We start from the raw sequence: 288358 nt of genomic DNA on the forward strand, positions 1-288358 counted from the left end.
AGTCCATTTAGATCTAAAGGACGCTTACCTGACCATTCCTATTTTTCCTCCGCATCGGAGATTTCTTCAGTTCTGTTGGGAGACCGAATATTACGAGTACAAAGTTCTCCCATTTGGTCTGTCTTCTGCCCCTTGGTGTCTCATGAAGGTTATGCGTCCAGTCGTGGAATTCCTTCGCTCCCAAGGGGTCAGGTTAATAGTTTATCTAGACGACATCCTGATCATGGCTCAGGATCGAGACCGGCTGTTGTCTCATCTGGAATGTTCGGTGTCTCTGCTTCAGAGTCTGGGTTTTATAATCAATGCCCAAAAATCCATTCTGGTTCCCTCTCATCGGATAGATTTTCTGGGATTCCAGATAGACTCAATGCAGTCTCTTCTTATTCTTCCCCCCCCGAAGATGAATTAGATCAAGAGAGAATTGAGGTCTCTATTATCCAAACAGATTGTATCATTGAGGGCGATCGCCCGCATGGTGGGCCTGCTTTCTTCTTCGATTCAGGCGATTTTTCCAGGTCCCTTGCATTACCGAGCCCTTCAACGTTTGAACATTTCTCATCTTCAGAAAGGCCTCCGTTATGCAGATCAGGTTCCCCTTTCAGAGGAGTCCCGTGCAGAGATGCATTGGTGACTGGATCATATGGAAGCCTGGAACGGCAGAGCCACCTTCAGCTCCTACCCGGATGTAGTGATAGAGTCCGATGCCAGTCGTTGGGGCTGGGGAGCCCGGTGCGGCTCAGTGTCCACGGGAGGCAGATGGTCCAGCGCAGAGTTGAATCTCCACATCAATTGTTTTGAACTCCTAGCCGGCTCATTTACAATCAAGAGTCTCTCCCCCATCAGAGCGAATTGTTGTATTCTCCTTCGCATGGACAATATCTCGGCAGTGAGATATGTCAACAAGCTGGGGGGAGCTCGCTCCCGCATTCTAGCTGAGATAGCCAAGGAGTTCTGGCATTTTTGCCTTCAACACAGGATTTCTGTTGTGGTGGAGTACCTTCCTGGGGCCAACAACTTGGTGGCCAACTGGAACTCTCGTCATCTGAGAGACTTCAGCGATTGGAGTTTACATCCCAGAGTTTTCAGAACTCTTTCTGCGCGGTGGGGTCCTTTTTCAATCAACCTGTTTGCGTCTCGCCTCAACCGGCAGATGAAACGTTTTTTCAGTTGGAGACCAAATCCGGAGGCATCAAAGATGGATGCGTTTCTTCAGGACTGGTCTCAGGAACAGAGTTACGCCTTTCCTCCTTTCTTAATGATACCCAGGGTTTTGGCTCAGATCAGACGTCAGCAAGCGGAGTTAGTCCTGGTGACTCCCCTTTGGAGATCTCAAGCATGGTTCCCATTGGCAATGGAGTTGAGTTGCGATCATCCGATCCTTCTTCCCTTCCGGGAGAATCTTCTCCAGGACCCTCGGGGTTTGTTTCATCCATTAATCCTGTCGGGTCAACTATCCTTGATGGCTTGGCGTCTTTCAGGGAAAGATGGAGCATCCCAGGTCTTTCGCAGGAGACTTCTGAGTTCATTGCGGGTTCCTGGTCCTCCAGTACTCACAAAAGATACGCTACGGCTTGGAAGCGATGGAGTGCTTGATGTAGTTCTTGGGGTGCGAATCCTTCTTCAGCAGGTTACTGTCTGGTCCTAAATTTCCTTTCCTCTCTAGCGGCATCAGGTCTAGCGTATCGCTCCATCAATAATTATCGGTCTGCTATTTCGGCAGGTCATGTACCAGTGGAGGGTAAACCGATTTGGGAGTCTCCAATTGTGTGTAAATTAATGAGGGGTATCAGATTGGCTAATCCACCTCGTCCCCGTTATTCGTCCCTTTGGGATGTGAATATTGTCCTTCGTTTTTTAGAATCCTGCCTTCTAATAGATTTCTGTCTAGGAAACAACTGTCAGCTAAACTCACCATGCTGTTATGTTTAATGTCTTGTAAGAGAGTTTCAGATGTTAGGGCTTTGGATTTGGCTGGGAGAGTTTTTTCTCCTGAGGGAGTCTCTTTTTCTATTTCACATAGAACTAAATGCAATCTGAAGACCGTTTCTTATCCCTGTTTTGTGGACAACCCCAAACTTTGTGTAGTACAGTGCCTTAGAGCTTACGAGGTGAGTACAGAAGAGTTTTGTTCTGATATGGGGGGTCAGTTACTCATTTCATTAGTTAAGCCATATCATCCTGTTTCCTCAGCCACCCTCGCTAGATAGATGCGTTGGGTACTGAGTGAAGCAGGCATTGATATTTCTAGATTTGGTGCTCATTCTACCAGAGGAGCTATGGCTTCGAAGTCTTTGGCTTTGGGTTCTCGTTTAGAAGACATTTTAAAGGCAGCAGACTCGTCTTCCCCTTCGACTTTTAAAACTTTTTATTATAAACCTATTGTTGACATTGCATCTGTTGTTGTGAATCAGCTTTGAACAAGCATAATCTGAGCCTCCGGTCCTGACATAGAATAAAAAACATTCTAGCAATCGCGCTAAGAATTTTTCAATTCTATTAAGGACACGGAGGCGAGGATTATCCCGCCGCACTGTTATATATGTTTACTGTGGTACATATTATTTTCATTAAGTTCATGTGCAAGTTACTGTATTTCAGTGCTATCCCACCCTATTTAGTAGTTGATATAAGTATCTATTATGATATTCAGTTTTTATGGCCTGAATATTTTCCTTTTTCCTAGGAAATGATGAGAAGTAGTTCGGCCCGTTCCGATATCGCTCTACTTTCAGTCAAGTTGGATTCCAGTTCTTCTGTTTTCAGGATTTTCGTTTTCAAGTTCATGTTAAGACTTTGACTTTTCTGTTGCGAATTTTGGACAAAGAAAGAGGAGTGGCTGGGTGTGATGCAACACTTTATAGGCTTCCTCCTCTATGGTTCATCACGTGATATTACTAGTGTTGGGACATGTAGTGTTTTACTTTCCATTGTTTTCATTGGCTGCTGTTAAAAATAAAGCATGGAAAGAGAAGCATAATCCTCGCCTCTTAGCGCGATTGCTAGAACATTTTTTATTGGCCTCTCTCTCTAAGCCCTTGTTACATTTTTTTTAAACAAATGATCGTGCAAGGGATAACGCATGTGGTATCTCAGGCGAGACCTAAAAAGGGATGGCATTGTAAATGTTTATTTTTAACAATGCGCTTTTTGAGTGCCTGTAAATATTTCTTCGATCCAGTACTTGGCACTAGGTGGCGCCAAAGACCGTAATTAGACTTCGTATTAACAAAGTATTTCAAACGCAAGAATTATTTAAAATTGAAACTATTTCACTGATTGAATCTCAAGGAGGGATAACATAAATAGAAAATGCGATGACATAGGAGAATTAATAGAAAACGGTGCTGCAGGAGAGAAGGCATTGTCATGTTCCCAAAGGGGAACAATTGCATGTTTCATAACAAAATAAAACACAATAAACGAATTGTAACACAGATAATGTCATGCAAACGACATTTCACTATCCAATAACAGCCATCATGACACACTAATCTATTCGAATTTAGCTGGTCATCATCGAGTATGAGTCCTCTCTATCAACATAAGACACAAACCGAATACAGTCAAAAGTCGCCTTCAATTCCGGTCAATGAGTGAAGCAGACATTTAAAGGGCGATATGATTAGGAAAGCACTATGGAACCATATAAATGGTACTAAGCACTGAACAATGAACAAAATATAATTTAAAGCAGTTATATTAGCATAATATATGAAGTCTCATTGATTAAACTTCAATCTAAACAACTGAATAGAGAGAAAGATATTTGTTTAGGAACTCCAATTTATGGTAATCTCCTTGCCTTGCTCTCAAGCTGCTTAAAAAATAAACATCTGGGCCACCTACACTCACTGTGAGAGAGTCAACAGTATCTCTGTTACCTCAAGATACGTAAGGTCTTTTTTGATGTATGGACCTGATTCACATACCTAATTTCATGATTTTGCTTACACATGCAACTAGCTATTTTACAAGTACAAAAACACTTTTTGATTGCACAAAAGTTGGAGCAATTTTGTTTTCAAGCCATTACAATAACATGGTGCTTCGCTAAATTTGGCCACGCTGTGCTGCATCACTTTAGAAATGCAGGGATGTGCCATATTAAACCCTTCGCTGAGAGGCATTTTCCCCTCATCTACTGAGCCTTTCTTTGGCTATTTGGAGCAGTTCACACTTAGGCCCTCATAACTTTTTGTCCACATAAGCTTCTCACGCCAAATTTGCATTCCTTTTTTTCCAACATCCTAGGGATTCTAGAGGTACCCAGAGTTTGTGGGTTCTCCTGGAGGCAACCAAGAAATTAGCCAAAATACAGATAATGTTTTTTTTTAAGAAATGGGAAAAAAGGGCTGCAGAAGAAAGCTTGTGTTTTTTTTCCCTGAATATGGCATCTACAAAGGGTTTGCGGTGCTAAAATCACCATCTTTTCAGCTTTCAAGAACAGGCAGACTTGAATCAGAAAATGAAATTTTTCAACACACCTTTGGCATTTTTGGGGGATATACCCCATTTTTACTATTTTTTGTGCTTACAGCCTCCTTACAGTTAGTGAGAGAAATTGGTGTAAAACCAATGCTGGATCCCAGACAGCTAAACATTTCTGAAAAGTAGATAAAATTCAGAATTCAGCAAGGGGTTATTTGTATAGATCCTTCAGGGTTTTCCTCCAGAAAGTAACAGCTAAAATAAAAAATACTGAAATTGAGGTGAAAAAAAGAGCCATTTCTGTCAACGTTTTCTTCTATAACTTTTTCCAGCTATGGCAGATTTTTTAAAGCAATATACCGTTACGTCTGCTGGACCTTTCTGGTTGCAGGGATCTATAGGGCTTGTAGGTCCATCAAGAACCCTGATCCAATAAAAGAGCTACACCTTGAAATGGGTTTTTATTGTATACCGGGTACACAGCAATTCATTTGGTGAAATATAAAGAGTGAAAAATAGGTTTCAAGGAAACCATTGTATCTCCAAAATGGGCACAAAATAAGATGTTGAGGAACATTAGTTATTTGCACATCTCTGAATTCTGGGGTCCCCATACTAGCATGTGAATTACAGGGCATTTCTCAAATAGATGTCTTTTTTATACACTGTCTTACATTTGTAAGGGCAAAATGTAGAGTAAGACAAAGGGCAATAGCATCTGTATTTCCCTAAGTCTCCCAATAAAAATGGTCCCTCACTTGTGTGGGTAGGCCTAATGCCCACAGCAGGAAATGCAACATGGCCACAACACATTTTTACATTGAAATCTGCTGTGCTTTTTGGAAAGTGCCTAGCTGTGGATTATGGCCTCTAGCTCAGCCAGCACCTAGGAAAAACTACCAACCCTGTGCATTTGTTAAAAATAGACACCTAGGGAAATCCAGGATGGGGTGCTTTGTGTGGGTCTCACCAGGTTTTGTTACCCAGAATCCTTTGCAAACCCCAAAATGTGGCAAGAAACACACTTTTTCCTCACTTTTCAGTGATAGAAAGTTCTGCACTCTGAAAGGAGCCACAAATTTCCTTCCACCCAGCATTCCCCCATATCTCCTGATAAAAATGGCACCTCACTTGTGTGAGTAGGCCTATTGCCCACGACAGGAAATGCCCCAAAACACTATGTGACACAACAAAATTATCAAATACAAAATTACCTGTTTCTGCTGGTGGGGGGCACCTGTGTTTTTGGTCCTGGGCTCAGCAGTCATCTAGGGAAACCTACCAAACCCAGACATTTCTGAAAATTAGACACCCGAGGGAGTCCAGGGAGATGTGAATTGCATGGATCCCCCTGTGTTTTCTTACACAGAATCCTCAGCAAACCTCAAATTTAGCCAAACAAAATCATATTTTCCACACATTTCTTACCACCTAACATTTCCCTCTGTCTCCCGATAAAAATGATACCTTACTTGTGTAGGTCAGCTAAGTGCCTGTGACAGGGAAGAGCGAAAAACATGTCGAAATTGAAGGGGAACCAAAGCGGGTCCAAAAGGGCAGCTTGAAAAAAACGTTTTTAGGCTGACAAGTGGGGAAGAACTTTTATCGGTATAGATGCGACAATGCTTGGTGGTCGGAACTTTGTGGATTTCTGCAGGTTCCAGAGGTTCCATCACAAAAATGTGAGAAAAATGTGTGATTTCAAGCAAAGTTGGAGGTTTGCTGGGCATTGTGGGTACGAAAATGGTGCAGGGTGCATGTGAAGCACACCACCCTTGACTGACCCAGATGTTTAGTTTTCAGATGTGTCTAGGTCTCATAGATTTTTCTACATGGCAGCGTCCCAAAGTCCAAAAAGTGCAGCCCTCACCATTCCAACTGGGATGATTTTCAGAGCTAGACAAGCTCTGAAGGCCCAAATGTAAAACCAAAACCCAAAATAATCAAATGTCCTCTTGCTTGCCATTGGGATAAGATAGTTTAGTATGGGGGGGGAGCTGAAAGACTGTTACCACTGTTGGGGTGGGGGCATAACCATGCCCATACTGGTTGATAGCCACCACCCCACTATTCTTTTTTTAATTCCCTCATGGCATCTAGTAGGCTTTCTTCCCCCTCCTCCCCCCATGGAGTGGATCGGGGTCATTGCCCCATCTGCCCTCCAGTGGGCAGAAACACTTTGTCCCCATTTATTTAGGATGGGGGTATGGACTTTCCCCCACCTCTCTTTTGTTGAAAAATATTCTTCCCTGGGGTCTAGTGGGCTTTCTGCCCCCCCTTGGGGGAAGATGGGCCTTACAAAAATAGGCCAATCTGCTCCCAAGGTGGGCAGAAATGGCCAACTGTAATGTGCCCCCATGGGGAGCGACTCTTGACCAAGGGGCTGCCCCCCCAAACAAAACACACACACCATTCTCTGGTGCCTAAGTGTTTTCTGCCTCCCCCCCGGGGGCAGATTGGTCTAATAGAAAAGGCCCATCTGCACCCAAAGGGGGAGCCAGAAATGGCCTAAAATCAATTCCCCCCCCCAGGGGAGCGACCCTTGCCTAACAGGTCACTCGTCATCTGTAAAAAAATAAAAAATCCCTCGTGCCTAATCGTCGTAATTAAAATAGGCTGATCTGCCCCCAATCTTCCTCAATTTGCTAGGCACACAACCCACCAGAATAGCATTCAATCAGATTTTACAGAAATGATATATCATTGCAACAGTAGTTCAACCTGTGTTGAATTATTTATTAGTCCATATGCATAACCAATTTGGCTTCGCTGTAGTCCCAATCAGTTGATATAAGATCCAGTCCACCTAATTGGTAAGTCTCTAAATCAATCACGAAATAAGCATCACATTGATTTTTCACCGATAGTGTTTCCTGAAATCCTTCAGAACCAGCCCGCCAACACATGTTTCGTCAGGGATATTACCCTTATGACTTCATCAGGACTTCATGTTTAAAAAGATTAATTCCTCCTTGGAAAGTCTTTCTAATTGTTGGTACTGGCTTATTTTCAAATCGCTTTTCAAGATTTCAAGTGGAGAGATTCAGATTCCTCTCATGCCCACTACAATCCAGTTCCTACGTCCTACGTCCAGTTCCAGGTATAGCTTTTTGCTTTCACCCATAGGTTTCACACCTTCTTCCCCCACAAATCGCAAGTAGGTAAAAACCGCAAAATAGGACATATTGACCACACCATGGAACACTGAAAGAAGTAAGAGGTAGGCAGTAAAATATCCATTTTCATATTCAGTATTTTGTGTTATTCAGAAAAGAAAAGCCAACTTATATCCAGGTTATCTTCACCTGAAAATTGTGGTGTAGATGCACAGGGCCACAAAATTCCACTGAATACCTCGGGATACTCAACATTTCAAAAAACACAGTTTAAAATATAAGATATAAACTAAATTAAACCATGAATAGTTCAGTAGAGCTGTTATGGTGCATTGGAGATAGAATAGACTGAGTTGTTAGTTTTGTTAGCCAGTGGATTGCAAAATGCTACGACCTAAGGTTTAATTTGGCAAGTAATTAATAAATGCAGCAAATAAAACAAACACCGTAGCAAAAGAGATCTGTGTACTTGAAAATCAAGCACTGGCAAAGCTAATAGGTCAGGCATGCATTTTTAGTTACAAGCCTGACTCACTGGTTTTGCCGAAATAATGTATGTGTGTTGTTATGATGAAGGCAAGGTATGTGCAAGGATAGGTACAAGCAAAGACAGAAGCAACAAAGAAGAGGTTTGACCAATCAGAGGTGCAGGCTTCAGGCGGTTTCTCCTCTAGGGCTAAGGGGCTGCACCGCTCTGCAATTCCTGCACATCAACATAAAAAAAAAAAAAATAGATCCATTTGTTCAGAGATACAATTGTATTTCTGAACAAATCAATGTATTTAACTCTGGGCTGCCTGTCCCAGGCTGCCTGCCCTGCATCGCTTCAAAGTAGGAGACGGAAACCAGGCAGTAAATCAACTTCTCTGCACTGTGACGAATGACGCAGGGCTTAGCTTTCTCAAGTCCTTCATTTCCATTGTGGTCCACTTCAGTAGCCACTATATGCCAGTGATGCTTTTAGCATCATGGTTTTGGGCGTTGGAGTTGATGAAGCAGAAAATGAAGGTTTTGATTTATTAACGCTTAAACGTAGTGCTGAAATAATCATGTGTAATATTAACCGAACTAATAAAGATTGTACGGGGACAAAATGTGCCCTCAGAGTAGTTTGCCATCATTTATACGCGTGCTTTATGTAACGTGGTGTATTAGAATTGCACTAATCCGACATAATCATAAACATGTGCTACGATTTGCTTATTTGAAATGCCTTAGCTTAGCATTACTTTAGCGGAGGCTTTGGCCTAGTTGCCTGGTCTCACGGTTTAGATGTTCTTATTTTTCCACTGTGCTATTAAACGTGTATTTTTGCTTGGAGCTGTATTTTTCCACAGAAACTGTTCACATGATTATCTTAAAGTTGGTGCCAGCATGGCATATTTTCTCCTTAATTCAAGGTCGACTTGCAGGTGCGGACAATGGAGGCTCTGAGAGTAAGCTAATCGAGAGACAATGTTGCAAATTGCGTACCCATCTCCAAGGATAATGTATGCTTAAGTAAAAGCTTGAGAACTGTCGTTTTTGATTGGTCAATTTGAAGCTAACCTATGAACCCACCAATGGAGACCCTACAGGACTTGAACTGTTGTCTATAAAACCCAGGTGCACGAGAGGGAAGCTCTCTCTCTATCTTCGGACATCCCGCCATTTTGACTTCGTAGCTACTATGGCCCATTTTGCTGCGACGCCATTTTGAGAAACTTTGATGCTTTCTCTAGTCGAGAGAAAGAGACTTTAATGATTCTTGCCCTAGAGACTTTAACTTTGATTTGCCCCTTTGCATGAAGTAGTAATATTATCTTACCGCCGTGAGGCAATTGCCCCGTTCACCCCTGCCCCTTTGTCCCGGCCCTATGCTGATCGAGAAACGATACCTGTGAGACGAAGAATTCATTGATTGCTGATCGGAATTGGTAATTATGAAAGGAAATTGTAAAATTGCATTGTGTTTCTTTTAGGTAACCAACTGCTGATTTTGATAAGGACCCTAGCTAGGAGTTTTTCTAAATTGATGTTGCCAAATTATTTTGCATGAAGTCCCACATGCTGATGCTAATTTGAGGTTAGATGAGGATTCCATATGCCGCACGATGCAATTTGAGGTCTTGTTATGCTGACTAAATGTACGCAATTAGCCCATTACAGATTATCGTATTAGTGCTTTGCATTGCCACTATCGAATGCCTCGTGATTCAAATGCTACATAGATTACACTTGTTTCGACAATATGGACAGCTATTAATGTTCATTTATGTTTATCATTTGGTGTTGAGACACATCTATATCGTGCTAGCTTTGTTAATATAGGGAAATAAATTCACTAATTTTGCAATAAACTGGTGTGGTTATTCCTGGCTGAAAGGTCAGGGTTCGCCGAAATGTATTCTGGATTAATTGTTAAGTGTTATGTTGCTCAAGGTGTTGCTTATGTTCGTTATTGATTATCGATTTGATGAAGTTGATTGATTAAGAGTACAGAGAGTTCCCACTTAGTCAAAAGATTCATCGACCTAAAGAGCGTCCGAACGCAGGTAAATTGTTGCCACGTTCCGCTCTATCAGTAGATGGTAGCAGAGGATGGTTACGTCTTTTGGGACCCTGTACCATTAGAGTACATGGTGTTGAATTAACGGTTACGCATTTCGAGACCCCATTCGAGAAGTTGAATTAGATTTTCTTGGATAAAACTGACTGACAAGATGATGATGGGCTAGGTCCACCGCGACTTTCCCGGGATCTCGGAGCTTGCGAATGGAGAGAACGGAGATGTGGAAACAGCGTCGGCGGTACTAGTGATGGTATGAGTGAAGTTAGGGTTTTGCGCTTGCACAGCTTATTGCCGCAGAGTGTGTGAAAAGGTTGCGAGGGTTTTCTTTTAAGGATAGCGGAGGTGCGACTTCGAGTGTAGAAGTAGAGAGGTCGTCGAACTTCATAGAGATAGCGGAGGTGCGGCTCCGAGTACGAGAGTAGGGAAGTCGTCGAACTTCATGTGCGTCTGGCGCTTTGTGCATAAAAAGGTCCACGTGGTTGTTGTTGTTGAGACGGGCCCTGCGAGGTCAAGAGACTCTGGAGTATGTTGATCTATGTTGTGGTCTGGGCGGTTTAGTAGGTTGATCGGGCGTGGTCAACGAGTGGGTACGTGTGTTAGGGAGTGAAAGAAACTTCGACTTCGGGCTTTGACAAGATTCTAAGTGCACTAGAACAGATCATTGACAAGTTGAGAGTAGGTCTGCGGGTCAGATTTGCTTGCGAACGTGGGGATTGAGAAAGACGGAATAGCGGCCGAGGCTGGTGAAAGAGATCGAATAGTGGCCGAGGTTAGTGAAAAGTCCCTAAGGTCCTGAAGCGATTGTGTTACCCTTCCTGTAGTGAACCGACAGATCTGTTTTAGTTTTGGTAGCTCGCGATACATGCAAGAAGTTGTTATGGGAGGAACTGAGTGAAGGAGGACTAGCCGCGAGGCTTTGTCAGCCGCAGTGTGTGTGAGTGTGACGTCACTAAGAGCCGCGCTGGGATAGGTTGGTTGGAGAGAAGGGTCGCGCACGGATTGGACGCAGTCCGTGGGACTCGATTGGAAGGGGAAAGGCAGGTGAAGAGTATTCCGGGAATTAAAGTCACCTATTGATTACAAATTTTGTGGAATAACAGTGACCTATTGATTATAAACTTTGTGAATTAAAAGACGAGAAAATGAAATTCCTTAAAGCATTCAGGAGCGCGATGAAGGGAGAGTCTTACATCAAAGCGAGCGTAGGGGAGGAGACGCCGCCTGAGGGCACACCAGCTTACATTGTTATGGAGGAAAAAGGGGTAGCTCCGTGTCTTTGGCTAAAGCAATGGCACAAGTGGACAGAGAAACATGGGAGCGTAGCATTCCCGATACATGGGACATTCAATATAAGGGTCCTAGAGAATTTGAGATTCACGATGTATGACATGAAGGTGCCTCCAAGGCCAGCACAGTTTGAGGCTCTAGCAATCTGGGAACTCATGGCTAGACAGCAACAGAAGAACAAGTTTGAAACAAGGATGAGGAAGGTAGAAAAGACACTAGCGGATGCTAGGTGGGATAATGCGCAGAAGGTGTGGAGGTCAGATGTATTGCAGGGAATAAAATTGTTCCCCGCAATTACTAAGGATGAAGAGGAGACAGGTAAGAAAGCTACCTGTAAGACAGACAGGAAATGTTCCAAGGATAGAGAGAACGAGGAAAAGCTGAGAAGAGAAGAGGAGTTAGAGGATGAGGAGTTGATAATGCAATTGCTAAACGACCGTCCACCGCCTTATGCAGAGAATGGACAAGGTCCAAGTACCAGTTCTGCCCCTCCGGCATCGGTACAGAACAGTGAAACGCAGAATCCAGGAGCACCATCGGGATCTAAGGACCCGAGCTTACTGCTCACCCCACAGATACCGCAGGTCAGGAGAATGTATCCAGATGTGCCTGTGTTGAAACCAGCAGAAAATTATCAGCCGCAGATGCCAGGGTACTACAGCAGTGACAACAGTGGAAGAATGATTATAGACCCAACCGTAAGGGGCGTACAGAATGGTTACAACCCAACAATGGCACAAGCTGAATCAACTCAGTTTATGATGCCTCAAAAGCAGATGCAGGAAGGACATGTTCATGCTCAAATGACGGGGAGTCAGATGGGCATGCCGGCAATGATGGCCCATAATATGGGGATGAACATGCCTCAGAATATGGTAAATAGACAGAATCCAGATGCAATATCACTGCCCATTACCGTAGGTCCAGTGGTACCTTTGTATAGTCAGCCTAGCTTAGGTACGAGCAGTCAGGGACCAATGCTGCAGAATGGGACAGAAAGAAGGTGCATAGAAAACACTCCAGGGATAACTCCGATAGCGACTCAGCCAACTGGGTCTGGGTCCCTGATGGAGTTTAGTCCCATATGTGCTCAGTCTACACTAGTGAGGTCGAGCCCCCCACTGATAATACCATTAACATCGAACACTGAAAAGTTGCCGCAACCATCGATGGCAGTCGATGTGAACGCTACACTGATGGGGGTAAATGCGCAACAGCTGACACAGTGGTTCAACAGTCTAAATTCCACACAAAGTTCAGACAGTGGGAAAGGAGACGAGTACTTGAGCAGGATGAGGCTGAACATGGAAGCACAAGAATTGGTGGAAGGAAATATGGGTGTGAACAGGTTGGAGTCCTACACGGAAGAGGAGTTGAGGTATCTATGTCCAAAGATCACGAGAGAAGTAAACAAGGTACATAAAAGTTTGCAGGAAGTAGCAGACAGGAACGGGATTGACATAGGCAAGACGAAACACTTGAGCAGGAGCTATAGGTTGGATTTTGGGACCACAGATTTTGAACACATGAGATCAGCAGGCATGAAGGCACACCTTAGAGAATTGTTGCAGAGTGCCCAAGTGTGGAGGTGCTTAGACAAGTGGGAAAGCAGATGGGTAAAGAGGAAGGATAAGAGGAGGGACAGTGCCACAGAGCACAATGAGAAAAGACCGCAGAGCAGCGAAACCGTAACCATGTTACCAATGAGGGAGACAGCAGGGGGAAAATTAGTACATGTACCATGGCACAGGAGCGATATTCAGTCATTTACGAATGATTTTCCCAAACTGAGGGAGAAGCCGATTGAATGGTATCAGCAGACTGATAGGTTTGTGAAGCTTGCAAAATGTCTCTGGGAAGACCTGAACACTCTATTCGAGATTGTGGTTCCGGCAGATTTGTGGGAGGATTGCAAAAGGGCTGTAGGTTGGCCGACAAGTGAACCAGAGAGAGACAGAGAGACAGGTGCACCATCACCTATGGTGATGTGTCTGTACTATAAGGTGATTGAGCATTTGAAGACGAAGGTTGCCGCGAAAAATGTGGATTGGCAGAAAATTGATCGAACTGCCCAAGAGGCTAAAGAATCGATTCATAGTTACTATGAAAGGTTGTTGAAGGCGTTCAAGAATTACAGTGGCACAGAAGCAATTGAGGCGAAAGATATGCTTCATTTTGTGTTCAGATTTGTGGAAGGGCTGAGACCAGAGATAAGTCAGATGATAAAATCGCATTTGATCTGCTGGCAGTCGAAACCGATTGATGAAGTCTTGACTTATGCGAAATACTGTAGCGACGAAATTGAGGTGAAACAGAAAAAGCTGAAAGAGAAGGTGATGATGATGCAGCTTAAGGCGGCTCAGACAGGCTTGCAAGGTCTGCAAGGACTGCAAGGGTTGCCAGGGATGCAAGGGTTCCAACAGCAGGTACCGCAACAGCAGCCGCAGTTGCAGGGAAACATGGTGTTTCAGCAACAGCAGCCGCAGTTGCAGGGAAACATGGCGTTTCAACCACAGGCCAGAGGCAGAGGCAGAGGAGGTTTTGTGAATAATGGTCCGGATTTGAACACTGTTGTGACAGGTGTGCAGGCAATGAAGAAAGTGATGCCGTGTCACGCGTGCGGAAACGTAGGTCATTGGAAACGCGAGTGCCCGATGGTGGTGCAGGAAGGTGCAGGTGCAGGTGTAGGTGTTGGTCAGCAAAACAATGATGTCAATGCATTTCAGACAATGAGAGGACCAAAAATGAGGGGTCCAAACCCAAATTTTCAGACCATAAATCAATTGCAGGGATTACAACATATGCAGCCGCAGCAGATGCAGATGCCCCGTGTGCAGATGACGCAAATGCAGCCGATGCAACAGCAGTTACCTTTGGTACCTAATCAGCAAATGCAAATACCTTTGGCACCAATGAGTCAGCAGCAAATGATGGTTCCTCCACAGGTAACGGGTCAGGTAATGAGCACAAATGGCACAGTACAACAGTTCCCATTACACAGTGAGAGTGGAATAAACAATGTATGGGAGAGTGAAAGCTCAGAAGAGGAAGGAGATTGTGTGCTTGCGGCATCTTTAGAAGTTGATCAAAGGGGTCCGTACGTAGAAGGAAGAGTAATGGGTCATCGTGTCTCATTCCTGGTTGACACGGGAGCCACACGTTCAACTGTTAAGAGCAGTGAAGTACCAAATTTGCCACTCTCAGGGAGGACAGTTCAAGTGGTGGGAGTAGCAAACAGGCATCTGACGAACCCAATAACAGATCCGATACCAGTCAACATTGGTAACTATCAAGGGGTACATCAGTTTGTAGTATGTGACTCAAGCCCGATTGCACTGTTAGGAAGAGACCTATTGTGCAAGTTGGGTTGTTCGATAATGTGCTCGAACGAGGGAATAACAATACAGACGAGCAGTGATGGGGAAGAAGAGGACAGTGTAGAGGGCGATGAAATAGAAACAGTTGACGAAGAGTATCCTCTGATTTGTCTTTTACCAATGATAACTGAAGAAGATATCCCAGCAGAATTACGGGAAACAGTCGGCAAGAAAGTGTGGGACATGACAGGGAAAGAGGTGGGATTGATGAAAGGAGTAGAACCAGTAAAAGTGATGGTAAAGCCCAATGCGATCTTTCCCCAGACCCCACAATACCACATGCCACAAGATACCCTCATGAAAGTTGCCCAACTTATTGACGAATTCGTAAAGCAGGGAGTACTGAAAGAAGTATTAAGCAGCCCATGTAATTCACCGATAATGGGACTAATAAAGCCAAGTGGGAAAGTCCGACTTGTACAGGATTTGAGGAAAATAAATGACATCATAATCAAGTGCTGCCCTGTCGTACCGAATCCGGCTGTGATAATGTTTCAGATCCCTTGCGAAGCTGAGTGGTTCTCAGTCATCGATTTGTCACAAGCATTCTTTTCTGTGCCTCTTCATGAGGATAGCCAATTCCTCTTCTGTTTCAAATTCCTAGACAGAGTATACAGTTGGTGTCGAATTCCTCAAGGGTTCTCTGAGTCACCGTCGATATTCAATCAAGTCCTAAAGAAAGATTTGGAAGAGTTAGAGTTGCCATTCGAGTCAACCCTAGTACAGTACATTGATGACTTACTGGTTGCATCAAAGACAGAAAGTGGCTGCACAGCCGATACCATTGCTCTGTTGAACCATTTGGGAGAGAATGGACATAAAGTGTCTCCTTCCAAACTGCAGTTCTGTCAGAAGAAAGTGAAATACTTGGGTCACCAGATAGAGAAAGGGTCACGGAAAATAATGAAGGAAAGAATTACCAGTGTACTTCAAATGAGTCCACCAAAGACAAGGAAGGAGGTGAGGAAGTTTTTGGGAATGGTGGGATACTGTCGCCAGTGGATTCCCAACTTCTCGTCTCTAGCAAAACCTTTGTTGAAATTGACCCAAAAGGATGCCTTGGATCAGATCGAACTGAAAGGGGATGAGATGGATGCTTTTATTGAATTAAAGGAATGCATGTGCAGGGCTCCAGCTTTAGGTATGCCTGATTACACGAAGACTTTCACATTGTTTTGTCATGAACGTGATGCATGTTCTTTGTCTGTCTTGACTCAAGCCCATGGTGGCGTAAACAGACCAGTAGCGCATTTTTCAGCTACTCTGGATCCGGTTGCAGCAGCACTCCCAGGGTGTTTGCGCGCCGTAGCAGCAGTTGGTATCAGCCTCACTCAGAGTGAAGGAATAGTGATGGGACACCCAGTAACAGTCATGGTCCCTCACTCAGTTGAGATACTTTTGACCCGCTCCCGAACGCAGCACATGACTGGAGCAAGACTCACAAGGTATGAAACGACTATTCTGGGCTCACCGAATATGCAGCTGAAAAGGTGCACTACGTTGAATCCAGCTACCTTGCTTCCTGGAGAAAATGCTGAAATTGAGAACGCTGAAGACGTCGAGCATGACTGCCTTCAGGTGACTGAATTTTGCACAAAACCCCGACCGGACATCAAGGATACAAAACTTGATGAAAATGACCAAATTCTTTTTGTTGATGGTTCATGTCTAAGAGATGGGGTGGGAATTTTGAAAGCAGGATATGCTGTATGTACTGTGACAGGGGTCTTGGAAGCGGGATGGCTCCAAGGAGTCTATTCTGCACAAGTAGCAGAGCTTGTAGCCCTTACTAGAGCATGTCAATTGTCTGCATTGATGAAAGTCACCATTTACACTGATAGCCAATACGGGTTTGGGATTGTGCATGACTTTGGACAACTGTGGTCACAGAGAGGTTTCCTGACTTCTTCAGGATCCCCAGTGAAAAATGGGGAGAGAATAAGGGAGTTGTTACATGCCATTCAAGTGCCAGCTGAAGTTGCAGTGGTAAAGTGCAGTGCTCACACGAAAGGACAGGATTATGTGTCTCTGGGAAATGCCTATGCAGATCAAGTCGCAAGATTTTGTGCCTTGAACTGTATATTGTTAAGGGATGATTGGAATACAATAAGTGAACCAGAACTCGAACCAGCTGAAGCATTTGCCTTGAAGGTCGTAGATACAATAGAAGAACTAAAAGCACTACAGAATAATGTCAGGGAGGATGAAAGAGATTCCTGGATTAAATCACAATGTATAAAGAGACAAGACGAGCTATGGGTTTCACATGAGGGAAAATTTGTTCTGCCAAATGGTCTCTTATCACAGCTTGCGCGGTTCTATCATGGGCAAGCTCACCTAGGGAGAGATGCCATGATAAGATTGTTCAAAACTGATTGGTTTAACCCCAGATTTCGTCAAGCTGCAGAAGCAGTTTGCCATCGATGTGTCACTTGCCAACAGATGAACCCAGGAAAGGGAACAGTTGTGAACGCGAGCCACATTGGTAGGGCTAGCGGTCCTTTTAGTCGTATGCAGATGGACTTCATTGAGATGCCTGTACATGGAGGTTTAAGATATGTGTTGGTGATTGTGTGCATTTTTAGTCATTGGATTGAGGCATACCCCACACGTAGAAACAACAGCCTTACAGTTGCCAAGCTATTATTGAGGGAGTTAATACCATGTTTCGGATTCCCGATCTCTTTAGAATCAGATAGGGGAAGTCACTTCAATAACGAGGTGATGAAGTTACTTTGCGAAGCACTGAACATTGAGCAAAAGCTGCACTGTAGCTATCGCCCTGAGGCATCAGGACTGGTGGAGCAGATGAATGGTACGCTGAAGTCGAGAATGGCAAAAATATGTGCATCAACAAATTTGAAATGGCCTGACGCATTGCCCTTAGTGCTAATGTCAATGAGAAACACTCCTGATAGAAAAACTGGACTGTCTCCGCACGAAATTCTCATGGGCAGGGCTATGAGACTTCCTGCAGTTCCCGCAAACATGCTTTTGAATATTACAGATGATATGGTGTTAGACTACTGCAAAGGTCTGGCTGACGTGGTTCGCTCTTTCTCTCACCAGGTGGAAGCGACCACCTTGCCACCGATCCAAGGTCCAGGACACGCACTGAAAGCAGGTGACTGGGTCGTGATAAAGAAGCACGTGAGGAAGTCGTGTCTGGAACCCCGTTGGAAAGGCCCTTTCCAAGTGATCTTGACGACAACTACCGCTGTGAAGTGCGCGGGGGTTCCCAACTGGATTCACGCCAGTCATACAAAGAAGGTGTTGTGTCCCACAGATGAGGAAGTTGAAGCGCTGAAACTACCAGTGCCTGATAAAACGGTGCCGAGTGCTGAGACAGAACAAAAGCGAACTGAAAGCGAACAAGCAACAGCAGAAGAAAAGGAGATATTATTGGAGAACGAAGAGTCCGACTCACTTGGGGAAGACCAAGGAGAAAGTTCAGACAGCGACGACGAAGCTGCAGGTGACAAAGAGCCTGAAGCCGCTGAGGGTAGCAAAAAGCCTGAAGCAGCTGAAGGTGACAAGGAACCTGAAGCAGCTGAAAGTGATACAGAGCCTGAAGAAAGTAACGGTGACGAAGGGCTCGAAGAGAGTGAGAAAGCAGGAGAGCCTGAGCAGAAGGGGGCTTTCCCAGAAACAGACGATACAGAAAAAGAGAAGGAAAACGTGACTGATTCCCCTGAAGGTGGGGACAAAGAAGAGCAGAACGAAAAAGCTCAAACCTCTACAGAAAAGGTCGCAGGTCCATCAAATGGACACGGTGCAAAAAGAAGACTAAGTATCTCACCGATAAAAGAAAAGGGTAAAGAAGGTTTGAACGAGGGAGGAAGGCCAAAAGTGAAAGAGAAAAGAAAGGAAGTGACTGTCGTGGAACAATCGTCAAGTGAAGAAAAGGACTTGGCGAAGGAGGAGAGTGCCAGCGAAGCAGAATCGAAAAGAGAAGCAAAATTGAAAAGGAAAAGGATACCAAACAGGAGGTATTCCGGTCCTGAATGGGCATATGCAGTAAACGATGATTGGACTGATGAGTTTGTATCTCTAAGCATCGAGAACGAAGAAGAAGAAGAGATACCAATAGAAAAGAAAAGTTTCATAGACTCTGTTGATTGAAACGGAAGTAAATGGTATTGCTTGCTGCAATCTAACGTGAGACAAACAACCAGCTGAGACATTGCTAAACCGAATTGAGACAAATGCTGCTAACCGATAAGTGACTGGCCTTTTGAAGAAGACGGTGTGAACATTGTGCTCGTTCAGCTTTGTAACTGAATTGCTAAGTAGTTTCATTTATAAGTGCTTCTAGCTCTCTGATTCTATACAGATCATGACGCAAAACAATAGAAAGAAATATTGTAAATACGTGTGTATAGGCTTGGTACTAACATGTGTACTAATAATAATGGCAATTGTGTTTGGAATGCATGGAAAGGGTGAGAATGAGACTATTGCTGCTTCTACTATTGTTCCTGTTACTGTCACTGAACTAACACCATTGAAAAGACTAGCAATGGATGAGAGGCTCTTGCATGATAAGAAAGAGCTTTCGTATAACGTTTTCTATCGCTTACTAACAGAGTATGTTGAGACTATGGATGCGAAAGATTGTTATGTGTGTACACAGATTCCGACATCAGTAAAGGAAGGGGTGACTTATCACCACATGCCTCTTACATATGGGATTACATGTAGTATAGTAATGTCTAGGTTTTATGGTCAGTCTAACATACAGTATTTTTTCTCAAATTATGATGTTACCTTTGCTTATGTTCCTATAATAGCGCAGCTAAGCGAGACTGCAAAATATTGGGATTACAAAATTATGAGGGACTTTTTCGAGCCAATGCAACCTTTTGAAACGGCTCATGCTCATAGGGAGAACCTTACTTGCTCCGTCTCTGCAGTAGAAATAAGCTTTTTGGATCGCACAGATGATAGAAGGGCTCAAATGAAGGCGAAATTAGAAAAAGAACTGCATAAGAGGACTTCAGTAGATAATTATGACTTTGCTGCTATAAAGACACAAGGGAAAATTGCTTTAGATGCTTGGCATGTAGGGAAATTTTGTATATATCGAGGTGAATCTTACTATGACAATATTTTTGTAGGAGCGAGTGAATGCAAACATACGTTTATCTTTAAGGCCAAATGGACATTCATGATGGACGGACTTGACCCTGTCATTCCAGGGGTGTATTACATTTGTGGGCATAATGCCTATTATCGTCTTCCAAAGGGATGGTGGGGAAGATGTTATTTGGGTATAGTGTTTCCAAAGGTTTATCAACTGGATGACATATCGATGATTGAAAAGACACCTGGATCCCATCGTATCCAGAAAAGAGAGACCGCAGCTGCTGTGGTAGGCGATATATTTGGAGCTATGATTCCTTCATTGGGAGTCGTGCTGAATTCCATCAAAATAAGAAAGTTGTCTACTATAGTGGATAACATGTTGACAAAATTTTCAGGTGCTATAATCCTGATGGATGCTGAACTTGCAGCGGAAAGAGCTATGACTCTTCAAAACAGGCTCGCTTTAGACATTCTTTTAGCAAAGGATGGAGGCGTTTGCAAAATGATTGGTGCACGTCACTGCTGCACCTATATACCTGATAATAGTGTGAAGATTAAAACTATGCTTGCTAATCTAACAAAAGAAAGTGCAGATTTGAAAGAACTGAAAGAACCAGGAGTGTGGGAGAAGGTTGGAAAGGGACTTGCTTCAGTGGGACATTGGATTGGGGGAATTTGGAATGGAATATTATTGAAAATAATAGAAGGGATATTAATAGTGATAATTTGTGTATTTGGAATTTGGGGAATAAAAAGGGGAATAATAATGATTATGGAAAGAATTAAAAGAAGAAAGGAGGAGAAAATAATGAAAAGAATGGCAGAAGAATACAAAGCGCAAACTAGGGGAACTAAAAGGAAAAGGGAGCTGACAGAATTTTAATGGGATAAAATTTGTGGGCTAAATTTGTGTGATGACAAGTAGTCATCAGAGGAGGGATTGATGAAGCAGAAAATGAAGGTTTTGATTTATTAACGCTTAAACGTAGTGCTGAAATAATCATGTGTAATATTAACCGAACTAATAAAGATTGTACGGGGACAAAATGTGCCCTCAGAGTAGTTTGCCATCATTTATACGCGTGCTTTATGTAACGTGGTGTATTAGAATTGCACTAATCCGACATAATCATAAACATGTGCTACGATTTGCTTATTTGAAATGCCTTAGCTTAGCATTACTTTAGCGGAGGCTTTGGCCTAGTTGCCTGGTCTCACGGTTTAGATGTTCTTATTTTTCCACTGTGCTATTAAACGTGTATTTTTGCTTGGAGCTGTATTTTTCCACAGAAACTGTTCACATGCTTATCTTAAAGTTGGTGCCAGCATGGCATATTTTCTCCTTAATTCAAGGTCGACTTGCAGGTGCGGACAATGGAGGCTCTGAGAGTAAGCTAATCGAGAGACAATGTTGCAAATTGCGTACCCATCTCCAAGGATAATGTATGCTTAAGTAAAAGCTTGAGAACTGTCGTTTTTGATTGGTCAATTTGAAGCTAACCTATGAACCCACCAATGGAGACCCTACAGGACTTGAACTGTTGTCTATAAAACCCAGGTGCACGAGAGGGAAGCTCTCTCTCTATCTTCGGACATCCCGCCATTTTGACTTCGTAGCTACTATGGCCCATTTTGCTGCGACGCCATTTTGAGAAACTTTGATGCTTTCTCTAGTCGAGAGAAAGAGACTTTAATGATTCTTGCCCTAGAGACTTTAACTTTGATTTGCCCCTTTGCATGAAGTAGTAATATTATCTTACCGACGTGAGGCAATTGCCCCGTTCACCCCTGCCCCTTTGTCCCGGCCCTATGCTGATCGAGAAACGATACCTGTGAGACGAAGAATTCATTGATTGCTGATCGGAATTGGTAATTATGAAAGGAAATTGTAAAATTGCATTGTGTTTCTTTTAGGTAACCAACTGCTGATTTTGATAAGGACCCTAGCTAGGAGTTTTTCTAAATTGATGTTGCCAAATTATTTTGCATGAAGTCCCACGTGCTGATGCTAATTTGAGGTTATATGAGGATTCCATATGCCGCATGATGCAATTTGAGGTCTTGTTATGCTGACTAAATGTACGCAATTAGCCCATTACAGATTATCGTATTAGTGCTTTGCATTGCCACTATCGAATGCCTCGTGATTCAAATGCTACATAGATTACACTTGTTTCGACGATATGGACAGCTATTAATGTTCATTTATGTTTATCATTTGGTGTTGAGACACATCTATATCGTGCTAGCTTTGTTAATATAGGGAAATAAATTCACTAATTTTGCAATAAACTGGTGTGGTTATTCCTGGCTGAAAGGTCAGGGTTCGCCGAAATGTATTCTGGATTAATTGTTAAGTGTTATGTTGCTCAAGGTGTTGCTTATGTTCGTTATTGATTATCGATTTGATGAAGTTGATTGATTAAGAGTACAGAGAGTTCCCACTTAGTCAAAAGATTCATCGACCTAAAGAGCGTCCGAACGCAGGTAAATTGTTGCCACGTTCCGCTCTATCAGAGTCTTCATCCCTGCATGAGGGCAGCCATCTGTCATTCACAGGCATAGATCCTACCCTTTCCCTTTGTCATGCAGTAGGAGTGGATGCAAGCACATCTGGTTTAGTGCCTTGTCCTCTGTAACAGCCAGTGTTAAAATGCTAATCTTGGGTTATTTATATTGTGGTGAGAACTCTTGTCACCTCCCCACTTTGGCACTGCAGACCCTGGCTGCAGATCGTTGGCCCCTAAAGAAGTGGAGCTGCGGTATTTGTTCCTCCACTAAACTGTTCCAAAAGATGAGCAAGGCTCTGATTTCCCTTGCAAAGTTTATCCACATATCAAAGTAAAGCTCAAAGAGAGAAATATGTGCTTACAGGAAAGGCAGCATGGGTTAAAACTGGCCCTATCTTCATGCCCTTAACATTAATGCCAAAAACACGGATTTATTAAGGTAATGTGTGTCAGTGATTTAGTTTCTCTCTTTTTTCATAATTTACTTAATGTCACTTTCACCAAGAAAGTTAGCTGTTTCATCATGCTTTGTTTCTGTATTTCTTTTCGTGCATTTTATTACTCTTGCTTGCAAAGTGCATATTTTGACTCGTGACAGCTGTTTATTAAGGGCATTGAAAGAGCACGCTAGCACTGAGGCTGAAGCCGGCAAAGCACAGTGTCTATCAGTGTGTTGGCGCCTCTGCAGAGCACAAAGAACAATGGTCATATATTCCAGCTGCAATTAAAATTCAGTGTTAATGTGTGTGTGATGGTTGTGCAAAGAGGTCAAAATATTTAGAAGGCAAAACCAAAAGGAAATAAAGTGCTCAAATGTGTATGAGTGCAGTGTATGTTTGAGATGCTAAAATGAGGCAGATGCAAGGAAGTGCATTCAGGTGAGAGTGAAAAGTGGATGCTGAAGAGGAAAGAGAGGAGATTGAAAACATGCAGAAGGATGAGATGTGCAGCGAAATTGACATACAGATCCAACATAAAGCACACATACCTGAAGGCCATACTCCTTCCACAGGCCCCAATAATATTTAATTCAGTCTCACGATTTCAAAATTGAAACATTTCCAATGTTAATTATTGATGAGAAATCATTTATCTTAAACAGATAACAACCACTGACAGAGCCAATAGTACTGACAAGTTGTAGGTGTATGTCAGTTGTGTTATATTTCAGGATGCAATAACATCCCAGAGAGAAACCAAAATACAGGTTGGGTGGCACACCAAGGGAATCACATAAATCTATTTTACATGTCCCTTTTAGAGAGCCCCCACTTTTTTCATCCCCTTAAAAGAAGTGTCTGCACATATTTCTGAATGACTGATTGCAGTCAGCAGCTGTGGGTGCTTCTGATGCTTGGTTAGACCATTTTCTTCAAAGGTTGATGCCACATTCAGTGCAAGACACTGCACAAGCACACACTTTACGGGGCCTGAAGTTGTCACTCTGTACAACTTGCACATTAAAGTAACTGTCGAGCTTATTATTGCAGATGTGGGACAGTTTTTAATGTATTTATCATTTCAAGGCTATACAGTTGCACTGCTTTACAATCCTTGCTTTCTCACTAAATTAATTTGCTTTCAAATGCACCTTTTGCCCATTTTTTTCAACTTTTTCTTAGGAGAAGGAGCCACCCTGAACCTCACGTTTGTCCATTGGGTTTGCTCACTTCGCTTGCTACATTAAAGTCATAGCCAACTTTTACGTCCTGCCACTTTCAAATGTCACCAGCCACAGGTGCAAGGAAGGAGTGTGGTGGCCGCCGTTCTCAGAAAAAAGAATCTCAGACATTTGCTTTTGATATCCTGAATGGTTCAGGAGTCTGTATATGAATGAGATTCTGTATAAACTGCTCTAAATTCTTTTTTTTAGCATCATACTCCCCCCTCTGTTTACTTTAATAATCATTTATAAATGATTAAGACAACACTACAATACTTTGCTCAGTGATTCTTTCTTGTGTTTGCCGAGTTTATTTCAGAGCTGAGAATATACTGGATTTCCCTGTATTTTTTCCACTTTCCCCACTTTGACATAAAAACAGCGATCAGGGTGGAAAAATACCTGCTATGTGGCAACACTGGCAATAAGAGTTGCGGAGTACGAGAGATATGGACAAGGAGGGGTGTAGGTAGGGAGGTGTACAGGCAGGGAGAGATGTGGAAAAGAAGAGGCATGAACACAGAGAGACGTGCAGTGTAGAGATATACTATCTGAGAGAGATGCGGGCCGGGAAAGATGTGGGCTGTCAGAGATTTTCTATCTGAGAAGACGTGAGCCGCATGTAGAAGTGAAAAGCCGGGAGAGATACAATTGTGCAAGGCATGGCCTGGAAGAGGTGCTGGTCTGTGAGACGTGCAGATCTGGAGAAGTACAAGCAGGGAGTGGTCAGGGCAAGAAGAGGAGGTACCATGGAGAGGCGTGGACAGAGAGACCTCAGGGTTGGGAAAGGTGCATGTTAGGTGCGGGGCTGGACGATGCATTGGCACAGAGAGAGCTATGGACTGGAAGGGGTGCAGAGAGAGTTAAAATCAGAGGTATGGAGGAGGGGAAAGTTATGTGCAGGGAAATGTGCTGGTAGGACTAAGGCTAGATAAATATGTGGGCCGGGGAAGGTATGGGTAGAGACATGGGCGTAGGAAGTGTGGGGGATGTACCCCCCCAGAATTTAGAGTGTGGGGGACATGGGGGACGATGGTGAGGGGGACAAGGAGACAAAAGAATTTCCCCTCTCACTGCTAGGATTTGCAGGGCTATTGCATCCCGATGTTTTTTAACATTTTTAGAAGCGCCTGCACATACTTTCAGAAGCGCTTTCATTCCTTCTGGGCACATTGGGAGAGGGTTTCTGATTTTAAATTGCTGCTGGTACAGGACAAAGATTGAAATTAAGGGGCCATCAGGCCTCCTTTTGTTTGAATATTCTAGCTGTTTGGAGCCTCACACCTAGCTGCTATTTAGGAGACAAAAGCACACAGCTTGCTCTTGCTTCACAGGTATCCAAGAGAGACATGGTTTTAACTTTGTTCAGTCCCTGCATATAAAATATAGGTATGCACTGTAAGAATGTCTGATGTCCTGGTCTGCTCCAGTATTTACTAACCGCTGTTTTGTTTTATTTCTTTTATAGCGCTACCTAATTCAATGCAGGGTGTCCAAGCGCTTTATATCATACACATTATTATTATTCCCTGAGACATACTGGGCACACAAAGATCTCTTCAGCGGATGCCTTAACCCCCACAAGATTTTAAAATACAGACTTTGCACCAATTAAGCTTAACTGATTTACTGCCACATTTCTCCCTTATGCCAATTTTTGGGGCAGAGCCTCTAAAAAATACATTTATAAACTGAGGCCCAGATTTTGTGTCAAGGTGACTAACCTTTTTGGCACAACCCCAAAGCAAAATCTCATTTGTTAAATATAGTAAAGCGCTCAAATGTACTCATGATAGACCTGCTAAACATATGTCTTGAGGTGATGAGATCGGATGCCACCTTCTTTGAGGTCATGGGTTGTGATGCCAAGTGCAATGTCACACGCCATGATGTCATGCATTGTGATGTCACTTTCATATTGCCTAACTTGGTTAGTCCCCCCACTTCTTTTTTTGGGACTTGTGCCCTGAGTATTTGTAGTTGCCTAGGATCGCACCATTTAGTGAAACAGGGAAGGCAAGATTTTATCTTTTCACACTATACAATATAGCTACTGGAGGGGTATCTCTTTCTAACATTTACACGTAACAGAGATCCGCCCCAAGTGCAGATAGTAAAGATACTACTTGTAAATGCCCTTTGTGAATTTCCAAAAATTCTAAAATTAGAAGTTGGGTCAAAATTTAGACTAAACGTATAAGTTTACTTTTGTGAATCAGGCCAAATGTTTTTTATCTGAGTAACAAAGGGTTGGATTACAGCGTGGCTAACAGGGAGAAGTCACAATTCATTTTAGGCAGCTTGCCTGGGGCTATTAGTTATGTTGTTGTTATTGTCACATATTTACATTCTCATTTGACTTGTATTAAATTATTTTAATTAATTTTCAATTTTTATGAGTAGAGACAGAAAAATGGCAAATAAAGAATAACAGTTACATGAGGATACATTGGTGATAGGGCCACTGGAATTATGCAGCAGAGGACGGCCAAATGATGTGGTAGGGTTGACTAAGTTATGCAGGTGGAAGAGACAAAGGATGCAACATAATGTGATAGTATTTCATAATTTTGACCTTTTTACACTTGTTAACTCTCTCTGGGCTTAGGTTTCACCTCATTAGTACCAACTTAACACCTAAATATAGTAACAAGTAAAAGAAAGGTTAGCCGTCAACGTTTGCAAAGGGGCCTTCCACTGTGCACCAACACGTGTGCTGCTCTTTTACTAACTTTTGCGCTGTTTTTGTTTAAATCTGCAGATTTTGCAGCAGATGATAGATTTTGTGACAAATTCGTCAAATCCATAACTATGCGAAGGGCACTGCAGCGCACAATCACATAATTGCAGTGGCCCTGGTGATAACACAACCCAGGTATCAGAACTGCAATGTTCGTTTAAATGCATTTGCATAAGTCTGCACCCTTTTCATAATGTTACAGGATAATACAGCAGTCCTGGCCCATAAAAGTGTGTGTAAAAAGCCCTAAATAGCAAGATACAGTTTGACTGTCGCAGTCATACAAATATATAGGAACTAGGCTGAAGGCTTAGTTCATTAGATCAAAGCTGTCTGGTTTGCTAAAGTCATTTAGAGGACATTTGGAAAACTTCCCTGGGAATGTATTCCACCCATTGCTTATTTTTGGCTTTGCAACTTACATTTGTTTGATTTCTAGTTGCTAGCTGTATTTGATTTAGACTGTCCAGTATCAGTTTGTCCCTCCAGTAGAGCATCTTTTGTATAGTGTATACTTCCACCAGTGTTGGATGTATGTAAACAGGCCTTTAAATATTGTTCTTATCTTGTCTCACTTGCTGTTCATTCTAAGGCCAAGGTCAAATTACAGGCTTTGTCTTCCCATAGAGCTTGGCGTTAATCTTTCTTTCCCTGACTTCAAAGTGAGAGAACTTATATGACATTCGCTCTAGCTACTGGGGGTGTGGTGCAGGAAGGCTTTAGGATGCTATTTTTGTCTACCACACAACAAACTTCAAATGGTTGTGAATGAAATGTGAAGATACTTAAGAATATAAGTGTAGTGGAAACAAATATTTTAGGATCGAAACGAATCAATACACTAGGTGATGAAGCTTCCACACATTAACATTTGTGTGCTGTATGTTTTTATCAGTAAAACTGTATGTCTTTGCAAATGTAATGGTCATTTCAGTTGAATGTGTGTTGCCTGTAATGCAGTGTGCTACCACACTATGCATACTCCACTTTATGTCACTTCACTCTACTCTGGAACACTCCATGCCACTGCAATCTACTCTGCACTACTCCAATCTGCACCTCTCTACTCCACTCTGTTCAACTCTACTCTAGGCCAATGCAATCTACCCCATTCTAGTCTAGGCCACTCCACTCTACACCACTGTAGGCTCAGTCAATGCACTATACACCACTCTACTATACACTACTATATTTTACTACAGCACTCTATGCCACTCTATTCTACTCTGCACCGCTGCACTCAACACCACTGCTCTCTACATCACTCTACATCACTGCACTCTAGGACCCCCTTTGCACTGCAGCAATGCACATTACACCACTCTATTCTACTCTGCACCACTGTACACTATGCCACTGTATGCGACTGCACTCTACGCAAATGCACTCCGTGCCACCCTACTCTACACCACTGCCCTTTGTGACACTCTACTCTGCAACAGTGCACACTTTGCCACTGAACTCTACACCACTGTACTCTGCACCACTGCACTCTACACGCCACCACTTAACTCTGTGCCACTCTACTGCACTCTATTCCACTACACTCTACACCCCTCTACGCTGCATCACTGCACTCTATGCCACTCTATCTTGCACCACTCCACTCTACCATGCACCACATCACCCTAAGATACAGCACTCTGCACCACTGCACTCTGTGCCACTGTAATTTATGCTGTACAACTCCAGGGCACTCCACTCTAAAACAGTGCACTCTACACCAATGCACTCTACACCACTTTACTAAAAACCAATGCACTCTGTGCTAATCTACTCAGCACCAGTTCACTCTAGACCACTCTACAACACTTCAATCAACGACATTACAACACTTTACTCCACTCTGTGACTCTCTACACAATTGCCTCTACACCACTCCATGACACTTTACTCCAATCTATTCTATGGCATGCTACTCCACTCTATGCCACTCCATGACATTCTATTCCACTTCAATCTACGATACTCTACTCCACTCCACTCTATGACACTCCATGCCAGTGCACTATACCAGAATGTACTGTGCTCAACAACACCCTATTCAACTCTCTCTATGGCACTCCACATTACTTTACTCTGCTGTATGCCACTCCACTATTCTTTATGCCTCTCCACTCTACTCCACTCTGACACTACTCCACTCTACGACACTCTACTCACTCCTTGACACTCTATGCACACCAATCGACAACACTTTATGACATGTCTTTTTCCTTTGTGCCATTAACTTATAGCCACTTTGAACAGCAGTCATGCTAGTTTACCAACATGGCTAAAACACACTAGCAAAGCCAATAGCTCTGCATAGTTGAGTCCAATTGGCTTTGCCAATGCTTGTTTATAAAGTATGAAACTCCAAGATGCCTTGCTGTATCCTTATCATCTACACCAAGGGGTACAATAGCCCATATAATACATGATCACACCATCAACGTACCCACAAGCCACTTAACACCTTAGTGCAGCAGTTCCCAACCTGTGGTCTGAGACCCCCCCAAGGGTCCGTGACACATTCCTAGGGAATCCGCAGACCTGGCCCAGCAGAAAGGCACTTCTCCAGCTGAGGCATCTAGAAACACATGTTTTTATATTTATTACTTCCATTGTGCAGCAGTTTTAAAAGCACTGCAAAGTTCCTTGTACATCCAACAGCGGCGGCTCCTCCACTAAGGGGAAGGAGCGTTGCCCTACTGCTCTGAGCAGCGCATAAAAGGAAAAATAAAATGATAATAACACAATGTGTCACATGGAGGAGGATTGGAATGTGCACCATAAGTGCACATAACAGTTTAAGCAGCAGTCTTGGGCCGGCCCAAAAGACATGCACACTTAGGCCCTGATTTATACTTTTTGGTGCAAAACTGCACTAACGCAGTTTTCACCAAAACGTTTAGCACTGGCTTGCACCATTTCTGTGCACCAGCCAGGCACCATATTTATGGAATGGTGCAAGTCGGTGCAAAGGGTAGGCTAGTGTAAAAGAAAATGACGTTAGTCTGGTGGGGATGGCAGTATGGAAGAAGGGGGTTTTGCACCAAAAAATGACATTAGGCAGGTTAGAGTAAAAGAAATGACTCTAACCTGCCTAGAGTCATTTTCTGACGCAAATCCATCCATACCACATCACTCCTGTCTTAAAAGAAGATAAGAGTCATGCCCACCACCCCAATGGCCAGCACAGGGGACCAGGGTCCCCTGGGCATGGCCATTGCACCCTGTGCCATGTATCGGGCCCATTTCAGGGCCCCCAATGGCACTTTAAAAAATAAAATAAAATACTTATCTGTACTTACCTGGGATGGGGTCCGCCATCCTCGGCTGTCCCTCTGGTGTGGATGTCCCTGGGGCCTGGGGAGGGCACCTGTGGGCTTATTCCTTGGTGTTCCACCATGGAAATAGGCCCACAGGTCCCCTAACGCCTGCCCTGATCCAGGCGTTAAAAAATGGGGCAAAGCAAGCTTTGCCCCATTTTTTGACCCCTCCTGTGCACCATTTTTGCACAGGAGTATAAATATGACGTTAAGTCCATAGAGTCATTTTTTGCACGGGAACGCCTAGCTTGCATCTCATTAAGGCAAGGTAGGTTTCCACGTCCCAAAAATGACTTTAACTCCATAAGTTTGGCGCTAGACAGGTCTAGGGCCAAAGTATCAATAGGGAGTTTGTTTTGCACCTAATTAGAGTAAAAATAAATTATGCTAATTCTGTGCAAACAGAGTATAAATATGCCCCTTAGTATTTCCTCACCTGGGTGTATTGCACAGCCAGGTGAAGAACATGAACAGGCTCTTACTCCCTGTCTGAGTGCTGAACCAGGATGCTCAGACCAATCACGAGGCTGCTGTCTTGCTGGTGACAGCAGCGTTTTGATTGGCTTAGGGGAGTCTGGGAGCCTGTGTGCTTCTGTGCTGCCTGGACTCAGGAAGAGAAGAGGACAGGTGAGAGATGGCAGCCATACACAGATTGTGTTCTTTTTTCTATGTTTCATCTCCCTGCCTCGCCACCACTGTTTCTTAGCAGTCACCAGAGGCTTTCAGGCAAAAATAAAAACATCAAGATCATTCTGGTGATTAATGTACCTGTGGGAGAGAGGTAGGGGTTTTGTCTAGTGGCAGTTTTGACTCATCTAAGGTAGTGCAGATGGTTAATATGCCTGCTGCAAAGAATGTGTATCATGCAAAGAACAGTATTTTATGTACCTAGCACAGTGGGTTACTATTTTTGTCATAGAGATTATTTTGTTACTGTGCAGGTCATAATCTAGCACAGTGAGCTATGGCCTGCCATCAAAGAGCCGCATGCAAACTGCATGGCACAAATTTGAAAGATATGTTTTGTTTTTCCAGTCTTTCATTTTTCAGTTAATAAAGGTTTGCTTGTGTAGAAATATATTCTTATTATTAAAGTCAAAGCCAACCATTGTGTTATGTTCTGAATCCCGAGTTTATGCTTCTCCACACCAAACACTCTTAGAAAATGCCTAACAGTGTGGATGACATGTGAATCCTACACCTTGTAGTCCCCTGTAAAGTGCTCCAACACCTTACACTTGTATGAAAGGTGCTATTGAACAAATGAATTATACGTGCCAGAGAGGCTATGGAGAGATGTGAGTCCCTTATGGTTTAATTCCTTTACCCACCACATATTTATGTGAAAAAGCCTTTTCAGATCTTACGTACCTAAAAAATAAAAAGAGAAATCTCTTGGGAAATGTAGAATCTGACCCGAGGATTCATCTTTCCTAAATAAGACCAAACATTGACAAGTTAGTCACCAAGATGCAGCCTCAACCTTCCCATTAACATTTTTCAATTCTTGGATATATTTTCAATGTAAAACAATTAGATCTTTAGGAATTTGATTATTTGTTTGGTGTGAACTTGCTTGTCTATATTTTGCTAATTACTGCTTTAATGTTTGAAATTTAAATTATACAAATTGGTTGGGGGTCCCCGGCTTCCAGTAGTGATTTAGTGGTGTTCTTCAGGAGTCAAAAGGTTGGGAATCACCGCCTTAGTGTGTAGCTTCTGTAATTTTAATCTATGAAAATAGAGCAGAAGAAAGAAAAGCAATGTTCCATTTGTTGCTTTAAACAGCTGCTTTAATTATGTTCCATGTCCTGACCTGCCTTTCACCTTGGCTGGTGGCTCTGGCAGAAGGCAAGTCAAAACTGGACTGGAATATTCTTATAACAGTCGAGTTCTGACGTATTTTCTTTATAATCGGTGACTTGATGCATCAGAAGTAGCCGATTATATAGAAATTAATCACTGCTGTTTATACGGGCATCACAGAATCCCATGTATTAAGTAGTCTGTAACACCAAGAGCTTCTTCAGTGTAAATTCTCCCTGTTTTGACTGATGTGGAGCTGACCTGCCCAAGATCACACAGAGGAGCAGAAGTGTTATTAGAACTACGGTTTCAGAGCACAGTTTACTATTATTGTACCTGATCGCTTTTGATATCTCTAGTGTGGTTTCAATTTGCATGAAGTGAGAGGCATGATCGGTGCGCGCACATAAGGTCTGTTCTTTCTTTTCTCCCTTCTACCTTTATTTGCTTGGTGCATGAAGAAGCAAGGTTAATCAACATGTTTTTTTTTCACATTTAGTCTAACTACTTTGTGAACGTCCAACCTATATGATTGTGAGCATTTGTCGGAGCCTGCATTTCACAAACAATGTGCGATTTGTGTAGGGTCAATTGAGAAATCCCCAGGGTTGTCGTTGTCCCCCTCTCTCCCCCCCCCCCCGAAATGTATTGTCTCCTACGCCCCTGGGTGGAGAGGGTACAGCCAGGAATTAGTGCAGACGGGGGGAAATACGAGCAAGGTGTGGTATAGGTCTGTAAAGAAATGGGGAGGGAGAGGTACACGCAGGGAGAGGTTATGACTGGAAAGGTGCAGGCAGTGTGAGTTGCAACGGGGAGAAGTACTGGCAGGGAAATGCACTGGCAGGGAGAAGTACTGGCGGGTGGAGGTACTTGCAAGAATTGGTTGAAAAATGATCAGTGCAGACAGATAGAGGTGCTGGCAGGGAGAGTTACTGGGACGACAGATGGGGTCTAGGAGAAGTGAAGAGAGAACGTTTTAGGTGCAGGAAAGGTAGATTCATTTAAAAGAATGACTCTGCAGAGGGGCGGTCTGGGAGTTGTAGCTTTGCGACCTCGACGGTTAATAAATAAAGACGGAGACTTCTTGTGTTTGTAGCCACACCCGAGAGTGCGTCACCGCAGCTCTCTCTTTATTATATAGTCGTGCTCCGTGCCCCCTACCGGACACACAGAGCACGTTTTGCACACAAGGAGAGCCCGCATGGCTCTCCACTTATTCTCTACATCCCCCCCATGTTTTACTTCACATGGAGATGAATTAACTGATTAACAAAAACCCTAAAAGAAACAAACTAGACAACAAACCCAACAAGTACAGTTCGGTAACAACTGGTACACCATCTTCTCACACTGTCCTCTTCAGACACCTGGAGACATTCTCACACTGTCCTCATTAGTCTCCAACAGTGTTCCATCACCAAAAGAAGATGATGATATGTAGCTTATGACTATTCAACTTGACAGACAAAGGCCCTCATTCTGACCTTGGCGGGCGGCGGAGGCCGCCCGCCAAAGTCCCGCCGTCAGCTTACCGTTCCGCGGTCGAAAGACCACGGCGGTAATTCTGACTTTCCCGCTGGGCTGGCGGGCGGTCGCCTTCAGGCCGCCCGCCAGCCCAGCGGGAAAGAGGCTTCCACGATGAAGCCGGCTCGGAATCGAGCCGGCGGAGTGGAAGCTGTGCGACGGGTGCAGTTGCACCCGTCGCGTATTTCACTGTCTGCGCAGCAGACAGTGAAATACATTTAGGGGCCCTCTTACGGGGGCCCCTGCAATGCCCATGCCACTGGCATGGGCACTGCAGGGGCCCCCAGGGGCCCCGCGACCCCCCCTACCGCCATCCGGATCCCGGCGGTCGGACCGCCGGGATCTGGATGGCGGTAGGGGGGGGTCGGAATCCCCTCGGCGGCGCAGCAAGCTGCGCCGCCGTGGAGGATTCAATGGGGCGGCGGTACACTGGCGGGAGCCCGCCAGTGGTGCCGGTCCGACCGCGGCTTTACCGCCGCGGTCGGAATCCCCATTGGAGCACCGCCGGCCTGTCGGCGGTGCTCCCGCGGTCCTCCGCCCTGGCGGTCTTTGACCGCCAGGGTCAGAATGACCGCCAAAGTCTTTTAGCTTGCTGCTTGGTGCGGGATTGGGGCGTAGGTCATACCTCGCACTTCTAGTGGGCACCTACCCATGTCCCGGAACACAATTAGGCTGGGCTTGTTCGGTCACAGCTGATCCGGATGTACTTTCCATTTCTCCAGGTATCATTCATGCCGCATTCTTCTTCTTCTCCTTCCAATTCTCTCTGGCCAGCCCTCCGAAAGTGTGACACATTTCGGGTCACTCTCTGTCTACCTCTGGACGCAGTTATCATGGACCCTTTTACTCCAATGATCTCCCATACTTCAGGCTCAAACGGTGTCCTAAACTTTCCTCCACCTCTCCTACATCTTATTACTACTCGATCGCCTTCTTGAAACCCTCGATATTTGGATCTTCGCTTCAAACTGGCCTTCTGATTAGTGATCACTCGTCGTTGTTGAGTTGCCTTGACATCCAACGCAGGAGGTTTCCATTTGGCACCAGCAGGAATGCAGTCACGTGGGGACACCTTGAACATCAGAGCAGATGGAGCACACCCAGTAGTACTGTGAGGCGTTTGACGATAAGCACTCAAGAATTGATGCATACACTGTTCACTGTCTTCTCTCTGTTCAACTCCAATTCGGAGGGCCCTATTCAAAGTTCGCATAAACCTTTCAAGATCCCCATTTGCCTGAGGCCAATAGGGCATTATCTTACGATGATGAATTGCCAACCCATCAAGATACGCGCGAAACTCTTGCCTTTGAAACGGAGGCCCATTGTCTGTTCTGATTTCGTCGGGCAGACCAAACAATGCAAACGTCTTTTGCAGAACGGGTTTTACATTTTCAAACGCCGTAGACGATACCAACTCGACCACCGGGAATTTGGTATACGAATCAATTAGGACAGCCGTCAATCTTCCATCTGGAAAACTTCCGAAATCCATGCTCACCTTTGCCCATGGTTTCAAAGTGGCTGGTTCCGTTGCCACAGGGCAACTTGAGGGTTCCATCAATGTGATAATACAGGAGTGACACTTTCCCACCACGTCATCTACTTGCTTATCCATGCCAGGGAACCACACTTTGGCACGTAGCCTCGCTTTAGTTTTCCCAGCACCTTGATGTCCTTGATGAGCCAATTCGACCACTCTAGACCATAGACACTGTGGAAGTACGATTCTTCTTCCTCTTAAGACCAAATCGTCATTGTCTGTAGACAACTCATCACGCACCTTCCAGATACCTTGCATAGCCAACTTCTGACTTAAGCCTGACATACTGGTTTTCTCTAGAAAGTACTTCCACTTCTTATGGGTCAACGCTTCCTTGACATGACCCAGCACCACATCATCCCGGGTAGCAGCGACAATGTCAGCGATAAGTAGAGCATTGGGACATGCCGACTGTACAACCATGCTGACAAAGACTTCAGTCCTTTCCTCATCTTGTTCTTGGTGTGCATCAAATACCTGTGGAGCAGGATGACGAGATAGATAGTCTGCAGGATTACTTGCCCCAGGGCGATACACGACCGTGAAGCGATAGGGCTGAAGTAGAACGGTCCATCGTTCAATTCTTGGGGGAGCAAGGCGTGGACTGCCCGCAAACAACGATACCAACGGCTTGTGATCAGTGACCACCTGAAATTCATGCCCATACAAATAGAGATGAAAATGGCGGCATGCCCAACGAATAGCCAGTGCTTCGCGTTCAATTTGCGCATATCTGGTCTCTACTGCCGACAGAGCCCTACAAGCATATGCGACAGGGATCCACTCTTGATGCCTTTGTTCTTGCAATAACACCGCTCCTAGCCCAACGAGGCTTGCATCTACCACCACTTCTGTTCTCCTGCGGGGGTTGAAATAGGCCATTGTTGACCTATCAAGGAGTGCAGTCTTAATGTCCGCAAATGCCTTATGAGCCTCCTGAGTCCAGTCCCAGCGATGTTGCCCTTTGGTGAGCTGTCGAAGAGGTTCAGCCATAGTAGCAAGTTGTGCTATAAACCTTCCACAGTAGGTGGCCATTCCTAGAAAACTCCGAACTTCCGTGGGACTTTGTGGAACGGGGGCCTGTCGGATCGCCTCCGCCTTCCGTGGATCCACCTGCAGGCCATCTTTCGAGAAGATGTAACCAAAGAAATCTACAGACGTTTGATAAAACGCACACTTCTTTTTGTGTAACGTCAGTCCCGCGTTAGCTAACCTATGCAAAGTCGATCTCCGATGACGATGATGCTCTTCTCTCGTCCGGGAATATATCAAGATATCGTCACTTAAATTGATCACTCCCGGTAATCCAGACAAGGTCTCTCTGATTGCATTCTGAAAAACCTCAGCAGCCGAAGACACTCCAAAGCTTAGTCTCTTATATCTTCTTAGCCCCACATGGGTTGAGAACGTGGTGATATTCCTACTTCCAGGGTCTAGTTCCAACTGATGATACCCTGCATTAAGATCTAGTTTCGAGAACCACTGGGCCCCATTTAGATCTGCAATGATATCATCCATTGTGGGCGTTATATGTCTCTCTCTTTTGATGGCTTTGTTTGGCAGCCTCATATCAACACAGAGACGAATTGCTCCCGGTTGTTTAGGCTTTGGCGCGATCACCAACGGTGACAGCCAAGGTGTAGGTCCATCTACCTTTTCTATTACTCCTTGGTCCTCCAGAAGTTGCAATTCTTTCTCGACAGCAGGACGCAAATGGAATGGTACTCGACGATGTCTTAGCGCCACCGGAACCACACTTCGGTCTATGTGCAGTTTGATGCGCTTTCCTTTCAGCCGTCCTAACCCTTCGAAGAGCTGCGAGAACTCATTGAGTAGTTGTTCCACTTGAGCTTCATGAACTTGACGTGCGAAGAACACCAATTCTAGCTCTTCCGCCGTGTAACATCCTAGTAGAGTACCACGATCCCCAGACACCACATAGAATCTTGCATCCGTTGACTTACCCCCGCTATGCACTGACACCTCTACTGTTCCTTTGAGAGGAAGGGGGTCTCGTCCTCCATAGTTATATATCTTCGTCGACGTTGGAGTGAGTATCGGGGCCGGCACTAGCTTCTTGAAGAGAGTTTCATCCATGACATTGACAGACGCCCCTGTATCGATGAGCACAGATACAGGCATGCCATTTACTTGAACATCGCTCATGGGAGGCGATCTCTTCTTTAGCGGCCTCCCTCCCGTGAAAGAAATTACAAAGATGTCTTCTTCTTCGTCTTCATCGCATGCTGGTCCACTCACCATGACATGGTCCCTTACTTCTTCCGTGCTTTTGGATACAGCTCTAACACTAGCATCTTTTCCTTTCGGGTCTGTTGTCACATTTCTTCGGGATCTACACACTTTAGCAAAATGGTTTGCTTTACCACAGCGGTTGCACGATTGTCCTTTCGCCGGGCACCCCATTTTCGCTCGGTGCTCATATCCACAGCTTCCACAAACCCTGTCATTGGACTTGGCCAGGTTTGGATTACGCGGCGCTATCCGGCGTGTCTGGACTGCATCCACCTGTTCTTCCTTAACCTGGACAGGACGAGTTGAAGACGCTGCCGCTAACGACTGACCTCTTACGGCTGCCATGGCATCTGCTCGTACCGCAGATAGTTTGTGCGACCGCGCAAGAATTAAAATATCATCGAGTGACATACCCTGCTGTCGAAGAATAAGCTTCCTTAAGGCATTGGATCGGCAACCTTGTATGATTTGCGCTCAAATTTCCTCCTGCTGGTTGAGTCCTGTGCACGAGCTCGCCAGCTTTCTCAACCTGGCATAAAACATATCCATTGATTCGACTTCTGTCTGTTGCGCCTGTCTTAATTTAAAACGTTCAAAATCAGAATTAAGTTGAGGATCAAAATGTCTATTTAAAGCAGTCACCGCTGCATCAAAATCAGACTTATCTCCTGTATCGGGGAGAGAATCAAACAGTTCCTGCAGTTCATCTCCTCCCATCAACAGCATTACGGACCTACGTACGGCTCCATCCGTTTCTCTAGTTGCGCAAAAATTGTTTTCTAGGCGATTTATCCATAAGCGCCATCTAGGCGCAGCGGTGGCCGGGTCAATCAATTGGCTAAACGGTGGTAACGATGTATTTGAAGAGTGCAAACTGTTATTCACCTGTGTAGGGAGTTGGGGATTTCCTGGTGGTGGAGGTGGCGGATCAGCATTGTCTTGGGGCGGGGCACTCATACTTGCTCTTCTCACTGATTCACAGAATTTGAAATTTTATTTGATTTATTGTCTCTAGAACAATATTGACCAGATCCTGGCTCATCCACATAGATAGAAGAGAGAGAGCAAAAAAAAAAAAACTCTCTTTATTTATTTTATTATTCTTTTTTTTTTTTTTTTTTTTCTTCTCACAGGCCTCTTCCAGCCATTAATACCTGCACCTCTCACAGGTACTTGTCTCACGTGCAGAGGCGGTTGCCTTACTTTCTTATGCCTTATTTTCCATTTTATTTCGTTTCCCAGGCTCCAGGGGAAACACACACAGCTCACTGCTCTTCGCAGCGGCAAGACAGCTACAGAGGGGACACCCGATTCCCCTGCACCTGCGTCACTGTTGCTCTCCTGGCAACAGGACGCTTAGAGCAGGCGCGTGCTCACTATCAGGATTTCCGGCAGCAGAACACTTTAATTAGCGTTTCATTCATTTTTTTTTTTCTCTTCAGGGCGGGGCAGGGCGCGTCACACTGGACATTATAATCTCCCGGTACCAGGATTCCTCAATAAAAACGCTCGACGGAGCGTTTTCTTCCTTTTCTGGGGCGGGCGTGTCTCCCCGCGTGTGGCGCTCGGCGGAGCGTTTCCTTTTCAAAAAAAAAAAAAAAAAATCAATAAACGAAGCAGGGCGCGTCTTCGCTTACTGTAATCGGCTTCCCGAGGCAGGGAGCCAAACCGCCCACTCTCCGGAGGCACCAGACTGGGCAATCAGTTCTCCTCCAGGCGGCCGACACTGTTTTCAGTAGGTTTTTTTTTCCGTTAATTATTATTTTTTTCTCTTTTCACCGGTTTATTCCTCACTTGAGGTACTCTTCTTTTAACACATGGGACATCGAAATCCCACTCGTCGCCATTGTAGCTTTGCGACCTCGACGGTTAATAAATAAAGACGGAGACTTCTTGTGTTTGTAACCACACCCGAGAGTGCGTCACCGCAGCTCTCTCTTTATTATATAGTCGTGCTCCGTGCCCCCTCCCGGACACGCATAGCACGTTTTGCACACAAGGAGAGCCCGCATGGCTCTCCGCTTATTCTCTACAGGAGTGGGTAAGGACAGCAGCAGAGATGACATTCATGGCCAAGGATCGGTACGGGCGGGGGAGAGAGAGCGAGAGGAGGGATGGTTATGATAAGACAGAGGTGAAGGTCGGCAAAGTAATGTGCGCATTGAGAGAGGTGAATCCAGGGAAAGATATGGGAATGAGAAATGCATGCTGGGATAGGAAAGGGCTGAGATAGGAACACGTATAGTGAAGTGGTCACCGAGAAAGACGTGGATGGTGTAGGCTGACCGGAAAGCTTGCAGGGAGAGGTGGCTATTGACAGTGCTTAATTTGAGCCGGTGGGGGCCACCCACACTCAACTTTTTGTATCACACATTTGCAAGAGCAAAAACGTTGTTTTTTTTTAATGTTGTTTTAAAGCACAAAACGAAAGTATGTGGAAGAAAAAGACCCAAAAAACGTCATCGAAGAAGATTGCAGGAACTTCAAATGTGAGATAATCGGGCAGGGAGTGTCTGGTGGTGGGTCAAACAGAATGAGATAGTGTATGTGGCGCACCGATATTCATTTGCACAGTCACGGGCTTCTGAGCTGAGCTCTGGGCACCGGCACACACTCTTTTACTAGCGAAGCACTGTTCATAAGAGCAGTCTGGCGTGTGAGAGGAGAGAGACGTATCTGAAGGGATGGTACAGCTAGTGAGAGACATGGGCAGGTGGGTGCGAGCTAAGAATGGGACTGACAGAGAGAGGTGCAGGGGAAAAGACGTACATGAAAAGTGAACACTTGTCCACCTTCAAAAACGAAGCACCAATATTCAATAACAAAAACACTTATCCAAAGTTGACATGTACCACGTACGTGATTGTAATTTCACTTGTATTGCGCTTCATACCACTGACGCAGCACCAAAGCACTTAGGGACATATTTATACTCTGTTTGCGCCGAATGTGCGTCAAAGTTTTTGACGCACATTCGGCGCAAACACTGCCCCATATTTATACTTTGACGTCCGACCCCGCGGGTGTCAAAGTTCCAACATGTGCGTCATTTTTTAGAAGGGGGATCCAGCCTTGCGTTACTTATATGCCAGGTAGGCTTTCCCTTCCAAAAAATGACTTTAAGGCCTGTGCCCCATATTTATAATGTGACGTCATTTTGACGCACAGGAGGGGGCAGGCCTTAAAAAACGGCACCCAGCCTGATGGGCGCCGTTTTTTAACGCCTGGGTCAGGGCAGGCGTTAAGGGACCTGTGGGCTCAGAAGGAGCCCAGAGGTGCCCTCCCATGCCCCCAGGGACACCCCCTGCCACCCTTGCCCACCCCAGGAGGACACCCAAGGATGGAGGGACCCATCCCAGGGAAGTTAAGGTAATTTCAGGTAAGTTTTTTTTTTTGTTTTTTTTTTGTGGCATAGGGGGGCCTGATTTTGCCCCCCTACATGCCACTATGCCCAATGACCATGCCCAGGGGACATAGGTCCCCTGGGCATGGCCATTGGGAAAGGGGGCATGACTCCTGTCTTTGCTAAGACAGGAGTCATTTCAATGGGGGTTGGGCGTCAAAAAAAATTGCGCAAATCGGGTTGAGGCCAAAATTTGGCCTCAGACCTGACTTACCCCATTTTTTGACGCCCAAGCTCCATTTTCCCCTACGCCGGTGCTGCCTGGTGTGAGTCATTATTTTTTTTACGCACACCAGTCCGCAGCACCGGCTAACGTCATCCAATACATAAGGCGCCCACATGGCGCTTTGGAATGGCGTTAGCCGGCGTTAAAATTTTTGGCGCACAACTGCGTTGGCGCAGTTGTGCGTCAAAAAGTATAAATATGGGCCTTAATTCGATCTGGCACAAGTCTTGCTATAAAAATATGCTGTATACCTTTTCTTTTTTCACCGCGGCCCAAAATGTTTTCAGCGCAAGCATTTCTATTTCTCCTTCATGTTTTGACATTCTTGATATTAGGAATATGCATTTACTCTGCTTTCTACTGTGTCTTCGGGACCCCGAGCCTAACAATGAAATTGTACGTTTGTATGTTAACTTTGCACCAATAGTTAATGACGTGTTTAAGCTGCAAATTCAACCTGATTCTATCATGTCAGCATTGTAAAATAAATCTAAGAGCAGGGGAGATAAGTGCTTATCACTGTGTGGTGTAGTCTAGAAAAATAACTACTTTATAGCCCTTCGCTAAAGTTTAGCAGGCACACAAATGGGACAATGTAACTTCAACATGTCATGGTCTTGGCGGACAGCCCATCAAAGCAATGTCAGGGCTTAACCAACAAGTTCAAGTCAACGGGCATAGTGGAGTGGCCCTAAGCCCCTCTCTGCCTGTACTTCTTGTTCCTTTTTAAAGAACTAACTTCATGAGGTCTAACAGACAGCCTGTAGTGACATACAAATATAGCTGAGGCTCTAGTTCACAACTTGTACATTTAAAATATATCGGTTTACATTGCTATTTTTGTGAATGTGTCTTAGCAGCCCTTTTATACCAATGAAAACAAAAAGCTGGTCTGTCCGCATTTGGATTGGCCATCCCTGAACGTTTGAAGTGCATCCCACTCAGCCTCACTGATACATCAAACACACACCTGCATGATGCCTCACTGTAATGCACAATCTGAACAGATAAGAGAGCCCTTCTATTGTTTTAATATGCAGCAGGAATACATATGCATTATATTTTATTGTACAAGACCATTTATTGTTATCCTTTTTTATTTTCACTAGTATGTGGATGTTTGCAAGTTAAAAATTCTTACTTAAAAAAGCAGTGTTGGAGGTGGGGGTGGAAATTCCTTTATTATAAATGAACTTAATAATTAGCAATCAAACAGCTGCATAAGATTTTGCCAAGAATGCCATTATTAACGTTAATTTTATGATTTATTGATCCCTTAATACAGATTATACAAATCAGTTTAAGAAAATCATTAAACATTTACTGTAGATCTTTGTGTTTGGCAGTCAAGTTCCCATTTTTTTTATTCTGGGTGATATTATTGTAAGGATCATGTTTTCCAGCGCAGAGACCCCTTTTTCATTTCAGTTTAAAGACATGTTATTGAAGATGTAACAACTGATGAATTGTTATTTCACCAAATGCACGTTTCTGGCATGTGCTTTTATTATGTAAATGCATAATTGTTGGACCTGGCCCTTTTTACAGGGTGATCCCCAAACATTTTTCCTCCCCCCTCCTATTTTTGATGACCCTTTTTGTTGACATTAGGTCTCTGAACACTTTACCACTGCTGATCAGTGCTAAAGTGCATGTGCTCTTCCTTCTAAACTGGGTATAATTGGCTTACACCTGATTGCATATTTATTTTACCTGTAAGTCCCTTGTACTGTGGTATACCTATACCCAGGGCCTGTAAATTAAATGCTACTAGTGGGCCTGCAGCACAGCTTGTGCCACCCACAGAAGTAGGCTTTCAAAACTGTCTCAGGCCTGCTAATGCAGAGCCTGCATGCACAGTTTACGGCTACAAGGACCTTTCATCTAAATTCACTTGCCAGGCCCGGAACTCCCCTTTTACTACAAAGAAGTCACCCTTAAGAATAGGCTGTAGATAGCCGTATGGGCAGGGTGCTGTGTATGTAAAAGGAAGGACATATGTCTTTATGTACTACGGCCCATATTAATACTTTTTGACGCAAAACTGCGCTAACGCAGTTTTGCGTCAAAAAATTAGCGCCGGCTAACGCCATTCTGAAGCGCCATGCGGGCGCCGTATTTATTGAATGACGTTAGCCGGCATTAGCCGCCGTCGCCGTCTGGTGTGCGTTAAAAAAAACGACGTACACCAGGCAGCGCCGGCGTAGGGGGATATGGGGCTTGGGCGTCAAGAAATGGGGCAAGTCAGGTTGAGGCAATTTTTTCGCCTCAACCCGATTTGCGCCATTTTTTTTCACTCCCAACCCCCATAGAAATGACTCCTGTCTTAGCAAAGACAGGAGTCATGCCCCCTTGCCCAATGGCCATGCCCAGGGGACTTCTGTCCCCTGGGCATGGTCATTGGGCATAGTGGCATGTAGGGGGGCATAAATCAGGCCCCCCTATGCCACAAAATAAATAAAAAAAAACACTTACCTGAACTTACCTTAATGTCCCTGGGATGGGTCCCTCCAGCCTTGGGTGTCCTCCTGGGGTGGGCAAGGGTGACAGGGGGGGTCCCTGGGGGCATGGGAGGGCACCTCTGGGCTCCTTCAGAGCCCACAGGTCCCTTAACGCCTGCCTTTTGCAGGCGCTAAAAAACGGTGCAAAAGCGGCCGTACGTCATTTTTTTTGACCCGCCCACTCCCGGGTGTGAATTTTGCCCGGGAGTATAAATCCGACGCACATGCCTCGGAGTCGATTTTTTAGACGGGAACGCCTACCTTGCATATAATTAACGCAAAGTAGGTGTCCACGCTAAAAAATGACGCTAACTCCATGGACTTTGGCGCTAGACGCGTCTAACGCCACAGTATAAATATGGAGTTAGTTTTGCGTCGGAATTGCGTAAAAAAAAACGACGCAATTCCGGCGCAAACGGAGTATAAATATGCCCCTACATGTCTTAGTAGTGACTAACAGCCTGTTTGGTTTCTCACTACTATGAGTGTTGCTTCTCTCATAGGACTGCATTGGAAATGTCCTAACATATGTCTAAGTGGTATTTTCCGATCGATGAGGGTTGGTGTAGGCATGTTTGGTATGGTTCTAATGGTAGTGAGAAATGCTGCTTACTAGTGTAGGTGGATTTTTAAGACCATTATAGAAATGTCACTTTTAGAAAGTGATCACTACTCTGTGCTCATGACTCTGGTGTTTTGCAGCTTGTCCCCAATCCACGTCTGGGGCAGAGTGAAAGCTGGGCGTTGTGCATACTTTTCAGACGGCCTGTACACAGGGAGGGTGGAGGTGTCACAAGAGTGCATCTGCATATTGAATGGTCTTCCTGGGCTGGGAGAAGTAGAGGTGGGGCACACCTGCATCTGTAAAGGCTGTGCCCTGGCCTCCCACAAAGGGCTTGTTTACCCTTGCTAGTGTCTGAAGTCAGTGATGGAGGAGAAAGGGGACATCCCTGAAAACAGTTAGTGCTGGTTGGAACCCTCTCTATCCCTTTGTGGAAGATGTGACAAATGAGTATAAATACAGTGGGTTGTCCCCCACATTTTTAGAACACTTTTGGAACTGGAACTGAACCTCTGGCAGATAAGCTCCTGGATTGCACAAGGGACTCATCTTGACTGCCCTTCTGTTTGTTGCCCTGCTACCTGGTGTCTGCTAGGTGGCCAGGTCCAACAGCTTCATAGTCATACCTTCTGGTAAAACCATGGCCCTGCCATGCTCTTTTGCACTACTACACATACACACTTTCCTGTTAGTGTATAGATCTCCAAACTAAAATCATGCATTGCTGACAAGTGAGCAATCGAATCAGAACACACTGTGGATTTCCATCTCCTGGCAATGTTAAAGGACTTTTTCATTTAGCTACACGTGCCTATTTTATTTGCTTGCTGCAAGAACACTGACAGCATAGAAACCCTTATATTTAAGCAACTGGTAACCTATCCCACAAACATTGCAAGCCATGCTTTGGGATTAGTCTTCACCATTGACATCACCAAAGCAGACTCGTAGAAACAAAAGGCACAGACAGACTAACAAACCAAGCCCTTTCACGAGGGCACACATGCCACAATAAGCACCAGATCAGGTCTGACTGAAAAATCACCAATATTCTCAAAAACAACCTTTGCTTGAAATTCTAACAGTGACTCTGGGTGTTAACTGGCTTGTACTTTCCTGTAAAGACTTTAGGACTTATGTAGACTTTGGTGGACAGTATGCTCTGTTATAAAAGTATCAGGTGTCTCATCTGCTGTATTACAAGTGCCTAATAACGTTTGGCACCAGTAATACAGTGTAAGGGACATCCATCAATTTTTGACAGAGTATGTTATCCACAAACTCTAAATAAGGCCCTTACTCTCAAATGACTAAAACCTTGAACCAACTAGCTAATATCTGTTACAAAATATATTGCCCAGCTAAACTAATTAATTTTTGCATTAAGAAATACACATCATAATAATTTAATCTAAAATTGAGTTACGCTAAATCCCTCTTTTAATCTCTGAATAGGATATGAAGGGATGGTGAGAACCAAACTCTGAACCATGTCTGCGTCGGAGAATTCTAAATCTACTCTCTCTTGCCCAGGCAGACAAAATATATGCACTCCCAAAAGATAATTGAAACCACTGTGCTGCACAACGTGTTATTTAGCATAATAGAGACTTTGAGGTGACTTGGTATCCTTTTATATCTGCAGAAATAATGTTTTCATGAAGATCTCTTAGCTGTCTTCCCTGATATAATAATACACCTCAGATGCACAAAAAGTGAAAGGAGCAATTCATGCAGTGAGTCTAAACATTGGCAAATGCTCAGGGTAGCACTCCAGCCTACCATTCTTTTGCCCACATGCTGCCTCAGTTTGGACCCAACCATATGTAAATCAGTCTTCGCTCTGTTCAATTGGAACAGTATAGCCTGAACTGGTAGGACAGGTCCTTCCTAAACCAGATCACAATGCACCCAGTCGGGTGTAGCTTGGTTCCAAAGGCACAGTGAGCATGGTACCAGCGCCTTGGCATACCCTTGCCACTTTCAAATACACAAAAGGTGATGTGAGAAATGCTTGCAATAAGTCTAACCACTGGCAATTGCTCAGGGTAGCACTTCAACCCATCATTTTTTTGCCCACCAAGCCACCTCAGTTTGGACCTAGCCATATGCAAATCAGTCTTGACCCTGCTTCAATTGGAACTGTTCAGCCCGAACTGCCAGACAAGGTCCAGCGTGAAACGGAACACAAGCAACCCAAGACAAAAGCTGATGACAGAAATGCTTGCAATAAGTCTAACAATTGGCAATCACATGAGGAACCAAACTATACATGTTCAGTGAGCCCTTATCAGAGCAAAACCGGTCCTAAGTTGCTTGTGTTCTGGTTCATTGAGGACCCGATCTGACTTTTTGTGCTGGACTGTTCTCATGAGGTAGTTTAACAAACGGCTGGATCCAAACTTAGGTGGCGTGCTGAGAAAATGAGCAACGGTTTGGGATGCTGCCAGAGTGATTGCCAGTGGTTATGCAATTTGCAAGCATTCCACCCATAACCTTTTGTGTGTTTGATAATATTACACATTCACTTAAAGATCAACAAATAACCCACCACTATTTCTCTGAATTACCCCACAGCAGTCACCCATCTTCTGCTCCTTCAAGCCTTCAACTCTGGTTGAATGCATTTTTTTACAAGCCAGAAGTAATCTTTTTCCTTTCAGTTGTTACTAGTCTTATGTGCACCACGCTTTTCCTATATATCTGATAGTTACATATGTCACAGAGTTTGATGCATGGTAACCTGGTCCTTGTTTTGCACTGAATGGTTGTCACAGAATGACAGAAATGCTAGGCCTAAGAACCATTCACTTCTTAACGTTGGCTGCTTATCTTTTTATTGCCAACAGATAATGTATATGCTAAATTCTCATGTCACTTTTTCTGCTTACTTGGAAAAGCCTGAAAAGTTTTTCCTCTGGAACATTACAGAGCAGCTAGGAATCTGCTTGCATTCAGTCTTGATGCTGGTGGATTTAAATATATTTTGTGTACTTCCCAATGAACTAACAGGGGCATTGTCTTCTGTATTACAAATACATGATCTCAATGTGAGACCTCACATACTTCATAGACCTTAACACACAAAAAAGATGTAAAAGACCCTTGAAAATGGGGCCCTTAATATGGCATAAAAAGCCCTGAAATAGATTTGCCAGGACCTGGGATCAAAAGTATTGCTTTTGCCAAGTGATGACTCAAAACAAATTGCATTTAATGCCAACTGCACTGTTTTGGTACCCTGTTTGGATGGTGGGCTGCACCTGATTATTTTACCTAGTCCCTTAGTATGTTGCACCGTAGGCTGGGCTAATAACCTAATAAAGTCCTAACTGAAATAATCCATTCATTTGCATCCCGAGGCCATAGACCTGTTTCGCCATCTCCAAACTCAGCTGCTTCCCAGTGTACTACGTTTGTCAATCTACACAATTTAAATATATTGAAGTAGCTACCCATATGTACTTAATCATCCCCAACTTCCAACAGCATACAACTTAAAGGATATGACCCTGTTGCTGTCTGATAAGCCAAAAGGGTTGTATGTTGAAGCTATTTAAAACACTATAATAAATAGGTAGCTTGTTAATATTATATAGTTCCCCTCAGATAGCACACCAAATCTGCTGCAGGTAATTTGTGTTATCTACAAATCATTTTTTCCTCCTCATGGGATAGACTTTTCCTTTCAGTGCTCTGATGTTGATAAAATGCATACCATATATAAAGTTGCAACACATCGCAAACAGGTATCCTTTGTGATCATGGTCGGACAAGGACATTAAAAAAGGTCCAAGCACCAAAATAAAAATGACCACCATTGGTGAATTAGAACTTAAGTGATCCATGTTTGCATTTGGGACATGTTTGAGCTAGCAAAGGAATGCAGCACAAGTGTTTTGCAAAGTATGGAAGACTACATGGATTTGAGCTTGCTGCAGTAAATGCTTGTTGGAATAGCTATACTATCAATTTTCAAAACAGGCCCAGCAGATCTTAAAGCAGGCCCACAAATAATTAAAAGAGGCCCATACACTGATCTATCAGACGAGTCTGTAGGGCACTGCCTATTTGCTCTATAGACAGTGCTTTAAATGGAATTATGGAAATGCAGGTACTCACTAGTTAAAGTAACTGTTTGCCTGAGAAGTTCATTACTCTCAGATTAAGGGTCATATTTAGGAGCCCCTAGCGCCACCTGAGCATCACTTTTAGTGATGCTCAGGTGGCGCTATGCCCTGCGCCTTATTTATGAGCTGGCGTTAAGCCACAAAAAGTGGCTTAACTCCACCTTGTAAATACAGCTCCTTCACAAGCCCTATGTGTGGACGGAGTGTGCAATGGGTGTTGCTGTGGACGTGCCACAGCAACACTCATTGCATTTTGACGCTGCCTCAGATATATGAGATTTCGTAAACATGAGGCAGTGCCAAAATCTAACGCCACCCCAAGGCACAACGAGGAGGAATACTTTTATTCCTCCTTGTTTTTTACTTTTTCTATGTGTGCTGCATTCTGCCTTCCCACACATAAACAATGAAACCCCTCAATGCAGACATCCTTGCACGATGGTGCAAGGATACGGCTCATCCCTGCACTGTGAAAATGACGGAGCGAGGCGCTGTCAATTTAGGCGCACAATCGCGCACCATCATTTCCTTTTAAATATGGGGCTAAATGTATTACAGTAGTCCTGAGAAGAGTAGATAATCGTCCTTTCTAATTAAAGTGCAGTTACTCAATACCAGACACTACTTGCCCATTTAAAGCATTGCCTATAGGCCAGGCCAATCCTGTTGCAAACGAGCTAAGCGCTTTGATTGAAAAACGCTCATGACTTTTCTGACTATTATCTTGTCTCTAAGAGGCAATTGAGTTAGTGCTGATGCCCGCTTTATGAATGGCTGGTATCATTGCCTAATGGTTGACGACTTCTTATGACCCTAAGTCTTCCACTCTCGACAGATTAGCTCCCTCACTTGTATGAATAAACGAAATGAAGCAATAAGCACTCCCTCTGTGCTCCAGCCCTTGTATTCAATGCCAAAATTGTAAACGCATCATTCTACTCCTGTGAGCTGTTTTAACCCCCACTTTAATATGCAGTGTTATGACAAAGGACATAAATATATCCTGGTTGCCAGTTGGCAGAGGAAGGAGGAAGCGTTTTAGTAGGCCTCATCCCCAGTGGTCCAGGAGAGAAGGATCCGGTTACTATGGTTACCGCCTAAAGCTACTGCTTCGACAAGAAGGGACAAGAGAAAGTGCCAGCTCCTCCAGGTAGCAACATTCCAGGGGATGTACTTCGTAGATTTCTTTGTCAGCAGACACAACCTGTTTACTCTGCACTTGGCAGTGCCGCCTGAGTGGGTTTATATTGGAATTTTGATAGAAAGGTCAAGATTTTCTGTTATTGTTTTCTGTCACGAGAAGTCTCTCTACTTACGCTAGCAGAGTCAGAATTTCCAGACACTGCACCTTTAATGGCTTTCTTCCTCTAACGGCTCATTTCCCCGTTTTCACACCCAGGATCGTGCATGCTTGACCTCCATACAGCTATCGTTTCTTGTTATTACTGGAGCTTATTGCATATGACTAGGAACGGGCGGCTGAGGGGGTAGACAGTGGGGGCAGGTATGAAGAGACTGTTCAGAGTATCAGGAAGGGGCTGACTGTCCCTCATCTACAGGCGTGACAATTATGAGCCGGACATGTGACTGACAATTGCGCAGACCTGTAGCATTTCAGAGAAACCCCTGTGACTCTGTGGTGATAGCGCCCCGGCCATTCAAGATAGCCCAATGTCTCCTGGGTGGGTTTTCATGCTGGGTCGGCTCTAGGATTTTGGGGCCATGGGCGGAAAGTAATTGAGCGAGGCCCCTCTAATGTGCATACACATTCAGCGCTGTTTGAATCTCAAAAGGATGCCTGTAATAAATCAATGTCGTAGACCTTTGTTGTCTTTGCATAGGAACGTTTATTGATAGATGAATCTTGGCGCTGTCAGTGCTCCCTCTCCAGCCAGCTGTCGACTTCAATTGACTGTTAATGGAACCTCCAGGCTCCAAGAACATAGAATATAGAACATCAAATATACAATGAGATTCACATTACAACAATGCCCCTGCTCATGAAGCTGCTTTATGCAGACCCCTCCTGGGCTGCAGTCTGCCCCCTTAGACACCTACAAGCACCTGTTACCAGCTCATGCAGGGCTGAAGGTGTGAGGATTGCTCATCACAAGAGAAGGTTAAAACTGTCAGGGAGCTAAACAACAGGACAATAGTCACCCCGTGACGCCTGTATGTGTGTGGTGGTGGCGGTGGCTGCTCCAGTTACAATTTGCAGAATGTGTATACTTGAAATTTGTGTGGGTCCCTGTTGTGTGTTGGTTCTTGGCGCGTTCTCCAGAACGCAAGCGGTCCGAGCATTCCGGAGATGACAGTTGAACCTGTTTTCTCTGGAGAGGCTGGACGCTAGGTCGCGCTTACAAATAAAGTTGGTTTAACTTACCTTTTGATGTGGACTCGACCGTCCTTACTTACCTCAGTTTGGCGATGAGGAACTTAGCGCAACCTAGGTCAGCCCTATACCCAGTTCCTGCTTTTTGTCGGTGTGGTCCTGATCCTGTTCCTGCCGTCGGTTCCTGCCACCAGCGACGGTCAGCTTTATCTCCTTTCCCTGAAGCTGGCAAGGTGTTTTCCAGGAGGAGCGGAGCCGAGCCAAGCGGATCAACACCGCCACGTCGTGTGTGCCAGAGACGAGCGGAGTTGAAGGGGAGAGTGGTGTATTCCAGGAGGAGCGGATCAGCGTGTTGTTCTCCAGGAGGTGCTGAGCGGCTTCGTGTGTGTTGGAAACGTGCGGATCAACGCCGACGCGTCATCTTTCATGTTTGAGCCGGCGCAGTAATCGGCACGTCATTCTCTCACAAGTACAGGCGCCCTGGGAGCCGGCGGAGCAACTTGTTTAAACTGGAACCTTTTGTGCTGGAAGTGGATTTCTGGGAGGTACCCCGGAAGTATTCCTGCCTTTGACGGCATCGACGTGTTTCATTGGAAGTGGGGGAGTTGGGAGGTGGTCATTGGAGCAGTGAGGTGAAGAGTATTTTTCTGCTCTGCTCGTTTCTATAGGGACAGGCTGCCACTTTGAGATTGCTGGCTGGAGAAAGAGTACTTTAAAAGGAGCAAGTAAAAGAAAATAAAATACTGTGAGAACTTTGTACTGGCTGTTATAATGTACACGTAATGGCCGTATTGTGAAAAGTGAAACATTTAATAGCACAGCTCTTCTGTTCACTGTATTACATTGTTCATCTTGTTTTTAGTACTTATTTGACCATTGTTGTGATGGCTTCTCACTCCAATATTTCTCCACCACCTTTATTTCTACCTGTTCCAGGTGTGCCAATTCTTCCTTGGGAGGATTGGATAGAAATGCTTGAGAATTATATTGTTGCCTTGGATGGTCAGGGTTACTCTTCTCAAAGGAAAAAAGCTATCCTTTTGAGTACTTTGGGGTGTGAGGGCCAAAGGATTTTTAAATATCTTCCTCCTTATATGGGGCCCAATGGCCAACCTATGGATGATGTTTATACAGTAAAGAAGCGATTAAAAGGTTGGAGAATAGGTTCGCAAAAGAGACTAATTTAGTTTTAGCTAGGTACAAATTTTATACTCAACCTCAAGATCATCATGAGTCTATTGATGATTTGGTGTCGCAGTTGAGGGAATTGTCTGTTAAGTGCAAGTTTGGCACCATGACAGATGAACTAATACGTGATCAACTCATTGTGCAGTGCCGCGATAAAAAGATTCAGGAGAGGTTATGGGCGGCAAAGAATCCCACGCTACAAGAAGCGATAGACTTGGCAAAAGTGATGGAGGAATCGAAACGCTGTATTAAGGAATTGGAAAGGAAAGAGAAAACTGTGGAAGTTATGGCTTTATCAAATGATTCTACAATTTTTCGGCCCGAAACTGGAACTACAACAAAAAAAAACATGTTTGTTGGCAGTAAGGGGAGGGAGTGCTTTAGGTGTGGTAGTACTTCGCACTTGGGGGACTCCAAGAAATGTTTTGCTGTCAATAAGGAGTGTCGTAAGTGTGGTCGCAGAGGACATTATGCCCATGTGTCCAGAGAAAATAACCGTGGTACTAAAGAATTTAGATCAAGCATGAATTTGGTTGAGGAATGCTGTGAATCTCCTTGTGAGGACAGGGTACTTGTTGTTGGAAAAGATGCCACAGTGAGAGTGAGTGGGAGTGATCGTCGATGTTCTAGACCTACAGCTTCTTTCTTAATTGGGGAAGTTCAGCTAAATCTCATGGTGGACTCTGGTTCGTTGTACACCATAATCCCTGAGAGCCTTTTTAGGCGTTTTTGGGGAAAAGAAGAGTTGTTACCGAAAGGTATATCCCCGGGTGGATAACAAGGGGTGGAAATTCATTTGTTGGGATATATGTTGAAGGAAATTCATTTTGGTGGAAGGAAAGTTCTTGGAAAAATCTATGTGTCTGTTGAGGGCCCACCTATATTGGGTTGGATGCATCAATATGATCTCAACATTGTCATCAGTTCCAGAGCGCCCAATCAGGTTTTGTTGGTGGAAAACATACATTTAGAAGACATTTTGGAGGGGGCTGGGGACGTATTTAAAAAAGAATTAGGATGTTTAAAAGGTTATGTGCATAAGATAGTGTTGAGAGAAGATGCTCACCCTATTCAGCATAAAGTTAGCAAGATACCATTTGTAGTAAGAGAGGAAGTCAAGAAAGTAATTAATAACATGTTGGTGGAGGGTACCATTGAACCTATTGAAGTTTCTCCATGGATTTCTCCGGTTGTTAATACGCGGAAATCGGATGGGAAGGTTAGATTGTGTGTAGACTTGAGATCTGTAAATCAAAACATTGTGGTTGATACCTACCCTTTACCCAATATAAATGAGTTGTTATCTGCGGTCAAAAATGGTAAGTTTTTCTCCAAATTAGATTTGAGGAGTGCTTACCATCAGATTAGTCTTCATCCTGATTCTAAGCATATCACTGCATTTGTCACTCCGGAAGGTACTTTCCAATTTACTCGTATGCCTTTTGGTCTGGCTTCTGCAGCGAGTGTGTTTCAGCGATTGATGGGTCAGATGTGTGGTAGTCTGAAGGATGTATTATTTTTCCAAGATGATATACTTGTGATGGGTGAAACAGTTGATGAGCACAATGTCACACTCAGAAAAGTACTCAAGATCATTGGAGAATTGGGTCTAAGCTTGAATAAGGAAAAATTTATTTTTTTGGTAGAGGAAATTGACTACCTCAGGTATTCTATTGCTAAAGGCAGTATTAAACCAAAGAAAAGTCTTTTAGAGGCCATCAAATTTGCACCTGCACCAGCTGACAAAGACCAGTTGAGGTCCTTTTTAGGACTGGTGGAGTACTACTCCAAGTTTGTAAATAAATTTGCAAGCAAGACTGAGAGTTTAAGGAAGTTGTTGATGAAGGGGAGTCAGTTTTGTTAGTCTGATGAACAGGTGAGTTGTTTTAATCGAATTAAGGATGAGATTTGTGATGAAGATATTTTGACAGCTTTTGATATTAATTTACGCTCTATTTTGACTGTGGATGCCAGTGGCACTGGTTTAGGAGCTGTATTATCACAAATACATGGTAAAACAAGAGAAGACAGTCGCGTTTGCTTCTCGTACGCTGACACAAACGGAGAAAAACTATTCTGTCATTGAGCGTGAGGCTTTAGCGGCTGTCTGGGGCACAGAATTTTTCAGAACGTATTTGTGGGGGTTAGAGTTTACATTGAGGAGTGATCACAAACCCTTATTAAGAATATTATCTGCTGGTGGTGTGGGGAAGGGGTCAGCGAGGTTAGCTAGACTATCTGCAAGGTTGCAGGAGTATCTGTATCGTGTTGAGTATGTTCAGGGTTGGAAAAATGTTCAGGCTGACTGTCTGTCGAAGTTGTCCCTTGACTGGGAAAAGGTGGATGCTCAGTCAGTAAAGTCTTGCGATACGGATGATGCTGTGGCTTCTATCTGTGATGTTGTTGAATGGGGTTTAGGTACATTTACACTGGACGAATGGAAGAATGTGATGGCAGCTGATGATTGTCATAAATGCGTTTTTAGACTAGTCTCTTTAGGGATTCGAAGGGAGAGTACCCTTCGGCTGTCTGTTAGGCCTTTTTTGGATGTGTTGGTTGAGCTGTCGTGTTGTGGGGACAGCGTATTGATGCGGGGGGACGTTTTCTTCCACCGGTTGGGTTGAGGTTTAAGTTATTTTCCTTAGCTCATGAGGGTAATTTGGGTCAGGGGATGACGAGCAGAAGATTGAAAGATAATTTTTGGTGGCCAGGTTTGGATGGACAGGTTAAGGGTTGGGTGGAACAGTGTAGACTATGTAAAGAGAGTGAGAAGAGGTTGAAAGTAGGTGTTGGCAGGGTGGAAGGACATACTGAAGATCCGGGGAAACCTTGGCACACTATTTGTTTAGATTTCATTGGTCCGTTATTGGAAGTTCCCTTTCAAATGCGTTTCGCAGTTGTAGTTGTGGATGTACACTCAAGATGGTTAGTGGTTAGGTTTGTACACGATGTCACCACGTCCACAACTATAAAAGTTTTAGAGGATATTTTCATGGAGGAAGGCATTCCCATGGTCCTTATTACGGACAATGGCACTCAATGAACTTCGAATGAGATGTGCTTGTTTTTGAAGAATTGTGGAGTGTGACACACCAGGACGTCCCTATACAACACACAGGGTAATAGAATTGTTGAGAGAATTAACAGATTAATCAAGGGAACTATACAGTTAGCTTTGGCTAATCATTGTAGTGTGCAGAAAATGATCATTGATGTAGTGCGAGCATATCGCTCCACGATTCATAGTGCTACCGGTGTGTCGCCTTTCCGAGTGATGAGAGGGAGACCGATGGGATCGAAATTAATTCCTTCTTGGCTTCAAGAGTGGGTTGCATCTAGTGGTGGTGACAAGACAGGTGTGCCCTGTCAACATAAACATGGATTAATGGTGAGGGACTGGGTCAAAGTCAAGTCAGGTAGAGTAAGGGCGGGTGTTTCGAAATTTAGAGGCCCTTTTCGTGTGAAGAAGGTGGGAAAATTTCAAGTTGAGATTGAAGGAGGAGAGAAGTGGAATGTGAGAAATGTGGCCCTGCATCAGAAGGGGTGAAAGTGTGTTTCAAGTCAGATGGAGGATGAATGTCCTAGCTCCTTCTTCTGGAGTGATGATGGAGGGTTTTCTTCTGGTGTAAGTCACAGTACTAATTCTGATGCTGTAAGGAGCGATGAAGGAGAATCTACTTCTGGTGTGAGTCACGGTACTGTTTCTGAGGCTGGAGAGAGCAAATCACAAAGTACCAGTGTAACTCAAGAGAGAGAGAATTCTCAAACAAAAGGAGTGGTTCGTGAACAATTGATGAGGACTCGCAAGTGTCCTAGTTATTTTAAAGATTATATTTTGAAGTGATTATTTCTCACAAATGTTTAATTATTTGAAAGACTGTGTTACGAGGTAAAAATGTGTTCTCTGTTTTAAGTTTTAAGTTTTATGCTAGTTATTTTCTTTGTTACATTATTTATGTGAAGGCAAGAGGATATGTTGTTTGTGGGTTCTTGGCGCATTCTCCAGAACGCAAGCGGTCCGAGCATTCCGGAGATGACAGTTGAACCTGTTTCTTTGGAGAGGCTGGACGCTAGGTCGCGCTTACAAATAAAGTTGGTTTAACTTACTTTTTGATGTGGACTGGAACGTCCTTACTTACCTCAGTCCCCTCCCCTGAAGATCAGCTGGCGACAACATAGCAGCAAGGACAGGGAAGAAGGCCCATTCCCATGGGCCCGATTGTAAGGAGACTGCTTTGCTGCAGTTGCCTAGTTGTGTCCGCACAGGTGTTGGGCCCCAAGCTGGTGGGCTGAGTGTGGGGCCCTGGGCAGATGCCCACACTACCCATACCTAGCACAGTCCCAGTTTCCATGGGTGCAGATTAGCGCCTAAATAAACTATAGCAAGAACAGGGGCAGGGATTATAGCGGAAGATAACCTGTTCCATATCTGATACCTGCAGCACCACAAGGGCACATGCAATGGTTATCTGCGCCTAATCTGAACAGGTTCTGGCCTGACCTGGCCGCCTCCCTTCCACCTCTCCCCAGCCACACTCCACAAGCCCTCCTGCTGACAATTCTTCTGCCTGCCTTGAGCAGTGCATTTGTCCCTGGAATGTGGAAAAACCCATGAAAAAGGGCCTGGCATTCCCAGGTCTATGTGGTTATATTTTATTAAGGGGACAAATGTTTTAACTGCCAGATATGGGTGCGGGTATTCCGCCTTGTAAATTCCAGCATCCAGGTATCCCTGCACCAAAAGCCATCAAACTGGAAATTGGATGCCCTAGGACCTCATTCCAAGGTCCCCATAAAATCCCTATGGGTCTGGTAACGGGAGTTACCAGCAGATCTGACTATTGAGTTGGTGGTGCCCAGTGAGACAGTCTTTGCTGGCACCCCTCCATCCTCCCTATGACCTCCTTCTTCACAGATTCCCTCACTACCACTCTCCAATGGTGCCCCTCATCTCTACTCAGCCCGTTTCTCACAATTATTTATTTTATAGCACTACTCATCCCAATGCAGACTGATAGAGTGCTTGATATCACAAACATATTACAGAGACAATGAGTCAAACAAGTGCATAAATCAGTGTATAGTACATATTACTCAAGACAATGAGAACTACAAAGTGTAGGAGTCACATGTCATCAATACTGGTAAGCATTAAATGTTACAAGTGCTTTGTCTGAAGAAATAAAGGGGCAGAATAACTATGTTTTTGCAACGTGCAAAAACAGTTGCTACTCTGCATTGTGTGAAAAGTAGAGCACATCACCCCCATATCTACTATGATATGGTTCCCTTGCTCTCTACTCTAGTGCTGGTGTACCTTAGGCTGCATGACAAACTTAGGTTTTATACTGGAAGGGTAATCTTCCAGTACAAAATTCTATGTTTTGACAAAGATAACACTTTACCACTTGGTATGTGTGCTGAATGGTGCAGTACCCATGCAACATTGGAAAGGTTTGGAGAAATTATATATTTTCTCCAACTTTACTCTTGCCTTGTAGAGATAAACTTTTTTTTGATGCAATCCCTTTCTACCAAAGTTAGTAGTTAGAGATTAGCATCAAAATCAAGGGTTAAGTGCATGGGAACATGTATATACCACCCATGGTTTCCCTTCTTGACATAAAATAATGAAAGGTGCTACTTTGTGATACTTACGGGCTATTTTGTCCAATGAATTTCAGGATTAGCTCTGGAAGAAAATTCCAAAAACAACACTTCACACCAGGTTTGCATCACTTTTGTGATGCAAACTAGGCATAAAGTGCTAGTAAATCTGCCCCATAAGTGTAACACAACAATTGGGCAGTCATACTGATAAAACTATATTTCAACGCAAAGGACGCCTTTTTAGGAACCTTAGAATAACAAAAGATTGAGAGGAAAAACAATTTAATTCTCAATGCAAAGGACGCCTTGTTAGGAACTTTAGGATAACAAAAGATTAAGAGGAAAACAATTCAATTCTGAATCTGCGCCTTTCAATTGCCATACAGCACAGTCATTCAAGTGCATGGCTCAATGTGCTATATTTGAATGATTGAAGGGAAATTAGGTGGGCCATTCAGGGCAACTGGTAATGAGCCTTTCAGTGAGAGTAGATATTTAGCCTGAAAAGCAGTGCTGTGGGGAGGGGAGGAATTCGGCCTTTCTGTGAGAGTCACTGAGGACGAATGGGAAAGGGACACGGTCGTGACACAAGCAAATGGGTCGAAAGAATTTTCAACTCTTCACAGCATCTGAAATCCAAACTCCTGCTCTGGTGCGCAGCTTGAGCTGAATTAGAGCAGAAAGAGCGGGGTGGTTAATAGGGTGACCACCTGGCACTGAGGCAAATTCTGGACAGGACTGTAAAAAATTCAGGACAAAGGGTCAAAATTCAGGACAAGAATTCAGGGCAAAGAGTCAAAATTCAGGACAAAAATTCAAGAACAAGCGTCAGTTTTACAGACACACCCAAGAGAGGCCATGCTTCACTATTTTGTCCACGCATTTCTTTACTCTTTTTAATATAGCACTATTTATTCACTGTGGTCTTTTTGTGATTGCCTCCTGGTGTGCTACATTCAGGTGTCACATTACATCCTTGTTCAGTAGTAAATAATGCCCTTCAGCACTGTGTCAAGGCCATCACCCCTACCAAAATCTACCCAATCTTTCTTGAAGAGATAGAAACAGCAACATTTTGATTATGTTTCCAAACATTTTAAAACCCCTGGCAAACAGTTTGGGAAACATTAACGTGATTAACCTTATGCTAGTTTAAACAAATTGAACAAAAATATCTGGCTCACCCTAACCGCCCAGGGACTTTCAACCTAAAAACAATAATTAATGAGGCAGGGCAGATGGTGTGGGCAACAGTCTCACTCCTAATGTCAGGATGTGAGGTACCCACAACTTGTCTGTAGTCTCAAAGCACTAGAGTGTATGTCTGGGACTCTACATTTATCTCAGAACTGGGAGCCTGGACTACCAAACAAAGATAATAAAAGAGAACAATGAAATCGAGATCAAATGGTAGATCCACGGCAAGTGATTCAAAGCGTTGTTGCTGAGAACTGGGTAAATAATGAATAGAAGAACAAGGTGGGACAATTCCTAAAATCCGACAAGATGGGTCCACCAAGACTATCGGAAGGGATTGGGAACCTGGGGAGTTGTCTCTGCACACAGGAGAAAAACAGAAGAGGCACTCTCAAGTTGTTGAACAAGCAACACCCATCCACCTTGGCAAACTCTTCTGGTGAAATGGTCTGCTGTTCGTGCTCGTGAAGGGTGAGCAGGGGCCAGAACCCTTGCAAGGTTGTGCAAGGCAATTGCCCGCTTTGTCCATGCCTTTAAATGGTTTTGAAATTCAGTAAAAGCCAAACTAGTGATCTGGGTTATCCCTAAGTGTCAAGTACATATAGAATCTTGAAAATATTTGGGATTTAAATTGCGCAAACAAAAAGTAAAAAATTTAAAATGTAATTAGTGTTTCTTTAACATATGGCAGTGTTTCCCATTTATATACAATTAGACCTCACGTTAAACTGGGAACCAGTTACCTTTTGATACCTTGTGATTAATATCTACCAGTCTCCCACTGATTTGCAGGATGGAAATCTCAGCAGAGTGTCACGGTCCCTCCAAACCCAGTTTGCTTTTTGGTCTTCTCTTCTGCTTTCTGTAGAGGGCCACGTGGCACTAGTGAAGATTGTGCGCTACCCCAATGATAGTATTATTTAGCAAACTTTCTCCTGCTCGTCCTTCATTCCTTCTTCAGGCATGCCACACATCTGATTTGGTCGCTGCAGCGCCGTCAGGTAGCTCTATCCACTGTAAAGCTACCTGTGACTGCAAGTGGATTAGGTCTTCTGGACTAGAATGCTATTATTCAGCTGCACTGGTCCAATGGGTGGCTGGCTGGCTTCCTGCTCACCTTCCTGCATGAGATGGGGTTTATCACTAAAGGTTTTTAAGGAAGGCTTAATGCACTGCTCATTGTTTCCTACTGACCATTCTACGGATCACCATCCGGGGTTATCATGCACAGCTTTTTCTTGCCTTGCTAGAACCTGTAAACTCACTGACACGAAGAAACCTTGTGCTCCTGCACTATCTTTGCTAAGCCTTCCCACTCGCACAGGATGGCTGTGCTCAGAGCAGCTCCATCAGTGGCATGCTGCAGATGTCTTAAAATTGGGGGATTTGTTTCTGGACAGCGAGCTACTAAATTTCCAAACCCTTGTGGCAGACTACCATCTTCACCCCGGTCAACCCCTTACTTACAACCACCTTAAATACTCATTAAATGCCCTATTTCATGTCTGCCACCTAGCACTAACCCTACACGAGGTGTGCCAGAAGCTCTACACCATAGGAACTGGTGGCAAACTGATAGATTGGGTGTACAGACCTTTCCTGCAACATGGAAACCACTCCAGGTCTTCTCGTCATACTACCTGGGTGAATGATGTGGCCAAATCTCTGCAAGATAAGGACTGGACTAAAATACTGGACTTTCTCCACAAAGTATCCCACGGCTGTAACTTTGTTCATTCATAGAGCTTACTTGGGAATTAATTCCACCTGTTGCTTGCCATTGGCCTTGTGGTTTGTAACTCACATTTTGTTGCTTTCAATTTGCTGGCTTTATTTGTTTTAGGCTATACAGCTTGAGTGTGTCCCTTCCCTTGCCCAAACCTTATTTACAGTATGAGTGCTCCCTTTCTGTAAACAGGCCTGTAAACCTTTTTCTTATCTCATCACATTTGCTGTGCATTCAAAGAACAAAGTCAAATGCACTCTACAGCACTATACTCTACTCTTCACCACTCTACATTACTTCACTCTACGCCACTGCACTCTCTGCCACATGAGTCTACTCTGCACTCTATGCCACTGCACCACTCTACACTACTGCACGCTCTGCCACTCTATTGTATGCATTCTATGCCACTGCACTCTATGCCACTCTACTCTGCCCCACACCACTCCATGCCACTGTACTCTAAACCACTGCATTCTGCGCCAATGCACTCTAAACATCTGCACTGTACCCCACTGCACTGTACTCTGCACCACTACGCCACTGCTCCTATGCCACTCTACTCCACACCACTATGCCACTAACTTTTAGCCATGAACAGCAGCCAATCATTTGTATAACATGGCTAAAACACATTGGCAAAGCCAATAACTCTTGAGTAGAGACCTACTGGCTTTGCCAATGTTTGTTAGTACTTGGAGGTTCAGAGGTCCCTGAAAGAACTGTAAATGTGTAAGTCCTTATTTTAAACATGCATTTGACACCTCGTCAGGGGTAGTAAGCGCTATAAAAATACAATCACATCATAATATAGGCTGCTACAAAATGCGCAAATACATTTTGGATAAATAAAACAAATGATTATCAAATACAGATTTGAATAATATGTAGTTTATACCTAGTACTAACATTTATTATAACACTCCTTTAAAATCACACACTCCACAGCTCACCTTGGAACACCCTTAAGGTACTTCTCTAAAAGAAAATATATTTGCCATCAGAAAGCTTCAAGAGACTCCTTTGATTAAAGTCAATGCAGGTTTTCAAGCCCCTTTGCATTTGCAGATTTACCAGTTACCCACATTTGCATTTCTTTAGGGAAGGAGACCCCCTGGCAAGAAGGCCTTTTCTTATCTGTCTGCCCATCCCTCCCTCAGAGTACACAAGACTCCCTGCCCTTCAAACCAGCTAAGGAAACCTGCCCGTAATTTCGCCCTGCCGTCCATTTACCTTTTGGTGAAAGGCAAAAATTACAGACAAATGCCGTCCGTTAAGCCTTTCATCACGGACAACTAACGGAAGGGCGAAATTACGGGCAGTCCGTGAAATTTACGGACGGGTGGTCACCCTAGTGGTTAAGCGGTTTTGTTATGTTCCTGAAAGCAAGCAAAACAGGCATTTACAATGCAATGGGCCACACGTTTGCTCAAGTTAGAGCTATTAGCTTTCTAAACTCCTAACCGGACTTTTCTTGTCACATAAACCCAAAATGAAAAGATGAACAGTTTCACATAAGCGATCCGATGGCCGCAAAGCAAATGCACAAAAGGAAACCAAAGTTAGCTTGCCGTAAAACGTATCGGCAAAGAATTATCCATGTTACCTGCAAAAGTGCAATAATCTATGTAAGAAAAAAAGTAGTCAAGAAACCATACGGAAAGCATGGAGCCTAGTATGTTTTCAATAGTTGGACGGTGGGCTTAGGGAGGGCTAAACACCGGAAAAGGCCTGACGTATGCATGCCTTTCACTAATCAAATCAGGCAAATTTTAAAAGGCAAGCCCACAAACCAACCAAAGTGATGGGCGTGGTTACAAGCCCGTAGAGAGATAACAACAGGGGGTCGAGCGGTTTGCGCGCTCGACCCTATAAAAAGAGAAAGCTCATGTTAAAGCAGCTGTGAGCAGGGGTTTAAAAGCAGAGTAGTAAGAAGGAGAACAGGAAGAATTGGTAAAACATGGAGGTAGCGTGGGCCTGGTGTAGGCCTGGTGCAGGCAGGCTGGAAAGGAAGTAGTTGAAGTTTTTAGGATTGTGGAATAGGGTATACAAGATTGTTATGATTATTGGTCTTTGACTGTTAAGGGGAGGGCAGTGTTTAGAGCTGGCGGGATGGTTTTTAAATTATTTATTCAGGTAATGTCAGGAACTCAGAGTGTGTGGCTAGGCCAATGGGTGGTTAGTGCGAGGTAAAGCAGCACTTTTCGCAAACAGTAAGAGCATCATGAATAACTCCCAAAGACTACTTGCTTAGATCCATGGATGGGGAGCTCTGTCAATCTTGTGTTTGCATTCAGCAGACATCCCCTTCTCCTGTTAAGCTTTTCTCTGAGCTATGAAGGTCTGTGAGAAGTGACATGCTTAGTAGGAGATGCATTCCAGAGATCCCACGTCCTGATATTGTAAAGCCAGAGAAAACAAGTAACCTTAGCCCTAAACCCCTCATGGTCCCCACTTCAGTTCTACAGTCTCAACAGGCACAGATGAGGTATGATAGTTCAGTGGTTGAATGACCTACTTCAGATGTCTATATACAACATCTAAGCCATATGTTAAAATTAAAATTTGAATGGGGCTTTTTAGCCATTTGACAGCAATATTTGGCTTTCAATATAGTTGCAATTATTTAAATCAAAAACCAAGTGCAGTAAGCCCAAAGGAAAAATGCATCAATCCCTAGTAGTTTTTAAATATTTAAATTGTACATAAATGGCATATAATACAGTAAAATGTAGTGTGCACTACCAGCAAAGTTCCTACTGCACAAAGGAACCAAAGGGGTGAAGGAAAAACACCCCAAATGTTAAAGAGCAATAAAGTGGGTTGTGCACCACCAACAATTGTAAAGACATATAAATAATATTCCAAGAAAGTCGTAGATTTTCATAGATTTCTTCCAGAAGGTTTATTTGATGCCACAGTAGATTAATGAAGAGCAACAAAACAGCAGCCAACGCGTTTCGCCCTATATACTTGGGCTTCTTCAGGGCTGCAAAAGTTAACAGATAGCCATAAGGCAAAAGTAAACTAACAGAATTATTTCTAACATTACAAGACCAAAACATATAAAGCGAAAATAACAATTACAGAGTATAATGTACAAAAACACCAATTACATCCAGTAAGAAGTTTTGTTTCAAAAGAAGGAAAAGAATTTCTTCAAAACTATCATACTAATTATGAGTCAGTCTTAAGTTGTAATTAGTAAGTGGAACCGACAAGGGAGAAAAATAAAAGAAGGAGTAATCAGAAAAATCCAAGATGTGAATTCAGAGAATTGCATAAATAACGGAACAGTGCACAATAGCAACATGCCATAGCAGTTATACTGAGTAAAATAGTAACGCTGATCCGTAAACCAAGGTGCTGCCAACATTACCATAACACCAGATCAAGTGATCCATCACCAAAAAGTGTGGTTGACTGAGGCTCAAAAATGACAACTCGAGAAGAGGAATAAACAAGTAAAATTGAACTAAAAATATGCAAAAAATGGGAAAGAGTAAGTGCAGGAGGATAAATAAAGAAAAATTAGTTCACTATGAACAGGCACATACCGAGTAGTAAGTTCCAATATTGGGTCAAAAGTAGTTTATGAAGTGAGTATAGGATGCCAATGAGGGTTCAAGGAACTGAAAATAAAATAAAACTACTATGAATAGATTAATATCGCTCCAATTGTAAATAAAGTGCCATTATCCAGCCTTACCGTCTGATACTTTTGCAGACTATCGTATTGCCGGCCGGATTTTCCAAATTCAAGAAACGAGTGTAACAGGACGGGCCCGGTCGCGTTGCCGCCCGTCTTGTGGGTAAAGTACGCAGCGCGTTCGAATGTTGACAAAATACCGGCAGAGAACGCCGAGAATTTGTAAACACCGCCGTACGTTGAATACGGCAGAGTGGTGTGAAAATAGTGAAGGGACAAAGCCCAGAAAGTGCCGTAGCGCGAGTAATTAGAACGGCGGCCATTTTGAAATGGTCTATGGAAGTTCCTAAAAAAGTAAATGGAATCGGATACCATAATTACAAGGATGTTATCATATGTAGTAGTGGAATATGTCGCAGTAATGGGATTGTATTTCCTAAAATGTGTGTAAGAAATAAAGAAAAGAAGTAAAAGTAAAATTAGAATAAAAAAGAGAGAGAACAAGTGAAGGAAACAATCACCAGTGCGAAGTTAAAACAGTGAGAGACTATCAGGATCCCAATAGGAAGATGGTGTCATAGTAAATAAATATAATAATAGTGTGCAGTAAAATATATAACAGAGAGGGGGGGGGGCTGTGGTTTCTATTGTAATCAGATCTCAATATAACAGGAAATTAAGTCTATTGATATACAATAAGCATACATGTATACAAATAGATGTTATTAACACTGATAGCAATTCATGTGTTTAAACCTAGTACAATCTCAAATAATAGATGAGAGATATTAGTATTTTACATGTGTATACATCGTCTATAAACTCCTATTATGTACAACGTTTTTGAGAAATAACTATCAATATTCAATACTCCACTATGGCACTAGTAATGCCTTATAAATAATAGTGGAGTTCATGGTCAGTATTGTGCCCCAACTCAACCGTACGTAAGCGACAAATCCATGCTGCTTCTCTTTTACGTAACTGTAGTTCTCTGTCACCCCCCCTAGGGTTCGGTGGAATATGGTCAATCCCATGGAATAAAATTAAATCGTCATGTTGGTGTGTCGACATCATATGTATCGATAAAGGATATCTATTATCATTATTCCCAATCTACGACTATGACTTTCTTGGAATATTATTTATATGTCTTTACAATAGTTGCAATTATTATTTAGACTCGAAACAGCAATTTATTTAGTAGTTGAATTGCATTATACTGCAAAAACTATTGAATGTAAGTTCAACCAATTTCTGTGAGAGATTGTGATGGTCTTGGTTTAGTGGATTTTGCCCGAAATTATAAATTTTCAGTTAGCAGTGTTTTAAAAAACATCCTAATGTAATTGAGTGGTATTTATGGCGGAGTAAGAGATGTACGCTTCATTTGTAAAACAATGAGTGTTAGTGCTCAAGTTCTTCTAAGAGACCCAAGTAAAGTACTATTGAACGTCAGCCAGCCGAATACCAAAGCTGTGTAGTCTTGAATTTATCTCATGTTTCTTTAATCCACTGCCAGACAGTGCCTGCCTCTTTATCTCACTTTTGTAGGGTTTTTCATCCCTGCTTTCTTACTTTGTGACTGTTTTCCATCTTTCTCTTCCTCCTTTTTTTCCTTGGGTGTTTTTCCCTCTCTTGTGTTTGGTCAATGACAGATGAGGAAAAATAAATGCTGGTGCACAAAGAATGAGTGCAGGTGGACCCCACTGACACCCACCAGCTCAAATTAGAATCTTTGTAGGTCCTCATTATGAGTTGCCCACATTGGTATATCCCAAGGAGAATACTGTGCTGGGAATTTGTGAGTGGTCTGGTGTTTATGGACCTGGAATTATCAATAAACTGCAGCTGGAAAGGAGCAGGAGCTGTATGCAGGGGCGCAGCCGACCCACACCCTCCCTCTATAGCATCACTAGGGATCAGACAAAATTCCTTCCAGCCAAGTAACAGTCTTGCAAGCTATAGCCAGCAATACCACCCCCACTCTCTGACCACATCAGAAAACTGCTGTTGCCTTTTACCACCTGCTCAAAACAGGTGTGAAAAAGAATCTGTTATTCAGTCCAGAAAGGCCCACGTGTTATTCCTCATTCCCAACTTGTGATGCACGTTTTTAGTGCCGCTGTACCATTCTGAATCAGGCAGTCCAGCCTCCTTTTTACACCACACCAGCTCAAGGGCAAATCAGCCTATGCAGTTTGGAAGTTACACGGGCATTCTAGCTATTTTACTTTGCAACATACATTTTAAATTATTACAGTCAGGTCCAAAGTGGTCTAAGTGTGTAAGGCCTAAGTATATTCTAACAAAAACACATCCTTTACATTGTAAGTCAAAATCAATGCTTGTATCTGTGAATACAAACATTCACCAAATTGTGTTCCATCTTATATACCTTAGGGACTCATACTAGCTTTTCTTGTCAGTCACTATTGAGCATCAGCTAGGCCAGGCTTCTCCAACAAATAGCTTATGAGCTACTAGTAGCTCTCCAGTATCTAGCACAGCCTACTAAATTTAAAGCTTTTGCTTGGTTGAATTAATATATGTATATCAAAATTAATAAGCATGTATTTGAAAGGAAAATGTGTGTATTTTCAGTACTCATGTTGATATTAGAAGAAAGTAGTTGAATTTGAAGAATGTGGTTAAAGCAAATATTTTAGTGATAAGTGAAGTGGTATTGGGGAGATTTATTGCTTATATTGTTATCTTGGTGCCATGAGCATTGCAGCTATGACTGTTAGGCATTAACTATGTACAGATTTTCCACATTTAAAGGCGTTTTTATGTTATGGCTGGAGACACTGCCTGACCACTGATCATTGGTGACAATTTTGCATAGGGTGCCACTAACATAGTCTTCTTTGATGTAGTCATGATCACAGCACAATAATACTAGTAGCAGTACTAGTATTAATTTTCAGTATTCACAACAGTACACTTCGACAAAACGTATAACTAACATCAGAACTCTAACTTAGAACCAAAGTTAGACCAAAAGTCTAATTTTATTAGTAGTAATGTTACTGGTAGTAACTTACCCTTGTGAATATCGAAAGTAGAAAACTTAAACTTTTGGTCTAAGTTAGACTTTTGGTCTAACTTTACCTTTGTGAATACGGAAAAGTAGTAAACTTAGACTTTTGGTCTAACTTTATCTTTGTGAATCGGGTCCGTAGTGTCCTATGTGCCATCATTTTGTAAATTGTTAACCAGTGCCAAACTGCTTAGAGAAGGCAAAAACAGTACATTGCAGTGTAATAAGGCTAAGCATCAGAGTGTTTGCTAATCCTACATAGCAGGCCGACTAAATATTGATTCCTAAGAAATGCAGCATGAAATAGCTACAACCAAAAAGTGATTACATAACTGAAAATCACTAATAAAATGTGTGAAAAATTGGCAATTTACAAATATTAGTAAAAATTGGATTTTGCACTCACAATTTGCAATGAAAGCATATGGTAACCAGGTGCTAACTATAAAAGGTTGTCCAGAAGACAAATCTATTTCTCTAAAATGGCCACACTTTATGCCATGAAAAGGTGAAAGAGGATTTAATCAGCATAGCACAGGATGAGGATATAGGAAAGAATTTTGAGGATTAGCATCACTATCTTCGATCCAAGAGACAAGGACACATAAATGTAGTATAAGTTAATTCGTCAGGTCATTCCGGACCTCTGTCAGGTTTGGATCCTGCATTGGGTAGAGACGCATGCCGAAGTGGATCCATTATAACAGATATGCAGCTCCTATGATCTATGCAGCTATTGGATTCGGAATTTCCAGGAAATTGTTGCCTCAGGAGATGAGGTGTCACGGAGTTCATTATGAGGATTTTCCCCAAAAGTTCTTGATGAATATTGTTAAAAAACTATGCTTACACTGCCTTTCACAACACAGCTCAGAAACAAAGTAGCTTTTTATAAAATTGCACAATTTTCACAGATTATGCAGATGAGACACATTCCCAGATCCGTCCACCTTCGCACACTTTTTACTCTATCAGGAGTGCAAAAAACAATATTCAATAAACACCTACTTTGTATGCAATTCATACTGCATTATTTCATACCTTTTGGCATATTACCCTAGGAGTACACATGATTTCCACAAGTTTGTGCACTGTGACCTCTACAGTCGTTCGGAGAGCAGAGTTTGGTGAATCACATATTGTGTAAATTATATTTTTTGTGACAGTAATGCAGAAACTCAATTAAATGTCGCACAACAATGCGGAACATTTGTATGTAGGTGACAATGTATATTCCACATGGCCCTGGCTCCTTAATCAATATCTGAATGTTGTTACAGTCAGTAAGAGGATGATACTCCATAGCATATACAATATAGACATGCAAAGTCGGTGGGTGAACGTACATTTGGACTTCATGAGCCATCATAAGAGTGAGGGAGCCATCTAATATGCCCTTAAAAGGTCGTGCAACTTTGTCACTTGTTCTGCAGTAGTTGATAATATACCCACCCAAATGCGAGTGCCACCACTTGAACAAATTAATCACTGGCTTATGGGTTTTATCATTGACACACACAAGCTAATGCATGGCGCACACCCAGATTCCTGCAGTATAAACTACAGATTAATTGGAGCTTCCCAAAGCCAGGATATACAGACTTTCCAGCCCAGGTACACATTCCCTCTAATGTGGACCAGAAGCCCTGAGATGCAATGATCAACTCCTCCCTCTGAGGAGGTATACAAACCTACCTATTCTATGGATGTGGTTACTCATGTCTCATATTTTAGCACTTATTAAATGCAAATTCTAACTGGAATTGAAAAATATTCTTTCTGTTTTATTTTCTAAAAATACTCTGTAACTATGTTCTGCTATAGCATTTGTAAAGCGCATAGCTGTCCCAACAACGGGGCTTCCCAGCGCTGGTAATCAAGGGCGAACAAACTACATCTGCCTGCCTGTCAGAGGGACAAAGAAAAAGGGAAGCTAGGTGGAAAGAAGTCATGTCTTTAGGGGTTTTCTGAAATGCAAATGATTCTCAGTGTTCCTGATGGGAAGAGGAAGCGGGTTCCAGAGAACCCGGGGCCTTGGCAGAAAAAGAATGGCCTCCCGCTCTTGTTTTCCTACCTCGAGGGACAATGGGCGAGTTAAAATCGGTTGAGTATAAGGCATCGGTAAGGGGATAGGAGGTGTGACAAGATGGGGCCGCCTGGGAGTGCAGAATCTTGAGAGCAACACAGGGTCTTAAAGTGTATGCGCTGATACACAGAGACCTATGTAGTTTATGAAGAAGGCTGGATCCAGCAGAGCAGAATTTCGGGAGAAAGTATAGCAGCCTGGTCACAGCATTTTAGACCAGCTGAAGTCTTTTGGTGACTGACTTGCTGGTTCCCAGATACAATATGTCACAGTAATCTAACCAGGGCGGAATTAACACCAGAAAGATGGTTTGTCAGGTGCTAGGGTGAAAAAGGCCAAGAATGGGTGTGAGGCTTCTCAAGAGCCCAAAACAGGTACCTGCTACCAAGGCCAAGGTGGTGTCCATAAAGACTCCTAAACTTTTGAGGGAGGCCTTAGGTATGGGGGTGGAGATGAGGGAGAAGGGCCACCAGTGGTCACTCCAAGAGTGGGTACCTTTTCCTAATAAAAGTATTTCTGTTTTGTTTGCATTCAGTCAATGGTAATTGGCATTCATCTACTCTGCGACAGCTAGCAATCCTATTTGCACACCCAACCCAGAAAATGCTCATTCTTTCCACTTTGCAGCATGTCTAACCATCTCAAGCCATGTCCTATTTTGCCCTGCACCTAACCGATTTGTTCCGCTGGCACGGTGCCTTGGAAAACGTGAGTATCTCGTACCAACAGCATCTGACTGGCAGAAGTCAGCCTTTGGCACAGGAAGAGGTACAAAGAAGAAGACATGTTTCCCATTAAATAAGCAATCATTGAAAATTGTCCACTTTAATTTTGCCATACTTAATTAAGTCTATGAAAATAATATTACAGGCCAAGCGCTAAGTGCTCTCTGAGTGCTTCATATTGACATTTCCTGTTTTAGGATAATAATCAAATAGAAACATACAACAGAAGCCTGATTGCACCAACATAATCAGAGAGACAGCGGGGTTCTGTGTGTATACCTAACCAATGGAGTAATCAGAGAAGGCTCAGTAATCGATATCACAAGGCGTGCAAAAGAAGAATGTGGTCAGGTTATTAAACATGATGCCAAATTAGAAAGATTAGTAGTTGATGACATAAGCAGTATGCATTGCCACAGGTTAAAAGCATTGACAAGGCCTGTTCCTCTACAAACATGCCTCAGGAGTGAGAAAAGAAGAAGAGCAATCGAGGTTGCCAACCTGAGCTTAAACTACACAATCCTCAAAGGCCTAGATTCTACCTACTCCTGCTAGACTGATGATGGCCAAAATTCTGAATAGTCCTTAGTGCTGAATGCCCTCTTAAGCTCTCAAAGTCTCCAAAATATGGGCAAGCACCAGTTGGGTGAGCCCTAGCCAGACAAGTGCCCTTCACAAGCATGGTTGAGAGATGAAATGCATGGTAGATTGTGAATCTGACAGAACAAACACAAATCGTCTCTTCCCATGTTATTCTTCTGTCCTCCTAACTCCATGCAAGCCCAATATGTTTTATTAGGTCACAGAAACCTTTGCTCTTTCTTAGTGGCATGACATTAGTCCCTGCAGCCCTCGCAGTACACGGGGCACCGTGCTACAGCCAGCACTCTGCATGGGCGGTGGGCCCCTGGCCTGAGAGGTCCAGACTGGATCCAGAGGGTGGGGCAGGAGCACAGGGAACATCCATGTACTTTGCAGGGGGCCCCCTCAAGTTCCATTTTGCTACTGCTTTTCTAGTTTACATGACGAGACATCCTCCTGTAGTTCTAGATTTTCCTCACAGAAAACATCCACTGTCATTATTTAAAGAGAAGGATTTTGCAAGGTAAAAAAGAGACGGGTTGAAAGGATACTTATTCTGCTTCCATTGTTTCAGCTATGCCAGCAGCACAGTTAGATTTCATTTTGCTCAGTTTTTAGCCCAACTCTTCTTTAACTTGTGAGCCTTGCAAAAAATAGCTTTCACATTTGTCTCCACTAGTTCATTTTCCTCCTGATCTCCTCTGCCTGGGGTTTCCCACTCAATACCTTCATCCACACCCTAGCCCTCCTCCCTTAATTCTGCTATCGCCTCTAGCAAGAGGCCTTTGATGCAAATAGCTTTAGCCTAACAGGTGACATTTCCCATTGGAGAAAACTCTGATTCAGCTTCAATGTATGTCCTCCAGAGAGCAAAGTGTGTTAATTGAAAGTGATGGGCACTGCAACTCATATCTTCCCTGTTTCAGTTGATATTTTACTTTTATGTGTAACTATTATTTAAATAAAAGTTATTATTTTAAAGATAGTTTGTACTTTTAATTGATTTAGAATTTTTTGTTAAATTTTTTATAGCAATTTATAATGTTGTAGCAGGTTGTTGGGTTTATAGGGGGCTAAAGTAGGAGGTTAATTAGTTAATCATAAATAATTATTAATTACATTTTATTTAATTATATGGTTTATATTTATTATGTAAATTTTGCAATATTTAATTTCATTATATGTTATTTTCAGGCTGTCTGGGTTGTAGTGGTGTAGGGTGGGAAGTTAATTAAATATTAACTAATTAACTATTCATTATTAATTTCATATGACATATTAAATGGTTTTAATTATGTAATCAATTAAATATTTATTTTAGTTAGATTTTTGCAGTGGGCTGCTAGATTTGTAGGGACATAAAATGAAAAGTTAAGTAATAATTAATTTATTTGTTAATTTCGTTAATTTGTAATTATGTAAAATATGAAATTATGATTTATTGTACTGATATTTGAGTTGCAGGATGCTAGATTTGTAGGGATATAGGGTTGGAAGTTAATTGATTAATAAGTCATTAAATACTAATTAATTTTTTTTAAATTAATTTGTTAATTGAATTATAAATACTTAAATGATGGAATACTCATTTATTTTAATTATGTTTTAGTTGTGGGCTGTTAGGTTTGTAGTGGTCTAAGTTGGGAAGTTAATTAAGTAATAATTAACAATGCATTATTAATTTTTAATTATTAATTGGTTTTAAATTTGGAAATCATGCAATACTTATTTTTTAAGTTATCTTTTAGATGTGAGCTGCTAGGTTTGTAGGGGTATATGATGAGAAGTTAATTAATAATTGAATAATTATTTATTAACTTTTAAATATTTTAGTGAATACTAAATATGTATATTGATTATTTTTTTATACAAATACAGATATATTTTTATGTTAATTACAACATTTTAAGAGTATAATATTTTTTCTACATTCATGGTATTACTTATATATATAATAATGTGTTTCAACTGAAGTACTTTCCCTACTCTTGTTCAAACTGCATTAGAAATAGTAAACTTAACCTCTTTGCAATTTAACACTTTCCCTGCCGTTTAAAATGTAAAAACATATAATGTAAAATATGGTTGTTATAAAATGTGTATATATGTGTTTGTGTTTATATAAGCATATATTTATATATAGTCTTAACTATTAGTGGAATTTATTTAACTTACATTATATTAAAATGATATATTAAAGTATTTAACATTTGCTACTATAAACTGTATTTATTTTAAGAAATCGATATTTTTGTCTATTTTTGGATGACATTTATGTCAACAATATATTTGACACAATACTGTTTTACTTATAAATATAGGGTAATGATACTGTGGTAAACAACAATTTTGACATTATTATTTTGTCAACGATAGTGTTTACTACCATATATTTTGTCAGTGATCCGTTAATTCATAAAAATCCATCAATATTAGTTTATTTCGGAGGGAAAAGCTCATAAAACAATGCTGAGTAAACAATGCAATATAACATGGAATGTGACACTAAAAAATATTATTGCATGTTATATATGAAAATCAATTTTTAGATTCCGCATTCTATTGATATAAAATAGCTTCAATAAAGCATTAAAACATGCCCAGTTGACTGGAAATATTATTATTAACAGGATGAATGAACTCCACAATACAAAATACAGCATTTCAAAATAAGTTAAAATAGCCATACATCAGAGTGAATGTCCCAGCTGCTTCCTTTGAAACTTAATTGCACAAACACAATGAGGGGGCTGACATCCGTTCGAGATATATCCTGGAAGCGGCTTGATAGTACTTAATGGTTAAATTCATGTAAAGTGGCCTGAAGCAGGTCCTTCTAACCCTTCTATGCAGTGGATAAAAAAATAATAGATGGTCTATCTCCTCACGTCTGTCTTTTTGGAATGGACAAAAGGCTAAGTCATCTACATTTTGATCCACTTGCTGGAAAACCAATCCAAAAGCAAAGTGCCCAACCTCTGTTTGATATACAAACTTGTGGTTTGGGATAGCACGATGGCCTCTATATATGGTTCTAGTGCTAGCATGAATTTGTGATTCCAGAACATATCCATCAAGCTATTAGGTTTTAAGCTTCTATGACATTGTTTAATTATATTATTCCAGAAAGTTGATTTTACAATATCCCTAATGCCTTCTTTTATGGATAAAAGTTAACTCCAGGGACTTTTCATCCCTAGATATTAAAATTTTAACTGACAGATCAATGGTATGGAGTGTGACTTATCCCTGTCTATGATCTCTACTAAAGCTTTCCTATTTGGAATTAACTCAGGGGTTGACCGCAGCTTGATCTAAAAAAGAAGGATCTTGAAAGAAGTGATGTTCCCTGCTATCGTAAGCCCTGTATCGAATAGTAAGGAGATAACAGGTGTGCTTCACAGCAGACTACATAAATTCCTTAGGAAACTGTTCTTTTTAGTTTTCAGCTCCTTAGTGTTCCCTGGTCCCCTGCGTTCTGCCCCATAAAGTGCAGCTCTATGCTCCTTAGCGCAACAGGCCTCAATAACTGGTAATACAGATCTGGGTACTGTAGCTTTATATCTCTTAGTAAGCTGTAGTTGCTCTGTATAGCAGAACGATTTAACTTTTTTGATATATGTGATTTCCAGGTCAGTGAATTGTCTACACTAAACTGATCCCAAGGTTCAAATCTTTCAACATTTTGCAATAAAGAACTTTTCATCATAAAACCACCTCTGAATGATTTGTGGAGGTTACAAATCATACATTTCACTTGCAACGTGTTCACCTTCCGGCCTAGTAGGACCCCAAAATCAAAAAATTGCTTAATAGTTTTCGCAGCTCCATTGGTGTTCATGGTATTAAAAGGGTGTTGTCTCTAAATAGAAGAATCAGTATGAAAGTACCTTCCAGTTTGAGGGAATCAAGTGTACAGTGACTAAGATTATTAATGATGTCATTTATGTATAGGGAGAAAAGAAAGGGGCGAGCACACACTTTTGACGTACCCCACTCTCTATAAGTAAGTGGCTTTGAAGCTCTCCTTGAGCATAATTCCCTTCATGGCACCTGTTAAGGATTTGCAGCAAAACTGAATGTACAGCCATTTACATCAGTGTGGACCACAAACATTGCCTGGGGACAGATCGAATACCGAACTGTCAACAAATGTTGCATACAGGTGGTCCTTGGTGAGCCTCAGATATTTCCACATGGTTTTTGTGAAGCTAAGATTCTGATCTATTGTACTAACTTTAGTATGAAAGCCAGCCTGCAACAAGGACAGTATCTGAGTTTCAGCCATCCATTCCTTTTTCATCTAAAACTTGGCACAAACCACCTTCTGCAGGTTGTTGATCAGACTTAAAAGCTGATAATTCCTTGTGTGACCTCTATCTCCCTTTTGGAATATGGGGATTATTTCTACACAACACCAGGAATCAGGGAATCTATCCCCTGTCATGATCCTGATGGATAAAAAGTTAATGTAAGGGTCCCATTCTGCAGACTCAGAACAGTACAAATACCAAGGTGCCTTGTTGGAGCCGAACACTTTCCCAATTGAAAATATTCGATGGCTCTTATCATATAATCTAGAGAGAATAAAAGCTAAATCAGAACCTGAAGGCCAGTTATCATTCAGCAGAGGGATACCCTCCAGATTCATGGAGTATGCTCTAGTTGCTGTTACGTCTGCACCCAAATTATGTGCTGGATATACATTTGTAAAATGTTCTACCCATAAATGTGGCTGGATGAAGAATTCTAAAGGACTGTGGTTTGTTAAGCTACCCTTGGCTACAATGTGCCAAAAGGCTGCAGAATCTCTGTTTTGTGAATCCTCTAAGAGATCAAGCTAGTTGACACCAATCCAATTCTGTTTCGCAATGGACACAAATTTGCTTATATCCAGCTTTAGCAACTCTAATCCCTTGTGAGTCACACGATTTAATAACATTAATTAATGGAGATTTTGCCTTGCGATGTTCCCTACAGAACCATGGGTTGGTCTTATATGGCAAAGGTTTTATGGGGAGTATTTCCTTAGGATATAACTGCTTCAGAGCCATAAATAGAGTAGTGTGAGCTTCTATGACTGGGACCTCACTGGTGATGTAGTCAGCAAAGGGAACTAAGAAGGAGTTAAATAGTTAATATATTTGAGGTCTTTTATCTGACTTGGATATCAGTTTAAACCATTTAGAGCATATTCTATTGTTCCTGGGGGGTGGGGGGAAGGATCCAAGAATACCTGTAAGTGGTAGCAGTGCCAGCTAACATATTACCCTGCAATTATAAATCTAGTGTGTTATGATCACTATCCAACCTTTGCATCATGCCAAAGTCTTCCACAGCATACCATAATTCTAAACCCACAGTGATGTAATTTCTTCTGTTCTGCTATTACATCCCCCTCTAGAGAAGGTATATGCATAGTGTACATCCGATTTAGTCTATATGTGAGGGTAATATAATAGATATTAGTTGAATGGGAGCTGCGGACCAAGTTTTGAGTGGGTTGGCGGCCAGCCTTTGCACTCCCCTTATCTTATTGTTGTGGTTAGTGACGGATTTGATTCAGTCTATCAGTTCAAATGATACATTAAAGTCTCCTGTGATCAATAGCAGGACCTCATGTGATCTGTTGGTTAGATGATGATCAAGTAGTGTAAACTTTAGAGATTCTTTGTTTTTTTTGTTTTTTACACAGAAGGGTTATAAATGTTGTACAAATTCACAGCTAGGCCATTACTCTCCTTGATGCTCAGACCAATGATATCAGGGATCTCAATCACCAGTTTTTTAAATTGTCAGATGAATTCAATTCCTTACCCAAACCAAGATACCACCTGAAAGACAACAAGCTTTAGACAAGGTTGCGTTAATGCTGTGATTTGAATAGCCAGATCTAAAGTATGATTCTGTAGTCCAGGATCCCAGCAACAATATTATATCTAATTGATAAATGAAGTTACTCCAATCTGGGTCAATCATTTTATCGTATACACCTTTCTAAGTTCCAGAACACCATCTGTAGGAAAGAGGAACTCATACTCGCCTCAGATGTTAAATTCTGGAAAAATTAAACTGGGTCTATCTAATACATGTGTCCTAAATGAGGAAGGGGCCGCATTCACAGGGATTATTCTGTTATCCCTTCTTATGTGCTGACCAACCTGTGATGGCAAACTTGAGGACACAAGTGATAGATTGTGGGAGTGGTCAATCACTTGAGAGCAGATATACTAGTTAACTAAGAGTTTTTCTTCCCTCGTTCTAGGCTGGACGTTATGTAGTCAATCAACTTCTACTAATCTAGAAGTGGAAGGGCTTAACATAAAGGGTGACCTCCAAGACCTCTGGTTTCTGGTTGCCCTGGATTCTATGGAAGCTTTTACAGAAACTACCAAATCGCTACATCTAGATGGGTGTGTAATCATAGGCGCTTGTGCCCAATAGCCATAGGCTACTTTAGAATTAAATATTCGAATCCGAATACACAATAGTCCAGGTATCCAGGGCCAGTGATCTATCCACCAATTCGGGATCATTCTAAACCAGATTAATAGCATCATAGGCGTCTTGATGTTGAGAAAGATATTTGCATGGATTATGTCAGAGTGTTTTTTTTTTATTGTATTTATACAGTATAAAACAATTCATACATAATTGCACTGCACATTAGCCACATTACCTTAGCGCTACATCTCAGTCCAGTCTTCCAGGCATAGGCCCTCATTACAACATTAGCGGTAAAAGCCGCTTACCGCCATGCAGAAGACCGCCAACACACCGCTGTGGAATTCCGCCACAGCTATTATGACCCACAGCTCGGAATCTGCCAAAATTCAGACACCCACACAAGTCCGCCACACCAAAGGTCACTGATAAACTGGCGAAAACAAAACCTCCACCCTCATGCCAACAGAAATACGCCCACACTATCACGACCCACGAATCCACGCGGCGGTCTTTCAACCACGGTATTCCATTGGCGGTACACACAGCCGCGCTCAAAATACACGCACCTTTACAAAACACTACCACATTGGACAATTCCAAATACACACACCTGATACACATACACACACCACTCCCACACACCCAATACAATATAAAACACACACCCACATCACCCACAAACCCTTCAGACCACAATTACGATAGAAGGCCAGAGAGAGACACCACAATCTATAACCAGGCATCCATAGGCACACAACACCATCACCCACATAACTTCCACGCACCTCACACAACACACCACTAAATATCAACCCACCTATCACTACACACACCACCCCACACATCACCCACACCACCCCATGGCACGGCAAAGACACCCCAGGTTCTCTGAGGAGGAGCTCAGGGTCATGGTGGAGGAAATCGTCCGGGTAGAGCCACAGCTATTCGGATCACAGGTGCAGCACACCTCCATAGCTAGGAAGATGGAGCTATGGCAAAGAATCGTGGACAGGGTCAATGCAGTGGGACAGCACCCAAGAAATAGGGATGACATCAGGAAGAGGTGGAACGACCTACGGGGGAAGGTGCGTTCCGTGGTCTCAAGACACCGCCTTGCGGTTCAGCGGACTGGCGGCGTACCCCCACCTCCTCCTCCACAACTAACAACATGGGAGGAGCAAGTCTTGGCAATTCTGCATCCTGAGGGCCTCGCAGGAGTAGATGGAGGAACGGACTCTGGTAAGTCAAACCTTTAACTACTTCATCCCCCACCCTACCTGCATGCCATCACATACCCCCACCCTCACTCTCGCCCTCACCCCATCACTCCAACTCCTCACATATGTTATGCTCTGCATGCAACAACAAAGCATGGACACCCATCACCAAAGCATGGCCACTGCACATATCCATACACCCCCCTAAACCACCATCACACAAGGTCCCACACAGGAATGCAAGCACTGGGGTACACGGTCACCCACCCATTGCACACCATGGCAAACACAGATGCAATAAACATCCTTTTATACCCCTGCAGGACCCCTACCCAACGTCACCGGACAGGAGGGTCCACACATGTCCACACCACCAACAGAAGAGGCCCACAGTGATGACAGCAGCTCTGTCCAACTGGATCTAGATGACCAGCCTGGCCATTCTGGGACCTCGGGACAGTCGGTTCCCCTCACACAGTCACAGGCCACCACAGAGCTTACCCCCTCTGGAAACACCAGCACAGCACCCACCCAGCGGGCCCATAACTCTGTCCCCAGGACACGTCAATCAGCAGTGTGTCCACCACTACAGGGAACCCAGGCTAACCCACCAACCCAACAACAACAGGGACCTGGGGGCAGTGGCAGTGGGCACACGGTCCAGGGGACAGAGGCCCAGGAACACAGGGGAACTGGGAGGGCTGCTGTGTGACAGGGGGAGGACAGGCCCAAGGAACCCACTCTCCACAAGGCCCTCTCCAACATCATGGGAGCATACCACCATTCCCAGGAGACGATGGCAAAGGTACTGGCCAAGTTTCAGGAGACCCAGCGGCTGCAGGAGGAACAGTATTTGGGCTTCAGGGAGGAACTCAGATCCATTAATTCCACCCTGGGCACCATCGCAGGGGTGCTGAAGGAAGTCCTCAACACCAGGAGGGACACTGTGGCACTACAAGGGGTCCCTGACACTAGCCTGGATGATGAACTGCCCACCACCTCCGCTAGTGGACAGGAGGCACCGCCACAGGACCACCACACCAGCACCCCACCCCCTGCAGAGGGAGAACCACCCCGCAAACGGTCCCTGAGATCCAGGACAAAGACAGAGAACGATGCCAAGACCCTCGCCAAGAAATTAGACCACCCTGATTGTCATCCATTTGTCCCACCTTGTCACCCTGTCCATCCTCAAACTGCCCCAGCTCCACTTCCTATGCCCATTTGGGCAATGCACCTGTGAGACTAATAGACTGGACTCTGTCATGGACATTACTCCACCATCACCCCTCACCATTTTACAGCACCCTCCAATATTGAGCACTTAAATAAAAACCCTTAAAGCACAAAACAATCTGGAGTCTGTCTGTGATTTCGAAATAGTGTATTAGCAATTACAGTGTCAAAATGCTCTTTTAATGCTCTTTCAATTGTAATGTCAACATACCTATGTCACACAGCTCTAGTCCATGAGGAAACAAAGCAGATGTCACACAGTGGGACCCACATCTGTGAAATCGTAAGGGAAAGTGACATCTCAGTGACCATACACTGGGTGAAAAAGACAGACAGTAGAGAGATAGTAGTGTTAAAGTACATGTAGTAGGCAGGTTTGTATTCTTACCTGTGTCTCACTGGAAGTATTGCAGGATCACCGAGTTCCTGTTGTCGTTGTCCTCTTTTTCTGATTCCTCGCATTCACTGTCCACAGGCTCCACAGCTGCCACAACACCTTCATCTGGACCATCCTCCTGCAGAAAAGGCACCTGTCGTCGCAAAGCTAAGTTGTGAAGCATACAGCAGGCCACCATGATCTGGCACACCTTCTTTGGTGAGTAGAATAGGGATCCACCTGTCATATGGAGGCACCTGAACCTGGCCTTCAGGAGGCCGAAGGTCCGCTCTATAATCCTCCGAGTTTGCCTGTGGGCCTCATTGTAGCGTTCCTCTGCCCTTGTCCTGGGATTCCTCACTGGAGTCAGTAGCCATGACAAGTTGGGGTAACCAGAGTCACCTGCAAATGGCGAGGGACAACTGTTAGACACACACTAACCTGTAGGGATATCCCCAGACCCAGACAACCATTCCCACTGACTTGCTTCGAGGTGCTCACCTAATAGCCACACACGGTGCCTCTGGAGTTGCCTCATCACATAAGGGATGCTGCTATGCCGCAGGATGTAAGCGTCATGCACTGAGGCAGGGAATTTGGCATTCACATGGGAGATGTACTGGTCTGCCAAACACACCATCTGCACATTCATCGAATGATAACTCTTCCAGTTTCTGTACACCTGTTCACTCCTGCGGGGGGTACCAAAGCCACATGTTTCCCATCATTGGCACCTATGATATTGGGGATATGTCCCAGGGCATAGAAGTCGCCTTTCACTGTAGGCAAATCCTCTACCTGAGGGAAAACGATGTAGCTCCGCATGTGTTTCAGCAGGGCAGGCAACACTCTGGACAACACATTGGAAAACATAGGCTGGGACATCCCTGATGCTATGGCCACTGTTGCTTGAAATGACCCACTTGCAAGGAAATAGAGTACTGATAGCACCTGCACTAGAGGGGGGATTCCTGCGGGATGGCGGATAGCTGACATCAGGTCTGGCTCCAACTGGGCACACAGTTCATGGATTGTGGCACGATCAAGCCTGTAGGTGATGATCACATGTCTTTCCTCCATTGTCGACAGGTCCACCAGCGGTCTGTACACCGGAGGATGCTGCCATCTCCTAACATGTCCCAGCGGACGATGCCTACGAAGGACAACAGCGAGCACAGAGTCAACCAACTCAGAGGTATGTACCCACAGCTTACACACAACACGATTCATAATCCGAAATTTGCATGTATGAGTGTTGAGGCAAGGCCTAGGTATGTGTGACGCAGTTACAAATTAAGCCATGTGGGCCCCTGAAATGGCAGCTGCCTGCCCTGTAAAGTGGGACAATGGGATGTGAGGTAACTTTGCTGGCATTGTACACCGTTGTGGTAGGCGGCCAAAGACCACTGCGCAATTCTGCATTGGTTAACATTGGACCCTATACTTCCCAGGAGCCAATGACGAAGTACGCCGGCAGTGACGGTATGCACCGCCGCAGACTTGACCCCTATTTTCTATCTGTTCAATCGCTCGATACCTGATCTTCGACAGGAGAGGACCTACACTGCAAGTGCTGCTGTGACCTCAGTCTGGAAGAGACAATGGCTTGTCCATCTGGGGAAAGGGCCCCTGCCTTCACCACGGAGGAGTTGGAGAAACTTGTGGATGGGGTCCTACCCAGTACATTCTACTCTACGGTCCTCCAGACAAACAGGTAAGTACACTGGGAGCATGCTGTATGGGCTATGCCTGTGTGGAGTGGGATGGATGAAAGATGGGGGGGGATTGAGGCGTGCATGAAACGACGGTGAGTGCATGTGCCACATGGCAAGGGTAGGGATGGGGGCCAATGACTGTGACGGTGCAGTTGGTAATAACTTTTCTTTTTCCCCTGTACAATTCATGTAGGTCAGCGCCCACCAGAAGAAGGACATCTGGCTTGCCATCGCCAAGGACGTCCAGACCCTGGGGGTCTATCACAGATGGAGCACCCACTGCCGTAAGAGATGTGAGGACATTTGCAGCTGAAGCAAGAAGACGGCGGAGGCCCAGCTGGGGATGGCCTCCCAACGTGGGAGGGGTGCCCGTCGCACCATGACCCCCCTGATGTTCAGGATCCTGGTGGTGGCTTATCCGGAGTTGGATGGGCGCTTGAGGGCATCACAGCAGCCACAAGGGAGTGAGTACACTCTCATTCAGCTGATTCAGCGAGCAGTGGAGGTGTCTGGGTGGGGGAGGTGGGCTGCGGGTTTCCCTAGGCCAGGGCGAGTGTGCTAGTTAGGTCCCCTTCTTCTGGCAGACCCTGTGGCACCCCACCCCACCTGTGTACAGTGCCTACTACACCTAGTCAGGCTCCTGTGACATCCATGTGTGCAGATGTCGGCCATAGCCTTGTAAGCAATGTCCCAGGGATTGAACAGTGGACCCCAAGTGCACACCATAGTGCAGGGGGCTTCTGTGTCTGTCGTGTCCGCCAACGGTAGCGGTAATGCATGCACTCAACATGTCTTTCTTCTGTCGTCCCCTCCCCCCTTTTTGTGGTCTCCCTGTTCTTGTGTGCATTAGCATCATCAGCCAGAGGAGCAGTGGCACCGGAGCAGGAGGGAGCTGCATCCCACATGGCCCTGGAGGGCGAGACTACGGACTCGGAATTCACCAGTGGGACGGAGGGCGAGGGGAGCTCCACGGCGGGGACAGGAGCTGAGACCAGTGATACGGACTCGTCCTCTGATGGGAGCTCACTTGTGGTGGTGGCCACATCTGTGCCCCCCGCATCTACAGGTACAGCTGCCACCCCCCTACCAGCACCACGCTCCCAGCAGCCCCTCAGCCTTTGCCCCGTGCCCGCTCACCCAGGAGGGTGGGCATCACTTTTGCCCCAGGCACCTCAGGCCCTGCCCCAGTCAACCCTGCTGCCCTCAGTGAGGAGGCCATTGACCTCCTCAGGTCCCTCACTGTTGGGCAGTCTACCATTTTGAATGCCATCCAGGGTGAAGAGAGGCAGTTGCAACAAACAAATGTATTCCTGGAGGGCATTCATTCTGGTCAGGCAGCCCTTCAGCGAGCTTTTCAGACTCTGGCCTCAACACACAAGGGAAGCTCTGGCAAACATAAGCACCACACATCCCACAGGCTCTCACACAAGCATCACACAAATGCAGACACACCAACATCCACTGCCTCCACTGTGTCCCCCTCCTCCTTCTCTCCCTCCTCCCTCCCAGTCTCATCTCCACTCACACCTGCATGCACTACATCTACCGCCACTACTTCCATCACTAGCACACACACCACCACACCCCGCTCATGTGAAGTCACCACCCCCACTACCATTCACACATCCCCTGTGTCCTCTCCCAGTGTGTCTGTGACACCACCTGCCAAGGTACACAAACACAGGCACACACCCACCCAACAGCCATCCACCTCACGACAGCCTACAGCGCATGCACCTTCACCCAAAGTCACCAAACGAACACCTCCTACAACCACAACCTCTTCCTCCACTCCCAAACCCCCTCCAGCTACCCGTCTCAGTGTTCCCAAGAAACTATTCCTGTCCACCCTTGACCTCTTTCCCTCACCTCCCCCACCTTGTCAGTCTCCTAGGGCCCAACTCTCCAGGTCCCAACCTAGCACCTCAGTCACAACATCTCCTAGGGCCCGACTCTCCAGGTTCCAACCTAGCACCTCATTCACAACATCTCCGGGACCAGTGGTGCCAGTAGTCACTGGATTCTGGAGTGCACCAGGCAGCAGGGCAGCCAGTTTGGCAAGGAGCCACAGCACGGACAGTCCCCCACCTGTCAAGCATCAAAAGATGGCCAGTGCACGGCGGGAGAGGGGGAAGACTCCAGCCACCAACGCCACTCCCAGGGGTACAGGTGGGAGTGTGGAGTCAGCTGCGACACCTTCCAAGGTGGGGAAGGGGCACAAGAAACTCGGCGGGTCTGGGAAGAGCAGCACGGCAGAGAAGACCGCCATCATCACCGCTGCCCAGGAGGCGACCACCATCATCCCCGCTGCCCAGGAGGCCACCGCCAGCAGCCCCGCTGCCCAGGAGGCTACCACCATCAGCCCCGCTGCCCAGGAGGCCACCGCCATCAGCCCCGCTGCCCAGGAGGCCAATGCCATCATCCCGCTGCCCAGGAGGCCACCGCCATCAGCCCCGCTGGGCCAGACAGGACCGCCAGCACCAGCCCCGCTGGCCAGGAGGCCCCCGCCGTCAGCCCCATTGGCCAGGAGGCCACCGCCATCAGCCCCGCTGTGCCAGACAGAACCGCCAGCACGAGCCCCGCTGGGCCAGACAGGACCGCCAGCACCAGTCCCGCTGGGCCAGACAGGACTGCCAGCAGCTGAGTCGCTGCCAAGGACCCCGCCGCAACAAGCACCGCTGAACAGGACACCGCCACAACAAGCACCGCTGAATAGGACACCGCCGCCACAAGCACCGCTGCCAAGGACACCGCCGCCACCAGCACCGCTGAACAGGATACCTCCGTCACAGACCCGCTGTCAAGGACACCGCCGCCACAAACACCGCTGGCCCATGAGTGCCAAGGGCACTGACGCTACTGAGTCCGCCACAAGCAGGATGAAGCACTCTGGGCACAAAGCCCCCTCCAGAACCAGTGGAGTATCACATCCACTCACACAGTCCTTGGCAGGATGAAGCACTCTGGGCACAAAGCCCCCTCCAGAACCAGTGGAGTATCACATCCACTACCTCAATCCTTGACAGGATGAAGCACTCTGGGCACAAATCCCCCTCCAGAACCAGTGGAGAAAGGCATTCACTCACACAGTCCTTGGCAGGATGAAGCACTCTGGGCACAAAGCCCCCTCCAGAACCAGTGGAGACTGTTATCTACTTGTGAGACTGTGGCATTGCACTCCCCAGCATTGAACAGTGGGCAAACCACCCACTTTAGAGACTTGAGAGACTGTGGCTTTGCACTCCCATAGAATTGAACAGTGGGCAAACCACCCACTGTAGAGACTTGAGGGACTGTGGCTTTGTACTCCCCAAGATTGAACAGTGGGCATGTGGCCACCTCGTGGATTTGGCGTCGTGCAATCAACCGGCTGAGGTGCCCCCCCTTTCCCTTCCCCCTGAGGTGCCTGTTTTATTGCTATCTGATGCCCCTGCAGTGTTCTCTCCGTCATGTTCGGGTATTGAGTGTGGGCCTCGCCCATGCAGTGTGGGCCCAGTGCTCCACGGACTTCAATGGAGCAATACCTGGACTACTATTCTTGGTGTATATATTTGTTAATAGTGTATATATATTTTTGCGTACTGGATTTTATTATATTACAATGGTTACACTCATTTCCTTTTGTCTTTGCATTCTTCTGGAGGATTTGGGGGGTGTAACTGTAATGTGTCATGCTGTATTAGTGTGTGTGTTGTCGTGGGTGAGGGTGGGGGTGGGGGTGTTGCGTGTTGCATGTGTGTGTCCCTGTTTTTTCCCTCCCCCCTCCCCTGTGTCGTAGGTGCAGTACTCACCGTGGTCTTCGCCGCCGGCATTCATGCTCCTGGTAGAGAAGCAAGAAGATAAGGGCAGGAAAAATGTGAAGCTCTGGTTCCATGGCGTCCTGGTTCCTCGTGTGGTATGTAGAGGTGAGCATTTTCCCTTCGAAGTCCTGTTTCCACCGTGTTTTTGTTTGCGGTGAATCCACCCCGGAAAAGGTGGCGGATTGGTAGGTTGCAATAGTGTGGGCGGTACATTGTCTTCCGCCTGTCTGTTGGCGGTGACCGCCGCGCTGTTTGTTTGTACCGCCGTGGTGGTCGGAGTGTTAAAGTGGCTGTCTTTGTTGGCGGTTTCCGCCACTGTTGTGATTCCATTTTTTTTACCGCCGGCCCGTTGGCGGTCTTACCGACGCTTTAACACCGACCACCAGGGTTGTAATGACCACCACAGTGTCCAAACCATGTTTAATTTTTTAACGTAATGCTACAATAGAGTGTGTATGGCCAAACAGCACAGTGGTGGCAATATAATAGGCTATCACATATCCTGAAGTACTCGGATATTGTATAGGTGAGCAACATTATCTACAACGGTTGCATTGCATAGTACATTAAAATGTTAACCATTGAACATTAATATTGTTAATACTTATTTATTGGATATAGTCCTGAAGAGAGATAAACGGTCACTGTCCCATCAACCAAACTACCATATTCGGATGAGAAAGGCTTTTAGAGGGGCCAGCAGGCATCCAGTCTGCGGTTAAGCAGGTACTTCAACCTAGGTGGGCCAGGGGAGGGACGTGTTGCGAGGACATGGTAAATTAAAGGAGAGGGGAGGCACTCCATCTTTCGGCAACTCACGACCATTCACCCACAGCCCGCATATGCATTGCCCAATCGGACAAGACAGGATCAGGACTCAACTAGTGGAAGCATCTGTTAAGGAGTCCTCCCCATCACCCACGGGCTCTCCGAGTAGCCTTTCAATCATGCCCCGCCAGACCTCCAGATCACGCTCAGCGGGTTCATCCACACGAACCTTACGTAATCAGCATTCCTCCACAGTCGCCCACTCAACAAATTTAGCCAACCACATATCATGTAGCGGTGGAACTGGGCTGGCCCACCAGATCGCAATGTGCCTCTTAGCCAGAATAAGCCTCAGCTGCGTGAACGTGTACGCCATTTTGCACCATTTTTTATGAATGGGGAGTAGTCCCAGCAAGTAACGTCTCATTGTAACCTTCGCACTAACAGCCATAGCTTCCCTCAGTGTCTTCACTATCTGGCGCCAAAAGGGTTGGATGGAGTTACATGTCCATGTTATGTGCTCAAAAGTAGCTAAAGGCTCGCTGCAGCGAGCACATCTGTCAGGTCGTGATGGGAATATTCTATGTAAGCGTTGAGGTGTCAGGTATGCTCTATGTAAATAATAAAAGTGTGTTAACTTAAATCTAGCGTTGCTAGTCGCATCCCATACTAGGAAGAAGGTACTATTCCATTCCCCATCCGTAAGTTGTGTTCCCAAGTTCACATCCCAACGATCCCTTGTCCCATTTATGTTTATCAGCCTATCCCTTTTGAGAGCCTTGTATGTTCGAGAGAGGAGACCACGGTCACAACCAGGATCATTAAGAGCCACTACGAGGTGGGATTTGGCAGGTTCCGCAGGAAAGGACGTCCAAATCTCCCGGGCCGACTGCGATAGGCTTACATATTGCAGGAATTGTCCCTGGTCAATTCCAAAAAGGGATTCAGCTTCCTCCCGCGTAATAAATGTGCCATTTTGGTATAAATCCCTTGCATTGTTACAGCCACCTGCACGCCACTTTGCAAGTTCAGCACGTCTGTAGCTCTGGCAGAGGGACGGATCCACCAGAGTGGCAGTAAGCGCGCTTATGGCGCTCTGTGCAGTACCCGTATAATATCCCGCTCCCAAACCCGTGACAACTGCACTACTAGGAAGGGGGCATCCCGTGGAAGCCTAGAGCCTCCCATTAGCAGGTACAGCAGACAAGACACACATATAGAGCCATCTAACAATTCTTTTTCTCATTTGGAGGCATCGTCACACCACATGGCCGCAAACTGCAGCAAACCCGCCATGTAGTATAGATGTAGATCTGGTAGCCCCATGCCCCTGTCAGCCAGGTCCAACTTCAACACCTCAATGCGAGCTCTGCATCTCTTACCTGCCCAGACTAGGGACAGCAGTAGTTTATCTAATTGTCAAAACAGCGAAGGAGGTAGTTCGCAGAACGTGTTTTGCATAACATACAGGCATTGCGGGAGCAAGACCCTTTTACTAAGTGCAACTCTGCTCATAACTGATAGCGGGAGAGAAGTCCAAAATTGGACCGAGGCTCAGAGGGCATCCATCACCCTCCTCATGTTCAAATCATATTGTAGTTGAGGGGAGAGCGCTACCTGCATGGCCAAATACTGAAAGGACTCAGTCTCCCATGCCAGAACCAACTGCGGTATCTCTGATGCCGCCACAGTTGTCAGGCTCGCCATAGGGAATAACACAATCTTCCGATGGTTAACCCAGAGGCCGATACCCAACCAAAATCATCCATCATGTTTAACAAAAGTGGGACCGACCGTTCCGGATCTGTACGTACACTAGAGCATCATCTGCATATAGTGATATCATATGTGTTCATGTCCCTACTCGAATGTCCCACCTCTGCAGGCCTGTCTGCAGCTGTATGGCCAAGGGCTCCATAGCCAACATGAACAGTAATTGCGACAAGGGGCAGCCCTTTTGCGTGCCCCGTTCAATAGTATACGCTCACGCGCCCGCACCCGCGGTGCTGTATATAGCAGACACACCCATGATAGGAAGTATGATCCTATACCCATCCTGTGTTGTGCCTCCCATAAGTATTCCCAGGACAGAGTATCAAATGCCTCTTCTATATCCAAGTCCACTAGTGCTGCGCGGAGAGCAGAGTCACGAGTTTCATGCATTATATGCGATAATCTCCATAAATTCATGTTGGTCCCTCTCCCAGGTATGAATGCGCATTGATCTCCCTGCACTAAATGAGTCACCACTCATCTTAATCGTGTTGCCAGTACCTTAGCTAGCAATTTTACATTGACATTAAGCATGGACAGCGGTCTATAGGAGCCCGGCGCCGCGGCATCTTTCTTTGGTTTCAGTATCATAACTATCAATGCTTCTCTCATATGTGTTGGCAAAAGGCCTTCTCTACGTAACTCATGAATCATTTCCAACAATCGGGGAAGAACCATTGCAGAATATGTTTGGTAGAATTCAACTGGTATCCCATCAGGACCAGGTGCTTTGCCAGGTGCCCTACCCCCCAATGCTTGCTGTAACTTCTCCAGCAATACCTCCCCCTCCACTCCTCAACCTGAGCTTCAGTAAGGCGGGGCAGCCAGAGCCCTCCAGGTACTCATGGATTTGACAACTATCTTCGCTCTTCGGTGAGGTGTATATAGTCTTTAGGTGATCTCGCAGATGGAGATTCACACGCACTTGCCCCAAAATCTTTTCCCCGGATGATCCACGGAGAGATAGGATTATGGGGATGGGGCGTTCACATCTGAGTAGCCAAGCTAACATGCACCCGAATGGTCCCCCTCATGATACAGCCACTGTCTAAAGTCCCTATGAACATAATTATCCAGCCTACCCGAAAGGGCTCCTATTCTACCATCCACGTGAGGCAATCAGCCTCCGATGCTTCTCCAATGTCTACTTGACGCTGCAGGGCAGTCAGGACGTCTTCCTGCTGTGTAAGCTTCCGGTCCAGCTTAGTCCTAATACCATATGATTTACTAAGGCTTTCGCCTCTGATGACGACCTTTAGGGCCTCCCATTCTATGCCGTGGGTCCGGGCGTGATCCAGTTCATACTAAAATATCCATTCAGCACTGCCTGCATGTCTTTCTTATATTCAGGGTCCCCAAGTAGTTCAGGCCACATGTGCTATAGGGGGATCGCCGCTCTGAACGTGTGTATCTCACATTCTAATAGCAGAGGGGCATGATCCGATAGGAATTTGACCTGATAGACAGCCCAGCGGACATCAAGTGTGCCGTCATTAGCAAGAAGAAATCTATCTAATCTGCTATATGCCCCATGTGCGGGAGTGTAGCAAGAAAATGTTTTGGATGTGGAATGCATTTCTCTCAGGTTACTCATGACTTCGCAAAGCTTGGCAGTCATATGTGGCTTAGTGCCCAACTTTGGTGGGTCTCTATCACAAGTTCTGTCTAAGACACAATTAAAATTACCTGCCCAAATGATGGGCATCCCCGTGTAGGGTACTAATTCTTGTTGGAGCTTTTTTATAGAACTCCACATCATTCGAATTTGGGGCATATATATTTAAAATGCAGAGCTCGCAGCCATCTAATTCTCTGTGTAAGAAGATGTACCGGCCTTGCACGTCCACCACTAGACTTTTTAGTTGGAAAGGAGTCCCACGGGCAACCAAGATAGACACCCTGTGGAGTAGGATGAATATGTCGCCGAATAAAACTGTCCTGCCACTGTAATTTTTGCGCTTCATTATCCAACAAATGCGTCTCCTGTACAAGACCAATATGGGCCCCAAGTTGTTTAAGATATGTATGTACTCTATAGCACTTCACAAAAGAGTTCATCCCTCTCACATTCCATGTAACTATTAGCATTAGGGTACCCACCATGGTCCGTGGCGACTCACACTCATCACGTCACCCCTCCTCCATCCCCCCTCCTCATTTGCAGCCTCCCCAGCCCCGCACTCCAGTCCGGCACACTCTTAACAGTGTAACTCCGTGCCTCTTCTTCATCTCAGTGCATACAATACTCTCAGTGCAGAAAACAGAACTCCAATACCAATTAGGAACCACAAACAAAACCCCCATCCCACCCCGGGTAAACACCTCCCACAGCTAGTGTCTATCCAATCCATATGTGCACACCGCTATCTACCCCAGAGTCCACAAGAGAGGGAGAGCAATTGCTGTCCCTTCTCGATAGCCAGGTACTGGTCTAGATAGTGCACCAGTGTGCACATATGTCTTCCACTCCTCACACAGACTATCCAACACACGCACACACTGTACCCAGATAACTGAGTTTTTTACTACAGTAAAAGCATAAACTGCAACCAGCAACACATTACGTTAGAAAAAGAAGGTAGGAAAACAAGGTTAATCATGGACAAAACGGGGTGAAGAGCGAGTATGCCATACCATCTCCACTCCGTGTCCAGTTGCCGTACCAAACCTCTGCCCCCTAGCACCAAGAAGTAGCAGGATAGAATGGAGAGGGGGTAAGGAAGGGGATGGAGAGCAAAAAGAGGGAGGATCATGATTTCCAAGCCTGAAACAAGTCTAGCTCTCGCAGTCCAATTCTGTGTTTCATCAAAGTCCCTGAGGTGTCAGCATTGTCCGTATCTGGAGACTGTCCAACCTCACCACGCGGTGATCTGGATGAGGAGGATGTCTCCGACGTAACAGATTGAACTAACATTCTAGCTTCCTCATGCTCCTGCCTTCTCCGGTCAATACTCAGGGTGCCATCCGGACGTACTATCACTCTGTCACCACGGTCGGTATGGCGGCACCTGTTGTTCCTGCGTGAAGTGGGCTGCAAATCCCCTGCTCCTTGGTTCTTCCCATGACTCTCCCCGTGTGGGGACTCTGGGGTTCTGGCACCATCTCTCAGTTCCAACCAATCCCAAACTGCTTCAGGCGACTGGAAGAAATGGGTGCAGCTCGCATGGAGAACCTTCAACTTGGCTGGATACAGCAGCATATAGGTATAACCCAGTTATTTTTTACCTTTCGTTTAACACCTATATGCAATTGTCTTTGGAGCTACACCACTCTAGTGTAGTCAGGAAGAAAGCGGATAGTGTGATTCTTGAAGTAGGGTCTCAATGTTTGCGTACCTCCTGTAAGATAATGTCTCCGTCCCTATAGTTGAGAATCTTGGCAATAATAGTTCAAGGAGGAGTTCCCAGCCAAGGCCCTGTGTGCATGCTCAACCAGTCCTCTAAGAAGGCCTCTGGGTTCGCCCCCTCCACACCTTCGGGGAAGCCCACTGTAGGAAAGTACCATCTTGCCTGGCATGTTACCCCCATATTTCACTGTATATATGTTGTTTTAGTTGTATGTGTCACTGGGACCCTGCCAGCCAGGGCCCCAGTGCTCATACGTGTGCCCTGTATGTGTTACCTGTGTTATGACTAACTGTCTCACTGAGGCTCTGCTAATCAGAACCTCAGTGGTTATGCTCTCTCATTTCTTTAAAATTGTCACTAACAGGCTAGTGACCAATTTTACCAATTTACATTGGCATACTGGAACACCCTTATAATTCCCTAGTATATGGTACTGAGGTACCCAGGGTATTGGGGTTCCAGGAGATCCCTATGGGCTGCAGCATTTCTTTTGCCACCCATAGGGAGCTCTGACAATTCTTACACAGGCCTGCCACTGCAGCCTGAGTGAAATAACGTCCACGTTATTTCACAGCCATTTTACACTGAACTTAAGTAACTTATAAGTCACCTATTTGTCTAACCTTTACCTGGAAAAGGTTGGGTGCTAAGTTACTTAGTGTGTGGGCACCCTGGCACTAGCCAAGGTGCCCCCACATTGTTCAGGGCCAATTCCCCGGACTTTGTGAGTGTGGGGACACCATTACACGCGTGCACTACATATAGGTCACTACCTATGTGTAGCTTCACAATGGTAACTCCGAATATGGCCATGTAACATGTCTAAGATCATGGAATTGCCCCCTCTATGCCATCCTGGCATTGTTGGCACAATCCCATGATCCCACGGGTCTCTAGCACAGACCCGGGTACTGCCAAACTGCCTTTTCAGGGGTTTCACTGCAGCTGCTGCTGCTGCCAACCCCTCAGACAGGTTTCTGCCCTCCTGGGGTCCAGCCAGGCTTGGCCCAGGAAGGCAGAACAAAGGACTTCCTCAGAGAGAGGGTGTTACACCCTCTCCCTTTGGAAAATGGTGTTAAGGCAGAGGAGGAGTAGCCTCCCCCAGCCTCTGGAAATGCTTTCATGGGCACACATGGTGCCCATTTCTGCATAAGCCAGTCTACACCGGTTCAGGGACCCCTCAGCCCTGCTCTGGTGTGAAACTGGACAAAGGAAAGGGGAGTGACCACTCCCCTGACCTGCACCTCCCCTGGGAGGTGCCCAGAGCTCCTCCAGTGTGCTCCAGACCTCTGCCATCTTGGAAACAGAGGTGCTGCTGGCACACTGTACTGCTCTGAGTGGCCAGGGCCAGCAGGTGACGTCAGAGACTCCTTCTGATAGGCTCCTTCAGGTGTTGCTAGCCTATCTTCTCTCCTAAGTAGCCAAACCCTCTTTTCTGGCTATTTAGGGTCTCTGCTTTGGGGATTTCCTTAGATAACGAATGCAAGAGCACATCAGAGTTCCTCTGCATCTCTCTCTTCACCTTCTGCCAAGGAATCGACTGCTGACCGCGCTGGAAGCCTGCAAAACTGCAACAAAGTAGCGAAGACGACTACTGCAACTCTGTAACGCTGATCCTGCCACCTTCTCGACTGCTTTCCTGGTGGTGCATGCTGTGGGGGTAGTCTGCCTCCTCTCTGCACTAGAAGCTCCGAAGAAATCTCCCGTGGGTCGACGGAATCGTCCCCCTGCAACCGAAGGCACCAAAGAACTGCATCACCGGTCCTCTAGGTCTCCTCTCAGCACGACGAGCGAGGTCCCTTGAATCCAGCAACTCTGTCCAAGTGACTCCCACAGTCCAGTGACTCTTCAGTCCTAGTTTGGTGGAGGTAAGTCCTTGCCTCCGCACGCCAGACTGCATTGCTGGGAACAGCGTCTTTTGCAGCTACTCCGGCTCCTGTGCACTTTCCGAGGGAATCCTTTGTGCACAGCCAAGCCTGGGTCCACAGCACTCTAACCTGCATTGTACGACCTCCTGAGTTGTCCTCCGGCGGCGTGGCACTCCTTTGTGCAACTTCGGGTGAGCACCATTTCACTCCACTTCGTAGTGCCTGTTCTGGCACTTCTGCGGGTGCTGCCTGCTTCTGAGAGGGCTCCTTGTCTTGCTGGGTGGCCCATCTTTCCCCTGACGCAATTGGCGACATCCTGGTCCCTCCTGGGCCACAGCAGCATCCAAAAACCTTAACAGCACGACTTGCAGCTAGCAAGGCTTGTTTGTGGTCTTTCTTCAGGAAAACACTTCTGAACGACTCTCCACGGCGTGTGACATCCATCCTCCAAAGGGAAAGTTTCTAGCCCTTGTCGTTCCTGCAGAATCCTCAGCTTCTACTGCCTAGTAGCAGCTTCTTTGCACCCACAGCTGGCATTTCCTGGGCATCTGCCCACTCTCGACTTGGTCGTGACTTTTGGACTTGGTCCTCTTGTTCCACAGGTACCCTCGTATGGAAATCCATCGTTGTTGCATTGCTGGTTTTGGTCTTTCCTGCAGAATTCCCCTATCACGACTTCTGTGCTCTTTGGGGAACTTTAGTGCACTTTGCACTCACTTTTCAGGGTCTTGGGGTGGGCTATTTTTCTAACCCTCACTGTTTTCTTACAGTCCCAGCGACCCTCTACAAGGTCACATAGGTTTGGGGTCCATTCGTGGTTCGCATTCCACTTTTGGAGTATATGGTTTGTGTTGCCCCTATCCCTATGTGTCCCCATTGTATCCTATTGTAACTATACATTGTTTTCACTGTTTTCTAATACTATACTGCATATTTTTGGTATTGTGTACATATATCTTGTATATATTTGCTATCCTCATACTGAGGGTACTCACTGAGATACTTTTGGCATATTGTCATAAAAATAAAGTACCTTTATTTTTAGTATATCTGTGTATTGTGTTTTCTTATGATATTGTGCATATGACACTAGTGGTACTGTAGGAGCTTCACTCGTCTCCTAGTTCAGCCTAAGCTGCTCTGCCAAGCTACCATTATCTATCAGCCTAAGCTGCTAGACACCCTATACACTAATAAAGGATACCTGGGCCTGGTGCAAGGTGTAAGTACCCCTTGGTACTCACTACAAGCCAGTCCAGCCTCCTACATTGGTTGTGCAGCGGTGGGATAAGTACTTTATGACTACTTACCACTTTTGTCATTGTACTTTTCATAAGAGAAAAATATACAAAACAAGTTCAGTGTATGTACACCTAACCCAAAAGTTTTGCTTTTCTTTTCTCACTTCTTTTCTAAAGTGCTGAAAAGTACCTCTAAACTTTCTAAAAAGTTCTTAAAAAGTTTTAAAAGTTTTTTTTCTGTCTTTCCAAAAGTTCTGAAAAACTTTTATCTCACTTTTTCTATCCCTTAAACACTTTCTAAAATGTCTGGCACAGGCCAAACTGTTGATCTGTCCAAACTTGCTTATGATCACCTTAGCTGGAAAGGACTAAGGAGTCTCTGCATAGAAAGAGGTTTAAGTGTAAGGAAGAATCCCTCTAGAGAACTGTTGGTTAATATGCTTGTTGAACAGGATAAGGCCAGAGGTGCCACTTCTGTTGAGAAATTAGCTGATGGTTCCCAATCTGACCCTGGGGCACCCCTAGCAAAAGATTTAGAGAAGAAACTTCCTAGCCTGCCCATTTCAGACAACCTAGCATAGCTGGTACTGATGTAGAGTCACACCATACTGATAGTGTTGTCTCACATCACAGTAAGAGTATTCCTTCTCATCATAGTAGAAGTGATGTTTCTGTTAGCCAAGCTGTTAGGGTGCCACCTGTTAGGGACAGGTCTCCTGCTGTTCATTCTCACCATACTTCTGTTTCAAGACATGTCCCACCCACCCACCCTGATGACAGAGTGTTAGAAAGGGAGCTCAATAGTTTGAGAGTGGAACAAACCAGACTGAAGCTCAAGAAGCAACAGCTGGATTTGGATAGACAGTCCTTAGAAGTGGAAAGAGAAAGACAGAAATTGGGTTTAGAAACCCATGGTGGCAGCAGCAGTATTCCCCATAGTCATCCTGCAAAAGAGCATGATTCTAGGAATCTGCACAAGATAGTTCCCCCTTATAAGGAGGGGGATGACATTAACAAGTGGTTTGCTGCACTTGAGAGGGCCTGTGTTGTACAGGATGTCCCTCAAAGGCAGTGGGCTGCTATCCTATGGCTATCATTTAGTGGAAAGGGTAGGGATAAGCTCCTTACTGTGAAAGAAAGTGAAGCCAATGATTTCAAAGTTCTTAAGGATGCACTCCTAGATGGTTATGGCTTAACCACTGAACAGTACAGGATGAAGTTCAGAGAAACCAAAAAGGAGTCTTCACAAGACTGGGTAGACTTTGTTGACCATTCAGTGAAGGCCTTGGAGGGGTGGTTACATGGCAGTAAAGTTACTGATTATGAAAGCCTGTATAACTTAATCCTGAGAGAGCATATACTTAATAACTGTGTGTCTGATTTGTTGCACCAGTACCTGGTGTACTCTGATCTGACCTCTCCCCAAGAAATGGGAAAGAAGGCAGACAAGTGGGTCAGAACAAGGGTGAACAGAAAAGTTCATACAGGGGGTGACAAAGATAGCAAGAAGAAGGATGGTAAGTCTTCTGACAAGGGTGGGGACAAATCTAAAAATGAGTCTTCATCAGGCCCACAAAAAACACTCTGGTGGGGGTGGTGGGTCCAAATCCTCTTCAAATCAAAACAAAGAAAAGAAACCATGGTGCTATTTATGTAAAATAAAAGGCCATTGGACAACAGATCCCAGTTGTCCAAAGAAAAGCACCAAGCCTCCTACCACTACAACCCCTGCTGCTACAACTAGTGTCCCTAGTAATAGCAGTGGTGGTGGGAGAAAACCTACTAATAGCCAATCCAAGGGAGTAGCTGGGCTCACTTTTGGTAACTTAGTTGGGGTTGGTCTTGTTAGGGAGACCACAGAGGCTGTGTTAGTCTCTGAGGGGGCTATTGATTTAGCCACCTTAGTTGCTTGTCCCCTTAACATGGATAAGTACAAGCAACTACCCCTAATAAAAGGTGTTGAGGTTCAGGCCTACAGGGACACAGGTGCCAGTGTTACAATGGTAATAGAGAAACTGGTCCACCCTGAACAACACCTACTTGGTCACCAGTACCAAGTAACCGATGCTCACAACAACACACTTAGCCACCCCATGGCTGTTGTAAATCTCAACTGGGGGGGGGTTACTGGTCCAAAGAAAGTTGTGGTTGCCTCAGATTTACCTGTAGACTGTCTACTTGGAAATGATTTAGAGACATCAGCTTGGTCAGATGTGGAGTTGGAGGCCCATACAGCAATGATGGGCATTCCAGGGCATATTTTTGCTTTAACCAGGGCTCAGGCCAAAAAGCAAAAAGGACAGGGTGACTTGGATCCTGGAAGAATGGACCAAGTGCTCCCTAAAGCTAGGGCTAGTAGAAGTAAAGCACTACCTACTATCCCTCCCTCTACAGTGGATTCTTCTTCTGAGGAAGAAGAATTTCCACCCTGTGCAGAACCTACACCAGAGGAGCTGGAAGCAGACACTGCTGAGCTTTTGGGTGAAGGGGGGCCTGCCAGGGAGGAGCTGAGTGTGGCACTGCAGACCTGTCCCACACTAGAGGGTCTAAGGCAGCAAGCTGTCAAACAAGCAAATGGGGATGTCAGTGACTCTTACAGAGTTTACTGGGAGGACAACCTCTTGTACAATGAAGCAAGGGATCCAAAACCTGGAGCTGCCAGGAGATTGGTGTTTCCTCAGGAGTACAGTAAGTTCCTCCTAACTCTAGCCCACGACATTCCCTTAGCTGGACATTTGGGGCAAATGAAAAATTGGGACAGGCTTGTGCCCTTGTTTCATTGGCCTAGAATGTCAGAGGACACAAAGGAATTTTGTAAGTCCTGTGAAACCGGTCAAGCCAGTGGCAAAACAGGTGGCACTCCAAAGGCACCCCTTATTCCACTGCCTGTGCTTGGGGTTCCCTTTGAAAGGGCAGGGGTTGACATAGTTGGCCCCCTTGACCCTCCTACTGCTTCAGGCAATAGGTTTATCTTGGTGATAGTAGACCATGCCACCAGATATCCTGAAGCAATTCCTCTAAGGAGCACTACAGCTCCTGCAGTGGCAAAGGCCCTCCTGGGAATCTTTTCCAGGGTGAGCTTCCCTAAAGAGGTGGTATCAGACAGAGGAAGCAATTTCATGTCTGCTTACTTAAAGGCCATGTGGAAGGAGTGTGGTGTTACATACAAGTTCACTACACCCTATCATCCACAAACAAATGGACTGGTGGAGAGATTTAACAAAACTCTCAAAGGCATGATTATGGGACTCCCTGAAAAACTCCGCAGAAGGTGGGATATCCTGTTACCTTGCCTCCTTTTTGCTTACAGGGAGGTACCCCAAAAAGGAGTGGGCTTCAGCCACTTTGAACTCCTATTTGGACACCCTGTGAGAGGTCCTCTAACACTTGTTAAGGAGGGTTGGGAACAACCTTTAAAAGCTCCAAAGCAAGACATAGTGGACTATGTACTTGGCCTCAGATCAAGGATGGCTGAGTACATGAAAAAGGCCAGTAAAAACCTTCAGGCCAGCCAAGAGCTCCAAAAGCAATGGCATGACCAGTAGGCTGTTTTTGTTCAGTACCAACCAGGGCAGAAAGTGTGGGTCTTGGAGCCTGTGGCCCCAAGAGCACTCAAAGATAAATGGAGTGGACCCCACACAATTGTTGAGAAGAAGGGTGAAGTCACCTACTTAGTTGACTTAGACACTGCCAGGAGTCCCCTTAGGGTGCTCCATGTCAATCGCCTGAAACCCTACTATGACAGGGCTGATCTCACCCTGCTCATGGCAACAGATGAGGCACAGGAAGAAGAGAGTGACCCTCTCCCTGATCTCTTCTCTTCCACAGAACAAGATGCTCTAGTGGAAGGTGTAGTACTGGCAGATTGTCTCACTGCTGAGCAGAAAGACCACTGCATAAATCTCCTAGGTCAGTTTTCTGAACTCTTCTCTACTGTGCCAGGCACCACTTCTTGGTGTGAGCACAGTATAGATACTGGAGACAGCTTGCCTGTCAAAAGTAAGATCTATAGGCAGCCTGACCATGTCAGAGACTGCATAAAACAAGAAGTGCAGAAAATGCTGGAACTAGGAGTGGTTGAGCACTCTGAAAGTCCATGGGCCTCTCCTGTGGTACTTGTACCAAAACCTCATTCCATGGCTGGAAAGAAGGAAATGCGGTTTTGTGTAGACTATAGAGGTCTCAACCAAGTAACCAAAACTGATGCTCACCCTATACCCAGGGTAGATGAGCTAATAGATACACTGGCATCTGCCAAGTATCTAAGCACTTTTGACTTGACTGCAGGGTATTGGCAGATCAAATTATCAGAAGATGCAAAAGCAAAAACTGCATTTTCAACCATTGGAGGCCATTACCAATTCACAGTAATGCCTTTTGGATTGAAAAATGCACCTGCCACTTTTCAAAGGTTGGTGGATACAGTCCTGCAAGGGCTGGAAGCTTTTAGTGCAGCATATCTAGATGATATAGCTGTCTTTAGCTCCAGCTGGGATGATCACCTAGTCCACCTATGGAAAGTTTTGGAGGCCCTGCAAAAGGCAGGCCTCACTATCAAGGCTTCAAAGTGCCAGATAGGGCAGGGGAAGGTGGTATATCTGGGACACCTGGTAGGTGGAGAACAGTTGCACCACTTCAGGGGAAAATCCAAACTATTATAGATTGGGTTCCCCCTACAACTCAGACCCAGGTGAGAGCCTTCTTAGGCCTCACTGGTTATTACAGGAGGTTCATAAAGAACTATGGCTCCATTGCAGCCCCTCTTAATGACCTCACCTCCAAGAAAATGCCTAAAAAGGTATTGTGGACAGCTAGCTGTCAGAAAGCTTTTGAGGAGGGAGCTGAAGCAGGCCATGTGCACTGCACCTGTCCTGAAAAGCCCCTGTTACTCCAAAAAATTCATTGTCCAAACTGATGCATCTGAATTAGGGGTAGGGGCAGTCCTTTCACAACTTAATTCTGAGGGCCAGGATCAACCTGTTGCTTTTATCAGCAGGAGGTTGACCCTTAGAGAAAAGCGTTGGTCTGCCATAGAGAGGGAGGCCTTTGCTGTGGTCTGGGCACTGAGGAAGATGAGGCCATACCTGTTTGGCACACACTTCATTGTTCAGACAGACCACAAACCTCTACTTTGGCTAAAACAAATGAAAGGTGAAAATCCTAAATTGTTGAGGTGGTCTATATCCCTACAGGGAATGGACTATACAGTGGAACTTAGACCTGGGAGTACCCACTCCAATGCAGATGGACTCTCCAGATATTTGCACTTAGACAATGAAGACTCATCAGGTCATGGCTAGTCTTATTGTCCTTCGTTTGGGGGGGGGGGTTGTGTAGGAAAGTACCATCTTGCCTGGCATGTTACCCCCATATTTCACTGTATATATGTTGTTTTAGTTGTATGTGTCACTGGGACCCTGCCAGCCAGGGCCCCAGTGCTCATAAGTGTGCCCTGTATGTGTTACCTGTGTTATGACTAACTGTCTCACTGAGGCTCTGCTAATCAGAACCTTAGTGGTTATGCTCTCTCATTTCTTTCAAATTGTCACTAACAGGCTAGTGACCAATTTTACCAATTTACATTGGCATACTGGAACACCCTTATAATTCCCTAGTACATGGTACTGAGGTACCGAGGGTATTGGGGTTCCAGGAGATCCCTATGGGCTGCAGCATTTCTTTTGCCACCCATAGGGAGCTCTGACAATTCTTACACAGGCCTGCACTGCAGCCTGAGTGAAATAACGTCCACGTTATTTCACAGCCATTTTAAACTGCACTTAAGTAACTTATAAGGCACCTATATGTCTAACCTTTACCTGGTAAAGGTTTGGTGCTAAGTTACTTAGTGTGTGGGCACCCTGGCACTAGCCAAGGTGCCCCCACATTGTTCAGGGCCAATTCCCTGGGCTTTGTGAGTGTGGGGACACCATTACACGCGTGCACTACATATAGGTCACTACCTATGTGTAGCTTCACAATGGTAACTCCGAATATGGCCATGTAACATGTCTAAGATCATGGAATTGCCCCCTCTATGCCATCCTGGCATTGTTGGCACAATCCCATGATCCCACGGGTCTCTAGCACAGACCCGGGTACTGCCAAACTGCCTTTTCAGGGGTTTCACTGCAGCTGCTGCTGCTGCCAACCCCTCAGACAGGTTTCTGCCCTCCTGGGGTCCAGCCAGGCTTGGCCCAGGAAGGCAGAACAAAGGACTTCCTCAGAGAGAGGGTGTTACACCCTCTCCCTTTGGAAAATGGTGTTAAGGCAGAGGAGGAGTAGCCTCCCCCAGCCTCTGGAAATGCTTTCATGGGCACACATGGTGCCCATTTCTGCATAAGCCAGTCTACACCGGTTCAGGGACCCCTCAGCCCTGCTCTGGTGCGAAACTGGACAAAGGAAAGGGGAGTGACCACTCCCCTGACCTGCACCTCCCCTGGGAGGTGCATAGAGCTCCTCCAGTGTGCTCCAGACCTCTGCCATCTTGGAAACAGAGGTGCTGCTGGCACACTGGACTGCTCTGAGTGGCCAGGGCCAGTAGGTGATGTCAGAGACTCCTTCTGATAGGCTCCTTCAGGTGTTGCTAGCCTATCTTCTCTCCTAAGTAGCGAAACCCTCTTTTCTGGCTATTTAGGGTCTCTGCTTTGGGGATTTCCTTAGATAACGAATGCAAGAGCACATCAGAGTTCCTCTGCATCTCTCTCTTCACCTTCTGCCAAGGAATCGACTGCTGACCGCGCTGGAAGCCTGCAAAACTGCAACAAAGTAGCGAAGACGACTACTGCAACTCTGTAACGCTGATCCTGCCGCCTTCTCGACTGCTTTCCTGGTGGTGCATGCTGTGGGGGTAGTCTGCCTCCTCTCTGCACTAGAAGCTCCGAAGAAATCTCCTGTGGGTCAACGGAATCGTCCCCCTGCAACCGCAGGCACCAAAGAACTGCATCACCGGTCCTCGTGGTCTCCTCTCAGCACGACGAGCGAGGTCCCTTGAATCCAGCAACTCTGTCCAAGTGACTCCCACAGTCCAGTGACTCTTCAGTCCTAGTTCGGTGGAGGTAAGTCCTTGCCTCCCCACGCCAGACTGCATTGCTGGGAACCGCGTCTTTTGCAGCTACTCCGGCTCCTGTGCACTTTCCGAGGGAATCCTTTGTGCACAGCCAAGCCTGGATCCATGGCACTCTAACCTGCATTGCACGACCTCCTGAGTTGTCCTCCGGCGGCGTGGGACTCCTTTGTGCAACTTCGGGTGAGCACTGTTTCACTCCACTTCGTAGTGCCTGTTCTGGCACTTCTGCGTGTGCTGCCTGCTTCTGAGAGGGCTCCTTGTCTTACTGGGTGCCCCCTCTTTCCCCTGACGCAATTGGCGACATCCTGGTCCCTCCTGGGCTACAGCAGCATCCAAAAACCCTAACTGCACAACTTGCAGCTAGCAAGGCTTGTTTGTGGTCTTTCTTCAGGAAAACACTTCTGCACGACTCTCCACAGCGTGAGACATCCATCCTCCAAAGTGAACGTTTCTAGCCCTTGTCGTTCCTGCAGAATCCTCAGCTTCTACTGCCTAGTAGCAGCTTCTTTGCACCCACAGCTGGCATTTTCTGGGCATCTGCCCACTCTCGACTTGGTCGTGACTTTTGGACTTGGTCCTCTTGTTCCACAGGTACCCTCGTCTGGAAATCCACCGTTGTTGCATTGCTGGTTTTGGTCTTTCCTGCAGAATTCCCCTATCACGACTTCTGTGCTCTTTGGGGAACTTTAGTGCACTTTGCACTCACTTTTCAGGGTCTTGGGGTGGGCTATTTTTCTAACCCTCACTGTTTTCTTACAGTCCCAGCGACCCTCTACAAGGTCACATAGGTTTGTGGTCCATTCGTGGTTCGCATTCCACTTTTGGAGTATATGGTTTGTGTGGTCCCCTCCCTATGTGTCCCCATTGCATCCTATTGTAACTATACATTGTTTGCACTGTTTTCTAATACTATGCTGCATATTTTTGGTATTGTGTACATATATCTTGTGTATATTTGCTATCCTCATACTGAGGGTACTCACTGAGATACTTTTGGCATATTGTCATAAAAATAAAGTACCTTTATTTTTAGTATATCTGTGTATTGTGTTTTCTTATGATATTGTGCATATGACACTAGTGGTACTGTAGGAGCTTCACTCGTCTCCTAGTTCAGCCTAAGCTGCTCTGCTAAGCTACCATTATCTATCAGCCTAAGCTGCTAGACACCCTATACACTAATAAGGGATACCTGGGCCTGGTGCAAGGTGTAAGTACCCCTTGGTACTCACTACAAGCCAGTCCAGCCTCCTACACCCACTACACAGAGATTACACCTTCTCGCCCTTCCCTCTGCATCCTCAGCCCCCGCTTCCAGTTTGCGTGTTTTAACTTCGAGGGCGGCCACTGAGGCCTTCGGCGTACCTATGTCAGTCTGCATGCAAGTCACCTGTTGCTCAGTTGTCACCAAGCGTTCTGCCACCACCCTCAAATCAGCTCTCAATAAGTTTACATCGACCACTATGGTCGCAATTTGTGTTTTCACCGCCTGTCCGGATGCCTCATTGGCAGCCATGATTTGTGTTCCAGTGGGCTCACCCCCCTTTTCCATGGGACCAGAGGGTTCTTTTTGTAAACTCCCTCCTGTGTTCTGGGATGTGTATTGGTCCATCCGAGTTTACTGCACTCCTTTGCTCGATCTGTCTTTGCCCATGTTGTACACTTTCCGTAGCGCCGGCCACGGCCAAAGTCACAGGGTTCTGGTGGGCACCGGTCACTGCATCACAGTCACCAAGGGGCTATCTCCCGTCTAACAGCTCCACGCCGGTGTCTAGTGCAGACAGTGTCAGAGCCGGCGTCCTCTGTGCCACAGAATGCTGTCCCATTGAGCCGTCCAGCTCTGTGCCCAAATGCCCGGCCAACAATGTTTATTCAGCCAGGAGGGGGGCAGGTGGGGGGGAGACTGCAACCACGCCACCGGCCCACCGATGGGTCTCAGCTGCCTCCACAATCCAAGTGTGATGCCGCACCAACCAGTATTATTCAGTGAGGGCACACTCCCCAGGGGACAATCAACAGTGCAGGCGTGCCCCACCTCCTCTGTTGCACTGTCCTTCACAGCTCCGGTCCCCCACCGGGGCACCTCCGCCTCCACCTAGCTGCACACTGGCTCTCACTAGGTCTCTTCCGCAGGTCCCCCCAGCCCAGGTACTCACTACCGGCACCGCTCTCACTGCGCGGGGGTAGTGAAGCTCAAACCGGGCCAACCTCCTCAAAGCAGGTGACCCTCCGCCGGGCCCCACTCATCCGAGCCCCACTGATCGGGCACAGCACTCAACTGCCGTCAGCCCAGTCCGCCCTTGCGAGCATGGCCGCCATGTTGGGGGTCAGGCACCCGCCACGAGTAAGGCCCCGCGGCTCATGTGCGGCCATTTCTTCACCCATACTCCTCTATCCCGGAGTCCCCATCAACTGTTCCGCTGGGTCCGCGGGGATCCGCGACGGCAGGATGGTGGAGGATAAAAAAAAAATGGGGCAAAGAGCACTCTCCTAGTGCGTCCGATCGGCCATCTTGCCAGCCAACTGTCAGAGTGCATTAGTGAGCCGCAACGTCGGTGAGAGTGAAACCAGCCTCCTACCTAGTTTATTAATACACCTGTATTTTCCTATTAACCTGACCTCAACATTACATACATTTAATGCCCAGATTTTTTGCTGCATTCACCTGCTGGCCAGGAGGTGGGGCGTCAGCAGGCCAAAAGGTCTGCCATGTCTCAGGGGCCTCCATGCCAAAGAAAAGCAACTCTGGTGGTCATTCTGACCTCGGCGGTAAAAGGCGCCTACCGCCGGTCAGAAATCCTCCATAATCCCGCCGCGGTCGCGGAAACCCGCCACGGTCATTCTGACCCGCAGAAGGCAAACCTCCGAAAATCCGACAGCCACAACAGACCGCCAGACCAGCGGTCGGCGGAAAAGTGGAGGTGACAAAACCTCCACCGTCACGCCAACAGAAATACGCCCATGCCATTACGACCCACGAATCCACGCGGCGGTCTTTCAAACGCGGTATTCCATTGGCGGGACACACCGCCGCGGTCAGAATACACACAAACGAACAAAACTCAGCCACATTGGCCGATTTGAATACCACACACCTGATACACATACACACACCACTCCCACACACACAATACAATATAAAACACACACCCACATCACCCACAAACCCCTACGACCAAAAATTCTGAAAGAAGGCCAGAGCGAGACACCACCATCCACAAACTAGCAGCCACAGCCACTCAACACCATCACCCACACACTATCCACACACAAAACAACACACACCACCACACTCAACACACTTAACTACACATACTCCACCCCACACATCATACACACCACCCCATGGCACCCCAAAGACACCCCCGCTTCTCAGACGAAGAACTCAGGGTCATGGTGGAGGAAATCGTTCGGGTAGAGCCCCAGCTGTTCGGCACACAGATCCAATACACCAGCATTGCCCGGAGGACGGAGCTATGGCAGAGGATTGTCGACAGGGTCAACGCTGTGGGACAGCACCCCAGAAATCGGGAAGACATCAGGAAGCGATGGAACGACCTACGGGGGAAGGTGCGTTCCATGGTATCCAGGCACAACATCGCCGTGCAGAAGACTGGCGGAGGACCCCCACCTCAACCCCCACAATTTACAACATGGGAGGAGGAAGTCTTGAACATCCTGCATCCTGACGGCCTCGCAGGAGTCGGCGGAGGAATGGATACTGGTAAGTTGAAGCTTCACTACTGCTTCCCCCCCACCTGCATGCCAAATCATACCCCAACCCTCACCCCCATCCTCGAACCCCACCCTCACCCCCACCCCCATCCTCACCCCCACCCTCACCCCCACCACCATCCTCACCCCCACCACCATCCTCACCCCCACCCCCAGCACACCTATTCCCTGCCAATGTCTCACCATCACAACCCACACATCCAAAAACCTAGGCCTGCATGCGTCCACTAAGCATGGACACCCATCACCAAAGCATGCCCAATGCATATACACATCCCCCCCACAAGCCACCCTCACCAAAGCCCCCACACACGAATGCCAGCACTTGGGGACACGGGAACCCACAGATACACCCATATGCCACACATTGAAACTATAACCATACCTCTATACCCCTGCAGGACCCGACCGTCAACACACCGCCGCGGAGGGCCCAGAATTCTCCACACCCCCCACCCAAGAGGCCGTCAGCGATGACAGCAGCTCTGTCGACCTGGACACCGATGACCAGCCCGGACCATCGGGGACCTCTGGACAGTCGGTTCCCCTCACACAGGCCCAGGCCACTACAGACCCAAACCCCTCTGGGAACACCAGCACAGCTCCCACCCAGCGGGCCCATGCCTCTGTCTCCATGGCGCGTCAATCTGCGGTGTGTCTACCACTACAGGGCACCCAGGATAACCCACCACCCCAACAACAACAGGGACCTGGGGGCAGTGGTAGTGGGCACACCGGCCAGGGGGCAGAGGCCCAGGGAAACAGGGCAACTCGGAGGGCAGCTGTGCGACAGGGGGGGGACGGGCCCAGGGAACCCACTCTCCACGAGGCCCTCACCACCATCATGGGAGCATACAACCGCTCCCAGGAGACGATGGCGACGGTACTGGCCCGGTTCCAGGAGATCCAGGTACTGCAGGAGGAACACTATCGGGGGTACAGGGAGGACATCAGAGCCCTCACCTCCACCCTGGTTACCATGGTAGGGCTGCTGCAGGACCTCATCAACACCAGGACGGACACTCAACAACACCCAAGGGCCCCTGCCACTAGCCTGGACCAAGAACAGCCAACCACCTCCGCCGGCGCTAGTGGACAGGAGGCCCCCGCACAGCAGCAGCCCACCAGACCCCCACCTCCTGCAGGAGAAGAACCACCCCGCAAGAGGGCCCTGAGATCTCGCAAGAAGACAGAGTAGGATGTCAAGACCCCCGCCAGCAAAGGATACCACCTGATGTCATCCCACTGTCCCACATTGTCACCCTGTCCATCCTTGAACTGCCCATGCTCCATCTCTCCACAGGCCTCTGGACAATGCACCTGTGTGACTGTTACTCTGGACTCTGCCATGGACATTCCTTCACCATAGCCCCCACCCACTTGAAACCACCCATCCCATTTTGAGCACTTAAATAAACACCTATTTTGCACAAAACTATCTGGAGTCTGGCTGTGATTTCAAAATATTGTAATTGACATGACAGTGCAAATATGTCCTTGTACATAGTGAAGTCAACAAACAGCTGCCACAAAGCTGTAGTCCATGGGGAAACGAAGCACAGGACTCGTAGTGGGGACCCCAGATCTGAAATAGGGAGGGAAAAGCCACAACTCAGTCATCATACACTGGGGCAAATAGACAGGCAGCAGAGATGCAGGAGAGTAGTTCACATTTACTAAATTATCTTTGAATTGTTACCTGTGTCCTATTGGAAGTACTGTTCAATGATTCTGTCCCTGTTGTCTGTTTCAACCCCGTCGTCTTCCTCCTCGTCACTCTCCTCAGGTTCCACCGCTGCCACAACACCACCGTCTCGACCATCCTCCTGCAGGAAAGGCACCTGGCGGCGCAAAGCCAGGTTGTGAAGCATGCAGCAGGCCACGATGATGTGACACACCTTCTTAGGTGAGTACATTAGGGATCCACCTGTCATATGCAGGCACCGAAACCTGGCCTTTAGGAGGCCAAAGGTGCGTTCGATCACCCTCCTAGTACGCCCATGGGCCTCACTGTACCGTTCCTCTGCCCTGGTCCGGGGATTCCTTACTGGGGTCAGTAGCCACGACAGGTTGGGGTACCCAGAGTCCCCCAATAGCCATACACGGTGTCTCTCTAGCTGTTCCATCACGTAAGGGATGCTGCTATTCCTCAGGATGTAGGCGTCATGCACTGACCCTGGGAATTTGGCATTTACATGCGAGATGTACTGGTCAGCCAAACACACCACCTGGATGTTCATTGAATGGTAACTTTTTCTGTTCCTGTACACCTGCTCCCTGTCTCTTGGGGGAACCAAAGCCACATGGGTCCTATCAATGGCACCAATGACGTTGGGAATATGTCCAAGGGTGTAGAAATCACCCTTCACTGCAGCCAATTCGCCCACCTCAGGGAAAATGATGTAGCTCCTCACGTATTTCATCAGGGCAGACAACACTCTGGATAACACCTTCGAAAACATGGGCTGAGACATCCCAGAAGCAATTCCCACTGTTGTCTGAAATGAACCACTTGCCAAGAAATGGAGTACTGACAGGACCTGCACCAGAGGGGGAATCCCTGTGGGTTGGCGGATGGGGGACATCAGGTCGGGCTCCAGCTGGGCACACAGTTCATGTATAGTGGCACGGTTAAGACGGTAGGTCAGGATAATGTGGCGTTCTTCCATTGTCGACAGGTCCACCAGCGGTCGGTACACGGGAGGATTCATCCGTCTCCTCGCCAAACCCAGCGGACGGTGCCTAGGAAGGACAACATGGAGCACACAGTCAAGCAACCCACAGGTACGTACTCACAGCTAGCACAGTAAACGATTCTCTATGCAGTGAATGGCGTGTCTGAGTGGCTATGCAAGGCCTAGGCCTGTGTGACGCAGTTGAAATTGAGCCATGTGGACCCTCGAAATGGCGGCTGCCTGACCTGTGAAGTGTGACAATGGGATGTGAGGTCAATGCGCTGGCGTGGCACACCGCGGCGGGCGGCGGGCGAAGACCGCGGCGCGAAGCCGCATTGGTTAACATTGAAGCCTATGGGTTTCAGGAGCCAATGGCGAAGGGCGCCGGCGGTGGCGGGACGCACCGCCGCGGTACGCACCGCCGCGGACGTCACCGCCATTTTCTATCTACTTATCCACTTGCGACTTGAACTTTCACAGGAGAGGACCTATACTGCAAGTGTTGCTGTGACCTCGGTCTGGAAGGGACAATGGCTTCTGCGCCTGGGGAAAGGGCCCCTGCCTTCACTGGAGAGGAGTTGGAGAAACTTGTGGATGGGGTCCTCCCCCAGTATGCGCTACTCTACGGTCCTCCAGACCAACAAGTGAGTTTAATTCAATCTGGATTTGGGGCCACTGGCTGGCTTGGGGGCCTGGCGGGGGGCCTGGCGGGGATGGGGGGGCATGTTGGGGCTGGCGGGGGGCCTGGCGGGGATGGGGGGGCATGTTGGGCCTGGTGGGGGGCATGGCGGGGGGCCTGGCGGGGATGGGGGGCGTTGGGCCTGGCTTGGGGGCCTGGCGGGGGGCCTGGCAGACAAACTTGAACGTGGTATTTCTCCCTCCCTGTACGTGTCACATAGGTCCGCGCCCATGAGAAGATCGGGATTTGGCGTGCCATCGCCAAGGAAGTCCGGACCCTGGGGGTCCACCATCGACGGGGCACCCACTGCCGCAAGAGGTGGGAGGACATCCGCCGCGGGACCAAGAAGACCGCCGAGTCTCTGCTGGGGATGGCCTCCCAACGTAGGCGGGGTGCCTGCCGTCAACTGACCCCCCTGATGTTCCGGATCCTGGCGGTGGCCTACCCTGATTTGGATGGGCGCGTGAGGGCAGCACAGCAGACACAAGGGGGTGAGTACAAGCATTATCTACTCTGTTGTCGCGCAGTGGAGGTGTCTGGTTGGGGGAGGAGGGCTGTGGGTCCCCCTAGGCCAGGGCGATATCTGTAGGCTGGGCACCCCCGTAAGCCCCTGTGTCCCCAGCCACCACCCTCAGTAGTTTGTCAGTACAGCCATCCCTGGGCTGTGTCATCCATGGGTGCAGTTGTCAACTCTAGGCGTGTAGGGCATGTTCCACGGAATGCGTAGCGGACCCCAAGTGCGCAACTTAGTGCAGGGGGCATCTGTGTCTGTCATGTCCGCTAACTGTACCGGAGATCCATGTACTCAATATCCCTTTATTTCTCTCTCCCCCCCCCTTTTTGTTTGTCTTTCTGTGCTTGTGTGCATCAGCATCATCAGGCGGAGGAGAAGTGGCATCGGGGCAGGAGGGAGCTGCATCTCACATGGCCCAGGAGGGCCATGCCACAGAGTCAGACTGGACCAGTGAGACGGAGGGCGAGGGGAGCTCCACAACGGGGACGACTGGACCCTGCAGCGACACGGACACGTCCTCGGAAGGGAGCTCCCTTGCGGGGGTGGCACCATCCGTGCCCCCCGCCATTACAGGTACAGCCGCCACCCAGCGCACCATCTCCGCCCTCCCAGCAGCCCCTCAGCGTTCGCCCCGTGCCCGCTCTGCCAGGAAGCCGGGCATCTCCTTCGCCCCAGGCACCTCAGGCCCTGCCCCTGTTACCCCCGCTGCCCTCAGTGAGGAGGTCATTGACCTCCTCCGAACGCTCATTGTTGGGCAGACTACCCTTTTGAATGCCATCCAGGGGGTGGAGAGGGAGGTTCATCGCAGCAATGCGTACCTGGAGGGCATTCATTCGGGTCAGGCTGCCCATCAGCGATCGTTCCAGGCTCTGGCCTCAGCACTGACGGCAGCCATTGTCCCTGTCTCCTGCCTCCCTCTACTAACTCCCTCCTCCCAGTCTCCTGTTCCTCTGCCTGTCCCACCCACACCATCAGACCAGCCTGCACACACCTCAACACCCAAGAGAAGCTCATCCAAACATAAGCACCACAGATCACGCAGACATTCACACACGCAACATTCCGATGCAGACATGCCAACAGTCACTACCACCTCTGTGACCCCCACCTCCTCGTCTCCCTCCTCCCTCCCTGTGACGTCTACACTCACACCTCCATTCACCTCACCATCAACCAGTGTTTCCATCACCAGCACACCCTCCACTCCAGTCCGCACACGTGCAGTCACCACCCCCACTGCCATTTACACGTCCCCTGTGTCCTCTCCCACTGTGTCTGTCACCCCCTCTTCCACACCACACAAACGCAGCCACCCACCCACCCAACAGCCATCCACCTCACGACAGCCTATCCCTCCTGCACCTGCACCCAAAGACAGCAAACGTGACTCACCTACAACCACATCCTCTCCCTCCACTCCCATTCCCACTGTACCTACCACTCTCCATTGTCCCAAGAAACTCTTCCTCGCCACTGCTAACTTCTTTCCTGACCCTGAGCCCCCCCCTCCTTCTCGTCGGGGTAAGAAGAGCACCTCAGCCACCACCAGCCCTGCAGCCCCCTTGACAAGGGTGCAGGGGTATTGGAGCCCACCAGCCCGCATGTCTGGATCTTCGCACAGCAGCAAGGGGACAGCCAGCCCACCCCCTGGGAAGAGGAGCAGAAGGCGGAAGGGGCGCCGCAGGAGCCCGGCTTCTACATCCCCCCCGGACACCACCCAGAGACAGTCACCAGCCACAGCTCCAAAGGGAGGAAAGGGCCACAGACTCCCGACTAAGGAGGGCAAGGGCAGCAAGTCGGAGAGGTCAGGCTGCAGGCCTGCTGCCCAGGAGGAGCCCACCACCCCCATAGCCGCTGCCCAGGGAGGACCCAGCCCAGCTGGCAAGGAGGGCCCCACCACCCACAGCCCAGGTGGGCATTGAAGGAGCACCATCCCCGCTGCCCAGGAGGGCACCACCAGGCAATGAGCAGTTGGCCATAGACCGGCCGCCGTCTCAAGCCCCGCTGAACTGGGCCCCGCCGTCTCAAGCACCGCTGAACTGGGCCCCGCCGTCTCAAGAACCGCTGAACAGGGCCCCGCCGTCTCCAGCACCGCTCCGCTGGGCCCCGCCGTCTCAAGAACCGCTGAACTGGGCCCCGCCGTCTCAAGCATCGCTCCGCTGGGCCCCGCCGTCTCAAGCACCGCTGAACTGGGCCCCGCCGTCTCAAGCACCGCTGAACTGGGCCCCGCCGTCTCAAGAACCGCTGAACTGGGCCCCGCCGTCTCAAGCACCGCTCCGCTGGGCCCCGCCGTCTCAAGCACCGCTGAACTGGGCCCCGCCGTCTCAAGCACCGCTGAACTGGGCCCTGCCGTCTCCAGCACCGCTCCGCTGGGGACCGCCGTCTCAAGAACCGCTGAACTGGGCCCCACCGTCTCAAGCACCGCTGAACTGGGCCCCGCCGTCTCAAGAACCGCTGAACTGGGCCCCGCCGTCTCCAGCACCGCTCCGCTGGGGACCGCCATCTCAAGAACCGCTGAACTGGGCCCCGCCGTCTCAAGCCCCACTGAACTGTGCCCCGCCGTCTCAAGCACCGCTGAACTGGGCCCCGCCGTCTCAAGAACCGCTGAACTGGGCCCCGCCATCTCAAGCACCGCTCCGCTGGGCCCCGCCGTCTCATGCACCGCTGAACTGGGCCCCGCCGTCTCAAGCACCGCTGAACTGGGCCCCGCCGTCTCCAGCACCGCTCCGCTGGGGACCGCCGTCTCAAGAACCGCTGAACTGGGCCCCGCCGTCTCAAGCACCGCTCTGCTGGGGACCGCCGTCTCAAGAACCGCTGAACTGGGCCCCGCCGTCTCAAGCCCCGCTGAACTGTGCCCCGCCGTCTCAAGCACCGCTGAACTGGGCCCCGCCGTCTCAAGAACCGCTGAACTGGGCCCGCCGTCTCAAGCACCGCTCCGCTGGGCCCCGCCGTCTCAAGCACCGCTGAACTGGGCCCTTCAAGGCAAGACCCGCTGAACTGGGCCCTTCAAGGCAAGAAGCGCTGAACTGGGCCCTTCAAGGCAAGAAGCGCTGAATTGGGCCCTTCCAGGCAAGAACCGCTGGCCCTTTGGCAGACGTGGCAGGGCAGGATCTGTCTCGGGCAGGGCTGCAGGATGTCCTCTGGCCAACATGCCTCCTCCAGTGGCAGTGGGGTCTGTTATGGACTGTTTGGACTGTGGCTTTGCTCTCCCCAGGATGGCCCAGTGGGCAGGCCACCCACTGTATGGACTGTATGGACTGTGGCATTGCACTCCCCAGGATGGCCCAGTGGGCAGGCCACCCACTGTATGGACTGTATGGACTGTGGCTTTGCACTCCCCAGGATGGCCCAGTGGGCAGGCCACCCACTGTATGGACTGTATGGACTGTGGCTTTGCACTCCCCAGGATGGCCCAGTGGGCAGGCCACCCACTGTATGGACTGTATGGACTGTGGCTTTGCACTCCCCAGGATGGCCCAGTGGGCAGGCCACCCACTGTATGGACTGTATGGACTGTGGCTTTGCACTCCCCAGGATGGCCCAGTGGGCAGGCCACCCACTGTATGGACTGTATGGACTGTGGCTTTGCACTCCCCAGGATGGGCCAGTGGTCATGGAGTCCCCTCGTGGATCTGGCGTCGTGTACTCAAGTGGCTGAGGTGCCCCCCCTTCCCTTCCCCCTGAGGTGCCTGTCCTATTTTCTTTCTGATGCCCCTGCAGTGTTCTCTCCGTGGAGTTCTTGTCGTGGGACTGGGCCTTGCCCCTTTGCACAGGACCCCTGTGGTCCACGGACAGTGGTTGGACTACATTTAGTAGCTGTATATATTTTGTACATAGTTTATTTATTTATTGGGATTACTGGTGTCCATATTTCAATATATCTGCCCGTTTATGATCTCTTCTTTTGGTCTTTGCATTATTTCGGAGGGGGGGGTTTGTGGGTTGTGACAGTGATCTGTGGGAATGCATTGATGTGTGTGTTGTAGTGGGTATGGGTGGGTGGGTGTGTGCCGGTAATCTTTTCCCTCCCCTGTGTCGTAGGTGCAGTACTCACCGATGTCTTCCGCGCCGCCGGGCGTGCTCCTGGTACAGGAGCAGGTATAGGAGTGCGGGGATGACCTGCAACTCGGGTTCCATACTGCCGGAATCTCGCGTGGAGTGCGTAGAGGTGAGCGTTTTCCCGTTCGTAGTCTGTTTCCGCCGTGTTTTTATCGGCGTGCTCCCGCCCCGGAAAAGGTGGCGGATTGGTGGGTCGTGATAGGGTGGGCGGTACATTGTCTGCCGCCTGGCTGTTGGCGGGGACCGCCGCGCTGTTTGTTTGTGCCGCCGTGGCGGTCGGAGTGTTAATGCGGCGGGCTGTGTTGGCGGTTCCCGCCAGGGTCAGAATTGCATATTTTGGACCGCCGGCCTGTTGGCGGCTTGGCCGCCGCATTATCACCGACCGCCAGGGTCAGAATGAGGGCCTGTGTCCTCTACATACCTTTACACAGACCCTAGGGGATTGTACAGCACAATTGGCTGAGCTAAAAGCTCTGGTGATGACACTGGAACAAACGGATCCGGCACAGCCTACGCTGATTGTTTGTGATTCATATTATTGTGTCCAGTCCTTTAATGAATACCTGCACTATTGGCGCCAGAATGGGTTCAGAGACTCCAAAGGCGACACCATTAAACACAGACTACTGTGGGGGAAAGCAGCGGATCTGAAAGAGACGCTACCGAATGTCCGTGTTGTGTATACACCTGGACACCAGCATATTTGAATACACGTTGCTGGAAATACATTGGCTGATGAAGCCGCAAAGTCAGCAGTGGCAGTAGCCACTGTAGCTGCAGTGACTCGCTCGAGTTCGAAACCAGACGCAGACATTTAAGCTGCCGTAAAAGCTACGGCTGATGGTACGCCCCATCCTAAAGGATTTCCTAACAAATATCAATACCATATGGGAAGTATGCTGAACGCTGAAGTTAAGATACCAGGCGTAGGCGTACGAGATGTCCCTAACAAAGATATAAGACCACAATTGATCAAAGCAGCGCATGAGGGGGCGGAATCTGCTCATGCTGGTGTGGCGGCTACAATTTCAATCTTACAGGCCCGTTATTGGTGGCCAGGTCTCTATAAAGAGACTAAGCAGCATGTCCTCTGTTGTGACATCTGTCAACAAATCAAAGTTTCCACGGCCAAGCGCCCGCCGCAGGCACCCCTCTTAATTTCAACCAAACCGTTACAGTGTGTGTACTTGGACCACTGCGGTCCTCAATCACATGATAGTGCATACAAATACATATTAGTCACTGTTGATTCATGCTCCAGATTTGTATGGGTGTGGCCACAACGCTCGGCTGACGCTCAGACTGTTATTAAAGATTTGTGAGTCTTTATCGGTACATACGCCGTTGCGGCATTCCATTCGGACCAGGGCTCTGCTCTCGCCTCAAGGGCATTCAGGGACACCATGGCTTCATTGGGGATTCAACTGCAGTACTTGTCTCCATTTCATCCCGAGGGAAATAGTGTTGTAGAGCGATTAAACCCCGATTTAAAGCAATCCTTAACAGCCAGAGTCTTAGATACGGGTCGTAGTTGGAGTAATCACCTGTATGGAATACAGAGAGCACTAAATAACCTGCCTAGAAGGTCCCGGGGGGTCTTACTTCATATGAGTGCCTGTTCCGAACCCGAATTTTTGTTCCGGATCTTGATGGTCCTGGCGTGGAGGCAGCAGAAACACCTTTTGAAATAAATGAACGTGTCACTGTCTTACAGGAATTGTAACAGTTCCGTGGTGATAATTCTTCTAAAAGTGCCGCCCCCACAGGAATTAAGGATGTGCCAGGAACATCTACTGGCTGGATTCCCAGAGTTGGGGATCTTGTACGTGAAAAAGTCGCAGTGAAAAAGGAATTTGGCCCTTCTTATCGAGCACCAGTCCCTGTACTAGGGATACACAGTACCAGAACTGTCATTCTACCACCGTTGGCAGGTGCCGAAGAAAATCGTTTTGTTTCAATTGACAATGTCAAGTTACACCATGTGGCTGATCCTGCACAGCCAACCAAGGGGAACATCCAGTAGTTCCCGAATCCCTCTCACTACTGGAGAAGAAGTTCCGCTACAAGTTGTTTATACCAACACTGATACCTCTCCGAGCTTGGGGAAGGTGGAAGATGATCTTGCATTAGTTCCACTAACATCAACTAATTTAGAAACTTCTGAACAAGTAAACTCGACTACGAGCCAAACGGATGGTGCCGTCTATAGCATGCCACCACAGGAAACACCAACTCCACCACTGACAACGGGTATGCCATTTGCACAAACTGCCTCTGGTTACTTTGCCGACTTCAACGATGATTTCTCAGACTCATTTGCCTCTTTGACAGCTGATTTGTCAAGTGCACGTAAGCTAACAAATTGGCTTAAAGAAACATATTTCATTTTTCCATGGAACTATGTATTGGCTTTCTCTGACTGTCCTAGCCTTTCTCCTTTGGATTGGTTTTGTTATTACCTTTTTCTTATTAATACATGGTCATTTTCTTACCGAAAGATCAGAGGTTGAACAGGTGGAGGAGGTTCTGAAACCACATTTTTCATCACATAAGGTCCGAAGAGACTTATCCTTTGTGAACATTTCCGCAGTGCCAATTCCTGATGGGATTGTTTGGGACAAAGTAATGTTTGATATATATGGTCCCACGGAAATTATTCAAATACCGTATGTGTTCAAATTCTCAATGAATGATATAGTAATACCAGACATTGTATCTGATGATTGGGATGTGAAAACAGTTGATTCTATGATGACAGAATTGCAATATTATACTGTCTTTGAAAACAAAGATGTTTACCAATTCAAAGAAAATTATGGTGATATGTTTTGCTATAATTATTATGGGCACCACTTCATACATGGAGCAAGTAGTCCCAAAATGATATTTAATTACATGCAATGGGAACATTGTCCAACTCCACCGCAAGGGAGTTCTAAAACTTATACTGAAAAGTTTGCATATTTTTCTGGGCGCAATCAAAAGAATGCTGAGTCATATTATTCTAAAGTACCTTCTACTAAGGATATACACATGTTATTGACCAATACGAAATTCATATATTCGGAATCTTTTGTTTCCCAGTTATCAATAGAAGGTTATGAATATTGGTCCAAATCAATTGATTTGAAAAGTGTCCAGGGAACGAAAAAATGGCAGATCAAGGGAAAGCAAACATTGTTTAGAGCATGTCTAGTCCCTGTCCAAATGATCTTTTTAAATGAAACAGTGCAACAAACAAGTTGTTTAGGCTTAGCAACAATCAGAGAATTAAACATGCCCAGTATACCTGCCCCTGCAAAATTTGACAAACTGGCAAAAATACACAAATGCAACTAAAGATGAGCTCAATTAGTGGGTCCAGAATGGTACGTTTAATGCTTCACTGACACGTCCAGATGGGTGGTTATTGTGGCCCATAGATACCAATGGGTGTCATCAACGTTTTATTAACTCCTTGAGGGGTTTAGGACGAATAGGCCAGACCCTCGCTATATATCGCCAGAGCATGCAGATATCATTACAGCATACAGTGTAGGAAAAGTATGCCAACAGTGGCTAAAATCATCCTCACTAAACGTGGTTTAAGCACAACTCAGTCTCTTGTCTAACACCACTGACTTACAAGATTTCTTGTCAGACCCCAGAATACCACGTAGAAAGTGTTTCTTATATGCAGTATACAATGAAATATGGAAACTTTCCCAACAAGATGCTGCAGCCTGGTTAAGGCAAATAGATCAGGAAAATATGAAAAATGCATTAGCTGTTGTGGATAATGGAATAAACACCTTGTCCCACCGGATATATACAATTAACAACATTGTCTCTTCTGCCATAGACATTATACGATCTGATATGTCTTCTTTATATCATGGACAGAGTCAGACCAGGTCCATTATGCAGTTGGGTTGGACGCTTCAAACATTGAAGGCGGGTCGCGTTCCATCGCAGCCCTTCAGTGCAAGGGAAATATTTTTTTCTTTTAATCTAATGAGGCAACAACAACTAATGGCTAAGAGAGAAGCGACTTATGTCATGCTTAACATCGAGAAACTAGAAAGGTTGCCTTTCACTGTGGCCGAAATACCATTGGCAGAGTGGTTAATACACAGGGTTATTAATCTGCCTATTTCAACACTACAATTCACCTCCTGTTGGAAACACATTCCAGTAGGCAGATATGAAAAGCTGGGAGATAGTTACATCCATGAGGTGTGGGAGCTTCCCTTCTCGTACAAATGCTTCAATGGCATGAAAGAGGTCCTTCTTAGCGGTAGTGAACGCAAGACTTCTGTCAGCCATTCAATGATTTTCAAACAGCTGTCCTTGCATGGGGCGTGTAACACCTCGGCTGCAAACTTGGCTTGTTATCTTAAGAGAGTTCCAGTCCCCTTGATTAGACCTACATTCCAGGTGCTTTCAAACAGCAGCTACGTCCTTCTCAATAGTGAAGACTCTTGTGGCATGTGAGCCGGAATAGTTTACATTGTTTCAGTCTCTAAGGTCGTTACATGCTGGGGGAACGTACTGTTTCCCGCCACTAAAATAAAGGAGGTAGCCAATATCTGGCCTCATATTGCTACTTCAAACGAGAATTTTGACAAGTTAAGTAGACTCAAGGCTTTATAGTTTCAAAAGCATGTGGCCCTTACATCTGCACGCGAGACCTAGGCACTTCAAGTGACAAGGTCATCAGCAGAAATACAGTCCCTGTTAAATACGAAATTTCCGAGACACTTTGGTGAGCTCGTGGGACAAATATTTAATGCGTCCAGCACGGCTGGATTAGCACATTTTTTCAAAGCTGTCGTTCTGGTTTTGTTCACACCTTTTCCTCCATATTTGATTTGATACCTTCGGCTATCCACTCAATTTTCGGTAGTATTTTTGGGGGATTTCCGATAACTTTGGCTTTATTAGCCGGCATCCTGCTGTTGCTGTTGTTTATGCACAATGGCTGTTCCGCAGGAACAAGGAAAAATGACGGCGCTCCCATCAGCGCAGCTGTGTCATGAACGTATGATGCAGCATTTCGGAGCAACACTCCTGGAGCATTTGGAGTGTAACTGGTCTTTGTCATTCAGACCAGTTTTGGATTGTGTGCAGCCCATGTTCCGGTGCCATTGGTGCTCTTTTGAACATTAATCTCTTTCACAGCAGCGCCCCCCAGCAACAGATGCTGATCTGTTGATGTTCTCGTAGAGGGTTTATCACCAGACATGCACCCTGAGGCTGTGTTTGCTACGTGAAGCTAATTATGAGTTACCCCTCCTGGAGGAAGTTGCCATCAAATCATCAATGAGCACTACACGGGATGCCGCATTGGTTGATACTGGGGCTATGGAACACACCTGCTCCTCGATCATTTTTGGCGCGGACTTTCCAGTTTTGTCATTTGCCGAAGTGGAAGATCTCCTGCTTTCCATGACTAGTGTTTGATTTGGAAGTCTTCTAAATTGACATTTTCATTGAATTCGGTTCTGAGCCACATGCTCATGTTTTAAATTGCCGAGTAGTATGCTTGTGTGTCCTTTTAACTTGTTAAAATTGAGTAGGGTTTTAGGTATATCTTAAGTTGAGATATTTTAGTTTTGGCTTGAACCACTTTCTACCAACAAGGGGAGGGTGTTGTGTAGCCATTTTAGTTATCGCTCCATGCACGTTAGTTTAATACACTAGGACGCTGTGCACCTTGACCTACATATATTTTATTCAGCTTTGCATTGTTATTTTTACAATAACCAGTTTTACGGTATTGTTTTAATTTCTTCTATCTAACTGTTGTGCTTAGTCCAGCACTGTGTTCTCAAACAACAAATTCTTAATCACTCTGTGCTTCAGTCAAGGCTACAGTCTGGTACATTGCCGGTAAACGTGGTAGAAGTTTAGTCTCCAACATTCATAGAAAATACACATCCTTACGTAGGGACATTTTCTTAGAACATCAGCTGTGTTAATTATAAAATCACTTTCTAGTCCCATTACACATGAAGAGGGAGATTCCAGCCAGGAAACCACAACTGTATGCTGAATGCTTCGCTGCAGATGCTGACGCACATTACAGGCCTTTGCTCAGGCATGAGGGTTGATGTCCTCCCAGGGGAACCTGAAAGGCAGAATTAGAGCTTAACATGCCCTGCTCAAAATATGATTTAGATAGGAAATAGTCCATCGATTCTAGTGGCAATATGATAGCATTATTCGTATGCTTCACTCTCATCGTCACCATTTTAATATTGTTGTGTTGTGTCTTTCTGGTTATTGCAGCTCGCGCTTTGCTATCTAAAATGCAGTTGTTTTATTAAACCAATCTTTAAAACTTATACTGCTCTTATTGTCAGTTTTGTATGGGACCGAATCGTGAATGAGAGAACTGGATGCGATCTGAGTGACCACAACTTCCCTGAGAAGTACGACATGTCATGCGCTCGGCTGCCCAATCATCTCTACCTTTCGGGAGGGATGAGGCACTGCTAGTTAGCCCGAGCCCCGTGGGTCCGACTCAGTCTCCCACACTGTGGACGATCTTGCTGCTAAAAATCCAGTAGTCTCATTAGAATAATGAGAGCCTACTCGACAACGTCAATCAGCAGTGTGTCCACCACTACAGGGACCCCAGGCAAACCGACCAACCCAAGACAATCAGGGACCTGGGGTCAGTGGCAGGGGGCACACGGTTCAGGGGACAGAGGCACAGGATAACAGGGAAGCTGGGAGGACAGGCCCAGGGAACCCACTCTCCACGAGGCACTCTCCAACATCATGGGAGCATACCACCATTCCCAGGAGACCATGGGCACGGTACTGGCCAATTTCAGGAGACCCAGCAGCTGCAGGAGTACCACTACCTTGAGATCAGGGAGGACTTGAAGTCCATTAACTCCACCCTGGTCACCATTGCAGGGGTGCTGGCAGACCTTGTCAACACCATGAGGGACACAGTGGCACACACATGGGCCCCTGACACTAGCCTGGAAGATGAACAGCCCTCCACCTCTGCCGGCGCTAGTGGACAGGAGGCACCGCCACAGGACCAACAGGCCACCAGCACCCCACCCCCTGCAGAAGGAAAACCATCACACAAACGGTCCCTGAGATCCAGGAACAAGACAGAGAACATTGCCAAGACCCCCGCTAGGAAATAAGATCCTCCTGAATGCCACCCTTCTGTCCCACTTTGTCACCCTGTCCACCTTTAACTGCCATAGCTCCACTTCCTATGCCCCATTGGACAATGCACCTGTGAGAGCAAGAGACTGGACTCTGTCGTGGACATTCCTCCACCATCACCCCAGCCCATTTCACACCCCCTCCACTTATTTGCACAGAAATAAACACCCTTGAATCGCAAAAAAATCTGGAGTCAGTCTGTGCTTTCACAAATGTGTAATAGCAAAATCTCTGGAATATAGTAATGTCAATGTACTTGTTCACATACCAATGTTACACAGCTATAGGCCAGGAGTAAACATAGCAGAGGGCAGAAATTGGGATCCAGATCTGTGAAATGGAAAGCCAAAGTGACAAGTCAGGGTCCATACACAGAGTGAAAAGGGCAGACTTATGCTAGCTCCTACAATAGTGTGAGATGTGGGAAACAGTTCCATCATCTTACCTGTGTCTCACTGGAAGTATTGCATGATGATGTTGTTTCAGTTGTCTACATCTTCTTCTTCTGCCTCCTCTTCTTCTCTATCCACAGGCTCCACAGCTGCCACAAGACCACCATCAGGCCAACATACAGCAGGCCACGATGATCTGGCACACCTTCTTCGGTGAGTAGTATAGGGATCCACCTTTCAGATGGAGGCACCGGAATCTGGCCATCAGGAGGCCGAAGGTGCGCTCTATTATCCTCCTAGTTCACCCATGTGCCTCATTGTAGAGTTCCTCTGCCCTTGTCCTGGGATTCCTCACTGGGGTCAGTAGCCATGACAGGTTGGGGTAACCAGAGTCACCTGCAAATATTGAGGGACAACTGTTAGACATCCTCCAAACATTAGGGAATCTCCCATACCCAGACACCAAATTAAACTGTGTAGGGACCTTAGGCTCACCTATTAGCCTCTGGAGTTGCCCCATCACATAAGGGATGCTGCTATTTCTCAAAATGTAAGCGTCATGCACTGAGCCAGGATACTTGGCATTCACATGGGAGATGTACTGGTCTGCCAAACACACCATATGCACATTCATTAAATCATAGCTTTTCCAGTTTCTGTACACCTGTTCACTCCTGCAGGGGGGACAAATGCCACATGTGTACCATCAATGGCACCAATGATGTTGGGGTTATGTCCCAAGGCATAAAAGTCACCTTTCACTGTGTGCAAATCCTCCACTTGAGGGAAAACAATGTAGCTGCGCATGTGTTTCAGCAGGGCAAACAACACTCTGGAGAACACAGTAGAGAACATTGGCTGGGACATCCCTGATGCCATGGCCACTGTTGTTTGAAAAGACCCACTTGCCAGTAAATGGAGTACAGACAGGACCTGCACTAGAGGGGGCATTCCTGTGGGATGGCGGATAGCTGAAATAAGGTCTGGCTCCAACTGAGCACACAGTTCCTGGATTGTTGCATGATCAAGTCTGTAAGTGATAATTATGTTTCACTCTTCCATTGTTGACAGGTCCACCAGGGGTCTGTACACCAGAGGATGCCGCCATCTCATCACCTGCCCCAGCGGACGTGCCCTATGGAGGAGAACGGTGAGCAGAGGGTTATACAACACTTAGGTATCACAATGTTTTTTTGCAAAAACGTTACAATTTTTCCATGTGCCTTTGTCTGGCTGTATTCCTGGCCTAAATAGGTGTGACGCAGTTATTTGGCCTGCCATGTAGCCCCCTGAAATGGTGGCTGCCTGACCTGTAATGTGGGACAAGGGGAAATGAGGTAACTGCGCTGGCGTTGTACACCGTCGCGATAGGCGGTCGAAGACCGTGGCGCAATTCAGCATTGGTTAACATTGGGCCCTATGGGTTCCAGGAGCCAATGACAATGTACGCCGGCGGTGACGGTATGCATCGCTGCGGACATGGCCGCCATTTTCTAACTGTTCACTCACTTGATCCCTGACCTTCAACAGTAGAGGACCTACACTGCAAGTGCTTCTGTGACCTGTGTCTGGAAGCAACGATGGCTACAGTGTCTGGGGAAACGGCCCCTGCCTTCACTTCGGAGGAGTTGGAGAAACTAGTGGATGGGGTCCTCCCCCAGTACACGCAACTATACGGTCCTCCAGACAAACAGGTGAGTACACTGTGAGCATGGTGGATGGCACATAATTGTATGGAGTGTCGTGGATGGAAGAGGGAGGGGAGGGGGACAGGCCAGCATGTGAGGATAGTGTGTGTGTATGCATGTCTGGGCCAGGATGGGAAGTTTGTAGGCAATGCATGAGAAGAACTGTATGGGATATTAACATCCATTCTTACTTCACTTTTCCTCAAGGTCAGCGCCCACCAGAAGAAGGGTATTTGGCATGCCATCGCCAAGGAAGTGCAGACCCTGGGGGTCTACCATGGACGGAGCACCCACTGCCGGAAAAGATGGGAGGACCTGCGCCGCTGGAGCAAGAAGATGCTGGAGGCCCAGCTGGGGATGGCCTCCCAACATGGAAGGGGTGCCCATCGCACCATGACCCCCCTGATGTACCGGATCCTGGTGGTGGCATATCCGGAGTTCGATGGGCGCTTGAGGGCATCACAGCCACCACAAAGGGGTGAGTACACTCTCATTCAGCTGACTGCCTGCTTGACGAGGTGTCTGGGTGGGGGTGGTGGCCTGTGGGTTCATCTAGGCAAGGGCATACGCGCAAAGGTAGATTGTTTTGCAGCCTCATTCCCAGTCCAACCCCAAAGGTGGTATTTGTCCTCTACCCTCAATCAGGCTCCCATGGGTGCCAGCTATGCATGAAATGGGTCTAGGCAGAGTCCCCCTTGGGCATGTGCTTTTCCCCTGCACTGTTAGTGCATGACTTAGTGCATAGGGCTGCTCACTGTGTGTTGTGTCTGCCAACGGTAGTGGTGTTGCATGCACTGACCATGTGTCTCTTCTGTCTCCCCCCCCCCTTTTTGGTTTGTCACCCTGTTCTTGCGTACATTAGCATCATCTGGCGGAGGAGCAGTGGCACCGGAGCAGGAGGGAGCTGCATCCCACATGGCCCTGGAGGGTGACGTAACGGAGTCTGAAGGCACCAGTGGGACGGAGGGCGAGGGGAGCTCCACGACTGGGACAGGAGCATTCACCAGCGACAGCGACTCCTCCTCTGATGGGAGCTCCCTTGCGGTGGCGGGCACCTCTGTTCCCACCCCATCAACAGGTACAGCCGCCACCCCCCCTACCAGCACCGCCCTCCCAGCAGCTCCTCAGCGTGTGTCCCGTGCCTACTAACCCAGGAGGGTGGGCATCTCCTTCACCCCAGGCACCTCAGGCCCTCCCCCAGTCAGCCCTGCTGCCCTCAGTGAGGAGGCTATTGACCTCCTGAGATCCCTCACTGTTGGGCAATCTACCATTTTGAATGCCATCCAGGGTGTTGAGAGGCATTTGCAGAACCAAATGCATACCTGGAGGGCATTCATTCTGGGCAGGCGGCCCAACAGAGAGCATTTCAGGCATTTGATTTTCTAAATTAGTATGTTGCAGATTCAGTTTACAAATTTGAGATACCTCTCCTCTTATTTGATTTCTCCTAATTTTGAACAAAAACTGGAAAGCATACATCTAAATGCAATTAAATAATGTGGGAGGTGGGTGGCAAGATGGTGGACAGATAGGGTGGACCTTCGCGTCTCTTGTCCCTCTGTCGCTATGCTCCTGGCTGCGAGCCCTTAGGGGCAACTCAGAGCCCAGCCCCCTGACATTCTGCCTCTCAGGGGGCTCGCCGGACAACTGGAGAGCTGAAGGAGGAGGTTGGTGGCCCGTGCAGGGCAGCTGAGGCCTGGCGTTGGGAGGTGCTGGCACTCCGAAAAATGGCGGTGCCCCTTGGACGATAGCAGCTGCCCAGTCCTGATGTGTGCAGCTACTGCTCTGGGCCCTGAGTGTGGTCATGGCCAGGGCCCCAGAGTACATCTTTCTTGGGGCAGACTTCGTCGGCAAAGAGGCACCAGCAGTAGGGGGATCCGCCTCGCGGCTGTGCATGAGGCTGCCCTGCTGCAAGTTACTGGTCTCTGTTATCCTTGGCGGGCCCCGCCGGCCACCCTGAGTCAGCTGCTGAATGTGCTTTGGGGAGCGGGCCCCCTGATAGCCCGGTGATGAAAACAGTGCAGCCAGAGTGGCCCTGCCCTTCCTCTCCCTGGCACTGTGGGGTCCCGGGGTGCCCTGTATCTCACCGCAGCCCATTGGACACCAGATGGCCTATCCCTGCAACTACTAACCGCCAGTATCCTCAGTGTCTGCAGGAGTTCAGAAGAAGGAGGACAGTGTGGCCACTCTCTGCGAGGGTCCCTGGCCAGATCTGTGCATGCAAGAGTTTGCCTACCACTCCCTGGCTATATTGATCCCTCAAAACATGTGAAGATGCTATCTGGGGGCTAGATGTTTCCTGGCCTCGGTTGGGCTCTTGTCTGGCCTTGGGGCAGTGACGCATGGGTCTCCACACCCCAGGACCTGACGGTTAGTTGATTTTGGCATCCCACGGGGACTTGGGGCTCACACAGCAGTCCCTGCCTTGACCACGGACTGGAAGCTCCACCAGGGCCAGATTACTTCAGAGAGGGGGTGCTGCTGGACAGGGGCCAGTGAGTTCCAAGTACTGCACGGGGTCAGTAGCCTGCCGGGGCTGGACACCTTCCCGTACCTCCCCAATGGCCACCACCCGATCTAAAAAACATAGATTATTGACAAAGATGTTGACCAAACCCATGCTGGGCAGAGCAGAAGCAGCCCCGCCCCCTCCTTCTTGGAATGCCCAGGTGGAGGAGGAGGGGGAGGACCCGGTGACCTGGGCGTTCCTTGAGTGCCTTTTTGCATCACTGAGGGTTGACCTGCAATCTGTGAAGAGGGTCCTATCAGAGGACCTGAAGGAGGTCTGCCACGAGCTGGTGGAGATGGGAAAGAGAGTAGCCACCCTGGAGGAGCACAAGACCATACGAGAAGAGGAGATTGTGCAGCTCCAACAGGAGGTCATACAGCTTCAGGAGCAACAGATTGAAGTGCAAGTTCATGCAGAGGACCTGGAGAATTGCTCCTGACTGAACAACATCTGCATACGGGGAGCGCCAACGGGTGCAGAGGAAGAGGACATCACTTTGTTTGTCAGGACCCTCTTTCGCCAGATCCTGTGGGACGACTCTGACAACGTGATGCAGCTAGACACAGTGCACAGGGTGGACCCTCCAAGATCATCTCATGAGACTCCAGTGGATATACTAGTCTGCGTCCATGAATTCCTCCTCAAAGAACGCATACTCCGACTGGTGAGGAAACAACACCTGCTGAAGTTTTGTGATCACTCCCTGCTCCAGTATCAGGACCTGGAGGCAATCACTTTACGAAAGAGGAGAGACTTCCACCCTATCACTTCCCACCTAATAGACAAAGGGGTCTCTTACTCCAGGGGCCTTCCCTTTCATCTCATTTTATGATGGGAGGGTAAATTGCACCAACTGCATTCACTGAGGGAGGCCTACAGAATCCTGCAGCTGGAGGAGCTGCCAGAGGAACGTCCACAGTCGCCAAAGCATGACCCCCCGACCCGAGAGATGCACATGTCGGCGAGTGGTCCCGTCGAGAGGCCTCAGGCCGGACCCACAGACTATGGCATCAGAGCGCAAGGTGGTGCTTGAGTCTCTGCCTGGGGACGCCGATAAGTCTGATCCTGAGTGAGAGCCGGCCTTGACATCGACAGGGCGGAGTATGCTCTACTGCGCCTGTGTTACTCCTTTTATTTGGGTGGCAATAAATGTGGGTGCCTCCTGGCTAATAGACTACGTGCCCTTGAGACAGGCGACGGTGGTGGAGTTGCTTAAAACCCTTGATGGGACCGAGCTAGTGGGGATATACAAATTGCCTCAGTCTTTTGCCGGTTTTACCAAGATCTACACTCTACTCGGCAGTCTCATTCTAATTCCTCCCACCACTACCTCAATCAGGCCCGTATGACCAGCCTGACGGCAACAGGCTCTGCCACATTGGATGCCTCGATAAGGATAGAGGAGATAATTTCTGCAATAGTGAGATTGGAGGCTTTAAAGTCTCCCGGGACGGATGGTTTCTCGGCCCTGTTCTACAAAAGTTCTGTAGCAGTCTCGCAACTATCCTGACTCGCCTCTTTAATGCGATTATGAGGCCGGGTACGTTGCTATCCTCAATGTTGCTGTCCTTTATTGTAGTGATCCCCAAACCAGGGAAAGACACTTCACAATGTGGGTTTTATAGACTGATCTCCCTCCTTAAAGTGGATATCAAACTGCTTATGGATATTGCTAGACCTGGCAGCTTTTTGGTGTGTCTCCCTTGTCTTTTTGCCTTCTGACCTCCTGTTTTTATGGTGTACTGGACTCTGTTTTTGCTGGTTTATTGTCTTTGCGCACTTTACCACTGCTAATCAGTGCTAAGGTGCAAGTGCTCCCTATAGAAATTGTACTGTTGATTGGTTTATCCATGATTGGCATACTTGATTACTGGTAAGTCCCTAATAAAGTGCACTGGAGGTACCCAGGGCCTGTAAATCAAATGCTACTAGTGGGCCTGCAACACGGGTTGTACCACCCACAATAGTAGCCCTGTAAACATGGCTCAGACCTGCCACTGCAGTGTCTGTGTGTGCAGTTTTAAACTGCCAATTCGACTTGGCAAGTGTACCCACTTGTCAGGCCTAAACCTTCCCTTTTTACTGCATGTAAGGCGCAGCTAAGGTAGGCCATAGGTAGCCCAATGGGCAAGGTGTAGTGTATGTTAAAGGTGGGATATGTACTTATGTGTGTTACATGTCCTAACAGTGAAATACTAATAAATTTGGTTTTCACTGTGCAAGGCCTATCTCTCTCATAGGTTAACATGGGGGCTGTCTTTAAATATTATTGAAGTGCAGATTCCCTTTGAGAGCAGATGGAAATGTGGAGTTTAGGGTCTCTGAACTCACAATTTAAAAATACATCTTTTGGTAAGGATTGTTTTTAAATTGTGTGTTTGAAAATGCCACTTTTAGAAAGTAGGCATTTTTCTTCCTAAAACCATTCTGCCTGTCTGTGGATTCCCTGTCTGGGTCAGTTTGATAGTTGGGCTGGTTGCACCTCTCTCTAGACAGTAACACAAAGGGAGCTGGGATGTAGCCTGCATTTCCTGATGAGCCACCTGAGCTAGAGGGGCAGGAGGAGTGGTCACTCACACCTGAAAGGACTGTGTCTGCCCTCACACAATGCAGTCTCCAACCCCCTGGTGAGTGTCTAGGACCTGTCCCGGACAAGAAAGGATCTTGCAAACATCTGAGACTTTCCTCTGAAGTTTGCCAACTTCAAAGGCAGAAAGAGGTATAAGTACTGGACCCAAAACCCCAGACTTTCATAATCTTTCTGGATCAAGACGAACCTCTTCCAAGGAGAAGAGCTAAAGAGCTGGAGAAGAAGTACTGCCCTTTTGCTGGTTTGCTTTGCTGAGTTGGCCTGCAGTTGCTGATTCTGCCTTAAAAGAGAGCAAAGGGTGTGTATTACACTTTGCTATGTATCCTGCTTGAGAAAGTTCTCCAAGAGCTTGGAGTAGAGCTTGCCTCCTGTTAGAAGTCTCAGGGACACCAAAGACTTCAGTTTCCTCGACCTGCAGCACTGGGAACTGTGTGTTTTGTGCTGTTCAAGAAGAAAAACCACAGCGATGCTGCCAACGACACTGCTGGCCTGCACCATGACCTGCTGATGCCACACGGAGCAGCTCTGCCCCACTTCGAACAGCAACCCTGGTCTCACTGTTTCTGTCATCAGATGACTTCACCGACCCGCTGCTTGCACCACAACCTGTGGGCCCGCACTCTGGCATTGCCTGCTCACACCGCAGTCTGGGCAGCCCGATGCCGCTGCTCCTGCCGATACCAATGCTGCTGCCTGCTTCGTGGCCTGTGGACATGCTTGTGAGGTACACTAAGCAGCGTCCCGTCCCGCACCGCAGACCCGGTCCACTGACACCAGCACCATCGACTACAGTGTCGTCACCAGTCATCCCTGCCCGCACCGTGGCCCGGGGACACCGCTCGTGAGGGTCATGAAGCACTGTCCTGTCCCACACGGCTGGCTTGGGCCAACCGACAACAGCGCTTCCGCAATGACAACGCCACTGCCTGCACCGTGACATGTTGACACCACGCATCGCATTGCCATGCTTCACCACAGCCCAGGTCTCACCGTCACTGAGCCACTGTCTGCACCGTGACCTGTGGGCATCGCACGTTGCATCGTCCCGTTTCACACCACAGCCCTGACACCATCCACGCCAGCACTTCTGACTTCACCAGCCCAGAGTTCGATCTGCAATGCGTGTGACTTCACGGGCCCGACAACTCTCGAACCGACTATGGAACCGGCACTGCGACGCCAGCTACACCACTCTCCGGAGCTCACCGCGAGGATCACAACACCCTGCAAATCCAAAAGTACTCTCTGCGGGTCTTCTCAACACCGTAGTTGGCCCTCAATGCCACGGCAGGCCTGAACTGTTGGTTCGTTGATCGCAACACTGTGATAGCACCAGGTGGAGCTATCGACTTCAAGGAACTGTACTTTTAGGTCTTACAAAATTCTTATCTTTAACACTGTATGTTGATTTTTTCTCATTTTGGTCTTGTTTACACAGATAAATATTGGTTATTTTTCTAAAACTGGTGTGGTGTCCTTTTGTAGTGTTTTCACTGTATTACTTTATGCAAGTGCTTTACACATTGCTTCTGAGGTAAGGCTGGCTGCTCGTGCCAAGCTACCAAGGGGGTGAGCAGGCGTTACCTGAGTGGGTATCTCCCTTATCCTGACTCAAGTGAGGGTCCCTACTTGGACAGGTTGCAAACCGACTGCGAACTAGAGACCCCATTTCTAACAGGCATTCTGGCCACCTGTTTGAATCTGCTGATGCTGGGCCTGGTAGATCCAGACCAGGCTGGCTTCATTCCCATCGGCAGTGCGGAGACAACACTAAGCGGATATTGTACAATCTAGACAAGGCTCCGCGCCGTGAACAATTTGCTTTGTAGCATAGACTCCGAGAAGGCATTTGACCGCGTCCATTGGCCATTCCTCCAGTCTACCCTGGAGCATTTTGGCTTCAGACCTCGGTTTCGTGCCTGGATCGTGAGGGCTTGTAGCTTCACAACAGCATCCAAAAGAGTCAATGAAGTGACCTCCCCTCATTCGCTATTGGGCGCGGGACCCACCAAGGCTGTCCGCTATCCCCCCTGCTGTTTGCTCTTTATATGGAGCCTTTTGCACAGCAGGTGCAGGACAACCCAGAAATCACACGTTCCACTTTCAGCGGTGAGGTGTGTACACTAGTACTTTATGTGCAGACAATGTCACAGTCACCCTGGACAACCGACTGAGGGCCCTCCCTGCTTTCCCGTGGGAGACGGAGGTCTTTGGAAAGGTGCTGGGCTTCTGGATAAACCTTTTGAAGTCTCAGGCTCTTAGCCTTACACTTCTTCCAGAGACAGTATCCTTATTGGTCCTGTGGTACCCGTTTCAGTGGCAGACACTGTCTATTCTATACTTGGGCATAGAGATAGCACCGACGGTCCCATAAACATCAATGATAAACTATAAGCTCCTTCTTCAGAACCTTAAAAAGGACCTAACTCACTGGAGACTCCATCATATTTCTTGGCAGAATTGCCGCAAAAAAAATGTCTGTCCTCCCCTGGCCCGTTTTCTGTTCCAGGCTCTGCCGGTGGAGCCCCCACCCGCGTTACTCCTTGCACTGCAGGGCTAAATAAATTGCTTTGTGTGAGTGGAGAAGAAGTATTGATGGCTCGATCTCTGGCCTACCAACCTCCACTTAGGGGGGAACTGGGTATCCTGGATCTCAAGAAATATTACAGGGCAGCCCAACTCCTCTATCTAGTGGAGTGGTCGTGAGCAAAATCGGACAAGCGCTGTCTGTTCATGGGCCAAGCGATTGCTGGGACTTTCCTTTGGAAGATTCCTTTTTTACTGTATCGCCACTGGCCATGGGGCCTGTTTTCATCATCTGTTACCTATGTGACCTAAAGATCAGGGACCAAGTGGTGCAAATTTGAGGCTTTACCTCTTACCCCTCCCCTTTGATGCCCATTGTGGATCAGGGAGCTTTTTGCCTTTGGCTGACCCCGATCTGCCGCTCTATAGAGCATCTGTTTGATAAAGAGGGATTACTAGCCTTTGAGAGCCTAATGGACACCCATGCTTTGCCGGATACTGAGAGGTTGCCCTACCTTCAGATCTGGCACTGGGTAGTGCACCCATCGATTCACGATTGGGCCTGCAGACCCCTGACAGACTACGAAAAATGTTTTTTTCCTGAAGATGATGGATAAACACATCATTTCTGAAAAATACAATTTGCTCCAAAGTGTTCCCCGTTACCCAGGGTTGCAGGTCAGGCATGCTGGGAGGTGGAACTAGGTCACTGTCACCCAGAGAATAGGAGTCAATATATTACAGCGACCTCTGACCCTGGTTCTCAGGCAGGTCGCTCCCCTCACCGCCTCACAGCCTCCAGCGTGACCGCTCTCGCTCCTGTGCCCTGTGCTCCTGTGCCCTGACTGCCTTCCCGCCTCCAGTGACCTAGCGCCAGCGCCAGCGCCCTCTTCGTTGTGCCCGAGTGCCTGTGTCCGCTCTTTCTTCTGTACCCCGAGTGCCTGTGCCCCTGCCTCGTCGCGTCACCCCATCGCCGCCCGTTCGTTTCCCGCCGCTACACTCCGGTAGCTCCGCCCCCTTGCTCCCCTTGGCCGCCCCGCTCCCACCTCCCAGCTGCTCCTCCCTCCCTCTTCCCCTCATATGGGGAAGAGGGAGCCTGGACCGCGCCTGGACCGCGCCTGGACCGCGTCCAGCGCCAGACCCCCTGGCCCCCACCGCTGCGAGCCTACACGCCGGACCTACGAAGCCGCCACCCTCATCGCACTCAACACCGGCCGGATCCCCGGGTGCTGCCGTGCCGCCCCAAGACGCACCCACGGACCCTTCACCTGCCAATCCTGCAAGTTCTCCTGCATCCAGACCCGCACCGCGCCCGCCAAACCAAGCACCAACAGCAACCACCTGAAGTGCATCCTGCTTAACACCCGCTCCATCCACAGACACGCCGTGGAACTCTGGAACCTGCTCGACACCACATCTCCAGACGTCGCCTTCCTCACAGAAACCTGGATGAACGCCTCCTCAGCGCCCGACATCGCCATCGCCATCCCGGACGGATACAAGATCACCCGGAGGGACCGCATCAACCAGACAGGAGGAGTCATCGCCATTGTCCACAAGAACACCATCCGCATCACGACCAACTCTGACGACACCCTCACAGCTGCCGAACATCTCCACTTCCAGATTCACACCGACCCCAAGACCACACTCAGAGGCACCCTCATCTATAGACCCCCAGGACCCCGCACACAATTCAGCGAAGACATCGCAGACTTCATCAGCCCTCACGCCCTCTCCTCCGCCGACTACATCCTCCTAGGGGACCTCAACTTCCACCTGGAGAACAACAACGACAACAACACCACCACCCTGCTGGACAACCTCGCCAACCTCGGACTCAAGCAACTGGTGAACACCCCCACCCACTACGCCGGACACACGCTTGACCCAGTCTTCTCCTCCAGCAAGTACATCTCCTTCAGCCACTCCACCGGACTCCACTGGACAGACCACAGCTGCGTCCACTTCAGCTTCAGAAAAACCACGACTCACCACCACCCACAACAGGCTCCACGCAGGAGCTGGAACAAGATCACCGCCGACCAGCTCTCCACATCACTGAGCCAGAACCCTCCCGCCAGCTCAGCGGACCCCAACCAAGCAGCCAACAACCTTACACAGTGGATCACCAACTGCGCTGACAACCTCGCACCTCTGAAAACCCATCCCATCAGGCCCAACAGCAAGAAAGCCTCCTGGTTCAACAACGACCTCAAGAACTCCAAGAAGAACTGCTGCACCCTCGAGAGAGCCTGGCGAAAAATCCCGACTACAGACAACATGACCGCCCTCAAGTACGCGTCCCGTAAACACCACCAGCTGATCCACACCACCAAGAAGACAGCATTCAAAGAACGACTAGACAACAACGCACACAACAGCAAGGAACTCTTCAGCATCGTCAAAGAGCTCTCCAACCCCAGCGCGGGAAACAACGACATCACCCCCTCACAAGACCTCTGCGACTCACTCGCCTCGTTCTTTCACCGCAAGATCGCCGACATACACAACAGCTTCGGCGCACAGACCACGCACCCAACCACCAAACAGACGCCCCCCAACACCACCCTCCGCGCCTGGACCCCGGTCAGCACCGAAGACACCATCCATACGATGAACACTATCCATTCCGGATCACCAACCGACCCATGCCCCCACCACGTCTTCAACAAGGCCGACTCCGTCATCGCACCCCATCTCCGGGACATCATCAATTGCTCCTTCAACACCGCCACCTACCCGGAGAGCTGGAAGCATGCCGAACTCAGCGCCCTCCTGAAGAAACCATCAGCAGACCCCACCGACCTCAAGAACTACCGCCCCATCTCGCTCCTCCCGTTTCCTGCCAAAGTCATCGAGAAGACCGTCAACAGACAGCTGGCCGCCTTCCTCGAGACTAATGGATCCCTCGACCACTCACAGTCCGGCTTCCGAGCCAACCACAGCACCGAGACCGCCCTCATCGCAGCCACTGACGACATCTGAGCCCTGCTCGACAATGGGGAAACAGCGGCCCTCATCCTCCTGGACCTCTCCGCAGCGTTCGACGCGGTCTGCCACCGCACCCTAGTGCAGCGCCTCAGCAACATCGGAATTCAAGAGAAGGCTCTAGAGTGGATCATCTCGTTCCTCACCGGAAGAACCCAGAGAGTCCGCCTCCCCCCGTTCAGATCCGAGGCCACCGAAGTCATCTGCGGCGTACCACAAAGATCTTCACTCAGCCCCACCCTCTTCAACGTCTACATGAGCCCCCTCGCAGCCATCGCACGCCATCACAACCTCAACATCATCTCCTACGCCGACGACACTCAGCTGATCCTCTCCCTCACCAACGACCCAGCCACCGCCAGAACCAACCTGCACGAAGGGATGAAAGACGTAGCCGAGTGGATGATGAACAGCTGCCTGAAACTAAACTCAGACAAGACGGAAGTCCTCATCCTTGGATCATCACCATCTGCCTGGGACGACTCCTGGTGGCCCCCTGCCCTGGGCAGCGCACCCAAACCAACGGACCACGCACGCAACCTGGGCTTCATCCTGGACTCCTCCCTCTCGATGACCAGACAAGTCAACGCCGTCTCTTCATCATGCTTCAACATCTTACGCATGCTCCGAAAGATCTTCCGATGGATCCCCACCGAAACCAGGAAGACGGTCACCCAGGCACTCGTCACCAGCCGACTGGACTACGGTAACACCCTCTACACCGGAACCACGGTCAAACTACAGAAAAGACTCCAACGCATCCAGAACGCCTCCGCACGCCTCATCCTTGACATCCCCCGACACAGCCACATCTCCGGACACCTGAGAGACTTGCACTGGCTCCCCGTCAGCAAGAGAATCACATTCCGCCTCCTCACCCACGCACACAATGCCCTCCACGACCTGGGCCCCAGGTACCTCAACAACCGCCTGACCTTCTACACTCCCACCTGCCAGCTACGATCGACCAGCCACGCCCTCGCCGCCGTGCCACGCATTAGAAAAGCCACCATGGGAGGAAGATCCTTCTCCTACCTGGCAGCCAAGACTTGGAACTCCCTCCCCATCCACCTCCGTCTGACCCACGACCACCTCTCCTTCAGGAAGCAACTCAAGACCTGGCTGTTTGAGCAGTAGCGGTCCCCCCTCCCCCCCAGCGCCTTGAGACCCTCTGGGTGAGTAGCGCGCTATACAAATTTTTTTTGATTGATTGATTGATACAGAGAGCTCCATAAATTCCGCAACTCAACCAGTGTGGAGACAGCAATAAAGATCACCACATACTTGGATCTCACCCTGGTTCGGTTACACAAGAACGACCATTCATGCAGCCATAACTGCTGGAGATGATACGGCTCCCCGGGGACGCCGGTACACCTTCTTTGGAACTGTCCGAAGATTACTTCCTACTGTGGGAGAATTTTAAATGACAGAGATCTTCATATGCATACACATCTACCATGGTTTCCGGCATATATCATTCTATGTCTACAAAACTCCTTAGCTTTCCCACTTAAGTCCTTTCTGGACAACAAATTGGTCTGTCCTTGGGGGCGGTTCTACAAAACATCTTGTTCCACTGAGGAACCCCTACTCCCCGGACACAGCTAGGGTGGTTACACAGATTGTGGCACATCCTGGGCATGGAAAAGCTCACACTTAATCTTATGGCGCGAGGAAACTCTTTCACAGAGCTGTAGCACCTTTTCTTGCCTCTCCTTTCCGGGGCATTCAGGGAACTGGCTTGCCCTAAATACCTGCAACTTCTCTGCCTCTCAGACAGGGAAGACCCTTAGGGAAGCAGTCAGGAAATTGGAACTATTCCACCTGCACAGTGCCAATGCTATTTAGTGTTGTCATACAAAAGTGCACCTGGGTGGAGGGATAAGGGGTGGGGAGAGGTGTTTATAGTTTGTTTGGTAAGTTTTCTTTTCAAATACTGGTGGGTGCTGCGCCACCCTTTGGTTTCTCCTTTTGGATATGAGTATTAAAATTTAAATACATTTGAACTATAAATAATGCTGCAAGCCAGGCCTACAAATTAAGGCACATGAGTGAGAGGTCAGGTCCCCGTCGGTGTGCCTGCTAAGTATTTCACCATCATAGATAGTTGTTCATGTCTGAAAGAGAGTCTTGACTGCTCGCAATTGCAAATTTTGATCAACAAGCTTAGAAAATGAACTTTGGCAATCAAACAGAATGAAATAGTTGTATGTTTTGAAACATCAGTAGTGAATATCAGTATCCACCACGTATACTGTCCAGTAAGTACCCACTACAAAAGGACCTGATCCAACTGGCACGTTTTAACCATTGAACTAGGATATTTGACATCTAATCTCAGTTTATGGAAATAATCACCATGTTCTAAAGCTGAGCAGGGCCCATAACAGTGTGGCAATACCCTGGGAGGGCAGTCCCTTTGCCTTTTTAACTGAATCACTGATACTCTAGTCGTGGTGTAGTGGACTAGTTGGAGATATGGAACTAGGAATCACATTTTTTAATCAAGGATTCCCATTTGGCCAAATTGTGTGCTCTTGGGCAATCACTTTTCTGAATTTATTGCCAGGGCTACTGAAATTATGCAATTGTGCGGCCGCTGCATTTTTCACATAGTGATAGATTTGTCACATTTGCCACATAATCCATCATCTACTGAAAAATCTGCAGGTTTTAACAAAAGCAATTTCTGTTTCTAGCTCAAATGGTTCAAAATTCCTAATAACACAACAAAACATGTTGCTGTGCAGCTGAATATTCTTTGTAAAGCTAGACTGGTTACCGTTCTGTTGCTTATTGGTACATTTGGGTGTTAAACTGGTTGTGATTACATGCAACAATGCTCAGGCAGTGTTAACAACTGCAAAAATGACAATATAGTCAAGTAATCCTGTCATGTAATGTGCTGAATTATGCCGCATAATATGCCTTTTCTTGGTGCAGAATTTACCTCTCCCTGCAGCATAATTTGACTGTTCCCTGCCACATAATTTCATTAGCCCTGCTAATTGCACTGCTGCTCAGTTTTCGGCAAGATTGGGAGCATTTTGATTCATTGTAAAAACTGCTAGTCACAAAGGTTTTTTTTTTATGTATTAATATTTCCAGAGAGAAGGGAGGTGCCCAGTCATATGTAGTACTCACCTAAGTGCAGTACAGTGGTAAATATATAGCCTCTCTACCAAGTAGCAGTGTACTGCACACCAGAGTCTACTAATTTAACAAACTGTTTGATCCTGGGCAATTAATACTCTTCCTGTGCCTCATCCACTGATCGACAATACAGCAGGACTTTGAAACAGGCTTAATGAGAGAAATAGACACCAACAGCATACTCCCATGATCAGCTTGAGGTCCAGTTTGAATCACAAGCCCATAAAGAGCCGAGCTTTCATGTGGCTTCTGCCTGCCACCCTCTGTCTAACCAGGATGTAACATTAAGGCTTAAGCTGCTGACTTTGCAACTGGGGAACCAGGTTTGAGTCTTGGTGCCAGCTCAACATCCTGTGATTCTGGACAAATCACTTATTCCCCTGTGCCATAAAAACAATTGTGACCTTGAATAATGTCACTGGTGCTCACATAAAGCACTCCAATACTTTAGGGTCATGTTCATGCTGTATAAAAACTGTAGAAAGATGCATAAAAAGGGAAAAACAAAGGGCCTATTTTAGAGTGTGGCAGAGGGATTACTCTATCACAGCCATGCCAGATATCCCATCCCCAGAAATATAAATCCGTTAGGATAGAATGGGATTTATATTTCGGCAGGCAGGATATCCGTCACCATTGTGATGGAGTAGCCCCTCCGCCAAACTCTAAACCAGGCCCAAAGTGTTAACATAAAAAAGGAGATACCTATTTATTGGCTGATTTGTTCGGAGTGAATCCAGAAAACCTGGATAAATCGTGGCCTCCCCACTTAAATTGTGTGATCTTTGCAATATTTTATTTCACCAAAACTCCTTTTTCTTTATTATACCACATGAAAGAGCTTTCAAACATGTGAGTTCACAATGCCAGTTGTACAAAAAAATATTGTGTTTGATTTAGTTGAATATAATCTTGCTCTTTAATATTACAGAGTTTCATGACAACTGTCCTGCTTTTTAGTTAAATAATGATTTAAGTTTACCAACTATCAGTTTTAATAAGCACTTCTCACTGCTGTGCTGTAATGTGACATATTATTGTCAAAGTTTCCACAGGTTAAAGAAATACACTTTTTTTTAATTGACGGGCATGACACCTCTTCCATACCCCACAAAGGGCTGAAAGAGAGAGAGTTGCCCATCCATTAAAAGGGTTAAAGGAGGCAGCACGCGAGTTGGGTAACAATGGGCATCCTGCAGTGCGGTTTGCAGAGACAGTGGACCTGATTGCTTGACAAACCGTCACAGTTTGGCTCGCCTACCTGGGCCCACTACGGCTGCAAGGCTCAGGGGAGGGCCCCACCTCCCCTTTCCCAGTAAGGAGACACACCTTGCCCTTGATTAAAGGAGAGGGGAACAAAGGGATGAGTGTGCCGGCCTGGCTGTGGCACAAAGGCGCGAGGCCCCATGTTGGTGGACAGGGTGCAGTGCATTGAGCAGCTGCTCGCACTGCCCATGCCTAGCTCCGGCCACGATCACGGTCGAAGAAAAGGTGAGCAATGTTTCGCAAATGCTTCTCACCATCATGAAAACCCATGGCTTAGTGGAAGGAAAGAGGACAATGGGTAGGTCGAATAGGGAGGAACAGGGAAGGCGAAGATCACAATGGACATCAAATAGGGAAATTAGCAGCCAGGATTGGTGGGGGCCTAAACTGCACCAAGCAGTTGTACAGTGCAGTTACAACAAAAATAAAACAACCCTGAAGAAATAAAAATGCATCCTGCACATGCACATTCATTCCTGGTAATTAATAGAGGAGAGAAATAACAAGCGTCTGCAGAACATCAAGGGCTCTAGAGACAGATGTACACGGACTCCCAAAAGATCAGGATCAATTAAAGTAGCAATCATGTGAAACGTTGTAAAGTAAACATTGTCCAGACCAACCAGCTCAAAAAGGCAAGTATAAATGCCTTGAGTCTAAATGTTAAAAACTTAGAAAAACTGAATAAGGATATCTAAAAAGAACGCATTGGATCTGATTCACAAAGCTAAACCTCCGCTTTCCTGTATGTTTTATTTGCTGTTCACAAAGGTATTTTATTAGGAGTATCTTTATGACTGTGGACACTCAACACTTAAAACCAAAGGACAGTCCTATCTTTTTATGACAGACAATCCGCATTGGTAATTATACTACCAGTAAAAAACATTTGTGAACAGCAAACAATCGTAAAATTACACAGAAGTCTAAGTTTACCATTAGTCCCTGTAACCGACGTCCAGCGACGCCGGACCAAGCACGGCCGCAGGCGCCGTAAGGGAATACCCCCGGGGCACTCGGGAGAGCTGCGGACGCGTGACGTCAGACGCCAAAGGCGTCTTCTGTTGCCACGAAACAAACGACGGGATAAAGACAGAGAGGGGCGGAGAAACCAGCGCGACGGAAGGCAGAGAAGACGGACGCGAGGAAACGAGGACAGAGGACATCAGATCCAACGCGAGGACCACAACGCGAGAAAGAGAGAGAGACCAGAGGGTGCCTCCCGCCCCCACCGAAGTAAAGTCGGGAGACCGCAGAGCAGCCGGCCGCATCCCAAGAGGGGCGTGGCCCCCACAGGTACGTTCGTACCGAGACTGGGGATTCCTCTCAAATTGGTTGAGGGGAGCAAGGGGGATAGGAAAGAATACAGGAGGTATAGCGGGGAGGTCCTGTAAGGAGGGAGAAACCTTGTAAGACAACGAACCCTAATTAACCCTATTCTTCCCTAACCTCACGGGAAGCCCTCTAAAGAGGAAAGAGAGAGAGAGAGAAAGAGAACACAGAACAGGAGAAAGAAAATAGACCTCACGGGAAGGTGACACTCACAATTGAAGTAGAAATTATCCCAACACCTCCCGCACATATACCTCTCCTCACGTCCCCTATTAACCCTATATAGTTCTTACTGTGCATCTCCACTTACCTGTTTTCCCTTCTCCTTTTTATTTTGGGAATCTGGGCGATATCCATAACAACAAGACCACACTCTTCCAAATCCAGACCGTATCCCAGTAAAACCGCGACAAGAACCTGGAAAGAGCGCAAAAGGAGTGAACGACCCTAACAGGAAGTTATCCTGTGAAGATAGGGAAAAGATAAACATTCAACCATAATTGAATTTAAATAAAGCACTTATCCCCTCACACCTGCGCCTATGAATTTATTCCAATATCTCTCCCACCAGAGATAAAGAACCTATTACAGTGGTGTCAGAAGTGGGATATTGGAATAGGCGCTAACTAGATTGAGACCATGGAGGGTACTCCCACGGTAGCCGACATGATGCAGCAATTAGCTGAGGGACAAAGACACCTGCAAACCGTGTGGGAGGAACAGCAGAAAGAAGCAAAAGTGGAGAGGGAGGCACTCCAAAGCGCCCTCAAAAGTCAGGCCACCATCATGGCCAATAATCAATTGGTACATGAGAATGCAATAAAAAATCTCACGGATACTATTGCGGCCACCCGGGCGCATCTGAACGTGCCCAGCTCGGTCCTACAGAGGTATCAGGAAGGCGAAGACACGGATGCCTTTTTTATCAACTTTGAGCGGGTTGCCACTTCCGCCACCTGGCCTCAGGATAGATGGGGCCAGTATATTGCTCCGTTATTAACAGGAACTCTCCAAGCGGCTTATCAAGCGGTAAACCCAGGCGGGACAACTCCCTATCAGGACATTAAAAAGAGTATCCTGGAGCGGGTGGGCTTTGATACAGAACATTACCAGGTTCGGTTTAGGAAAGCCAAGTGGGGACCCTCCGAGAATCCCAGGGCACTATACTTTCGGATTAAAGATTTGGGTCTCAAATGGCTAGGGCCCATTGGGACTAATAGGGAAGATATTATCGAGGTTGTCCTCTTGGAGCAATATCTAGATGCCCTACCCACCAATACTCGTAACTGGATCAAACAACACCCAAGCCCGGATACGAACACCACCATTGAATTAGCCTGTGCCTTTCACCGCTCCCTCGAGTTCAAGGCCCCTCTCCTCCGCACCCCGCCTAACCCCATCCGACAGAACCCCGGACAAACCTCATCCCTGGGGCGAAGAACAACAGAGGACCCTGGAAAAACGCGAGGGCCTGAGAGACCATATATACAACAACCACAATGTTTTAGTTGTGGGGAGTGGGGACATATCGCCCGGGTTTGCCCCCTGAAAACGGAGAAACCAGAACCGATGGAAATCGGAGTTACTAGGGGGAGAGTCTTCTATACAGGGGGAAAAGAAAGCCAATATAAAAAGGAACTTTTATCAATGGGAAATGAACAGTGGCCCTCATCGACTCAGATTGCAGTCAGTCCGTAATTAGGGCTGGTTTACTAGGTAGCCCAACCTTTAGTCCGGGACTTACTGTATCCATTTGTTGTATTCATGGAGAAACAAGAGAATATCCCCTAATCTGGACAACCCTGTCCTGGGAACGAAAAGAGACCCCCATAAGGATGGGGGTGGTGGAACGACTGGTTGAAGAAGCCATCATAGGGACTGACTTCACAGACTTTTCGGAACTTCTGGATAGTACAAGAAATTCCGAGGATATGAGTGCCTGGTGGAAGAATGCTCCCTTCTCTAACCTACCTATACCACCTCCGGTTGTTCGATACAAACCCTCTCGAAAGGAAAAAAGAGAAACAAGGAAAGCCTACGTACAAGGAAACTTGAGCCCCGATAGGGTAATTACACAGGTCCTTACCCTTACTGGCCTTCCCCCATTCCGTAGTTGTCAAAGAGAAGATCCGAGTTTGATCCATGCCTGGAAAAGTGCACGACCCCGAACCCACAACGACAAGGGTCCGTCTTTTACGATAATTAAAAATCTATTATATCGAATCACTGGCAATAACAGAGAAGAAAAGAAGCAGCTATTAGTTCCCGAACCTTATAGGCAGCAGGTCCTACACCTAGCCCACAGCCAGCCAGGGGGGGGGTCACTATGGGAGGGAGAAAACGGAAGAGTACCTGTTGAGGAAGTTCTACTGGCCTGGGGTCTTTTCACAGATTAGAAAATTCTGTCAGCAGTGACCTAAATGTCAAATGATTGATCCTGGTCCAAAGAGAAGAGCCCCCTTGTAGCCCCTTCCCATTATCGACATACCTTTTTCGAGAATAGGAATGGACATTGTAGACCCTCTCCTACCTTCTTCTAAAGGCTACCGTTATATACTAGTATTGGTCGATTATGCCACCAGATACCCCGAGGCCATCCCCATCACCAGTATTAACACCAAGAGTGTTGCCCATGCCATGATAGGGTTCTTTTCCCGAATAGGTTTTCCCCGAGAGATTTTAACAGACCAAGGTACCCAGTTCATGTCCAACTTGATGGTGCAGATATGTCAACTTCTGGGGATCAAACAGTTGCGAACGGCGGTTTATCATCCACAGACGGATGGTTTGGTGGAGAGATATAACCGCACTCTGAAAACTCTCTTAAAGAAATCGATTTCAGAGTCAGGTAAAGACTGGGATAGGAAACTCCCGCTAGTGTTATACGCTATCAGGACCCATGAACAAGCTTCTACAGGCCATAGTCCGTTTGAATTATTGTTCGGCCGACAGCCCAGGACATTATTAGACATGGCAGCGGAGTTATGGGAGGAGGAGGAGGATGGGGAAAAATCCCTCTTGGAATATACACGTGATTTAAAATCCCGCTTACAAACAGTGTGGGAAAACGTAAGGGAACATATGGAGAAGGCTCAAGATAAGCAAAAACAATATTACGATAGGAATACTCAATTAATGACCTTTACCGTAGGAGATAAGGTGTTAGTGCTTCTCCCCAGTTCCGACAACAAACTGTTAGCAAAATGGCAGGGACCATATAACGTGATATGGGTGGTAACACCCGTAACCTTTAAGATACAGCTCACGGATAGTCCCAACCGGTCCCGGATCTTTCATGTCAACCTTCTAAAAAAATGGGAAGAACCCCTGGGAGACCGGACTATGGGATGCCTAGTTAATACGGTTAAGGAACTGGAGATAGGATGGTGTCCCACTGACCGCCCTTGCGGAAACGAGGTACCTCCGATAAATAAAGAAATCTCGATTCAACAGAACAGACTATTAACCCGGCTCCTCAACGGTTATACCCATGTGTTCTCCCCGATACCGGGTAGAACCAAGTTGGTACATCATCAAATCATAACTCAACCTGGTAAGATAGTACGGTTACGGTCCTATCGTATCCCCGAAGCTAGGAAGGTTCTGGTAGAAAATGAAATAGAAAAGATGTTAGACCTGGGTATCATAGAGCCTTCCCAAAGACCCTGGTGTTCACCGGTGGTATTAGTGCCAAAGCCGGATGGGTCTATATGCTTTTGTATTGATTTCAGACAAGTCAATTCTGTATCCCAGTTCGACACGTATCCCCTTCCAAGGGTAGATGAACTCTTAGAGAAATTGGGAAAAGCTAGATACCTGTCTACACTAGATTTGACCAAAGGATACTGGCAGATCCCTTTGGCACAAGAGGATAAAGAAAAAACGGCCTTCTCTACTCCCTCAGGCCTATATCATTTTAATGTTCTCCCTTTCGGGTTACATGGGGCACCCGCCACCTTCCAGCGTCTCATAGACACCATCCTACGACCTCATACCAGATATGCAGCTGCCTATCTGGATGACATCGTTATCTATAGCGAGACTTGGGATGACCATCTGTCTCATTTAACCAAGATACTTACAGCCCTACAAAAGGCCGGACTAACGGCCAATCCCTCCAAAAGCCGATTGGCGTTTAATGAAATCTCCTACCTGGGATATTTTATAGGGAATGGTATCATTAAACCCCAAGTGAATAAAGTGGAGGCCATTCTACTCATAAAAACACCCACTTCGAAAAAAGAGATCCGTTCATTTTTAGGCCTAGTAGGCTACTATCGGAGATTTATACCACACTACTCCACCTTGGCCGCTCCCCTGACAGATCTCCTAAAGAAAGGTCAGCCCAAAAATATTGCATCTCTCAACCCAGCACAGTCACATAGTTATCGCACCTTACAGAGGTGTCTTACTACCAAACCGGTTTTAAAGTGTCCTGAGTTCGATCTTCCATTCCACCTACAAACAGATGCCTCAGACGTGGGTCTGGGGGCCGTACTCTTCCAGAAGGATAGGAAAGACGTAAGCCACCCAGTTGTCTTTATTAGTCGCAAGCTTTTTCCCCGGGAACAGAAATATCCAATAATTGAACAGGATTGTCTCGCCATCAAGTGGGCGATCGAAAGCTTGCAATACTACCTCCTAGGAAGGTCTTTCCTATTATATACGGACCACGCTCCTCTTACCTGGCTCTCGAGATATAAAGATACTAATGTTAGAATTCTGAGATGGTTCATGGAGCTTCAACCTTTCTCCTTCCAGGTCTGCCATCTCCCTGGTGATCTTATGGGCCAGGCTGACTATCTGTCCCGGTTCCCGGGCCCTTTGGGTCTCGAACAGCCCCATTCAAGGGAGGGGATGTGTAACCGGATGTCCAGCGACGCCGGACCAAGCACGGCCGCAGGCGCCGTAAGGGAATACCCCTGGGGCACTCGGGAGAGCCCCGGACGCGTGACGTCAGACGCTGAAGGCGTCTTCTGTTGCCAGGAAACAAACGACGGGATAAAGACAGAGAGGGGCGGAGAAACCAGCGCGACGGAAGGCAGAGAAGACGGACGCGAGGAAGCGAGGATGGAGGACATCAGATCCAACGCGAGGACCACAACGCAAGAAAGAGAGAGAGACCAGAGGGCGCCTCCCGCCCCCACCGAAGTAAAGTCGGGAGACCGCAGAGCAGCCAGCCGCGTCCCCGGAGGGGCGTGGCCCCCACAGGTACGTTCGTACCGAGACTGGGGATTCCTCTCAAATTAGTTGAGGGGAGCAAGGGGGATAGGAAAGAATACGGGAGGTATAGCGGGGAGGTCCTGTAAGGAGGGAGAAACCTTGTAAGACAACGAACTCTAATTAACCCTATTCTTCCCTAACCTCACGGGAAGCCCTCTAAAGAGGAAAGAGAGAGAGAGAGAAAGAGAACACGGAACAGGAGAAAGAAAATAGACCTCACGGGAAGGTGACGCTCACAATTGAAGTAGAAATTATCCCAACACCTCTCGCACATATACCTCTCCTCACGTCCCCTATTAACCCTATATAGTTCTTACTGTGCATCTCCACTTACCTGTTTTCCCTTCTCCTTTTTATTTTGGGAATCTGGGCGATATCCATAACGACAAGACCACACTCTTCCAAATCCGGACCGTATCCCAGTAAAACCACGACAAGAACCTGGAAAGAGCGCACAAGGAGTGAACGACCCTAACAGGAAGTTATCCTGTGAAGATAGGGAAAAGATAAACATTCAACCATAATTGAATTTAAATAAAGCACTTATCCCCTCACACCGGCGCCTATCAATTTATTCCAATATCTCTCCCACCAGAGATAAAGAACCTATTACAGTCCCGTTTACAGTTAGGATGTAATGGGGCAGCTATCAAAAATCAGTGTATGTCACATCCCTACAGCTGTGTATGTCACATCCCTACAGCTCTTGGTTCTCCCACCTCTTTAAGGGCCACATGTACCATGATAATAGTTTGCAATTACCAAATCCTGAATCTTTTCTCATAGAAAAACTGAAGAAGGATATCTAAAAAGAACACACTGGATCTGATTCACAAAGGTTAATTATTCTGTTTTTCTATATGTTTGTGATTGTTTGCTATTCACAATGGTATTTTATGGGTACTATCTTTATGTCTGCGAACACTCAGCACCTAAAAACATAGGATAGTCCTATCTTTTCATGTGCAAACAATCTGCATCCCTAATGATACTACTAATAAAATACATTGAATAGGAAACAATCGTGAATTTACCCAAAAGTGTAAGTTTACCTTTCTGAATCAGGCCAATTATCCCTATCGGGGAAATCCTATCACTTTAGGTAAACGAAAGTAGCATTATGAAGCAGAAAAAGTTAGGAAAACCTAACTCATAGGTCACAGTTATGTGACGATCTAAGTTGGGCTGTAATGGGGCAGCAGGCAAAAATTTGTGTATTTCACATCCCTACAGCTCTTGGTTCTTCCACCTCTTTAAGGGCCAGATGTACGAAGGTAATAGTTTGCGATTATCAAACACCGAATATTAGTGACTCGCTATTTGGTAATTGCAAACACCAATGTACAAATGTGTCTTTGATGCATTTTGCAATTCCCAGTGGGTCGCAAATAGGCCTACTTCATGAACAAATAATGAGGTAGATCTCGGTTTGCCACCCACTGGGAATCGCTAAAATCACAGAGATGGTGGCCTGCTGGGTCAGCAGACGGCCATGTCTGTGATTGCTTTTAAGTAAAGCAATTTATTTTTTAAATACAGCTAGTTTTCCTTAAAGGAAAATGTGATGCGTTTAAAAAAAATAGAACGTTTTCTTTTCATTTTTTAAGAGTACGCAGTGGTCCGTGGGACCAATGACTGCTCTTAAAAAAATGCTTTTACAAACATTAACAAAAGGGAATGGGTTGGCATCAACTTGAAGCTGGCAGCAGTATATTGCAAATGTTTTGCGAATGCATTTGGGTTGCAAAAAATTCACACATACCACTGTGATTCTGAATTAAGAAGGGACACCCTAAACACACCCCTTCCTAATACTTAATCGCAGATCCAATTTGCAATTCGGTAATAGGTTACCAAATCGCAAATAGGGCTTTTTACATCCCAAAAAGCCTTTTTGCATTTACAAACAGGCCGATTATGGCAAAAAGGTTTACACATGTGGCCCTTAGAGAAAGGAGAACAACTGTGCTTCTGAGTCTTAACAGGTTTCACTGTCTGATTTAGAGTGCGTTGGAAAAGGCACTCTGTCATAATAGCAAAGGAGTACCCTTTCCGCTATATTAAAGGTTGGCCTGCCTCATTTAGAGTAGGGCGGACCGTCAGCATGTCAGACATAGAGACTACTCTGTCCTGCTGCTGACATACACCTCAGACAGCCCGAGAGACTAAGGGACTTGGAGTGTTTGGTTTTTGTCCACCCGTCCTATTTAGCGTGGGAAAACAATTGAAAGTTTTTACTCGTTTTGGGATTTTCTTCTTGAAAATAAAAAAGTAGAAATTGAGTATGCCATACAGCTCCATTATTTTGAAGGAGCCTTACAGAACAGTTTCAATGCATTGCCAGGGACTGCCGATACGACTATTCCTGCCTATGTAAGAGGTGTCACCTGGAGCCGTAGATATCTCTAAATTTGGAGGGTGATTACTCCGTCAGGGTGATGGAGTAAAATACTCCTTTGTCTTGACATAGTAATGCAGTCTTAATAAAGCCCTCACTGCAATCTGCCAGTGAGAATGGCATCAGAGGAGATATCATGTACAGGGTGCTCCCTATTATGCCATTCCAACCAGCTTCTCTGCTACCTGGGACCTCCATGTACACTCTGGTGGTCTGTAGTACAGAAAAAACATGAAAATGAACTCCAGGCACTGGGGGGAAAAAATCCCAGCGCATCAAGTACATTTCTTTTTAATTTTCCAAAAATAAAGCGCTGTTTTGTGTTGTTTGAGTTTAACCACAAAAAATTACGACTAGTCTGCCTTGCCACTGTGGAACCGCTATCAATCTTTTTTGCAGAAAAAGGTCCCACTGTATTGCCAGAAGAACTTTCGGCAACACTCCCCACCAATCAGGCAGAGAACTGTAAGCAGGGTGGGCTGGCTGAAGCTGTGATGTGTAGGCCATGACTTGGCTGCTGCTGTCACTAGGCACCCAGGTTGTGGAGATCTAAATTACCTTCTATTTCACCACAGTAGAAGAGTACCCCACATGAAAGATCCAATAAATGCCATCAACGTTTGGTGTAGTATGCATCTATTATTATGAATATTCAGTAATCAGAAACCCACAAAGAATCTCGCCTTGCATGTCTGTTACAACACAATTAATGGATATGGACGTTTAGAACTGTTTTCATAAAAATCCAAACAAATCACAAGACAAAAAACAAAACCCGGATGCACTCTCTACACTCTCATTGTGTAGCCTAAAGTGCAAACCTTGTGCTTTTTACATTCTGTATATTTGTTTCCAGGCTTTTGTAAAGAGTTTTTGCAACCTTTTTCACTCTAATGTTCAGTCCAGTGGTTTCCTTTGTTATTCATGGCTGGCAAATAAGGTTCACGATCATACAGTATATTTTCATACGCAAAGTCTTGTTTGCATTCGGTAGTGGAGAGTGGGGACTGACTGGTAGCTCTGAATTAGCTTCTGACATGGGTGTTGTTCTTTGAGCAGGACACCCATCACAAATTTATTGAATCAGGTAAAAAAACATCAATGCCTGATTATGAGTGGGATGGTGCAGTTGGCAAAAATCACAAATTCTGGTCACTAAATTCTCATTTGCAGTAGCCATCTGTTGGAAATGGCCCCATCTTTGGGGTCATCCCCAGACTTTTTGCCTTCTTCTTCCTCTTTTTTCTGACCCCGTTTTTGTTAGCTTTAGGACTCTTCTGACCAGTGCTCTGTGTCTTAAACATGGTAACATTGGCTTCTCCACGATTGGCATATATGATTTACTGTTATGTCCTTAGTAAAGTGCACTATGTGTGCCCAGGGCATGTGATTCAAATGCTAGTAATGGGCCTGCTACACTGATTGTGTAACCCACTACTGTAGCCTTTCAAAAATGTCTCAGGCCTGCCACTGCAGAGCCTGGGTGCACAGTTTAAACTGCCATTTTGGCCTGGTAAGTGTGCTTACTTGCTAGGCCCAAACCTTCCTTGTAATTACATATGGCACCCCTTAGATCCTATAACATGTCCAGATAGTGAAAAACTCTTAACTTCACTTTTCACTATTGCATGGGCTATCTCTCCCACAGGCTAGCATGTGGGTTGCCTTAAAGGATCTTTTAAGTGTAATTTGCAATTGGGAAATATAGAAATATGGACTTTGGTGTCTCTGGACTCATAATTTAAAAATACATCTTTGGGTGAAGGTGTTTTTTAAATTGCAGGACAGAAAATGCCACCTTTAGAAAGTTGGCATTTTCTTACTTTAACAGTTCTGTGCCTTAGCTTGTCTCTGAACACATGTCCGGGTTTAGGTGACAGCTACATTTGTGCATTCTCTCCAGACAGCCACAACTAGGAAGGGCTGGGTGTTAAAGGAGATACATCTGCATTCACCTGCATACTGGTAGTCGCCCTGGGCAGGGAGAGGGAGAAGGCAGTTCACACTTACATCTGAACAGGCTGTGTCCTGCCCTCACACAAAGGGTTGATTACCCACTATTGGTAGTCTGGAGCCGGGGCTGGGTTGAAAAGGAACCTTGTGCACTTCAGAGTATTCTTTTGAAGTTACCCCTAGATCAAAGGGCATTTTGGGTATGACTACTGGGTCTCTGACACCACATACTCAGCACACTTCTGGACTGAGTACATTCTACCAGGGAGAAGGACCGCTGTGCTCTTAGGAGGGAGTGCCACTTTGCTGTTTGCCCTGTTGTGTTGATCTGCTGCCTGCTACTTCTTGCCTGGGAATGAGAGGACTGGATCTAACTTTCTACATCCTGCAATCTAAAATTTCTCCAAGGACCTGACTGAGCTTGCCTCCTGTCTCGGAAGTCTCAGTATTAGAGCTGGCATCCTTGGTGTGGGTTCCCCATCTTTTTGTCTCTGCCTCCTATATTTTTGGCTGTGTGCAGAATTTTGTTTTTGCTAGTTTTGATACTCTGGGCACTTTACCACTGCTGATCAGTGCTAAAGTGCAAGTGCTCCCTGTGTAAATTGTGATTATGATTGGTTATCCATGATAGGTATATTTGATTTACTAGTAGGTTTCTAGTACAGTGCACCATGTATGCTCAGGGCCTGTAAATCAAATGCTACCAGGGGGCCTGCAGCACTGATTGTGCCACCCACATTAGCAGCCCTAAAAACATGTCTCAGACCTTCCATTGCATTGTCTGTGTGTGCAGTTTTATACTACCATGTCCACCTGGCAAGCACACCCACTTGCCAGGCCCAAACCTTCCCTTTTCGTACGTTCAAGGCATTCCTAGAGTAGGCCACAGGTAACCCCATGGGCAGGGAGCAGTGTATTTAAAAAGTAGGACATGTACTGGTGTATTTTATGTCTTGATAGTGAAATACTGCCCAATTTGGTTTTCACTATTACAAGGCCTATCTCTCCCATAGGTTAACATGGGGATTGCCTTGAAATATCTCTTAAGTGTAATTTCCCATTGGGAGCAGATACAGATGTGGAGTTTGGGGTCTCTAAACTCACAATTTAAAAATACATCTTTTAGTGAACGTGGTTTTTAACTTGTCTGTTTGAACATGCCACTTTTAGAAAGCGGCCATTTTCTTGCTTAACCATTCTGTGCCTCTGCCTGGCTGTGGAATATGCATCTGGGTCAGGATGACAGTTGGGCTGGTTGTGAATTCACTCTAGACAGTCATACAAAGGGCACTGAGGTGTGCCCTGCATATCCTGATGGATCTTCCTGGGCTAGAGTGATGGGAGGAGTTGACATTTGCACCTGAATAGGGCTGTGCCTGTCTTTACACATTAAGTATTGGGCCAAAACCCCAGACTTTTAGAACACTTCTGGATCAAGAAGAGACTGTGCCAGGGAGAAGAGCAGATTCTTCCGCCTTAGTGATGAGAACTCCCATGAGGTGGGGTAGTTCTCCCCATTCTCAGCAGGGGGGACACATGTTAGACCTGGTGCGGTTTCCCCTGTCTTTTTGCCTCTGCCTCTTGTATTTTTCTTACTGTGTGCTGGATTTAGTTTTTGCTAGTTTTGGTACTGTGGGCACTTTACCACTGCTGATCAGAGCTAAAGTACAAGTGCTCCCTGTGTAAATTGACATTATGATTGTTATACGTGATTGGCATATTTGATTTACTAATATGTCCCTAGTATAGTGCACCATGTGTGCCCAGGGCCTGTAAATGAAATGTTACTAGTGGCCCTGCAGCACTGATTGTGCCACTCACATGAGTACCCCTATAAAAATGTTGCAGACTTGCCATTGCAGTGTTTGTGTGTGCAGTTACAAATTGCCATGTTTATCTGGTAAGTGCACCCAGTTGCCAGATGCAAACCTTTTATTTTAGTAAATGTAAGGCACCCCTAAGATAGGCCCCACATAGCCCCATGGGCAGGGGGCAGTGTATTTAAAAGGTGGGACATGTACTGGTGTGTTTTACATGTCCTGGTAGTGAAATATTGCCCAATTCAGTTTTCACTATTGCATAACCTACCTGGAGAGAGTGCAAACCTCTGCCAACTAGAGACTTAGGGGGTCATTCTGACCGCGCCAAGCGGTTCCCGCCGAAAGACCGCTCCGCGGTCAAAAGACCGCGGCGGTCATTCTGGCTTTCCCACTGGGCCGGCGGGCGACCGCCGAAAGTCCGCCCGCCAGCCCAGCGGGAAACACCCTTCCCACGAGGACGCCGGCTCAGAATGGAGCCGGCGGAGTGGGAAGGTGCGACGGGTGCAGTTGCACCCGTCGCGAATTTCAGTGCCTTCGTGGCGAAATTCTTCGTGGGGCCGCCAGGGGCCCCGCGGCACCCCCTACCGCCATCCTGTTCCTGGCGGGAGAACCGCCAGGAACCGGATGGCGGTAGGGGGTGTCAGAATCCCCATGGCGGCGGAGCGCGCTCCGCCGCCATGGAGGATTCTCAAGGGCAGCGGGAAGTCGGCGGTACACCGCCGACTTTCCGTTTCTGGCCGCGGCTGAACCACCGCGGTCAGAATGCCCAGCGGTGCACCGCCAGCCTGTTGGCGGTGCTACCGCCGACCTCCGCACTGGCGGTAATTACCGCCAGGGTCAGAATGACCCCCTTAATTTCTAACACCATAAATGAGTCATTCTTCAAGGTAAGGGGGGGGGGGGGGTGACATGCCAATCCAGTTTTACCCATGAAAATTCCATATGCCGATCATAATTTCTTAACATAAAGGGCCACTTTTTGGTTGAAGCATAAGGTTTACTAACAACATCTTGGGGACATTTGTAAAGCTTCCCTGGGACTGCATTCCGCTCATTGCTTACTATTGACGTTTTGGTTTGTAACTCACATTTCTTGCTTTCTGTTTGCTGACTTTATGTGTTTTAGGCTATCCAACTTGAGTTTGTCCCTTCCCTTACCCAAACCTTATTTACATTATCCTTCCAGTGCTCCCTTTCTGTTAAAAGGCCTTTAAACCTTGTTCTTATCTTGTCACATTTGCTTTCAACGACAGAGGTCAAATGTCAGGCTCTGTCTTACGAAGGAGCTTGGTGTTTACTTTTCTTTCTCTGACTTGAAAGTGAAAGGATTTATGTGACAGTCATGTTGGCTACTGGTGATAATTCTGAAGTGTGTTGGAAACAAATATTTGAATACCATCAAAACAAAACAATACACTACTACATTTCCACACGTTTGTACACTGTAAACAATTATCAGTGAAACTGTATGTCTGTGCAAATGTAATGATATTTCAATTGAAGATGTGTTGTCTGTAATGGCAGTGCGCTGCCACAACATGTGCTACTCTACTTTACCCCACTCCACTCTATTCTGCACCACTCCATGCCACTGCACTCTACTCTGCACCACTCACACCACGCCACTCCACACTGTGTCAATGCACTCTGCTCCACACTATAGTAGTCTACACCACTTCAGTCTACACCTCTCTACCCTGCATCACTCTATGCAATGCATTCTACCCCACTCTACTATGCACCACTTCACTCTTTGCCACTGCACTCTACATCACTCTACACCACTCCACTTTACCACTGCACTCTGCCACTCTACTCTGTAAACCTGCACTCTGTGCCACTGCACTCTATGCTAATGCACTGTCCTCTGTGCCACTCCACTTTAGGGCTTGAACTCCATACCATGCACTCTATGCCACTCTAATCTACTCTGCACCACTGTACTCTACACCACTTCATTCTACACCTCTGTACTCTACTCTATGCCAAGGCACTCTACTTTACTGTGCACCACTGCACTCTTTACCACTGCACTCTACACCACTCCATCCTAGGCCACTCCACTCTACTGTGCACCACTCCACTTTTACGCCAGTGCTTTCTACATGACTACTCTATGCCATTCCACTCTACCCTGCACCATTCCACTATATACCAGTTCACTCTACTCTGAAACAATCTACTCTACCCCACTGCTTTCTATGCCACTCTACCTCACACCACTCTACACTACACCAATGCGCTTTTCACCACTCTACTCTAACTCACTGCACTCTACCCAATGTACTCTACAGCACTCTACTCAAAACTAGTGCACTGTATGCCAAGGTGCTCTACACCACTGCACTCTAAGACAATACTCTGCAAGACTGCAGTCTCCGCTACTGAATTCCATGCTACTCTGCGCCACTGCACTCCATACCACTGCACTCTCTCTGCACCACTCATCACTATGCCAAAACACTCTACACTACTACATTCTATACCACTCTCATCTATTCTGTACCACTGAACTCCACAACACCGCACTCTACGCAACTCTATGCCATTGCGCTCTACGCCACTCTACTCTGCACCTCTGCAATCTATCCTGCACCACTCCACTTTAAACTGCATCACTTCTCTCTACTCGGAATCAGTCTACTCTACTCTGAATCAATCTACTCTACACCACTCAACTCTACACCACTCCACTCTATGCCATTGCACTCCATGTCACTGCAGTCTACACTGTGCCCCTCCCCTCTACTCTACACCACTCTACTCTTCACCACTCTGCCCTGCACCACTCTACTCTACTCCACTGCACTCTATGCCAATGCACTCTACGCCACTTTACTCAAAACCAATGCACTCTAAGCTACTGCATTCTATGCCAATCTACTCTGCACCACTATACTCTACACCACTTTACTCTAGGCCACTCTATTCCAATATACTACACTCCAATCTATGAAGCTCTACTCCATTAAACTCTACTGCGCTCTATGACAGTCTACTCCACTCTATGCCACTCTACAACACTACTTCGCACTTTGACACTACTATGGCAACTCCCTTGATGCCACTCCATGCCACTTCACTCCACTCTATTCTATGACACACTCCTGTACTCTACTCTACTTCACTACTCTGCTCCACTCTACGCCACTTCAGTACTCCACTATACACCACTCCACGCCACGCCACTTAATGCCACTCCAATCTGACACTCTATGCCACTCCACTCTACGACACTCTACTCCACTCTGTGCCATTCAACTCTACTACACTCAATGCCACTCCACTCTATGACAATCTACTCCACCCTCCACCACTCTAGTCTATAACACTCTACTCCACTCTACACAACACCCTCTGTGCCACTCCACTCTGCTCTACACTACTACATAACACTCTATGCAACTCCATTCTACACCACTCAACTCAACAACACTCTACTCCACTCTATGCCCTACCACACTGACAATCAGCTCCCTCCACAACACTACACAGCTCTATACCACTCTACTCTATACCACTCCATGACAACTCACTTCACTTCGCTCCAGGCTACTCACCTCTACTCTACACCACACCACTTCTCTTTACACCACTCCATAACAACCCACTCTACTCCACAACACTACTTTACACACTCCACTCCATTCTCCTTTACACCCCTAACTTTTAGCCATGCTTAACAGCTGCCAAGCTGGTCTACAACATGGGTAAAACATATTGGCAAAGACAATAGCTCTTGCATACGAGAGGCCTATTGGTTTTGCTAATGTGTGTTGCTTCCAGTTACCACCTGCTTCAATCATGTTGTAATTGGAAGCAGAGGGTTGCTAAGGGTGAAAACATGCCAGATGTCTAGGTCAGCGGAAACTAGTGCCAGGCATGAGGGAGCCATCTTGGTTCCACATGCCATGAGAGTGGGTAAGAAGAGGCATGTCTATGCTTGGGCCAACTGCCCTTGCCTAATTGTATCAGCCAGCTTTTCTAACAAGTAAAATGGTATGGTGGTCCCGCAATCAGTAATTCCGGGGCCTGGATTCCAAGACTTATTTATAATCAGACAGACCAGAATCCCACCAGAAGATACTAATCATCAAGTTTTAAATTGTTACCATATTTCCGATGTCATGACTTTTATCCTTTGATTGGTTCAAGCAGGCATTCAGATGTATTACTGTTGTCAGGAATAAGGCCATGAGCAGTCCAGGTCTCACCCGAAACTCCGCTGCGCGACTCTGCGGCGCTTTATGCACACCACTTGTCATCCCCTCTTGTTCCAAAGGTGGCCATCAGCGTCGTCTGCCCTGTGGCAAAGCTCATACAGCTGCAGGTTCAGGACATTGGTGGACAAGAGGCCCCTCGTGGGGGTTTCTCTGAAGAAAAGCAGAGTTCCTGAATGGCAGAGTGACATCCAATCTAAGTATCCTTGTTTCCATGGTGCATCCAAAAACGAGTAGGTCGTACTCGTTGCGGTAAGGCCTTGATGAATCCAATTGTGGAGGAAGTCGTTACTGCCAAAAGGTAAAGCGCCCCTTAGCACAACGAGCAAAGCGTTTTCAGTTTCCAGAGTACAGCGGCCTTGGCGCAACGATCAAAGGCGTTTCAGAGCACAGGTGTAAAACGCTCTTTCTTTGCGCAGCAATTCAAGCATTTCAGTTCGAAGATGTAAAGCGCTCAAGGCACAGCAATTCAAGCGCTTTCGTCACAGATGTAAAACGCTCTTGGCACGGCAATTCAAGTGCTTCAGTTCACAGATGTAAAGCGCTCTTGGCACGACAATTCAAGCGCTTCAGTTCACAGATGTAAAGCGCTCTTGGCACGACAATTCAAGCGCTTCAGTTCACAGATGTAAAGCGCTATTGGCACGGCAATTCAAGCACTTCAGTTCACAGATGTAAAGCGCCCTTGGCACAACAATTCAAGTACTTCAGTTCACAGATGTAAAGCGCTCTTAGAACAACAATTCAAGCGCGTCAGTTCACAGATGTAAAGCGCTCTTGGCACGGCAATTCAAGCACTTCAGTCCACAGGTTTAAAGCGCTCTTGGCATGACAATCAAAGCGCTTCAATTCACAGGAGTAAAAGGTTCTTGGCACAACAAATCAAAGTGATTCAGGCCATTTGAGTAAAAGCGCCCCTTAGCATAATGAGCGTAGCGCTTTAAGTCAAGACACGGAAAAGTGCTTCCTGGTATAATAAGTAAAGCGCTTCAAGTTCAATGAGTAAAAACTTTTCGGCCTTTATAGTTGTGAGTGTGAAAGTATTTTTGGAGATAAGCAAATCATAGTTTTCATTGTTCTTTGAAAAGCTTACGATGTGAAAAGCATATTTAATTCTTTGAGATTTTCTAGGTCATGATCAAAGGTTTATGTTGTGAATGCATAGATGTTACAGGATTGATATTCTGAGTATAAACATAGTCCAACGCTCTTGCCATCTCTTGATTGTGAGGTCATAGTTTACTCTTGTTCCATGTTTCAAAAAAGGGGCTTTACCCTCATTTCAAAAGGGGTCTCCATCTGATATCTCGGAGACGCATTTAGTCAAGAGTCTATTGATGAGTTACATTTCAATGAATGAGTAAATGCATATATGTTCTAACCTTTTCTTTTCAGATCTCTTTCTCCCTGCTGTTCCCTACCCTAATTCCCTTCCCCCCGACTAGCTTCATCATAACTCTGTGCTATAATAGCTTTCTGAGTTGGTGACGCCGGAAGGTGGGCCTTTTGTTCAACGACGTGCAGATTCAGAGGAAAGGACACTGTGACACCTATAGAGGTTGCGATTCCTAAATGTTATCGGTGATCTGAACACTGATGGATTTCAACACCCAATGCTCCTTCAGTTCAGCGAGAGCAACATCTGTCTGCACCAGCCCAGTAGGAAATATATGGGATGCAGATTTCCTCTTTCATTTATTATGCTAATTTGTAAACCGAATGCAGTGATGCCAAAGGGCATCCCGGCCCTGAAACGTCTATTGCACTTCCTTGCTACTTCTTCTCCTAGCGCGGAAGAGCCCGTGCAGTTCCTTGCCAGTTCTTATCCCGCTGCAGAGGCTTCTGGCGCTGCTCCTGAACACTTCTTCTGTAGTGAGGCCAGGCAAGGGTAGGCATCTGCCTCCACACTCCCTGGTGCAAGTAACCACAAACCTAGTTTTTTCCTACTAACTGTGATAAGGTACTGTGCAGTGTGCCCATTCCATTACATGCTACTACCACTATTACTTTAGCTTCTAGTAAGCCCTAGAAATACACTGAAAACGTCTCCTGGCATCATTCATATGAGCAAAGTTGGACCCTTTGACACAGGTCAGATCACTGAAATTTTTGCTAAATCGGGGGGGCTACCAGTGTACTAAGAAAATAAAGGACAGACAATTGCACCTCATTAGGGTTACATGATAAACTACTTCAGCGAGTGGCATAACAGAAAGTGCCCCTCCCCCCATCCCCTACACTGCAGAATGTGATGAAGGGCTTCTGAGTTTCCCATATGCACATATATTCATTGACCATGGCCCAAATGGGGGGCCCCTAAAGAGTTAGGGTCTGCCTTATGGTGCAGGGGCTTCAAGAGCTTGAGTTGTTTCTGACTTGAGCTAAGACTAATTATAATAGTCCATTTTGATAAGGCCTAGTGGCCTTGTTTCTGGTCCAGGGAGGACTTGGCCTGGCAGTTCGGGCTGGATTGTTCCCATGAGGAACAGGGTCAAGACTGATTTTCATATGGCTGGGTCCAAACTGGGGAGGCATGGTGAGCAAAAGAACGATGGATTAAACCCAGATCTGTGATTGGGGATGAGTGTTTGCATTGTTCAGCACTCCGTCCATCATCCTTTTGTTTTGCTAAAGTTGCCCTAAGTGGGAAGGGTATGCCCAGACGTGGGTCCCTTGCTCACTGTGCTACTGGATTCAAGCTAGTCTGTCTGATAAAGGGTGATACCCTGAAACCAGTCCCAGGATGCTTGTTTCTGGTCCAGGGAGGACATGGCCTGGCAGTTTGGGCTGGACTGTTCCCATGAGGAACAGGGTCAAGACCGATTTGCATATGGCTGGGTCCAATCTGGGGTGGCATGGTGAGCAAAAGAACAATGGATTAAACCCAGATCTGTGACTGGGGGTGAGTGTTTGCATTGTTCAGCACTCCGTCCATCATCCTTTTTTTTTGCTATAGTAGATTACAGGGCCTTTGTTTTGGTTGTATCCGGACGTCCAAGTTTGACCAGATGCAATGATGTAGCAAGGTTGCAGTGAGCTTTAACGAAAGCAAGAAACTGCACAACAACTACAAAAAGCTCTCCTCGCCCCTTATCAGCAGTAAGCATCAGCACAAAAATGGAATAGGTTTCATACGGGCAGAGTTGTCTGGGTTTACCCATCTATAGTACACAGCGATGCCTGGCCGTCACTTATAGCTCGCGCTGCAAAACACCACTGTTTTTGTTAAACTCACAGGTGGTGTGGAGAGATATGCCTTATCATTAGCTGCTAATGCACTCTCTCTCATTAACTGACTGCCCACAGTCTGTTAACTCTGCTGAGATTTGTGCAGGAGCCGCCGTTCTGTTTATTAAAGACATTTATGCTTGAGCCCTGACCTCAGAGGCCCGTTTGAATGACTCACTGCTTTCTCTGCCAGCAGCCTTGCGCTGTGGGCCTACTGGAAAGGGCGAGGTAGTCCCGGCATTTAAGCTGTTCTCAGCCAGACCCTCACTCTTAAATCCTTTATTTGTTTGTTCCTTTGGTAAGGGCAATTCATGCCAATCTGAATTTGAAGTATCGCCTGTCCCTGTCTTACACATTTTGATGATTGTGATTGGACCAAACAACAAGCTTTGTAGGTTTTACAATTAGAATGAATTAGGCAGCGCCATGCCACTCGGGGACATCTTAAGTAGCCTGGTGTTACCATGCCCGGAATTATCGGGTCTGCAAATACTACGACTGGCGCGTCTGGAAAGCCGCCGCAGAGGCGGGGACATTGACTGCAAGCAGGAGCAGGCCTGGCGTCACCCGTCCACTGCACCTCCATGTGAGGGAGTATATACTGCTGCTGTCGCACGCCTAATCTTATCATGTCCTGGCCTTGCCTGCCCCCCAGACGCCCCACCCCCACTTCCGACCTCCACTAGCCCTCCTGTGCAGGCTGAAATTGTCAGGGTATTTGTCGCACATATAGGGAAAAATCACATCAAAAGTACCTGGTATTACAAATTCCAGGGAGGGATCTCATAATCGTCAGTGTGGGCCTGGAGCGACCTTTGACCCTGCTCTCAGGCAGGTTGCTCCCCTCGCCACAACAGCACCAACTGCTGCTGCCCGACACGGGTTCGAGGCCCTCCTCCACCCGCAGGCTACCATCTGCGCCTCATCCCTGGTGGCCAGTGGTAGGCCCTAGGTGCATCGGTACTGTATATTTTTTCGTTTGTTTCATTTCGTTTTGTTTTGTTTTGTTTGTTTTTCCCCTCCTGATTCCCTGTGCCTTGTTTTTCTTCCTTCCTCTCCCGCTTCCCGCCGCTGCGTCCCTGTGGCCCCGCCCCCCTTCTAGCCCATTTGCCGCCCACTCCCTCCTCCCAGCTGCCCCTCCCTCCCACCTCCCCTTATATGGCGCCCGCTGTGCGGTGAAAGGAGCGACCCTTGACCCTGCTCTGAGGCAGGTCACTCCCCTCACCGCAACAGCACCACCTGCTGCTTCCGTCTCCCCAGCTTGCTGCTGCTGCCTCGCCCCGCTCAAGAAACCCTCAAACAGAGGTGCTGGCAAGAGAGCCAGCTGGTTCACCCCGGACCTCGAAGCCTCCAAGCAAACCTGCCGGAAGCTGGAGAAGAAATGGCTCAGCGAACAGACACCAGACAGCCATGCAGCCTTCAAGAACGCCATCTGCAAACACCATCACCTCATCAGATCTGCCAAAAGGACCTCCTTCAAAGACCACCTGGACAACAACGCACACAACAGCAAGGAGCTCTTCAACATTGTGAAGGAACTCTCCAACCCCAGCTCCAACACCAACGACATCCCATCGTCACAAGACCTGTGTGACTCCCTCGCCACCTTCTTCCACCACAAGATCACTGACATCCATGACAGTTTCAACAACCAGACCACCCTGACAACCACCAACACCTCAGACTCTCCACCCACCATCGACTATGACCCCCTGCTTGCCTGGTCCAACGTAAACGTAGACAACACCATCAAAACCATGAGCGCTATCCACTCTGGCTCTCCGTCAGACCCATGCCCACACCACATCTTCAATAAAAGCCAGCCCCACCATCGCCCCACACCTCCACAAAATCATCAACATCTCCTTCGAGACCGCAACCTACCCTGAGAGCTGGAAGCACGCCGAGATCAACGCCCTACTCAAGAAACCCAAGGCGGACCCCAGAGACCTCAAGAATTTAAGTCCTATCTCCCTGCTCCCTTTCCCGGCTAAGGTCATCGAGAAGATCGTCAACAGACAACTGACCCACTACCTCGAAGAGAACAAAATCCTGGACCCATCTCAGTCAGGGTTCCGCAGCAACCACGGTACCGAAACTGCCTTCATCACCGCCACTGATGACATCAGTGCCCTTCTTGACAACGGTGAAACTGCGGCCCTCATCCTCCTGGACCTCTCTGCCGCCTTCAGCACCGTCTGCCACCGCACCCTACACGCACAACTCCACCATGCAGGGATCCGGGATAAAGCTCTGGATTGGACCACCTCCTTCCTCTCCGGCAGAACCCAGAGCGTCGGCCTCCCCCCATTCCAATCCAAAGCCTCCAAGATCATCTGCGGCGTACCCCAAGGATCGTCACTCAGCCCAACCCTATTCAATGTCTACATGGCCCGCTCGCCCACGTCGCCCGGCTGCATGACCTCAACATCATCTCCTACGCCGACGACACCCAACTGATCCTCTCCCTTACCAAGGACCCCCTCACAGAGTGGCTGGCTGGGACCTGCCGTGAACATCTGCGCAGAGCATGTCCTCGGTGAGTCGGTATAAGTGGGGGGCAAGGGCGGAGGCCGGGTGATGGGATGTATTCGTGCTCTAGGAAAAGGTGGCTATGGGTGGCAGAACCGAGCCCAACAAGAGGCTCTTCGAGTCTCAATTCCCATCAGCCTGCATTCTCCAGCCTCCGTTACCCGTCTGATTCAACTCCAGCCACCTTCCTTAAAAAGCATTTTGCGCGCCTAACTGACACTCTCTCGTTTTCAAAACTCGCAAACGCCAGCCATCCTCCCGGTGCCCCCCCCCCCCAAAGGAAAACATTCTCTATATTTGGGTGGTGGTGGGGAGGTCTAATGCATCGCATTAGATTTCAGCTCCTGGGAAATCACGGGTTCAACCCGCAGCAATAAGCGATTACTCTGTGCCACAAGAGTCTGACGCCGAAACCCATTGCTGCCGCATTCATGGTTCCACCATGGCCCCCAAACCCCTGCCCGCGCGCAACGTTGTTCCAACATCGAGAGAGGATCTCTCTCGGGGCCACAGCAGTCCGAAACCTTTCCTCGTCAAAAAAAACAACAAAAAAAACAATCGTCCACGGGGAACACAAGAGTCGGACTCCCAATACTAGGAACGACTACTGCCGCTCCAGCACTCACTAACACTCTCTCGATTTCTGGGGTTCCCCCTCCCCCGCGAAACTAAATCCGGGCCTCCTACTTCGAAGAATAAATAATATAAGTTCCGCGCGGAAATTGTACAAACGCCGCATTTGAATTGCTTTCCGTCCACCGAGGTTACAGAGCACTTAGCGTCCTTTGCAAACGATTACATTTACCCTTCAGCCCCGAAACCATGAAACCCATTGCTGCCCCCCAGATCCCCCCGCCCGCAGCATCGTTCACACAGCTGCAAGGAATTACGATTGGGGCCCGCAAGGTTCTGTTCCCCGAAACAGTTCCTCGACCAAAAAAAAGATAAAAATAAACAAATAAATAAAACGGTCTCGGGGCCCACAAGAGTCGGGCCCCCGAGACCAATAACCACTAATGCCGCTCCGGCATCCCCCCCGCCCCCGCCCGCAACGTTCCTCACCTCAGCTAAGAACAGAGGACGTTGCTGCAGGCGACGATTTTTCGCGAGGGTGGCGCTGCCATCCTCGTATATCCAGGTGCAGGCACAGAGGGGCTAGCATGCTGCAAGGCCCAACGAGGTGCCCCTGAACGTAGCAATCGCTGTGAACTAGTGGTCGCGGGTTCAATACAGCAACCGGGTCACACGAGGCGAATAGGAGCGGTTACTAGGGGCTGGCCGGTGCCTGCACAGGGCCGAGTGGTGCTCGGCGAAAAGGTGGCAGCCAGCCCTCCATTTAGTGCTCACGTCCCGGATATCGGTTTCACTGAACGGCATTCTTAACACCTCTAGAGCCGTTTCAGAGGAGCTAGGGCAAGGTAATGCCTGGAATGCCAACAGACATTACGATTGAACTGTAGCCAGCTAATGGTGGTTTGCTGCTGGTTGGGCGGACCCCAGTCAGACAGGCCCTGAGAAGCGGCGTGTAGTCAAGCCGTTATAATACAAAAATACCCAGCAAGGAAATCAATACAGACAAATGTTGAATTTTTTTTAAAAAAAATGATTTGTATATATATATATATATATATATATATATATATAAAAAAAAAAAATAGAGGCGCTTGGGCAGGGGCGCAGGGAGGGCGCGCCACGCCTTTATCAGGCCAAGTGGGGCGCGGCGACGCAAGGGCACAGTGGCTGGGGCGCGCGCTACACTTGTGCGTGGCGCGCACATCCCGCAGCAGACACTCAGTTATTAACCTCATCCCCTACGGCACTTTCCATGGGTGGCCATCTTTTCCCACAATAATTAAATCAGCCTCTGCTTCATCCCTTCAAATTTGTGCATTTGTGTTTCTTCGGTAATGGTCCACCCAGCAAATCATAAAGCGTGCCTGGGGTCAAGGGGCATTTATTAGAGCACACAAAGTAAGCTGCATAGAGACATATAGCGTTCGTTTGTCGATGTGTTCGATTTATACATACCTGCCCAGTCAAGCGCGCTAGACGCAAGCTGCCTACAAACCCCACATACAAATGTTTGAACTTGTAGCCATGGATGCCAGCATGCACTTTCACAGTCACCGTTGGGAGAGCACCACCTGATGCCATAGGAAGGATAAGCGCAAGGATGGCTGTTGTCCTCAAAAAGCATGTATGAATACGGTTACGGTGATTAAGCCAAGCTGAAGGGCAACAGCATGCCGCAAAACAAGCATCGCATGTAGGCGACTATAGGTACCTCGACCACGCGTAGGTGGAATCTTTTGGACTGCGGTTCTTTAACCTATCACCAGTATATCTTTTAGTGTCTCAGGCTAGATAGGGGACGGCAGCTTAACATGAAGGCTGGCCTGGCTTGTAGTGGGGTACCAGGGATACTTACACCGTGTGCCAGGACCAGTTATCCCTTATTAGTGTAGAAGAGGTGTTTTGAGCAGCTTAGGCGGATAGAAGGTAGCAATGGCAACGCGGCTTAGGCTGAAATAAGAGACATGTAAGCTCCTACGATACCACTGGTGTCATATGCACAATATTGAAAGAACACTCGATACATAGAAGAAAAAAAAAAAAAAAAAAAGGTACTTTATTTTATGACATATGCCAAAAGTAGCTCAGTGAGTACCCACAGTATGAGGATAAGTTACATATTCACAAGAGATGTGTACGCACGAAGCAACCCCGCCTCATGGTTGTACAGCACTTAAGGCTGCTGCTTCCCGAGGCTGAGCCGAGCTCTAAAATCTAAAATAGGGCATGAATGTAAGACAATTAGCCCAGAAGTGAAAGCCTGCTAGTAACAGGGACAGACCCATGGGAGTGAGCAGCACACCAAAAGAAGGGACGGAGGTTAGCAAATGCCACCGGAAAAGCAAGGATTTAAAGGGCAAACTAAGGAACGAGTAACAAGCGGTGGTTGTGTTCTAAGCACTGCCTGTGCGTGACCTAAAAAATGACTCGAAATAACAGTCTTCACTGGGTGTTTCATATTTGGGTGTATATCAGAAACACTTTACTGGTTTAATATTTGTAATTTCACAATACCATAAGTTGCAAACACTGAGGCCCGTATTTATACTCCGTTTGCGCCGAATTAGCGTCGTTTTTTTCGACGCAAATTCGGCGCAAAACTAACGCCATATTTATACTTTGGTGTTAGACGCGTCTAGCGCCAAAGTATTGGCAAACAGCGTCATTTTTTTGCGTGAACGCCTTCCTTGCGTTAATGAGATGCAAGGAAGGCGTTCCCGTCTAAAAAAATGACGGCGACGCAAATGCGTCGTATTTATACTCCCGGGCAAAAATCACGCCCGGGAGTTGGCGGGTCAAAAAAACCCGCATTTGCGCCACTATTTAACGCCTGGGTCAGGGTAGGCGTTAAGGGGCCTGTGGGCTCAAAATGAGCCCACAGGTGCCCTCCCCTGCCCCCAGGGACCCCCCCTGCCACCCCTGCCCACCCCAGGAGGACACCCAAGGATGGAGGGACCCACCCCAGGGACATTCAGGTAAGTTCAGGTAAGTATAATTTTTTATATTTTTTAATTTTTTTGGGGTGGCATAGGGGGGCCTTATTTGTGCCCCCCTACATGCCACTATGCCCAATGACCATGCCCAGGGGACACAAGTCCCCTGGGCATGGCCATTGGGCAAGGGGGAATGACTCCTGTCTTAACTAAGACAGGAGTCATGAAATGGCGTCTGGGCGTCGTAAAAAAATGGCGCAAATCGGGTTGAGGCGATTTTTTTGCCTCAACCTGACTTGCCCCATTTTAAGACGCCCTAACGTCATTTTTGCCCAACGCCGGCGCTGCCTGGTCTACGTAGTTTTTTTCCACGCACACCAGGCAGCGCCGGTCTGCTTGCGCCGGCTAACGCCATTCCATAAATACGGCGCCCGCATGGCGCTTCAGAATGGCGTTAGACGGCGCTAAATTTTTTGCCGCTAAACTGCGTTAGCGCAGTTTAGCGTCAAAAAGTATAAATGTGGGCCCGAGTACTGTATTTAAGGTTTTGCTGCAAACCAATGAGACTCTTTCTATCTGGATTAGAAAGCACCATATCCCATTACTATAACTGATGTAACTCTTGCTATCAGCCTACAAAGAAAATTCAGCTACAGCATTGTCAAATGCAATGCATATTTATAGCTTTAAAAAAAAAAGAAAAACTACCCAACAAAATCCTAAACATCCCTAGAGCCTTTTCAGAGGTGCTGCTGCAAAGCAGCCTAAGCCGAGCCGAGGGACAACAGCATGCTGCAAAAGAGCATCGCATGTGGCGACTATAAGTACAGTTTACCGCGCAAAAGGGGAATCTTTTGACTGCGGTGCTTGAACCTGTCACTAGTATATCTTTTAGTTGTCCCAGGCTATAGAGGGAACGGCGGCTTAGCATGAAGGCTGGCCTGGTCTGTAGTGGGTATCATAGGTGCTTACACATGGTGCCATGTCCAGTTATCCCTTATTAGTATAGAAGAGGGTTGCTAGCAGCTTAGGCTGATAGAAGGTAGCCATGGCAAAGCGGCTTAGGCAGAAATAGGAGACAGGTAAAGCTCCTAATTACCACTGGTGTCATATGCACAATACTATAAAAAACACAATACACAGAAGTACAAGAGGTAAAGCTCCTACTATACAAATGGTGTCATATGCACAATACTATAAGAAACACAATACACAGAAGTACAAGAAATAAAGGTACTTTATTTTATGACAATATGCCAAAAGTATCTCAGTGAGTACCCACAGCATGAGGTTAAGTTATATACACAAGATATGTGTACCTGTGAGGCAACCCGCGTCATGAAACAAATTACCTGGCGAAACTAAGAACGGCGTTGTTCATTGTAGCATTACTAAGAATTCCTTGGGGAGGCCACCTAGGGAGCAGAAAGCCCCCACGTTCGGTTATAACACAGGGATACGCAACAGTCTTGAGGCATTATGACATACGAGGTTCATGCAAAGGATAAAAAAATAAATAAAAAAAAACGTGGGTAACTTATTAGGACACTAAAGGTGTATAAAGCAAAAAAAAGAAGTTGTAAGGTCACATGCACGGGGGAGGATGCCTAACAACTAGAGATGCCGCCTGAGGGGGTGGGGAAACATGTGCGGAGGACTGTAATGCGAAGTCAGGGATCCTTAGGTCTCGGGTTCGGATCCTGCTCAAAGGACATGTTTACCCTAGGGTACCATTATCAACATTTTGTTATTGGCAACATGGGTAACACGGCTGCCCCATTATCAACAGTATGTTATTTGTACATTGGTAACCCAGCTGCCCCCACCACACAAGGCTCACTGCGGCATCACAGGACTTAGCGTTGGTGGGCAGCGGTGGAGAGTAGGACAGCACCACCAGATCGGACATGCAAGAACGTTGTTGGCAGCATACATAAGATAGGGACTTGTTGGAGGGTTGAGTCAGGCGAACGATTCCAAGCGCAGGTGCATTTCCGGACGACGTATCGGGAACAGTAGATGGAAAGTATAAAAAAAATATATTAAAAAAAAAAAACAAGCAGTATATGTATATATACAATAATAATATGAAATGAACATATATAAGTAATTATAGCATTAAATATGCGAAGCAGAAGCTTAGCCGCAAATAGCAGGACTCCGGTGAAATTTACAGGATGGAACTAGCAATGTGGGACCTACCAACTGTGATTTATAACCTGCCTCCAAATTCTGTCTTACAGTCATAAAGAGAGCAATGCATGGCACTCGAACTTATTATGACGTTGTAATAATTTATAGACTGGTCATTTGATTTATGAGGGGACAAAGTGAGTTATGAAGCAAAAAGGCCTGTCGCAGGAGTCTATGCAGGTAAGGAAACTGCGGCCCAGCTACTGTGATGAGACGTGTTGTTATCAATCTGATGAGGCAGGGCCATGTGGCAAGAGTTTATGCAGGTAATAATGCTGGGCTCCAGCTGCCTCAAAGAGAAGGGTTGTGACCAATCTGTGGGCAGCAGCGTCGCGGGCTTAGATGCTGCACGTAAGTGGGTTTTAGAAAAAAATAATAATAATAATAATGAATAAACAGATAAACGAAAGTAGCGCCATATGTGTAGGAATTTTAAATGATTTTCAGCCAGGCCGAACTGTAGCCCGGCTGTAGGAAGTTGGCTCTCTATGTATTATTTCAAAGTAAAGAAAGAGCATGCACAGATTCAAAGGGTTCCCCTTAGAGGTAAGATAGTGGCAAAAAGAGATCATTCTAATGGTCTATTTTGTGGTAGTGTGGTCGAGCAGTAGGCTTATCAGAGGGTAGTGCTAAGCATTTGTTGTACACACACAGGCAATAAATTAGGAACACACACTCAGAGACAATTCCAGGCCAATAGGTTTTGTAAAGAAAAATATATCTCTTAGTCTAATATAAGAACCACAGGTGCAAGATTTACTAACAAAGGAAGTTGTGGCACAGGCGAGGAGATGCACTTCAGTTCGGGCCCAAAGATGGGGTGAGCTCAACATGGGACGGGACAAGGTACATAGGCCCCCCACCCCCCTTAATGTCCCCCAATAGATCTACTCGGGAGGGACACCCATGCCCCCTCTCAACCAGGATACCTCTGCTTTATCTAGACGGCCAACCTTAAAGCAGGCCCATTACAGGGGGGGCTTGTGGTGGGCAATAGCAAAAGCAGGGTACTGATTGCGGTAATGGCGGACACATCCGAAGAAGTTAAGGGCCTGGCTAAGGTGCTAAAAAATGTGTGAATATATTGTAGCATTGTCGAGCCATAACATGTGCTGTAACAGATCACAAGAAATTGTGAGGTAATGCTTTCCTTCTCGTCCATCTAGGGACTGCAACAGTATGATGATGGCCACACTCCTTGGTGGCCAGAGCAGAACACCGGGCCAGAGTGGGTGGCTGGAGCCCTGGTTTCAGCGACAGCAGACTCGCCTGGATGGGAACCCCTGGAACGTGATGTGCCATGTGTGAGCTAGAGTTGGCCAGCTGGTGGGCCAAGAGAGGGTTAAGCCAGGCTTTCCGGTAATCCACCTGGGGGAAACTAGCTAAACAACTGGTGGGAGAGGTCCACGGTGGCAGGCCTTCTTAACACAGGGTCTGGCCAGAACTGTCACCCCGAGGGAAGACTGGGGAAATAATTGGGCCAAGATGATTCCAGGGGAAGTGAATCAGGGAGCCGGGTCTACGGCCACAAGTGGAATATCCAGGCAGAGAATCAACCCGCGCAAGTGCGAATCAGCACAGATTGTATTCAGCAGATGGGTACACCGGTCTGAGGCGGGCACAGATACTTCCTAACAAGAGCAGAGAACCTCTTGAGATAACAGCCTGAAAATTAATAAGTGAGGGAGGAGCACAGGTGGGGGGGCCTCGGTTATCGCGAGATGCCATCCCCGAGGCTTGGCGGAGTTACAGGGCGATCCTAAAGCTTTATAAATGATTAAAAGGCCTCCAGATGGTGATTCCTGGAGCCAAAAGCTATTCCTCAGGCTACTTGGAGCCTTTACGGCGGGGCCTGGGATGACGCGACGGCGCTCCTTAATCCCGCAAGGGACAGTTGGAATCCTGAGCAACTGTGGAGACTGGCCGGGGTCTCGCTCTGACTTGTCAGGAGCATGACAAATTGAAAAAGTGGTAAACCACAATAAAGGAACGAGCTGTAAGATGCTAAGTGTGTTGGTGCAGAAAACACCAGACGGAACAGCTCTAGCTTTCTCAGGATGGATGTCGGACAATGTTTAAGAAACTCATCTCCGACACCGGGATCGCCCGTAAGATAACCCAACCTGTGTAAATAATAAATTTGCGACATATTATACCCACAAATGTTGTCCTAGCATTTATTATGTTGCATGCATGATATTGTGATAAACGTCAATTGCACACCCACTAAAGGACTAGGGGTAGCAGCGCTATGTGGCTGGCCACGTCGCACATAGGGCGACAATAAGGGGGACAGCTTCTTAGCGTCGCTCCCCTGTTAGAGGGACAAATGGCCAGGAGGGGCCTCCGTACTTAGGGAGGGTGGTCCACCCCCTGTTTATGGCCCCTAAAGGTGTGAGGGGGAGGAGTGAGGCCAGGAGGTCCTTTTTCAGGGGTGACCTCGCAGGGCTGGGCCTCTTTTGGCGTGAGGCGAGCAACCTCCCACCCGCCCCTACGACATGGCAAACAAGAAGCTCATGCATTCATAGAGGAAGAGATGGTCACATATGTGAAAGAGGTGTTTAGAACATGAATTTCTCTACAGGAAACTCAAGAAGCGTCGCAAAGCGGAGTTACAGGGCGATCCTAAAGCTTTATAAATTATTAAAAGGCCTCCAGATGGTGATTCCTGGAGCCAAAAGCTATTCCTCAGGCTACTTGGAGCCTTTACGGCAGGGCCTGGGATGACGCGACGGCGCTCCTTAATCCCGCAAGGGACAGTTGGAATCCTGAGCAACTGTGGAGACTGACCGGGGTCTCGCTCTGACTTGTCAGGAGCATGACAAATTGACAAAGTGGTAAACCACAATAAAGGAACGAGCTGTAAGATGCTAAGTGTGTTGGTGCAGAGAACACCAGACGGAACAGCTCTAGCTTTCTCAGGATGGGTGTCGGGCCAATGTTTAAGAAACTCATCTCCTACACCGGGATCGCCCGTAAGCTAACCCAACCTGTGTAAATAATAAACTTGCAACATATTATACCCACAAATGTTGTCCTAGCATTTCTTATGTCGCATGCATGATATTGTGATAAACGCCAATTGCACACCCACTAAAGGACTAGGGGTAGCAGCGCTATGTTTGTTCCTTCGGTAAGGGCAATTCATGCCAATCTGAATTTGAAGTGTCGCCTGTCCCTGTCTTACACATTTTGATGATTGTGATTGGACCAAACAACAAGCTTTGTAGGTTTCACAATTAGAATGAATTAGGCAGCGCCATGCCACTCGGGGACATCTTAAGTAGCCTGATGTTACCATGCCCGGAATTATCGGGTCTGCAAATACTACGACTGGCGCGCCTGGAAAGCCGCCGCAGAGGCGGGGACATTGACTGCAAGCAGGAGCAGGCCTGGCCTCACCCGTCCACTGCACCTCCATGTGAGGGAGTATATAATGCTGCTGTCGCACGCCTAATCTTATCATGTCCTGACCTTGCCTGCCCCTCAGACGCCCCACCCCCACTTCCGAGCTCCACTAGCCCTCCTGTGCAGGCTGAAAATGTCAGGGTATTTGTCGCACATATAGGGAAAAATCACAGCAAAAGTACCTGGTATTATTACAAATTCCAGGGAGGCATCTCATAATCGTCAGTGTGGGCCTGGAGCGACCTTTGACCCTGCTCTCGGGCAGGTTGCTCCCCTCGCCACAACAGCACCAACTGCTGCTGCCCGACGCGGGTTCGAGGCCCTCCTCCACCCGCAGGCTACCATCTGCGCCTCATCCCTGGTGGCCAGTGGTAGGCCCTAGGAGCATCGGTACTGTATATTTTTTAGTTTGCTTCATTTCGTTTTGTTTTGTTTTGTTTGTTTTTCCCCTCCTGATTCCCTGTGCCTTGTTTTTCTTCCTTCCTCTCCCGCTTCCCGCCGCTGCGTCCCTGCGGTCCTGCCCCCCTGCTTGCCCATTTGCCGCCCGCCTCCTCCTCCCAGCTGCCCCTCCCTCCCACCTCCCCTTATATGGCACCGGCTGCACGGTGAAAGGAGCGACCCTTGACCCTGCTCTGAGGCAGGTCACTCCCCTCACCGCAACAGCACCACCTGCTGCTTCCGCCTCCCCAGCTTGCTGCTGCTGCCTCGCCCCGCTCAAGAAACCCTCAAACAGAGGTGCCGGCAAGAGAGCCAGCTGGTTCACCCCGGACCTCGAAGCCTCCAAGCAAACCTGCCGGAAGCTGGAGAAGAAATGGCTCAGCGAACAGACACCAGACAGCCATGCAGCCTTCAAGAACGCCATCTGCAAACACCATCACCTCATCAGATCTGCCAAAAGGACCTCCTTCAAAGACTACCTGGACAACAACGCACACAACAACAAGGAGCTCTTCAACATTGTGAAGGAACTCTCCAACCCCACCTCCAACACCAACGACATCCCATCGTCGCAAGACCTGTGTGACTCCCTCGCCACCTTCTTCCACCACAAGATCACTGACATCCATGACAGTTTCAACAACCAGACCACCCTGACAACCACCAACACCTCAGACTCTCCACCCACTATCGACTATGACCCCCTGCTTGCCTGGTACAACGTAAACGTTGACGACACCATCAAAACCATGAGCGCTATCCACTCTGGCTCTCCGTCAGACCCATGCCCACACCACATCTTCAATAAAAGCCAGCCCCACCATCGCCCCCCACCTCCACAAAATCATCAACATCTCCTTCGAGACCGCAACATACCCTGAGAGCTGGAAGCACGCCGAGATCAACGCCCTACTCAAGAAACCCAAGGCGGACCCGAGAGACCTCAAGAATTTACGTCCCATCTCCCTGCTCCCTTTCCCGGCTAAGGTCATCGAGAAGATCGTCAACAGACAACTGACCCACTACCTCGAAGAGAACAAAATCCTGGACCCATCCCAGTCAGGGTTCCGCAGCAACCACGAAACTGCCTTCATCACCGCCACTGATGACATCAGGGCCCTTCTTGACAATGGTGAAACTGAGGCCCTCATCCTCCTGGACCTCTCTGCCGCCTTCAACACCGTCTGCCACCGCACCCTACACGCACAACTCCACCATGCAGGGATCCGGGATAAAGCTCTGGATTGGACCACCTCCTTCCTCTCCGGCAGAACCCAGAGCGTCGGCCTCCCCCCATTCCAATCCAAAGCCTCCAAGATCATCTGCGGCGTACCCCAAGGATCGTCACTCAGCCCAACCCTATTCAATGTCTACATGGCCCGCTCGCCCACGTCGCCCGGCTGCATGACCTCAACATCATCTCCTACGCCGACGACACCCAACTGATCCTCTCCCTTACCAAGGACCCCCTCACAGAGTGGCTGGCTGGGACCTGCCGTGAACATCTGCGCAGAGCATGTCCTCGGTGAGTCGGTATAAGTGGGGGGCAAGGGCGGAGGCCGGGTGATGGGATGTATTCGTGCTCTAGGAAAAGGTGGCTATGGGTGGCAGAACCGAGCCCAACAAGAGGCTCTTCGAGTCTCAATTCCCATCAGCCTGCATTCTCCAGCCTCCGTTACCCGTCTGATTCAACTCCAGCCACCTTCCTTAAAAAGCATTTTGCGCGCCTAACTGACACTCTCTCGTTTTCAAAACTCGCAAACGCCAGCCATCCTCCCGGTGCCCCCCCCCCAAAGGAAAACATTCTCTATATTTGGGTGGTGGTGGGGAGGTCTAATGCATCGCATTAGATTTCAGCTCCTGGGAAATCACGGGTTCAACCCGCAGCAATAAGCGATTACTCTGTGCCACAAGAGTCTGACGCCGAAACCCATTGCTGCCGCATTCATGGTTCCACCATGGCCCCCAAACCCCTGCCCGCGCGCAACGTTGTTCCAACATCGAGAGAGGATCTCTCTCGGGGCCACAGCAGTCCGAAACCTTTCCTCGTCAAAAAAAACAACAAAAAAAACAATCGTCCACGGGGAACACAAGAGTCGGACTCCCAATACTAGGAACGACTACTGCCGCTCCAGCACTCACTAACACTCTCTCGATTTCTGGGGTTCCCCCTCCCCCGCGAAACTAAATCCGGGCCTCCTACTTCGAAGAATAAATAATATAAGTTCCGCGCGGAAATTGTACAAACGCCGCATTTGAATTGCTTTCCGTCCACCGAGGTTACAGAGCACTTAGCGTCCTTTGCAAACGATTACATTTACCCTTCAGCCCCGAAACCATGAAACCCATTGCTGCCCCCCAGATCCCCCCGCCCGCAGCATCGTTCACACAGCTGCAAGGAATTACGATTGGGGCCCGCAAGGTTCTGTTCCCCGAAACAGTTCCTCGACCAAAAAAAAGATAAAAATAAACAAATAAATAAAACGGTCTCGGGGCCCACAAGAGTCGGGCCCCCGAGACCAATAACCACTAATGCCGCTCCGGCATCCCCCCCGCCCCCGCCCGCAACGTTCCTCACCTCAGCTAAGAACAGAGGACGTTGCTGCAGGCGACGATTTTTCGCGAGGGTGGCGCTGCCATCCTCGTATATCCAGGTGCAGGCACAGAGGGGCTAGCATGCTGCAAGGCCCAACGAGGTGCCCCTGAACGTAGCAATCGCTGTGAACTAGTGGTCGCGGGTTCAATACAGCAACCGGGTCACACGAGGCGAATAGGAGCGGTTACTAGGGGCTGGCCGGTGCCTGCACAGGGCCGAGTGGTGCTCGGCGAAAAGGTGGCAGCCAGCCCTCATTTAGTGCTCACGTCCCGGATATCGGTTTCACTGAACGGCATTCTTAACACCTCTAGAGCCGTTTCAGAGGAGCTAGGGCAAGGTAATGCCTGGAATGCCAACAGACATTACGATTGAACTGTAGCCAGCTAATGGTGGTTTGCTGCTGGTTGGGCGGACCCCAGTCAGACAGGCCCTGAGAAGCGGCGTGTAGTCAAGCCGTTATAATACAAAAATACCCAGCAAGGAAATCAATACAGACAAATGTTGAATTTTTTTTTTTTTAAATGATTTGTATATATATATATATAAAAAAAAAAAAATAGAGGCGCTTGGGCAGGGGCGCAGGGAGGGCGCGCCACGCCTTTATCAGGCCAAGTGGGGCGCGGCGACGCAAGGGCACAGTGGCTGGGGCGCGCGCTACACTTGTGCGTGGCGCGCACATCCCGCAGCAGACACTCAGTTATTAACCTCATCCCCTACGGCACTTTCCATGGGTGGCCATCTTTTCCCACAATAATTAAATCAGCCTCTGCTTCATCCCTTCAAATTTGTGCATTTGTGTTTCTTCGGTAATGGTCCACCCAGCAAATCATAAAGCGTGCCTGGGGTCAAGGGGCATTTATTAGAGCACACAAAGTAAGCTGCATAGAGACATATAGCGTTCGTTTGTCGATGTGTTCGATTTATACATACCTGCCCAGTCAAGTGCGCTAGACGCAAGCTGCCTACAAACCCCACATACAAATGTTTGAACTTGTAGCCATGGATGCCAGCATGCACTTTCACAGTCACCGTTGGGAGAGCACCACCTGATGCCATAGGAAGGATAAGCGCAAGGATGGCTGTTGTCCTCAAAAAGCATGTATGAATACGGTTACGGTGATTAAGCCAAGCTGAAGGGCAACAGCATGCCGCAAAACAAGCATCGCATGTAGGCGACTATAGGTACCTCGACCACGCGTAGGTGGAATCTTTTGGACTGCGGTTCTTTAACCTATCACCAGTATATCTTTTAGTGTCTCAGGCTAGATAGGGGACGGCAGCTTAACATGAAGGCTGGCCTGGCTTGTAGTGGGGTACCAGGGATACTTACACCGTGTGCCAGGACCAGTTATCCCTTATTAGTGTAGAAGAGGTGTTTTGAGCAGCTTAGGCGGATAGAAGGTAGCAATGGCAACGCGGCTTAGGCTGAAATAAGAGACATGTAAGCTCCTACGATACCACTGGTGTCATATGCACAATATTGAAAGAACACTCGATACATAGAAGAAAAAAAAAAAAAAAAAAAGGTACTTTATTTTATGACATATGCCAAAAGTAGCTCAGTGAGTACCCACAGTATGAGGATAAGTTACATATTCACAAGAGATGTGTACGCACAAAGCAACCCCGCCTCATGGTTGTACAGCACTTAAGGCTGCTGCTTCCCGAGGCTGAGCCGAGCTCTAAAATCTAAAATAGGGCATGAATGTAAGACAATTAGCCCAGAAGTGAAAGCCTGCTAGTAACAGGGACAGACCCATGGGAGTGAGCAGCACACCAAAAGAAGGGACGGAGGTTAGCAACTGCCACCGGAAAAGCAAGGATTTAAAGGGCAAACTAAGGAACGAGTAACAAGCGGTGGTTGTGTTCTAAGCACTGCCTGTGCGTGACCTAAAAAATGACTCGAAATAACAGTCTTCACTGGGTGTTTCATATTTGGGTGTATATCAGAAACACTTTACTGGTTTAATATTTGTAATTTCACAATACCATAAGTTGCAAACACTGAGGCCCGTATTTATACTCCGTTTGCGCCGAATTAGCGTCGTTTTTTTCGACGCAAATTCGGCGCAAAACTAACGCCATATTTATACTTTGGCGTTAGACGCGTCTAGCGCCAAAGTATTGGCAAACAGCGTCATTTTTTTGCGTGAACGCCTTCCTTGCGTTAATGAGATGCAAGGAAGGCGTTCCCGTCTAAAAAAATGACGGCGACGCAAATGCGTCGTATTTATACTCCCGGGCAAAAATCACGCCCGGGAGTTGGCGGGTCAAAAAAACCCGCATTTGCGCCACTATTTAACGCCTGGGTCAGGGTAGGCGTTAAGGGGCCTGTGGGCTCAAAATGAGCCCACAGGTGCCCTCCCCTGCCCCCAGGGACCCCCCCTGCCACCCCTGCCCACCCCAGGAGGACACCCAAGGATGGAGGGACCCACCCCAGGGACATTCAGGTAAGTTCAGGTAAGTATAATTTTTTATATTTTTTAATTTTTTTGGGGTGGCATAGGGGGGCCTTATTTGTGCCCCCCTATATGCCACTATGCCCAATGACCATGCCCAGGGGACACAAGTCCCCTGGGCATGGCCATTGGGCAAGGGGGCATGACTCCTGTCTTTACTAAGACAGGAGTCATGAAATGGCGTCTGGGCGTCGTAAAAAAATGGCGCAAATCGGGTTGAGGCGATTTTTTTGCCTCAACCTGACTTGCCCCATTTTAAGACGCCCTAACGTCATTTTTGCCCAACGCCGGCGCTGCCTGGTCTACGTAGTTTTTTTCCACGCACACCAGGCAGCGCCGGTATGCTTGCGCCGGCTAACGCCATTCCATAAATACGGCGCCCGCATGGCGCTTCAGAATGGCGTTAGACGGCGCTAAATTTTTTGACGCTAAACTGCGTTAGCGCAGTTTAGCGTCAAAAAGTATAAATGTGGGCCCGAGTACTGTATTTAAGGTTTTGCTGCAAACCAATGAGACTCTTTCTATCTGGATTAGAAAGCACCATATCCCATTACTATAACTGATGTAACTCTTGCTATCAGCCTACAAAGAAAATTCAGCTACAGCATTGTCAAATGCAATGCATATTTATAGCTTTAAAAAAAAAAGAAAAACTACCCAACAAAATCCTAAACATCCCTAGAGCCTTTTCAGAGGTGCTGCTGCAAAGCAGCCTAAGCCGAGCCGAGGGACAACAGCATGCTGCAAAAGAGCATCGCATGTGGCGGCTATAAGTACAGTTTACCGCGCAAAAGGGGAATCTTTTGACTGCGGTGCTTGAACCTGTCACTAGTATATCTTTTAGTTGTCCCAGGCTACAGAGGGAACGGCGGCTTAGCATGAAGGCTGGCCTGGTCTGTAGTGGGTATCATAGGTGCTTACACATGATGCCATGTCCAGTTATCCCTTATTAGTATAGAAGAGGGTTGCTAGCAGCTTAGGCTGATAGAAGGTAGCCATGGCAAAGCGGCTTAGGCAGAAATAGGAGACAGGTAAAGCTCCTAATTACCACTGGTGTCATATGCACAATACTATAAAAAACACAATACACAGAAGTACAAGAGGTAAAGCTCCTACTATACAAATGGTGTCATATGCACAATACTATAAGAAACACAATACACAGAAGTACAAGAAATAAAGGTACTTTATTTTATGACAATATGCCAAAAGTATCTCAGTGAGTACCCACAGCATGAGGTTAAGTTATATACACAAGATATGTGTACCTGTGAGGCAACCCGCGTCATGAAACAAATTACCTGGCGAAACTAAGAACGGCGTTGTTCATTGTAGCATTACTAAGAATTCCTTGGGGAGGCCACCTAGGGAGCAGAAAGCCCCCACGTTCGGTTATAACACAGGGATACGCAACAGTCTTGAGGCATTATGACATACGAGGTTCATGCAAAGGATAAAAAAATAAATAAAAAAAAACGTGGGTAACTTATTAGGACACTAAAGGTGTATAAAGCAAAAAAAAGAAGTTGTAAGGTCACATGCACGGGGGAGGATGCCTAACAACTAGAGATGCCGCCTGAGGGGGTGGGGAAACATGTGCGGAGGACTGTAATGCGAAGTCAGGGATCCTTAGGTCTCGGGTTCGGATCCTGCTCAAAGGACATGTTTACCCTAGGGTACCATTATCAACATTTTGTTATTGGCAACATGGGTAACACGGCTGCCCCATTATCAACAGTATGTTATTTGTACATTGGTAACCCAGCTGCCCCCACCACACAAGGCTCACTGCGGCATCACAGGACTTAGCGTTGGTGGGCAGCGGTGGAGAGTAGGACAGCACCACCAGATCGGACATGCAAGAACGTTGTTGGCAGCATACATAAGATAGGGACTTGTTGGAGGGTTGAGTCAGGCGAACGATTCCAAGCGCAGGTGCATTTCCGGACGACGTATCGGGAACAGTAGATGGAAAGTATAAAAAAAATATATTAAAAAAAAAAAACAAGCAGTATATGTATATATACAATAATAATATGAAATGAACATATATAAGTAATTATAGCATTAAATATGCGAAGCAGAAGCTTAGCCGCAAATAGCAGGACTCCGGTGAAATTTACAGGATGGAACTAGCAATGTGGGACATACCAACTGTGATTTATAACCTGCCTCCAAATTCTGTCTTACAGTCATAAAGAGAGCAATGCATGGCACTCGAACTTATTATGACGTTGTAATAATTTATAGACTGGTCATTTGATTTATGAGGGGACAAAGTGAGTTATGAAGCAAAAAGGCCTGTCGCAGGAGTCTATGCAGGTAAGGAAACTGCGGCCCAGCTACTGCGATGAGACGTGTTGTTATCAATCTGATGAGGCAGGGCCATGTGGCAAGAGTTTATGCAGGTAATAATGCTGGGCTCCAGCTGCCTCAAAGAGAAGGGTTGTGACCAATCTGTGGGCAGCAGCGTCGGGGGCTTGGATGCTGCACGTAAGTGGGTTTTAGAAAAAAAAAATAATAATAATAATGAATAAACAGATAAACGAAAGTAGCGCCATATGTGTAGGAATTTTAAATGATTTTCAGCCAGGCCGAACTGTAGCCCGGCTGTAGGAAGTTGGCTCTCTATGTATTATTTCAAAGTAAAGAAAGAGCATGCACAGATTCAAAGGGTTCTCCTTAGAGGTAAGATAGTGGCAAAAAGAGATCATTCTAATGGTCTATTTTGTGGTAGTGTGGTCGAGCAGTAGGCTTATCAGAGGGTAGTGCTAAGCATTTGTTGTACACACACAGGCAATAAATTAGGAACACACACTCAGAGACAATTCCAGGCCAATAGGTTTTGTAAAGAAAAATATATCTCTTAGTCTAATATAAGAACCACAGGTGCAAGATTTACAAACAAAGGAAGTTGTGGCACAGGCGAGGAGATGCACTTCAGTTCGGGCCCAAAGATGGGGTGAGCTCAACATGGGACGGGACAAGGTACATAGGCCCCCCACCCCCCTTAATGTCCCCCAATAGATCTACTCGGGAGGGACACCCATGCCCCCTCTCAACCAGGATACCTCTGCTTTATCTAGACGGCCAACCTTAAAGCAGGCCCATTACAGGGGGGGCTTGTGGTGGGCAATAGCAAAAGCAGGGTACTGATTGCGGTAATGGCGGACACATCCGAAGAAGTTAAGGGCCTGGCTAAGGTGCTAAAAAATGTGTGAATATATTGTAGCATTGTCGAGCCATAACATGTGCTGTAACAGATCACAAGAAATTGTGAGGTAATGCTTTCCTTCTCGTCCATCTAGGGACTGCAACAGTATGATGATGGCCACACTCCTTGGTGGCCAGAGCAGAACACCGGGCCAGAGTGGGTGGCTGGAGCCCTGGTTTCAGCGACAGCAGACTCGCCTGGATGGGAACCCCTGGAACGTGATGTGCCATGTGTGAGCTAGAGTTGGCCAGCTGGTGGGCCAAGAGAGGGTTAAGCCAGGCTTTCCGGTAATCCACCTGGGGGAAACTAGCTAAACAACTGGTGGGAGAGGTCCACGGTGGCAGGCCTTCTTAACACAGGGTCTGGCCAGAACTGTCGCCCCGAGGGAAGACTGGGGAAATAATTGGGCCAAGATGATTCCAGGGGAAGTGAATCAGGGAGCCGGGTCTACGGCCACAAGTGGAATATCCAGGCAGAGAATCAACCCGCGCAAGTGCGAATCAGCACAGATTGTATTCAGCAGATGGGTACACCGGTCTGAGGCGGGCACAGATACTTCCTAACAAGAGCAGAGAACCTCTTGAGATAACAGCCTGAAAATTAATAAGTGAGGGAGGAGCACAGGTGGGGGGGCCTCGGTTATCGCGAGATGCCATCCCCGAGGCTTGGCGGAGTTACAGGGCGATCCTAAAGCTTTATAAATGATTAAAAGGCCTCCAGATGGTGATTCCTGGAGCCAAAAGCTATTCCTCAGGCTACTTGGAGCCTTTACGGCGGGGCCTGGGATGACGCGATGGCGCTCCTTAATCCCGCAAGGGACAGTTGGAATCCTGAGCAACTGTGGAGACTGGCCGGGGTCTCGCTCTGACTTGTCAGGAGCATGACAAATTGAAAAAGTGGTAAACCACAATAAAGGAACGAGCTGTAAGATGCTAAGTGTGTTGGTGCAGAAAACACCAGACGGAACATCTCTAGCTTTCTCAGGATGGATGTCGGACAATGTTTAAGAAACTCATCTCCGACACCGGGATCGCCCGTAAGATAACCCAACCTGTGTAAATAATAAATTTGCGACATATTATACCCACAAATGTTGTCCTAGCATTTATTATGTTGCATGCATGATATTGTGATAAACGTCAATTGCACACCCACTAAAGGACTAGGGGTAGCAGCGATATGTGGCTGGCCACGTCGCACATAGGGCGACAATAAGGGGGACAGCTTCTTAGCGTCGCTCCCCTGTTAGAGGGACAAATGGCCAGGAGGGGCCTCCGTACTTAGGGAGGGTGGTCCACCCCCTGTTTATGGCCCCTAAAGGTGTGAGGGGGAGGAGTGAGGCCAGGAGGTCCTTTTTCAGGGGTGACCTCGCAGGGCTGGGCCTCTTTTGGCGTGAGGCGAGCAACCTCCCACCCGCCCCTACGACATGGCAAACAAGAAGCTCATGCATTCATAGAGGAAGAGATGGTCACATATGTGAAAGAGGTGTTTAGAACATGAATTTCTCTACAGGAAACTCAAGAAGCGTCGCAAAGCGGAGTTACAGGGCGATCCTAAAGCTTTATAAATTATTAAAAGGCCTCCAGATGGTGATTCCTGGAGCCAAAAGCTATTCCTCAGGCTACTTGGAGCCTTTACGGCAGGGCCTGGGATGACGCGACGGCGCTCCTTAATCCCGCAAGGGACAGTTGGAATCCTGAGCAACTGTGGAGACTGACCGGGGTCTCGCTCTGACTTGTCAGGAGCATGACAAATTGACAAAGTGGTAAACCACAATAAAGGAACGAGCTGTAAGATGCTAAGTGTGTTGGTGCAGAGAACACCAGACGGAACAGCTCTAGCTTTCTCAGGATGGGTGTCGGCCAATGTTTAAGAAACTCATCTCCTACACCGGGATCGCCCGTAAGCTAACCCAACCTGTGTAAATAATAAACTTGCAACATATTATACCCACAAATGTTGTCCTAGCATTTCTTATGTCGCATGCATGATATTGTGATAAACGCCAATTGCACACCCACTAAAGGACTAGGGGTAGCAGCGCTATGTTTGTTCCTTCGGTAAGGGCAATTCATGCCAATCTGAATTTGAAGTGTCGCCTGTCCCTGTCTTACACATTTTGATGATTGTGATTGGACCAAACAACAAGCTTTGTAGGTTTCACAATTAGAATGAATTAGGCAGCGCCATGCCACTCGGGGACATCTTAAGTAGCCTGATGTTACCATGCCCGGAATTATCGGGTCTGCAAATACTACGACTGGCGCGCCTGGAAAGCCGCCGCAGAGGCGGGGACATTGACTGCAAGCAGGAGCAGGCCTGGCCTCACCCGTCCACTGCACCTCCATGTGAGGGAGTATATAATGCTGCTGTCGCACGCCTAATCTTATCATGTCCTGACCTTGCCTGCCCCTCAGACGCCCCACCCCCACTTCCGAGCTCCACTAGCCCTCCTGTGCAGGCTGAAAATGTCAGGGTATTTGTCGCACATATAGGGAAAAATCACAGCAAAAGTACCTGGTATTATTACAAATTCCAGGGAGGCATCTCATAATCGTCAGTGTGGGCCTGGAGCGACCTTTGACCCTGCTCTCGGGCAGGTTGCTCCCCTCGCCACAACAGCACCAACTGCTGCTGCCCGACGCGGGTTCGAGGCCCTCCTCCACCCGCAGGCTACCATCTGCGCCTCATCCCTGGTGGCCAGTGGTAGGCCCTAGGAGCATCGGTACTGTATATTTTTTAGTTTGCTTCATTTCGTTTTGTTTTGTTTTGTTTGTTTTTCCCCTCCTGATTCCCTGTGCCTTGTTTTTCTTCCTTCCTCTCCCGCTTCCCGCCGCTGCGTCCCTGCGGCCCTGCCCCCCTGCTTGCCCATTTGCCGCCCGCCTCCTCCTCCCAGCTGCCCCTCCCTCCCACCTCCCCTTATATGGCGCCGGCTGCACGGTGAAAGGAGCGACCCTTGACCCTGCTCTGAGGCAGGTCACTCCCCTCACCGCAACAGCACCACCTGCTGCTTCCGCCTCCCCAGCTTGCTGCTGCTGCCTCGCCCCGCTCAAGAAACCCTCAAACAGAGGTGCCGGCAAGAGAGCCAGCTGGTTCACCCCGGACCTCGAAGCCTCCAAGCAAACCTGCCAGAAGCTGGAGAAGAAATGGCTCAGCGAACAGACACCAGACAGCCATGCAGCCTTCAAGAACGCCATCTGCAAACACCATCACCTCATCAGATCTGCCAAAAGGACCTCCTTCAAAGACTACCTGGACAACAACGCACACAACAACAAGGAGCTCTTCAACATTGTGAAGGAACTCTCCAACCCCACCTCCAACACCAACGACATCCCATCGTCGCAAGACCTGTGTGACTCCCTCGCCACCTTCTTCCACCACAAGATCACTGACATCCATGACAGTTTCAACAACCAGACCACCCTGACAACCACCAACACCTCAGACTCTCCACCCACTATCGACTATGACCCCCTGCTTGCCTGGTCCAACGTAAACGTTGACGACACCATCAAAACCATGAGCGCTATCCACTCTGGCTCTCCGTCAGACCCATGCCCACACCACATCTTCAATAAAAGCCAGCCCCACCATCGCCCCCCACCTCCACAAAATCATCAACATCTCCTTCGAGACCGCAACATACCCTGAGAGCTGGAAGCACGCCGAGATCAACTCCCTACTCAAGAAACCCAAGGCGGACCCGAGAGACCTCAAGAATTTACGTCCCATCTCCCTGCTCCCTTTCCCGGCTAAGGTCATCGAGAAGATCGTCAACAGACAACTGACCCACTACCTCGAAGAGAACAAAATCCTGGACCCATCCCAGTCAGGGTTCCGCAGCAACCACGAAACTGCCTTCATCACCGCCACTGATGACATCAGGGCCCTTCTTGACAATGGTGAAACTGAGGCCCTCATCCTCCTGGACCTCTCTGCCACCTTCAACACCGTCTGCCACCGCACCCTACACGCACAACTCCACAATGCAGGGATCCGGGATAAAGCCCTGGATTGGACCACCTCCTTCCTCTCCGGCAGAACCCAGAGCGTCTGCCTCCCCCATTCCGATCCAAAGCCTCCAAGATCATCTGCGGCGTACCCCAAGGATTGTCACTCAGCCCAACCCTATTCAATGTCTACATGGCCCACTCGCCCACGTCGCCCGGCTGCATGACCTCAACATCATCTCCTACGCCGACGACACCCAACTGATCCTCTCCCTCACCAAGGACCCCCTCACCACCAAATCCAACCTCCACGAAGGAATGAAGGCCATCATCAAATAGATGAAGAACAGCAGACTGAAGCTGAACTCGGATAGGATGGAGGTCCTCATCCTCGGTGCCAACCCCTCTGCCTGGGACGACTCCTGGTGGCCGACTGCACTAGGAGCAGCCCGACACCCACCGACCACGTACGCAACTGGGGGAAAATTCTCGACTCAACACTCTCCATGACTAAGCAAGTCAACACTGTCTCCTCCTCCTGTTTCAACATCCTCCGCATGCTCCGCAAGATCTACAGCTGGATCCCCTCAGAAACAAGAAGAACAGTCACCCAGGCCCTCGTCAGGAGCAGACTTGACTACGGAAACGCCCTCCACGCAAGAGCCCCGGCCATACTCCTCAAATGACTGCAACGTATACAAAACGCCTCTGCACGCCTGATCCTCGATGTACCCCGCCACAGCCATATCACTCCCCACCTAAGAGACCTACACCGGCTCCCCATCAACAAAAGGATAACCTTCAAGCTCCTCACCCACGCACACAAGGCACTTCACAACACCCATCCAGCCTACCTCAAAAGACGACTCACCTTCTACACCCCATGCCACCAGCTCCGCTCAGCCGACCTCGCCCTGGCCTCCACCCCTCGCATCCGAAGAGCGACCACCGGAGGCAGATTCTTCTCCCACCTCGCAGCCAAGACCTGGAACACCCTCCCACTGCTCCTACAACAGACCAAAGACCTACTGACATTCAGGAGGCTTCTAAAAACCTGGCTGTTCAAGCAGTAGCAGCACCCCCCTCCCCTCAGTGCCTTGAGACCCTCATGGGTGTGTAGCGCACTCTACAAGTGTACTGATTGATTGATTGATTGATTGGATGCCAACCGGAATCAGAAATTCTGGCCCTTCCAGTATTCTCAAGCCAAAATCCACCAAACTCTTCATAAGGACCTAAGTTTGTCAGGTACTCCCAAAAAGACGTGTTCCATTTCTCTTCTGAAAAGGACAATATATATATATATCACCTACTATGATTCCATTATTTGAACGAGACATGTGGCCTAATGTCTAATCACTGCCATGCGTATAAAATGTGAAATAATAGAGAAGGCCCATTTCACTTCCAGCATACAAATACAAATAAGTTGCTCACAGGAGAATAATGTGTCTCCTAAGAAGCCAAGGTGTGGAGTAAAGAGAACAGTTGAGTGTACTAAGGTCTAAATAAAAGAGTCATTGGTTAAGCTCTAGCTGTCCATTAACGTGACCATTGGTTCTCAGCAGAGGGAATCAGCCTCGCTCGCTGCCCTGAGACTCTAGGCGAGGTGGGTGGTTCTGAGTCATGATTCCATGTCTCTGCTTGTGCGCTGAGTACATACTACACCAACATGTGGCACGAAGCTTTGCAAGAGCCAGGTAATCAGTAGAAACTATTGTACCCCTGTTGTGAAGGTCTTTTCTAAAAAATTTTAGAGAATGATGATATTATAGTCTATTTCAGATAACGTTTCCATACAGCTTTAGAGCAGTTTGGAAGGACGTTGATGTGTTTTTCATATTGAGAGAAATTTATACAACAATGAGTGTTACTATTACAGATAAAAATGCATTAATACCTGGCATAGCTGCTCGAGCAGTACCCGGTGTACTTCCCAATGGTCACAGCTGACATGTTCATTAATTTCCGTCTAGACAATAGACCAAATAATAACACAAAAATAACTTCTTGCTTCGACCATGTGCTCTACCTGATGAAGGAAAGCTTCTTTAGCATGAATAGAACTGACTGAGACTCTCGTACTGGAAGAAGTTGAACTGTCCCACTGTACGTCGACTGGTCTCCAAGCATTGGATCCCTTACTTCAACTGTCCATAACACTATGAAATTGGACACAATGTTTGGCCCTCAACTCTTGTTTTCTGTACAAGTTAACATAGTGGTCAAGGGCATCAATCTCCAGCTCACCCTACTTCCAAATTTCTCATTTTACTCCAAACCAAGAGCTCTTGCAATGTCAATATTAGTTGCTAGTTTGCAAAGGTTACTAAACAAGTTAGGTAGACTTTAAGAACATCTCTACAAATGCAACTACATCAATAACACACCAATAACTCTCCATTTCTCTCCAAAAGATTCCAGGATCAAATTAAAGGTTCTTTGCAGTGCCCATGAATCGAACCCTACTGGGGCAAAGACCCAACATATCTACATACTCTAGGTCTCAGGAGCAGCTCTTTCGCAATGGTGAAGGAGGATCACCCCACTGACTGAGCCAGCAGCTGAAAAATAAAACAATATTTTACTATTGTTTTATTTTTCAGCTGCTGGCTCAGCCAGCATGTTCAGGGAGGGGTGGGGCTGGGCCATGGGAGGGAGGAGGAGAAGGAGTGGAGTGAGTGCACTAAGTGCGCATGTTAGTTTGGCTGTCTGTCTTAGGCCAGCCAAACTGGCAAGTGCACTTAGGATTCTCCAACCGAGCTGTGTTTCACAGCAGGGTTGGAGAAATGTCAGGGACTTCAGTGCACAGTCTGAGAGGCAGACCAAGCCACTAAGACCAAACCTGATGCTGCTCTCATGCTATATATAGCATGAGAAAAGTGCCAGGATTGCATGGGGAGCCTGTGCTGGTGTTCACAGGGGCTGCTGGACATCAACACCATCGGAAGAGGCAGCTGGCGTCATCAGGAGCAGGTATGTTGAAAAAAATGTATATTATTATATTTTCTTCATCCCCCTTCCCTACCCCCGCCTGCCCCTGACCTTGAGATTTGTGCCATCTGCCGCTGCTAGGTCGAGAAACCTCTTCTCATCAGGCATCTACGTGATCCACAAACAGCCCTTCACACGGATAAAACACAGAGTTCAATAGAATTACAAGACCCTAGAGTGTGAAACAATCTCATCCATACCTTTAGTTAGGAACCTAACTATAAGCCATCAGAAAATTCCTGAAAACATAACTATTTAGACTTGGGGTCTGATTTAGAGTGTGGAAGATGGGTTACTCTGTCACAAACGTGACAAACAGCCCACCAGCTTTAAATCCCATGGTAGTTCTAAAAAGTCTGACAGAATATCTATCACGTTTGGGAATGAATAATTAGTCTGCCAAACTCTGAATCAGGCCCCTGGGTTATAACTTGACATTTGGACAGATCAGAGTTAATGATCCAGTTGTATTCCTCTAGCACTCTGAAGTAATCATTGGGTAACAAGTAAAGCTATGCACCTCTAAATAAAAAATGATTGATAATCAGTATACAAATAATGTGTACTTCAAATGAGGCATGTGGAGATATCTGTGACACATATTAACAAAGACAACAGAAAAATAGTTTGCCTTAACTTTGTCTGAAAACTTGTCAAGGAAAACTATCATTTGTCATCTTTCTGCTACAGGAGTTGCAAGTTACAGGGATCAAGATGGGGACTTCAGGGCAATAGTAACATTCCAGGTGAAGGAGTTTAGACATTAATATCTAGAAAAGAAGGTATATGAACACAAAAACATATAATAGAGCAAACAAGTTAAGTATCTAGTGTAGTGCTATAGAAGGAGTGAAGGCTTTCAGTCCATAGATCAAGGGATAGGTCATTTAATGTTGAGATGCTTGCTGAGGTGCTTTAACAGTATACGCTCTTCCAGCCTGGTGAAGGAAGAAAAAGGCCAGGCTTGTCTCTTTGCTCATGGTGTCTTTCCAGATCATGGGTGTAACTGCTTAATTTAAGCCAGTGGTTTCCAGTGATCGGCACCTGCACTGAATTGTCAACATCAGTGCTTATGACAGTCTGCCGCATGGTGGCACTAATTAAGAGATGTGCACAAAATTAGTCCTTTATTAATTCAGTATACATTAAAAATGACAAATACCTGCCACCCAAGCCACTGTTATAGCTTTGGGGGCCTGGAATGGTCTGAATTGGTACACATGTAGGAGTGTCATGGTTAGTAGTGGTGTTGGTACTAACATTGGCAGTGCTGGCAGGGGAAATTTGCGGTGCAATCTACAGTGGTCTCCTGCCTATGGCCCTGGCACTAATTTTATTACAAATTAAGAACTGGATTTCTATTATATAGTCCTAGGAGGGCATACCTTTGTAGACTACATTTAGGACACAATATCTATGTTAGATATTATTCTGACAATGAAATTCTGGTACCACACCGTCCTGGATAAGAGAGTCATCGGGCTGGCTAATGGTAAGTAGCCACCAATTAGCAAATTAGAGACAAGGCCTATCTCCTTGACTTTTTTTTTTTTATTATTCTTTAGCAGAATGTAGATTGGAGGGAATCTCAGGTCGCAAGCTTGTTGTTTCTACTCAGGAGGGTAAATTACAGCTAAAGCAATAGGAGCCAGGCCAGACTGTGTCAAGCAGACACTTCCTTGGCTGGCTGCCCCTCCACTTTAACTTAGATCATTTAACCCATAAGCTAACTCTGATTGAGAGGTTGAAAGATTGTACAATGTCTCTTGTCTCCTTCTTTGATTGGTACTTCATGCTGGGTTGTGAGTAAATATGATGTTCAACATTCTCTCTGGAAAAGTGCTACAAGTGGATTTCACCTCTATTCAGGATTTTCTAACCTTGATAAGGGCTAACCCCTGGAAGTTACCATTTGAACCCTCTGCTAAGGTTACACAGAGAGGAGGGAGGTTTCCTTCAAAACAACCTCCGTAGCTGAGTAAATTCCATCATGTAACAAGCACTGTCCTGGGTGCATGTATACTTGCATGAGGTGGTTTGCCATATGCGGACGTCCGCCTCGACATAAGGGGAGTTATCAGTAGGTCATGAAAAATAATTCCTTTTGTCACAACCTCCATTAATGTTGGTACTTGGTAACTTGAGTTTTTGGAGGAACCTTAGCAGAAGGCGGCACACAGCAAGATATTAGTTATGTTAACTCTGAAGGTAGACCCCATTTGTTTGAGCATATTCTCAGGAAAGCATAAATGATGATAGTTCTACCAAGTCATCATGGTGGACCTGCTGTCAAGGACCATTTTCCTCAAAGCATCTCCCGCCATGTACACTGATGATATTTTGGGGCAATATTGTCCATCAGGTGGTTAGGCAACTTTCAAATTGGTACTGCCTTAGCCACAGTAGATGTACGGCGGCCGAGCCTCCTAACTTTAAATTAGCTTGTTAATCTTGACCTCAAAAACTTGTTTCTGCTGTGAAAAAGATTGTAAGACTTAAGAGGTCAGAAGAACAGCAACAATATATCTTGCTGAGGGGATGTGCAAAGCATCACTGTTTGTACGGGAGTCACTAGCAGGTTTGTATAATTTGGTTGCTCCATAACACAACTGCTTGTATCCAGCAGCCTAGATGGTCCTGCGATCAAGTCTGATAGATTAATGTTTCATTTGTGAACCTTTTCTCCATAGATCTTAGTGAGGCTGAGGCTGTCCCAGAAATGCTAAGCCCTCATTCAAAACATTTGTATTTACTAATTTTCTTTGTTTTATGGTCAATGTTTAATTTATTATTTAATGATGACTTCAGTTGATTCCAGTGGCCAGAAGTTTATTCTGAGGTGATGTGTTTTTAAAGTATCCTTGTTAAGTGTTTGCGTATTCTAAGTATTTTAGGGCAACTCAATTCATCATTTTATTTTTCAGCCCCGTGGTCTCTACTGGACTTACTATTTCCCTGTTGTGTTTTTTAAGTGAGCTTGACCACCATATTCTCAGAGGAGCTCAACTTGCTATTGAGTAGATGGTTAGTGGACCATTTTGGGTCATTGTTTTACATCTTTGTGCTAGGCTCACTTGGCTAAATTTGGCTGATGATTTCGTTCAGTGATATCCTGTGACAATATTCTCCCTCCTTCCCTTATTAAGGGCTAGCAAAGACAAGCACCAGAATATACCCCAGTAATTATGGTGAAATAGTTGCTTAATAATGTTTAGCTGTAAAAGATGTTCAATACCTGTTGCATAAGTAGGTAAATGTGGCAGGAAAACCTTTGTACGTCAGTCCCCTGCCCAGAGGACATTTAAAATGCCCAATATTTGCAAATTATATTTCACAACAAACATAGACCTACACTTTATAGTCTTGTATAAAATGTCTGATTTGAATCCAGCAAATTATTTATTCCCCAAGGATGAGCGTGGTTATATCACAACTAGAAAACAGGATCTAGCAGTCTACGTCAAGGCAGTGCTCCACGTGGCATGCAAAATGGTTTCAGCCACCAGAAAATATGGCCAAGAACACCTTAAGCAGTTATCTCTTGAAGCTTGCTACATCTTCAAGTTTCATACATTATTTCTAGAGCATATGATACTCAACATGCCCTCTTATCTCAAAAACGATTTCAGTCCGAGATGGAAGGGAAAATCTCTGAAACACAACCTAGCAGGAAACTTCTGAAAATTCCCCTCTATCGCAATGTTCATGATATACACTCAACAGTGCTCAATTTGTAACAAAATAAGTTCCAGGGTCCAGGGCAAAAGACCACTGCAGACACCACACATTGCCCTTGCCAGCTCTGCCAGTGTCCATACCAACACAACTACTAACCACCACACTCCTCCAAGTGTGACAATTCAAGCTATAAAAATGGCTTGGGTAGCAGGTGGTTGACATTTTTAATGTATACTGAATTAATAAAAGACGTATTTTGCTCTCATCTCTAAGTTAGTGCCACCATGTGGTAGACTGTCTTAAGCAACGATGTTGACAATTAGGTGCAGGTGCTGAGCGCAGGAAACCACTGACTCAAAATAAGCACTGGACTGTGGAAATCTACACCCAACAGGACAATATTTTTGCAAATGATACTTAGGAATTTTATGTCAGATGATATTTATGAAAGTGACATTCTGACATACGGACATCCAGAACAAAAACTTTCCTGCCCACGGGTTTGCTGTCATGGAACTGGGACTGGGGGCTGTCCAGGCACCTGTTCATTTCAATAAGTGTCAAATTAAAAACCAAGGCCACTGGAATTACGTGGCAATGGTGATCTAAATTATGTAAAATGCTGATTAAACTATGAGCCAAAAAGGCAAATTATGCAAAATGTTATGCAATTAAATGCAAATTGTGCGGCATTTTATGAGATTTAAGATAATGTTTTTAAGATAATGTATGTTTTACAAATTGTTGCTTGATCTCGAGAAGAAAACTACACACATTCAGCAGATACTACTCAAAGTGTTATTCACCAACAATTCGTGATTTTGTGTTGGTGTAAGTATGGGAGCTCAATTAGATTAAGATTGTTTCTACATTCGTGAGTGAAATAGTTTGTGTAAAACATACAGTTACAATAAACAGAAAGCACGCATATAGGCACAAAACAATACAACTTGAAGATCCATATTTTAATCATGACCTCACCACTTACTAGCTCTAGTTATAGAAGGAAAGTTGGAGACATTTCTAAAAGCATAATAATGACAATCCCCATAAAATCGCTAGTGATTTTTGCAGACCCACGTGACACTTCCAATTTATTATCAATGCAGGATTCTCCTGAACATCCTATATCCACAATTCTGGATCTAGGACCATCCTAATACAAACATTTGCTGTACATTTTCATTCCTTTTCCTGATCTACTAAAAGTGGAAGGACATGGAAAAGGAGACCCGAAATACTACAAGATCTCTAAAATCTGGACTGTGTATTTAAAACTGGCAAGGTCCGTTTCCCTCACCCAGTTCTGCTACACTGGGGGAGCCATTTTGTAGTTAGCTCTGGAAGAAACCTCTGAACTGTAACACATGCTCATTAACATATTACTTATGGACTGTTAACTCTACTGAAAACTGTGTTGGAGCTGATGTTCTGTTTATTAGAGATGTTCATACTCCAGCTCTGATCTCAGAGGAAAAGTAGAATGACTCACTCATCTGTCTGCTACAGGACGCTAACTGTGACCTTCTGGGAAAGTGAAGGAAACTCTGCTTTCAACATGCCCATGGGACCTTCATGTCTACGGGACCTCCATATGCTTTAAGAGGCAGATCTGATTTAATGTAGTGATGCTGCTTTAAAATGGCATTTGTCTGTCTTATCAATCTGTAGTAACCAGGACCCTCAAAGCCAATAAGACACTACCAGGATTAAACAATGCTGCTTAATACAGAAATTCTTCAGACTGGATGAGGGTTAAGAAGTCCTTTATGGTGGCAGACAGAAGAGGTGCCCAGAGGAAGTAGGGATGGCATAAAGAGCTGTGAAGTAGCATATGTTATGCATGAGGAAGTATGGTGTCTATATTTCATGCATGTGATAGATTGCTACTACATAGAAGTAAGCATGGGGATGGGAAAGGGAGCATGAGGTAATGCCCAACACATTCCAACAATTTAGTTTACAAAAGGCAAAAGATCCTATGGAATTTCAACAGCTGAATTCACAAAATGCACATTTGTTTTTTTAACTGTATTGCGATAGTGGTATGATACGATTCGTTGCTTCACTGGATACTTCCTAAACATATATTTTTAACAGTGGGTGAAGTAGTTAGAATGTAAATACCTTCCTCAAATTAGAACGTGTGGACAAGTAAATCAAGCAAGTCTCCAACCCTTCTGGAGGGCTCAGTGGGGCTTTTCATCAAAGAAAATAGTTTAACAAAGACAATTTATACATGTGACAGCATAATTTAACATATATTAGCTAGAAATCCAGAGGTTCTCAATGAACACTAATGAAATATTCCAGTATGTGGCATACCAGGCAATTTTCACCTTCCCCACATTGTTAGAACTCACCTTCACAAGAAAACATCAAAACAATGGTGGCAAAAAGTGAAGTTTTGAATATAACATCACCTAAAAGTTGGTTAATTTTCACGAAATTTAGTGTAATGCTCAAAATGCATTTTACCAGTATCTCAAGAAACTTGTGTCTGCTATGGTGTACCTCGCACAGAAAAGTCGTGCAAGGTACCAGTAGGAGACTGGTTTGAGGCGAAACTGTTTTGTTGGGAAAAAAAAGGTAGGTAGTTCAACCGCATATCTTCTTCTTGAATCAGTTCCCCGTAGGCAAACACCCCCCCCCCAAAAAAAATCATGTTCTGTAAAATCGAAAAATTTCACAAATCTGCATATCATAAAATTTAGGAATCATGTGCCTGCGCAAAAAAATAAAACACAATCCTAGTAGTAAATCAGAAGAGCTTTATCAAAATAAAACAATGCCTTAATGCAAGGCATGAAATAGCAACAATAACAGTAAGGACTCTGACACGCATTAGCCAAAATCTGCAATATTACTCTAAAATTATCACTCAATTGTCAAATTTAAGTGTGTTTCAAGAGCGAAGACGTTTTGTCTGAAATTTCAACTTCTCATTTTCTTAAAACCATTTGACAATGAAATACAAAATCTTCATTTTCGATAACTAAGAAACTTGCCGTTAGTGTGAAAGAAAAAAACGGGAATACAAGATTTTAATTTTTAGTAAATGTGATTTTGGTCCCTAAACTTCAGACTGTCATTTTCACGAAACATATTCTCTTTTCACAAATGGACTAAGCCTAGCTTTAATTTCCTTTGATTAATCATCAAATACCAAAGATGTCTATCAGATGGCGAAGATCTTTACCATCATAACGCCATAGATAGCCAGAATGTTGCCAGGTATGCCACAAATGTGCGATGGCTAGGCTACTATTGTGCAGGCACAGCCAGGATCTCCCCACTATAATACAATACTTCATGGAACTGCTTTCTTGGCAACTCCTAAAATATTTCCTCATTGCTTGCCCGGTCCTTGCACATTGCAGGGAAAGGTATCTGCAGACACCAGCCCCTAGCCATGTCAAAGACATCTGAAGGATTTTGGGGGCCCTGGGCCAAACATGTTTTGGAAGCCCCGGTTCAGAACAGCTTTGAATTTATAATCCAATTTCAGCTCTTTTATGCCCAGTTTGGCCAGGTGACTAACAGTGCACAGGTAGACACATCTAAATTGTAAATAAATGTGTTTACATCTACTATTTAGGGATAGTTCTGTGTGTTTCGATATTGTAACACAGCAGCAACTCACTAATATTACTGAAATAAGCTCTGAGACCCCTCTTCCATTTCTCATCTGTGAGCTCCGGTTTTGATGCAAAAGAACCTTTTTAGGCCAAGCTCGCACGCCTTTTACGACCTGCTATTAGCTATCTGTGGGCTTTTAACCACGCCCATCACTTTAATTTGATTGTGGGCTTGCCTTTCAAAACTCCTGTGACGTCATTGGTAAATGCTTTACGTTTGCCCCGCCTTGGGGTGGTTTTGTTACCGCCTTGCAGACTGACCCTGCTGGATGGATAATTGCATGATTGCCAATATACTTCAGCGTGGATTAACAATTTTTTTCTTGTGTCTCTTCCCTTTGTGCTCATGGCAGCCATGGGGCTTACAGCGCCAACAGCACGAACACCAAGGTGGTATTGGAATGCCGGTCACATTGGTCACACTGTTACCTAATCAGAGTAATTTCTTTTGTCTCTCTCCTTTGTGCTTTATAGCTTTCCCAAAAACACTTGTGATTGATAAATGCTTTACTAAAAAACACAGAAATCGACAGCGTGGCTCTCCCGTCACAGCGGGGCAGCCGATACTACAATATTCACTGCACTCAGGAAAACTCGACCCATAATGCTTTCCAAGCATTCTTTTCATTTTCACAACATTTTTGCCCATAACTCAGCCTGTGGTGGTCCTAGGACAATGGGACCACCACCAAAACGTTCAGCTAGACACACTCTTTCTGTTTAGGTTATTCCCAGGGTCCCCACACTAGGTTAGTGGGGACCCCAAAATAAAAACCCCTCCCACCATTCAGTGTCTTTTGAAGCTTTTTTCTGTCTGTTGCTTTTGATTCAGAGCTGGAAGTAGTTTGTATTTCAGGTCTTTAGTATTACAGTAGGCTTGCTACATGCCTGACTTGTGTAAGGCACTATGCTCTATAGGGGCTAAATATATGGTTGCACTGCATTATATTCTGCTATTTTGTTTTCATGTGGGTATGCTCTTTAGATGATAACTATACAGTTACGTGACCATTTTTCTAACAAATGCTATTTTTACTGTGGTGTACTCTTGGGGCTGTTCTGAGAATTAAAGTCAACATATTTCAATTTTCACATCCCATAATGCTTTGCAGGGCATTCTTTTACAAAACAGTTTTGCTCATAACTCAGTCTGTGGTTGTCCTAAGACAATGAGACCACCTTCAAAATGTTCATCACAACCTGCTCCTTCTGTCTAGATCATCCCTGGGTCCCCACACTAGGTTAGTGGGGATCCCAAAATAATAACCTCTCCCACCATTCAATGTTTTTTTTTTAATCTCTCTCAAGGCTGGAATGTTTGGTTTATAGCTGAAAGTAATTTGTGTTGTAAGGGTCTTGTTTGTAATAACATAGCAGTAGGCACTAGCTGTGAAAGTGTGTAATGCACTATGCTCTTTAGGGGCTAAATATATGGTTGCACTGCATTACTTTTGGTCAATTTCTTGTCATGTGAATATGCCCTGTAGGGACTGACTGTATGGTTACATGGCAACATCACAAAATAAAATGATGGGTGGGGTGTTGAAACTTTTCACTCACCCCAGTCACAAATCTGGGTTTAATCCATTGTTATTTTGCTTGCCATGTCACCTGAGTTTGGACCCAGCCATATGCAAATCAGTCTTGACCATGCTCCCTATGGGAGCCATCCAGCCCGAACTGCCAAGCCAGGTCCACCCTGGACAGGATTCAAGCATCCTGGGACCAGTTTCAGGGTATCACCCTTCATCAGCCAGGCTAGCTTGAATCCATTGGCGCAGCAAGCAAGTGACCCACGTTAGGGCATACTCTAGCCACTTAGGGTGCACATAGCAACATCACAAAATAAACGACGGATGAAACCCAGATCTGTGACTGGGAGTGACTGTCTGAAAAGTTTCAACACTCTCAGTTTATTTCTGATAAGGGTTTTTCTTGGGTTTATATGATAATTGTATATGTTTTATTAATCTCTCCTTATTGCAATTATGACTGTGTTTCAGGCCAACTTAACATCCTTATTAAACTATGACTGTTTGAACACTCTTGATATATTTGGGTGACCCTTCTAGTTTATTTTTCTTGCTACTCCTCCATGGCTGTCTTGTGTAATTTTTTTGGGAAATGTGTAAGCCCGCCAGCAACTCTGATGGTGGGGTGGTGAAAGTAGTATTCTATAGGAATTAGCATGGTGGATTTAAATTAGGATGCTAAATGGCAAGATTTTTATTTTTGGCTGCAGATAGAAGAAGGAGGTAAATGGAAGTGCTTTAGTTATTGTCACAGTGCCCTTCCTTGGGATCTGCATGCTGCTGAACAAAAGGCCCACCTCCCGACGTCACCAACTCAGAAAGCTATCAGAGCACAGAGTTATGATGAAGCCAGGCAGGGGGAAAGGAATTAGGGTAGGGAACTGCAGGGAGAGAGATCTGAAAAGAAACGGTTAGAACAAATATGCATATACTCATTCATAACAGTCTAAACTCACCAATAGACTCTTGAATAAAGGCGTCTCCGTGGTATCAGATTGAGACCCTTTGTGAATTGGGCGTAGCCCCTTCTTTAAATCATGGAACAAGAACAAACTGCAACCTCTGAACCTAGAGATGGCAAGAGCTTTGGACTATGGTCATACTCTGAATATCAATCATGTAACAATTATGAATTCATAACATAAACGTTTGATCTCAGCCTAGAAATTCTCAAAGACTTAAATATGTATCTCACATATTATGCTTCCCAAAAAACAATGAAACTATAATTTGCCTTTCTCCAAAACGTTTTCACATCTACTACTAAGGCCTGAAAGTTTTACTCATTGAACTAGAAGCTCTTTGTTCATTGGGCAGAAGCGCCTTGTTTGTTGTTCATGAAGCACTTTGATCATCATACATGAAGCGCTTTGTTCATTATGCCAGAGAGCGCTTTTACTTGCTTTGTCTGAAGCGCTACGCTCGTTGTGCTAAGGGGCGCTTTACTCATGTGGTCTGAAATGCTTTGATTGTCGTGCCAAGGGTGCTTTTACTCTTGTGACCTGAAGCGCTTTGCCCGTTGTGCTAAGGGGGCGCTTCACTCATGTGGCATGGAGCGATTTGACAGTCGTGCCAAGGTCGTTTTACTCCTGTGGCCTGAAACGCTTTTGATTGTTGTGCCAAGGGCTCTTTACTCGTGTGGCCTAAAGCGCCTTTGATTGTCTTGATAAGGGTGCTTTACTCGTGTGGACTGAAGCACTTTGCTCATTTTGCTAAGGGGCACTTTACTCATGTGATCCGAATCGCTTTGATCGTCGCGCCAAGGCCACTTTGCTCGTTTGGCCTGAAGCGCTTTTATCGTTGTGTCAGGAGCGCTTTACTCTTTGGACTGAAAGCGCTTTGCTCATTGTGCTAAGGGGCGCTTTACTTTTGGAAGTAACGACTCCCTTCAAGATTGGGATCATCAAGACCTTACCACTACGAGTACGACCTACTCGTATTTAAATTCACCATGGAAACAAGGATACTCCGATTTGCTGTCAATCTGCCATGCAGGAAATCTGCTCTTCTTCAGAGGAACCCCCTCAAGGTCTGACTGCATCGAAGTCTTCAAAATAGTGAGCAATGTACTTGGGTGTGGCTGGGCTTTATAGGCCTGCCACACCCCAAGATGGCCGCTGCCTCTCAAAACCTGGGAATTGTAGTCCATTCATAGAATAGCACTGAAAAGTGCATCTTGCCCACCAATGTCCTGACCCTGCAGCTACATGAGCTTTACCACAGGGCTGGCGATGCTGATAACCACTTCTAGAACAAGAGGGGATGACAAGTGGTGCGCATGAAGCGCCGCAAATACGTGCAGCAGTGGGCGGGACCTGGACCATGCACAGCCTTTTTCCTGACAGTTATATACAGGGCTACTGGAAATATGTGGCAGGAAAAGACCGAATTATGAGGAAGGGTTGACCAATTTATGTGGCAAGAAAAGTCCAGTTATGAATTTACACCAGCAACAGCTGTAACTCAAGCAAATGTGAGACCCATTGCATTGCAAATGCTTATTTTAAGGATGTTGCAGAAAACATTAAAAAAACAACCTTTCTCTGCAACATGTCTGTAATAAACGCACACATTACCCACATTGAAAATAAATTAAAGGAAAACGGTATTTAAAACAATTTGTTTACAAATTATTTAAGGTCATTAGGGCAAGACTCTCTGCAGAACAGAGCTGGCTTTATCATGGGGCCCCCTCAAAGGCTGGGGCTTTGGGCCAGAGCCCACTTTGCCTATTCCTTAAAACATCTCTGACCCATGTGAGGCTAAGCCTCTTTGGTGTCTTGAGATGATGCCTGATGCAGCTGTTTCTTCTTGAGCCCTGGGGAAGCCTAGCACCAGCCACAAGTGGTAGAAGAGAGGCCAAGTACTGATAGGCCATCATGTAGGCCCAATGGGCAGGCAAGAGCATCTGAAGTCAGAATGCTTGATGAAGCAATCAGGCAGTGGTGAAGCAGGGCTAAGTAAAGCATTCTGCCTCTCCAGCTAGCCATTCTGCTAATCTTCTCATGTCCTCGAGTACAGGTGTGAAACGCACCAAAAGCCCTCAAGGAGAAGGTCGACCTACATTTGAGTTTTTCCCTGAAATGAGTGATAACGTTGCAGCCCTTGCTGCCGAGCATAATTCCATTGTTTGAATGAGGCAGGTTGTCCAAAACAAACATAGCAGTCTATATCAGTGACAACATACACAGAAAAATATTAGAACAGATACTGGCCCATGGCACTAAGACTGTGTAAAACCTCTTCTGCAAACAATCCATTTACCCGAAAACCTAGTTGAGGGGTAACACATGAAGCATGATCCAATTCATTAGAAACTTAGGAGAAATGTGAATTGAGACCCAATATCCTGCAGCATTTTTGAGTGAGCGAAGGTCCTCTGCAGGGTAAAGTTATCCTCCATTTCTGCCACAGCACATTGGAGGCTGAAGAGGTAGCGGAATCATGTATCTGTTCTCACCCACTGTGCATTATTAAGCCAGCACTTGGCACAGTGACCTCATGCACACCTATAGAAGTCGTAACACAGGCCAGTACAGCCACTACACACGGGAGAGTCCACACCCGCCAGGCGTTTCCTCATTCAGGCAAAAGCTTATGAGTAACTGTGAGAAATAGAAGTCTCATGGTGGCCCACTGTTTTGCTTTACTATGCTACAGACTTAATCGGTGTTCAGAAAGAGAGAATTTGCTTGACAAAACAGGAAGACAGATGGAGCACAGAGAGAGTGGCATGCAGGTGTAATAGCCCTGGAGATGGAGCACACCGTTTCCAGCTCTACAAAACCAGCACAGCAGAAGAAAGAAGAGAGGGTGTTCACCAGAGAAACGTAACCAGGGCAACCTTTATGGTGAGAAAATAAAATGGAATAGGAATGTGTGCATAATGGGACAAATTGGAAAGGTATTCTGGATGGATAAACGAAAAGGTGTTTGTGATGTACAGCAGGAATTAGGATTGCCTAAAAAAACAAAAAGGAATGGAACCAGGATGATGCCTCTCCTCATCTGGTAATCTTTTATTGTTTTAAAAAGGACCTTCATCCACTAGAATAATCTAGTGGAATGCTTCATCATCGAGTCCACCCCTAGAATATCTACTGTGTCTGGGTTGGCTCAACCTCACAAAGGAAAGAGATCTTTTAAGGAGATTTTTTCATTGAGATCTGTTGAAAGTTTAAAATTATGTCTGGTACCCCCAAAACATTATTGAATATGTGAGTACTTGGGTAAGGTTAAAAACTGGAGGGATGCTCAATGAGAATGAGTTAAGTACCCTACACCCACACGAAAGGTGTACATACAGTAAGCAGGGATTGAAGGTCCCATTGGGTACCATTGCAGGACAGAACCCTTGATGGATGTGTGAATACAGGGTTTGTCCTTCTCCCATATTCCCAATGGGGCCACTAGTATATAAGTTTGCAAAATACATGAGTGAATGTTGTTTATGACTGGTACCAGTATCTTCACAGATGTATCACAGTTTGTGAGGGCACTAGTGATATCCCGAGGCACAGTTTTTCCATATTCAGTATTTTTTTAAGGCATCTCTAGCAGGATGCTGAAGAAAGACTCCAGACCCAACCTTGCATAAGTGGCTGAAACATGTTGACCCTACACTATTAGCTTAAGCCTTTTACCATGAACAAATCCCTCCTTCACTACGTTGATTTTTAAAACCTTAGAGGTTTGCAGTGTGGATGGAAGTGCAAGCTTCCAACAAAGTCTCATGTTTGCTTTATTGTAAAATTATAGTTATTTAACCAAACTCTGTGGAGTGCTTGTGCAACATGGGCCAAGACGCTGGGGCCCTCTTGTGGCAAACATAGCATGCTGCAAGGCTTCTCGCTTTGTCTCCTCCTTTTCTAAGAAACAACTTCCTCTTTTTTCTTCATCTTTCCTATTATAGACTAAAAATGGTTGGCTTGTTTTTAGGGAGTCTATACATGCCATGGTGAGTTCCTTGATGTTTAATGTGGTGTAGTTATGGGTATGGGGATCTAGCCTGGACCAGATCTTTTGGAGAGAAGGGTATGGGGATTAATTTTGTATTTTGTTGTTTCCAACCCTACGCCCATATTCGAAGTCTCAGAAATGTGTCTTTGAGAATGGGTAACTGGACATCGAGGTAAGGGAGACAATGCTCAAGGATTTCAATTTCTTTCCTTTTTGGTATGCTTTTTTACTATGTTGCTTGAATCTATGCCATAGATCATCTGCTAATTTGTTTTGTCCCTCTGCTTGGGACACTCCAATCAGGATGAGAGGCTACTCTGAGCAAATATTAACTCCCATGAATATATGTCACTGAGCAGAAATATAGCACAGAGGTAGGCACTGGGGTGCATATCATATATACACATGCACTGGACTGTCCCAAGCCTATGTTTAATATAGCACACCTGGTGCAGTTGTAAAGCAAATGTGCTGTTACCAGTGCAGGTGTGAACCCGCAATTGCACAGGGAACAACACATTTTTAAATGTGGTTTAAAGCTGCCAGTCTGCCTTTTACTGCAGGCAGCCAGCTTGGCCTCAACTTTGAACGTGGAAAAGGGATTCTCCTGCAGGTGGGTGCATTGAGTGCACCTGCCTACATGACAGTGCCTGGGGGTCCCTTTGAACCTGGTCCCCTGCTCCCAGGGGGACTTGTCTGGGATTGTCAAGCACTGACCCTACCATTTCATATGTGGTGCAGTCAGTGCACCTTCTGACAGATTTCTTGCCACTGTGCCTGTATCTGTAATGTGGCGCAGGGGCAAAGTGTTCCCTCATTTTCATAAACACACCTAGTGGTGGCTGGTGTCATGTGAAAGTGGTGAGGCATAAAAGTTGTAACTTTTATGTGGCGAGTGAAGCAATCAAGCTTAATGGACAAAGGTGGGGTCCTGGGTGGGTCCTTCTCCAGAGATATTTTTTGAAAAAAGAAAGGCAAATGGTGCATTTTAAAGCAAAAATATGTAGTGATACAGCAAGGCTTATAAATCAGTGGGAATATATGGTCTTGAAATATTAAGCACATTAAAACTGCCACGTCTTACTGCAGTAATATGTTCAACAGTTACTGTAACATGCAAACTGTACAGCATGACAACTTCAGCCCTTTTAAGTGTATGCTTGCTTACTATCTTGCCCTACATGAGGCATCAACTTTGGAAGAAAAAGCTCTAACCAGGCTTTGGGAAGCATGCACAGCTGCTGGCTGCAACCAGTCATATGGAAAGATTTGCAGACAGGTCTTTAAGTAGGATAACAAAAGTGGGGGCTCTCTGAAAGTGAACATGTAAAATAACTTTCTGTGATTCCCATTGTGTGTCACCTACCGGTATTTTGGTTTAAGAGATGTGATTGCATCCAGATATATAAGATGTGATTGCATCCAGATATATAACACAACAACTGATATACACCCTAAACCTGTCAGTATGATTGACTTTGTCAAAGGTTGTTAGCTGTTTAAGATAAATGAGCAACACTCTGCTTTTGACCACAGGGGCGAAGGGCTCAACCGGACCAGACCTCCCAAGCACACTGGTGGGAGGAGGCCACCTACGACGCTCTGCTGTTTCCAAAGGCACATAAATTAAGACTCGCACTTCCGCTGCGCAGAACGCACCCGCCAGTCCAAGAGCAGGCCTGTCTGCTTCTGTCCTCAGCCAAACAAGGCTGGGCTGAGCCTACCCTCTTGGTTTTGCTGTATTGCTGTTAGATTAGGCCGCTTATTTAACGATGTGTGGTCATAAGCAACGATGAGTAAGTAATTGGGACGTTAATGTGTGCTATTATTGTTTCCCTACATTGGTTGCTAGCTCTTCCGCAACTGCAAATAGATATATTGAAGTGGGTGCTAATACATACCATATAATATGGGCAAACGGAAAACTGGAAGTCAGAAGGTAGATATTGAACCTTGTCGTTCCACCATTGATTCCTTTTTAGTACAGTCTGTGGGGGTCATCTCTAAGGAAATTGATCTTGCCGAAAGGCGTCTATCTCTGGGAGCAGCTGGATTGAGTGAAGGAATGGAGGAATCTCCCAGACCATTAGATCTAGTAACTTACATACATCATACTTTAGAACCGCAGGTAATGAGGAATGGTGATGATCATTCAGGGTATACAGCCACAGCTACTGCTACCCCTATATTAGTCAATCACTCACCTGCCATAAAAAGAAGGAAACAGTGCAGAAAGGGGGCCGATAGTGATCTGGGCCCTATTATGTCAGTTAATCCTGAACCCATAGCTTGGATTAATTGTCCATAATGATCTGCTTAAGGCACTCAAAGATAAATTAGATAAACCTGAGGGGGAGGTGGAGGAAATAATGGCTGAGTGTCAGAAGCTTTCTTTGCCCATGGTGGCCCCTAATACCCAAACTACTGTTGTACAGAATGTTGCACAAAATGAGATAGACCCCATATTTATATCATAGTGCACAGACCCTATAGATGAATGTCATAGAGCACCGAGCCCTAGGCAGAGGGACCTTACCTTAGGGCAGCTAAGCCATGCCTGTGGTGTAGGGCAATCTAGCGGGTGGCATACAACCATCAGTAAGTAGCTGTACGGCTTGCCACTGGATGGCTTAAGACCCATTGTAAACGCCAAAGCGTCTGTCATGCCCCAGCCATGTAACATCTTGAACTCACAGAATCCTGTGTCTGCCCCATCACACCCGAGGAAGGATCTTCCTACTGTTCATTTACCACCAGAGTGTTGCCCTTATGTTATTAGCATGGTTAATTTCCCTCTTCTATGGCCTGGCCAGTGCGAACCCCAAGGGGCTCTGAAGAACAAAGCTATGCACTGGTTGGTCCAAAATAATTCATTTACAATAGATAATGCCCACCAGATCATCCTAACTCAAAGAGTAGGCTGGGTGGGACAGCTAGAGAAAGATTGTGGGGGTGATTATATAATCATTAATTTTAGGAGCTCTAGATTTCTGAGGGACATTTTATTTAGGGCTACTTTACGCCCACAACACAGCAATACTCCAATATTACTCCTGTTGGGTGCATTCTATCGACATTTGCAACCTGTACAATCAGGTCACCCCCCCAGGACACCCTTACAATGAGCCAAACAATAATTCACACTATACACCCTCAGTGCCATTACGTAATAGATATCAGGCCTTGAGTTCACTTCCAGATAACGATTGACAAAATCACAGGGGCCACGTCCACGGTCAAAAGAGGGGGCCTTGTATGGTGGGACCACTGAAAAGACAATGTCTATTGGTTTTAGTAATGCCCCTACATTGACCCAGGGGCCAGATGGGGTGGACACTGTGGCCTGTATTGATAACCTTGACGGGGCATTAATGGAAACTTTTTAAGCACCAATAACCAGATAGAGGCAGGGTATGGGGATAATGAGTCTATTATAAATAACAATGAGCGCCACAATTTTGTTACATGGAATGTCCAAGGCCTACATAGTAAGATTGAGACAGAGGAGTGGTACCTCACATTTCCTGCCAGCTACCCCTTTCCCAATCTGGGAAGGCCAAGGGTGGGCTTCAGGTGCTTATTTCAAATAAACTCCCTTTAGTGGCCAAAAAGATTTCCTGGGAGAGTCCTAACTTTCAACTGTTGTGGTTAAAGCATAAGAACATGACAGACGTGGTACTTATTAATTAATATAACAATGTTTTTGATACCACCCGTGGCAGAGTAGTTTGTGACGTGGACCAGAGCTTACACAAAGTTTTAAGCCCTATCCATTCTAATTTCATTATATTAAGGGTTGGATATTTTAACATTCGATCATGTTCTCTGCCAATATCCCAGACCTGTGGGCTTACCAGTCACGAGGAGGTAGGGTATGACCATTTTTTTCATTATGATTATGGTGAGGCGCTCAACATAAATCTGTCCAAATATGATTTGATGTTAATGAAATGTAAACATGACGTTAATGGTGAGGTAATACCATCCTTTAGAGGTACTAATTCTTCATCTGTTATTGATCATATTATAGAGTCTTCATTCACCAATAATGTTTGTGATATCCCCTATATTGCTCAGTCATTACTGAGTGATCACAATCCGATTATTTTTTCAACTGTATTTTGGGGCCCAAAGGATGTGTTCCATATCGCCATGAAGCAGGTAGAGGCACATAGGACTAATGGGGTGAGACTGAAATGGAAAGATGTAGACCCAGCTGACCTTCTGCAGAATATCGTACAAGGGTGTTTGCCTGGAATTAATTACTGCCTACAAGAGGAAACTGAACCCTCAAGGTTGCTTATTTGTTTTAGTAAAGTTATTGTATATACTAAGGGTCTTCTAACATATCACCCACAATTTATGCAGACTGAGAAGAACAAAGGGTGGTTTGACCACGCGTGTACCAAAGCCAGGGGGGACCTTAAATTAGCCCTTCACACATCACCTAGAGACCCGGTGGCAACTAGTTCATTGCGTGTAATATACAGGGAAGCCCTGGAGCGAAGAAAGAAAGAGTTTAGGAAAGAAGCATGGTCAAAATTAGCCCTGGCGACAGATACAAATATTACCAAATTGTCCTGGGAAATAGTAAATGCCCCCTTTTTGTCCAAATTGGCACCTCCTGAATTGGGTTCTAGTGTAGCCTGCAGCATGGGTGGACCAGTTCTCTGAGGTGTTCAAGCGAAGGAGCTGGTCAGTACATATTACTGGGAAATTAGAGTCAGGGTATCACAACCATTTACATATTCCTATGGAAGAGGTTTTTTCAGCTGTTTTAGTTAGTGCCGGGGGTAAGGCTCCAGGACCGGATGGCGTACCGATGGATGTTTTTCAATATAATAGTAATTTTTGTGTACCTATTCTGACTAGGCTGTTCAACATAGCTATAACTGGGGATATTCTGATGTCCTGGACTATTTCCATCATTATACCTATCTATAAGAAAGGCAATAAAGCTGACCCTAAAATCTATTGCCCAATATCATTGTTGGACTCATCTATGAAAATCCTTAGCAGGGTTATTTTGTCAAGACTCAATGACTGGGCACAGGACAAGAATATCCTTTCTCCTGTCCAGTTTGGGTTCAGGAAGGGAATGGGTACTATTGAGCAATGTGTTAACCTAGATTTGATCATAGGGAGGTATACAAAGGCCAAAAAAGGTGCACTCTACCTTTGCTTTCAGACTTTCGTAGTGCCTTTGATCTAGTAGAACATGCCTTTTTATGGCACACATTACTAGATATGGGTGCCCCAATTTATATTATCAATTTCTTGGCCCATTTATTTGAAGATTTAACATGCAAAGAACGCTTTGGGCAAATAGGAGAATGACCACCCCTTTTAAGATTGGAAGAGGCATCCGCCAAGGCTGTGTCCTCGCCCCGCTACAGTGTTCTTTTTTTCATCAATGGGGTGGATACAGTTCTGCAGGAAATTCAGGCAGATCCTCGTTATGTGGCAGGGCACCCCGTACCTGCACTACTGTACGCTGATGATGTTGTCCTGATTTCCAGGACCCCAGTGGGGCTTCAGAAACTAATGAATGGTTTTGAGCACTTCATGACCTCAAACGGTGTGGTGATTAACAAATCTAAAACTTTTGCTATGGGCTGTGGCCAAAAAGCATAGAAATGTAGGAACTTTCATATTCACAATACGGAGATTACTACTGTTAATTCCGTCAGTTATCTGGGTGTACTGTACTCAAGCAATGGGCTATGGGAACTGCATATCCACTCGGGCAAGGATAAGTTAAAAAGGAATTCTTGCGCTATTTTTAGATTTCCTAGAAAATTAGGGAGTCGCCCCATAACCACTATGGTAAATATTTACAGGGCTAGAGCATTATTGATGGTAGTGTATGGAGGTGGAGTAAGGAGGGTACACAAAAAGCTCCCCTTTACCATTAGAGGAAAATAAAAAGTTTTAAATGTTTGCTGTGTTTACCTACTTCAGCATCTAATTGGATTGTACATCAGGAGGTGGGTCTCCAGTACCTGGAGTATGTTTTGCAGGTGAGCCCCTTACTCCTATGGCATAGCATCTGGTCCAAGGAGGAAGCGGTTTTTACTAAGCAACTTATCCCAGATTGTATATAAATTAGATACTGCCCTGTGTATTCCATGGCTCGCCTTTATTGACTCTTCTTTTAAATCTGTGTTTAATATAACCATAAACCCAGACCCAGAGAAAGTGTTGACATTACCAAAGAAACTTATCAGGGACACCATTTAGTAGCATTCCCTAATATGAGGTCCTGCCTCATTAGACAGCCAGTTGCCCCTGTGATGGGGCTAGTGTAGGAGGCTGGACTGGCTTGTAGTGAGTACCAAGGGGTAATTACACCTTGCACCAGGCCCAGGTATCCCTTATGAGTGTATAGGGTGTCTAGCAGCTTAGGCTGATAGATAACGGTAGCTTAGCAGAGCAGCTTAGGATGAACTAGGAGAAGAGTGAAGCTCCTACAGTACCACTAGTGTCACTTGCACAATATCATAAGAAAACACAATACACAGATATACTAAAAATAAAGGTACTTTATTTTTATGACAATATGCCAAAGTATCTCAGTGAGTACCCTCAGTATGAGGATAGCAAATATACACAAGATATATGTACACAATACCAAAAATATGCAGTATAGTAATAGAAAACAGTGCAAACAATGTATAGTTACAATAGGATGCAATGGGGACACATAGGGATAGGGGCAACACAAACCATATACTCCAAAAGTGGAATGCGAACCACAAATGGACCCCAAACCTATGTGACCTTGTAGAGGGTCGCTGAGACTGTAAGAAAACGGTGAGGGTTAGAAAAATAGCCCACCCCAAGACCCTGAAAAGTGAGTGCAAAGTGCACTAAAGTTCCACAAAGAGCACAGAAGTCGTGATAGGGGAATTCTGCAGGAAAGACAAACACCAGCAATGCAACAACGATGGATTTCAAGACGAGAGTACCTGTGGAACAAGGGGACCAAGTCCAAAAGTCACGATCAAGTCGAGAGTGGGCAGATGCCCAGGAAATGCCAGCTGTGGGAGCAAAGAAGCTGCTACTAGGCAGTAGAAGCTGAGGATTCTGCAAGAACGACAAGGGCTAGGAACTTCCCCTTTGGAGGATGGATGTCCCACGTCGTGAAGAGTCGTGCAGAAGTGCTTTCCTGAAGAAAGACCGCAAACAAGCCTTGCTAGCTGCAAATTGTGCGGTTAGGGTTTTTGGATGCTGCTGTGGCCCAGGAGGGACCAGGATGTCGCCAATTGCGTGAGGGGACAGAGGGGGCGTCCAACAAGACAAGGAGCCCTCTCAGAAGCAAGCAGCACCCGGAGAAGTGCCAGAGCAGGCACTACAAAGAGGAGTGAAACGGTGCTCACCCGAAGTTGCACCAGAGAGTCCCACGCCGCCGGAGGACAACTCAGGAGGTTGTGCAATGCAGGTTAGAGTGCCGTGGACCCAGGCTTGGTTGTGCACAAAGGAAATCCTGGAAAAGTGCACAGGAGCCGGAGCAGCTGCAAAAGACGCGGTTCCCAGCAATGCAGTCTGGCGTAGAAGGCAAGGACTTACCTCCACCAAACTTTGACTGAAGAGTCACTGGACTGTGGGAGTCATTTGGACAGAGTTGCTGGATTCAAGGGACCTCGCTCGTCGTGCTGAGAGGAGACCCAGGGGACCGGTGATGCAGTTCTTTGGTGCCTGCGGTTGCAGGGGGACGATTCCGCCGACCCACAGGAGATTTCTTCGGAGATTCTATTGCAGAGGGGAGGCAGACTACCCCCACAGTATGCACCACCAGGAAAACAGTCGAGAAGGCGGCAGGATCAGCGTTACAGTGTCGCAGTAGTCGTCTTTGCTACTTTGTTGCAGTTTTGCAGGCTTCCAGCGCGGTCAGCAGTCGATTCCTTGGCAGAAGGTGAAGAGAGAGATGCAGAGGAACTCTGATGAGCTCTTGCATTCGTTATCTAAGGAATTCCCCAAAGCAGAGACCCTAAATAGCCAGAAAAGAGGGTTTGGCTACTTAGGAGAGAAGATAGGCTAGCAACACCTGAAGGAGCCTATCAGAAGGAGTCTCTGACGTCACCTGCTGGCCCTGGCCACTCAGAGCAGTCCAGTGTGCCAGCAGCACCTCTGTTTCCAAGATGGCAGAGGTCTGGAGCACACTGGAGAAGCTCTGGGCACCTCCCAGGGGAGGTGCAGGTCAGGGGAGTGGTCACTCCCCTTTCCTTTGTCCAGTTTCGCGCCAGAGCAGGGCTGAGGGGTCCCTGAACCGGTGTAGACTGGCTTATGCAGAAATGGGCACCATGTGTGCCCATGAAAGCATTTCCAGAGGCTGGGGGAGGCTACTCCTCCCCTGTCTTCACACCATTTTCCAAAGGGAGAGGGTCTGGCTGGACCCCAGGAGGGCAGAAACATGTCTGAGGGGTTGGCAGCAGCAGCAGCTGCAGTGAAATCCCGGGAAAGGCAGTTTGGCAGTACCCGGGTCTGTGCTACAGACCCGTGGGATCATGGGATTGTACCAACAATGCCAGGATGGCATAGAGGGGGCAATTCCATGATCATAGACATGTTACATGGCCATATTCGGAGTTACCATTGTGCAGCTACACGTAGGTAGTGACCTATATGTAGTGCACGCGTGTAATGGTGTCCCCGCACTCACAAAGTCCGGGGAATTGGCCCTGAACAATGTGGGGGCACCTTGGCTAGTGCCAGGGTGCCCACACACTAAGTAGCTTAGCACCCAACCTTTACCAGGTAAAGGTTAGACATATAGGTGACTTATAAGTTACTTAAGTGCAGTGAAAAATGGCTGTGAAATAACATGGACGTTATTTCACTCAGGCTGCAGTGGCAGGCCTGTGTAAGAATTGTCAGAGCTCCCTATGGGTGGCAAAAGAAATGCTGCAGCCCATAGGGATCTCCTGGAACCCCAATACCCTGGGTTCCTCAGTACCATATACTAGGGAATTATAAGGGTGTTCCAGTATGCCAATGTAAATTGGTAAAATTGGTCACTAGCCTGTTACTGACAATTTGAAAGAAATGAGAGAGCATAACCACTGAGGTTCTGATTAGCAGAGCCTCAGTGAGACAGTTAGTCATAACACAGGTAACACAGACAGGGCACACTTATGAGCACTGGGGCCCTGGCTGGCAGGGTCCCAGTGACACATACAACTAAAACAACATATATACAGTGAAATATGGGGGTAACATGCCAGGCAAGATGGTACTTTCCTACACAACCCCCCCCCAAACGAAGGACAATAAGACTAGCCATGACCTGATGAGTCTTCATTGTCTAAGTGGAAACATCTGGAGAGTCCATCTGCATTGGAGTGGGTACTCCCAGGTCTATGTTCCACTGTATAGTCCATTCCCTGTAGGGATATAGACCACCTCAACAATTTAGGACTTTCACCTTTCATTTGTTTTAGCCAAAGTAGAGGTTTGTGGTCTGTCTGAACAATGAAGTGAGTGCCAAACAGGTATGGCCTCAACTTCTTCAGTGCCCAGACCACAGCAAAGACCTCCCTCTCTATGGCAGACCAACGCTTTTCTCTAGGGGTCAACCTCCTGCTGATAAAAGCAACAGGATGATCCTGGCCCTCAGAATTAAGTTGTGAAAGGACTGCCCCTACCCCTAATTCAGATGCATCAGTTTGGACAATGAATTTTTTGGAGTAACAGGGGCTTTTTAGGACAGGTGCAGAGCACATGGCCTGCTTCAGCTCCTCAAAAGCTTTCTGACAGCTAGCTGTCCACAATACCTTTTTAGGCATTTTCTTGGATGTGAGGTCATTAAGAGGGGCTGCAATGGAACCATAGTTCTTAATGAACCTCCTGTAATACCCAGTGAGGCCTAAGAAGGCTCTCACCTGGGTCTGAGTTGTAGGGGGAACCCAATCTATAATAGTTTGGATTTTCCCCTGAAGTAGTGCAATCTGTTCTCCACCTACCAGGTGTCCCAGATAAACCACCTTCCCCTGCCCATCTGGCACTTTGAAGCCTTGATAGTGAGGCCTGCCTTTTGCAGGGCCTCCAAAACTTTCCGTAGGTGGACCAGGTGATCATCCCAACTGGAGCTAAAGACAGCTATATCGTCCAGATATGCTGCACCAAAAGCCTCCAGCCCTTGCAGGACTGTATTCACCAACCTTTGAAAAGTGGCAGGTGCATTTTTCAATCCAAAAGGCATTACTGTGAATTGGTAATGGCCTCCAATGGTTGAAAATGCAGTTTTTGCTTTTGCATCTTCTGATAATTTGATCTGCCAATACCCTGCAGTCACGTCAAAAGTGCTTAGATACTTGGCAGATGCCAGTGTATCTATTAGCTCATCTGCCCTGGGTATAGGGTGAGCATCAGTTTTGGTTACTTGGTTGAGACCTCTATAGTCTACACAAAACCGCATTTCCTTCTTTCCATCCTTGGAATGAGGTTTTGGTACAAGTACCACAGGAGAGGCCCATGGACTTTCAGAGTGCTCAACCACTCCAATTTCTAACATTTTCTGCACTTTTTGTTTTATGCAGTCTCTGACATGGTCAGGCTGCCTATAGATCTTACTTTTGACAGGCAAGCTGTCTCCAGTATCTATAGTGTGCTCACACCAAGAAGTATTGCCTGGCACAGTAGAGAAGAGTTCAGAAAACTGACCCAGGAGATTTATGCAGTGGTCTTTCTGCTCAGCAGTCAGACAATCTGCCAGTACTACCCCTTCCACCAGAGCATCTTGTTCTGTGGAAGAGAAGAGATCAGGGAGAGGGTCACTCTCTTCTTCCTGTCCCTCATCTGTTGCCATGAGCAGGGTGAGATCAGCCCTGTCATAGTAGGGTTTCAGGCGATTGACATGGAGCACCCTAAGGGGACTCCTGGCAGTGCCTAAGTCAACTAAGTAGGTGACTTCACCCTTTTTCTCAACAATTGTGTGGGGTCCACTCCATTTATCTTGGAGTGCTCTTGGGGCCACAGGCTCCAAGACCCACACTTTCTGCCCTGGTTGGTACTGAACCAAAACAGCCTTCTGGTCATGCCATTGCTTTTGGAGCTCTTGGCTGGCCTGAAGGTTTTTACTGGCCTTTTTCATGTACTCAGCCATCCTTGATCTGAGACCAAGTACATAGTCCACTATGTCTTGCTTTGGAGCTTTTAAAGGTTGTTCCCAACCCTCCTTAATAAGTGTTAGAGGACCTCTCACAGGGTGTCCAAATAGGAGTTCAAAGGGGCCGAAGCCCACTCCTATTTGGGGTACCTCCCTGTAAGCAAAAAGGAGGCATGGTAACAGGATATCCCATCTCCTGCGGAGTTTTTCAGGGAGTCCCATAATCATGCCTTTGAGAGTTTTGTTAAATCTCTCCACCAGTCCATTTGTTTGTGGATGATAGGGTGTAGTGAACTTGTATGTAACACCACACTCCTTCCACATGGCCTTTAAGTAAGCAGACATGAAATTGCTTCCCCTGTCTGATACCACCTCTTTTGGGAAGCCCACCCTGGAAAAGATTCCCAGGAGGGCCTTTGCCACTGCAGGAGCTGTAGTGGTCCTTAGAGGAATTGCTTCAGGATATCTGGTGGCATGGTCCACTACCACCAAGATAAACCTATTGCCTGAAGCAGTAGGAGGGTCAAGGGGGCCAACTATGTCAACCCCTACCCTTTCAAAGGGAACCCCAACCACAGGCAGTGGGATAAGGGGTGCCTTTGGGGTGCCACCTGTCTTGCCACTGGCTTGACAGGTTTCACAGGACTTACAAAATTCCTTTGTGTCCTCTGACATTCTAGGCCAATGAAACAAGGGAACAAGCCTGTACCAAGTTTTCATTTGTCCCAAATGTCCAGCTAGGGGAATGCCGTGGGCTAGAGTTAGGAGGAACTTTCTGTACTCCTGAGGAATCACCAAATCTCCTGGCAGCTCCAGGTTTTGGATCCCTTGCTTCAGTGTACAAGAGGTTGTCCTCCCAGTAAACTCTGTGAGAGTCACTGACATCCCCATTAGCTTGTTTGACAGCTTGCTGCCTTAGACCCTCTAGTGTGGGACAGGTCTGCTGTGCCACACTCAGCTCCTCCCTGGCAGGCCCCCCTTCAGCCAAAAGCTCAGCAGTGTCTGCTTCCAGCTCCTCTGATGTAGGTTCTGCACAGGGTGGAAATTCTTCTTCCTCAGAAGAAGAATCCACTGTAGAGGGAGGGATAGTATGTAGTGCTTTACTTCTACTAGCTTTAGGGAGCACTTGGTCCATTCTTCCAGGATCCAAGTCACCCTGTCCTTTTTGCTTTTTGGCCTGAGCCCTTGTCAAAACAAAAATATGCCCTGGGATGCCCAGCATTGCTGCATGGGCCTCCAACTCCACATCTGACCAAGCTGATGTCTCTAAATCATTTCCAAGTAGACAGTCTACAATCTGAGGCAACCACAACTTTCTTTGGACCAGTAACCCCCCCCCCCCCAGTTGAGATTCACAACAGCCATGGGGTGGCTAAGTGTGTTGTTATGAGCATCGGTTACTTGGTACTGGTGACCAAGTAGGTGTTGTTCAGGGTGGACCAGTTTCTCTATTACCATTGTAACACTGGCACCTGTGTCCCTGTAGGCCTGAACCTCAACACCATTTATTAGGGGTAGTTGCTTGTACTTATCCATATTAAGTGGACAAGCAACCAAGGTGGCTAAATCAATAGCCCCCTCAGAGACTAACACAGCCTCTGTGGTCTCCCTAACAAGACCAACCCCAACTAAGTTACCAAAAGTGAGCCCAGCTACTCCCTTGGATTGGCTATTAGTAGGTTTGCTCCCACCACCACTGCTATTAGTAGGGACACTAGGTGTAGCAGTAGGGGTTGTAGTGGTAGGAGGCTTGGTGTTTTTCTTTGGACAACTGGGATCTGCTGTCCAATGGCCTTTTATTTTACATAAATAGCACCATGGTTTCTTTTCTTTGTTTTGATTTGAAGAGGATTTGGACCCACCACCCCCACCAGAGTGTTTTTGTGGGCCTGATGAAGACTCATTTTTAGATTTGTCCCCACCCTTGTCAGAAAACTTACCATCCTTCTTCTTGCCATCTTTGTCACCCCCTGTATGAACTTTTCTGTTCACCCTTGTTCTGACCCATTTGTCTGCCTTCTTTCCCAATTCTTGGGGAGAGGTCAGATCAGAGTCCACCAGGTACTGGTGCAACAAATCAGACACACAGTTATTAAGTATATGCTCTCTCAAGATTAAGTTATACAGGCTTAAATAATCAGTAACTTTACTGCCATGTAACCACCCCTCCAAGGCCTTCACTGAATGGTCAACAAAGTCTACCCAGTCTTGTGAAGACTCCTTTTTGGTTTCTCTGAACTTCATCCTGTACTGTTCAGTGGTTAAGCCATAACCATCTAGGAGTGCATTCTTAAGAACTGCAAAATTATTGGCATCACTTTCTTTCACAGTAAGGAGCCTATCCCTAGCCTTTCCACTAAATGATAGCCATAGGATAGCAGCACACTGCCTTTGAGGGACATCCTGAACAACACAGGCCCTCTCAAGTGCAGCAAACCACTTGTTAATGTCATCCCCCTCCTTATAAGGGGGAACTATCTTGTGCAAATTCCTAGAATCATGCTCTTTTGCAGGATGACTATGGGGAATACTGCTGCTGCCACCATGGGTTTCTAAACCCAATTTCTGTCTTTCTCTTTCCACCTCTAAGGACTGCCTATCCAAATCCAGCTGTTGCTTCTTGAGCTTCATTCTGGTTTGTTCCACTCTCAATCTATTGAGCTCCCTTTCTAACACTCTGTCATCAGGGTGGGTGGGTGAGGCATGTCTAGAGACAGAAGTATGCTGAGATTGAACAGAAGGAGACCTGGCCCTAACAGATGGCACCCTAATAGCTTGACTAACAGAAACAGCACTTCTACTATGATGAGAAGGGATACTCTTACTGTGATGTGAGACAACACTATCAGTATGGTGTGACTCTACATCAGTACCAGCTATGCTAGGTGGCTTGCTAGGGGGCAGACTTGAAATCTTCCCTCCCACATCTTTTGCTAGGGGTGCCCCAGAATCAGAGTGGGAACCATCAGCTAATTTTTCACCAGAAGTGCCACCTCTGGCTTTATCTTGTTCAACAAGCATGTTAACCAACAGTTCTCTAGAGGGATTCTTCCTTACACTTAAACCTCTTTCTATGCAGAGACTCCTTTCTCCTTTCCAGCTAAGGTGATCATAAGCTTGTTTGGACAGATCAACAGTTTGGCCTCTGCCAGACATTTTAGAAAGTGTTTAAGTGATAGAAAAAGGAAGAAAAAGTTTTTCAGAACTTTTGTAAAGACAGTGAAAAAACTTTTTCAACTTTTTAAGAACTTTTTAGAAAGTTAGAGGTACTTTTCAGCACTTTAGAAAAGAAGTGAGAAAAGAAATGCAAAACTTTTTGGTTAGGTGTACATACACTGAACTTGTTTTGTATATTTTTCTCTTATGAAAAGTACAATGACAAAAGTGGTAAGTAGTTACAAAGTACTTATCCCACCGCTGCACAACCAATGTAGGAGGCTGGACTGGCTTATAGTGAGTACCAAGGGGTACTTACACCTTGCACCAGGCCCAGGTATCGCTTATTAGTGTATAGGGTGTCTAGCAGCTTAGGCTGATAGATAATGGTAGCTTAGCAGAGCAGCTTAGGCTGAACTAGGAGACGAGTGAAGCTCCTACAGTACCACTAGTGTCACTTGAACAATATCATAAGAAAACACAATACACAGATATACTAAAAATAAAGGTACTTTATTTTTATGACAATATGCCAAAGTATCTCAGTGAGTACCCTCAGTATGAGGATAGCAAATATACACAAGATATATGTACACAATACCAAAAATATGCAGTATAGTAATAGAATAGTATAGTAATAGAAAACAGTGCAAACAATGTATAGTTACAATAGGATGCAATGGGGACACATAGGGATAGGGGCAACACAAACCATATACTCCAAAAGTGGAATGCGAACCACGAATGGACCCCAAACCTATGTGACCTTGTAGAGGGTCGCTGGGACTGTAAGAAAACAGTGAGGGTTAGAAAAATAGCCCACTCCAAGACCCTGAAAAGTGAGTGCAAAGTGCACTAAAGTTCCCCAAAGAGCACAGAAGTCGTGATAGGGGAATTCTGCTAGAAAGACCAACACCAGCAATGCAACAACGATGGATTTCCAGACGAGAGTACCTGTGGAACAAGGGGACCAAGTTCAAAAGTCACGATCAAGTCGAGAGTGGGCAGATGCCCAGGAAATGCCAGCTGTGGGTGCAAAGAAGCTGCTACTAGGCAGTGGAAGCTGAGGATTCCGCAAGAACGACAAGGGCTAGGAACTTCCCCTTTGGAGGATGAATGTCCCACGTCGTGAAGAGTTGTGCAGAAGTGTTTTCCTGAAGAAAGACTGCAAACAAGCTTTGCTAGCTGCAAATTGTGCGGTTAGGGTTTTTGGATGCTGCTGTGGCCCAGGAGGGACCAGGATATTGCCAATTGCGTGAGGGGACAGAGGGGGCGTCCAACAAGACAAGAAGCTCTCTCAGAAGCAAGCAGCACCCGGAGAGGTGCCAGAACAGGCACTACGAAGAGGAGTGAAATGGTGCTCACCCGAAGTTGCACCAGAGAGTCCCACGCTGCCGGAGGACAACTCAGGAGGTCGTGCAATGCAGGTTAGAGTGCCGTGGACCCAGGCTTGGTTGTGCACAAAGGAAATCCTGGAAAAGTGCACAGGAGCCGGAGCAGCTGCAAAAGACGCGGTTCCCAGCAATGCAGTCTGGCGTAGGGAGGCAAGGACTTACCTCCACCAAACTTGGACTGAAGAGTCACTGGACTGTGGGAGTCACTTGGACAGAGTTGCTGGATTCAAGGGACCTTGCTCGTCGTGCTGAGAGGAGACCCATGGGACCGGTGATGCAGTTCTTTGGTGCCTGCGGTTGCAGGGAGACGATTCCGCCGACCCACAGGAGATTTCTTCGGAGCTTCTAGTGCAGAGAGGAGGCAGACTACCCCCACAGCATGCACCACCAGGAAAACAGTCGAGAAGGCGGCAGGATCAGCGTTACAGTGTCGCAGTAGTCGTCTTTGCTACTTTGTTGCAGTTTTGCAGGCTTCCAGCGCGGTCAGCAGTCGATTCCTTGGCAGAAGGTGAAGAGAGAGATGCAGAGGAACTCTGATGAGCTCTTGCATTCGTTATCTAAGGAATTCCCCAAAGCAGAGTCCCTAAATAGCCAGAAAAGAGGGTTTGGCTACTTAGGAGAGAAGATAGGCTAGCAACACCTGAAGGAGCCTATCAGAAGGAGTCTCTGACGTCACCTGCTGGCCCTGGCCACTCAGAGCAGTCCAGTGTGCCAGCAGCACCTCTGTTTCCAAGATGGCAGAGGTCTGGAGCACACTGGAGAAGCTCTGGGCACCTCCCAGAGGAGGTGCAGGTCAGGGGAGTGGTCACTCCCCTTTCCTTTGTCCAGTTTCGCGCCAGAGCAGGGCTGAGGGGTCCCTGAACCGGTGTAGACTGGCTTATGCAGAAATGGGCACCATGTGTGCCCATGAAAGCATTTCCAGAGGCTGGGGGAGGCTACTCCTCCCCTGTCTTCACACCATTTTCCAAAGGGAGAGGGTGTAACACCCTCTCTCTGAGGAAGTCCTTTGTTATGCCTTCCTGGGCCAAGCCTGGCTGGACCCCAGGAGGGCAGAAACCTGTCTGAGGGGTTGGCAGCAGCAGCAGCTGCAGTGAAACCCCGGGAAAGGCAGTTTGGCAGTACCCGGGTCTGTGCTACAGACCCGTGGGATCATGGGATTGTACCAACAATGCCAGGATGGCATAGAGGGGGCAATTCCATGATCATAGACATGTTACATGGCCATATTCGGAGTTACCATTGTGCAGCTACACATAGGTAGTGACCTATATGTAGTGCACGTGTGTAATGGTGTCCCCGCACTCACAAAGTCCGGGGAATTGGCCCTGAACAATGTGGGGGCACCTTGGCTAGTGCCAGGGTGCCCACACACTAAGTAGCTTAGCACCCAACCTTTACCAGGTAAAGGTTAGACATATAGGTGACTTATAAGTTACTTAAGTGCAGTGAAAAATGGCTGTGAAATAACGTGGACGTTATTTCACTCAGGCTGCAGTGGCAGGCCTGTGTAAGAATTGTCAGAGCTCCCTATGGGTGGCAAAAGAAATGCTGCAGCCCATAGGGATCTCCTGGAACCCCAATACCCTGGGTTCCTCAGTACCATATACTAGGGAATTATAAGGGTGTTCCAGTATGCCAATGTAAATTGGTAAAATTGGTCACTAGCCTGTTACTGACAATTTGAAAGAAATGAGAGAGCATAACCACTGAGGTTCTGATTAGCAGAGCCTCAGTGAGACAGTTAGTCATAACACAGGTAACACATACAGGGCACACTTATGAGCACTGGGGCCCTGGCTGGCAGGGTCCCAGTGACACATACAACTAAAACAACATATATACAGTGAAATATGGGGGTAACATGCCAGGCAAGATGGTACTTTTCTACAGCCAGTAAACAGAGCAATATAAGAACACACTTGGCGGCAATGGCATTTTTATTAACTCTAAACAATCCACATGTGTACTACAGGGTTGAATTATATATCCTAAATGCCATACAAGTTAGGAAAAGTCTTGTTTGTACTTTTGGTGAATCTGGATAAGTGTGATCTTTTGTTTTATCCTTCCCGTTTTATTAATTTATTCCCTTTTATGATAATTGTCATCATGAATTTGGCAGGGTATACACAAAGTGTTTTGTATATTTATTTTTCTATCTTTTATGGTTAGCTTGTATTTGTATTATTATACATTAGGATATCATTATGAGGAATAAATATTTATGTGCTTTTATGGCTATTTTGTATCTGCCGAATAAAGTAATATTAGTAACACTAATGAATTGTTATAAATAATTAACATGGGCAATGTTTCAATTCTGAAATTATTAGTTAAATAGTATTGACTCCGGTGGAAGGTGTTTTGGCCTTCAGCTATGTATGTTTTATGTTAGATATGTGTTCCTTTTTTCTTTGCATATCTCGTCCATCTGCACATCTTGTACTGCCTCTTTTTTCCCCTCAGCACCCTCTTTTCACTTTTCCCCAATGCACTTCCTAACTTCTCCCTCACTTTACTACTTCCAAACATACACTGCACTCTCTCACATTTAGTCAATTTATTTCCTTTTGCTGTTGCCTTGTAAATATTTTGACATCTCTGTACCCCCTTTACACACATTTCCACAGAATTTCAATTGCAACTGGAATGCATGACGATAGTTCTGTGTGTTCTGCAGAGAGGCCAGCCGTCTGACGGGCACTTTGCTTTGGCTTCAGCCTTCCGCGTCAGAGCTCTCAATCAAAGCCTCTAATAAACACCTGGCACAGATCAAAGTATGCACTATTCAAGAGTAATAAGATGCACAGAAAAAAAATACTGAAACCAATATGACAAAATAGCTAACACTCTTGGAGAATGCAAGATTAAGTTAAATGTGAAATAAGAGAGGAACTAAATCACTGACATACATTGCCTTAGCGTTTTTAACATTTGTTGTTCGTAAAGCAATCCATGTTTTTGGCATTAATGTTAAGGACATGAAAATAGTGTCAGTTTTATTGCCATACAGCACATATTACTTCCTTTGTGCTTGACTCAGATATTTAGATCAACTTCGCAAGGGAACAAAACACTCCTTGTTTTTTGGATCAATTTCACGGGGAAACAAATTCCGCAGTTCTACTTCTAATGGGTCCAGCAATGTGCAGCCAGGGCCTGGGGTGGCACAATGGGGGAGGTGTGTATGATCTGAGGTCTCAGCACAATATACATAACACAAGATTAGCATTATAACACCTAACATTACAGAGGACAAGGTACCAAGTTACTCATGCTTGCATCCACTCCTACATGTGACGAATAGGAAAGGGTAGGATCTATGCATATGAATGACAGATGGCTGCTCTCACGCAGGGATGGAGAATCCGATGCCTAAAACTGTGACACTGAAAGCGTCACTGGCCTATAGTGGTTACCACCATAGACTGCAATGTCAATGTCGGGCTTTAGAACGATAAGCCCCGTGTCGTGCATCACATAGCAGAACATTTATTTATTGCCTGGTTTCCCTCTCCTGCTTTAGAGCGAGGCAGGGCAGGCAGCCTGGGACAGACAGCCCAGACTTAAATACATCGATTTGTTTTGAGATACGATTGTAACTGTAAGTAAATCGATCTAATTAATATTTGTGCAGGAATGTGTAGGAATTTCAGTGAGGCGTTGCCTCTCAGCCCTAATTGAGAAAGAAAAAAACCTGACCACACTCATATGCAAATGAAGGAACACCCTTTTGTTATAGTAACAGTGTACGTTTTGTGCTGGCATGATCCATATTTCAGATAGGTCACACAAAAATCTGCGGTCCCTTCAGTAGTACTAAAGTGCCCGGGGGGATACTAAGAGTAGATGCAAACACCATGCACCCCCAGCACACTCTGTATGATAGGGATCCTGCTGTCACCATAGCTGTGTAATTATATCCACACCAAACATATCAACATTATTCGAGCATTATTGAAGTGCATTGCGTTCAATAAGATATAGGCTTGAGTACAGTTGGATACTCAAAATGTTGGTGACAGCCATAGTCACGAGTTAGTGTTAGATTGATAACTGCATTACCACAAAAACAGCACATGGAGTTAGTGGGATAATGCATCGTAGTTTGTCCATTATTTACAGAGAGTATCAAAATGGGGAGGATTATCCAGATAAAGTGCTACACCCTGACTGGAGCTATCTGCAGCTAGGAGTCACCTACACCCACATCTGCTGCCCTTCCTTCTTCCCTTCAAAAGGTGCCAAGAAAGTCAGACTGCCATAGGACACCTGGAAAATATGCCCCTTGAGAGAACAGCTACCAAGACCTGATTATGACTATATAGGTAAATGGCCTTTTCCTATGGAAAACCATATTTGTAGATAAAAGTCTATTGTTACCAGTCCTTTCAGAAAAATGCTGGAAACCTGCTTAAAATGTCTTTGTAATAATTTACCAAAATCAATTTTAATAGTGAAAGTTGATTTCTTATACCTGTAGCAGGGCAATGGCTTTGTGTTGCCTGAAAACCTAGCAGTAGAGAACCTGGGGCCAGATGTAGCAAAACTTGGTTTTGCGACTAGGAAATTGCGACTCCGAGCGACTCGCAATTTCCGAGTCGCAAAACCATATGCAGAACGGTGTCTCAGACACCGTCTGCGAGTCGCTATGTGGTCGCAAAGACCCACCTCATTAATATTAATGAGGTGGGTCGCAAATTGCGGCCCCATAGCGACTATGGGCACTCACTAACATGGAGGCCTGCTGTAGTCAGCAGACCTCCATGTCCGTGACTGATTGTCAATAAAGCAGTTTTTTTTTTTTAAGTGTAGCCCGTTTTCCTTAAAGGAAAACGAGCTGCACTTTAAAAAAAATCCGAAACCTTTTGTTTTGGAATTTTTTCAGGGCAGGTAGTGGTCCTTTGGACCACTACCTGCCCTGAAAAAATATTTTGGGGTCCATTCACAAAGGGAAGGGGTCCCATGGGGACCCCTTCCAATTTGCGAGTGGGTTACCATCCACTTCAAGTGGATGGTAACTGCGACTCCATTTGCGAACGCGTACGCGGTCGCAAATGGAATTGCATCCCACTGCGAGTCGCAAATAGGAAGGGAACACCCCTTCCTATTTGCGAGTCGGAAATGCATTTTGCGAGTCGGTTCCGACTCGCAAAATGCATTTCTGCATAGGAAACTCCGGTTTGCGACATCTGGCCCCTGTTCTTATGGCTTACCTTCCCCCTAGTGGTAGAACATAGCATCTTGATTAAAGGTGAAAATGTACTCTGCCAGGAAGCAAATTGGCCAACTTCCAAAGACAGGAAGACTAGAGTTGACCAATCACCGCACACTTATCAGAGAAGAATTATTTAGGAGTCAACAGGAGCAGATAGTTATTCAGAGGACCAGGGCAGAGACCTACCGTTTGACATTATGATGGCAGAAGGAAGGGTCAAGTGACAGGAGCCTTTAATCCAAAGGGCATTCTCAGACATTTGGCTTAACCAACAGCAGGATTGAAAGTGAATCCAAAGTTTAAAAAAAGGGTGGGGCAACAGGCCAGTTGGCTCCCAAGATGACACGATGTTTGGAAGCTCTTGAGATCAGCTCCCTTTGCCCACCTGCTGTGCCACCCTGAGTTTGCCCGAATTCCACTGAAACTCCACCTGAGTGGTTTTGCCATTATAGATTGATTTGTGAGTACAGGTCTGGGGACATTCTTTGCTGTGGTTTGCTTCCCCACCACGCTATCTATCGTAGGAGGAGCACTGTGCATGTGAAGACAAAAGAACAGCAGTGCTGCTCCGTACCTAATCTAAGCATCAGATTGTAGCTGAGCGCACGGACAAAGGTGGTGGAGTGGAAGGTGGGAACAGAGTTTGCCCTATGCTGCATTGCTGGTTAACCAAATCTGAAGGTGTTTTCTAAAGATGACCCAGGGATTAGAAGGTAGGCAGGGAGGCCATGGAAGACTTCCTTCCCCACCCATTGGGTGGGAAGGAGCCCACGCTATTGCTCGCTGTTGGTCAGCTGAGCAGTACACCACCCCTTGAACTGTTCAGGGCTCTGCCTTTGGAATGGAGATGACCTGAGTGTCATAAAGCGGTAGCTTACACCACAGACCTGTCAGTGTCTTTAGAATGGGTCTGTTTGCCATTGGGATAGCCTCCTGATGTCCTGCAGCCCTCTCTGGGAAGCCTAAGGGTAATGTCTTCCAATCTTGCAGCGATGAATTCAAGAGGGAAATAAATGTGGACTCATAGGAAGACATTGGACAATGCAGGGTGTATGATAAAAGAGAGAGTACTCATGCACTCTGATAACACCTTACAGTCTGAATTGGTGGTTTTGTAAATGTGGTGAAGGCTGTAGAAAAGAAACTAGTGGGCCTATCATAAAAGGGGAGGAATGTAGAATAAGGGCATTGCAGAAAGGAAAGGTGGATCTATGAGCTGTAGGGTTTGTCCACTGGGATGGACACTGTTGTAAACAATTTGGATTATGAAATGAAGGAAGGGATCCTTAAACAAAATCCAAGAATCAAACAACTGGATAATCTAAACACAGCATCACATCTGATAGTTCTCAGAGTCCCAGTGATGATTCCTGCAGGGGCCCTCTTAGGCGACATATGTACAGTGTCCTAAGAGTTACTCTACTTAGACATGGTGCTTTGGGCCTCTCATTTCCCCTCCAGACAAGGAGATAGCAATTTAGAGATGGAAGGAACAGTGTTGGTTACCCTGAGATCTCCCCTCTGTGAAAGGGTGACATCCTAAATAAATGTTGTGCTTTTTGTGGATCACCCCGCCTGCTTTTTCTTGACCTGAAACAGGACAGTCTAGCAAAGAGAAGAGCCCTTGTAAATATTAGGAACAGTCTGGTAGCAAGAAAACTGGAGGCTTCAATAGACTTTTCTGCAAGTCTGAGGGTGACACACACTGGGAAGAAATTTATTTTTTCCAGGTGGAATCGTCAGATACTAGGCAGTTACTAGAGACTTAGGCCCTCATTTTAAGATTAGCGGTAAATGCCGCCTACCGCCGTGGCGACGACCGCCAAAAGACCGTCTCCACGGTTAACAGCCGTCCGCCAAATTATAAACACAGATGGATTTCCGCTAAAAGAAGGGAGGAAATCGGCTGTGGCCGTACTGGTGGATGGTGTTAAGGTGGCGCTGCTACCACCAGCAGTGCCACGTCAGTAGACTGCCTCCAGCCGTATTATGACAAATAATACGGCCTGGCGGTGTTCTGCTGACGGGCACTGTTGGTGGTAGCAGCGCCCCATCCTGTTTCCTGATGGAAGACACCTGGATGCAGGTAAGTTGGGTTTCCAACAGGGGAGGGGGTGGGAGGTGTTCTGTGTGTGTGGGGTTGTGTGCATGAATGTGTGTGTGTGCGTGAATGTGTGTGTAGTGTTGTTTGCGAGTGTGTATGCATATGTGAGAATGCGCGTATGAACGGAAATGTGAATGCATGTCTGCGTGTCAGTGTGAATGTGTGTACAGATGTGTGCGAGAATGAATGGATGCATGTGTGAGTGAGTGTGTGTATGCGTGGTGTGTGTCTGAGTGTGTGTGAATGGGGGATGGGAAGTTGGGGTGTGGATGGAGAGGGGTAGGGGCGTTTGGGGAGTGTTTGGGGGGGTGGGTGAGCCTCCTACCAGTGACAGGGAAGAAATTCCCTGTCACTGGTAGGGTCTACCGCCATGGTTTTTGTGTCGTTGTGAACACCACAAAAACCATGTCGGTAGGCAGGGTCATGATGCAGCCGGTGGGACAATAGCAGCCGCCAGACTGGTGATTGTTATCTCTGGCCCCGCGCCTGCTACCGCCATGGCGGTTGGAATGGTAAATTGGCGGGTTGACTGCAGCCAAAATGCCAATGTCATAATGTGGCGGCATGTACCGCCAGCCTGTTGGAGGTACTACCGCCACATTATCACTGACCGCGGGGGTCATAATGACCCCCTTAATCTATCAACCTCCAGAACACTGAGACAAGATGCTGCTCTTACTGTGGGAGGGTGTGACTTTGGGGAGTTATATTTTCAGGCTTGGCCAGTGTGGAGCTTTTTTCTAATGGAGAGGAAGGCTTCAATGGAGTGCAATGAAGGCATCTGACCTTGTGGATCCCTGTCTGGCTACAACATTGCCATGGCGAAGGATTTGAAGAAACAAAAAAGTGTCTGTCAAAAGGTAAAATTTTGGACCAGGGCAAAACAAACAATTTTCCCAATCAGCAAAACGAAGTCAGCGGCTACAGAATCCAGCTTTGTGTTTTGTGGCCAAAATTGAAGGATTTCGCATTCCAGAATGCGTCAGGTCTCAATGTACCCTACATCAATGGACCCCCCTACTCCATTCCACCCCCCACCGGCTTCAGCATCCTACACTGGTCCTCTGAAAAAGTCTGTGAACTAAAAAAAGTGAGAGGCCTGAGGTAAAACCTTTAACCCATGACCACAAAGTTTTGAACACTGCTAAATTGCATTTGTCCTGAATTTGGGTAGATGTTGTCTGTTACTGTGAACATTGACTAGTATTGGCACTTTCAGTTTTCATAACTTAAAACTTAAAAAAATCAATTCCTACAGTAACCTTAATCTGATTTTTTAGTGTTCTTTTTTATATTATTTTGCTTATTCATTTTTTCTTGACGTTGCCAGATGGTGCTGCTTATTTACTTTAATGCTGTTTGACGCAGCATCAACTTGTAATGCGTTTCTATGAGTTTTGCCAGGTTTGGAGCAGAGTTTTCGCAGTGAACTGTGCTGTAACGTAACAAGTGTGGTGTTTTAAGTTGGTAGGGTTACCCCTTGCCAAATTGTATTGTATTGTATTGTAATCTTATTTATATAGTGCTTACTACCCCTGACGAGGCGTCGAAGTGCTTTTCGATGAGTAGCACGCTACTCCGGAACCCAACAAGAATTAGTGATGGATTAGTATTGTTAAATAATGAGTGCAGTTTTTGTATTATTATGAGTTAATATGAGCTGCGGATATGAGAGTTTGTTAGTTAGATTGACTGGAGTAATGGAGGGGTGGAGGAGGAAAGAAATCCAGAAGTGTTAATTGGGAGTATATCCTTCATTTACTCAACCCAAAGGCTTGGGATGAGTAAAGGGGGGCGGAGGGGGAAGAGTATGTGGAAGGGTTAGGGAGAGCATAGTAGCAGGGTGAGATGAATGCAGGAGAATTTAGAAGGGTTGTGTGGGAGGTCACAGGGGTAGAGTGAGGTTTGGTGAGTTAGATGTGGAGGTGGAGGGAAAGCTTAGACAGAGATATTTAGGAGATGAAAGTGGTAGAAGGGATTTGGGATGAGTCAGAGTGAGAATGGAGGATAGTTTGATAGAGACATGACATAAGAGTGATGAGTAGATAAGTGTGATAAGATGAGAGCAGGAATTCATAGATATCTAGTATAACAACCCAACCAGGAGCCATGCATTGATCCACGAACATGCCAAGCACAGAAACAACATATACACATACATACATATATATATATTTATACACACACACACACACGAATGCACACACATATGCATATACAATACATAATTAGAATCATGGGTAAAAAATACTTAGTCAGACAGGTTTAAAGAGTGTGTGTGTATTTTATTGTTATGATATAGTAGCAATACATATTTTCCAAAGAAACTATAAATAAATAGAAATATACATATAATCTGAAAGAAATATTTATCCACATAGGCATATGTAGTTCATAGTTGTTTGAAAAAGGTGGTTATGAAGGAAAGAGCCAACTCTTGAGTAGTTTTCTGAAGACAAGAAAGTTATCTGTGGTTCTTATAGTTGGGGTAATGAATTCCATAGTTTGGCTGCTTGGACGGAGAAGGATGTACCACCTATAGTCTTTTTAGCCTACTAGTTACCCACATACTCACATTAGGTTTTGGTTCTGTAAAAACTAAGACGGATATTGCCTTATAACCCCAATTTTAGCTACCACGTAGCTCAAAGCAGGGCAGGGACTTTCCTGCAACCAGAGGCAAAGATGGGCCCTGTACTTCCGTGGCTCACAGTTGGAAGCATGTGAAGCTCAAGGCACTCATTAGACAATGCTAACATATTATGAAAAGTCCATTGGAAATGGTCCAAATTTGTACACGTGAGTCTGCTGCGGCAGGCAGTTATTGACTGCTGCTGTGCATGTTGATAAGTGACCCTCTGTTCGCTTTCCAAGGATGTTCAAACCAGGGGTGCAACTAAACCTGAACTTTGGGGCAAGGGGGCTAACATTCCCAGCGAGGACTGGCTCTAGCGCTGGTGGCACCTGGTGCTGCAGTCTTTTTTGGCACCCCCATGGCCTCCTTCTTCATGAATTTCCTCACTACTTTTCGCAGTGCACCTCATCTCTCCATAACCTCTCTCTGACACACATTTAATTTTTTATAGTGCTGCTAATAGTTCACTCACACTCAGTTCTGTGATCTGCATGGTACACGTTCTTTGCAGCAGGCACGTTAACTCTTTGCACTACTTTACAAGGAGTCTAAACTGCCAGTAGCCAAAATTCTGATCTCTCACCAGTAGGAACATTAATCACCAGAGTTACCTTGTCATTTCTGTTGTTGCCTGAAAACTGCTGGATTCACAAGGAAGGTCATGTGCTTTTAAACCAAAAGTTATTTTCAAACACAGATCCCCCCATCAAAGTCAGCGGCAGGTGTGCCTGCGCTGGTCGCACCGCCCTAAAACCAGCCCTGCTCCCAGTAATGGGGCAAGACAAGCATTTCCAATAGTGGGTTTGGAGCCATTGTAGGAGAACAAAAAGTGACCAATTGTGCAGTTTAAATATATTGGAAAACCTGATAGTATAATGAACATATTTTTTGTATATCTGACACTGTTCCTAGGCTTCAACTCTTTGCAGGTCCAGGAAAATGCTCCTGACCCATTGTTGGCTGAAGGTACAGTTTTAGTTTACCCAATGAGATGTTGTAAAATGTTCATGGGTAAGGCTATCCTTATGTACGGTATAAAGATATTAGGTTTAGTAGCAGTGCTCAATTTGAGCCAGTATTTGAAGGAGGAGCCCATGGTACTCATTAAGGGTCCCACGCATGTGTTTCCTCAACAGACTTTGTTACAGAACAAGAGAGAGAAAAGCCCAAAAGTAAAACAGGAGAAAGAGAAAGATGGCAATATTGTGACCGAGGAAGAAAGCAAAGATAAAAAATAACCTGCAAGAGTAAGAAAAAGAACAGGAGTATCCAGTGTTGGATGAAAGTGGCACATGGTAGAATCACGCCTAGGAGGTCTTGGTATTCCGCTCTCATGGCATTTGAAATTGCTGGGTACAGACTTGTGTAAGATTTTGGGCCTTGCATTTAATATTTTAAAAATTAAGGACTGCTTAACAGGTTACACCACGTTATGTTAGATTGTGTGACTGGGAAGGCACAGATTCAATTCCCAAAATACAATTCCTTCTTTCTGAGTTGATTGTGTGCAATGGGTTGGCAATATTGCTGTGTGTAAATGCACTGCCATACACCTGTGCTGTACTAAATAAAATTCCAATAGTTATTGTTACCATGCCACGTTGAGCAGTTCGTATAGGTAGCATATTGAGCCATATCCATGCAAAAATGCACCAGGCAGTTATTAAAAACTCTCAAAAAAGTTGGCAAGTAAGGAGTATTATGGCACATAGATGCCAGCCACTATGGTAGAGATCTAGCTATAATACAGATGTAAAGTTATTTGTTCAGGAAGATTGGTACAATTCTCGGTGGAGATGAAAAGACTCAAAGGTAAGAGAGAGGTCAAGGATAGGCATACTGGTTCTCCATCTTAATCCATTGCAGTATTCAAATCATCCCATGTGGACATCAGTGCTGCTGTGTGCCACAACCATACCAGAATCTGCTTCGGTATTCTGAGAGAAGGATACTTTCTTAAATGAATGTAGATATTTGTCTTGACGTCGATCTTTTAATGTTTTTGGCTAGAAACAATTGGTTATTGACCATTGTTAGAATGGGGTTTCTGGTTGGCCAGGGAAGGCACCTAAGCCAGGCAGAACCCACCCACTCTAGTCAGGATGAGGGTCTCACACACCCAGGATAACCCCTGCTCACCTCCTTGGTAGCTTGGCATGAGCAGTCACGGCTAACCCGGAGGCAATGTGTAAAACGTTTGCAAAACCCACACAACACTTGTGACACAATAAATATACAACAAAAGAAGCACAACACCAAGTTATATCAAAATAAACTGTATTGCACAAAACATCGTTAGACCAAACACCACATGTCATTAACATTACACAGGCTACTAGTACTCTGCAAAAGTAAGCAGTAGTCATAATAAATCACATAGGTTAGGTAAACATATAGTTTAGTGATTATTTTCATATGCAAGTGATAGTCAGGTTTTCATTATTACCATAAATGCACATATCAGGGAAAACATATTATCAGAGATTCCAATACATTGCAACAAATGCACATGAAATTAAGCATCCCTGTGTCCTAAAATAATGCTACCCCAATATAGGTCATCATACAAGTATAAGGCCCATCACTTCTGGGCTCCTAATAGGGGTTATACAGTAGTATTTCTGTCCGATGTGGGGTACAGTGGCACCTGTAGCCCTACTATAAGTTATACGGTAGCCAGGGACACTCTCATCCCAATCTAGGAGCTTCTGCGCTCCAAATATAGGCAATGTGGTAATTTCTTCTTAGCAGGATAGGGCCTCTGCTGAGGTTTCCAACCCGTCCTGCGAGTGTTATTTAGGACAGTAGAAAGACAAGGCCCCTGAAGAACATGCCTCTTGTGTGTGGGGGACCTCGCTCCAACACCCCCGCGTTCCAAAAATGCTCCTGCTTCACTGAACGGGAGATATCCCACTCCCATTTAGCGTGGGAGACCTAGCTGGTCCCCGCGCTCACTTGTGACACCGTCCTGCTCTGAGCAACATGGCTTCTGGCTTCAGTATCAGAGCTAGGTTATGCCGTCCCCTGGCCCCGGTTCTTGGCTCAAGCCTGGTGGGCTGGGGCAGGGGAGCTCCACTGGTGTCCTGCAGTCCGTCAGAGTGAAGGACAGGGCCACCCTGCAGGATTCTCAACGTGTGAGGCTGCTTCCAACCTGTTGCCCAGCTAATGGGGCCCCTCGAAGGGGGTACTCACCGCGGCCGGATCGTTCCAGAAGCACATCACTCTGGGGGCTCCACTCTGGCAGTCAGGCCAGTGTCCAGCACTCCCTCACACAAATATGAAGCAGTCCAGGGGGAGAAGAGAGTGCTCTTCATGCACGCAGGAGAAAATGAAGAGAGCGCTGTAATGGGAAGAACATTAGGAGAGCGTTGTAATAGGAAGTAACACTGCTCTTCATGCGCTCAGGAAGAAAATGAGGAAAAATAAAGTAAGGAGCTACGCATAATGCTGCCCAGGTGCTGTGTTCCATGGTAGCACTCGGGAGGACACCAAGGCAGGCGATAGTGGACAGGGAGACCAGCACCCAACAGGCAGGTAGGGGTGATCTCCACAGCCAACCCAGCAAAGCCAGTCCAGTCCAAGCCTAGGGGTGCACCTGGTCAGCAGGGCAGCAAGCAGAAAAGCGATCCTGATGAGTTCTTTGTGCCACCAGCAGAAGCCAGGCAGCAGGGCAACAAACAGAAGGGCTGTCCAGATGAGTCATTTGTGCAGTCCAGTGGCCTCTCTGGCAGAGGTTCAGTCCCAGTTCCAAAAGTGCTCTAAAAACATGGGGAAAAGCCCCTGTGCTTATATTCATTTTGCACAAGTGTTACAAAGGGGGGAGAATAGATTCCAACCAGTCCTAAATGGTTCTAGGAGTGTCCCCTCTCTCCTCCAGCACAAGCTCCAGACATCAGTGGGGGATAAACAAGCCCTTTGTGTGAGGCCAGGGCACAACCTTTACAAATGCAGGAGTGCCCCGCCTCTCCTTCTCTCAGCCCAGGAAAACCATTCAGTATGCAGATGCACCTTTGTGACACCTTCACCGTCCCTGTGTACAGGCTGTCTGAAAAGCATGCACAAATCCCAGCTGTCACTCTGCCCCAGATGTGGATTGGAGACAAGCTGCAAAACACAGTGATTTATAAGCACAGAGAAATGCCAACTTTCTAGAAGTAGCATTTCTATAATGGTAATACAAAACCCACCAACACCAGTAAGCAGAATGTCTCACTACCATTACAACCATACCAAACATACCTGTGCTACCCCTCATAGATCAGATATAAGGTAGTGCATTTCCAATGCAATCCTATGAGAAGGCAGCAGTGAGGAACCAAATAGGCTGTTTGTCACTACCAGGACAGGCCACACAGCTAGGCACATGTCCTGCCTTTTATATATATATGTGTATACATATATATATATATATATATAGCACCTTGTAGCTAGGCCCTACCTCAGGGGTGACGTATATCTAGAAAAAGGGGACTTCCAGGCTTGGTAAGTAAATTTAGATGCCAGGTCCCTGTGGCAGTAAACAGCAAACTGTGTTAGCAGGCCTTAGACAGGTTTGAAAGGCTACTTCTGTGTGTGGCACAAGCAATGCTGCAGGCCCACTAGTAGCATTTAATTTGCAGGCCCGGGTATAGGGATACCACTGTACAAGGGACATACAGGTAAATGAAATGTGCCCATCAGGTATAAGCCGGTCATACCAAATTTACAGGGAGAGCACATACACTTTGGCACTGATCAGAAGTGATAAAGTGACCAGAGTCATGATGTCAGCAAACTTTTGGAGGAGGAAGGAAAAAAAAAAGTTTGGTGAATGGCCCTGTATAAAGGGCCAGGTCCAGCAACCATAAGTTAGAAGGAGTCTTTGTTTAAAGACATCTTTGTTTTAGGGAGTTCTTTTGGGATCAGACCCTTTAGGCAAGGTATTAATGATATTTTGGGCTGGATTGGCTGCAGAGCTATTATGAAGGATATTCTTGCATATGTGAACAGGGTATGGGTCTGCCGGTGATCGTGCTGGCCTACAAGCTTTTGCAGCCTTGATGAAGTCCTTTGTGGTCATGAGGCTAAAGGTGAGTAACAGTCGTTGTTTTCATGATTTGTTTTCTAGTAAACTTCACAGCACTACTGGAATTGTGACTGAGCAATGATTGAGCAATGGAGAGGAAAGCAGGGGGTCTAAAAATATTTGGAGATTACAAAGACATGCATGTGTGCCATGCACACAGCAAGGGCAAGGGGTGAGGCCTTTGGCTGTCCTGCCCAGGAATCAGGATGTCCAAAGTTACTGCCACTTCAGGCACTGTGGTTGGAGGATGCTTTTTTCTGTGAATTCTTGTAGCAGGTCTGTTTTTGTGACCGTGAGGTCCATCATCAGCTGTCCCGATTCAGATCGCCTGTCTCATGTTAAGGTCTCTTAATCACTGTCTTCTCTTCAGGCTGCAGGTCAGATTTCCAGGACATAAGGCATGTTACTCTTAAGCATGGCAGCCATCAGGTCTCATGGCATTCCTGGCTCCAGTCAGGTTTTCCTGCTATCTATTCCTGGGTTGTTCTTCAGAAGAAAACAAAATTAAGCATTCATGATGCTCACCATAGAAAGGTTGAGGAGAAACTATTCCTTAGGTGTTTGCTGTACGGACATGGGCAAGTTTTAGAAAGAATATATATTTCGTTCAATGGTTACACACTGAGGCACAAATATGCATCACTTTAGCATGGATGTAATGACACATTTAATGGAGTCTACTAAACAATTTACAGAGTGATCACACCATAAGTGAGCGCATCATAATTTAGTAAAGATATAATGTTATAGAATATGCTCTACTAGGTAGGGTACATATTCTGACAATACCACTGTGCACTACCTAGATCATTGTAGTCACTGTCATCCACTTAGTAAGATTTCAATGAATCAAAGGCAGAAAGGGTGCAGATATGAACTGTACACGATTATTGGCAATAATTGAAAACAATGTGATTTTGAATAAAGCAGTGTAACAAAACCACTGCACAATTTTCAGGTAATGACTAATACTCTGTGAACGCTGACATAACTTCATGCATCCATCTGGAAAAGTTAAGATACTTGTATAGTCCTGCGATGCACTTTTCTGAAAAGCACCGTAGTTAATGCTTGTGTTTCAGAGCATCTGAGATTCAAAGTCTTGCCTTTTAAGGTCGGAATGCACATCGCAGTAGTCACCTGATCATACGTGGTCAGCAGAAAAAAAGGTTTAAGTAGCACACCTAAGAGTGGGGCTTTGTCTCTACCCACATGTTGGTTACCTTGATTACAATATTTGATTGGGCAGAAGGTGTGTGCTGTCATTGAGAAACAGTGCTTGTCGTACTCCTGTTGGACCTTGAGGGGTGTTCAGTCACCTAAATTTTTTTTTAATGATGTAGCAGTCTGCTATGGGAAGACTTTTTAATATGTGGTAATGGTATTAGCTAATAATATTCCTAAAGCATCATGACATGCTCCCTGTGCGCATTAACTACACTGTTCACTGTACACCATATTTTTATTGATAGGCTAATCCCATTGACAAATAGAGGTTTTCATTGAGGATGTTCCCTCATTCAAAATGGCTGTGTCATTCACATTAATGCTGCAAAGGCAACTGTGCAGGTTTTTGTCTTCTCCATTTATGTTTGTGCTATGAAGAATAAGCAATGGGTTCTGCCCATCCATCCCTGTACGCCTATGGACATGCCTGTTGCTGCAGCCCCAACATGCCACATGCTGATCCATCCTGCTGTATTAATGCCCTATCTCAGTTTGCTCTTCCAGCTGCAGCCACCCACACACGTGCTGCTCCTCGAAGCCATGGGATCACCAGGCTCACCTTTGACTATAAACTGGGAAAACTTACAGATGGGTTAAGAGAGTGACAGACTTAGCCACTTTTCAACCGTAAGGAATTGTATCCATAATAAGATTAGAAAATATTTTTATTTCATTATGAAATCTCTGCTCCTGTCCTTTCTGCAGAGAAAGTGTACACTCAAGTCTTAAAATTGATCCCTCTACACCCTGAAAATCCTGCTCACTAGTGCAGTCTAAAGATTCATGCAAGTTGTGGGTTGTGATACTCTCCCCAAATTCCAGCAAGCAAAACAAGTTAACAGATCTCTTGTAGTTGGTTTAAGGGAGAGTGGGCTTTTCCCCTGAGAATTTATTTTAACTTTTGGGGTCAAATTTGCTAAAACTCTGCATACCCTTATTGTGCATTCATGAAATATTCCAGTACTTTTATTGTGCACCAGGGAAGCATGACCTTTCCTAACAGTAGATCCCATATTTTTCAAATGTTATCAGTCAGAAATGACTTTCACTATTCAAGGTTGGCATTTTTTTAATGCGTGAGTGTGTTATCCCAAGGAGTGTGTACAATAAGACAGTGCCAGAAATTTGCCATAGATACTTCAGCCATAGTCATGGGTGCCTGTAAAGAATTCCCTCTGATATACAAGGGTAAGCATTTTCAATCAATCAATTTTGCCATTGACACCCCGATAAAATGAATACATGAAATCTCATGGCAACAATTACCTCAAATATCAGTTCCGTCATGTTGCTCTGTTTCCACCCCATATGCTAAGAACTACGTGCATTATGTCAGTGTTCTTTGGCCAGGTGTGGTGTTGCATGATCTGTGTCCATGCTGCTGGGTATGACTGGTCTAGCAGTTTTCTCAGATAGACAGTTTAGGTCCCTACAGCCAATGATGGTGTCTTAATGGAAGCATGTCAGGGCCTGCACTTTGCCATAGGTGACAACTCCCATGCATATGCTATTAGCACCCTTGTTCATAAGGCAGAAATTACCTCCAGTATGCCAGGCCAGCAACACACATGCATGCATAACACACATACACCCACACACAAACACATACCAACACACACTCATTCTCTCACACTCATTCTCTCACGCAGTTTCACACACTCACACTCATTCCCACTACGGCTCTTGCACTCTTTCGTATATTTGTATTCTGTCACACTCACACTCACACACACACACACACACACTGCCACTCATACTCCCATTAGTCAATCTCCTTTATTATGTTAGAAAAGCCTGCTGCTTCAGCTATTCCTGCCTTGCCTTTTAGTGAAGCCTAATAAAACATAGGGCCTCATTATGACCCTGGCGGGCGGCGGAGGCCGCCCGCCAGGATCCCGCCCTCCAAATTACCGCGCCGCGGTCAAAACACCGCGGCGGGTATTACGAGTTTTCCCCTGGGCTGGCGGGCGGTTCCAGTAAAACCGCCCGCCAGCCCAGGGGAAAACGACCTTCCCACGAGGATGCCGGCTCGTAATCGAGCCGGCGGAGTGGGAAGGTGCGACGGGTGCTACTGCACCCGTCGCGTATTTCACTGTCTGCAAGGCAGACAGTGAAATACATTTTGGGGCCCTCTTACGGGGGCCCCTGCCGTGCCCATGCCATTGGCATGGGCACGGCAGGGGCCCCCAGGGGCCCCGCGACCCCCCCTACCGCCATCCTGTTCATGGCGGCTTTCCCGCCATGAACAGGATGGCGGTAGGGGGGGTCAGAATCCTCATGGCTGCGGAGCGCGCTCCGCAGCCATGGAGGATTCATATGAGCAGCGGAAAGTCAGCGGGAGACCGCTGACTTTCCGCTTCTGACCGCGGCTGAACCGCCGCGGTCAGAATGCTCATTGGAGCACCGCCAGCCTGTCGGCGGTGCTCCCGTGGTCGGTGGCCCTGGCGGCCACCGGCCGCCAGGGTCAGAATGACCCTCATAGTCCCTACACGCTATTAAAAAATAATAATATATTGCTTTGTCAATGTTTGTTACAAGTACGGTGTGAATGGAAAGTGCACTTCCTTAAAATAGCTGCACCAGGCTTATATTTAGTTTCATTTGTGGACCGAGCAGTTACAGCACTGGAAATAACTAATCCACTTTCTACATGTCATATCATAGCATCCAACTGATCTTATGAAATGCTTGACTTCTTCTGCAACCATGGCTTTTATCCAGCAACACTTTGCATTCTGAGATTTTCCAACTTACAATGTAAAAAAGAATCTACATGTCCCGGAATGAAGTATTGTGCTGAATGGAAAGTCAGGACTGGCTGAAGGTGTCACATGATCCTCAAACCAGCATTATACCCAAAAGGCTCAGCCCTATCCCCCTCCTTGTGCCATCCCACATTCTCAGTCCACTTTCCTCTCCTGCACCAGCCCCATTGTTGCAGATAGAATAAAGTAGGCATTTTGTACTACGGAAAGAACAAGTATTCTCTGGGTGCCTTTGTAGAAATATGTGTATATTCATGAGGGTAGTGAAGTTTTTATATGTGCAGAGTAAGAGGTGTGCTCATGTACGTGCAGGGTGAAGGTGAATAGTGTGAGAGAATGCAGCAAGTGGTGCAAGTGTACGGTAAAAAATGTGCCAATGTGAGTGTTGGGTGAGCTATATGAATGCAGTGTTAAAGGAGGGCCCATGTGAGTGTTGGGTGAGAGACGTACGTGCAGAGTGAGAGCAGTGAGTGCAAGATGGTGTGAGCAGTGTAAATGCAGGGTGAGTGGTGTGCCTGTGTGTGCTACAGGGTGAGCGGCGAGAGTGAAGGGTTATCTGTGAGAGTGACTGGGAGTGCATGAAGATAGGAGTTAGTGCAGGGTGATGGTGTGACCGTATGAGCTGCGGCAGACTATTGTCCATGCGCGCAGGCAAGGTGAACAGAGTGCTTGTATGAGTGCATACACGCTCCTTGTTCGTGTCCGTGTCTGTCAGGTGAGAGGAGGGAGTGCAGGGTGAGTGGTGTGGATCCAGAGTGAGTGATGTGCTTGTTTACATGGTGTGAGCGCACAGTGAGTGATGTGACAGTGTAAGAGTATGGTGAGAGGAGTGACTGCAGGATGAGTGATGTTTCCATATACGTTTGGGTGCAGGTGAAAGTGCATATCAGGGCAAATTAATTCACATTGTGTGATGTGCTTGTTCCGAGTGACATTGCAGAGTGAGCAATGAGAGTGACAGGTGATTGAATGAAATAAACAATTCCAGGATTTATAAAGCATTGCAAATCACCCATGTGGGTCACAAGGTGCTGAACTGTAGGCATGGGGAGATCAAGTGATTTGCCCAGAATCACAGGATGTTGAGCCAAAACCGAGACTCGAACTTCGTTCCCCCAGGACCAAAGACGGCAGCTCAGGCCTTTATGCCACATTCCCTCCTGAAGTGTCACATCACTGCAGGGTGAGTAGTGTGCTCATGTGACTGCAGGGTGAGCACCGGGTGAACAACCCAAGTGCATGGTGGGTGGTGTGAGTGCAGTGTGATCACGGTGAGTGCAGGGAGGCCGGTGTTCTCATGTGACCGCAGGATAAGTGGAGGGAGACTGGCATGAGTGTAGTGTGATCTCTGTGAGGGTGAACACTGTGTTCGTGTAAGCGCAGGGTAGGAGAAGGATGAACCGTGTGAGTGCGGGGTAAGAGCATTGAGTGCACGGTGAGCAGTGTGGGTGCAGTGTGATCACTGTGAGTGAAGGGTGAGCGATGAAAGTGACAGGTGAGTGGAGTGTCATGTGCGTGCAGGGTGAGCTGTGGGCTATTGTGAGTACTGAGTAGGAGGAGGGTGAATGGCATGAGTGCATGATGAGCACTGTTAGTGCAGTTTGATTGCTGTGAGTGCAGGGTGAGCGTGAAAGTGAAGTGTGAGTGGTGAGAGTGGGGAGTGAATTGTCTGAATGCAACATGTAATCACACTTGGATTAACTCAGCATCTTATTGGCGACTGTATAGAGTTTCAGATACAAGTTAAACTATTGCTACTATGGCAACAGTCAGGGATGGAGGGTGGGGAATATAAATAATGTGCTGGTCCTGCAACAAACTTTCAGTCTTTTGATTAGGGTTGCCAGCTCAGTATTTTGATGTCCCAGCACGAACAAAAATAAGTGGAATCACCTAAAGCCAGTTTTTTTTTAGCACTTATCTGTTCATACTTCAAACAGCAAATATAAATATAAAGCACTTTTAAATGTGTTCCAGGATTGCATCAGTGATCCGTGACTAATACTTAAAGGAATCAAAGACAGAAAAGTAATGTTACAAATGAATAGATATAATTGTATTTACAGCCCTATTTAGTGTCAAGACAACGCCTTTGTTGGGTCTTAAACAACAAATGGGTGGTATTTTTTTGTTTTGGAAAGGGGCAATCCTACTGGTGATATGCCTGTTCATGAAATGCATTCTCCCACTGTGATACAAAAAGTAAAATACAAATTTAAGGAATAGGCAGAGCAGTGACCGGGGGGGGGGGGGGGGTACTGGCACCAGTGAAAATAACAAACAAAGCCGCCTTAACCCGTTCACATAGACATGTAAATGGTCTTTTAAAGACCTGTGAAAAACTCAGATGTTTTGGCAGACTCCAGACACTACCCCAACAATGCCACAGTAGCTCAAGCTGCAGCAGCCCTGGCTGAGACACACGATGGGGGGCTAAAGCTTTTTTAGCTCTAATGGCATTGCACTCCTGGTTTAAACTGTTTTGGGGATATTTTTAAACCATTACATTAAAGAAAGGTGGTTATTTCTGATGTATTTCTTAATACATTAATATTACTGCTGTCTTCTACTTCTTAGAAAGTGTCACTAAAACTGTCACACCTAAGGCACTGAAATATCATACATAAGCAAGCTAGAAATGAGGTAGCTAAGGGTACCCTCTCCAGGGTCAACAATGCTGTCCGGGCAGGTCATGTCCAGCAGTGCAAAGCTGCAATATGCTCGTAGCTCACCATTATGGAAATAACTACAGATTTGTGCTTCTGCTATACTCGTTGTCAGACTCCCTGTCCAATACATCACATGTAGCTGTCAAATGGCCCCATGTCACGTGTAACACATGTAACAATAAGGTGATTGATGGATGGAATGCTTGAATTAATCTCAGCTACTGGCAACTGCTCGGTTGCTCTCCAGTCCATCACATTTCACTCACTATGCCACTTTAGACAAAGGTCCACCTTATGCAAATCAGTGCCGACCCTGCTCTTCATAGGAGCAGTCCATTGTACTTAGGGAATGAGCTGCAACAACAACAAGATGATGGACTTGAATGCGACAAAAAGCAGTTGCCAGTGGATAAGCTTAATTCAAGCATTCCATCCTTCCACAGCTACCAATTTTCACTGGTCCATGCATCATGTGGTGCTCCAGTCAGTGTTTTTTCTTTGAATTCTGGGACTTGTAGTCTTGATTATTGCATTATAAAACAGGACTGCAAGTCCCAGAATTCAAAGAAAAAACCCAGACTTGAGCAGTACATCAAGCATGGACCTGGGAAACTTGGCAGGGCTGTCCTTCACCTTGCAGTTGTTACAATTTACACCTTGAATGTGACGGGTATGCCCAGACGTGGTTCCCATGCTCACTGTGGCATATACCTCTAACTATACCTTACTGATAAGGTGATATGACGGAGCCACGCATGTGTTTAGCATGCATGCCTTTACAATATGGGCAATACAATGGATGTGTCATTACCGCATGTGCCTTTACCGTGCAAGTCGTTACAATGACTTGCCTTAAGGAAGCGCTTGACTTTGGAATAGTATAATTTACTATTCCAACTCCAGTCTGTGCAACAGTAGGGAAGGTGCTGGTCTTAAAATCCAACACCAGTCCAACAATTCGTTCCTTAAAGCAATTTGTTGTAACAACTTAGGTGGTAAAGGAACACGTGGTAATGAAACGTTTGTTGTATTGCCCACGTTGGAAAGGCACTGTGGGGTTCCGGCTGCGTGGTAAAGGCTGTTTCTCACTGAGAAGACCTAGATAGGGAAACCAGTCTGGGGTGGCGTGAGGTCCCTTCTGGAGAGGGCCTATGCTAAGACTGGTTCCATGAGGTACACGTTTGAAACTTGAAGAATGTCGTTTTTTTGTTTGTTTTACGAGTGTGCGTATTTCCTAGGATGTTAATTCAATCTTACATACATCACACATACTGGGCTAACTGTAGCTTTGCTTAATTTCCTCTTTTGCTTAGACCTACTCTTATTTTCTCTTGAAGAGAGTTCCTTCAAGTATGAATGCCTTGCAGGAACTATGACTCTGGATATGTACCACGTCTGCTGCGCTTGTGACTAAGACAGCAGGACAGAAACTAGGCACTGCTCAATCGCAAGGGAAATGTACACAAGATCATTTATGCTCACAAACAAATCGTAAAAAAATGAGTTCTTTTGATAAAAAAGCATTGTGAAATTTCCACTTTTTATGCAGAGACACCCTATTCTAGAACATGTTAAGCTCTGTTGTTGTGAAAATAATGTGTGCTAACATAGAAAAAAACTATGTAACCACCGCCACCTCTGCTTTTTAGTTAACAACGGTTTGCATACTGGGATATTTCAAACTGACAATTTTAAAATCCCATTCCAGTCTCAGAATACCACATCCTTTTTGTCATAAAGCCAGAACAGGATGAAAGTGGCTACAATGATATGTCCACTGGGCCCCTACGAAGTAAAAGCAAAACAAGTGGGATTTCCGCTACAGAGACTCTTCACAAATTTGCAGCACTTATTGGTCGTCCACGTGCAGTGTTTGTGGAGTATATTATTGAGAGGAAAAAACATGTTGGCCATCGAGTTCACGGGAGATCTGGAGAGAGCCTCCATCCTGCTCCCTGCAGTGTCAATTCTAAAGAACATTTTTATTGTGTGATACCTGATTACATAGATAGCATTAAAATACCATTGCACAAGCCTGAGATGTGTAAACGGACGGTCTGTGTGTCATTACTCACTTAGTAGGAAGTGCGGCTAAACGCTAGGCTGCTCCGTGGTTTAAACGCTCTACAATTAACAGCTATATTGTGTTGTGTTGTTCCTTGTCACAGTACTTTTAGTCATTTAATCATCTCTAGCCTGCGAGTCCCTAGACAGTTTATTTGCCTTTGCCGAGAGAGCTCTTTCTCCACGTTGCATTCCTCAGATTCGGCCTTCCGGGAAGCACAGACAAAGGAGACTCGATCAGTGCCTGTGCGTATGGCGCATACCAGACCCCTTGGAGATGTTTCACAGTTCTCAGCAAGTACCAGCTCACATCCCCCGCCTACTGACGTCGGCTCCAGGAGACTAAAGTCCTCTGTTGCCATGGCGCTGGTTCTCACTTCTCCCTCACACGTAAAGAGCGAGAAGGACATTAACTCATAGTGCGCTGGGACGCATCCGAGCCGCAGCAATGTAAGTGCATCAAAACATCACCCAGCCCATCCGTAATCTGACTGTCCACGGCTCACACGCGTACATTTCACAGCTTTACCAGTCCTTTCCGAGCCTCTGTCACTGCTTAATTTTTGCAGAACAGCTGGATGGCAATGGAATTTATGGACACCGAAGGCCATATTTTACAAGGCCCTGTGGAGGGGCGCCCATTTGCTGCTCCACCCTGGGTCGCTGGTAAAGGTCAGAAATGCACCATTTATACAAGATACAGCGCATTTCTGTCCCCTCCACCTGCTTTGGCGCAGAAAGTGCTACCATGCGCCAGCGCAGGCACCCTTGCACCATGGTGCAAGGATGCCTGCGTTGTGGCTATGATTGTTTGTGTGCAGGAAGGGACACTTTCCTGCACAAAAACAATCAATGGAAGTGTTTTCCTCCTTCTAGAAATAATGACATTTCTCCCCATTGTGCCACTCTTACGAATCCATGGATGTTGTGTGGGAACACCCAGGCAACACCCATGGAAACACCTCCCTGATGCAAAGTAAGGCAACGCAGACACTTGCACTGCATTGCCTTACTCCATATGTACAAGGCCATGCAAAGCCATGCAGAGTGTCATTGCGTGCCTTGTAGCTTGTAGATATGGGTCAGCCACCTGCCCCGCCGATGCATCACTAAAAGTGATGCACCAGCGGCACAGGCTGCTTGCACATATGGGCCTAAGTCCCTCACACAGTGCTGCATTTACAAACTGCCGCAATGATACCATTGTGCCAGTTTGTAAACCCTTGCACCATATTATACCTGCGCCAGGTATAATGTATGCAAGGGAGCTCTTCCCCAACTAGGAGGCCAGCAGGAATGGTGCAGGGAGATCTACAAGATTTCACTGCATCATTTTAGCGTCAATGCCTGCTCATGTGAAGGCATTAGAGTGATGTAAGGCTGTTTTATATGGGCCTCCCCAAGCTTTGATGGACTGGTGTCAACATTTTTGATGCTAGTCCAGCAAAGAGCCACAACTGCATCAGAAATTCTGATGCTGCTGTGCTAATGAGTAACATGGTGCGTGTCAAGGTTGCCCAAATCCTCGGGGTCTGCGCGATGCTAATCAGGGGCCCACCTCCAGGCAACACCAACTCAGATGCCTTTATGGCGCTGAAGATTGGAGGGGCCAGGCGGGGGGAAGGGTAAGCAGGAAAGGGACAGCCAGGAAGGAGATCTGGGAAGGAAATGGTTAATGCAAAATAAATAACAACAACATACGTAAGATTATGCAAACTAATACACTCTTCCGATGCTTGTCATGTAATAGTGTCTACAGCAAAAGTCTTCACTAAACAACTTAACTCCAGTTGAATGTGGTAAGAACCAAAGTTTCAAATGCGTGCCATAACACTGCAGACCTTCAAAAGAGCATATGCCAGGAGCTAAATACAAACACTACAAAACCTCAAAAGAGCATTTGCCAGGGGCTCTTCAATAACTAAACACAAATCTTCTGAGGCATTCATATCACACTGAGGGCCTTGCACCAAAGATCCATTTTCAAACTGATCGCAAGTAAGAAACAACTCTCATGCATCAAAGGCCCACGCATCAAAATGTCTAACAACAAAGTATCATCTGAAGAATGAGTCAAAGCAAGCTTTTTGATATATGACTAAACAACTGCGGGAGAGAAAGAGTCAGCAGTGCAACAACATATCTCTAAACATTATAAACAGTGAAGCGATCAAGAGCACACTAAAAAGCAAGTGGCCGGAATATCACGTGCGGCTGTTGCTAAGAAGCGCTCCAAGCCGGAGCGGCAACAAAGTCTCAACTCAGACCGCAGAGTTTGGGAGCCGGCGGGGGAAGCCCCGTTGGAAAGGTCTTACCGGTGCGAGTCCGGGCTCTCGCCGATGAAGAGTCCTGCCCAGAATGGGAGAGAAGGCCGGAGGAATCATGCTGTGCCAGTAGGTTCTGAGAAGGCTCAGAATAAGAAGCACCGGTTGCAGGGTGTGGCCGGTATTTATAGGGCGGCCACACCCAACATGGCCGCCACCTTAGGAAAACTGGGAAATGTAGTTCCAAGCGATAGGTGCTTACTGAGAGCATTGCAGCCACCAACGAGCGCTAGGCCCATGTAGATGGGCCTTCCCACAGGGGGAAAAGGGTGAGTGCGCTCTCCAGCAGTGGAGGGGACCAAAGGAGGATCCCCTTAAGACGTGGGGATAAGCGCGCAAGGTGACAGGGATGGCGCATGAAGGCGTGCTTCTGAGCCCGCGCGTCACTGGGGTCATGGGGGTCCTGACAGTCCACTCCCCTCCGAGCGTGGGCCCGGCTTGGCTGGGTTGAGGAGGTGGAAGTTCTGGACCAGCCGAGGAGCATGGACGTGAGCAGCAGGCTTCCATGTGTTGTCTTCAGGTCCATATCCTTTCCACGACACTAAGTACCAAAGCAAGCGGCTACGCAGACGAGAGTCTAAGATGGAGCGCACTTCATACTCCCATTGGTTCCGGACTAGGAGCGGAGCTGGTCGTACTTTGCTGGAGGGAACGGCAGGCTTAAGCAGCGATGTATGAAAAACTGTATAGATCCTTAGCGAAGGTGGTAGCTTTAACTTGTACGTCATCAGGTTAAGACATTGGAGGACTTCGTTGGGTCCTATAAATTTGGGGTGAAACATGTTTCTGTTCTCAAAGACAAAGTTTTTAGTTGACAACCAGACCATGTCCTTTGCTTTGTATTCGGGACCGGGTTGATGTTTTTTATCATACTGTATCTTATAGTTCTTTTTTGCTCGGCACAGATTCTTTTGGAGCTGCGAGTGCATCTTTTTCATATGGGTTACTACTTCCTGAACTGCCGGCATGTTGCGCGTAGAAGTAGGCAAAGCGACTGGTAATACATGTGGATGTCAACCGTAGAGGCCATAGAAGGGGGTAGTGTTGGTCAAGGAGTGACAGGAGTTATTGTACACCAATTCTGCAAGCCAGAGGAGGTCTGGCCAAGTCGTTGGCGCGTCTGTTGCATAGCACCGTAGGTATTGCTTTAGTGTTTGGTCCAGCCTCTCGGTCTGACCATCGGTTTGAGGATGGTAGCTTGTGGATAACGTGGAATCAATGTGTAAAGCTCGACACCACTGTCGCCAAAAGTGAGCGGAAAATTGTGGACCTCTGTCGGAGAGAATGATACGCGGGAGACGATGTAGACGGACAATGTTGTGGAGAATAATGTTCGCTAAAGCGCTGGAAGTCGGCAGACCTTTGCAGGTGATGAAGTGAGCATATTTGGTGAGACTGTCCACGACCACTAATATGGTATTGAAGTGATTTATTTCAGGAAAGCCGGAGATGAAGTCCATAGAGATGTGCTCCCATGGTTGACTTGGGTTTGGTAAGGGCATCAGTAGACCTTTTGGTTTGCTATGCGAACTTTTGCACTGTGCGCAGATGTCGCACGACTGTAGCATTTGCTTGATATCCCTGTAAAAGAAAAGCCACCAGAAATATCTCTTCATGAGTTCTATAGTTTTTTGGGGTCCTGGGTGACCCGCTAATGGGTGTGTGTGTAGCCAATGAAATGCCGTTTGTCTTAGTTCATTGGTTGGCAAGAATAATCATCAGTCATATAAAGATATACCTTGCTGAATAGAGTGTTTGCTGTCTTGCTGCAGCCAATTCTGCCACTCAGTGATATGGAAGTGGTTGCGGATCAGGTCAAGGAACTTCTTAGTGGCTATAAAACACAAGACTTTAGAGGGTTCTATGATTGCCATTGGCTTGGGTTCCTCATGTGGAAGGGAGGTGTCTTGTCTCATCAAAGCGTCCGCCTTTCTGTTTTCGGTGCCTGGTCTGAAGGTTACCACGAAATCGAATTCAGCGAAGAACAATATCCATTGCTATTGTCTGGGAGTCAATACCCTGGCTGAGCTCATGAATTGTAGATTTCTATGATAAGAGTAGACTGTGATCTTATGGGTTGTTCCCAACAAGTAATGTCTCCACTCCTTAAAGGCTTCACAGACTGCAAACAATTCTTTCTCAGCGATAGTGTAATTTTGTTCGGCTGCATTGAGTTTCTTGGACATATATGCTATTGGATGAAGTTGTCCGGTGCGGGGATGGCATTGTGATAATATAGCCCTTATTGCCACGTCCGAGGCATCGGCCTCTACAATGAAGGGTTCAGTGATCCTTGGGTGAGCCAGGATGGGGGCAGAGGTAAAGTCTTGCTTCAGTGTGTTAAAGGCTTTCTCGGTTTCTGTCGACCTTCAAAAGGGAATGTTTTTGCGTAATGGTTTGGTGATTGGAGCCACTTTTTGGGAAAACTGGTCAATAAAACCTCAGTAGAAATTTGCGAAGCCCAAGAAGCATTGAATGTCGCGAACGGACTTATGCGTGGGCCAATCAATGACGGCTTGAATATTAAGTTCGGTCATCTGCATTCCGTTGGGTGTTAGGGTGACTCCAAGGAAATCCACCTCTTTAGTGTGGAACTCGCATTTACTGAGTTTACAATACAGTCTATGAACTTTTAAGGTCTGTAGGGCTTTCTTTATATGTTCTTGGTGAAGGTCTTCCGAACTAGAATAAATGAGTATGTCATTGATGTAGACAATGACGAAAATATCCAGATATTCTCTTAACACGTCATTAAGAAAATATTGGAAGGCAGCTGGGGCGTTACAGAGCCCAAAGGGCATTTACCTGATACTCAAATAAGCCATAATGGGTCTTAAAGGCTGTCTTCCACTAATCACGTTCACGTATGCGGACAAGATGATAGGCTCCTCGTAGGTCGAGCTTAGTGTAAATGACGGCAGTTTTGACTTGATCCAGCAACACAGGGATTAATGGCAGTGGATACTTGTTCGTGATAGTGATCTTGTTTATTGCTCTGTAGTCGATGCAGGGTCTTAGCTCACCATTAGCCTTCGGCACAAAGAAAAGTGGGGATGCTGCAGGGGAGCGTGATGGCCAAATCAAGTTGTTGGTCAAGCATTGATCTAGTTAATCCCTCAGGTATTGGTTTTCCTTTTCAGAGAGGGCATATATTCTGCAGTTCGGTATTATGGAACCAGGCATCAGGTCTATTTGGCAATCATGTGGCCTATGGGGTGGCAAGGTACTCGCTGCCTGTTCGCTGAACACATCGATGTATTTGTTATATTGTGCGGGCAAGGTAATTTATTTTTCTGCGGCAGTGGCTACATATTGCAAAGGTTCCTTTTCTGAGACTAGACACTGCTTTGAACAATGTGATGAGGAAAAACTCAAAGTTTGCTTTTGCCAGTCTATATGCGGATTATGTAATCTCAACCAAGGCATCCCCAATATAAACCCATATTGTGGGGCATGGATGATGTCAAACTGGAGCTTTTCCTGGTGTTGACGACCATTGTTATCCACACATATAATTTGTACAGGTGAAGTGTTCATGGTGATTGGCCCTCCAGATAGTTCACTGCCGTCCACTACTTAAACGATTTCGGCTATCTTTTTTGTTTCACATGTGAATTGCAACCTATGGGCCGTTTGAGAGTCCACGAAGTTCCTGGTTGCCCCTGAGTCTATTAATGCCTGGGTCTGTTGCCATTTTCCTAAAACCATGAACTGTATGTAAATACGAAGATGCTTATCATATTGATTTGAGCAAGAACATTTGGAAGGGATCGTTAGGACACCCAAGAGGTCCCCTTCCTTGCTTCTTGGGTTTATTAGTTTTCCCCAGGATTCTCAAGAGCGGCTATTTGTTTCTTTGGGTTAGCTGCAGGGTCTGTTTTGTTCTTAGGTTTCGCCAGACAGTCTCTCACAAAGTGTCCCTTCTTACCGCAATATAAGCATTGTCCCTTATGACGTCATTGATCCTTTTCCTCTTTACTAAGGGCTTGGTGAAGGGTTCCGATTTCCATGGGTTCACCAGCTGTTTCTGAGGAAGCGGAGGACGCAGGGATTCGATTTTGATCTGAACGCCAGTTTCTGCGCTCAGGACGTTTCCTATCACCCCTCCTTTCTGTAAGTCTGTGATCTAGTCTCAAAGTTAGATTCATCAAATCAGTACAGGTTCTAGGTTGAGGATCGATCTGCGCCAGAACGTCCATTAGTTCTTCTTTGAGGCCCTGATAAAAAAGAGCGGATCTTTTCTCCTCAGGCCAGGATGTTTCCACCACTAGTCGATTAAACTGAGATGAATAGGAGATCAGATCCCTATTACCTTGGCGGAGTTCCAATAGTTCTTTGTCCACTGACATAGTAACGGCTCATCTGTCAAACATCTTCTCAAATTCTTCTACAAATTGGCGCTAGTTATGTAGTAACGGCCTGCCCTGCCGCACCAAAGGAACTTCCCAATTGGCTGCATCGCCAGACAGGTAAGAAATAAGGAAGGCGATTCTGGACTGCGGATCCGGAAAGGTGGCTGGGCGACAAGTGAAGTGTAGCTCCACTTGAGTGAGGAAAATTTGTACTTTGGAGGCATCTCCTGAAAACCTCTCAGGAGTTCAAGGGGAGTTTGAGTAGGGACAGTCACAGAAACGTTGGTGGGAAGAGGAGGTAAGCACGGTGGAGGCGCGCCTTCTACCCCATCCACGTTAGCCTGCAGTTCTGTCACCTTTGTGACCAGAGATGCAGTTGCATTTCTGGATTCATATAATTCCCTGTGCAGTTGTGTCAAGGCCTGCATTACCGTGTCTAAGGTGGCCATCCCGACCAGCTATCATGCAGACCAAGAGGAATGTAAACTCGTGGGCTTCTTATTCTGTCAAGGTTGCCCAAATCCTCGGGGTCTGCGCGATGCTAATCAGAGGCCCACCTCCAGGCAACACCAACTCAGATGCCTTTATGGCGCTGAAGATTGGAGGGGCCAGGCGGGGGGAAGGGTAAGCAGGAAAGGGACAGCCAGGAAGGAGATCTGGAAAGTAAATGGTTAATGCAAAATAAATACCAACAACATATGTCAGATTATGCAAACTAATACACTCTTCAGATGCTTGTCATGTAATAGTGTCTACAGCGAAAGTCTCCACTAAACAACTTAACTCGAGTTGAATGTGATAAGAACCAAAGTTGCAAATGCGTGCCAGAACACTACAGACCTTCAAAAGAGCATATGCCAGGACCTAAATACAAACACTACAAAACAGCGAAAGAGTGTATGCCAGGGGCTCTTCAATAACTAAACACAAATCTTCTGAGGCATTCATATCACACTGAGGGCCTTGCACCAAAGATCCATTTTCAAACTGATCGCAAGTAAGAAACAACTCTCATGCATCAAAGGCCCACGCATCAAAATGTCTAACAACAAAGTATCATCTGAAGAATGAGTCAAAGCAAGCTTTTTGATAAATGACTAAACAACTGCGGGAGAGAAAGAGTCAGCAGTGCAACAACATATCTCTAAACATTATAAACAGTGAAGCGATCAAGAGCACACTAAAAAGCAAGTGGCCGGAATATCACGTGCGGCTGTTGCTAAGAAGCGCTCCAAGCCGGAGCGGCAACAAAGTCTCAACTCAGACCGCAGAGTTTGGGAGCCGGCGGGGGAAGCCCCGTTGGAAAGGTCTTACCGGTGCGAGTCCGGGCTCTCGCCGATGAAGAGTCCTGCCCAGAATGGGAGAGAAGGCCGGAGGAATCATGCTGTGCCAGTAGGTTCTGAGAAGGCTCAGAATAAGAAGCACCGGTTGCAGGGTGTGGCCGGTATTTATAGGGCGGCCACACCCAACATGGCCGCCACCTTAGGAAAACTGGGAAATGTAGTTCCAAGCGATAGGTGCTTACTGAGAGCATTGCAGCCACCAACGAGCGCTAGGCCCATGTAGATGGGCCTTCCCACAGGGGGAAAAGGGTGAGTGCGCTCTCCAGCAGTGGAGGGGACCAAAGGAGGATCCCCTTAAGACGGGGGATAAGCGCGCAAGGTGACAGGGATGGCGCATGAAGGCGTGCTTCTGAGCCCGCGCGTCACTGGGGTCCTGGGGGTCCTGGCAGTGCACTGTATTGTCAATACAGTGCTACCATGTTGTCATTAGGGGGGCGCAGGGCGGCGCAAGCAAACTGGGGCATTGTGATCTATGCACCAGTTTGTTGTAAATGAGACCCTTAGGGCCATATTTTTGTGAGCCACCGCAGCATCACTTTATTTGATGCTCCAGCAGCGCAGACTACATAATCATATCTATGAGGCCACCTGGCTTTGCATGGCCTCATAAATATGGAGTAGGGCAAGGCAGCACTGGTCGCAGCATTGCCATACTCTGCACCAGGGAGGCATTCAATGGGCGTTGTAGTGGGTTTTCTCAAGCAATACCCATGGATTTTGACGCAGATTTACAAAATCATATAAACCTGGGGAAGTGCAGAAATTGGTGCAATGGTGCCTGCAATGGCGCTAGGCTGCAGAAACAGCATCAGCGCAGGGGTAAAGGACAGGAACGCACTGTATTGCATAAATATGGTGCATTCCTGCACTTTTACTTTGGCGTAGGGCAGCACAGCAAGTTGACTTGCATGCTGCCCTGCAATAAATCCCCATAAATATGCCCTTAAGGGACATATATATGCCCTGGTTTGCATCGCTCTTACAACACGCAACGTGGTGGAACAGTTACGTAAACCTTAAGTCAGATTTTTTAACTCACACAAAGCCACTTTGCGTGGCTTGGAATGGCTTAAAAAATCTGGAGCTAGGCAACACAGCGCAAATTGCTGCATTGCATGGCTCTCTGCCAAGGAGGCGTTCCATGGGCATTGCTTGGGTGTTCCCACGCAACTTTCATAGCTTTTGATGTATTTCCAGATTTGCCAAACCTGGTGAACCTGGGAGTGTGCCACAAAGGTATGCTTCCCAGGTGAAGTGACGAGGAGAAAAATCTTTATTTCTTCTCTTTTTTTCCACTTTCTATGTGTGTTGCATCCTGCAGCACACATAGAAAGAGCAAAAAGCCTCTCAGGATTGCTTTTGCGAAGGAAGGTGCCCCATCCAGCACATAAGCAATCCTGTGTACAACACAGGCATCCTTGCACCATGGTGCAAGGGTGCCTGCAATGGCCCTAGGCTGCAAAAACAGCGCCAGTGTAAGGGGAAAGGACAATAATGCACCATATTGGATAAATACAGCATATTCCTGCCCTTTTTCTGCACGCAGCACAGCAAGGTGACTTGCTGCGCTGCACTGTGTGACTTGCCCATAAATATGGGCCTAAGACTTACTTAATATTATCATAGTTTTGTTTTTTATATCACCATTTTACTTTCGTCATCACAATAATCTGTAGCTTATTCCCAATTTTACTCTTCAATTCACCCCCACCATGCTCTCAAGACTTCTTCTGGAGTTACCGTCTTCTGAAAATGTGTCGATGTGAGTGGGATCGCGCCATGTGTCTGTGTGTAACCAGAGCCCTAGAATTTATGCTTGTTTGGTGTAGTGGGGACAGTGGTTATAAATGTTCATTAAAATCAGGCACCACAGAACTTCTTGCTAACACCCCATCATTATTTCTCAAAAATAATATATTTTTTCGTCATCATGACGCTTCAAGAGATTTCCCTCAATTAAAGCCAGTACTGGCTTCCAGTCATCCCTTAAATTTGCACATTGGCCATTTGCGCACAGTTACATACATTTCTTTCAGGGAGCAGGCGTCCTGGCGAGGCCTGTGGGTCCCGCCTCAGCAAAGGAGGTCATCTGCCTATCCTTTTCAGACAGATATCTCAGCTATCAAATTTAACAGTTCAAGGACGGTTTATCGTTTTTTACAAAAAGTAGGGCGGTCTTTATGGTAAATTAAAAAAGCATGGGCACGCGGTTCCCCACAGATCCCACCCACTTCGATCACCGTATTGAACGAGTGAGCACAGTCTGCCGCCTGCATTACATTCCAGCACTTGGTGAAAGACATCCGTTGTGTTTTCATACAGTCCTAATCATTTAAAGGTTGGTGTCTAATTCCGTTAGCAGACTTACAGGGTCAGTAAGAAATGAGATTGTATAATGTGGTTGTATCATTTTTTCCCGTTCTGTCCAATTTGCATGTTTAGATTCGTGAGCCACATACCATGGTGTGTCTGGCATCTTATGTTCAAATCATAGAGGCCCATCCAGATGTGCCCACATCTTTTAGAAATCTCTCTGTGTTCCTTATAGGTAATATGCCTCTCAACTGAAACCTTTAGATGCACCGTGGTCAGAAGGTGGGAAAAAAACTGTTCAATAAAAAACATTCCTGTGAGTCTAGCGTGTCCAGTTTGAGATCCAATTGAAGTCAATGGATGTGAACAATTGTCTGGAAAGTGAGGATAGTTTATAGGAGGCATTTCATTCTGATAATTTTCGTTTTCCTTGCCCTCTAATATTTCCTTGGCTACAGGTACCAGAATGCATGCAAAGTCAATATGTCTGCTTTGCATTTATTCACGATTACAGCATTAGTAAGGCCCGCTGCGCTGACTAAAACCCCAGATAAAAATGATTGTTTTCTGAGTGCATCTATGACATTAATAATGTAATATGTGATGATTCAGTGCACTTTTCAAATGTACGTTGGCAATTCAAGCACTCCATACACCATATAGCCAATAGAAGAGGTGAGCGAGTAATAGTTCTCTCGGTGGAGCCAGAGCTGACTCTGTGCATATGTTAAAGAATTGGCTACAGTGGGTCAAGCCAGACCTAACACAGGACTGGGTGAAATTCTCACACGGGGCTTAGGCTGCCTGGAGAAGGGGTAACCAGTGCTTAAATGGAATCACAGAAGTGCAGAACCCACTATTCAGAATACCTGTTTGTACCTGAGAAGAGCAGGTACTTTTCCAATAAATGTATTGCAGCAGTGTTGAGAAGCGCAGCTACCCTCCCTGTCAAATTAAAGAAGTGCAGGTACTCAGTGCCGGACAGAATCTAACCATTAAAAGAACTGAGGGTGACTGTGGTGCCAGCTAGATTTAATCATTGAAGCTCTTGTGAAAGGGCAGTGCCACTTATCCTTCCCGGGCCTGTTAGTAGCACTTTGCATAGTGAAACGTATACATTTGCTGTTACAATTACACGGCCCATGTGTCCAACAATGCAAAGTGTTCTTGGCTGAAAAATAACCCAAGACCAGCTCAAATATGACTCGAGGTCCCTTAGCAGTCAATAATGGGTGCTTCGAATAGGGCTATGATACATTATCTGTCAGGGAAAAGGATCTTTTAACAGCATTAATCCCAGCTAAATACTTAAATGCCTAATATAACAAAGAGTAGTGTGTAAATGGGCAGATAATGTACTGAATGCCAGGAGTTTAAAGCTGCTGCATCCATAATTTTCCATGGAAAATCATAAGTAAGTACGTGCATTTATATAGAACACTCTACAACCGTTGAGGACTGGTTGATTTTATATTGGTTTTAGCACTGTGCATTGCACACAGTTTAATTTTTGTATATTACAGTTTACTTTGCACTGTTAATAATTAATAGCTCCTTGGGGAACCGTCCCCACCCCAAACAGGGCTAAACATTTTTATGTTTGCGGAACTTTGCGCTTAATTCTTAATAACTTTTGTTTTGCTTATACCAAAGGTGTCCTGGCCAAACGTGTATCCTTTTTCTTCCAAACATTGGTGATTTGGGATTCTGGAGATACCCAGCGTTGTGGATACCCCTGTAGGTAACTGAGAAAATGGACAAAATAAAAGCATTAAAAAAAAAAGAGTGGAATCCCATATACTGTGCAAGAAAGCATATGATTCATTTACCTAAAATAACATCAACACAAGGTTTGCTGTCCTAAGATCCCCATATATTTAGTTTTCAAAAACAATTACAGTTGGAAAAAAACAATTTTATGGCAAGGCACTGAGGCCAATATTATGCAAACCTCTTTATTGCCACCACACACAGCAGTAACCAACTAGAACGTTAACCATAGAACATTCATCTTCACAATATTCTGAACAGGTATATGTCCCCAACATACAGCTATCTCCCTTCTTTGTTGCTGCTCAGACAAAGTTAAGTACCTGCTTGGGGAAGCATACGTTTATTGGGTTTATTCAACAGTTTTGGAAATAATTTTGAGTGTTTATGAAATGAATTATAGAGGCAGTTTGCTTGATGCCAGATGTTGTACTTGCATCAGAATGATTTAATATAGCTTTAGAACCCGCCGTAGCGGGCTCTACCGGCTATTAAAGGCCCACTCCCACCTTTAACAAGGGAGAGGGCCTTTAATAGCCGGTAGAACCCGCTACAGCGGGTTCTAAGGCTATTAGAACATTCTGCCATTAGAGGGCAGAATGTTCTCCTAAATAAAACAAAGGCTTCACGGAACCGGAGGGGATTAAAATCGTCTTGTGCTGAGGCTCTATTGATTTAAAAATTAGCATTTGCCAGTGAGACCTTCATGCACTGTTTACCTGTATAAATGCATTGGTGAGGCACTTGCTTCATTTACAATGAAGAGAACAAGATTCGGACAGTTTGGCTTGCCGCAGTGTGTCTTGGTTAACTACGGCTGCCCTATGAAGAGAACAAGAATGGGACAGTTTGGCTTGCCGCAGTGTGTCTTGGTTAACCACGGCAGCCCTTTTGAATTGGTTAATAGAATATAGAGAACTAGAAGTTTTCAGTATCCAGATTTATGAATTTTTTTTGTATGTCAGTCAGTTGGTATATGAGGTATTTCTCAGGAGAATAGGCTGCGAGTGAAGATCTCTGGAAGGTGTTGTTAAAAAAAGGATTTGTAATAATTTGCTTTTAATGTAGAACACGATGGAACAGTGCAGGACTTAGGTGAAAAGGTGCAGGCTTGTGTGGATAAGGCTTTCAAAGTTTTGGCATCCGAAATAGGTAAGAGGTTGGATGTGGAAAGACTCCTACCTACACTAGGTCCTAAAACTATTAGGACAGATGATGAGGATCTTTGGTCGTTAATGGATATGGATGTGTCACCAGGCGTGTCAGGTGGTGTGCATAAAGTAATGCAACATTTTATTGGGAAAAGGGATAAAATACAATCTATAAAGGGACATGATGGTCGGCGAGGAAATTAAAAACGGGCAACTCATTTGGAGCTGGAAAGAAGGACTATAAAAGCCACTAAAATGGGTCACAAAGCGATGGCTTGTGATGAGTTATCCAGCAGTGGTGAAGTGGAAATAAGTTGCTCCTCAGACTTGGAGGAGTCTGATCAAGACAAAATAGTCCAAAAAAGGCAAAGGAAGTAAACGATAAAGAGGAAACACCAGGATTAAAAGATCCTTTGGGTGAGAATATGTTTGATACAGCATTCATTGTCCCCTCAATGGACTCCAGCTGATCATGTGACCGAGTATGTGGAATATTGGGTTAGGAGAGAAATGCCTAAGGAAGTAAGATATAGATTAAGATCCAAGTGCCCTAAGCCAACGTTGGGTAATAAGGTGGCTTATACGCCAGACCTAGATTAAAAAATGATGGCATCTCTGAATAAATCTTGACAGCACCCACGAAAAGGGCTGGACAGGGGACTTAAAGGTTGCCAACATAGGTTATTGGGTGTCTTTGGTCCTTTGACTTATATTTTTGATATGTGCAAGGATGCATACTTAAATAAAACTGATATCAATGTTGAAGAGTTGCACCAGTGTGTACAGAGAGCTATCTGTTTACTTGGAAATTCTAATGCAGCCCTATGCATTTAAAGGAGGAAGAGCATCCTCGTGAAAGCTGACCCAAAATTGGCATATTTGTCAAGGAAGAAACCGAGGCACGAAACCAAAGGGTTGCTCTTTGGAGAAGAGTTTGTTAAGGATATGACTAGATATGTTGGAATGTTTAAGTTGATCCAGAAGGTTCAGAAAGATATAAGAAAGGTTTTTGGAAGAGCCAGGCCAATGCAAGGTCTTTTCCCCCAGGTATATGATATCACGTGAGCTTCTTTCTCGTGAGGTTTTAGACCCTCGGAGAATTTTAAACACTAGGATTTTATCTACAAATGTAAAGAAATAGCGGAAGATCAACTAGGGGTGACAGAAGGGCAAGAGGAACACAAGGTATGTTTGGTAAAAGACCCTTTATGTACCCAAGTAAAGCTTGGTGGCATACTTGCCAACTTTGTAACACAGTGGTTGAACATTACATCAGATCAGTGTGTTTTAGAAACAGTACAGGGTTATTGAATAGAGTTTGGAAGTGTACCATTTCAACTAAGAGGAGGTAAACACACTTACAGAGAAGGAAACAATATAAAGGTCACAGAATGATTCAAGGGGGTTTGAAGCAATATATTGGTGGTCAAACAGAAAGACAAAGGAATGAATCCTGTGATAAATCTGAAGAAGTTGAGTGATTGGGTTTGGTACAGTCACTTGAAAATGGAAGGTATTCATTTACTGAGAGACCTTTATGAGGAAGGGAGATTGCTGGACATGTCTAGATTTAATGGATGCCTGTTTGACAATACTAATATGTGAGGAGCACTGAGATTATCTGAGGATTGAATAGCAGGAAGTGAAGTGGTGATTCACTTATCTCCCATTCGCGTTGATGTAAGCTCCATATGTGTTTTACAAAGGTAATGAGGCCAGTAATGGCATGGCTGAGATCGAGAGGTGTTAGTTTATTTAGACAACATTTTCATAATGACAGAATCCAGGGAACTAGCTCTGATACAAACAAAGTTAGCGTCCATGTTCTGAAAGATTTAGGTTTCCTGCTTAGTGCTGAGTCAGGAACAGTATTTTTAGGTTTTGAGATACAGACATTGGAATGTGTATTGAAATGTCCTACAAAAGAGGGTGAAAACAATTTGCAGAGAGATCAAGAAGGTAACAAAGAGTAATGCTTTCAGCTTCAATTCAGGCTCTACTTCCCCCCCCCCCCATTACATTATTCAGCAGTCCAAAGACTAAAGGCTCAACATCTTCGGATGGGGACGAGGTATTCTCAGAAGGTTCAATTAACGGTGGATACCACAGAAGAGTTGGATTGGATTGGTGGATGGAGAATTTAGAGACTCGGAATGGAAGAGACTTTTTGAAGATGTACCCAACTTGATGAAACAATCCAATGCCGTCTGCAAGGATGGGGAGAGAGATGTGGTCCTTTTTTATTAAAAATAGACAATGTGTCATGGGTACGATGTGTGAACTGATTAGGTGGTCCTTGCTCAAAACATTGGCAGATTTAGTAAAGAATTTTGGAATTTTTGTCTAAGTCAGAATATCATGGTCTAAGCTCAGCACATTGCAGATTTGAACAATTCAGTGGCGGATTGGAGTTTGCAGAAGCTGCAGGATTCCAATAATTGGATGTTGAACAAAGAAGTGTTCTGCACATTGGAGAACAGATAGGGCCCATTCAAGTTGGATCTATTTGTGACAAAACTGAATACTCAGCTTCTATAATTTTGAAGTTGGAAACTGGATACAGAGTTAAGGGAATAGCTGCATTCCTTCATGATTGGGGAAGAGTACGCAACTGTGAGTTTCCACCATTTTCAGTCATGCAGAGGCTGTTGACTAAAGTGAGGAGAGATCATGGAAAACTAGTGTAGGTAGTGTAGGTGACTCCATTTATACCATCACAGGTGTGGTTTCTGGATTTATTGAACTTGCTGATAGATTATCTTATGCCTCTACCAGGGTGTGCAGAATTGTTGATGAATCCAGTACGAGAAAATTACAAGATCGTCTTACAGGGACAAATGTAGTTGATGTGTTGGATGATTTCAGGAGAGTTTTACAGGTGTCAGGTTTAATGCCAGAAGCTACAAAGCTCACCAAGGGTTCCTGAGCTCCAATTACAATGAAGGCTTATTGGTTGGCAAGGAACGGATGGGTTTGTTGGTGTTCTAGGAGGGACATTGTTGGAAAAGGCCCTTCTGCAGGGTTATCCCCAGACTTTTTTCCTTCCTCCTTCTCTTTTTCTGACCTCATTTTTACTGGTTTTCAAACTCTGCGCACTTTACCCAACTGGACTATTTAATTTACCTATAAGTCCCTAGTAAGGTGCACTGTATGTGCCCAGGGCCTGTAGATTAAATGCTACGAGTGGGCCTGCAGCCCTGGTTGTGCCACCCACTTTACTAGCCCCTTTACCTTGTCTCAGGCCTGCCATTGCAAGGACTGTGTGTGCAGTTTCACTGTCACCTCGACTTGGCATTTAACAGTACTTGCCAAGCCTAAACCTCCCCTTTCTCTACATATAAGTCACCTCTAATGTGTGCCCTAGGTAACCCATGGAGCAGGGTGCTGTGTGGGTAAAAGGCAGGACATGTACCTGTGTAGTTTACATGTCCTGGTTGTGTAAAACTCCTAAATTCGTTTTTACACTACTGTGAGGCCTGCTCCCTTCATAGGCTAACATTGGGGCTGCCCTCATACATTGTTGAAGTGGTAGCTGCTGATCTGAAAGGAGTAGGAAGGTCATATTTAGTATGGCCAGAATGGTAATACAAAATCCTGCTGACTGGTGAAGTTGGATTTAATATTATTATTTTAGAAATGCCACTTTTAGAAAGTGAGGATTTCTCTGCACTGAAATCTTTCTGTGCGTCACAATCCACGTCTGGCTGGGTTTAGTTGACAACTCCTTGTGCATTCACTCAGCCACACCCCACACGCAGGGTACTCAGCCTCACTTGCATACATCTGCCTTTTGAATGGGTCTTCCTGGTCTGGGAGGGTGGAGGACCTGCTCTCACACAAAGGATTGCCACACCCCCTACTGGGACCCTGGCAGACAGGATTGAACTGAAAGGGGACCTGGTGCACTTCTAAGCCACTCTTTGAAGTCTCCCCCACTTCAAAGGAACATTTGGGTATAAAACAGGGCCTCTGCCCTACCACCTAAGACACTTCCTGGAGAAGAAACCAGAACCTGCACCCTGACAAGAAGAACTGCCTGGCTGCCTAAAGGACTCACCTGACTGCTTTCTACAAAGGACTGCTGCCTTGCTATTGCTCTGCTGTCTTGCTGCTATCTTGCTTTGCTGCAGAAGTGCTCTCCAAGGGCTTGGATAGAGCTTGCCTCCTGTTCCCTGAAGTCTCAGGACCAAAAGGACTTCTCTCTTGCAACTGGACTCCTTGTGCGGTGAAAAATTTGATGCACAGCTTTTTCCGCTGTGAAAAATTCACCACAGGCCGAACCGGAAAGACGCCGCTTGTCTTCGCGAGGAAAAGATCGACGCGGTGCCTGCGGTGCGACCGGAACTTCGACGCACGGCCCGCCTGGACAACGCCGCCTGACTTCCAGAGGGGAAATCGACACAGTGCCTGCTGGGAGGGAGAAAATTCCACGCATCGCCCAACGTAACGACGTGCAGCCGGTCAACAAGCCCAGGATTCTACGCACAGACCCCGGAGCATCTTAAAACCCCGCAACCCGAAGAGGAGACCCGTCCGTGCGCCGGAAATTGACTCAACGTCTTCCCCGCATGGAAAATAATGACGCAAGTCCGTGTGTGAAGGGGCAAAACCGATGCACACACCATTTTTCCACGCATCTCCTCCTCTGCGGCCCTTTGCGGAGATTTTTCACTCCAACCAGGTACTTTGTGCTTGAAAGAGACTGTTTGCTTTTTAAAGACTTAAGACACTTTATATCACTTTCCAGTGATATCTTTACAATTTCTTATTGCATCTTTTATCGTTTTGACCTGCAAATATCCAGATAAATATTATATATTTTTCTAAACACTGTGTGGTGTATTTTTGTGGTGCTATATTGTGTTATTGTACGATTTATTACACAAATACTTTACACATTGCCTTCTAAGTTAAGCCTGACTGCTCAGTGCCAAGCTTCCAGCGGTGGACACAGGATAATTTGGATTGTGTGTGACTTACCCTGACTAGAGGGAGGGTCCTTACTTGGACAGGGGGTAACCTGACTGCCAACCAAAGACCCCATTTCTAACAGACATGGATACTATTTCAGCTTCTATAGTGAGTGTTGTCAACTATTTGACACAGGTCTTTTTAAGAGGTATTTCTTACAGTTCCATGAGTTTAAGTAGGTCAAATATTTCAGCAGGACATGATTTATTGGATGGCTTACCAGTAGGATAACATGATGTGATGAAGAGATTTATAAGAGGTATGTGACTACAGGTGCCTCCAGGACCAACGCATTCATCTCTTTGGGATGTTGATTTAATTTTGATGGAGTTGTCAAGATGGAGACAGGACGAGTTATTATCCCTTAAGGAATTATCTTTAAAACTAGCTATGCTATTTTGTTTAGTTTCCTACAGAAGCATTTTGTAATCATTCAGGGGAAATGTTGTAGAGGGGGTATGCTTTTGGCTTATGAAAAGAATTAAGAGCACGTCAAAACATTTTGACCTCAATTTGGAAGGAAATGAGAAGTTGTGTGTGGTGATAAGCCTGAAGGACTATGAGAAGAGAACAGACATTTTGAGAGGGCAACACGATTCCCAGTTATTGATTTCTTTTAGATATTGTCATAATCATGATACAAGTCCCATTCTAGCTAGGTGTGTAAAAGGGGTTATGGCTAAAGCAGGGATTTACATTTCAAGATTTGGAGCAGATTCAGCAAGAAGTGCAATGGTTACCAAAGCAATTTTGGTGGGTGGAAGTTTAGGAAGCATTCTTACATCTGCAGATTGGGCTATGGACATGGAGTTTCAAAGGTTTTATTTTAAACCAGTGGAGTGTGCTGCACTGCATGTTATGGCAAGGCTTTAAACATGCATAATATTGGCCTCCATGCCTAGCCATAAAATTCTGATTTGCCACAGCAGGCGTAGGTAGAAAATCATGATGCTAGTAAAGCCACAGAGGCCTATATTTCCCACTCGAAAAGTGTCCCACTCTTAAATGAGATTTTTTTTATAAGTACAGGAAAAATTTGAGGAACGTTTTGGAGTACACGTTAAGCCTGACTTGGAATGGAGAAAGGTTGTTGAAGAAACTTGTTGGAATATCCACCATCAATTGAGTGTGCTTACTTTATTCACAGCAAAAAAGGAAGATGGCTGCATGTCAAGGACATAAATACCTGTTTAGAATATTGTTACGATTCTTGTTTTTGAGTTAAAGTTCTAGTTGGTTGCAGCTGTATATTGTGGCAATAAAGAGGTTTGCATGATATTAGCCTCTTTGTCTTTAATAAAATCACAATTTTCCAACCACCCCTCCTGTTGAAAATCTGAATTTCTTACCATAGTATATGCATTTTTCTAAGTGGTGGTCCATTTTTCTATTTTTGTGTGGTTTCACCCTACTGGATGTTTGTGGAAGAAACAGGCATGAAACACATAAGTGAACCTGGAAAGCAATACACCTCTGAAAAGTAGACAAAATTCTTGAATTCAGCAAGTGGCTATTTTTGTTGATTGCTCATGTTTTTTCGAAGAAACTTGTCATTTAATTAAATTATAATCATTAGGAAAAAATAGCAATTGATGACAAAGCCTTCATCTGAATTTTTTAGCCTTGCTGATTATTCACAACGTATATACCATTTTGTCCATCAGACATTTAGGGTTGCAAGAACATATGTTTTTTTGGCTGTCCAAAAATGCACAATAGCCAGAGCCAACAACTCAGCTGGAGTTTATAATGATATGTCATTATGTACTGACTGACCATGCAGTAGTTTACATGGTATCATCTAATGAGGGAAAACGGGTATGAAGGAGATCTAAGCATTTTTGAAATGTACACAAGATCCTGGATTTAGGAATAAAGGTTATTTGTCCAACTCTAAATTTGGGATTACCCATACTATTGTGTGATTTAGTGGGCATTTTGCACTGGCTTAGATGAGGAACCAAAATTCAATTCAAAATAACAAATATTTTACTCTTCTATGCTTCTACACTTCTCGCAATAAAAAAACATTATTCTCTGGATGGACCTATCCCTTGCAACATGAAAGGCTTCACAGCACAACAAGGAGCAATCAAACGTTTACAATGTAATTACACATTCTCCTGTGGGTAGCTGTGGAATTTGGGCCCAGGCTCAGCCACAACCCAGGGAAACCTACTAATCTCTGACTTTTCTGAAAACCAGGCAACCAAGTGAGGAGTACAAGGTGGTGTGGCTTGCATGGACTCTACTACCACTTCTTGTACAGTATGCCATGCAAACCTCAAACATTGGCTAAAATCCCACATTTTCCTCAAATTTATGTGAGTGGAAACTTTGAGAATCTGTGGAAATCCACAGAAATTCCTACAACCCAACATTCCCACACTTCTCTCAATAAAAATGGTGCTCCACTTGTGTAGGTGGACCTTTTGTCCATGACATGAAAGATTCCATAAAGTAGTTTCACCTTGAAAAATTATCAATTTTAGTTGTGGAATTTGGGCTCAGCCACAACTTCGGGAAACATACTAAACTTAAATATTTCTGAAAAGTAGACACTGAATGCCTTTTCTTACCCAAAGTGCCTTGCAAACTTAAAACAGGGCTAATATAATAGATTTTCCTCCTATTTCTCTGTGGAAAAGCTGCAGAATCTGTGGAGATCAAAAAAATTCCAAACCTTTCCCAATAGAAAGGGGTACTGCACTTGTATGGGTGGGCCTAGCAAGAGAAAACACTGGAATCTATATAGGTCAAACATGGTTAATCATCAATCAATCAATCAATCAATCAGGTATTTGTAAAGCACACTACTCACCCGGGAGGGTCTCAAGGTGCTGAGGAGTGGGGGGGGAGAAGGGGGGTGGGGGTGGTGCTGCTATTGCTCGAACAGCCAGGTCTTGAGAAGTTTCCTGAAGGTAAGGAAGACTTTGGTCTGGCTCAGGTGGGTTCGAAGAATGTTCCACGTTTTGGTGGCGAGGTGCGAGAATGATCTACCTCCAGTTGTAGTTCTGCGGTCGCGTGAGATGGTTGCGAGGGTGAGGTAGGCGGAGCGGGGATGCCGGGTCGGGGTGTAGAAGGAGAGCCGTCTGTTGAGGTATTCTGGTCTAGTTTTGTGCAGTGCTTTGTGAGCGTGGGTGAAGAGTTTGAAGGTGATTCTCTAGTTGACTGGGAGCCAGTGCAGGTTTCTCAGGTGGTCTGTGATGTGGCAGTGGTGGGGGATGTCCATGATGAGGCGTGCGGAGACGTTCTAGATGCGTTGCAGCCTCTTCTAGAGTTTGGCCATGGTTCCTTCATAGAGGGCATTGCCGTAGTCCAGTTTGCTGCTTACGAGGGCTTGGGTGACTGTTCTTCTGGTTTCGGTGGGTATGCATTTGTAGATCTTTCACAGCATGCGGAGGGTGCTGAAGCAGGAGGAGGAGATGGCATAGACTTGGTGGGTCATGGATAATGAGGAGTCCAAGATGAATCCTAGGTTGCGTGCGTGGTCGGTGGGAGTCAGAGAGGCTCCGAGAGTAGCAAGCCACCAGGAGTCATCCCATATGGAGGGGGTGGAGCTGAAGAAGAGGACTTCCGTCTTGTCAAAATTGAGTTTGAGGCAGCTGCTCTTCATCCATTTGGCAATGGCCTTCATTCCTTCATAGAGGTTGGTCTTGGCGGAGGCCTTGGTGAGGGAGAGGATCAGCTGGGTGTCGTCGGCGTATGAGATGATGGTGAGGTTGTGGGATCGGGCGATGTTAGCGAGTGGGGCCATGTAGATGTTGAAGAGGGTCAGGCTGAGGGATGAACCCTGGGGTACACTGCAGATGATTTCGGTGGCATCCAAGCGGAATCGGGGGAGGCGGACTCTCTGGGTTCTGCCGGTGAGAAAGGAGGTGACCCAATCCAGGGCTATGTTGCGGATTCCTGTATTGCTGAGGCGTGAGCGTAGGGTGTGGTGGCAGACGGTGTTGAACGCGGCTGAGAGGTCCAGGAGGATGAGGGCACGGTTTTGCCATTGTCCAGTATGGTTCTGATGTCGTCAGTGGCAGCGATGAGGGCGGTTTCGGTACTGTGGTTGTTGCGGAATCTGGATTAGGAAGGGTCCAGGGTGCAGTTCTTCTCAATGAAATGGGTTAGTTGTCTGTTGACAGCATTTTCGATGACTTTTGCCGGGAAGGGGAGCAGGGAGATAGGCCGGAAGTTTTTGAGGTCCTTTGGGTCCGCCTTGGGTTTTTTGAGGAGGGCATTGATCTCGCCGTGTTTCCAGCTCTCCGGGAAGGTGGTGGACTCGAAGGAGCTGTTGATGATCTTCCATAGTTGGGGTGTGATGACGGAGCTTGCTTTTTTGAGGATGTGGTGACGGTAGGGGTCAGATGGAGAGTCGGAGTGGATGGTGTTCATGATTTTGATCGTGTTGTTGTCATTGATGGGGGTCCAGGAGAGCAGGAGGTTGGTCAGATGGAGGTCCAGAATGGATGGTGTTCATGATTTTGATCGTGTTGTTGTCATTGATGGGGGTCCAGGAGAGCAGGAGGTTGGTCGGAGGTGAATCTGTGGTGTTGGTGGTTGCCGGGAGGGGGTCTGGGTGCTGAAAGCTGTTGTGGATGTCTGCAATCTTGCTGTGGAAGTAGGAGGCTAGGGAGTCGCAGCGATCTTGGGATGGCGGGATGTCGTTGGCGTTGGAGCTAGGGTTGGAGAGTTCCTTCACGACGTTGAAGAGTTCCTTGTGGCTGTGTGTGTTTTTGATTTGGTCTTTGAAGGCGGTTCTCTTGGCGGCTCAAATGAGTTAGTGGTGTCTGCGGATGGCATTTTTGAAGGCTGTGTGGTTGTCCAGAGTCTGATCTTGGCAGCACTTTCTTTCGAGTCTTTGTCAGGTTTGTTGAGATTCTTGGAGGTCGGCGGTAAACCAGAAGGCCTTTCTGTCGGTGAGTCTGTTAGAGGGATTCTTGATTGGGGAGAAAGTATTAGCACAGGTGTCAACCCGTTTCCTGAAGTTGCGGGCAGCTGCATCAGTGTCTGTGGTGTTGATGGGTGGGTTCCGGGAGAGGGTCGCAGTAAGTTGGTCTTCGGTGACCTTGTTCCAGCTTCAGTGGGGGATCTGTTGTGGGTGGTGGTGTGTTGTGGGTTTCTTGAAGGAGAAGTGGATGCAGCGGTGATCTGTCCAGTGGAGTTCGGTGGAGTGGCTGAAGGAGACGTGATTGCTGGTGGAGAAAATAGGGTCAAGTGTGTGTCCTGCGGAGGGGGTTGATGTCGTAACGAGCTTTGTGAGGTTGGAGAGGTTGTCGAGCAGGGTGGCGGTGTTGTTGTTGTTGGTGTACTCGAGGTGGAAGTTTAACTCCCCGAGGAGTATGTAGTCAGTGGATGCGAGAGCGTGCGTGCTGATGATGTTGATGATGGAGTCGCTGAACTGCTGTCAGGGGCCGGGGGCCTGAAGACAAGGGGCCCTCAGAGGATGGTATTTGGGTCAGTGTGGATTTGGAAGTGCAGGTGTTCAGTGGTGCTGAGGGTGTCTTCGGTGCTGGTCGTGATCCTGAGGGTGTTCTTGTGGATGATGGCGATGCCTCCTTCAGGTTTGTTGGAGCGGTCCCTGCGGGTGAGCTGGTAGCCATCCGGGATAGCTATGGCGATGTCAGGCACTGAGGAGAGGTTCTTCCAGGTCTCAGTCAGGAAGGCGACGTCTAGGGAGGCTGAGTCGAGTAGATTCCATAGTTCTACTGCATGCTTATGGACAGAGCGGGTGATGAGGAGGATACATATGAGATGGTTATGTCCTGCCTTGGTGGGTGGTTCATTGGCGTGGAGGCTGGTGAAGGTGCAGTTCTGGCAGGAGAACGGTCCGAGTTGGTCTGCGGGGAGGCTTGATGGCAGGCGGGAGAGGAGCCGGTGTTGAAGGCATGGAGGGTGGTTGCGTCGTAGTGAAGACATGCGTGGCGGCAGTGAGGAGGACAGGAGCCAGAGGCTTCGTCGCTGAGCGTGGTCCAGGCACAGAGGGGTGTAGACAGGCTGCTTCATGTCTTGTATTACAGGCATTCGGGTCGCTCTTTGCAAGGTCTCAACTAACACCCCCCACACCCTCCCCAAATAGCCTTGCAAGAGTTTGCATTCCTAAAACATGTGTATGAGGGTGGCATTTTCTGCAGGGCATTTAGGATAGGTCAGAGACCGCTGCAGAATGATTTTATGCAACCTCATCAGAGTCAAATAGGTCTGATGCGTGAAAAATCACAACTACAATCAGGGGTTGCAAGTTATTGTGTTTACCAGGGCACAGGCAGCTTCTCATTCCTTATCCAGGAGAGGTTTACCCAGGTTTTCCTCCCATTTCCAACAGACTACTGTGGGAGGCTGGAGATCAGGTGGCAGCCACTGCCACTTTCTCGTATTGTCTCCAATATAGATTACATCAGAGGTGTGTTTGGGAACTTTGTCATGATCAACTTCTTACTCAATTTTGCAAATTGCAGGAATTGGCCAACGCGGGCACCAAAGGTCTTGCTTGCAACCACGAATGTTATGAATGAGTCCCAAGGTTATAAATAACCCAGTGTGGTACAGTCCCACTACCACGATGTCTCCAAGGACATGGCTTGCCCTGTGTCTCTGAACGGATTAAGCCAGTCCAGCAATAGTGTTCTTGAGAACAGTAGCCTGCGGAGTACTCTAGTCATTGCCCTGTCCCATGCCTCTGTTGCACTGATGAACAGTGTGGGGCAGTGGTTCCCAACCTTTTGACGTCTGTGGACCCCCACTTTAGCATTAATGGAACCCAGGGACCCCACTGAATCATCATTGGAATCCGGGGACCACCACTGAGTCATTACTGGAAGCCTGGGACCTAAGTTGTCAATATTTGTTCATATTTTTTTATTTTTTAAGCAGTCACGGACTCCCTGAGAAGGCTTCGCGGACCCCCAGGGGTCCCCGGATCACAGGTTGGGAACCACTGGTGTGTGGAGTTTGATGCTCTGGTGTGTCACCTGCATCGAATATTTAGGAAGCATATCTATCTCTACGGAGCCCTCCAGCAACATCTTTTCCCAGTTTTTTCCCTCTTCACACCACCACTCTGCATGTTGCCATGTACCTCTCTCTCTGTCTGGGAGATACAGTCCTCCTGCCACTTTTTTCTCTTTATGTGTTCCAGATGCACCCAACTTCACCTATCAGCCCAGACTAGGAAGACTAGTAGTACTTCCAGAACCTTGAAAGTGGAGCATGGTATGTAATATATTGAATTCTGTAGGTTTTATAGACTGTGAGGGAGGAAAACCATGCTTGCCGCACCACTCAGCTAATTACTGAGACTGGCAATTTATCCCAAAACGTAACCAATGCCTCCACCCCTTCAAGCACTCTGCCCATATTGTGTAAGTGTATTATCTCAAGGATGTGTCTGTTAGCTGAATGCCCAGGTAACAAGCAGTCTCCCAAGTAGTGTGTCTCATGTAGTACAAATGTGATTCCCTCTGTAGGATGACATAAATATAATAGGGTATCATCTGCGTACATTTATTCCAAACAAGTTGTGGTTCCCCAGGCTCTCATGCAGTTTTGGAGTCTGAGAGCAAACGGTTCCACCGCTAGGGCAAATAAAAAAGATGAAAGTGGGCAATCCTTGTATGTGCCTCTCTCTGAGGCCACTGCTCTGAAACACAGCTACTGAATTGTAATCTTGCCACTGGGTCTGTATAAAGTAGCTTAATCCATCATCTAAACTTTGGTCCAAATCCCATACACATGCATGTAGTACCAGCCCAATGAGTCAAAAGCTTTTTCTATGTCTAGTGCAACCAGCGCTGCCTCTGAATCTATATCTGGAAGCACATCCATAACATGGTGGAGTCTTCCGAGGTTCATTTGTGTGTCGCGGCCAGAAATGAAACCGCACTGGTCCGAGTGGGACAGGGAGGCCATCACCCGAGTCACTCTATTCACCAAAGTCTTAGCCAGCACCTTGATATCAGCATTTAACATAGAGAGAGGTCTGTAAGAGCCTAAATCACCTGAGTCCCTAAGCAGCTTCATCATTATCAGGACTTCGACTTCCCTAATAGACTCTGGGAGCCTGCATCTACTATATACCTCTTTGAATATCAACACTAATTTATTGATGAGGACTTCACAGCAGCAACAGTAAAACTCCAGTAGGAAGCCAACTAATCCTGGTGTTTTGCCAGACAGTATATCCTCAAGAGCTGAAAGGATTTCCTCTCTGATGAGCTGTTGTTGAAGCTCTTTTGCCATATTTCTAGTAAGCGTGGGAACACCTAGTGCAACCAGGTAAGATGTTACATGGTCATCTGGAACTGTCACTGTTTAGGTAAACAGTGTCTTCAGATACTGAAATAACATGAGTCATGATTTTCGCCTGGGTGTGGACCAGCGTGGCACCCCAGGTAGTCAGAGAGAGTATGGTAGTGAAGGGCTTCTCTCTTGAGCATTCTGCGCAGTCTATTCCCATCTCCATGCAGCCTCTGGCTAAAGCACCAGTTTATCAAGTGCCTATAATATAGCCCCCACCTGCCTCTGGGCATCAACCAGCCATCACTACTGGCTGGGTTTCCAGGACATTGAGCCTGAAGTGCTTCCAAAAGAGTCTCAGCTCTGAGGAGGTCTTACTGCACCTGTGTTCTGCTCCCATAGTGTGCTCATATATTTCCAACTGAGTTCAACAACCTTCAAAGCATCTCACTCAACTGCCATAGTTGCTCCAGTAGGCCAGTTACAGTCTATGTAGGTATCAATGGCAGAGCCTATACTGAGTGTAAACCCTGAGTACTGCAAGGGATGTGTTGTCAGTCACCATATTAGAATGTGTACCCTCTCAGGCATCCCCTTCTATGTCAAGAGGAGGTGGGAGTAATCCGATTAAAAGCGGGAGAGGTATTTCATGGTTACTGTTAGACCTAACAGCCTTAGAGTGGTCACCCCAACTTTTTGCCTGCCTCCCTCCACTTTTTGACACTGTTTTTGCTGGTTTTAGGACTCTGCGCACTGCCAAGCTACCAGAGGGTGGGCACAGGATACTTTGGATTGTGTGTGATTTATCCTGACAAGGATTGTGCTACCTACTTGGACAAGGGTGTACACCTCTGCCAACTAGAGGCCCCATTTCAAACAGTTACTATCTTGGGACCGGGTTGGATGTAATCAGGAATCTATCCAGTCTATTACCTGTGTAATACAGCAGAATGAAAGGAGTACTCACGGGCCTTAAGTTACCTATGATGCTAGATACCCATGCATTGCAAGTCAGTCATCAACCCCTTCATGGAATCAGCAATATAAGACCTAGAACGGTGCCTAGCAGGGTGCCTGTCCATTCCTCGTCTATCACACAGTGAAATTCCCCTCCTTTCCAAAACTGGCAGGTCAGCAGTAGGACAACTATGTATAATAAAGTGTGAAAGTGTGGCTTACTGTGGGTGTTGTTGGTGTAGGCATTCAATAGGCAGATGCTTGTTCCATCCAGTAAGCTGTAAACTAAAATAAAGTGTCCCTCCTCATCTGCGTATGAGGAGTGTTAGAAATGGGGTTTTTGGTTGGCAGTCAGGTTACCCTCTGTCCAAGCAAAAGCCCTCACTCTAGTCAGGGTAAGTCACACACTATCCAAGATTATCCTGTGCCCACCCTCTGGTAGCTTGGCACGAGCAGTCAGGCTTAACTTAGAAGGCAATGTGTAAAGTATTTGTGCAATAAATCATACAATACCACCATATAGCACCACAAAAATACACCACACAGTGTTTAGAAAAATATATAATATTTATCAGGATAATTGAAAGTCAAAAAGAATAAAGTTGCAATGGAAAAATGTAGGAATATCACAGAGAAGTGATATAAAGTGTCTTAAGTCTTTAGAATATAAACAAAGTCTCTTTCAAGCACAAGTACCTGGTTGGGAGTGGAAAAATCTCCTCAGAGGGCCACAAGAGAAGAGGTGCATGGAAAAAGGGTGTGTGCGTCGATTTCTCCCCAGCACACATGGACTTGCGTCGTTATTTTTCACACGGGGAAGTCGGCGTCGTTTTCCGGCGCGCAGACAGTCTCTTTCTGTGGATCGCGGGGATTACCAGATGTCCTGGGTCTGTGTGTGGATTTTCCTGCTTGTTCTCCGGCTGCGCGTCTGTCTGTGGGGCTGTGCGTCGAAATTACGATCTCACGGCAGGCGTCGCGTCGATTTCTCCTCTAGACTTCGATCTGCGGGGCTGCACGTTGAAATTACGATCTCACGGCAGGCGTCGCGTCGTCGGGCGGCGTTGTCCTTGCGAGGCCGTGCGTCGGATCTTCGATCGTCCCAAGAGCGTTGCGTCGCTCAGCGTCGGAGTGCGGCGTTTTTCTCGCCGCGAAACAAACTGTGCGTCGAAATTTTCGTCGCACGGAGCGTCCAAGTAAAAGAGAGAAGTCTTTTTGGTCCTGAGACTTCAAGGAACAGGAGGCAAGCTCTATCCAAGCCCTTGGAGAGCACTTTCACAGCCAGACAAGAGTTCAGCAAGGCAGCAGGGCAACAGCAAGGCAGCAGTCCTTTGTAGAAAGCAGACAGGTGAGTCCTTTGAGCAGCCAGGCAGTTCTTCTTGGCAGGATGTAGTTTCTGGTTCAGGTTTCTTTTCCAGCAAGTGTCTGATGAGATAGGGCAGAGGCCCTGTTTTATACCCAAATGTGCCTTTGAAGTGGGGGAGACTTCAAAGAGTGGCTAAGAAGTGCACCAGGTCCCCTTTCAGTTCAATCCTGTCTGCCAGGGTCCCAGTAGGGGGTGTGGCAGTCCTTTGTGTGAGAGCAGGCCCTCCACCCTCCCAGCCCAGGAAGACCCATTCAAAATGCAGATGTATGCAAGTGAGGCTGAGTACCCTGTGTTTGGGGTGTGTCTGAGTGAATGCACAAGGAGCTGTCAACCAAGCCCAGCCAGACGTGGATTGTAAGGCACAGAAGGAGTTAAGTGCAAAGAAATGCTTACTTTCTAAAAGTGGCATTTCTAGAATAGTAATATTAAATCCGACTTCACCAGTCAGTAGGATTTTGTATTACCATTCTGGCCATACTAAATATGACCTTCCTGCTCCTTTCAGATCAGCAGCTGCCACTTCAACAGTGTATGAGGGCAGCCCCAATGTTAGCCTATGAAGGGAGCAGGCATCACAGTAGTGTGAAAACGAATTTAGGAGTTTTACACTACCAGGACATATAACTACCCAGGTACATGTCCTGCCTTTTACCTACACAGCACCCTGCCCTAAGGGTTACCTAGGGCACATATTAAGGGTGACTTATATGTAGAAAAAGGGGAGTTCTAGGCTTGGCAAGAACCTTTAAATGCCAAGTCGATGTGGCAGTGAAACTGCACATACAGGCCTTGCAATGGCAGGCCTGAGACCAGGAGAAGAGGCTACTTAAGTGGGTGGCACAACCAGTGCTGCTGGCCCACTAGTAGCATTTAATTTACCAGCCCTATGCACATAGAGTGCACCTTACTAGGGACTTACAAGTAAATTAATAGTCCAATCAGGTATGATTCCAGGTTACCATGTTTTAGGGGAGAGAGCATATGCACTTTAGCCCTGGTTAGCAGGGGTAAAGTGTGCAGAGTCTATAAACCAGCAAAAACAGTGTCCAAAAAGTGGAGGGAGGCAGGCAAAAAGTTAGGGGTGACTACCCTAAGGCTGTCAGGTCTAACAAGGAGCAATGCTGGAAAGGGACACCCAGAGCTACACATATGAGAACCCACTAGAGTAAAACTAGTTACTAGTAGCAAAGATCTGACCTCTTTGGTTTTTGCAGTTTTTGCACCTCCTGTAAGAACACAATATCAATCAGTGCCTCGCTCAGGAATATGTGTACCATATGTTGTTTGGTGTAGCTGTTCAGCCCACGGACATTCCATGTGCGAAATGTTACCATTGTGTTCTAACTAATGTCAGGCGTCTGCTAGATGAGGGTGGTTAGCCCTCCTCAAGCGCAGCGACCAAGTACTGAAAACATACAAGACTTGATGTTTCCCGTCAGGTTTATGGACTACTTTGTATCTTTTTTTCGGAGCGCAATCTCGCTTGGCAGAAGTCCAGCGCTTTGCATGACATTGACCCTGTTACATAGTTAATTGCACTTTTGCCGGTTACGTACATATTTGCACTTTTGACGATAGGTTTCACTACGAGTGAATAGTAGCAGTGCGATGGCGCTCTTTTTTTGCATTTGTTTTTTCTACCTGCATGCTGTCTTCAACTGTCCATACGAGTGAACTGTAGCAGCGCGATTGCGCTGTATTTTTCTATTTAATGTGGCAAGAAATGTCCGGTTGGGAGTTTACAACTGCTAATAGCTGTAACGCGGAGAAATGCGAGACCCTATTTCATTGCAAATGCTTGTTTGTCTATGTGTTTGTTTATATGAATTGACCATCGTCCAATTATGGCATATATTTCTCAAAACTATTTTATCTTAGATAAAAGACATTTGTTTTGTATTTGCTTAAAACTGATTTGAGTGCAGAGAATGGCCAAGACAAAATACAGAGCTCATGTATTTCTAGGGACCCTAGTGCAGAGATCAATGGCACTTCCAGATGTTTCTATTCTGACTACTGACTTTCTCAATCCCTTCACATATATGCTGTTTCAATGTATAATGTGGAGCAGTATTCAATTTATAGCATATCTTTACAAAAGCAGATTTCTTTGCACATATTTGATTCACTAGACCAGTGGTTCCCAACATTTTGACTTCTGTGGATACCCACTTTTTCATTACTGGAACTCGGGGACCCCCAATGAATCATTATTGGAATCTGGGGACACCCCCATTGAGACATTGCTGAAAGCTGGGGACCATATATGTTAATAGAATTAAATTTTATAAGCAGTGGCGGACCCCTGAGGAGGCTTTGCGGACCCGCAGTGGTCCCCATACCACAGGTTGGGAACCACTGCGCTAGACCGTACTCCATTTTGATTGTGCCAGTCAGGTAGAACGTGGAAGCCTAAACAAAGTCCTATATGTATTGCCCTCAGGAATATTTGAAAACCTTTCAAATTATTCAGGGAAAGCCTCTGTATCCTAAGCTAGTGATGAAATCAGCTTAGTTGTTATAAATACAAACTGCTCGTTCAAGAGAAGGATTAATAAACCATACAGGAAGGAAGGTCAGAACAAAATGTAATGAATTCGCTTTTGGTTTTAATGATTAGAGGTGCTAATGTGAACCGCCTCTGTCAACAAACTAAACTCCTAACATTGTAGTGTGAGACTTTTACAACTATGTTTATTACCATGTTGTTTCATCCACTTTTTTGGGAGACACTCTTGGGTAGATCTAAGCCCAAGAGGATTCATATGTAAAAGATCCTCTTTGGAGAAAAGGAGAATGGGCAGATGCCTCTCCATAGTATAACATTTGGATTAGGAGCATTGAGAATCAGATGACCCTGCTGGAGTAACCCTCATCTGCAGAGGGAATACATATATATTTACATATGCTGCACAGTATAGGTCACCACTATGAGATGTGGTTAGGGCTGACAGAAAGATCATGTTTTGTTTCAGAAATAGGTTTGGCACCATTTCACAAATCTACACAAAACCTTCCAAAAAAAAGTTAATCCACTGCAGCTCATTCCTGGAAAGTTTCGGAATGATCCGTCAAGTGCAGCTAAGAAAAAAGGCAGATCCTAAAATACTGATTTCATGTGTTAGTTTCCATTGGAAATTTGGAGAAGCAATACAGAAAAAACAAGTGAACATAATTGCACCAAATGTGGCATAAACTAAGAACTTAACCCAGAAAGCAGTTTTTTTTTCATTTGCTGTAAACCAGTTCAGCCATTTTAGGGAAATCCACATTTAAAGAGGTATTTGGGTAGTCATAAAGGAATTAACAGTTAGGTATTTCTGGATTAATCGTCCCTCAGGAATCCTGTGTTACTGATTTCTTTTTTAATGGCCATTTGATTGTCCAATGGAGTTTTTTTCTCCTATCAGCACATTTGGTACCACGGAACGGATAATGGCCCCAGGGTACAAAGAGACATGGTTAGCTGGCTGCAACTCAAATATAAATGTTGCACCCACCATTAAAGTACTAAGTGACTCAGTCCCTGTGTCCTTAATTTGTTTTCAAAAGGAAAATAAGGGACAGGTTAGGGACAGGTTAGGGACAGGCTGACCCGCTGCACTTATCGGGTTGACTCAGAGGCGGATAAAAACAAAAAAATATTTTGTCGTGCCATGGTACTTCTACAGAATCCAGCACAGCAATCCTGCAAAGTATCGCTCTACACCAGCAGTACTGGCAATGAAGATTAATTTGGTGAACCCTGTGGTCCCACTGTATCATGGGGGGTACCAACACATGGCACCAACACTCCTCTGTGCATGACCTACAGCTGTGCACAGGGGAGTGGCTACCTTCAGGATTTAGGCCAGAGAGCCGGTCATCCCCTCGCTGGGCATGGTTTAGGGCTGTCCAGAGCGGGTGGCTGACCTCCTGTGGAGTTTGGGCACAGTGGTTGTAAAGCCTGTCCACCGGTGCTGCAGAAGTACAGAGGTACTACCAAAAATGTAAGCAAACAAACTAAAATAAAATGTGTTTAAGGTTTGAAGGGTTGGGGTTCTGAAGAGGGTTGCACACAGAGCCAGATGGGGGTAGGGGGCAAGCCCTACCAACAACTGCCTGCCATGCATGGGCGAGGGCTGTGCACAGGAGCAGGGGTTGGCTCTCTGCAGGGGTGAAGTTTGCACCTTCTCATTGTATCATGGGAGTGAAGCTTGAGCACTGGTTCTGTGGGAATACTACAGTAGCATAAACATACATTTAAAAAATAAATAACATATGGGGTGGGCGTTTTGGCATCCATAGTGATTTGGGTGTAGGGCCTGACATTAGGCTGGAGCACATACCCTGTGGCCGATGTCCTGTGGAGGGCCAAAGGCTGTGCATGGCATGGGTTTGGCAGCCCATGATAGGGCTGGCCACATGCTGGAAGGTTGCCCAACCACGGAGGTTCAGCTACATCCTGGGAGGAAACTGGGCACAGGGCCCAGCCTCTGGAAAGTCCTGTAGCCAACTGCATTAACTGTACATCCTTCACCTGTGCTCAGTTGGTGGTGGCCACCCACAAAAGGTGGGGCACTGGGCCTTATGCATTAATAATTATTAAAAGTGATGTATAGAATTAATTAAAAGTAATTTGGTTCTATTTTTATTTACAAATATTGTTATATTATCTTTTAAATTCAAAATAGGGTATTACAATATTTTATAATTAACTAATATATAGGCACCATTTTAATACATTTTGTAATATTCGATTATATTTATAGTTGTAACTATTTTAACTCATTTTATTTACCTAGACATTATTTGCCGGGGGTTTTATTTTAATTCTCCAGCTCAATTATTTTCTATAGGAGGGTGTTGCGTATCAGTGGCTGGCCATGTATGATGCTGGACTTACTACTTTTTATTTTTCAGTAGTAACGTACACTCAGATTTTGTGAATAACTAAAGGTGGTAAACTTATTCAAAGTGTAAATTACTCAAAAGTGTAAGTTATCTTTGTGAATCAGGCCCTGGGTGTTCATACTAAATGTAATAATGACATAGTTGAGTGGCTAGAAAAAAGTGGCATACTTATTACAAAAGGGGAAGGGATTAGGAAGGAATAAAGAGGGGTTTGGGAAAGGTCAGAGAGGAGCTTTAGAGAGGGATATTATCCACCCACAAATCAGTAAGTCCACTGCTATTTACAAACTGTACTTCCAAAGTTACTACTGCTAAAGAAAAGCAGTAGTACGTCCAGCACCACATATTGCCAACCATTGGTACTGCAACACCAGCCCATGGAAAAAATAATGTTAAATTAAATTACATTGTTTTAAATAGTAAAAAATATAAATCAATTTACTGTAATTTTAAAAATATATATTAAAAAGAGCATATAAGGATTGTGGCCTGACTCTTAGGAGTAGGATGCCGATCTTCATCTCTGTGGCTCCCACCCATACCCTGCCCATCATTAGCAGCCCCAGAGCAGACACCGATCCCCGAGCAGCAACAACTTGGGGAGCGCATCGGATCGGTTCTCACCGCAGCTGGTGGATGCAGGCAGTGGAGCCTCCTAGCACGAAGGCCACCCTCTTAAGCCCTGCAGCCACGAGAAATCCTGGGGCCTAGCTGCCTCAAAAGTAACAGGCCAAGCCGAAGCCCCACCCTGAAAAACATATGGGCCGCTGAGAAGCCTGGCCGGTGGTGGGAGCCGCCCATGATCTCAGAGCAAATCTCTGGCCCACCTGAATGTGCCGGGATGTGACAACATCCCCGCGGTGACCGGTGTTAGAGCCCTGGTGTGGCGATGGCCAGGAAGAGACAGATCCGTCTGCGGAGGCTTGCTGGGGGAAAGGCCTGGAATTCGAACGCATCTGAGGTGAGCACCACAGGAGGTAAACAGCAGCACACCCCATCACAATAACTACTGCCCCTTGCCCGACATTGCAAAATAGGGGGCTCCAGGGGCCTTCTATTATGGCTGTGCACTCGCACCACAGAGACCGGCACCCCTCCTGAGGTCCCAACCATGTCACAAGCACTCATCCCTGCAGAGGCCAGCATAACACGTTCCATCAAAGGCACCCCCTGACATTCCCTCATCCAAAGAGCCCCTTACAGGGCCTGAGTCAAGGCCCTACCTCACAACCGCACAAGCCCGGCCACGAAGAGGTAATACCAACATCCCAGCACAGGAATGGCTGGTGCTTTGACTCCTCCAGAGCCCACAATAGACAGGAGGCCACCTGGTGGGACCATCGATAAGGCCGGATAGTCACATGTTACAACACCCTCCCCCCCATGTGAAGGCTTGGAGTCCCACCACACTGAAACACAGCAGCGCTTCTCAACACATCCCACACAGTGGGGCCTACATTTAAGAACTGTTAGCCAGACAATCCTTTAGCGCCCTCCACACCATAGACAGCCATCCCTGGGGGTCTTGACCTCGGCACAGCACTCACTTGTGGGGAGAGCAGACATCGAAGTTGAACACTGCGGAAGGGGCATCTGACCTGAGCTCAATAGCATGACACCTGTAGATAGCCCACTGGACCTCCTTGCTATAGACCTCCTTGCTTTAGACCACTGGCTCTCTTCTGGACTACTGTTGTCAACTCCTGCTCAGCCCTTGTGGAGTTTAACACAGTTTACGTCCCTGACCAAAAACACCTGGCGAATATGCCCCATAACGAGACCACCAAAGACACCCCAGTTATAGCGCTCTGGAGCAAAACCCCAATAGCAGCCCAGACAAGCTCACTGAGCAGCACAACACAACCATGACTACTACTCACCCAGCTCCTTTAACACAAGAATACATGATTTATTTCCTGCAGGAAATTAGCTTGGAGATAAAGCATTGCGAACAGACTTTACCGCCTGCATTAAAGATGTGAAGAAGGATGTTTCAGAAATTGGGGAGAGGGTGAACGACCTAGAACACACAAAGGATGCACGCTCAGAGGACCATGAGAAATGGTGGCGATGTATACAAACTCTGGAGGAGCAACACCTTGAACTACAAGCCAAGCAGGAGGACCTGGAGAACTGTAGTCGACCGAACAACATCTGCATCAGGGGCACCCCACGAGGCCAAGAGGACGAGGACATATTAGCACACACGGCAGCCCTTCTCCATGCACTCATTGGTGATGCTGATGCTCTCCTCCCTATGCTTGATAGAGCTCCTCAGGTGGCTTCCGCCTGAACTGCTCAGGAGCACCCCCTGACATCCTAATACAGCTACACTCCTTCTCAGAGAAGGAAGCTATCTTAAAAGCAGCCAGAATGACAGACAACCTGATCTTCTGGGGTCACACGATTCCAGGACCTCTCACCCATTACTCTGTGATGTCGCCATGACTTCAAGCCGGTAACAGACAAGTTGTGCTCAATGAACATTTGCTACCAATGGGGCCACCCTTTTGCGCTGCTCTTTACCTGGAAGGGCAAACGCCGCACCATTCGCTCACTCACTGAGGCTAACCAACAATTGGACATGACCTCCCCGACCATGAGGGCTCAGCCTCACTGAAACACGAAGCCCAGAGGGCCACCATTCTGTCCACGTGGACCACAGTGAGCACTCGCCAGCCGAACAGACCCACAGCAGAACAGATGGCAGTTGAAGCAAAGCGGGATTTTATACAACACCTGATGAATAAGGACAGAGATATATCCCTGATGCCCTTGCATAACACCAGGCTGGCCTCCCCTATATGGCAGAGACAGGCTGGGGAGCCATATAGGCCAATACAGATTCTCCTGCCCTGTTCTGCTTGATGAGCCACCCATCCCCAGGCTTCTTACACCTCAGGAGAGTTACCCCTCTACTGAAATGCTGGCACATATGTTGCAGCCTTCATGGGAAGTGGATGCAACTGTTGGACCCGGTTGTCTGTATTTGTTATGAATTTGGATTTCCTGCATTTTTCTTTTAGTTTATGGCATCTGAACAATTGGCTTGACTCAGGCACGGAGATAAATAGACCACCTCAATCCTTAGTCAAGCTGGGCGGGCGGGATCATCCACCGTCGCAACATAGACCTAGAACAAATGGTTAGACCCTCCCAATTATCGTTCTTCCCCCATAGCCAAGGGCCTCAAATTAATCTTGCTAAACATTCAGGGACCCAGCTCCCTGAACAAGAGAAAACAGGTTTGGTCTTACCAACTGCTACATGATTTTGACATCATCTTCCTACAAGAGACACACCTTCTGGGGGCAGACGAACATAGAATGGCTCATCCTCACTATCCCATCCGCCACTGGGCATCCGCAGAATCTAAACCTGCAAGAGTGGGGCTCCTCCTCAAGTCTACCCTTGGCTTTCACACCACAGGAGTTGTGAAGGAGAAAGACGGCAGATACCTGACCCTACATTTGACACGAGGACAACAGCATCTCACTCTGCTCAACATATATGCCCCCAACACTTCACAAGATTCCTACCTTAGGCACAGTCTTTGTGAGGAGCTTCGTGACGCGGTAGGGGACAAATTAGTGGGGGGTGACTTTAACATGGTATGGGACTCTACAATGGATTTCAACCCTACTTCATTTCAAGGCATTGTGGCTATGTCCGCCAGCATGAAAGCCACTTTCTGCCCCAGTGCTGAGCCCTTTTTGGCTATTTGGGGTAGTTTGCGCTTGAGCCCACCCATAACGTTTTGTCCACATCAGCTATCCACACCAAATGTCGGTCCTTTTTTTCAACATCCTGGAGATTCTAAAGGTGCCCAGAATTTGTGGGTTCCCTTGGAGAAGACCAAGAAACTAACCAAAATACAGCTAAAATTTGGATTTTGTGGGAAAAAGTGCTGAAGAAGAAAGCGACTGTTTTTTTCCCTGCAAATTGGGTCAACAAGGTGTTTGTGGTGATAAAATCACCATCTTCCCAGCTTGCAGGAACAGAAAGACATGAATCAGAAAACCAAACTTTTCAACACAGTTTTGACATTTCACTGGGACATACCCCATTTTTACTATGTTTTCTGCTTTCAGCCTCCTTCCAGATAATGACTGAAATAGGTGTGAAACCAATAGTGGATACCGGACAGCTAAAAATTTCTAAAAAGTAGACAAAATTCAGCAATATTGAAATTGAGTTGAAAAGAACTCCATTTCCCTCTACATTTTCTTCTGTAACTTTTTTCAGCTATAGCAGATTTTTGAAAGCAATAGACCAATACATATGCTGAACCCTTCTGGTGGTGGGGATATATAGGGCTTGTTGGCTTATCAAGAACTCAAGGTACCCAGAGCCAATAAATGAGCTGCACCTTGCAATGGGTTTTAATTGTATACTGGGTGTACAGCAATTCCTTTGGTAAAATATAAAGAGTGAAAAATAAGTATCAAGGAAACATATGTATTTCAAACATGAGCACAAGATATGGAGTTTAGAAGCAGTGGTTATTTAGACATCTCTGAATTTGGGGGTACCCATACTAGCATGTGAATTACAGGACATTTTTCACAATTACTTCTTTCTTACACACTGTCAAGGGAAGGCACAAATGTAGAGAAAGACAATTTGCAATAACACTTGTTCGCATGGACACATTACAATTTTCCAGTGAAAACGGATGTGATTTTTTAAAAGTGCCTAGCTGTGTGTTTTGGGCTCTAGCTCAGCCGGCACATAGGGAAACCTAGAAAACCTATATATTTTTAAAACTAGACACCTAGCGAAGTATAGAATGGGGTGACTTGTGTGGCTTTCACCAGGTTCTGTCACCCAGAATTCTTTGCAAACCTCAAAATTTGTCTAAAATAATTAATGTTCCTCACATTTCAGTGATGCAAAGTTCTGGAATCTGAGGGCAGGCACAAACTTCAATCCACCCAGCATTCCCACAAAGTCTCCCAATAAAAATGGTACCTCACTTGTGTGGGTAGGCCTAGTGCCCACGACAGGAAATGCCCCAAATCCCTACATGGACACATCACGTTTTTCTAATGAAAACAGATGTATTTTTTGCAAAGTGCCTATCTGTGGATTTTGGGCTCTTGCTCAGCCGGCACTTAGGGAAACTGTTAAACCTGGCATCCTTGGCGTGGTTTCCCCTATCTTTTTGCCTCTACTTGCTGTGTTTTGGATTGTGTGGTGGACTTTGTTTTTGGTGGTTTTTGGTACTATGGACACTTTACCACTGCTGACCAGTGCTAAAGTGCAAGTGCGCTCTTTGAAAACTGTATGTGAAACTCACTTTTCCATGATTGGCATGATGTACTAGTAATTACCTAGTAAAGTTCACTAGAGATGCCCACGGCCTGTAAATCAAATGTTACTAGTAGGCCTGCAGCACTGACTGTGCCTCCCACATAAGTAGCCACCTAAACATGGCTTAGACCTGCCACTACAGTGTCTCTGTGTACAGATTAAACTGACAAGTTGACCTAGCAAGTGCACCCACTTGCCAGACCCAAACCTTCCCTTTTTGCACATGTAAGTCACCCCCAAGGTAGGCCCTAGGTAGCCCCATAGGCACGGTGCAGTGTATGTTAAGGTTAGGACATTGACTGATGTGTTTCACATGTCCTGACTGTGAAATACTGCCAAATTCAGTTTTCACTGCTACAAGGCCTATCTCCCTCATAGGTTAACATGGGAACTGCCTTTTAATATCTTTCAAGTGCAGTAACCCATTGGGAGCAGATAGAGATATGGAGTTTGGGGACTCTAAACTCACAATTAAAAATACTTCTTTTGGTAAAGTTGTTTTTAGATGGTAAATTTGAAAATGTCACTTTTAGAAAGTGGGCATTTTCTTGCTTAACCATTCTGTGCTTCTGTTTGCTTGTGTATTCAACATCTGGGTTAGGCTGACAGTTGGGCTGTTGTGCATTCCCTCTAGACAGTGACACAAAGGGAGCTGGGGTGTAGCCCGCATATCCTTATCAGTCTCCTGGGCTAGAGTGCGGAGGGAGCAGCTGACACTTGCACCTGAAAGGGCTGTGCCTGTCCTCACACAATGCAGTCTCCAACCCCCCGGTGTGTGTCTGGGGCCAGGCCTGGGCAAGGCAGGATCTTGTCAACAGCAGAGACTTTTCTTTGAAGTTTGCCTACTTCAAAATCAGAAAGGGGTGTAAATAGTGGACCCAAAACCCCAGATTTTCGGATTACTCCTGGATCAATAGGAACCTCTGCCAAAGAGAAGAGCTGGAAGAGGAGTACTGCCCCTTTGCCTGTGAGTGTGCTTTGCTGGGTTGGCCTCCAGTTGCTGTTTCTGCCTTTGAGAGGACAAAGACTGGACTTTGCAGTGTTTTCCTGCTTATGAAGTGTCTCCAAGGGCTTGGACTGATCTTGCCCCTTGTTCTGAAGTCTCAGGGCCATCAAAGATTTCCTCCGCAGTACCTGGGCTCTTTTGCTAAGACTCCAACCCTGCCAAGTGGTGCTTAATCCAGTCCCTGGGCCCTTGAAAGGAAAAGCTGGAAATCCAAGCACAGGAGCCGTGCAAGAGAAAAATTGACACAGCACCTGCTTCACAGCTGAAAAATCGATGCACCACCTGCATCGCGGCTGGAAAATCGATGTGTGTGGGTGCCAAAATTGACACATCACCCATGCAACGTAGCATTTCACCACCATGCACCAGAATTTCGCATGCATCGCCACTGGGCGTCAAAATCACCTTGAACCTGTAGGGACCCGGTGGTGCCCATCCAAAAATTGACGCATTGTCCTTCTGCGGGAGAGAAAATCAACGCATTGCCTACCCGACCGGAGAAGAAATGACTAACAGCCTCACTTGCGATTAAGGAATCAACACATCACTGTGCACGCTCGCTCATGTGGCTTTATTTTTTACGCAAACCAGGTACTTTGTGTAAAAACAACGCATCTATTGATTTCTTGGGATTAAGACTCTCTTTCATTTAAAAATTTATAACTTTACTTGTGTATGTTGGATTTCAGACTTTCCCGCTGGCTCAGCGGGCGACCGCCAAGAGAGCGCCCGCCGGCCCAGCGGGAAAGGCCCTGCAACACAGAAGCCGGCTCCGAATGGAGCCGGCGGTGTTGCAGGGGTGCGACGGATGCAGTTGCACCCGTCGCGATTTTCACTGTCTGCTAAGCAGACAGTGAAAATCATGCTGGGGCCCTGTTAGGGGGCCCCTGCACTGCCCATGCCAGTGGCATGGGCAGTGCAGGGGCCCCCAGGGGCCCCACGACACCCGTTCCCGCCATCCTGTTCCTGGCGGTAAAAACCGCCAGAAACAGGATGGCGGGAAGGGGGTCGGAATCTCCATGGCAGTGCTGCTTGCAGCGCCGCCATGGAAATTCAGCCCAGACAGGGGAAATCTGGCGGGAAACCGCCGGATCCCCTTTTCTGACTGCGGCTTTACCGCCGCGGTCAAAATGGGCAATGAAGCACCGCCAGCCTGTTGGCGGTGCTTCCGTTGCCCGCGGCCCTGGCGGGCTAGGACCGCCAGGGTCGGAATGAGGCCCTAAGTGGTTACATCACATTTTTCCAATTAAAATGGATGAGTTTTTTACAAAGTGTCTAGCTGTGGATTTTGGGTTCTAGCTCAGCCGGCACATAGGGAAACCTAGCAAATGTATATATTTTTAAAACTAGACACCTAGGGGAATCCAGAGTCAGGGGACTTGTGGGGTTCTCACAATTTTCTGTCACTGAGAATCCTTTGCAAACCTCAAAATTTGGCTACAAAATACATTTTCCTCACATTTCAGCAATCCAAAGTTCTGGAATCTGAGGGAGCCACACATTTCCTTCCACCAAGCATTCCCCCAAGTCACCCGATAAAAATGGTACCTCACTTGTGTGGGTAGGCTCAAAACGTATTGTGGCGATAATGATATTTAAGGTGAGTGCACTAATTAGTCCTGGGATCGAGAACCATTTAGGGAAACCTATCAAACCCAGATATTTCTGAAAAGTAGACATCGAGGGAAGTCCAGGGAGATATTGCTTGTGAGGATTCCCCAAAGTTTTTTTCCTAGAATGCCCTGCAAAGGTAAACCGTTGAATAAAAACACTATTTTTCCTTACATTTCTGTGACCTAAACTACAGGAATATGCAGGGATCCACAAACTGCTTGCCACCAAACATTCCCCAACTTGTCCCGATAAAAATGCTATCCTACTAGTGTGACTGGGCTTAGTGCCTGTGATAGGAATGGATCACACAATGATCAATGGTAGTCCTTACATTAGGGTTACTGTTGACCCTGGCATGATCCATTCCTGATGCAGGCATTAGGCACAGGCACACAAGTGAGGTAGCATTTTTATCAGGACAATTGGGGAAATGCTGGGTGGTAGGAATTTTGTGGATCCCTGCATATTCCTGTAGTTGCGTGACAGAAATACAAGGAAAAATAGAGTTTTTATTCAATGTTTAAAGGGCTTCGGCTGTGCTATTTTAATCCAAGACGAAGCATGGCACCAATAGTTTTTAGACCATTGTGTTTCATTGGTCTAATCCCCTTCATGTTCTTAAATTTCTAAAGATTTTAACTAATCATACAAATCAAGTATTCTGAACCTTTACATTTTTACATTAAATATTAATGTAAATTAATGTTATATATTTATTTTAACTGTAGAGCAAAAGAAACAAATGCTACACAATCCTTCAATTTATATATATTATACTGAATTAAAAGTATTTTTGAAGTTTACGTTAAATAAGAAATTCCATGTGAACAAAATATATATATATATATAATATGCTTTAGTAACTATTAAAATTGATGTAATGAAAGAATTTTGTGCAATTTATTATGTTTAAGCATTTTATATTATTTTTGTTATGTTTGAAAGGGATTATTAAAATATTGTAACATCAAATAATATATACTATATATATACATGAATGCGTATTTTTTAACATTGTGTTAAATGTATTTACATTTTAACTATTTAAAAAGGTTTCATTTAATTTAACATTATTACCTATTAGGTTTTATTTATTTAAAGCTCCTACCCACATTATATTCTATGGGGTAGTGTTGCAGTACCTGTAGTTGGCCATGTGGGCTTACTACCACTTTGGCAGTAGTAACCCACACTCATAAATTTGTCTCCAGCTCCTTTTTCACACAGCTCTTATATATGGTTCTTGGATGGGAGGGATACAGGATGGAAAACTAAAATTATTTGTTAAGTCGCAAGAACATAAGTTTAAATAAGGTGCCCCTGTGCCCCTGTCAAGATTAAAATATGGGAAATTCACCACGTTCGGGCCTAGCCACTGCTAATCTTTCTCCTTTGCTCACAGCTGACTAAGCTTTTGCAGGTCCATCCCTTACCAGGCTAGCTTTCATGCCAGTGTGCAAATTTCGACTTTTTACAGATCCACATGACTGACTTGCAAATTGCTGGTTGATATTCTTTCTTTACCTGATTTACACGAGTTCATATGTACACAGTGCCCATGCACATCGTTTAATTTAGGGTTATCCTCGATTTCCTTATCCATGCATTAATAAGTTCAGAAACCCCCAGTTGACCTTCCTACTGCACTGTAGGGGACGCCTCAAGAACACAGCCATTTGCATATATAAGACAATTTGGTTAAGCCCAGCCTGCTTCAATTGACCTAAAGTTTTCTTCAGAATTTCCATTGCGATTCATTTGTGCCACTGTAAAGTTTTAATTTGTATTTATTACCTCTTTGTTTAAGTGACACTTACTCCTGTGTATGCTCAGTCTACCTTGTCTTTGTCCAGATGAGAACCCATTGATTTATTTGTGGGTTGAAACGCCGGAAACTAGTTTTGAAGCATAGTGCAAAATATATTTGCAAGGATTTCATTTACATTACTGTACTTATTTGACATTATATATATAATCCCTGTGTGAAAATTTGTTTTGGACTTATTATTTCAGTTACCAGCACCATGTGTTCATTTTGTCACACTGAGCACATACAGGGCCATTGTTCATTTGCTAAACATTTGTCCTTGCCTTACAACATTTAAAAAATATAATTGTTGTGTCATATAAATAGGCTTTTCATTTATTTGTTTTATCCTGGCCTCTTTTTCTATTTTTTCTTGTCCTATACATTTTTGATTGTGTGATATATTAAGTATAACACTTAGGGGGTCATTACGACCTCGTCTGTCTTTTCGCAAGACCGTGAGTTACCGCCATGCTGAAGACCACCAGTGGTGGCGGTCTTCCGCGCCGCCTATTATGACCGCTGGAAGCCCGCCGTCCTTTTTCGTACGGAAAGCCACCAGCAGCCATACTGGCGGATGGCGGGAAAGTGGAGGTTGCTTAACCTCCACCGCCACGTCAACAGAACACCGCCGACTGAATCACGTCCCATGATTCGGTGTGGCGGTGTTCTGGTGACGGAGCTGCCCCCATGGATCCCATCCCCTCCCGGAGGATCAACGGACAAGGTAAGTTGATCATCCATTAGGGAAGGGGGTGGGGGGTGTTGGGTGTTGTGTGCGTGCATGGGGGGTGCGTGTGAGGGTGTAGAGGGGGTGAGTGAGTGTATGCGTGCGGGGGGTGTTGTGTGTATGGGAAATGTGTGCGGGTCGGACGGTGTGCATGTCTGTTTGTATGTGTGCGGGTATGTGGTGTCGGGGTGTATGTGTGCGTGTAGGGGTGTGTATATGCGCATGTTGGGGGTGTGTGCGTGTAGGGGTGTGTATATGTGCATGTTCGGGGTCGGGGTGTGGAGGGGGGTTGTGCCACCTTTGGAGGGTGGCGGAGGTGGGGGGTGTGGGGGGAGGATTTGTGGGGGGTATCGGGGGTGGGGGAGACCCCTATCAGTGCCAGGGAAGGAATTCCCTGGCACTGATAGTGCCTACCGCCATGGATCTCATGGCAGTTCCCAACCACCCGAGATCCATGACGGTATGCAGGGTCCTGATACCGTTGGCGGTCTAGTGACGACCGCCGGGCTGGAGACCGCAGTCTCCAGCCCAGCGGTCTTCACCGCCATTTCGGTGAAGTGGCGGATGACCGCGGTGGGTCATAATTCCATTTTTTTTCCGATGGCCTGTTTGCGGTCTTAACGCCGCTTTACCACCGACCGCCAGGGTCGTAATGAGGCCCTTATAGTGTTTTCCCTTGTTTTCCAATTCTTAATAATAGAGGGGAACATCGATGTTTCATATAAAGGTCAGAGGTCACAACAGCTCAAAGTCATCCACCACAGGATCACAGGTGCAGCAGCATAGTACCTTGAGTGCAAATTGTTTGGAGGGTGGTGGCATAGCCCATCTCAGCACAATCTTTGGAACAGTGGCATGCTCCTCATCCGTATAAAACCTTTTGACAGGGGTGAGTCTAAATCAGCACTACTTTGTGATGGTGGCAAACCCTGTCTCAACTTAAGTTTCCGGTTATTGGTTCAATCCGCTTGGGGTACAGATTTTTGGGGCAGTGACGATCATTGCTGTCTGGAATTCCTCTGAGAGTTGTCCTTGAGGAGAGTCTGTGCCCCACACACCTATGGACAGTGAAATCACCCTAAACAGTCTTCTTTCAGCCAGTGGACTTTTTTGAGGCCTTTATTATATAACGTCAATCATCTCTCCTGAAGGCAAAAAATTATTTATGTACAACTGGTCCAGTTCTCAAATTAAAGTTTTGTTGAATAATCTCAGGCCAGCACGTGTTTTGTGACACAAGTTGCTTCCTCAGGGCCAATAAAGATGAATAGTAAAAATGTCAATAATCTAGGATCAACATCATATGCCATAATTTAAAAAAGAATGCAGAATACATCAAATTTGGTAAGAAAAGAAGGAGAAATAAAGAAAAATCAATTGAAAGGAGAGACAAGAGATACAACAACAAAAACTGATATTAATATTTCGATGATTACAAAGAACTTGCATAACACACACGTCCTCTTCTATCTGTCCAGTTCGAGAGAATGCATACTGTACTTTCAAATCAATACAACATACCCCGTGCAGACCACACAGGGGAAATAAATATGTTGATGTCTTTTTTGGGGTGATAGGTTTTGCTAGTTAAAAAAGAAATGACAGTTGTGTTAGAATGATAACATATCCAACAGGCTATGTCTGTGGTGCTATGTACCAGGAGGTGGCCTTCCGGACTGAGGAGATAGGAGAGGGCTGCCTTCGGATTTTGTGGTCCTGTGGGTCAAGTAACGCATTGTTAGATGGTCGTGTATGTCTGATGTGTCTTCTGGGTGGCAGGCATGTGGTGCGTCTCTCAATGGAGGTGTCCACCACTCAGTAGAATGTAAACCTGGGGTATTTGTAGGAGTCATAGGTCAAATCTACATGAACGGGTAAGAAAATTGTTGCTGCGAGGTCCCTCTAGCAGTGTGGTGGGCAAGGAAAAACAGGAGGGAACCCTGATCTGGGACAGTTGTATAGCTTTTTCAGCTATGCTTGAGAGAGACAGAATGGTATCTGATGTGCAAGCACCTCATTGTAAGCTGCCCTGGAAGGATTAGCTTGGATGAGGTGGTCTAATCCTCCCAACATAGGGGCTTTTTATGAGTTTACACCATTCGGCGAACTTCTGAGAGGGAGGTTGCCACCATACTGGCTCCTTCCCTGCTGGCCCCATTAAGAGCTTCCCGCTAGGTCAGCGGGCAGAAACCTGAGTTTCCGCCTGCTGGCCTAGCAGGAAACAGCCTACAGCATCGTCTCTGGCCTGTAATCGAGCTGGCAGCAATGCTGTACAGCGCACAGTGCACCAGCACCCTCGCAATATTCACCATCTGCAAAGCAAAGCAATGGTGCTAGCTAGGGGAGGCCCTGCACTGCCCATGCTAAGTGCATGGGCAGTACAGGGTCCGCCCAGAGGCCCCCCGCACCGGTTCTCCACCAGCATTTTCATTACGGTGGTACCATCATGAATCTGCTGGCAGAGAAGGGGGTCGTATTCCCCAGGGCAACTCTGCTTGTAGCGCTGCCCTGGCAGACTAGGACCGCTGCCACCTCCGAGATCTCCGATCCTGGCAGACCTGGCGGCCAGACCGCCAAGGTTATAATGTGGCGGTCGGACTTTCACATCTTTTCAGTATTGTGAAATTGCTTAAGAAAGGAGACAACTTGATAGATTAAAAAGAATAATAAACACTGCATTCCTCTTTACAGGGGAATGCGTGAAGGGCATTGGGTGATCTTGTGGAAAATGGCGATGTAGACCCTGTGCCCCAAATGTATATAAGAATGGAAGCAGTGTTTCTCCTAAGGGATCGTTCTTCTGAGGTGTTATTAGTTGATTGGGTATCCCTCAGAAGTCACTTTGCCAAAAGAATAAGTCCTCTTCCATGATATTGTTTATTAAATGTAAAATAAAATCAACCACTAAGCCCCATGATAGTCCTGCTTTAAGCTGAATTGTGTCATCTGAAGATGATTAAGTAATTGTTTTTGTTTCCCTTTAGAGGCCAGATTGATAAGCACATCAATTAGAAGTATGGTAGTTTGGTCACCCAGATTCTAATTGTCATCTGCTATAGCTAAAATGGATGAGCTTGTCACTGGTAATTTAGTTATTTTAAAATCCAAAGGAAATGTAAATGGCGAAACCACACCTAGCATGTCCCTTATTGCTGACTCTTTTTGCTGGAGTATTAAATTCAATAAACCTACCTTTGAATATTCACTTTCACTCCAGGTTTCTTTTAAACATATAAAGTCATACTGGTTACAAAAGCTGATTACCCTAGGATCCTGTATGCTCCTTGCAAGCCCTCCCACATTCCATGAAAGCAAATAGACAAAGTCCTTGCTTATGTCTGCGTATGTGTTAGGTAACCTGCAAGTCTGAGCAGTCATTTAGTTGTATATTTGGGGGACCAAGTCTGAAACAAGCCAGTTCCAATCCTCATAGTGAGGGACTACAGGCCAGGGGCCAGATGTATGACCTTTTTCAGCTGTCACAGCATTTCAAAAGTTGGTTTATTTGGAGGGAGCTGTGTTCACAATGTCAATATGGGGCATTTTATGATAAGTTGGTCAAGGATAATTTCATTGGCTCTTGTATGGACAAACGCATCCAACAAAAATGACTAACTATGGGAGATCCTTCATTTGAGGAAGCTATAAGTGTTGCAAATGGGTCTAACAAGAGCCCAAAAGTTAATAGTTTCATGGAGGTTGGTAACATTACAGACCAGCAGATGGTGATGGAAATTCAAGATATGATTATTGTGGTTTCGGATGAGGGGGTGGTCACTGGTGATCCGAGTGAGTGTGTTGACCCAAATGTAGATTTTGTGGTGGGTGGTAAAACACGACATTTACCAGTGGTATCTGGGGTATGCATAACTATGCTGACTTCAGAATTGTTCAATAAGGCATGGGGGAACAGGAGGATGGTCCCCCCTGAAAGAGCTCCTGTGTCGTATGAAAGCATGAGAATTGAGTTGGAAAGGTATATTGTGGATGTCCTGGAATTTAAGGGGTGCAAAATACAAGGCAAGATTTATGTGGCGTTCAAGGGACTCAATACATTAGGGTTGTTCCATTAAGGACTTTTTGGCATGGTGCCCAAACCTTGTTCTAGTGAACAGGTGATGGTAGTCAAAGAGTCATTTCCTAAAGTTTTGAGAATAAGGTAGGATGCATTGTAGGATTCAAGCATAAAATCAAAGTAAAACAGGGGGCAGTCCCTGTCAGACACAAATTCAGAGCATTTTTATTCAGTTTGAGAGATGATCTTAAGCAAGGGCTGGAGAAATTACTAATGAGTGGGGTGATTGAACCTATTGAGTCAAGTCTGTGGTTGTCGCCCATTGTGTTAGCGCATAGTTGCAATGGTGACATGCGCCTTTGCATTGGTTTAAGAAGCCTGAATAAGGAAATTTGGGTTGATTCATTCCCTCTGCCTAAGATTAGTGACCTATTAGAAGAATTTAAGGGGCAGAATGGTTTTCCAAAATCGATCTGGCATCAGCGTACCCCCAAGTTGTGCTTAAAGAAGGTTCGAGGCATTTCACTGCTTTCAATAAACCTTTTGGCAGTTTCCAATTTTGTAGAATGCCTTTCGGACTGGCATTGGCGGCATCAGCTTTCCAGAGGACTATGTATAATTTATTGAAGGATGTTCGAGGAGCCCTGATATTTCAGGATGATGTACTCATTTTTGCAAAACATTTGAAAGAACATAGGGCCTGATTCTAACTTTGGAGGACGGTGTTAAACCGTCCCAAAAGTGGCGGATATACCACCTACCGTATTACGAGTCCATTATATCCTATGGAACTCGTAATACGGTAGGTGGTATATCCGCCTCTTTTGGGACGGTTTAATACCGTCCTCCAAAGTTAGAATCAGGCCCATAATGTGGTGCTTAGGTTGGTATTACGTATATTTTAGAAGAATGGAGTAGTGGCGAAAGAGAGAAAACTGTGAAGAGAAACATTGAGGTGGCCATTCTGACTTTGGCAGTCATTACTGAAGACCGCCATTAAGCGGCTGCCGAAAGACTGCCAGTGATGGCGGTCTGAGGACCGCTGCATTACGAGTCACCAACACAACACCACCTAAAATACACCCAAAAACCGACACCGTCGGCCAAAATGACGGCGTGAAGGAGGAGTCTGCACCACCAGCACTGACTCACGAGAACATCCCACCCACCAAATAATGAATTGCAAATCTGCACCGCTGTCTCAACACAGTGCTATTCCATTGGCTGTCTGAACTACAGAGGAAAAGAATGTACCTCCACCAGAACACTTCACCACATTGGACAATACCATAACCCCACACCTGATACACATACACACACCCGACCACAGCACTACAAAACACACCCCCACACATACCCAGAACCTTTTGCACCCAGAAACTTTGTGAGAACGAGGCATGAGCACACTGAAAGAAGGCACCTCACTAGATATCACAGGCACCATCACACTGAACACTCATCACACAACACACCACTGCACACAAACACCACAAACCACATGCACATCCCATTACCGTAACTCACACTGACAAACAGCACACCCAGCATCCCTGCACAACACACCCCCTCCACCTACAACCCAACCACCATGGCACCACAAAAATAACCCGGATTAACAGATGAGGAGCTGAGGGTAATGGTCGACGAAATCATCAGAGTGGAGCCGCAACTGTTTGGAGCATAGGTCCAGCAGACATCCACTGCCCAGAAAAATGACTTGTGGCAGAGGATAGCCATCGGGTGAACGCTGTGGGGAACCATCCACGCATAAAAGAGGACATTAGGAAGAGGTGGAATGACCTACTGGGGAAGGTACAGGCCATGGCTTCCAGGCACCAAATCGCCATCATGAGGACTGGTGGTGGGCCCCCATTGTTTCCCCCAGAATTATCAACGTGGGAGGAGAAAGTTTTGGCCATCCTACACCCAGAAGGGCTGACGGAAATACCTAGTGGACTGAACACTGGTAAGTCAACTACACACCGCAGTAAAATTTACCTGTGCACAGCATGTACCCCCACCACCCTCTCACCCCCTCACCCCACCCTAATGTGCACAAACCTACCATGGACCCAATGCTCACCCTTGCATGCCACAGCTCCCTACTGATACCGTTCCCTTGCAGGCCCACCTAGTGCATGGATACCCCACACTGCAGCAAGTACTACAACTACCACAATGAGGCACTCCCGACCCTTGCATTACTGCTACAACCACTTCACATCTCAGCACTTGCAAATTAAACCATGTCACCCCCGTCACCCAAAAATATTTGGAGTGGACATCAGTACATGGCAATGACAGTAGCAAGACAAATATAAACTATTACCCAAAATAGGACCATTGCAACATTCCACTGATGGAAACACAAACAGTTGTCTAATAACTTTCAATGCCATTACTGCCCTGCAAATCCAGACAATGATGGCATATAGCCGTGTGTACAACTTCTACAATACCATCATGTGACACAGTACCTCACATTCCACAGGTCTCCCAAGTACCGCCACAGAGCAGAGGAGGCCAGTGACAGAAGGCCCAGGCCTGGAAGCAGGTCCAATAGTG

The sequence above is a fragment of the Pleurodeles waltl genome, chromosome 11 (genome assembly GCF_031143425.1).
Source record: "Pleurodeles waltl isolate 20211129_DDA chromosome 11, aPleWal1.hap1.20221129, whole genome shotgun sequence".
In the NCBI taxonomy this organism is placed as follows: domain Eukaryota; kingdom Metazoa; phylum Chordata; class Amphibia; order Caudata; family Salamandridae; genus Pleurodeles; species Pleurodeles waltl.